This window comes from Nelumbo nucifera, chromosome 4, assembly GCF_055504915.1.
Source record: "Nelumbo nucifera cultivar China Antique chromosome 4, China Antique-T2T, whole genome shotgun sequence".
NCBI classification, from domain to species: Eukaryota; Viridiplantae; Streptophyta; class Magnoliopsida; order Proteales; family Nelumbonaceae; genus Nelumbo; species Nelumbo nucifera.
In genome coordinates this window covers 81988025-82266377 of record NC_142652.1, presented here as the reverse complement: position 1 = coordinate 82266377, position 278353 = coordinate 81988025, and the positions used below count along the sequence as shown (strand labels likewise).

Here is a 278353-nt window from a genome sequence, read left to right as displayed (position 1 = left end):
GGGACAGGCGGTGTAAAAAAGTTGTAATTTATATCCTTTTAATCCAATCTTTTATTTTTTATTTGCAAAAGATGTTAAATGAACATGTAATAGTTCGAATGATTCAGCAACGGGATGAAAACACTGCCACCATACATCAAAATATGGGAGAAAATCAGAAAATGCAAATTTTTATATAATAATATTCACCATCACCATTAATAACCCCCAAAGCCGATGATTTATTGGGACCAGATCCACATCTTTCTAGAATAAACCAACTAACATACCAACGAACGAGACAATGAAAAAATGCATTTGGTAGGAGGAAACCTTCTCCCGGGTTCTTTATCACGGTGATATATTAGAGTTAGAATATTTTCTTTCCCATGTTTGTCCCTGAGGCCATTTTCATCAAATTAAATGTAGCCCCATAGACATTTACTGAATATAATAATTAGTGATGCTGGTCTTGGGCGGCATTTTCGAATTCTAAAATCTCACCAACAGGGACGGAAAACCAAACTAACCGACCACAACTGGTCTGGCACGGAGACGGGTCTTCTTCGAATCTAAGTCAGAGTCCAATTACTATATTGCCCCTAAGAGTTCTAATGCCTCCTGAAATAACGCCTGCATGTGAATCTGTCTCGGTGTCCATGCAATTATAATGACACAAACAACCATGATTTTCATCCAATTTTCGATCAAATGAGTTTTTCTCTTTTCTTTTTTTTTTGCTGAACAGTTTCTATCGATCCAAAAATAGACTGCAAACCTTTACAATCATTCCAAATAATGTAGAACTAAATCTACAAATCTATTTACAGTTTTCACTACATGCTTTTGCCTGCAACTTAAGCATTGCTCTCCGTCTCATAGGGAATTATAGGGTTCATATAAAGAATATTTTTTAGGTAAATTTTTGGGCTTTTTTATCTAAATAAGTAAAGATGGCAAATTGACCTGTCTCCATGGGGCCTTGCCCTGATCGGGGCAGGTTTTTTGACCACTGGTCAAGGTTTAGGGCAGGTTCAGAGAAAACCCGAAACTCTGGGGAGGGGGACGGGGTGGTGACAGTTCTTGTCCATCCTACCCTGACCCCGACATTGACCTCACCCTGACTATATTATATAATATAATACATATAAAATTGATATATATATATATATATATTATTCTATTATACTATATTATATTATATAATATAAAATAATTTTACATAGGTTTTAAAAATATAAAAAATAAATTTATAAGTAAGAATGATCGAGATGGGGCAAAATCGGAGATCTTTGTTCCCTGCGGGAATGGGGATGGGTTAAGATCTTTAGCCCCATCAGGATTCGGGGTGGGAATAAGACAGGAAATTTCAATTTGGAATCGGATACTGAACAGGCAAAACCTGACCCCACCTAGCTCCATTGCCATTCCTATAAATAAGTATTACCTTCTCCTAGGTGTATAAATCACTTTCTACCGAGGGAAAAAGTTAATCAAATTATTGTGTGATTAAAATGCCCTTATCAACATTACAAAAGATAAAATTCTTTCAAAAAATTGTCTCATACAATAAAAAATGATAAAAATGATCCCAACAAAAGAAAAGGGTCTTAATGAGAACGGAATTCATTGGTGGATAATGGTAACAATGAATGATGCCAGTAGATTGTTACCGGGAGTCATTGGAGTGGATCTCAAGGTCGACCCACCAAAACCCTTTTTGATTTGGCCTAACCATTTTGTCTTGCTGTACACTTCTAATTCAATAAAGCATTGCTTTAACTAAAAGCAAGTAAATTGAGATCCAACAAATCCGTGTGGGTTTGAATAATGCGCCATTAATTCTTTTCACTAGTTCTGCATCCACCTCCATTTGATAATCTGATAATCGAAAGCGAAAAGGCAACCAACATTCTAATATTATATCTACATCCTAATACTTTTGATCTGTTGTCCTATCAAGCAAAATGGCAAAAAAGGGGTAGGGATATGCCACCAATAAAACATTCTCAACACTGTCCCACCACATCATTGCAGTCGCACATTGGAAACATCTTTCTTATCATTTATCAAGAGATCTCTCGATGTATGGCTACAATGATTGGTTGGAATGTTGTTGATATCATGTCTTGGTAGCTGATTTAAACTGTTTCTTGTAATTAAATAAGTACTGAGTCCGGATCCCATACCCACTACTCACACCTACCCACATGAGATCGTAGCCACACATGGTGAACATTTCATTCTCTTGTTATTATGCATGAGGAGATGTTCCCAATGCACAAAGGTGGTGTTTAGTGGGTAGAGTTCTGATGGGTAGGAGATCCAGAATCATAAGTGCTTTATCTTGTCACTTAATGCATAATTTTTAATGTATTAACCGTGGTCAAATTAAAGTTTAATATAGAAAATAAGGGGTAGTTTTATAATTTAAATTTTGAAACATATAGTTATGTTTTTTTTTTAATATTATATAGTTCACAGTATAGAGAAATCATGGGGTGAGATTAGGTGTGTAAACGGATTGAATCCGAATCTAATCATGCAATATCTAATTTCAAATCCTATTAAAAAACAGATATTCGAATTTGTTTGGATATTCAACAGATATTGAAAATTAATATCCAAATTTAAATTTGATTAAATATTTGAATATTTGATTCAATTCGAATTTGACCGATTAATTATTTTAAGTAATTAATAAAATGTATAAAATAAATATTTTATTTATGTAAAGCATATAAACATATAAATTATTTATATAATTTAATTATTATATATAAATATTTATTTAAATATTTTATATATTATATGTAAGATTTAAATAATCAATTGAATTTAGATATTTATCGAATGAATCAGGCTATATCTAAATTCGAATCCAATTAACAATTTGATATTAATAAAATATCTGAATTTGACCAATTATATATTCGAATTATCCGAATTCAATTTAATTATATAAAATCTCAAATTAAAAATTGGATTTTCTTAACACACCTAGTATAGAATAGGATAACAGGATGCTCACTAACCATATCGCGAAAAGCCTTCAATTCCACATGTTTGATCCGGATCTTCTTATTTTGGAGGGATGCCATCTGACCATCTCAACTGCTCGTTACTAACAAATAGTTGCAATTTATTCTTGAGTCTTACTACTGCACGTGCAGGTTCCTAACTAGTCATGTTCGAATTAAAGCCTCGTATATTCTATATGGTCCAGTTATGCAACAAAAATTGACCACTGAATCCTGATAGCAACTTTTGAACAACCAATTAGTAGTGGGCTGGGCTCGCCAACTGACAGGATTTGCAGCAAAGAAAAAAAGTGAGAATGGCTACCCATAGAATTCAATGCAATATTTTTATTTTAAAGGTGAATTTTGTAGGACAAAGGGTCTACAGAATGAGAGGAGCTAGATCCGATAAATTTTGATCATCACAATCCAATAAATATGGATCCCACAAATCCACAATTATTAAATCAGATTGGATCCGAATTCACAATCAAGAATTTACATCTGTGCCCCGCAGTTGTCTCACAGCACATTCCAATTGTGTATTGAGAGATGTAAATTCCACGATCAAGATAAAATCAGATCTACTGCATGAGCGAACATGCCAATGTTCCATACACATGGGTCCCCATTACATGTAGCTCTCATGTGTACGAAAACAATGACACTTGTGATTGATTATTCAGCCATGTTCACACATTTGTACTTGCAAGCTCCAGCAAATTCCTTGCCAGTCAAGAAAGGGTACAAACATGTGCTCCCATTTGTGGGTTGGGATGTGCTCCCCACAGAGCACACCTCACAGGTAGGGGTGTCAATTGAATTGGATTTGCTCCAATTCAATCCAGTCTAATGTGAGTTTATTACAAATGGTCTAGGTTCAATCCAATCCAATGAATATTTTGGATCATGTTGGACTGGTCCAATTTAATGTCTAGACCATTCAATCTGTTCAACTTCATTTTAACTTAGATTGGTTTTAATCTAAATCTGATCCATTGACACCTATATTCTTATCTTATATCAATGGACCAGATATTGACTTAATCCAATCCAATCCAATATAAATTCATTAGGCTCCGTTTGTTTGCGATACAAACACCGAACTAGGGTATTTATGTACTCCAGTTCGCATTTGCAAGCGTTTGTTTGAAACGTAAAAAAGTAATGATTATCAGGGCAAAAATGTATTTTCTGACACTTTTGTACTTTAAGAAGAGAGCATTACTGTATCTATTTTTTGGATACAATTTTGTGTTCATTTGATAATTAACTTATTGACCAAAGTTAAGGCATTGGAGCATAAGATAGTTGGAGCATTTAATGATGAGCTCATACCTTGCATTGATTTCAAACAAACAAGATAAATACAAAAACAGTTTAAAATATGAACCATATTTGCATTCATGAATTGAAAATGGATAAATATGTAGTGTACATACTTATGTTTGTATTGCAACCAAACGCAGCTTTAGGGACAGACCAAGTCCAATCCAATCTAATAAATTAGACTGGATTGGTCCAATCCAATATGGCTTGTTGTTTCCTCCAATCCGTTCAAATTGATTTTTTGTCCATTGACACCCTTACCCACTGGCATCCCCACATGCACTTCCAATCGTGCATTAGAAATATCTCCTGCACTTGTCATGAGGGGATATTCTGAATGCATGGTTGAATGTGCATGTAGGGTCACGAGGGAATGTTCCGAATGAATGGTTGAATGTACATGTGGGGTCCTCATGCGAATTCTTTTACAAATGGGCTGGAGTTTTCTAGTTCCACCCCAACTATGAAGCACATCATTCCCTACAAAATCCAAATACTAGGAACAGAATCAAGTTAACTGATAACTACATGGACAAAAGAGTCTCAAGGAACCAGGACCAGCTAATTACTTCATGCTTTCATTCACTTTCTTATTAAAGCAGCCAAAAGGAAAGATAATTATTTAAAAAAAAATGTTCTTTTCAAAATTTTAAAATGTTTGGCTGCAATCCTTAAATAAGTTTGAAAAATAAGAGGCTGGTGGGTTGAGTTCCTAGATTTTAGGCTTACATGGATGTGAGAGACTTGGAAGAAATTAAAGCTTCCTGTGATGGCTATCCAATTATTTTCTCACGAGGGTGAGACTGTGAGAGACTGATGGGTTGAGTTCCTAAATAAGTTTCAAAGAAGGATCCATTTTTATGTTGTTTAATTGGTTAAAAAAAATTCTTAAAATTCCTTAGAATAGGTGTATCCATCTACAAAATGCCCCGTATTAATGTATCGTATTCAAAATTTTGAACCTTATTATCATGGTTGTTAAAACCGGACCAGACCAGATTGGAAAACTGTGATCGGATCTGTTTTACCTTGGAACCGTTATTTCGTCAAAACCATTGATTTGGTCAGCAAACCACTGACCCGGGTGGTCAAACCGTTTGAACCATCCAACAGTTTTGGCCGTTTTTTTATTTTTTTGTCAAAACAGGCCATCCATTCGATTTAAACGATTGGATATTCAACCCATGAACCAGACCCCTGACCGGTTCGTTGTCTGGATTGGTTCTAAAAACCTGCTTATTACCTTGATATACCTTTATCCCTAAGATCCCATTTTATCCATATAACCCTTAGAGGGTGAGAAGTAAAGATCAAATGTCTAATATCCAAGATTTAGGGGGTCTTCGCCAATATGAATGATTCAAAATAAACACATCACCAAAAGTATATTATTTTTGCTAAGGTAGTTATTTTTATTTAAAAAAAAAGGATTATAGCTGGTAAGAACAACCTTTGGGCCCTAATATCAATAAAAGTAATATTTTTAATAAAATTTATAAAATAGGTTAACTTTTTAAAAATAATATCAAATAAGGGCAAAAACATTGTTTATCTGCTTCCTCTTGCAAGCCATTCAACAGCGCTGCCGCCTCCGCCCACCTCTGCCTCTGCCCAACGACGCTACCTCTGCCTCCGTCAAAAGCTATGCCGGATGGTGGAGTTGCAGTGGTGCTGGATGGTAGCAGAGTGGCAGTGGTGGTGGAACAAGCCAACCCAACCATGAAGGTCTTCCTAGAAGCCCAAGTGGAGTATGCAATAGAGCCACCTGGAGGGACAAGCCAACCCAAGCTGTCTCCGACCACATAAGTTGCCGTTGATCTGGAAGGGGTGGGAGCCAGAGCCACAGCGGCAGTGACGTTAATGGATAACTTTTGGCCAAATGCACAGTGCTGGATGAAGGTGCAGATGTAGAAGTGCTCGCCTGTGGAGTTGAAGATGATTCTCACAGAGCTAGTTGATTGAACAGAGCCGATAGGGCTGCTGCTATTGCAGGAATCAAATGCTTCCTTTGTCACTTGGGCCATGCCGTGCGCTCCATTGGTGAAGTTGAATTCTGCAACAAGTGATTGTAGAAGTTTTTTAAGTACACAGTCAGAAAACGTATTTGATCAAACGTTGTCGGAGGTGGGTGGAGGTGGCAGCATTGGGCAGAGGCGGAGGTGGAGGTGGGTGGAGGTAGGCGGAGGTGTTGCCAGAGGAGGCAGCGGGCGGCGGCGCTGATGAATGATTTGCAAGAGGAAGAAGATGAATAATGTTTTTGCCCTTATTTGATATTATTTTAAAAAAATTAACCTATTTTAAAAAATTTATTAAAAGTATTACTTTTATTGATATTATGGCCCAAAAGTTGCCTTATCAACTATAATCCAAAAAAAAAAACAAAACTGTACACATGTAATAACACCTGCTAAATTTATAAATTTTTGTAAGACATGTTCAATTGTCATTTTTCATCAATTCATGGTTTTGGTCACTAAGCCCATAATTACTGAAAAATACTAAAATTGTACTACCATTATCTAAGAAGGTTGCTTTGTTGTTGTTGTTGATCTTTTTTTTTTTTGATAGATGGTTTGCTTTGTTCTCTTGAGTGTTGTTACTACAAAATAGGAAAAATTCCCAATCATCGTATTTTGGCTCTGGTGACAATTTAGTTTCTAAATTTTAAAATGTGACAATCCAGTACTCAAACTTGTGAAACGCGACAATCCGATAACTGCGGTTAATGAACCATCAACTAATGCCACCACACACAGTGTGCGGATTAAATAATTAAAAAATGTCACAATTGCCCTTATTGATAGTTTTTGGACTAATTTGCCCTCTCTTTAAACAAATAAAAGAAGGGGAAAACGCTCTTTCCTTTTCAATCCTGGGTTGGAAGACGGACGAAGGAGGATCTCTGATCTTCATTGCACGGGCCCCCTGTTGCCTTTTTATGGTAATTTCTTGCCAATACTCCTACCGAGGGCTCCTTATTGCCCTTTTACGATAAGTTCTTGGTTTTGGAATTCTTCTTTTTCTAATTTTTGAATATGTTGGAAAACATTTTTCTGTGAGGTCTGAATACAACTTGACAAGATAATGATGATGCAACAACAAGAATGTATAGAACTGGATTTGTTTCTTGTCTGTACTTAATTGCCCATTCTCCAACCTGGGTTCCTCTTGGTTTTTCAGGATCGTACTTAATTGCCCATTCTCCAACCTGGGTTTCTTGTCTAATTCATCACTTATGGGGGTTGGGGGAGAAATGGGTGGTCAGGTGTTGAGAAATGACTGGTTCTCTTGGTTGCCTTCTTCGGCACCGGCAACTGGTGTTTGTGCAATTCCAATCAGCAGTCCAAGAGGGGAAAAAGAAAATCTGAGAAAAAAATTCTAATGAAGATGCATCCTTTATATCTCAAGAGCAAAATAATTAACCAAATGAAGAATTTCAACAATAATTCAACTCTGTGAAGCGGAAATTCAACACATATAGAAGAATTTGTATCGTATTGAAGGTTTTAGAACAAATCCAAATTTATAATGCATCGAGATCAGCTAATTCAACCAGAACTTATTGGAGATGGGAAACAAGAGAAGATAGACAAGAACTGGCCCGATACCTCTTAGATGAACAAATTCGACTTCCAAGACCTAGCTGCCACTGAGATAATCCCATAATGGTGATGATAATAACAGAGGAAGATATCGGTCTCTATTTTTCTTGAGTAGAACTAGAGATACACAAGAGATGACTCCTCTTTTCTTCACCTATAGTCAAACAAAGGCAACATCGCCGGTTTTGCCGGTTCGTGACCGGCAGCCATCTGTAGTGTGACCCCATAGAGATGCAAAATCGTCCAATTCCGATCGTGTTGTCAATTAGTGTAGGACCCACAATATTATGGAAACTGATAAGGGGTGATTTGGCTCGACCTGATTTGTAGAGGATACGTAGACGCAGCCTGGATGATGATTCAGCACCTCCTGCCACCTCCCTGAATTAAGTTACCTCGGGTGCCCAGTCACCTCGGATAGCACCGAGGTCTAGGTACCTCGGATGACCAAATCTGCCAAAGACGACACATAGCAGATTCCAGAAGCCCGCCAGCGGCCTCTGAACCGTCCAAGATCATGCTGCACAACTGTAGGCCTTATCCATGTCTTGCCCAAATCGGGCGGACACGATAAGCCTTATCAGCTAGCATGTTAGTCACCTCCTGAAGCGGAATGGACTCTTCCGGCTCAGTCCGTAGATCTCGGAGAGGTTCCTTGATGCTCACGACAACTAAACTATATAAAGGCATCAACCCTCAGTACCCAGGTACGCGCGACTAAGTGCATTCTAGTTCTCTAGATTACTGATTTCCAGCTCGCAATCTACTAAGCAAGTACTAACTTAAGCATCAAACAGACCTTGCCGGGTTAACCCCCCGGGTTCTCTGATCCTTTCTCTTGTAGTTCGACCGGCCAGCTAAGCATCAACGTCCAAGCTGCTCTCCATCTAGGAGCATCCAGATCCCGCACGATCAATTGGCACCATTTGTGGAAAAATGATCGAAAAGCTAACCTTCCTATCTCACTATTTCATTCACTCAATGGCCTCTACAAGCAACACCAAGAAGAGCATCAAGGTGACCATCTCTGGGGGACAAGATCAGACTGCAGCCAATCAGGAGTTCCCCACGGTCTGCATCGGCTAGTTCACCATCTCCCTTACCGTCTCGGAGATCCCTACCATATCGACACAGCAAGCTTAGTACTGTACAAAGCCGTTGAATGCCCCACTACCACAAGTAAGCACCACCTTCTCCGTGCCAGAGCCTTCAGTGGTCCCTCCTGGGGTCGGGCCAAGGTTCAAAATATCGATACGCCCATACGCCCATACCGGCGTAACGGGCGAATCGATAATCCTTTTGGTGATTTTTTTTTTTATTTTTTTTTGCAAATTGGTTCAGGGGAGTTGATTTAGGTCCTCGTCACACCTTGAACCGGTCATACCACCGATACACCCACTGTAGGGGTGTATCGGTGGGGTGCTGGAATGATACGTATCGTCTGATATAGGCCTATATGTGTTGATACTTTGAACCTTGGGTCGGGCACTAGCAATTTGATGAGCTGGTCCAAAGTGTCCACACCACGCAGCTACAGATGTAGCAGATGCACCAGCTTCAACAATTTCAACAATACTATTTTTATCAGTAGTACCAACAGCAGTTTCCATCACTGTAGCCAAACCAACATCATCAGCACTTGAATTAGTACTTGAACTAGAACCAGCATCAGGCCCACAATCAATAGCAGCAGCAGGGTGTGCGCCGATCTCCTCCCCAGAGTGTGGAAAATCCGTAGGTCCTAGTTCCTCCCCGGGACCGGACCCCACCTCGGAGTAGAATTGACGGTCAGTGTACACCCCCACCTTCTCAGAGAGGAAACCCGAAAGATAGGCCTAAAGTCAGTCATTGCACGAGGACTGATCAACAACAGCACTCGTGGCCTGAGAATCGCGAGCCACAAGTTAGTGATCGCTATCTCGGGGCAAGAGGCGTGGGCTCACGACGAGACCCCTTTGCCCCTCGCAACAGTTAGCATCAACTTCGCGACCGAGAAGACGTTGGAGGTAGGAACCCACTTCCACTTCGCGATGGTGTTTGGGAGCGAGAGCGAACTAGAGTTGAAGTACCGGATAACACTGAGGTCAATAGTACCAATGTGGAAGCAGCAAAGAAGCGACAATGTCATAAAACACGTCGATCATTAGCTAGGAACAGCCTGCTGCCAAGAAGCAGTCAGCCACTAGAACCGAGCAGGGTGAGGGAGGAAGTGAGCTTGGTAGTTGCACAGCTGGCTCTTGCATTGTTGAGTCGGTCCTCCCCCTGTCACCCAAGATACTTGCGGCCCCGAGGCCAAAAGACCTCAAGATGCCTACGCTAGAGACTTACAATGGAAAGTTCGATCCTAATGACCACGTCAATGCATTCCAGTCTCAAATGCACCTTGTTGGAGTAGATGAGGCATGCATGTGCGTAGCCTTTTCCACCACCTTTAGAGGATTAGCCAGGCAATGGTACAAGAACATTGCACCGGGGTCGATCAAAAGCTGGGCTCAGTTCGCCGGCATGTTTATTGCCCACCTCGTCACTAGTAAGAAGTGCCCGAAATCACAAACAAGCCTTCTGAACGTGGTCCAGAGGGAGAATGAATCAATCCGAAGCTACACCAAGTGCTTCAATGAGGAGTGCCTGTAGATACCTGATCTCGATCCGGCCATGCGCCTCACTGCAGTGCAAAAAGGAGTTAAGCACGCTAAGTTCGCATGGTACCTCGGTGTACACCATCCGAAGACAATCGAGAAGTTCCTCGACTATGCCAAGAGGTTCATAAGCACAGAAGAAGCTCTCGGCCCAAAGATAGAGATCCAACAGGGCGAGAAGAGGAAGAGAGAAGACGAAGGAACCAGTAGCAGCAAGTATAGGTGAAAGAAAAGCAAGTCACCAAGGAGAAGCAAGTCTCCTCGTAAGAGAAGTAAGTCACCATCTCGGGGTTCTAGGTTAGGTCAGCGATCTAGGACTCCTCCTGTTGAAAGGACATCCTATACCCTCCTCAATGCAAAGCGAGGTGAGATTCTGATGGAGAAATGCCCGGTATTGGCCCTAGTATAATTACTCATAAACTTAATGTGGACCCCTTAGCCTAGCCAGTTAGACAAAGGAAACGAAACATTGCTCCAAAGCGGTGGAGGGTAGTTGACGAGGAGGTCGGGAAGCTCATCGCAGCAGACTTTGTTAAGGAGGTTCAATTCCCAAACTGGGTGGCCAACCCTGTGCTGGTGAAGAAGGCCAACGAAAAGTGGCGCATGTGCGTCGACTACACTGACCTCAACAGAGCCAACCCGAAGGACTGCTTCCCACTCCTTAGAATAGACCGCCTGGTAGATGCGATCTCGGGGCACAACTTGCTGAGCTTCATGCACACCTATTCCAGCTATAACCAAATTAGGATGGACGTAGCTGACCAGGACAAGACTGCTTTTGTAACCAAACTGGGGCTATACTACTATAAAGTGATGCCCTTTGGACTGAAAAATGCTAGAGCAACTTTCCAACGACTTGCAAACAAAGTTTTTGAACCCTTGATTGGAAATAAGTAGAGTGTTATGTTGACGACATGGTCATGAAGACCCAATTTTCGAGTTCTTTAATTGATGATTTAAATTGTGTTTTTCAAATTTTAAGAAAATTTAACATGAAGCTCAACTCGAACAAATGTGTCTTCGGGGTTACGTCGGGCAAGTTCCTCGACTACATAGTGAATTGACGTGGCATCGAGGCCAACCTAGATAAAATAAATGCCATACTAGATATGAGACCACCCCAGAAGATAAAGGAAGTCCAAAGGCTAACTAGCCGGGTAGCAGCCCTAAACCGATTTATGTCTAAATCGGCAGGTTGGTGCCTACCCTTCTTTAAAGCAATTAAAAAGAATAAAGACTTTGTGTGGATTGAAGAATGACAACTCGCGTTTGACGAGCTGAGAAACACTTTAAGTACTGCACCGGTTCTAATCCGACCTGAAGAAGGAGATGAGTTGAAGTTATACCTCTTCGCGAGTGATGAGGTGGTCAACTTGGTACTAATTAGAGAAGTAGGACAGGTTCAGCGGTCCGTCTACTATGTAAGTAAGGTTTTGCAGGATGCAGAAACCAGGTATCTAGACATTAAAGACTGGCGTACGCGCTAGTAATGGCAGCTCAGAAATTGCGCCCGTACTTCAAAGCCCATATGATTGTCGTCCTCACCAACAAACCCTTGAGGCACGTTCTATTGAAGCCCAAGGTATCAGGAAGATTGACGAAGTGGGTCATCGAGCTGAGCGAGTATGACATCTGGTTTAAGCCACTCCCAACGATTAAAGCCCAAGTCTTGGCAGATTTCATAGCAGAATGCACGTTCAGCACGCCAGCCCCTGAGGTGGTTGAGCCAATTATCACGTCGGAGGCGTTAACCATCATGGCACCGGACCCGGTCGGAGAAGCACCGACCTGGGACCCGGAACCCAGGATCCTCCACGTCGACAACTCATCTAATCAGCGAAGAAGCGGTGCCAGAGTAATACCGTATGGGCCGAGCGCGGTGAAGCTGGAGTACGCTCTTCGGTTAAGATTCGAAGCGTCGAATAACGAGGCGGAGTATGAGGCACTGATAGTTGGGCTGAACTTGGCAAAGGAAATTGGTGCCGAAGCATCTTGTAGTATGCAGCGACTCCCAGTTAATGGTGAACCAGGTCAATGGCGACTACGAGGCCTGAGACCCGTCCATGGGAGCCTACCTAGCTAAAGTAAGAGAACTCCTGCCATCCTTCCTCTCTTGGTTCGCCCGACAAATACCGAGGTCCGAGAATGCTAAGGTTGATGCCCTGTCATGATTGGCAAGCACCAATGATTGGCAAGCACCCAGCATTCTCGGGGGGGGGGGGGGCAAAAGAGGTTTCTCCCGTGTTGCAAGCAGAACCAAGCTGAATTGATTCGCTCATTGATTATCTACTTCACAGGACCCTATCGATGGATCACAATGCAGCTCGGAGGGTAGAGCGTCAGTCAGCTCTGTACGTTATTATCGGCAGGTGACTATATAGGAGGTCCTTTACGCTCCCTTACCTACGTTGCTTGCGACCTTCGGAAGCAGATCGAGTACTTCATGACATTCATGAAGGACTTTGTAGATGACAATTGGGGGGCAGGGCACTCGCTCAAAAGGCTTTGAGTCAAGGGTACTATTGGTCCACTATGAAAGCAAATGCAATTGAGGTCATCAAAAAATGCGACAACTGCCAGAGGCATGCCAGCATACTCTATCAACTTGCTGCCGATCTGAAGTACCTGACTAGCCCGTGGCCCTTTGTGCAGGGGGGATAGACATCCTCACACCATTCACGCCAACAACTGGGCAGAGAAGATTCTTGGTCGTGGTAGTTGATTACTTTACAAAGTGGGTGGAGGCTGAGCCGTTGGTAATGATTACAGCCCGGAACGTGCAAAACTTCTTTTAGAAGAACATAGTATGTTGCTTCGGACTACCCAAGGTATTGATATCGGATAACGGGAAGCAACTTGAAGATATTAAGTTCAAAAACTAGTGACGAACAAAGCCATTCTCCGCGGGCGAACGGATAGGCCGAAGTGACGAACAAAGCCATTCTCGCGGACTAAAAGCTTGCTTGGCGCGTGATAACTTCGCATTTTGATGCCTTAGGGGCATCAATTCAGGGGTATTTTCGACCTTAGAATAGTTAAGATGTGCCATTTTTTGCAGTTAAATGCAATGTTATGGCCTCTGAGGGTCTCTATGCAAATTTTGGGGAAAACTGGGAAGTTTTCATGGCTGAAATGCAGATTTTGGGAAGTTGGTGTGAAGTCTAGTTGAGAGAGAGGGTGTTTTTGTCAAAAATTGAAAGCAGGAGGGCGCCTCCTAGCTGCTAAACCCAGTTTGGCGCCCCTCCTACTGTATTAGCATGCTCTCCATGTCTTAGCAAACCCTAGGGCGCCTTTTAACCCAATCTTTTCAATCTTAGCAAACCCTAGCCGCCCCTAGGTGTTTAATCTCCACCCTCCCACTTCTTCTAATCTCCACCTTTCATCCTTAGGAGCCTCCATTTCACCCATTCACTTCTAGGCGCCCAAATCTCAGCCATACATAATATTGGGTGCCCTCTTCTTTTCTTTTCAGCCTTAGGATCTCCCCAAAACCATCCTAACCCTCCATTAGAAACCCTAGGGTGCCCATAACTTTTTTAAAATCAATTGTTGCCCCTATCTTTCTCACTAATCCCAATTGTATCCGCCCTTCTCTATAAAAATGACTCAAGAGCTCCTGAGAAAGGGTTGGATTCTATCCCCAAGTAAGACGGAAGGCCTAGCTCGAGAAGTTTGAGGGTCAAAGGAGAGATCTAGAGACTGTTACCTCTGATCGGATTACAGATTTTTATTTCATTTGTTTTGTTAATTTATTTCTGTATTTATTTATGTTTCTACACTTTTAACTTTCAGTACTGTTCGAATTCTATATTTTTCTCAGTTTAATTAATTAATTTTTATATTTTTGCACCTCCCTCTTGTGTTCTCTTGTCCGAATTTGAGTGTATATTAATTTCCCTCGCTTCCCCGTGGATACGACCCGCTCTCACGCATTTACTATGTTAGTATTTGTTTGAGAGTTGAAAAATTTTATAAATGTTTAAACTGGTGTTCCGAAGTGTTTAATGACACGCTTTGAATCACACCAAGCTTTTGGCGCCGTTGCCGGGGAAGCAACCGAGAAAATATTTTTATTTACTTTTTCCGGATCTGTTTCATTATATTTTCTTTTTCGTTTGATTACTTGATCCGTTATCTCAGTTTAATTCTTGTTTCTCTTTGATTAGGCAGGACGGAATAGCGAAAGGTGGGGTACCGGAGCATTGTGGGACTACAGGACGGAAGAGAAGAGAAGAGAAATTGGATTGCGTTTCAGGTGTAGTCATTCCATTTTATTTTTAATTTTCTTATTTTTATTTTCAAACTCTTTTTTTTGGTAGAATAGTAATTTTTGAATTTTTTGAATTATTTTTTCCTTAAATCCAATTTATTTTCTTTTAGTATTATTTTTCTTCAGTTTTGTTTCTACATCTATTTTTCTTTCTTCATTTTAATTTCTTGTGCAAATTTCTATTTTATTAGGTTTGTGTTTTTCTTTTATTTGAAAAAGAATTCGTTTATTTTATTTTATTTTTTTATTTCCACATAATTTCCTTTTGTTTATTTTATTTTTTATTTAATTTTTAGAATAGCAATTTTCTTGTTAGAAATTATTCTGGTAATTGCTAATCTTTTTAGCATAATTATTTCTTTTATTTTTTGCTTGTTGTAATTATTTGTTGCCTTATTTAATTTCTCTTTTATTAGTACTTTAATTGAATAATTAATTGTTAAAGAGGAAATTGTTTAAATTTTCGAATTTGAATTTGAATTTAAATTTAAACTTTAATTCAAATATGAATTTGAATTTCAAATTTCGAAATTTAAATTTAAAATTTCAATTTTCAAAAAAAGAAAAATAAAATTAAAATTAAATATTAAAAAAATAATTTTTGCATTCCAACATTTAGGGTTTCATATTCAAGAGCATGCATCATATAGGTTTATTTAATTGTTAAATTATCATTGCTAGTTGTGAATGTGTTAGGATTTCTTTCTTTTTATCATTTTAATTTATTCTCTTGCTTAGTTTATTTTATTCTTTTATGTTATATTGCCGAATTGCATATTAGAAATACTTGTTCATGCATTGTAATTAGTTGCATTTGTTGTGTTTATTTTGCTTTTCCGTTAATTCATTTTAAGGGCATCCAACTTAAATAAGATAAGGTGGGGATTTCATCTCCCTTCCTTGGCCCAAAAATCACCACCTTTCGCGTGTGGTTCACCCTAAACCCTAATTTAAAATTTGGATAACAAGATCCTTTAGGGAATCCTCACATTTGGTTCAAAGGTGTGCTGAATTTTAGGAAAGTTTGTGATTACTTTCCATAACCAGCGGTTGGTGTCTAAGGAAAGAAATTAAACGGCTACGCCTAAGCGGATTTTGTGGTTAATTAGGTCCTTGCGAGAGTAAGGGGAGCCTCCCACATCTCCACCTCTTACCTGGCTAGCCTAAGGAAGTGGTGTAATTACAAGTGAACTTAAAATGATTCACATTGGTTGAATCACTAGTTTAGGAAACCCTAGGTCAGCCCTAGGTCGTGTGGTTGATTTGTTTGCATTCTCTTTGAAATTTTAAAAATTAAAATTTGAATTTAAATTTTAGGAATTTAAATTTCAAAATCTGAATTTGAATTTAAATTTCAAAAATTTTAAATTTGAATTAAAAAAAAAGAGAAAATATAAAACAATAAAATATAAAATAGTAAAAATAAAATATAATTAAAAAAAGAGAGAAAAATTCAAAATTTGAGTTTAAATTTCAGAATTTAATTTTCAAAATCCAAATTTGAAATTAAATTCAAGATTTAAAATTCAAATTTAAACAAGAAAAAAAGGGACTTCAGAGTTGTATGTTGGGAAGGAGATCTCTAAGGAGAGAAACTGTAGAACCCATACCTGAAATAGAGAGATACCTTCATCACCAACACCGCAACCAAATGGCCGGAATCAATGATGCCCAACCTAGAAAGCTGAAGGAATACTTTACTCAAACCTAATACAACCCTTCATCCTGCATTCAGTTACTAGATTTTCAGGCCTTACAGTATGAGATTAAGTCAGCACAATCTAGATGCTCCCATCTTTTTATGAGAACCCGAGTGAGGACCCATACAAGCACATAGACGAGTTTCTAGAAATCTGTTTCACTGTAAGGATCTAGAATTTCAATGATGATGCCCTTAGATTGACTCTTTTCCCCTTCTCCTTGAAAGATAAAGCCAAGCATTGGTTAGGGACTATAGGGAGACCCATTAGAACTTGGGCAGAAATGCAACAAGAATGCCTTAGAAAGTTTTATCCTATAGGCCGAACCAATACCATGAGGAGAGCCACCACTGGATTCACCCAAACGTTGGGTGAAGAAATTCATGAGGCTTAGGAGAGGATGAAGGAGTTGATGAGAAAATGCCCACACCATGGCCTGTCCCAGTGGCAAATTGTCCAGGCCTTCTATGGAGGTTTGACAGATCAATACAGGGTGCCCATAACTTTGCTAATCTTCCATTAGAAACCTTAGGGTGCCCATAACTTTGCTAAAACCTAGTTGTCGCCCCCATCTTTCTCTCTAATCCCATTTGTATCCAACCTTCTCTATAAAAAGGATTCAAGAGCTCCTGAGAAAGGGTTGGTCAATTCACCCAGGTAAGAAGGAAGGCTGATCTTGAGAAGTTCAAGGGTAGAGGAAGAGGAGGACGCCCAGGCAAGAGGAGGGGTTCCTACTTGCAGTTCGCCAACACCACTACTGCTACCTCTGGATTTGAATCCCAACCATTTTTTCTTCAGTTTTAGAATTACTTATTGTTCTTTAATTTCCAGTTCATTTTTCCTTCTTGCAAATTTTACTTTTATTAGATTTAATTTGTACTTTATTTCTTTTCTGCAGATCTGAAATTTGGCTTGGTAAGATGGAAGGCCTAGTTTGAGAAGTTCGAGGGTCAAAGGAAAGATCCGGAGACTGCTACCTCTGATCGGATTACAAATTTTTATTTCATTTTTTGGTTTATTTATTTGTGTTTCTACACTTTCAACTTTCAGTACTATTCGGATTCATTATTTTTCTAGTTTAATTAATTAATTTTTATATTTTTGAAACTCTCTCTTATGTTCTCTTGTCCGGATTTGAGTACATATTAATTTTTCCCTCGATTCTCTGTGGATACCACCTGTTCTCATCACTTTATTGCGTTAGTAGTTGTTTGAGAAATGATAAAAATTATAAATGTTTAAACTGGTGTTCCGGAGTGTTTAACGACGCGCTTCTGGACACACCAATGCGAGCTAAGGGTTTGTGGGTGGACGAGCTACCTAGTGTCCTTTGGGCCTACAGAACAATTATCAAGACCGCGGTAGGAGAAGCGCCTTTCAACCTGACGTATAGAACAAAGGCAGTAATCCCAACCGAGATCGAAGTACCGACCTTGCAGCTTGAAGCATACAATAAGGAAGCAAATGACGACGAACTCCGAACTAATTTAGATCTGATCAAGGAGGTATGCGACCTAGCCCACATCTAGACTGCGGCCTACCAACAACGTGTAACTTGGTACTACAATGCCCGGGTCAAGAAGCGCTAGTTCCGAGTTGGCGGCCTAGTACTCAGGAAGGTGATGGTCCTTGAGCCCAGTGTAGGGAAGCTCGGACCAAAATGGGAGGGTCCGTATAGAGTGAGACGGGTGTTCGAGAAGAGACGTACGAGGTTGAGATGATGGAAGGGAAGCAGGTACCTCGAGCTTGGAACATCGACAACCCGAAAAGACTACATATGAGCTCGCGAGTTAGACACATTTAAAAAATTTACTAAGTCCAGAAGACCACCGAGCTGGTCAAAGCACGAATTAGAGAGTGGACTACAAGTCGCTCCCATAGCCTAAGGGCTATGGAGCCGAGCTGACAAAAGACCTCGGCGCCAATTAAGACCCAATCGCCTCCTCAGCATGGGAAACATAAGACCCAATTGCCTCTTCGGCATGGGCAACACAAGACCTAGTCGCCTCTCCGGCATGGGCAAAATAAAATAGTTTGCGTTCAGCCTCATCGGCGTGTAGACAGATCGAGGACATACCCTACAGTGTTGGCACACCTTGGCGTACATTGACTTCGGATTATTGCTACCTATGCCTAGCTCACCAGCTTGGCACATTACTTCACTAAAAAAGAGGGTTCAGTACATTTCAAAAAAAAAAGAAGAAGAAGAAGAAAAAGAAAAAGAAGAAGAAGAAGAAAAAGAAAAAGAAACAACTACTTATTTGAGCTCGGAGGCTTGGGGCATTACATATGTACAAGAGGTCCAAGAAAAGAGGCAAATATCAATCCTGATGGGGCTCCTCACCCCCTCCTTCAACAAGTTCGGGATCTTTTGTCGGGTCCACCTCCATGGATGTGCTCGTAGTAGCAACCTCATCGGTCTCCATGACCTCTACCTCGTCGACTGCTACATCAGAGTTCCTCGACTTCTCTCCAGCTTCCAAACCAACATCGTCGTCACCATCCTCCTCGGAATCTGGATCTTCCCCCACTGCCTAGATTATTGTCTCTGTAGAAATCCCGATGGTTGTGAGTGGTTGGAGATCGAGCTGGGGAAATGCACACCTGGCCAGCCAGCAACAGACTTTGAAGCCCTTGCAAAATGCCGAGGTTGATGTTTCGTTCACGAAATCGTCAAACTCCAAAGAAGCCTTATAAGTTCGAACAACACGAATGTCGGCCTCCTTTATCTATTGGGAGATGATGACCTCACGATCAACGAGGAGAGCCTTCTTTTCTTCGACCTCCTTCACCAGTTCACGAATGCGCTCATCCTTCCGCTTCGCCTCAGCCTCCCACTTCCCGGCCAGCTCCACGGCCTTTAGTGTCCTGGCCTGGTACTCTATCACTTTAGATTCGGCAACTAGAACCTTGGCCTCCAGAACCTTCACCTTCGAATCCGAGACTTGCAACAACTCCATCTGATGGTTAGACTGCTCCACCAATGAGTGAATTATTGAGCTCGTCTACAAGAGAGTTGTGCCGATTAGCAAGATAGAAAAAACACAAAGGACAGAGAAGTGAAATAAAAAACATTCCACTATCAGATGACCCCACACCGTGGTAGCGAACTTGGAGCGTGGCATCCTAGCGTACTTGGAAACCTCGGTAGGAAAGGCAGCTTCCTTGCTTTTGAGAGTGGCGACTCGGGCGTCAAAGATGCTCTGGCCCTCCTCAAGAATTGCACCAGAAGCGGTGACCTCGGGACGGATGGGTCGGGGCTCGGACTCCTGGAACATCTCGGGCTCGCAAGCTGATGACTTGGCTCCCTGGTCATCCTCAACCAAGTCAATCACAGGGGCGTCTTCCTTCCTTCTTAGGGCAATAGGGATAGTGGGAGTGGCGACGGGCTCGGTGGATGGAGGTTCGACGCGAGATGCCTTTCTCTTCTTCTTCTTTTTCATGTCGGAGAAAAGCTTGGAGATTGGGATATCCGCCATGGTACTTACCCAGACTCAGCCCTGCATTAACTAACTTCTCCTCAGCCAAGAAAATGTCCAACTCCAACCTGAGCTTCGCCCAGGCATAAATCTATTTCTTCATGTCCTTATCTAGTTTAATGCCATGGTCACTGATGGCCATTCTCCAGTGCGTCGGAAACGGCCACCCCTAGCCACAATAATAATGAAATAGCGTCTCTTCTAGGCCGAGACTTTATTGGGGAAACCGTACAAAATCTTGTATCCAGGGCGGGGGGTCAGGTAGTAACTGCGGTATTTAGAAGAAGGGAGACTGGCAGAGTTTTTCTTGATGGAATAGATCAAACTAAAAGTATCCATGGTCAAAGGTTTACTGAAGTGATGAAACAGGGAAATGGTACCTACTATGGAGCGAATTGAGTTCGGGTGGAGCTGACCTATGGTGATGTTAAAAAACTTGAGGATCTCTACAACGAATGGGTGGAGTGGGAAGCACATCCCAGCTGTTAACTGCTCTTCGAACACTACGACCTCGTCATGATCCCAGGGATGCCCTTCTAAGGGAATACTCTAGCCATGGTCCTCGGAAAACTTGTAGTACTCTGCTAGTGTTTGGAGTCTCTCTGCAGTCATCACAAAAGGACCGAATCTGTCTGGCCTTGGCCTCTAAGAACTATGGGAGGTCGAGGCTCCCTTTCCGAAGTCCTCCCGCTCCTTTAACTGGGAGTCTGCCTCGGATGGACTGGGTACGGAGCCATGTGCCGAGGTGCTCACCTCGGCAGGACCACACTCAACCTTTTGGCCTGAGGAGTCCACCTCGGCAGGACCACACTCAACCTTTTGGCCCGAGGAGTCCACCTCGGTCCCAGTTGACTCGCTACTAGCATCTAGTAAGCTACCAGGGCTAATACTCGACACCGTAATTGAAGGAAAACAAGCTAGAAATGAAGGAGACTTACCTAGACCGGAGAGAGGAGGAGACGATTTCGAAGACAAGGACAGATGACACCGACCTGGAAGCAGACGCGCAAGCTCAGACCACGAATGCACAAATCACGGCGAAGAAAATGGGGACCCCAGAGCCCCTATTTATAGCCACTGTAGTCGATCTTGGACGGTCAAGATCAACGCGATCCGACAGCTCCTAGGAAAACTGGCTGCACGCCTCTCGGGGCTAAAATCAATTGAGCGCACGTTTTGACGTCCGCATGGTTAAATTATCTGTGTGACGTCCGCGCGTTCCTGATATGCGATTTGGCTTCCTGGTCAAGCCGGGCGGGTCATTAGGGTCAAACTGCCAGATCGGCCATTGGCCCTGAAGGTAACCAAGGCCAAATCCACCTCAACTCGTCATGGACTCCTTGCACCGGGTCGGGACCCCTGCACGAGGAGTGGGGGGTAATTGATGAGGGGTGATTTGGCCCGACCTGATAAGAAGATGACACGTGGATGCGGCCTGCCAGCTAGATGATGATTCAGCACCTCCCACCACCTCGGTGAATTAAGTCACCTCGGGCGCCTCGGGCGCCTCGGATAGCACCGAGGTCTGGGTACCTTGGATGACCAAATCTGTCGGAGATGACACGTAGCAGATTCCAGAAGCCCGCCAACTGCCTTCGAACCATTTGGGATCATGCCACGCAACTGTAGGCCTTATCCACATCCAGCCTGAATCGGGTGGACACGATAAGCCTTATCAGCTAGCACGTTAGTCACCTCCCGAAGTGGAATGGACTCTTTCGGCTCAGTCCATAGATCTCAGAGAGGCTCCTTGAGGCTCACGACAACTAAACTATATAAAGACATCAGTCCTCAGTACCCAGGTACACGTGATTAAATGCATTCTAGCTCTCTAGATTACTGATTTCCAGCTCTTAATCTACTAAGCAAGTACTAACTAAGCATCGACGACGTCGCTAGGTTAGGCCCCCGGGTTCTTTAATCCTTTCTCTTGCAATTCAACCGACCAGCTAAGTATCAACGTCCGAGCTACTCTCCAGCTAGAAGCATCTAGATCGCGCACGATCAGAAACATTAGTCGAGTAATCGCCAAATAATCACAGCTGTCCATTCGGCGCTGGCAACTAGCATTCGTCTTCTCCAACGATGGTAGGATTAAAAAAAATTCTAACGGCGGCAAATGCGCTTGTTCCGACAATATTTTTCCAAATAAATGGAGATATGCTCTTCAACGATGTTTTTCCATTGATTTTAGCTTTTTTCCGGCATCTTATTCTGCTTATCAACACCGGCGGAGAGAATTGATCTCTCCAGAGAAAAAGTTAATACAATGAACGATGATTCCCACTCGCAGAGAAAAGTTAATATAGTAAAGGCCATTTTTGTCATTTCAAAAAATCATCTCAATCGATTATTATAAACGTGATGGGTAATTACGTCTTTTTACATCCTGATTGACGGTTCGTTAATGTCAGGTATCGGATTGGGCAGTGGATTGTGGCATTTTAAAGTTTGAGTCCCAAATTGTCACAGGAGCCCAAGTACTGATCGGCAAATTTCCCTACAGAATATTCACATCCACCAGTATTTTGACCGATTTGTTTATGCTTTATCATCTTTTGAAGGTGTAATGCAATGGGCCTCTTGTGCCGACTGAGACTTTCACACACACGAGAGAGAGAGATTCACATGGTGCAGTTTTTCCTTAATTACATCAAGAATACAGAACATAAAAGATATGTACAAGACACTTGGCTATGGCACGTACCAAGATACAATGCCATGAGGCTACGAAGACTAAGAAAAAAAAAACCTGAATAAATCATCAATGAAACTGAGGAAACTAATCTGATTCTTTTTGCTAAGAGGTCTAAATGAAGCTGAATTTGACATTTTTTGGATTTCTATTAGACCCCCATGAAAGCTCTACACTGGGATTCCCAGTGCTCCTTTGTTTGCTGAATTCGCTCCAGTCGTTCTGTCTGAAGACGTTCCTTCCAATACTCAGGGCAGCTGTTAATGCACAGAGGGACAAAAGCTCAGTTGAATGAAAGCAAGAACCTTACCACAACAGGTGGGCTTCATAATGTGGTTTCAAATTTTCAGGAAGGAAGACTGATTTCAGTTGCAATTTTGGCTTCTAGTTGATTATAGTTGATCAAAAGGAGATCCATGATGTGGATCAGAAATATAATATTGCAGTACAAATTGAACATTCAACTAAAGCATACCTTCGACCTAATAGAATGTTAAGCTCCTCCAAATGTACAGCACCCTCAAATACTCCTGCCTGAATCAATTTCAACATTACATCAACATGGTAACATTGTAGTTATTAGCTTATTATCCAACAAAGGAAATGTCTATGACTCTATTGTATACTTCAATTATAAGCACTGGATACATCTAAATTCTAAACAAGGCCTATCTGGTTCTTTCTAAAGGGCCTGAGAATTTGCATTATGCACAAGGCACAAGGAAAAGAAGAGATTCCCACCGTTCTGACAAGGCAAAATGGAAAGTCTTAATAGAAAATCAGAAAGAGGAAATTCCTGTACTTACATCTTATTAAACTGTAAAAGTTACAGATTTGACATCAGAGCAGGAAAAGGGAAAAAAATCTAATTTATCCAAATTAGAATTAAAGGTTCGTCTTTTTTTTTTTCCAACTCTTTTAGTTTATTCAACATATTTTGGTTAGGCCATGTGAAACATATTTCTTATTAACTAAATAACTCACAAATATCTCTTTCCTGGTATGCTTTGGCTGCATTGTTGCATCCAATGCTAGCATACTTGCCAGTTTATAAGCTAAATAAAATACAGCACAAGCACTTGTTTATTATTATTTTTTTTAGTATTTGGGGAGAGGGAGATGTATCAGGCCCCAAAAATTGAAAAGATGCTAGATATTTACCTCTCGACATAGTGGACATTTAGCTTTACCATCCGCTGCCTTTAATCCATCTACTATAGTCACTGATGCAGCGGAGCAAGCGCACATGTAACAGAAGATATGGCCGCAAGTTAGAGATACTGGATCAAAAACTGTGTCCTGTAACAAATAAATCAAATGAATTCTTCAGAGAAAATCACACTGCAATGCCATAGCAAAATGGAAACTTTAGATATAAGATTATTTATTATGGTTCTTATTACATAGAAGAGGAAGAATAGTTTACTCACTCTCCCATGTTCTGTGGGAGTGCATGCCTGGGGTTCAAAAAATACACTGAAATTCCCTAAGTTGGTCATTAAGAATTCCAGCAACAAAAATGTCACCTACTTCATTCATCATGACCAAAAATTGATAACAACATACATATTGGACAGCTTCAAATCCTTGTTGAAAAAGTTGAAGAAATACTTCAAGAAGAACAGCCTTCAATTAGGTCAGCTACACTGCCTACCAAGTTAGAACTTAAAAAAATGTTTGATTAACTTAAATGCCTACTCTACAAAAGCCTAGGGAAGATGAGAAGTTCTTGCCTAAGTGAACTTACAGGATACCAAAAATCCACTTGTCCAAAGGATATTAGTTATTTGTCCCTCTAAAAGTTTCCTCTAAACAGTTGCTCTACTTGTGACATTGTGCAAAGAAATTTGTAGAATAAATGATTATGATCATTTGAAAGAGTTGAAACATGGGTTCAAAAGTATTCATCAACCATGAGGGCCATGTATAAATAAGATCCTTTTTATGAGTAACCATGTATATACAAGATTTAAGGTTTTGTATCTTTCAAAACCAGATTATGACTCACCAAGCATATAGAACAACTCAGATCAATATCAAGGTTCACAGAATCAAATAGAGCACATGATAGTGATGGTTTGCCATCATTGAACGTGAGGGAGCAGCCTTCAAACAACCCTTTGACTGCCTGGGACTTGGTCTTGTTTTCCCTTAAGTTAATGTGGAAGGCCATTAACTCACAGAGCCACGGAGACTGAAGGATCTCAATATGCATGCTTTGAGCTTGTGATTTGAAGGCCTGCCCTTGCTTTGAGTAATGGATCTGTATCCAGAATGAAAAATTAAATAAGTACCCATCCACTAAACCAGAAGCAAATGTGATATATCTCTAGCATGTTTAGATTCCACCAGAAATTAAATGATTTCACTGTGACATTCTATTGCATTTATTAAAAGCACCAATTAAAATAAAACCATTTCCAGTTGCAGAAAATGTAGAACCAAGTAACTAACTACCAAGGTCCTTTTAGGATTTCAAGAAATGAATTCATTTTGGTTTTTATATACAACTGGAAAAAAATTTCATTTTGGTAATAAAGATTCTGGGTTTAAATGGCATGTGAAACTAAATATGAAATGATTTCTATTCACATGGTAACCAAACAAGCTGCTTAAATGGATAAACATACCTTGTCATATTTCTTTAGGATTTTTCTGATGGCAATGGTATTGATAATTGCATAGGTAACCAGGTCCTTCCCTTCTTGAATCAAAGTACCATGGTTACCTTGTCTTTGGCCTTTAAACCACATAAGGTACTTTCTGAAGCCTGAAGCTAGATGTAGATCAAGCAACTTCTGTGCACGCTCATTAAAACAACCCAAGATTTCAGACATCTCCTTCAGAAGGGAGGGAAAGAAGGTCCCATCGCAAACTACATTAGATCAAGATCACAAATAAGTGGTGGATACGAAGATGGTTGATAAATGGGATCATAATCAAGTATAATTGAAGGCTAATGCTGTTGAAAATGTATGACCATGAGAACAAATCAATACAACCATAAACCATTAGGAAACTATAAATGTCAAAATGGAAAGGTTGATAGAGACTGAATAAGAAAAGTTCTAGCATTGGATTCCCAAGTTCCCTGAAATCAGACCTGACACTTCTGGGTTTTAATGTGCATACAGTGAATTGGGAAGTAGAATATGAACTTATGCCATATGATGTGAACTCATCACAATTCACAACTAATAAAAGTTGAACTCGGTGTTAAAAAAACAAATTAATTAGAAGAGGAAAAACAAGTATAAGAGAGCCATTAAAAAATGCAGGACATGTCTGATCAGTTTTCCATCATTTTCTTCAGCAGCAACCAAAGCATAGCCGTTTGTGCTTGCATTGTAGTCTATTTGGGAGAAAAAAAGAATACGGAGGCTCTTTCTTGTGCTGTGTGGTATTCAGGAAACAAATAAACCGGAAAATAGAACCAAAGAAACCATCTATGTCCCCCACCTATGCAGCACTCTGTGAATTAGAAGTTTAAAACTTTAAAATTCCAAACGGGTTTCAAGTTTCTGGTGTTTTGCAGAAAGAAACAATTTTCTATAATTCCAATAGATAATCAGAAGAAAAAAAGGAGATAAAAACTGCATTTCTTTAACTTGGTAAGTAGTTTTCTAGATCATGTCCCTGAATAAGACAATCAAGACTTGACTCAAATTATCTTCCAATTCAGAGGGTTATAACTTATAAACCCAAAGCATGAAAAGCTTTCTTCTTAACAAAACAAATATATTAGGAAAAAAAAACATCGAAAAATAGAGACAAAATCTCCTGACAATTCCCCCTTATTTTCTGATAATTCACACCTAGGAAACGAAAAAAAAAGACCGAGTTGACAAAGACCAGTGACTCAGCCATGATCATTGTCAATCCATTTACCACAAACAGCAAATATATCGTATCAGAACCATGGTGGCCTATTAGCAACATTAAACAACCTAAAATATAAGAGAAAACAATGGAAAAGCAAACGAAAAAAATATAGGAAAAGGGCATTGAGACAAAGAGCGATCCCTAATAAAGGAAACCATCAAATCAATCAATAGGATCTACATTATAACTGATCAAATAACCAAAGGAAAGAATACCTGGGCATTGTTGGGGACATGTCGAGACATCATGTTCCCCATCGCTGCCTTGTTGTAACTGAAAATCTCTTCTGCATTTCTTCAAAATCTTCTTGAGCATCTTGAATTCAACCCCAGGTAATTGTTTCTCCTGCCCTCGCATGTATTCCTGGTACCTCTTACAGAACTTCATCTCCGCTTCCCCCTCCTCCTCTTCTTCTTCTTTTTGAACCAGGAACTTTCAACAAAATCTATGAAGATTTCTCACAGCCTATTTATAATGTCTGGAGAACGAGAACCCAATCAAGTTGAATTGATTCTTATCGGCCCCTTAAGGGTTTCGTCTTTGCCCAACTAAGCTAGTTGAAGATTTTTTATTTTTTCAGACTTATATCTGTGTCAATCGCTTCCGTTTGCTCCATCTTTTTCTTCTTGTACCTCTCTCTCTCTCTCCTTTTTTTTTTTTTTTTTTTTGTCAGAACATTTCGTAACGGCTTGAACACCTGGTACTGTGGGAGGGCGACGCGGATTTGATGAGTACGACTAACGATTTCCGAAGGCCAAACGAGATAGAATTGGTACGGACACGAATGACCATTTTATCGAGAATTTATCGTGAGGTTGGCGTGGCGTCAGCTATACTGCTTTTGCAAGGTGGGCATTTGGCAGTTGGCACCGGAGCGTTTTACACTTTACAGGCGATTCGATTTATAAAAAACGCTCAACGGTCGAAAAACGTTTCTCTTTACCGGCTTTTGTTGTTGACATTATTCCGTACAACGCACATGCATACGTAGGGTTGTCAATGGACATGGGTCATGGTAAATCCGGTTTGGGGGTCATGGTAGGGTCAGGTATATTTGGTTTTAGGGTTAGGTTACGGTTTTATTTTTTTGACCCGAACTGGATTGGGGTTGGACTTGGGTTATTGACCCATCTTGTAGGGTCATAGTATCCTTCATATATATCAAGTATTCATACAGTTTTTTTACTTCTAACTTTATAGACTTAAAATTTATGATTTATTCACGGAAAATCCATGATGCAAGAAAGATACGATATCTAAGGCTGCAACTTGGGTCGGGTTGGCCTGAATCCAACCCTAACCCAATCCGAAAATGTTGGGTTGGGTTGGGCCGGGTTGATGTTTGGGTTAGGGTTAGGGCTGAAATTCATGAACCCGACTTTACTTCGGATTGGGTTAGGGTTGACCCCTTAGGCAACTCGACTTGACCCGAATCCGACTCTATAGTACATGTCATATATAACATACATTGATTTGTTTAAATGCATGATATTTGTATGACCCCACCACATAGTATCATGTATTTCTTTTAAGATAATCACTTCACTTAATCCTAATCAAAAAGACTAAAACCTTAATAACATCAATTTATGTTTTTTGAAAATTTTATTCTTCATCTCCTCTATGTTGTTTGTTGCCCAAGAAAGATCTATCGTAAGTCATAACACTTGTTTTTCTGAATTTTGTACCAAAAGAACAAAAAGAAAAAAAAAAAAAAACATCAACAAACATGTACTAATGAAACATAGGATTAATATATGTACTCAAAGTTGAGTTAAGATCTAAAATTGAGAAATTCTATGAGGTTTTAAGGGATGGGAAGAAAGTTGGTTTGGGCCCAACCTGAGCCCAACCCAACCTGAAATTGACTTCGGGCTGGGTTAGGGTTGAAGGATTTTAGTTAGGTTAGGGTTGGGTTAGGGTTAGGTTTAGAGGTTTAGAACATAGGGTTGGGCTAGGGTTGGCCTCAACCCGTCTAACTTGGCCCGACTTGCAGCCCCGACTTCGGGTGGGTAAATAACTTTCCCACCTAGGGGAAAGTTGCCAACACTTGAATAGGACAAAAATACCCCTTCTAATAATGGATTTTTATGGCTAAAATGGTCATTGCCTTATTTACATGAGAAATAAAAGAACATGGGTAAATGCACTTACCTGGGTAAGTGCACTTACTTGGGTAAGTGTTTCCCAGGAAAAACTTACCCAGGTAACTGCATTTACCCGGATAAGTAACTTACCGAAAAACAAACGGGGCCTTAAAAGCTATGATACCAATCAGGTGGTGTTCATCACAATTCATGGGAGTACTTTAATCAGTCAAAGTTATTCCAATAGCATGTCTTTCCAGTATCATAGATTTTCTATGTAATCTTATATCTATCTCTTGTAATCCACTAAATCACGACTCTTTGTCCTTGTAGATTTGGTTCCTTAATTGATCTTGACTCGGATTCATTTTTTTGGTAAGAAATTTCTCTGATTCTAATCACACGGGCAAATGTAATCTTAATACTCCTTTGCTTTGTATAGAACTGATAACAACCATTTTTTACAATATTGAGCATATGTGTCTCGAGATTTTAATAGAGCTCAGAGTTGAAAGTAACGAGAAATTAGAACTCAGATTCAATCCTCACTAGACCACGCTCATGCCATCCTCACAGCCACTTGTAGAACATTGTAATGCTATCTCCCAAGGAAGGAGATCACATCTCCATCCCACAAGGAGCCACCCCACAGCACATCCCCGCCGTGTATTGGGAACATCTCCCGATGATAGGAAGTGCTGTGGGGGGGCTCCTGGTGGGGCGGAGATGTGAACTCCCAAAGAAGTTGGTGTGAAGAGTGCTATGTGAGGAGTGTGAGTTTCATCATCTTATCCGGGTCTATTGCTCACATGTTTACATAGTGTTCCTCATGTCAATATCACAGCACATCCAGATTTGATGAGAATCCAAGTTTGTTCTTTACAGAATAAGGGTGTAGTGGGTGTTTGGCACTGATGTCGTTTTTTGAGAAAACATATCACGTAGGTGTTATATCAGAGGAAGCCGTGCTTCAAACAATACCCTCTTGTTTGGTACCGTTTTCTAAAAAAAAAATGTTGCTCCAAGCCATGCCTTGGAAATTGGGAAAGTGTGGTATGGAGAAATGCCAAATTCAATATTTTTTGAGAAAACGGTGCATTGCTACCAGCGGTCCAATGATGTGGCACTATCTTGGACGTTGGATAATATAGACCATGTTGAAAACGTTGCTGCCAGCACTAGTACCAAACAAAACCAATGTTTTATCAGAAAACAACCTATGTGGCAGCACTGGTTCCAAACAAAAAATAAACAGAAAATGGTGCGATGTTCCCGGCACTGATGCCAAACACCTATATAATCAAATTGAGCCCAACCACGTATCAAGTTGCTCGAGTTTGAGCTCAATTCAAAAATTCAGAGCTAGAATTGATTTGAACTCGATTGAGTTGTGAGTTTCTGGTTCAAGCATGGATTGACTTGAATCTATTATAAATAAATTAGCATAAAAACTACAACTAAATTAATATTAAACATATTAAAAAATTATAAATAAAAAAATAATATAAATAGTATAAAATGCATTATGAAATCAATTATAAATGTATTTATTTATTATAAACAAGTTAATGTCAAAAATTAATATTTATTTATATATATTATAGATATAAATATACTAAAAAATAATATTTTATTATAAACTTGATTAGGCTCATGAGGCACTCGAATTGGGCATTACAAAGCTTGAACTCAATTCGACACACTATCCGGCTCAAATTCGAACTCAATTAGTTGAACTAAATTAGAGAATTTAGTAAACCAAGCTGGAATAGCTCAATATAGCCTTGCTTGCACCTGTACACACATCCCAAGCTAGAATAGCTCAAGCTCGATCCTCACACTAGCCTCACAACACATCCCAAGGACACATCGAAAACTTCTTCCCCTTTGCTCTTCACACCAACCTCACACCACATCCGAGTTGTTGAACATGATGAGTGCTATGTGAGGATGGATGGGATTTGTCATCATCATTCATCATAGGTGTGTTTGGTTGTGGTGTAATTTTATTTACACTAGTATAAATGTATAGAAGTGCAAATGAAAAAATATAAATTTTTATTTAATTTTGTTTTGGGTTTTGTTTTATTCTGCTTTATATCTTAATTTACTTCATTTATAATACAATCAATCAAAATAAGATAAAATTTGAAACAAAAATAGATCAGAATTTACACTCAAATCATTTGCACTGCCACAATTTCACATCAATATAAATTTATTTGCATTGAAACCAAACACAGCCTAAAGGATTTTTGCCCTCATGATTGGTACGTGGGGAGATATAAGTCACCTATTTTTCATCCACATGGAGTCACTTATAATATTAGAACTCCCATTACTCTTTACAAATCATTCTTTATATTGAACTCGTAGCATATCCAATCGTACATTAGGAATGTTTTTCATACTTATATATTATTATTCATAAATATGTACCCAATACACGATAGGATGTGACTAGCCTTGAGGAGTAAATCCCAATTCATAATATTGGTTATTCACCAAAAAACAAGATTAGTGTATCTAAAGATTTAAATATCTAATTTGTTCACTTTTGCTACCACGCTGTTGTAGCACATGGGTAAAACAGAATCATGACCTTAGATTTACTATAGTAACCCCACCAAAATCAAGGTGGGCCATGGCAACAAAGCCTTTGGTTTAAGGGATAAGTAAATTGCACTCTCTCTCAGAAATCTAAAATTACAGCCGGTGGATTTCTAGGGTGGACTGAACGGTAAAATCCCCTTGATTTAATTGTTTTGCGAAGGGCAATAACAACATAGGTTCATATACATAAGACAGATGTGTTCAATAACACAGAATCGTGATTGGTAGGGGTGTTTACATTAAATGTCAAATTGGCTAAACCGGTCTGATCCAACCCGAATTGGTAGATTTTTCAAAATCACTGGTCGGTTTTAGTTTGTATGAGAAAATGAACCGATAATTCGGTTCAGTTTTGATTTTTATGTATGAAAATCAATACTAAATCGAATCAAACCGATCCTATATTTTTAAGTAATTAGTAATTAGTCCCTACCCTATATGTTAAATGTTGATATATTTTATTTGTGTTTTGTTTGAACTTTGAAAAAAAAAATGGTTATTTATGATAAAAACTAAAAATGCAAAAGCAATACAAATATAATAAAATTGTACAATATTTAATTCAATTTTGTATAAATTTAAATATATATATATATATTGACAAAAAATCAATTTTGCATAAAAAATTAATCGATTTAAATATATTTTGGTTTTGCATAAAAACTAAAAAGAAATAAACTTAAATATAAATAAATATTTAGATATAGATATTTTAGTTTAAAATATATATAAAAACTGACTAAACTGATAAATTGACCCAAACTGACCCTTCATGATTGGATCAGTTTTGCTTCAAGACCAATCAATTTCAATTTAATCAACAAGTAAACCGATTAGATCGGGTCAATTGAAAAAAAAAAAAAAGTTCAAACCAACCCAACCCGACCTGTTAACACCCCTAAACAAATAATAGTGATTGTTCTATTAACCAACTTTTGGCATTTGTATTCGTGGCAGATACCATGCGCCTTTTGGTTCGCCGCCTGGTCAAAATTACGATAATACCATTTCCAACGACGACGTTCTACAGTTTTGGACCTTTTGGTGGTCCCTTCAAAGAGGGCACCTCACGCTCACATGGGAAAACATCGTAATTATTTAAAACATCTTGGGCATTTTTTAATATTAGATAAATTGTTTGGGTGTGGCAGTCCGGATCTTCTGTTCATATAAATTTTGCCCACGTCTATCCAAATAACATTGCACTGATACATGTAAAACATCTCATTCTTCTATATAGTATTATATAGGAGAAGATGCTCCTAATTCACGGGGATAATGTTGTGGATAAATTGGGCAGAGTTCTCGTAGAGAGGTGATCCAGAGTCTGTGGGTTGGCAGTTGTATTGTTTATTCACGAAAATAATAATGTTTTTTTTTTCAAAATAAGGCATTGGGGTTTGGAAATGGAATTGGTATGAATTATTTCAATTTCAATTAGAATATCATTCTAATCAAAATGTAAATTAGATTTCTAATTTTTATTTTTATTCCCATCTGTTGATCATTCCGATTTTGATTCTAATTCAAAATGTAAATTAAAGAATTCTAAATTAATAGGAAAAGAAAAATCAATGCATTTTTTTCTACTAAAATACAACCTCACCTACCACTGTTTTGTGCAATGTTCACGTTTTCTAAATGGTTGTGATGGAATGAGCTGGGCCCCATCAAGCTTTCCTACGGTTTTGGTAAAAACTTAAGACCTCCCCTCCGGTTTATTAATTTATATTTTTTTTTCGGGATTTACTGGCATAGGAGACGAAATTGAGACATGAATATATAAATATTTGAGATGAATGTTTTGAATTTGACAAAAGTAACCTCATTTATAAATATTAGTTATTAAATAATATTTTATCATCTCATTTTTTATTTGATTGAATCCGTTTCCAATAAAATAAGGTTCTTTGGTCTCTAGTTGCTAGTTGGCAAGAGATTCATTTACGAGTTGCTAGTTGCTAGTTGAATGAATTTGCTTTCAGGCAATATAAAAAAATAATAATCTCGAAGGATCACCCCTTAAAAAAAAATACAAATAATGGTGTTCTTGTTTAGAAAGGTTTGATTTAACTAACTTGTATGAAGAGCAATGTAAGTAGTTTGATGATTAAGGTCGTCTTTGATATCATTATCACTTGCAACATTTAGGCTCAGTTTGGAAGGAATACAAATGCAAATATGTACAGTATAAAATCTTATATTTTATATTATTTTGTATATATTTGTACTGTACATATTTGTATCTGTACTCCTTTCAAACTGAGCAAAGAGTATAAATACAAATATGTACAGTGTAAATACATACTAAATATAGGGTTTTGCACTTTATATATTTGTATTTATACTTTTTCCAAAATGAGCCCTAGGGTTGATTGATACAAATTTGTGAAAGATATATTTTTCTACCACAAATACTTTGAATTGTTCAATACCCATTGGTACCATTGTTCCTTCTTTATGAAATGTCAAATTTGATGTTTCCACTATAAATGCTAAGGCTAAGTATGGAAGGAGTAAAAATACAAATTTGTAGAGTGCAAAAAACTTAGGTCCCGTTTGGTTCACAAGAATAGGGGTCTGGAATCGGAATCGGAATGGGCTATTTCGATTCCAAATGTTTGGTTGAGCGGAATCAGAATCCCAATTCGCATTTCTGCTGGAATGGCATTCCCCCATTTGAGGGAATGGCCATTCCCTGCCCCTCCATTGAGAATAAAATCACATTCCATTTGATTCCAATTTCCATTCTCATTCCTGTATGAACCAAATAGACTATGGGAATATATCATTTTGATTCCGATTGTAAACCAAACGGACTCTTATATTTTGTATTATTTTGTATGTATTTATAATGTACATATTTGTATCTGTACCCTTTCCAAACTGAGTGCAACCATCAATCTAGTGCATGTAGGTTTTTTAGTGGAAGTGGCCATCTTATGTGATGGGACAAGATAATTTCTCAGAAAGTTATATTGATAAACCCCAAACGTGTTAGGAATATAGAAACCATAATGGTACTAAATACAACCTAAATTTGGCATACCAAGCATTGCTTGCAGGCTTTCTTGATCAGTCCCGCCTCACAAAGCCAAAAGCTACAATGTAAAAGGGCTCATTTGGGAGGGCTTAACTTTAATTCCATGTTGATGATGGCTTTGAAAAAGCTATGAGAATAAAAGTTCAAAGTTTCATAAACATAAAGAGAATTGGAAAAGGCAATTTGAGGGATGTTTTGGGGCTTGGGATACACTTTGGGTGTACATAAATATAGAGTGAAAATTAAGATACACATGGATATGCCAAGAAAAATCAAATAATTTTAGGGAGCATTATTTTTTTCAGATTTTGAGAGGGGGAAAGTTGGTCAAATTCCCATTGACCAAGAAATCCATGTTCTTTAATCAGATTTATGTGGAGACTAGGAAAAGTTTATTTTCCCAAGTACCACTTAGTTGAGTAAGTGGTTCCCATCTCTTAGGTGAGTAAATAACTTTTCCACCAACGGGGAAAGTTACCAATACTTGAATGAGACAAAAGTACCCATTTTCATAATAAAATTTTATGGCTAAAATAGTCATTACCTTATTTACATGGAAAATAAAAGAACATGGGTAAGGATAAATCTTTCCTAGGAAACACCTACCTGGGTAGGTAACTTACCAAATAGAGAACATGGCCTTAAAGATATATGAATTACAATAAATCTAAAACTCCATGATTATAAGTAATGTATAAACACATAACAAACTTATATTTCGATATAGTAGAAAGTTAAAAATTTAAAACCTACATATCCTTAACAAGCAAATTATGTGTTACAATGGTGAAAACTGTTGCTTACTAAGATACATGGATTCAAGTCTTGCCATAGGAAATATGTAATTTTTTATACACTAGGATAGGAGAGTAAGATAAAAATTAATGAGATATTAGACTCTATACGTGAGCCCTAGGGGTTTCCATAAGAAACCGAAAAACCGGTCCAAATCAAAGAAACCGATCCGAAAAATTCGGTTAAACGAACCAATGGGTTCAGTTTTCGGCTAACCTATAAAAAAATGGTGGTTAAACGAACCGACTGATATACATATAATATATATATTGTATTTTTATTTTATTTTAATATCTTTCCGCCCCAGCGGCCCAGCCTAGCCCAACCCCCAGCGCCCATCTCTCTCGGCCCAAAGCCCAAAAAAAATGAAAAACGAATGTTTCTATCAAACATTCGAACCTAGGCCAAAACCAAAACCCTTTGTCCTCTTCTTCTTGTTTGAATAGCAGAAGCCAGAAACTCTAGCTATTACCATCGCTGTCGCCATCGTCCGTCGGCCAGTTCTTTTTCTCCTTCGTCGCCGTTTGATCCGGTTATCTGCTTATCTTTCTTCTTGTTTTCTGAAAGAAAACAAGAACAGATCAATAGACAGAAACTGAACCATTTCTCCTCTCCTGTCACCATCACCGTCGTCGTTGCCCATCGGCCTATTCTATTTCTTCCCCGTCGTCGTTGCCATCGTCCAGTTCTCTTTCTCCCCCATTCTTCTCCTTCTCCGAATATGAATCTCTACTCTAGGTTTTGATTTTCTTCTCCTTTACAGTTATTTTTTCTCTCTGAATCTGAATCCTTTGTTATTTTTATTACTTTAGATAGGAAACATTTTTTTAATAAAAATAAAAAAAATAAAAAAACTAAAAATCAAAGATCAATTAACCGGTTAACTGCTTGTTTCGGTTCGGTTTTGATTCGAACTGATATAAAAACCAATGATACCGGTTGGGTTTGTAAAACCGTAGACACCCTTACTGAGCCCCCATGGAGACTTCAAAGCATCATTTACAACTGTTTACAGATGAAGGATCACCTGCAGGGAAAAGTTGCTTCGGTCACACCTTTCGTGAAGAAAATCAAAGCAGCGGACTGGTTAGCGCACGACGCTCTCATCGGATTCAGAGTTCTTGAATTTTTCTTTATCTTTCTTGCCTTTTTCTCTTTCTTTTATCTGTTTTGATGATTTGTGGGGTTGGGCTACCCCCCATCTTGTGTAGCCCCTGTGGTTTTTATCAGAAAAAAAAAAAAAAGACTACGTGAGCAAAAACTAAATAAAATAGAATAGAATCCTTGGAAAACCATTAACTACTTAAATATGCCACTGAAAAAAAAAAAAAAGAATCCTTAGCTATACCTAATCCCAACCATGTGCTGGCTAACACTAATCCATGAGCTGATCTGTATCAATATCTATTTTGAGATAGAGGTCAGTGGTTTTGATATTTTGTGTATGTTAATCTAATTTCTTTTACACGTTGTATGACCAACGAGGTGGCAAAACTCATATGAAATCACATTGTTGACCACTTCATCCCCTTTTTAAAATGGCAACTGATCCTTTCTTAGGTTTGTGTTTGGTATCACTATTTTTTCTACCTCAGGGTCGATCAATATAGATTGTGTTTAATATTGTTGCCACTTTTACTTGTAACGTTTTAGGTTGATCAAATTTAGTTTTTCTACTATAAATGCCAACACTCAATCCAATGCCTACCTACACTTTTATAATGGAAGTAGTTACCTAGTATGACGTGATAAGGCAATTTTTCAAAATTTTGTATTGATCAACTTAAAATATCGCAAGAAGTGTCAATGATACCAAACACAAGCACAAATTGACATATAGGCTGTGTTTGGTTGCAGTGCAATTTTATTTGCATTAACACAAATGCATGGAAATGCAAATGAAAAAAATGCAAATTCTTGTTTAATTTTGTTTTGGGCTTTATTTTATTCAGTTCATGTCTTAATTTACTTTATTTGTACTGCAATCAAACAAAATAAGCTAAAATTTGAAACAGAAATAAGTCGGAATTTACACTTCCATGGTTTTGAATCAGTGCAAATTTATTTGCATTGCAACCAAATACAGCTATAATTGTTATTTGAAGCAATTTATGGTTGAAATAGGCATAACTTAAAAAGAGGATGTTTGTCGAAACATCAAATTGGTGTTTCTTGCTACATGGTATAAAATCTAATCATTCTAGGCGAAGTAACCACATATAATTTGACAACGTACACATATCTCTCACCAATTTATATTCATCAATTAAGATTGTTTCAGATAGAAACAACAATGATACCAAACACAACTATGGCCTTTATTTCCATAGTGGAATCACAAGACTCACAACTGTTCTTTTTGTTTCCCCTGATTTTTTTTTAACAGTATGAAGGGGATATACCAGTTTTATCAAATTTCAGATTATTTTTAAGACAAACCATCAAAATATCACTATCTTCTACTTCTAATTGAATCATCGGGTTCTCTTGTCTAATAGGGAAATGCCCAGAAAAGAAGAATGTGCTCAAAAAAATTTAAAATTCGGAAGATGAATGACTAAAACTGTTAGAATCAGTGAGCAAAATGCAGAAATCAATAAACCATGGGAGAGGGAACAACCGAACAAAGGAATATAATTATATAAACATGGGGACAAATACTTTAAACCCCAGCAATTGGATAAGTATTGAATATTTATTTATTTTATTCATTGCTTTTTCTTTAAGGCTTTGTTTATGTTAAGATGTTGTAAGCGCGAAGTTGGATGAAAAAACTGTATACCCAATTCCCCATTCCAAAAGTAAACGGCTGGTTCAAAGAACTTAGAAACTTGGAGAAATTTTAATTTTAGTATCGTTTTTGGTCAAAAACGATAACCACACATCAGCAATTACATGGTGAGTGATCTCACAATTCTCGCCAATCGAACCTTGATGGTGCGCGATATGGTGCTTTCTGCTGCTGGTAAACAATTAGGATGCCAAATTGAATAAGTTATCTGGTTGAGTTGTAAGAAAGTGATTATCAGAGTGTCTGGGTAGTTTGACCTGGAGAGGGCACTCTGATGCATAAGTTAGCGAGATGATAGTTGTTTGTAAGAACCCGAAGCAGACATCATGATAACCTACTCTTTCAATGTGGCGTTGTGATCCCGGGGAATTCAGAGGTGATAACTCACTTAAGGGGGAGGTCGCTCGACACGTCAAGCAAGTCGTTAATCGGAGTCAGGTCAGATCGGTGGAAGCAAGTCACCTCTTATGTCGACCTGAGGTGTTGCCGGCTATTCGTAGTTCGGCCTACCGAAGAGGTGTCAACATCATCGAGGCAGTTGTGAAGTGTTCGAAGTGCTCCTAGGGTTTGCTTACGTGGTGCCAAGATGTCACTCTATTGTTCTGCAATGCCATGTGTCGTGATATCATTGGAGGACCAAATTACCCCCTCATCAATTGCCCCCCACTCCCGAGTTCGGCGTGATCAATCCGATGAGGGAGTAGTCTTAACCCGAGGTCATTTGGTCTGAGTTCCCTCCTCGGTCGTGATCCAACTAATGGCTCGAGATCGGGTTGGTTCGATCAGTTTAACCTAGGCACAAGGTAGCATACTGGAGACGTGAGAACGCCACACAACCATTAGGCTGCGTGGATGTAAAAAACATGCTAAACTGATTTTGCCTCAGAATATGAACCATCGTGTCCTTGCGAACCGTTGGATCCAACTGATCTCAACCGTCCATAGTCGGTTTGACTATCTATAAATAGGACTCTCAGGGGCCCATTTTACTCGTCCCTAACCTTGGAGTTCTAGCGCATAGTGAGGTCGTGGAGCTTGGTGTTGTTGAGGTCATTGGTATAGTCAACGAGGTCAGTCTATTCATTCTAGTTGAGTCATCTCCCCTTGATCTATTCTTTGCTTTTATCATATCGAGTGTCGAGTTTGGGGAAGAGAGGGGTCCATCCTACTAGGCCGAGGAGGGCTTCATCCTGCTTACATGGTGCCGAGATGTCACTCTACTGTTCTGCAATGCCTCGTGATATCATTGGAGAACCAAATTACCCCTCATCAAACCTATCTCCAATTAATGAAGTGGACCAGAAAAAATAATCAATTGTTGCTCTATAGTTCATAGGACTCTACACAACTCGGGGCAGCCCATCTCCTACACACAAAACCACCCAATCCTAGAGAAAACCTTTTGTTGGGGGGCAACAACCTATGCTCTTGAGGGTTGTTTTGGGAATGCTACATTGCCATGAGAGTGGATAAATTAGGGGTCATTTGGCAAGTCTTTTTGGGAAGATCTTCTAATAGCTCTAACAGTTAAAAAACGCATTGAGCTTTTGCATTAAGATTTGATCAACTTGAAGCCCATTTCGTTAAGGCGTGTCTTTCCACACGAAGACAAATTGAAAAAAAAAATGCAAAATCTCCTTTTGGAACTTCCCAGAAATTGCCTGTTTTGGGCTTCTCGTGTCTTTTTGGCATGTCGGTTTTTGGCGACTAGATCTATCGCAAACCAAACGGAAAAGATCGAATCATAGTCTACAGGGCTTGTAAATAGCCGAAAATCACATGGAAAGACACACCAAACGGGGCCTTGGTAATTGCCCCCAAAAACGTGGCCCCAACAGTGAAATTTATCCTCAAACCTAGCAATATCAACCAAGATTTGATCCCGAGTCTCCACTATAACCAGCCAAAGACCCTAAAAATTGAGTATGCTTGTCAAGAGTCACTGAGTCAAGACTATGGATCTTGGTACAAACAAGATATTAGAGGTTTAAATGTTAGTGATGCAACTTGTGTGGGCGTAACTCCAGCGAGTCCGTATCACACCAACCTCACAATGCGTTTCAACCACGCATCGGAAACATACCCTAACTGGAACAATCCAACCCAAAATTTTATATGGGTTGGCTGGGCTTATTTTCCTTCCTTGGGCTGAACCTGCTCAGGCATGTTTTCACTTTTTGGGATGGGCCTGGGCTTGCCCTTACGTATACAAACATACAAAATATATTTAATGGTTTAAACTATTAATGCTAAATAGGTTTAGAACATTTTTTTAAACCTAAGCCCAACTGACAAACACGAGGCCCGGCCCAATCCCAAACCCAAACCCAACTTAAGTGTCTAAAATTTTAGTTTGGGCTGGGTTTGGATGATAATAGGGTGTGTAAAATCAGAAATGTCTTTGGGCTTGCCTTGGGCTCTGGCCTTAGGCCCAACTCTTAGGGTTGGGGCTATGACCTTAAACCCAGCCTAGCTCACTCAATTTGCTTCCCTACAAGACATGTACAATGGGCCACAAAACCCACCAAGAGTATAACGATCAGTAATCCGTTCTAATAACTGTATGATAGCTGATGTTTTTAACGTTACCCTTAATAGGATGAATTGAAGTTTAAACCCATTTTCAATTTTTTTTTTTTTAAATAAGGGGTTGTTTGTTTGTTTGCAATGAAGTCTGATATCTGAATACCTATAAAACTGTAATGATTACTTTTAAAGGTGTATTTGATGTTATTCTGAAATCTAAATGTTGAGTTCTAAAAAATAATAATTGACCATTTTAATTCTGGATATAAAAATTCTGTTTAACCATTTAACAATTAATTAAATGAATATAAACTGTTTAATAAATAGTGGAATTGATAAAAAAATTAAATAATTCAATATTTTTAAAGAATTGAACATTTAATAATAAATAAATAAGTAAATAATTAACTAATAGTTAATTATATTATATAATTTAACCAATTGATAATTATTATTAGTTTGTTTAATTAATTGAAATAGAGAATTATTAAATAATTGAACAAATAATAATGCCTAAATGTTACTCCATTTTATAGGCTCCTCAATTTATAGCATACGTAAGAGGAGGAATCTTTTGATGGTAATTATTGAAAAACAAAAAGTTGAATCATTGGAAAGAAAAAAATAAATTGAGACATCAAGGCTGAAGAGATGAATGGAAACGAGTGCTCTGTGAAGTCCACTACAACGGTAATGCTGAAGATGGATTTCATTGTTCAGAATTAACTATTAAGTGATGACAAACAACACCTAAGTTCAGGAAAACAGGTATATTTTAGGTTGCCTGCTACACAAAATGAATGTACACATCTACACAAAATCCAGTAAAAAAACCGTTTGGTCAAAAAGAACTTTTTAAAAAGTGACTTTTTTTTGGGTCCAAAATCCAGTCAAAATTAATGTACACAGCTCGAACAGGCTTTTTGCATTAAAAAAAAAAAAAACATTTTTTGAAAAGGCATAAAAGCAAAAAAAATTGATGACCAACTAAACATCAAAAAAAATAAAATAAAAGTCTGTTTCAAAAAATCTATTTTAAAAAGTGACTTTTTTTGAAGCCCATTTACAGCTTTAGGCCTATTCTAGCTTTAGGCCTGTTCCAATGGCAATTTCGCAATTCCCATTGTGTTTTATAGCTTTAGGCCTATTCTAGCTTTTAATCAATAATAATTAATTAATTGTCTAGAGATTCTAAACAACTAAATTATTAAAACTTAGACTAATTATTAATTATTCATTAATTGTTTGTGAAGAATGGGTGTAGTTGTTTTAATAATTAGTCATTAAACGAGTATAGTTGTAATTGTATTAATTGTTCATTAAGACCTAGACTCGTTATTTAAACCTATACTAAAGACCAATAATTAATTGTTCATTAAATCGGTTAGAATCAGTTCGATTCTAAACTCAATTCGGTTCGATTCGATTGAGAGGAATAGTAAAACCGAATAATCGGTTAGATTATTGGTTCTAACCGAACTGACCATGGGGAGATATTCTCAATACACAGTGGCCGTATTTTGTGGGTAAAGATGTGAAAATAATTTGTGAATACAGATCTGGAGTGATATAAAACGGATACTTGCTTTGATATCTTTGTAACCCATAAAGATAAATCACAGTGTTTGCATTCATATAAGATTGTTGATTTTTGACACAAGATTTTCAAATCTGATCCAATCCAATCACAAAATCAGGTTGAAATCTCACCTAGCAAATTAAAAAAAAAAAAAACATGCTATCATATTCATGCAAAGACGAAGCATCAACCCTCACCCAATCCAGCCAATACCAATAGGTTCATGTTTGCTCGACTAACGTTGCACCTTCATGAGTCATGTCTGAAGTCCTTAATTGAATTTAAATCGATTTAATATTTAGTAAGGCTCCATAAGGAATAAAAAATGTATATATTTATATTATATATATTTGTATTTGTATTCCTTCCAAACAGAGCCTAAAGGTAATGTTAAGCTGGCCCACCCACCTCCATGATACCTGTTCATGGGATGGACTTCAGCCCAACTTTACGGCTTCAAGCCAGGCCCATTCAAATTTTGGAAAATAATAAGCCCAATTCCGGCCCATGAGCCCCAACCCCTGCTGGCAGACTGCTAGTGGAATTTGATCCCACAGCGACTGTACCAACTACCAACTGAGGCACCCATCAGTTGGTACCACTAGAACCATGATGAGCTCTAACTATTCATTGTGATCTGAAACATGATAGTGACAGGTATTTGTTTAATATATCATGAAACACGGCTATGGGTTCATGAGGTAATAAACTATCATGGTCATTTGGGACCCATTAGCATTAATAGAAGTAGGACAACTGTTGTATAAGTTGGGTTGGACCGCATCCCACTTACCTTCAGAGGCCTTACGTATAAACAGGGGAATACCTTCTCAAGGTAAACATATAGATTCTGGATTATTAAGAACTCCCTTACTTCTTTATTGGCTTCGTCTGAGCATCCTAATCTCATGCCTCGTTTCCCCTGTATCACTCCTGTATTAACTTGATCGTTAGAGTCTTTATCTTGAGTATTCATTCGGGGCCTTTAATGTTTTCTCTCTCTCTTTCTTTTTTTCTCTCTTCTTGTAGGACTGGCCTATTGGCCCTTGGCCACAACGAACCTCGGATTCCCCAGTTAACCCTTGGCTTGGAAGAAGATTTGTCTTATTGCCCTTGACCCATCCTACATGTATATGGATTGGAATTTGCAATCCAATGGGTATCCATCACTCGGTTTACCAATTTAAACTAATGCTGCCATTGTTTGTAGCTGTTTGAATGGAGTATAATTAAACATTGAGAGTCGATGTAAAACTTCAATCATATTGAGTTTTACATCGATAATCGATATAAACATTAATTTAAAAAAAATAATGTAAATATTTACTTCGATAATCCTAATTTTTATTTACATCAAGCATAATTTTTAAATCGATCAATGTATAACTCCAATAGTGTTTACACTACATTCAAATGCAACCTAAGACTCAAATAGGTTTTCACCCATGTACAATCCACCAAGTAAAGCAGTAGATGGATGGATCATATGGATTGGATCAAAACCTAATTAGACAAACTTTAAGCCTTTAAGTTCATTATCATCTAAGCCTTATCCCAACTGGGTCAGACAAAGAACTTTAAATACACCAATTAGGTGGTTAGGTGAAAGATATTTTTTGAATAATTGCATATGATAAAAGGGAGATGGGATCATGGATGCTGATACTATTCTTGGGAAATGTGAATGGACCTCAAATGGCCTACACGAAAGGGCACTTTTTGATTAAAGAAAGACACTCGGTGGACTCCAGGAAGGGAACTTTGGTGAAAAGAGGTGGGAAGCTGACAAAAACACATGAGACAAATTATCCCACGCCAACAACTTGCGTTATGGGAGGCCACAACGATTCATTCAACGAATAAAGCACGAAAGGCAATTTATGGGACAGATCTAATATGAGCATATATGCGCCATGACTCCATAGCGGAGCTAGAAAAGGGGGAAAAATCTTTCAGTCAAAAAAAAAAAGAAAAAAAAATCTATAATTTGTAGATTTTGTATGCACATAACACCATAATCGCACTTTGGGAGCATCTCCTATTACATTTTTTAATTTGATTATTGTTTAACATTATTTTTATTATTTTAAAATAGGGTAAAGTTTTAAATTACCCTTATGATTTAGCTAATTGACTAAGTGTATCCTTACTGTTTGAAAATTGACTGTCGCTACCCCTATTTTGCAGAAGGGTAAAACGGATATTTAACTTTTCCGTCCATGCTTAACAATTTAGGGAAGATTTAGACAAGGGATAGCAACAATCAATTTTCAAACATTAAGGACTTAGTCAATTAGCTAAACCATAAAGATAGTTTAAGAAATTTATCCTTTAAGATATTAACGAAAGAGCCAGAATACCTATTTTACCTTTAAAACATTAATTAAATCTTAATCGTCATTAGCCATTGATAGCTGTGAAGATCTGTTGTCTACACTCGCCCTAGTTTCATGTGTTTTGCAAAGCAATCGACGCAAGTCAGTCATCTGTTCTTTTCTATCTTCGCTCACAGTCAAAGTAACAAAATGGCATTTGAAAAAAATTCAGAGAAGAAAAAAAAATCAAAGAATAAAACCCTTGCCCAGAGAGAGAGAGGAATCAAAGGTAGATCTGGACGGGGGGAAGTAGCACACGCAGATATGAGCGGATCTAACCGAGGCTTGGACGAATGTCCAGGGTACACTGAGGGTAGAGCGAACGAAGGGGAATGATACGAGCCTTTACTGGAGCCTTGGGGTTGCAAACCTCTTGATGTGGCCATCATCCTAATCGTCTTAAAGAATGAATATCAAAGGCTGCAAACTGTTATAACAATCCTTACTGATGATGGCGGGTTTGGCCCTCTAATGATATTGTGACACATGGCACAAGCGCGGTTGGGCACAGGCGCGACCTGGCACAGGCACGAGCTGGCAGCCTGGCACTGGCGCGACCTGGCGGCCTAGCACAAGCGCCGACCTGGCGACCTGCGAGACGTGCTCGGTGACAAATTTGGCATGCATATCCAAACACTCCCACGATCCTTGGAAGTTGGCCCACGTGCCGAACGATCCGGAGGGTGGTCAACGTGCATGACGATTACCTCCAGGAATCTCAAACCACTTAGACGACCTCGCAGAAATCTCGGATATGGTGCGTGAAGCCCACACCAAACAATGCCTATGTAAAGGCACCAACCCCATTGGCAAGGGGGCAAACAAGTAAGCATATTCTAGCTCTCATACTTTGTGACTTTTAGCTCGCAGTCTATTATGAGAGTACTAACTTAAGAATCGGAGCGACCTCGTCGGGTTAGCCACCCCGGGTCCTCTGACATTTGGTTCCTTGCAGGTCTCTAAAGAGCAACGAAGCTCATCAATCCAGCTCGTCACCTAGTCAGCTCGGCATCTCCCAGGCAACTCGACACTTCATAGGCAGCTCCACTTCGGCTTGAGTCATCGGCCACTTGGAAGCAGACCAAATGACAAGGTACTTAGCCACAAAATTGACACTCCACCAAAAATTGATTCATCACTTACATCATGACCCATGATTGTAATCATTAGGCATGATTGACAGTTGTAATGGCTTCCCATCTATAATATATATATATATATATATATATATATATATATATATATATATATATATATATATATATATATATATATTAAAGTAATGATTTCAGGCCAAAGCCATCTACGGTGGCTCATTTACATTCAGACACCTGTCATTCCAAAGATTTAAACAAAATAGACATGGTGTCAAATTCTGATTAGTGGCAATTCAAAATTAGAGCCCACTAGACATATGCCAAATTCTAATTAGTGGTAGTTCAAGAAAAGAGCCCACTAACATGGAGAGTGGAAACTACCACCATGTAGAGTTGTGAGAAGTGGGAAGCTCCCACTTTCAATACTTTCTTAAAAAAAAAAAGAAAACTGTGCTATTAATTAATGTAAACTACTTAACTAATCAATTAATTCCAACTATTGATTACTAATAATAATTACTATTAACTACTTCTAATTAATTAATTAGAACTATTAATTAATAATAAGAATAATAATTATTTACTAATTAATTACTATTAACTACTTCTAATTAATTAGTTCCAGCTATTAATTATTAATAATAATTACTCACTGATAATAATTAATTACTGAAAATTATTTCTTATAATAATTACTGATAATTTATTACTCACAATATTGCTCATTATTAATTTGAAATGATGATTAATTAATGATAATTAATAAATATTTTCATAATGGTAATTAATAATTCGGAAATAAGCATCTTATATTTATATTAACTCATGTTAATTATTTTGAAAATAAATATTTAATGTTAACTAGTTATGTTATAATTCATACACTTATATGAAATAATTAATTATATTATCATAAGTAATTATAATTAATAATATTATATTATTATTATTATCAATAATTATAATTAATTATTACTAATACTAATGATGATAATTATTACTTCAGAATGTTAATTAATTAATGATAATTATAAGTATTTTAATAATGTTAATTATTAATTGGGATGTAATCATTTTATATTAATATTAATTCATATTAACTATTTTATAAATATATAATTACTGTTACTTGTTTACATTATTATTACAATTAATTATAATTAATACTATTATTATAATTAATTCTATTATTATTCTCCAATAAATACTTCATTTAGTGAAAGTTAAATTATAAAACTTTCTATTATTAAATATTGTTAAACTTAAAGAATTATAAAAGCAAATATTATTTTATGAATTAACTAAAAATCATATTTATAACAAATTACTTACTTAATAAAAATAAAAATAAAATCATAATAATAATAGTAGTAATAATAGTAATACTTAATATTACTAATTTCAAAATCAATACACACATAATAAGAATATATTATTAGTGATTTCATAATTATTAGTTAATAATAATAATATACTTATTATTATTACTGATTTCATAATTATTAATATATTATTAATCTATTAATGATATTGATTATTATTAAAAAATGTTAATAGCAAAATTTAATTACTTAAAACTATTTGCTGAAATTACCCAATTTAATTCCGATAGATAATTAATTAATAATTTTAATTTTTTAAAATTATTATTTACTAAATAATTTTAAATACTCTTTGAATAATGACCTTATTTTTGAATAATTGGTTTTTTATGTTCAATAATTTTTTTTTTGCAAAATCCAAATAATTTTTCATTTACAATGCTAACCATTTTATTTTTCTCTTATTCAGTTTTCCAAAAGAAAAAAAAATAATGATATTTACCTATTTTTATCAAATTATGTATTTATCAAGTTATTGTCCTTAATAATGACGATGATGGTGAGTCAACTTTTTGAAAGAGAGGGGTACTAATAATAATTAATGACTTTAATTAATTAATTTCAGCTATTAATTAGTTAATTAATAATAATAATAATAATAATAATAAAACTGATAATAATTACTGATAATATTTCTCATTATTAATTCGGAATGATAATTAATAATGATTTTCATAATGGTAATTAATAATACAAAAATAATCATTTTATATTTATATTAACTCATAATAATTATTTTGAAAATAAATATTTAATGTTAATTATTTATATTAGAATTATTATTGGAAATTATAATTCATACATTTATATGAAATAATTAATTATATTATTATTATTATCAGTAATTATAATTAGTACTTATATTAATTAATATAATTATATATTTATATTATTATTATCAATAATTATAATTAATTATTACTAATAATAATGATTTCTGATAAAATTTAATTACTGGTTATAATTACTTTCTGATAATTATTTCCTTAATTATAATAATGATAATTATTACTTCAGAATGTTAATTAATTATTGATAATTAATAAGTATTTTAATAGTGTTAGTTTTTAATCTGGATATAATCATTTTATGTTTATATTAGTTCATATTAATTATTTTATAAATATACAATTAGTGTTACTTATTTACATTATTATTATTATTAAAATTATTATTAGTAATTATAATTAATACTATTATTATTCAACAATAAATATTTCATTTGGTTAAAGTTAAACTATAGACCTTCAATTATCCATTATTGTTAAACTAAAAGAATTATAAAAGCAATTATTATTTCAGGAATTAACTAAAAATCATAATTATAACAAATTAATTATTTAATAATAATAATAATTTAATATTACTGATTTCAAAATCAATACACACATAATAAGAATATATTATTAGTAAATAATAGTAATAATAATATACTAATTATTATTATTATTGATTTCATAATTATTAATATATTATTAATCTATACTAAATAAAGACATTGAATAAAAAATATTCAAATTGTTATTAAATGAATGAACTAAAAATCTATGAGTATTTTTATTAACTTGAATTTGACACATCAACATGCCCAAAATTATAATTTCAACCTACATTTCTTATTTCTATCTCCCAATTCCCATAATTCAGACATACCATTATATTATGTATAGGTTTCCCTACCTTTTTCCTAAAGATAAATTCTAGCCACTTTATGTGCACTGTGGGGAGCTTAGACTTAAAACCAAAAGAAGTGTTGCCACCTAACTTGGAGGTGACTTCCATACTTAGGATGGTCCCATTATTCTCTTTTCTTTCATGTTTCCTCTGTTGGATGGGCATTGGAGTCCTTATTATATTATTAGTTGATTGTAGTCATACATGATGTTTTGATTGTAGTCATATATTTTTAATCTCTTCAAAGGATGGATGCATCTGCAAATGTTGTTTGGCATGTATTGTTTTTCTTAGTAGCTCTTTGAATGATTTTCTTCCTTCTTTGCCTCGTTGAATGGATATCACTTAAATGCTTTTTATCCATTCATATGTCCATAAATATTAAGCAGTATTGGTGATATTGTTGTAAACATCCATTTAATTTTACTATTTTATAAATAGATTAATGATTTCAAAATTATTGATACTTTTTTGGGGGTGGGTTGCTCAACAAGACATTGTTTTTTTATTATTAAATAGTAAATTTCAAATTAAATAATATTGTAGTTGCCCCTTACTTAGTATGGGATCATTGTCTAGATAAAACATGGTAAATCTCTTAAATCAAATAAATAGACTACCATAAATGTCTATTACAAATAATTAAAAAAAATGAAATAATTCAAATTAAATCAAATAATTACTTGCTGAAAATTATTGAATTAAGTAAATAATAATAACAATCAATTATTTATAGAAATAATTAATAATAATAACAATCATCAAGTACTTAATTAAGTAAGTAATAAAAAATGAAATAACAATCATCAAATATCATTAATGTTTATTCAAAGCATGCCCCATAATAATTACCAAATACAGTAATTAAACCTTAAATAAGAATCAATATTTATTAACGGTCATTAAAATTGTTAAGCCAAATCATTAATGTTTATTCTTAATTGCAAAATATGAATTAACAAATCTATTATATAATAATTATAGTCGGTTGGAAAATTTTATTTTAAGTAAATATTTAAATAATTATAAATTTAGTTAATATTATTACTATATAACAAAAAAATTAAATTAAATACTAAAAATAAATTATTAATAATAATAAGAATGGTTAAATTTAGGGTTGTTCATAAGAAGGCCCAACCCGACCAAACCGACCAACCCAGGCCGACCCAACCCGAGTCGGCTGGGTTTTCATCAGCACGAGTCGGTTTTGGGTTGTGCAAATTCCTAAACCGATGATTCGGGTCGGTTTCAATTTTCACACAAGAAAACCGAAACCGACCCGAACCGAACCAACTTAGTTCCTAGTTCAAACATGAAGTTCCAAAGCCCATTAGGCCACCTAGTTTTTGAATGGTTGCAAGAAATTTTGGATTAGTGAATAGTGATTAATGAACAACTTTTGTGATTAACTTTTCGTTTAAATTTTATCATAGGAGATGGCTGAAATGATGTTCAATTTATGATTGTTTTTAAAATCAGCAAGATTTTATCACAGGGATGAACTTAGAATCGAAACCGACCGAAACCGACCCAACCCGACTCAAACCGACGAAGTCGGTTTTACTTAACACTGGGTCGGTTTCGGTTTCTATGTCAGGTAACCCGACCGGGTCGGGTCGGTTGGAAAAATCGCAGTAAACCGACCCAACCCGACCCGTGAACAGCCCTAGTTAAATTAAAGTATTTACGGGTTTGACATATAAGGGTTAATTTATGTGGACCCTTAGACTGTATGAGTGTCTTAAAAAATGGCAATTTATAAACAATAATAAAAATGGTAATAAAAATAATAAATCAATATAGCTCAAGGGCAGATACAAATTTTTCCCGAAAATGGGAAGGGTTTGTATTGGGGAGAGAGAGAGAGAAAGAGAGAGAGAGAATGAGAGATGAAGGGTAAATTTGGGTTTAAAAAAATATGCATCATTTGTGACGGAATATTAACAGATATTAACGATAAGGGTAGAGCTAGTTAGTTGTTAGAAATAGTAGGGGTAGCGTTAGACAATAGTCAAATAGTAAAGGTATACTTAGTCAATTAGCTAAACCACAAGGGTAGTTTAAGAAATTTTCCCATGATAATAAATAGTACAAGGGATGTTTTCGATGTGTCGCTATAGATGTATACATTCATTTTGTGATTAGAAGATCCAAGCTCTCTCTTTTAGGGTATGTTCGTTTGCACTAAAGTCTGATATTGCCTCTAAAATTGTAATAATCACTTTTAGAGATATATTGGAGTTGGTGAAGTTTTCTTGGTTCTGAAGTAGGAATGTAGAGAATGTTGTTATAAAATATGCTAAGTTTTCAAAAATAATAATTGACCATTTTAACCCTACATATGAGAATATTTGTTTAACTATTTAACAAACTAATTAACAATTAATTAAATGGATATAAAATAGTTTATAAATAGTGAAATTGATAAAAATATAAATAATTAAATATTTTTAAAGAACTAAGCATTTATCAATTAATAATATATATATATATATATATATATATGATAAACAATTACATGATTATTAATTATAATAATTATTTAATAAGTGTACTACTACTACTACTACATGTTATCCATTTATAACATAAGATCAATTTTTGGAATAATTTTGGAAAACAATAAGTATAACAATTGCTATAGTACATGTCTTAATAGTTTCATTACAGCTGAAATGAAAATGGTATCTTATGTTTCGTTTGATAAGAGTGCAAATGCAAATATGTAGAGTTCATTCTGATCCATACAAATGCAAATATGCAAAGTACTTTCTTGCCAAATGAATTTTAGTTGTAATGCATGAAAACACGAATCCCAAGGTAGAAATATGCCTTTTTAAAATTTGATCAGCTTTGAGTGCAAACGTATATTGATTTTTTTATGTAAAGTTCCCTCTCATTTTGGGTGCAAACATGCCTTGAAAACTGTGCCTTTTGTCATTGTCAATGCACAAATGAATTCTTGCCAAACACTAGCAAAACTGAACCGGAGTACATATATGCACTTAACCAGCATTTGCATTCTTCCTAAATGGAGCCTTATTATGTAGAGTTGGCTTTCCTCTTCATAAAATCTTCTTTATATCCATCTTACAACACTTGCATATGTACATCACTTTTATACCACTATGTTTTTGTTCGAAATATTTCCATGCATGGCTATAAGTGTTGTGAGGAGGAAATCTAAACCTTTACTACTTTAAAAAGCACGAATAACCTCAAGAATATTTTTGGAATTTTCTGAGGACAAAATTTACCCCTCCATATTTAAAGTTATTGATTAAAAATGAGGGAAAATAGGGTAATTGGTAATTGATATTAAATGAATTGAAAAGAGGTAATTGATATTAAATAAGTGTTTTTATTTACATGGTGGTAAGAAATTAAACCATTTTGGGCCAAATGGGCCAATCCATGTTGCCACAATTAAATAATAAAATCCAAATATAGATAAAATACAAAAAATATAGAAATTATAAAAATTTGGAAACATTTTTAACATCATATATTCAACATATTAAATAATAATAAGTACGATAAATAAGAAGTGTTTTTATTAATGATGAAAATTGAATGTAAAATATAAAACCAATTGGAAATAAAACTAATTTTCTATTCTCTCTCATTACATCTCATATCTAAGGTATATTCTCTCATTAAATCCTATATTTAAGACATATTTTTCAAATTATTAAATTCTACAAATTAAATCCACAATATTAATTTTAATGGTATAAAAATAAAAATTTCCAAAAGTAATTTGAAAACAAAACATTTTCTTCCTTCCCAATGGTGGGTAAGAAATTCAACCATTTGGAGTCAAATGGGTTAATAAACAATGTCATAATTAAATAACAAAAAAAATAAAAAATAATTAGGTATATCTATAATATTGTATATGCATTATACTAAACAAGAATAAGTATGAAATGTAAGAAATATTTTTATTAATGATAAAAATGGAATGTCAAATTTAAAATCAACCTAGAAATGAAATGATATCATAGTCAAATAATAATTTTTTAAAAATAGAAAATACAAAGAATCTCAAAAATAAAAAACAGAGAAAATTTTGAACACATATCTAATTTTATATATTTATAAAAAATAAAATATTGGGTACATCTCTAATATTATACATTCATTATATTGAACAAAAATAAGTATTGTACATAAGAAATAACCTGTGACCAGTGATGGAAATTTTATACAAAATTTAATGTCAACATACAAATCGAACAATTTTCCTTTTTGGGTGGTGGGTTAGTGGTTTAGATCAAATGGATTAATCAATTATATGATAGTTAAATCATAAATCTTTAAAAAATACAAAAGTATGTGTAATCAAAAGAATATATAAAATTATATATTAATTATATCAAACAAAAAATAGGTGTGATATGTATAAATTATTTATATAAGGTAGATGGAATATATATAATTTAAAATTGGTCTGAAAATAAAAATATTTTCTTATGTAGATGGTGGTTCACATAAGTGCATCATCAATTCATTACCTACCTTTTTGGAAATTAGTTTGGGCCATGTTAACACTCACCTTTATGAATCAGTAAAAGCATCTACTATTAATAGGAAAGTAGACTTAAAAAAATCATTAACTGAATTCCGTATATACAAAGCAGAAATGGCAAACAATTGGATTTGAAGTCTTGATATTTGCATATTTTATTTCATTCTATGCAAACAATCACCACCAAAAAGAAAACGATGAATGATTTGAACAATTTGAGTAGGGATGCCGTTAGGGGTGCAAATCAGGTGGGTTGGGCTGGGTTTATGGTCAATTCAGACCCGATCCTAAAATCTTGGCTTAAGGCCCAAGCCCATGGTTGAGCTCGATTTTCCCAACCCGAGCCCAGCCCGCATTGTATTTTGATGCACTCGGGTTGGGCAATAAACTCATTTTAAAATTATGCATATGTATGTATTTATGTAAATATGTATACATATATTTATGCAAAATATGTATATATGTATGTATGTATGTATGTATGTATGTATGTATGTATGTATGTATGTATCTTTCAGGTTGGGCCAGTTTGGGCTTGGGTTGCGCTCGCCCAAGTTGCACCCCTAGATGTCGTTGATTTTAGTTTAGTACAAGTTGGGCTTGAGAAGTGTCTAACCAAAAACCACCCAACCCCATGAATAAAATGGGATGTCGAGATGCAAATGGATCAGGGCATAATCCAAATATGATCCGATGCTATAAACCATAGATCCGATTCGATCATATCTCATAAACATTGATTTGAATTTGAATTCGTTAAGGATGTCAAAAATTCAAATTTGGTCCAGTCCAATCTATTTTTTTAAATAATAATTTATTAAAAGAAAAAGAAACTATAACAATTTATATACAAAAAAAACAAAAAATACAAGTACTTTTTCAACTATATGTACATGTTTCTTTATAAAAATAAATAATATAAAAAATTTATAAAAATGGAACCCCTAATTCGAGTAGGGAGTAAGGCGAGATAAAGAGTTGTGGAAAGGTTGATAAAAAGGAAACACTTGAATATTATTACATGTAGGAGTTCAATACAGGTCCAACCCAAGCCTAGACCAACTCAACCCAAAATTTTACAGGGGTTGGACTTGGATTTTCAGTCCTCAGTCTAAGCTTGGCCTAAGATTTTGGACTTTTTTTTGGACTAGGCTCAATCCTTAGGTAGCTTGAGCCTAGTCCAACCTTGTCCCAACCCAAACCCAGCTTGGTCATATACATTTATGCATACATACATAAATATATATATATATATATACATATTTGCTTCCATATTTACATAGATACCTACATTTATACATACATATTTACATAAATGCATAGTATATCAAATTACAATGTGGAATGGGTTGGGATTGAAAAGATCAAACTTAACCTCGGCTTAGCCCTTATGCCCAAATCTTAGTATTTGGACTAGATTGACCATAAATCCAACCTAGCCCGCCCGACTTGCACCCCTAGCATTGATGCTAGGGGTGAGCAAATGGGTAGGTTCTACCCGAAACCGAATGGAACCGACCCTTAACTAACCTTGAACTGACCCTATCCGATTTATTACAAGGTAGGGTCTGGTTCCAAATTCTTCAAACCACCCCCACCTAGCCCAGTTCCTAGGTCTAGCTACCCGAACCAACTCGATGAACCAACCTTGGTGGAACCGACCTTGGAGCCAAACTTGCCTTTAAATAAACCTTAGAATGCTTTTGAGGATGTGAAGATTTGAACCCAAGCACTCATGGTTACAAAGGTCATGGTCTCACTTGACCATTGAGTTATTTTAAGTGATTTGATCATTTGTGTTGATATTAATATTTGAATGTTTATAATAAGTGATGATGGATAATTTGGTCCTCCAATGATATTACAATGCGGGGCATTGCAGAACAACAGAATGACACCTTGACACCAAGTAGACCCCAAGAGCACTTCAAACACTTCACAACTGCACCGGCGACCTCGACACCACCCCAATAGGCCGAATTGCAAACAACTAGGCAAGACCTCAGGTCGGCATAAGAGGCGACCTGCTTCCACCAATTTGACTTGTTTCCGGTTAGCAACCTATCTGACATGCTAAGTGACGTCACCCTTTAGCGAGCTATTGCCTCCGAATTCCCCGGGATCACGACGCTACGCAGGAAGAGTTGTTTATCACCCTGCCCACTTCGGGCGGGATTGGATAGACATTACCTTCTTACGCAGAGTCCACTTCCAAGCGTGAAACCACCTCCGAATTAGATAGGTCAGAGATCCCAGGCATGTTTCGTGAGACTCACGAAAGCTCGTCTATATAAGGGCCTCACCTCCAACCTCATAAGGTATGTGTGATTTAGCGCTCAAGCTCTCTAGCTCTCAAAAAAACTCCATTTCTCTATAAGCAACGAAGTATCCACACCGAGTAAAGTAACTCGAGTACTGTGATCCTCTCTCTTTCTTTACGGCTCGACCAAGCGACTTACATAATCCGACATCCAAGTTGTCCTCTAGCAAGGAGTTTCTAGATCGTGCACCATCGATAAGTAATGTAAAAGGTAATATTTACAAATTTTAAATTTGAATTATAAGTTATTAACCATTTAATGATAGTCTACATATTAACTTACTCAATTTAGTCAAAAAAATAATGTAAGTTTTAAACTATATATATTATATTTATTGAAAATCAAGTTTTTAAAGAACATGTTTCTTTTTTCAAGGGGGAATAAATGAACAAGTTTCATGGGTAGACCCTGGAACCGATCCCAAAACCACCAAGGCCAAAACCAACCCTAGAACTAACCTTTACAAGATAGATTCTGATTCCAAAAACCTTGAACCGACCCCTATAGAGTAGGTTCCAGGTTCTGCTATTGAATTGAACCGAACAGACTCATGCTCACCCCTAGTTGGTGCATGTGACAAATCCATCATGGGCTGACATTCTACAACCTAAGACAGGCCATTATTTGGGGCCAATCAAACCTGCCCTAATAAGGCCGGATGGGCCACGTAACCAAAACATAGTTAGACTGCATTTGCCATTTGAGGACTTATCTCCATTTTTTTAGTTAAAAAGGAAATAAATCCTTATTTAATAAGGAATGCCAAATGGAGCCTTAGTGTTAGAAGTTTTCCTAAAGACAGGGTAGGATCCATCTTAACTATTTCCATGGGTCCCATCACCATGAATAAGGGCGAAGCCCAAATAGTTGCATTCCAGAACGGTTCTGGCTTTCCAGGCTTCCAGCGTTGTTTTGTTGTTTATTTTTGTTGGTGGGCAACAGTTCTGATATGTATTATCTGGACACTTGATCGGTGTTTGCGTAGAGTAGCACGAAACGACTTCTATAATGATGGTTTCGTGCAAAAAATCTCCATTCTATTGGGCGTTTACTCGCATACAAACTTATCCACTCATGCATCGTTGTCACTTGTCAGGAATCCCCAAATGGTGATTTACTATGGGCGATTCGTGGTGGACTTAACAGCCACAGTTTTCCTGCTTTCATAAGACGCCACGTAAGCTCTCGAGCAATTTCTCTTGCTTTCTTGCCTCTTTAGCCACGTGGCAATATCACATTGCAAGAAAATAAAGCAGAGGCTACTGTACGAGTACGATCCTGTTGGACAGAAGGCACGCTCCTCTCTCTCTTTCTCTCTCTTTATATCATGGACACTCAGCATTCTCGCTTTCAGCCTTTCACCGTCTAGAGGTTTGTAAGTTGCAGAGGGAAACGAATCAGTGAGCTGGCTGTTGTTGTTCGTTGATCCGGTACCTGAGCGAGAGTCTTTAATGGCGACTTCAGAGAAGTCGGTTATGGTGGTCGGAATCGACGACAGTGAGCATAGCTACTATGCTCTTGAGTGGACTCTCGACCACTTCTTCGTCCCTTACGCCGCCAATACTCCTTTTAACCTCGTCATCGTTCACGCGAAACCCCCTCCTTCTACTGTTATCGGACTCGCCGGACCTGGTAAGGAGAGAAGCTCTAGACTCTGATTCTGATATCTCTGCTACTTTTCGTTTTACAAAGTTATTTTCCCTGTTAGGTTTTTGTAATGGCATTTGATTGCTTGATGTGGATACGCCAGTTTTTCTCCACTTGATGTGCGAGAGATTTTTTAGTGTCTTAATGTTCTTTTCCACCTTAATTGGCCAATTAAGTTGGATCCTGTCTTGATCCAAATTCTATTCCAAGGAATTGCAGGAGCTGCCGAAGTTTTGCCGTTCGTGGAGTCGGATCTGAAGAAAATGGCAGCCAGGGTTGCAGAAAAGGCAAAGGAAATTTGTTGCTCTAAATCGGTAATTTGGACTGTCCTGCCTAGGACTTGGAAATTTTTTATTAAGTTCTAGACATGACATGATTAGGTTTCCTTGTAAGCCACTGCATCACACTTGATCCGTTAATTATCAAAACATATGGATGCTTTTCTGTTGTCAAGCTCGGATTATCAGTAATTGAATCAAGTATGCGCTTCCAAGTTCTTCCTTTTCTGGAATCGATTTTTTTTGCCACAATTTTGATCCCATAAAAAAGATTTTGACAACAATATCTGTCCTCTTGCTTGTACAATGTTTTGAAAAGCAAACTAGATGGAAAACCGTTCTGACTGGCATTTCATGAATTCAGCAGTTGTTCTGTGCGGTTTGAGCACTTTGACTGCTGAATAAGGAACGAAAAGGGGAGTTGGAAAGATAGAAGGAAGCAAAACTGTAGAAGTCCAAAAAGATATTACATAACCAACGAAATATCCATTTTAACCATTTAGAAGCAATTATTTATAAATTTCAGCCAAGTTTTTGTCAAACCTTAACATAATTTTGTCATGATAAACTGCTTTTGTTTTGTTGACAAAAAAAAAATCCTACTCTCTGACGTCCTGTCCAACTGACATCCCTCCCTACCCAAGAAAAGAGAATATTGTAAAAGGTTAGTTCTATTTCATGCAACAGACTTGGATTTGCAAGGAGTAAACGTAGGAAACCTATGATACCCGGATACCTATACATGCCTAGTGTACCAAATACTTCATGGGTACTTCTAGATACACCCTATAGCATTTTTTTTTTTTGATAATTAGATACACCCTATAGCATGAACTTTAGAATATGTGAAGTGGCATGTTCTGACAAATTATACTATAGAAATATCTTTACATGTTAGACATTTAATTAAATTTGTCAAGGCATAAATCTTGAGGGATCGATGACATTGAACTACAAAGGCTAAATATATAAATGCATGTATTTCCTCCCTGGCTTCAGAACAATATTTCCTTGCACGTGTTCCTACTGCACAGTGTGCAGTTGTGGATTTACATCCTCCTATTGTGGGACAAGTCCCTCTCTAAACAAAGAAACAAACTAGATGCATCTTGCCACAGGCTTAATAAACCTGATGATATATTTTGTAGACTGTTTTCTTTGGTATGTATTTGAATTGAATTGAATTGAATTATCATTTTTCTCTCTTGTCAACTCATATGCACTGATTCTTTTTTCTTATTGTATTTTCCCGCCATTTTTTGTTTGGGAGGAGGGGTGGTTAGTCAACAGATTCTGAGCATTCTGGTTGATCTGCAGGTGGAACATGTAGTAGTGGAAGTTGTGGAAGGCGATGCTAGGAATGTTATTTGTGAGGCTGTAGAAAAACACCATGCATCTACGTTGGTTGTGGGCAGTCATGGCTATGGAGCTATAAAAAGGTATTGGTTGAAGCTTAGAAATACACATATGAGTTCAAACCATGGTTTTTGAACTGCGGTTGACCCGGATGGATCGTTCGGCCCAGGAACCATCCAGGCAACCGGTTCCGTTTTACCCCAAACCCAGTCCCTGGCCAAAAACTGTTGAATCGGTCAATGACCCGTTGATCTGGGCGGTCGAACCGTCAACCTGTTCAACGGTTTTGACAGTTTTTTAATTTTAATTTTTGTTGTCACAATGGGCTGTCCGTTCGAACCATCGACCCGGAAACCAGTGGCCAGAACGATTCCATTTCTGGGTCGTTTTTTAAAACCATGGTTCAAATTGCTTTAAATTACTTATAAATAAAGGAAAAATCTATGATATGGAAAGAGTTTTGACCAATCAAAACCCACCCATGAATTTTGATAAATAATAGACTTTTATCCAAGTAAATAAAATATCTTATAATAGACTTTTATCCAACTAAAAGGAAAAGCAACCTATATTTTACTTGGATCAGCAGAATATTAAGTCAATAAGACAACTCAGATTCTACTAATAGACTGTCTAATTCCTTACTATGATCAGAGAAAAATAAACCATACTATAAAACTGACATGCCCTGTCAACAGGATTTTGAGGAGCAAACAACCAAGAATTTCATTCTGAAGTTCTATTGTAACTTCTCTTGCAGGTAGAAGTTGTTTAATTGGTGTTTTTGTTGCATCTTTTACAACTGAAGTTGACAACAAAGTAAAACAGAGTAAATCCATCCGTTGAATTTCTTTACGTGCTTAAACCTTAGAAATAGAATAGTCTCCCTATCCAAAATTCAGGTTATGGCACCAACAAGGTATAAAATTCTTCATTTTGACACCACTTTCTATCCTCACCAACATCAACGCAATGAAGTGGAATGTGAAATCTTGACAAAATGCTATTTTTCTCAAGAGTGCTGATTTTTTCTTTATGAAAGTTTAAAATGCCGAGAATTTCAAAAAATCTTGTCATCAAAACAGAAGTAATGGAATTTTCAAAATTTACTTTCAAACAGATGACCCTACTAAATTCATTGTAGGGTTATATTCTTGGATCAATTGAAATGTTTGTACTCACAATAAAATCTTTATTTTATTGAATCTTACTGGGTATAAAATTAAATACACATTCAGATACAATGGAAAGAAAACCTTTATAGATATTGGAAACTTATCCAAAACCAATAAAGCAAGAAAAAACACTGGTCTATGTGGATGAGTTTGGAAACTCATCCAACAACCATTTGACTATCCCCTATTCTGAACTTTCTTTGGGGGCCATTACCATTTTTTAAAGAATGCAAAATTAGGACCATCCAGTTTGATGTATTTTAACATTTTGCTGTAATGCTCTCTCATTGAGTGGTGAATTCCAACAGTTTCCATTTGCGCATATACAAATCTTATTGGATAGATATTTTTAGTTGTCCACCCTTCTGTACACAAAATTTCCCCCCTGGCTACTGCCTCATACATCTCATGTATTAATCGATGCAAAATTAACTCATAAATGGATCCAATGATGCTGCAGGGCGGTGTTAGGCAGCGTGAGTGACTACTGCGCTCATCATGCTCATTGTACTGTGATGATTGTGAAGAAGCCCAAGATCAAGCACTAAGCCCTTTCTCTACTTTCTAATAAATAAGTGGTTGGATTCAAATGCATCATGTTTAGCTGAGATATTCAGCAAATGCCATTGGTGTTGTATCTTTAATATTTACATCCCATTCCTGGTTGTCGATTGCTTTGAAGTTAAATGAAATATTATTGGCTGATTGCACGTTGGATTACAGTTTATGGCTGTCTCTTCTTCTTCTTCTTCTTCTTCTTCTTCTTCTTCTTCTTCTTCTTCTTCTTGAGCAATTCAAGGTTTTAAAAACCGAATTGGACAACAAACCGGTCAGGGGTCCAATTCCTGGGTCGAATGGTCTGATCGTTCAAACCAAATGGATGGCCCATTCTAATAAAAATAAAATAAAAAATGGCAAAAATCATTGGACAATTCAAATGATTTGACTGTCTGGATCAATGGTTTGCTGACCAAATCAACAGTTTATGGCGAAATAATGGTTTTGGGGTAAAACAGAATCAGTCACCTGACCGATTCCCGGTTTTTTTAGTCTGACCGTCCGGTTTTGAAAACCATGGAGAAATTGGAATACATGGTCTCTTACAATCTGGAAAGTAACAATTAATAGAGACCTATTTATATAGGGGACTACACAAAGAAGAATCATAATAGATCAGGTTATCCAGCAAAAAATAGTGTGTTTTCATCCATTGTCCTTGTTACTTTTCATTTTATGGGAAATTCTATGAAGCAATCAAACAACAGAAGGTCCAGAATTCAGACAGGTAAGGTGGGTTTTCACCAGTTTCTAGGGTTCGATTCAAGCCAGTTTTGTTTAAGTAACTATTTACTAATAACCACGAAAGTCACAAATGGCTCTTGATGGAGAAGAAAAATCACCATTTATAAACACAACGGGATTTCTAAACTAGATTGTCAGACGACAACAGAAATAGAATCCTTTGTCAAATTAAAAATTCACAAAGGTAGCATAGTTGGTATATAGGCTGCTGCTTCGTCGCCAAACAGGTAGAAGACTGATGACGTCACCCGTTTCTTCTATCAAAGGATGATTCCAAACCGTCCGTAAAATTTTGTGCATCTCAACTGCCATTCACAAGATCACAGTATGCCAACCTCTAATTCTTTCTTTTATCAGTTTTTGTAACTTACTTACTGAGCCTTTTTTTTTTATTAACAGAAAGAAGATACAAATTGTTCAATACAAACAGGAGGACGGTTCCAAGTAACAAAGTCTCTTTCTGAAAACTTAGAAACCTGAGCTAACGTATGAGCCGCCCGATTTAAACTTCTAGGAATACACATAAACTTAATACTATCAGAAGATCGTTTAAGTTCATAAACACAGTGGATTGGCCAGAACAAGTCCCACCTCCCACGACAAAGATGGATATCCCATCTCCAAAAAGAAAAACCAAAATTCGTCTCCAATTGTTAGCAAAAAGTTGCGCACACACCGAGTATACCACAGGAAACTCTGCCCATGTTGGGGATTAACTCCTGCATCACATTAATGACCACATAAAAAATTTTCCAACGAAGAAATAACAATATGGGGAGTGGATGTCCCGGAAGAATGAGTAGGAGGATTAAGATCATGTGCAATTATTGAGTTATAAGATTTATGAAAACCTGCAGACACCCATAAGGCTCAGTTTGGAACGAGTACAAATATAAATATGTAGAGTGCAAAACCTCATTATTTTGTATGTATTTGCACAGTATATATTTGTATTTGCACTCTTTAAGTTCAGTTTGAAAAAAGTACAAATATAAATTTATAGAGTACAAAACCTTGTATTTTGTGCGGAGGAGCTATTATCTCCGATTTCATTGATGTGAAGCATAGTCATAATTTGGCATCATAAGACCTCTAATCGGAATTTGACAGCATCTCCAATCTCATGGGCTACGACTTCAATGACAGATTCTTCTTCTTCTACCCATCAACCTAGCAAAGGTGAGAATCATCTTCTAAACAGTTAGACTTTGGTTGGTATTGAGAGTTTTTAAACAGCAAAATGTATTTTCTCTTGGAATGTAGGAACTGGTGATAAGACTAAAAAAAGGAGCATAGTTGGAGCAGATCAAAGCAAGGGTAAAAGCAGCCAAAAAGAATATTTACAGGTTGGTCCAGAGCTGTACAACAACAAAAACTTATGCTAATGGACATTGTAGTCGTTACTCGTTAGAATACGCCATCTATTAGAAAAATGACAAAGCCAGTTTCTGAAGCTTGGTATCAAGGCTTGTGCTTGCAATGGTTTGTCTTATACTCTCAATTAATTACACGGGTAATTCAAATTATTTTTAATTTCATCTATTTGTGTTAATTTGATTATGGTGTTATAAATTTTGATGAAACATTTGTCTTTATGAGATCTATAAGCTCGATGATTGCTTGAAAAGATGCTCAAAGCACAAAGGGGATTTAGATATTAATTACTGCCTACCAGAAACATAGAAGATCCTTGATTAAAGAGCACTTGATCTCCAAAAATTCTACTCATATGCTTCCGTTTACTACAAAGGTGGATTTCGTACCGTTGCCAATCCACTAAAACATTTCCAAGACATGCTAAAGAGACTCTAGAATTGATTAAGGCCATGGGTATGCAATGGACATGGCAAACAAAAGACAGTGAGACAAACTAGAGAGAGAGAGAAGGCTGGCAGATTTGGTTCTCAGTTCTAAGAAGAAAATGAACAGTGTTGTGGAGGGTATTTTAATAAATTTACATCTGGGCAAAATAGGCATTTTAAAAAAACAAGCACATTAAATTGGCTTTTCCACCGAAAAAGGTAGGTAGTTGCATGTTTTTATTAAACAAGCACATTAAGAAGTACAGGGAAGGTTTTTATTAAAGTGAAAACACAGGGGAGGCTTTTATGATTGTCAGAAAATCCAGAGGAGGTTTTTGTATTTTACCCTATTTTCTATGCACTTACATTGTACATCTCCCCATGCATAATAACATGTAAGAGGATGAGATGTTCCCCATGTGTGGCTGTGATGTTATGTAGGTAAGTTGGGCAGACTTGTCCTGGGTAGGAAATCTGGACTCAGAAAGAGCTTGGATCTCCTGCCTACAAAAATCCCACCCACGTCTACTCACAACCCACATGACACTACAGCTATACGCCAGAGTTGTAGGGCTTAAAAGATTCTTTCCCACAACTGGAAAAAAGTGCCAACCCCATATAATTGGGTTGAGGCTTAGAAGATGAGAGACCAAATCAGCCCCCACAACGTCCCACATACATCTCTGTGTCATGTATTGGGAACATCTCCCACAGCATATCTCCGGATGATGTCATCGTCAGGAGATGTTCCCAATAGAGGATGTGCTGTGGAACATTGTGGGGGGCTGATTTAAATTCAGATGATGATGATGTACAGGCAGAATGTGGTCTCCATGCTCATAACTCAATCGATTTCCACCCTACTTGAAATGAATATGCTCAACTACAGAAATTGTGTCATGACTCCTTTTAGTTGCACATACAACCCAAAGATTTAAGTGCAACAGTTTCTGATTTTCTGAGGTGGGCCCCACACAGAATCTATAATGAGATAAAGAAAAACGGAGAAGTACACTGCAGCTCACTGCACAATTCTGAAATTACAACCCTTCATAGTCTATTAATAGCCCCTATTTGGCATCAATCCATAGTTAAGATTCATCCCCTTGTACATGAGGTTAAGAATTTTGATATGGACTGAACAATCATTCTCCAAAAGAAAAAAGAAAAACTTTTATCACAGACTAGACCCACAGGTACATTGAACATAAGCTTTTTATTCTATGAAGATTCTCCTCATGGTTTTCAAAGCCGGACAGGACTAAATGGTTGGACCCAATGTTCAAAGTATTAGAAACGCAAAGTGTATCAGAAAGGTAATTTTAAGAGACGTATATGATTTATATAAAGTATTGGGATATAATTAATAACCATTGAAAAATAATAGAAGAACTAAAATGTTTGTATATATACTAATATTTATTAGTTAATATTTTTTTAAATCATTTATTAGTTAGTATTTATTATATATAGAATTAGATAATATTTATTATGTATACAAGTTAATATATGAAGATTACTTTAAATATAAAAAAACATGTCTTTCTAATAAGTAATTAATGTTGGCATAATGGTTAATTAATTATTGTTATAAGCAATGACTTGGGTTTGAAACTTGTTACATTTGGTTTGTGATTTGTAACAAGTTATTTCACTTAAATAACATTTAATGACATTATTAATCATTAAATGTTGTAATCAAAGGTAACTTAAAAGAGCATTTAATTAAATTATATTAGCATTTAGTAACGTCTCAAACTTTAAGATTTAATTAAAATTGATATTAATGAGAGAAGAGATAAATTAAATTTAAATTTAAAAAGAAGAGGGAAATTAAATTGATACATAATGCGTATTCTGTTTCGGGTATGTAGCCTATACGGACCTGTATCGGTCCGATACAAAAAAAAAAAAATACGAATCCCTGTAATTAGACATGTCCAGTGTATCGGCTGTATCGGAACTCTTTTGAAACGATACGTATCGGTTCGTACCGACTGATACGTTGCAAAATTTAAAACCTTGGTCGAACCAAAAAAATGAGAACCAGTCAGGGTGACTGGTTTTAGTTTTCCCCAAAACTGGTTTTTCTACAAAAATCATTGGTTTTAGTCAACAAACTGCTGACCCGGACGGTTAACCATTCGAATCGTTTGAACAGTTTTGACCTTTTTTATTTTTTATCAAAACAGGCCAACCATTCGGCCCGATAACCGTACCCCTCTCGTTTCGGTCTCTGAGTCGGTTTTAAAAACCATGGTTCTCCAGATCATCCAAGGTCCAACGAGACTCCATCAATCATTTGTCATTTGACATCCAGATCAACACATGCTACACTAAAATATGTATTGAATTTGGGGAAAACAACTAAGCAACATTCAATCACGTACCACGCAAAAAAAAAAAAAAAGGATTATGTTAGACTAACCAATAAACCTGATCTAAACTTCCAGTGCCAGGGAATTGGTATTCTCTGCAAAGGAATTGATATTCTCTGCAAAAACTGATACGTTGGAGGCAGACTAGCAGTTCAGTCAGCTCGAAAGCAACCAAACCCACAATTCTCTACGCCTTCTTTTGTTTCTCAGTTTTCACATGGCTTCCGCCCACAAGGCCATGATAATTAATGAACAGAACTGATCTCTCATTCCTAAAATATACAATTGAACCGAAAGTTGAGAACCTTCTTTTAACAGATTTGCAACATTAGATATTGAAATGTTCATCAAAATTGACTTCTCATTCTTCAAATCTGCAATTGAACCGAAAGTTGAGAACCTTCTTTTTTAACAGATTTGCAACATAAGACTAGAATGTTCATCCAAATATTCTACATCTAGGGTTGTGTTTGATATCATTGCTGATTCTACATGAAATGTGAGCCACTGTTTAGATTAAAAAAGTCCATTTTTAGTATTAAATGAAGTACCATTTGCCACTTCATATTCAAATTGATGTTTGTATTATAAATGCCAACACCAATCCAATGCTTACATAAACATCCGATATATAAGTTTTCAAAAATATGTATTGATATATTCCGACGTTCTAATGAAAAGAGCAAAATACCAAACAGAACCTAAATCTACAGTTACCGCACCACCAGCCACCACACAGTTATGTGGTGACTGGTGAGGTTGACAAATGAGCGAGATCTTTTTAACTCGAGTGAAATTTTCACATCTACATGTACATGTTTACTAGTTTAACGTAGGATTGGAATCATATTATCATCTTATTGCAAGCAATTCCACTTTTTTCCACCTCATGCAAGGATTAAAAATTTTGAACAATGCCCATGACAGAAATCGATAAAATCGGTCGTTTAAAAAGAGAAATTTACAAGTGGTACTGATGGAATAATAAATCAAAGTTTCAAAAACAACAACAAACACAATCATATCATCGACAAATAGAAAGATTTTGCTTTGAGAATAAAATTAAAGTTACTACCCAAACATATTACTTTAATAGTTCCATGGCATCGATTGTTAAAAAAAAAAATACACAAGTTTAAACTAAAGCATAAATTAAAACAAACACTCCACGCTCTCTCTACCACCTCTTTTCTTTCTTCTAGCATTTAACTTCCTTCAACCCATAAGCCAAGTATAAAAAGGTTGGGTCAGTCGCACCTTCCTTGTAGTATGCAAAGACCATGGTACTGTCGTCGTGCATGCTCTCGCCCACAAAACTGCAACCACAAATGCAATTATTCTCAACCCATAACAATAAGCATATATATATATATATGTTAGCTCACAAGAATTCCAGGAGGGACATACAATTGGAAGTCACTGAGCTTTGAAAGAAGGAACTTTGTTGCTGCCTCAATGTGCTTCTTAAACTGCTCTTGCTTTTCAGCATCTAACTTGGGTGTAAGCAACTTGATGTACCTTTTCACGTATGCAACAAACTGCTTCTTATCAAACGAGGGTTGTTCCTACAAATGATAAAGAAAATACCATTATCTCCTGCAAGAAACTAACAAAACTCACTACCATAGCAAGAGAGGTGTAGGTATGTATGTTACTAACCTGTAGACGGAAAGTATCGACAATGTCAACCACTTTCACGGCTTGGTCATCTACCCCTTCATCGTCCTCCCCGCCTTCAGCCGATGGGTTGGCTCCAATGTCTACATCAATAGATCCTTTGACGACCCACTAACAAAGCCACAACATGGTAAATGTTAATTTTGCTATACAATGTCCACTAAGTCTCTAACAACCTCATCAAAAAAATGGATAAAAGAATAATTTTATTTATATTTACCTCAATCACTCAATGTACAGTTTTCTGTCTGCTATTTCTATTAATAGAGAGTTCACCATTTTGTTTTTATTCTATTTCTTTTATATATATTATATTTAAGCTTTTAACATATCCATCTAAAAATAAACAGATAGAAAAATTATAACAATAGCTTGATAGTTTCAAGTCATAGGTTCTTTTTAGCATCACATGGTAATGCTGGCCGAGAATGACGCAAATCCAGAAATAACTAATAGTCTAATAAAGAATACTAACCTTCCCCTCCACTTCCCAAAGCATTCCATTCTCAATTTCCTTGTAAGGGAATGAGTCTGAGAGAAGCTCATCACCTAGAAAACATGAATACTTGATTAAATTAGAAGTTCGTATAGCAAGGGGGCACAATACTACACAGCAAAGATCAAAGCACAAATCACCAAGGGACATCTAGCAAGGAGTCACAATACTACACAGCAGAAATCACCAAAGGAAATGCGTAAAAGTATGACAATCACAAGCCACGGAATAAGATGCATACAAATATGACATGCAGTAACATGCATGAGGTCCTATCACCTAAAACTCAATAGACAAGTAAATGGTGCCTTGCCTCTTGGAGCCTATTAGTATTTTACAGTACGTACAGAAGGTCCAACCATCTACGACTTGCTAAACTCAATTTGCTTGCATCTTGGAATCCAAGAGGGCATTATTTCAACATCCTTTACTACATAAAGAAATTTTTGGAAACGCATTTATTTATTAATAAAAGGATTACCAAAAGCTTATCTTTTAGTCGAGACAAAAACAAAAACATATCGGCATCTCTCCACCGAGAATGGAGGAAAGAAGCTTGCATGGATGCCCAACCTTAGTAATTGCCAACATAAACAATAGAGTTGGTAGTGATTTTAATATTGGGGACCAGTTCATCTCTGAGTCACAAACAAAAAACAAAGGGGCAGACGCCCAGTCCCAACAAATAAGCCCTCCAAGTCCGAAAACACCTGTCATTCTATAGAAGGAATAAATGAACAAATACACAACCGCAGTCCTGTGTAACAACCAAGAAAAGATATCCTGACCTTCTAAATCAGGGCCACCAAGAGGAAATAGGGCCCAAGCCCCAAGGCATTCATACAGATTTACAAATAAGCTGAAAAGGTATGATACCGAAATAACTTGCATATAAAAAGAGTAAATGACAATTGGCAACAAAGAAGTCTAATCAAGTAGATGACATGTAGAACAATGACAAGCTACGTTTGTTGAATAAATGCCCAAAAATTAAACAAAAAGAGTAAACACCAAGGGCACTTGCAAGATAAATAACATATAAAAATACAGCTAACTAGAAAAAAAAGAATGATCGAACTTGGGATACAGCCAAAAGCTCAATACAATAGAATTTCCAATTCTTCAACAAGACAAAACTTTTGCAGATTAGAGAACAACAGGAAAATTTGAACTTCATTTTTCACGCCTATCAAAATTTCACGACTGAATGACACTTTAAGCAAGAAAATAAATATTGATTTCGTATTTACTGAGGTCTCCCAGTAAGAAAATTTGGTACAGAAGGAAAAAAAATCCCCAAAGTAAACGTAGTCAATCGCCATGAACTTAATGACAACCAGCTGGATTAACAAACAAGAGTAAAACAACTGAAAAGTCAAGATAACCTATGCATCAAAGTAGCTTAAATTGTACGAGACCTTCAAGATCCGATCGAATTGTAAAAACCAGTCCACAGATCCAAAGTTATGACATTCAAAACAGACAAAAGTCAATACAACTATAGATATAGGACCCCATAAAGTGATCCTCAGAGATACAAACAGGATTCAAAATTAATAACTCGAATGTCCTACAGAAAACGGAAGTCCCAAAGGCTATAAACCCTAAAAACTCTGGAACCGAGACATGGCCAAACAGAAACTAAATCAAAACAATACCTGTGAGTAAATCCTGATAGACAAGCATTCTTCCAGACTCTCACGGATCACTGAAAATATCAAATGCGAGAAGAGAACGGGAGAGATGGGCGTGCGTGAGAGAGAGAGGGTTTGGTTGGGTTGGATTGATGCCTATATATAAACGAGGGTTTGGCGACGAGGGATTTGAATAAGAATTCAAGAATTACATAAGCAAGCCTTTAAGTTTTGTTAAATACCCAACAAGTCCTTTTCCGTGTGGAATCCAACTCGTGAGTTAAATCGGTAGTAACGCTGGGCTAAAACCACGAAATCCCAGCCTTCTATTTATTGCTATGTCCCCACCTTACGTCTCCGTATCAATACATCGAGGGCCATGACGCCAAGGGGAATAGTTTATTTTGTGAGACCGGATCTGTTTTCATAGAGCGTACCTCACACCGACCTCACAGGTACATCTCAACATGTATCGGGAATATCTCCCAGATATAATATTATTGATGAATGATGTTCTTAATACACGGGAATATACCTGTGAAGTCGGTATGAGGTGCGAGAAGCATATCCCATTTCTGATTTCTGTGCGTTCTATTGACGCTATGACCTAAAAGAGAGGCAGGTCTACGTAGTACGTACCATTAAAAAAAGCCTACTTCATTATGGACCGTTCGATTGCTTTTGATCTTTGAATCGATGAGTGATGACGATACCGTCTTTTATTGGGATTCCTCCGGTCTCCCAATTTGGCGAGACGCCTGTAACTGTAAATAGATAGGGTTGGATTTGCGGTGTTGACAGGCCACGTGCATTGTATCGGGATCGTGTCTCTCATTCCAAATTTCCAAGACCGACAAACAAAAAAGCTTTGGACCGGGCCGGTAACGGACATGCCAACGAGTCGGGTTCGTGAGGGTTTGTCTAAATCCAATTCCGATCCGGAATAATAACGATCTGATCATCTGAACCTGAATATGACCTTGGTGCGGGTTTAGTACTAAGTAGGGGTGTCAATGGACCGTTAGTCCGTTAGGGTTCGTGCGGGTTTGCCTAAATCCTATTCCGATCCGGAATAATAGCGATCTGAACCTGAATATGACGTTGGTGCGGGTTTAGTACTAAGTAGGGATGTCAATGGACCGTTTTGGATTGGATTCTATCCAAACCAAAATCGAATTATATAGATTGGATGGACCAATAAGACATATTAAATTAGATCAAACCAGTATTTATTGGATTGAATTGGACCTAATCCATTTATAATCAATTTATATTGGACTGAGTTGAATTGAACCCATGTGATCCATTGATAGAAAATAAGAATATATGTATCAATAGACTACGTTTAGGTTAGAATTAATGTTGGAATTGCATAGCGGAAATAATATAATCTGTACGTACATAGAAACAAAATAAAAGTAGATAGCAATAAAGAAAGAAAGAAGAGAGAATATTAGATTTGCATGGTTCGGCCAAAATGCCTACATCCACGGGTAGAAACTCCGAACTTCCTTCTTACTATAAACAGGAGAAAATACAAAGATGGACTTACCAGAATCACACTCGTACCTGACACTCAATACACCCAAACACAATACTCCTCTCAACACACTGTATACACTATACACTGAAATGAAATAGAGTATGTATAAAATAACATGGGGGGACCCCTATTTATACTTGAGTTGAGGGGTATAATGGGGTTTTTTAAAAAAAATCTCCAACGTTAAGTAAACAACAAAATGGTGTGCCACTGAACAGAACGGTGTGCCACCGTTCAATATGGTGAGCTCAGCTCGATGGGCCATCGATTGTAAATTCGGTGAGCCACCGACTGGCCCACCCTTTTTTTTTTTTACTTTTCAACATTCTCCCACTTGAAGACAATTTTCATAGTGAAAAACTTGCTCGAGAATAGTTGTCGATCATCTCTTGCTATGTGGCTTCAAGTCCTGCACCAGATGAACTTCTCTCTCATCACCGACTTTGTCAATATATCAACAACGTTGTTGTTTGTGTGGATCTTTTGTAACGAGATCTACCCATCTTCAACTACCTCACGAACAAAGTGGTATTGTACATCAATGTGTTTAGTCTATGCATGAAAGATAGGATTTCTTGCTAAATGTAAGCGCTTTGACTGTCACAATGAATAGTCACCACTTCTTTCTTGATGTGGAATTCTTCAAGCAACCTCTTTAGCCAAATACTTTCTTTGCATGCTTGTGTAGCTGACATATATTCTGTTTCTGTTGTAAATAAGGCTACTACAGATTGCAATTTTGATGCCCAACTCACTACACCATTAGCTAAAGAAAACACATAACCACTAGTTGATTTTCTATTATCGCAATCTCCTGCATAGTCTACGTCCACATAACCAACTAGTTTTAAGTTTTGGCCACTATAACAAATAGAGATTTCAAAAGTACCCTTCAAATACCGAATGACTCTCTTCACCGCAGTCCAATGGTCTCTTCCTGGATTTTTCGTAAACTTACTGATTGCTCCCACTGCTTGTGCAATGTCTGGTCTGGTGCACACAATGGCAAACATAAGGCTCCCTACTGTTGATGAATATGGTATGTGGGACATCTCTGTCTTCTCAGCTCCAGTGCTAGGTGATTGTTCCGAAGACAACTTGCAACCAACAAAAAATGGGATATTGACTGGTTTGGAATCTTGCATGTTGAAGCGCCGCAAGACCCTTTGAACATAACTCTTTTGAGTTATCCAGACTTTCATGTTCTTTCTGTCCCTATATACCGTCATCCCAAAAATCTGATTAATCGCCCCCAAATCCTTCATGTCAAACTCCTTAGCTAAACGAGCTTTCAGTGTTGAGATACTTCATTTATCAGTACCTGTAACTAGCATGTCATCAACATATAACAACAAAATGATGAAGTGATCACTACCAAAGTATGTGTAGGCACAATGATCTGCTTTACATTTGCTAAAGCCCAAACTCACAATGAAGGAATCAAATCGCTTATACCAACACCTTGGCGCCTGTTTTAAACTGTAAAATGATTTGGTCAGCTGACAAACCAGATCATTTTTGTCGTTCTCGACAAAGCCTTCAGGTTGAGTCATATAAATCTCTTCTTCAAGATTACCATGCAAGAATGTTGTTTTAACATCTAATTGCTCCAGCTCCAAGTCAATTACTGCAGCCATACTCAATAGAATACGAATAGTACTTAATCGAACATCAAGAGAAAATATTTCGTTGAAGTCGATACCTGATCTCTGAGCATATCCTTTTACAACTATTCGAGCTTTGTATCTTTCGATATTCCCACTAGTATCATTTTTGAGTTTGTACGCCCATTTACAACCAATGGCTTTTCGATTCTTAGGTAGTTTGACTAAGTCTCAAGTTTTATTTTTCTTCAGAGCTTCCATTTCTTCCTCCATTACCATTTGCCAATGACGAGCATTTGGACACTTTTGCATGCTTCCTGGTATGAACAAGGCTCATGCTCTTCTGTAATGCAAGCATAAGCTGTTACATAATCTTGAAGCCAGACATGAGGTCTTGTAGCTCTCCTTGATCGACCTTGATCATCGTGAGTCTCTCCTTCAAAATTTTCAATGTGCTCTTCAGGTACATCAACAGTTGTATCAATTTATTGCTTTTGAATCTTTTGAAAAGATTCCACTTCAACTTTCTCTATTGTCTTAGAGCTTGATTCTTTCTGCATCGAATCTTCATTGAAGACAACATCTCGGCTAACAACTATCTTGTGGGCAGTAGGATCCCATAATCTGTATCCCTTTGTACCTTCTGCATAGCCAAGAAAATACACTTTTTGGACCTTACCTCTCTAGCTTGGTCCTTTGCTCCTTAGGAATCCAAATGTAAGCATCACAACCAAATGTATGTAGGAAAGAATAATCAACAGGGTTTCCTGACCATACCTCTTCTGGAATTTTGCAATCAAGTGCCGTAGTGGGAAAGCGATTTACTAGGTAACATGTCGTATTGACTGCTTCTGCCCAAAAGTACTGCTCCAGCCCAGCTGCATCTCAACATGCTTCTAGCTCGATCCATAAGTGTATGATTCATCCGTTCAACAACTCCATTTTGTTGTGGAGTTCGTGGAACCATATACTGTCTCAGAATGCTGTGCTCATTGCAAAATCCTTCAAATTCTTTTGAGGTATATTCTTTCCCATTGTCAGTTCTCAGACACTTAATTCTTTTCCCCTTTTGATTTTCAACTAGAGCATTGAACTTCTTGAAATAGGAAAAAGTATCACTCTTCCATTGGAGTAAATATACCCATACTTTCCTTAAGTCCGTGTTTGCTCATATGACCCAAACGTCTATGTCAAATCATGACAGAATCGGTCACAACATTTGCAACGATGGCATCGCCGACCATGGTATCCCCAATCAAGTGGTATACTTCCCTTGTATTTTGCCTTTTGCAATTACCATAGCTCATTTACTGATCTTCAATTGGCCCTTTTCTCCAAAAAACTTGTAACTATCTTCATCAAACTTTCCCAGTGACAGGAGACTCTTTCGCAGTTCAGGAACATACCGTACACCAGAGATTGTACGAGTGATGCCGTCAAACATAGTAATTCTAACGTTTTCAATTCCCACTATTTTGCATGTGCTATTATTGCCCATATAAATAGTCCCACCATTGCACAATTGGTATGTGTAGAACCAATCTCTGCATGGCGTCATATGGAAAGAAGCACCAGAATCTAATATCCAGTTATGCTTTAAATTTTCACAAGAATCAATAGATAGTACCTCACCATCTTCTGATGAATCACTTCCTTATGCGATGTTTCCTTGGGAATTATTTGAAGCCGGATCTTTGTTAGAGTTGGGCCGATTTTGCTCTGCTTTGGGTTGCCAACAATCTTTTCGAAGGTGCCCCTTCTTACCACAATTCCAACACTTGAGTCATTTCTTGTTGCCTCTTGACTTGGATCTCGTTTGATTTTTTATAGAGTCATTTCTCTCATTCGATTTCCCTCATACCATCATTGCATCACCTGAAGAATTCTCACCAACTTTTTTACGAGATTCTTCCATAAGCAACATAGAAATAGTAGATTCTAATGACAGATCTTTAGTATTGCTCAAATTCATTATCAAACTATCTCAAGAGTCTGGCATAGAACAAAGCAAAAGAGCAACCTTTTCTTCGTCATCAATACGTACCTCTACAGCTGCTAATTTGCTTACTAGAGTGTTGAACTCATTCAAGTGTACTTGCAAAGAGGCTCCGTCCTTCATCCTCAGATTGTAGAGTTGTCGTCGGAGAAAGATTTTGTTGGACATCGATTTCCCCTCGTAGAGATTCCGCAACTTGTCCCATAAACCTTTGGTAGTGGTTTCCTCAGACATGTTGAATAGAACCGAATCTTCTAAAGCAAGAAGAATATCAGCCATGGCTATTTGGTTTTTCTTCTCAAAATCTTCGTCTTTTATATCAACAGGCTTCTTCTCTTTTCCTTCTAAGGCAATTGCACAATCTTTTTTCACCAACACAGCATGCATCTTCAGCTTCCAAATTGCATAGTTGGATCCGTTGAATTTCGGTATGTCGAACTGGGTAGAGCTCGAACTCGCCATATTCAACACGTGCAATACCGAAACAACAAATACAGATTTCGGTAGAATCCCGAAACAGAACCGTGTGGCTCTGATACCAATTGTTGGAATTGCACAGCGAAAATAATATAATCTATACGTGCACAGAAACAAAATAAAAACAGATAGCAATAAAGAAAGAAAGAAGAGAGAACACCAGATTTACGTGGTTCGACCAAAATGCCTACGTCCACGGGCAGCAACTCCGAGCTTCCTTCTTACTATAAACAAGAGAAAATACAAAGATGGCCTTACCAGAATCACACCCGTACCCGACACTCAATACACCCAAACACAATACTCCTCTCAACAATTAATCTAAATTAAAATAAATTTGAAAAGATTAAACAGTCCAGACATTGAATTGGACCGGTCTAAACTGATTCAAAATATTCATTGGATTGGATTTGACCTGATCCATTTGTAATAAACTCATATTGAATTGAATCGAATTGGACCAAATTCAATCCAATGGGCATCCCTAAGATTTACCACCTAACCCAAGTGGCTATATATCCTGATCACTTTTTTTTTTAGAAATATCATGATCACTATTGAAACTTTTAATGGATAGTGAGTTGTATTTTCATATTGATTAAGTATTCTTTAGATCGGTTTTAGTTAATTTTACCAACCGAACCGAATTTGTCGGATTAATTTTAATAACAATTGAAACCAACCGATATGAGAGAAAATTCGACTTTGGATTTTGGTTTTAATTAATGTCGGTTTATTCAATTTGAAATAAACTGAACTGAAGTGATTTTTTATTGTCCTTGCATGCATTTAATCGAGTTCCTTTTAAATGATGATATTTTGGACCAAAAACTGTCATCTTTGACAAATCACACTCTTTTCAATAAAATTATGGGATTTGTTATGTGAAAAGTTTCACTATTTTATGCAAAAGGTAGAATTTGGTCCAATAGTGAAAAGTTTCACTATTCTATCAACACTTTTGGAAACAAATTGGACTAGATATCTTTGAAATGGTAATGAAATTCTTTAATACAGAATTTCTCCCCAAAGAAATCAACAATACAAACTTGGTCTTTGTGCCAAAAAACAATCAGCTAGTGGATACACCAAGCTTCTGCTCCATTAATCTATGCAATGTACTTTACAAAATTTGGCTCTTCGCCTTCAGCCCATCCTCCAAGAACTGATATCCCCTCTTCAATCGGGGATTCTCAAAGGAAGGCAAATTCAGATAGTATCCTTTTGGTCAAAGAGATTCTACACAAATTGAAACTCCAACAAAAAGGTAAGGGTTTCATAGCCCTCAAATTGGACATGTCCAAAGCATTTGATCGAATGGGGTGGTCATTTTTATACCATGTTCTTGAAAAGATGGAATTTCCTATGAAATGGTGTAACATGGTGCATTATATCTACTGCTACTTTCTCAATCAAAATTGCAGGTGAATCACATGATCATTTCAAATTGAATTGTGGAGTCCGTCAAGGTGATCCCATTTCACCATATCTATTTATCATAGGCATGGAAGTTCTTACCCAAATGTTATGCCAAGCCTCGACATCTAGATAGATTGAGGGAGTCAAAATCAGTCGAAATGGTTCTCCAATTACTCATCTCCTCTTTGTAGATGACTAACATGGTGCATTATATCTACTGCTACTTTCTCAATCAAAATTGCAGGTGAATCACATGATCATTTCAAATTGAATTGTGGAGTCCGTCAAGGTGATCCCATTTCACCATATCTATTTATCATAGGCATGGAAGTTCTTACCCAAATGTTATGCCAAGCCTCGACATCTAGATAGATTGAGGGAGTCAAAATCAGTCGAAATGGTTCTCCAATTACTCATCTCCTCTTTGTAGATGACTGCATTCTTTTCTGCAAGGCTGATATAGCACAAGTTAGGACTCTTGTCAACATCCTACAAACTTCTGAATCCATGCCTGGCCAAAACATAAACTACTCCAAGTCGAGCATATATTTCAATAGAAATGTTTCTTGCCACCATCGAAGGTTCTTCTCCACTTCATGTAAAAAAAAAATCTTTGGTAGGTTCCAAGTATCTTGGTGTCCAAGTGGGAACAAACACCCGCCTTTGTTGTTCTCACAAGGAGGTCATTGATAGGGTGCACTTCAAAATAAACTCTTGGAATTCTAAACTACTATTACAAGTTGGTAGAACTACATAGTAAAACCAGTTCTTCAAGCTATACCTATATACCCCGTGCCAACATCAATTTTGCCAAAATCAACAACCTCCCTACTCGACAAAATGACTAGATCCTTTTGGTGGGTGATTATCATAAAGCTTCCCATCATACTATTCCTTGGAGTAAATTATGTCAGCTTAAAAGTCAAGGAGGCCTTGACTTCAAATCATTTGGTATTATGAATCAAGCAATGTTTTGTAAACAGATTTAGAGATTATTATCAGATAGACAAGAGTTCTAGAATGGGCAGATCAAGTCCAGGTACTTCCTCCACACCTCCATTTTTGCCGCAAAAAAAAGGCAAATGTAGCTCACAATGGTGGTGACAAGCCCGCCAGATGGCATCAGTGTTGAGATCAAACCTACTGTGGTCAATCAAGGATGGCACGGAAATATCTGTAAATTCAGATCCTTGGATTCCCTCATTGCCAGACCATATACCACTTCTGAATGCATCAACATCTCAATCCCAAGGGCTTGATCTAAAAGTTTTGGAATTACTTAATCCAGACGGTTCCCGGAACCTCCAAAAGTTACAACCACTATTCCAAGCTTCAACCATCGAACACATTTTGGCAGTAACTCCAAAGCTTAGCCAAACTGTCGATCTACTAATTTGGAAATACAATGCTTCAGGTATTTACTTGGTTAAATCAACTTATCATTTTCTCTCCTCATTAGGGGCATTGGCTACGTACACACACTTCAACTGGAAGTTAATATGGGAATTAAAGGTGCCTTACAGATTTCAAATCTTCTTGTGGAAGTTTCTTTGGGATGGGTTGCTTACAAAATATAAATGTTTGACTTGGTTAAGTGAACTGGATCGACTTTGTATTTTTTGTAAGCTGCATTTAGAAACAATTCATCACTTATTTTTTCAATGCCCGTTTGCACGGGCTGTTTGGTGTGGTGCCCAGATTGGATTAAATCCCTCTGCCATATCTCAGCATCCTGTACATACTATCATCACAAACGAATTTACATTGTTGAGTACAAATCTGGGAAAGCAACAAGCTATGTTGAACCTCAACAAATTTGCCTTGATCATCTATCATATATGGGAGGCAAGGAATAAGAAGCTATTTGAGAATATCAACCAAGATCCTATGCATGTGGTAAACTTAGCACTAAAATTCCAACTGGAGAATTCAACACATAGGACTCAGCCACTCCATCATCAATCGTTACCTCCCAATAATATTCCCTCCTTATTTACTGATGGTTCTTTTGATCCAGATTCAAGTGCTGCAGGATGAGGGTTCATCCTCCAACATGTTAGTGAACGATATACCATTGTAGAAGGTAGACCCTCATGGGCTCTCACAAGCTATGATGCTGAAATTCGAGCCTTGTTAAGAGGATTACAAGTAGCTCTATCTAATGGCATCACACATCTTTTGGTACATTCAGATAATGTTGCCTTAGTAGATTTTGCCAATACAGATCAAGTAACCCACTGGTTTGAACAGCTACACAGAAGTCATCTACGACGACCAATAGGCTCTTTTGATTATGTATATTTTGTACATATTTTAAGACAATATAACCAGGCAACTCATATTTTTGCTTACTTTTCATGTAAGGGGCAACTCAAGTTGTACTATAACTCTAAACACTCCCCACATGTAACCTTTTTTATATGAATTTAATTTTATCTCTTTTTGCTAAAAAAAAAACATTTGGCAAACAAAGCGGCAAATAAGAGCACCATTTATGCAAAGCTCTGCGTGCGAATATTCAATAAGAAAAATGAAATATTAATATAATATGTCTTCCCTTTTCAACCTTTCAATTGGCATCAAGACTTCCTCTTCAAAAGTGGTATGCGGTATAATAATATGTGATGATGGGTGAAAGTGGTACACCACTCATTTGCTGCCATGTAGATATCTAAAGCCATCTCAAACCACCTTGATACCTAATGTAGCAACACCTCGGAAAGATGGTTCATGCCAATCAGATGCACTTGAGCTTAGTTGAAGACAAGTCAGTAGGATTGACCTGAGACATTGGTCATCACCTCGGAGTGTTTATAGGGCCCACTAGACCAGGCATTTGACGAGTTATCCAACCTCATGGAGACCAACCTACGTGATTCACCTGCCTTATACCATTCAAGCCATTTAGTGGCCCCAGGATATTCGGAGGGCATGTCGCTCATGTAGCGGCAGTTACATGAGTCTCCCCCATTTATTTGGGAAATGGCAAGTAGTTGACTTAGTGACTATTTCCGAGTGTTCCTTAAGATTCTGGTGGTTGAGGCCCATTACCTCCAAGTATGCCAGGGATGTTCCGGCCATTCCCAAAGGTCTATATAAGGTTAGCTTATCACCCTCAAACGGTATGTTTTTTTACAACTCTCTGGCTCTCATTTTTCTCCTCCCTACTCTTAGCTCTCTTTAGCTCTCTCATCTCGATACTAACTTGACCATCAGAGCCCCCTCACCTGAGTCCACAACCCAGGCTCTCTGACATTTGTCTCCTTTACAGATCCATGGCACTCCTCGTTCGACTCACCACTCCAGCAGGGATCGGTGCATTTTAAGCTACATCAATTTACATCATCTGTGGGAATCGATTAAAAGGTTATTTCAGCTTGATATTCTTCAACCTCAACCATTACAAGTATGACTTCACCCAACAAAAAAGGAAACCTAGACCAAAACGTCAGCCCGCCGATAGTTCCAACCGAGGTCGACGTCCATCAATTTCCAAGAGCCTATGACTTATATCCAGGGAATGGACATCTAGATGTAGGCTAGGAAGCAACACATGGACACCTTGGGCCTTCCTCAACCCCAGGTGCCCATGTAGGAGCCCCCACAAAACCAAAATTGTCCACCACTTCAAAGCAAGGACCAGTAGCACCTTCAGAATAGCTGCAAGCAGGTCGCCACCGCAAGTGATCAAGGTAAATAGGTCACCAACTCACCGCCAACAAGAACCAGCATACCTCACGTCTATGCTTCCAAGAGAACCCCACACGAACCACCACCTCGGAGTGATAAGATCGTACCCACATCTCAAATGTGGTAACAATAGAGCGACCACCTCCCATGGGACCAAGACCTCCCACTCCGCGGCTACTTTACAAAGCACAAATATCCTTAAGGATATTTTTGGAATTTTCTAAGGACAAAATTTATCCTTCCATATTTAATTTTATTGATAAAAATAAGGGCAAATAGGGTAATTGGTTATTGATATTAAATGAGTTGAAAAGAGGTAATTTTAAGATATTTAATGCATTCAATTCTCTCTCATTAAATCCAATATTTAAGGTATTAACTTGAATTTATCATGATTTAATCATATATTTTAAGACTTTTTTGTTTCTTCTCATAATTATATTCTACGGAAAAGTACGGATAGGCCCAATGCAGAGTTATAAACATTCAAAATGTCAACAACCCACACTCTATGCACCAACACCCACCCGTGAATTGGCATCAATTCTAAGCTGGCACCTACCCCAACAATACCTTGAGCCTACAAAATTCTGACCCTGGGTTGAACCATCTTTCTCCCTAAATTCTATTAATTAAATATATACATAATAAATTAATAATTCCAATAATATAAAAACTTATACTTTTAAAATCTACCTAGAAAAAAAATAGTGTTTTCATCTAGGTGGTGGTAAGAAATTAAACCATTTTGGGTCAAATGGGTCAATCTATGTTGTCACAATTAAATAATAAAATTTAAAAATAGATAAAATGCAAAAAATAGAAATAAAAGAAATTGAGAACATTTTTTACATCATATATTCTACATATAAAACAATGATAAGTATGATAAATATGAAATGTGTTTATTAATGATTGAAAATGAATGTAAAATTTGAATCCTATATTTAAGAAATATATTTTATCATAAAATTCTACTAATTAAATCCATAACATTAATTTTAATAGTATAAAAATAAATATAGGATTCAAATTTTCTCCCTCCCGATGGTAAGTATGCAATTCAACCATTTGGGGTCAAATGGGTTAATAAATAATGCCATAATTAAATAATAAAAAATTAAATTTAATCAAATATATAATACAAAAAGTAAAAATAATTGGGCATATCTCTAATATTTTATATTCATTATATTAAACAAAAATAATTATGAAATGTAATAAGTATTTTTGTTAATGATGGAAAATAAATTAAAATTTAAATCCTATATTTAAGATATATTTTTTATCATTAAATTCTACTAATTAAATCCACAACATTAATTTTAATAGTATAAAATAAATATCTTGAAAAGTAATATGAAAACAAAACCATTTTCTTCTTCCTAGTGGTAAGTAAGTAAGCAAGCAATTCAACCGTTTGGGGTCAAATGGGTTAATAAATAATGCCATAATTAAATAATAAAATATATAATACAAAAAATAAAAATAATTAGGCATATCTCTTATATTTTATATTCATTACACTAAACAAAAATACTTATGAAATGCAAGAAGTATTTTTATTAATGATGAAAATGAAATGCCAAATTTAAAATCTACCTAGAAATGAAATGATGTCATAGTCAAATAATAAAATTTTTAAAAATATAAAATACAATAAATCACAAAACTAAATAAATAGAGAGAATTTTGGGCACATATCTAATGTTATATATTTATAAAAAATAAAATATTGGATACATTATCTCTTATATTATGCATTCATTATATTGAACAAAAATAAGTATTATACATAAGAAATAATTTTATTAATGATGGAAATGTAATACAAAAGTTAATGTCAATCTAAAAATCAAACTATTTTTCTTTTTGGGTGGTGGATTAGTGGTTTTAGTCAAATGGATTAATCGATTATATGATAGTTGAATAGTATTTTTTTTAAATAAAAAGTACAAGTAATCAAAAGAATATATATAAAATTATATATTAATTATGTCAAACAAAATTAAGTGTGATAAGTAAAAATTATTTATACAATATAGATGAAATATATAATTTAATTTGATGTAGCATGATTTGACTGCTCTTGTGTGTCAGGTGACTTGGACAGATACTTTGTCAGGGGACAAGTTTTGCTAGGCCGAGCTGTTTTGTTTTGCGAGGGATACAAAATTAGAGTGCCCAGGCTGTTTTTACCCGGGGTGGGCACTTCGATGCTTAAGTCAGAGAGTTGTTTGAGAGTTATTTGGTAGATAAGAGTATTTGAGAGCTTAATCGCGTGTACCTTCATTGGTAAGAATGAGGACTTTATATAGGTGTGAGTGACCTGAGCCTTCTCACAACGGGTCTCATGTTCTCGTGGAGTTGTTTCCTCTCAGTCGAGAGAGTAATTAAGTAAGTTACATAATTTGCACGGGGTTACGGTCTGCCCGATTAATTCTGATGCATACGAAGCAGTAGGCCGATATCTCGGGCTGGTAACGTGTTTATGAGACAAGTCAGCATGCTCGCTTTACAGGTCGCCTCAAGTTCTTACAGCTCGGCCGGTCTCTAAGGTAGGTTGCCATATGTTGGGAGATCTGTTAGCCTGGCTTGGCCGAGGTAGTAGAGGTTGGCCTAGGCGAGGTGTTTTAAGCCGACTTGCCGAGCTGGTTCGCTTACTCAGCGCTGAGGTGTTGCTGGAAGGCCATGTGTCATGATGTAATTCGAAGGACCAAATTACCCTTATCATAATTGATTCAAAAGCTAATATATTTTCCTATCTAGATGGTGGACCAATGATTTAACTTTTCAAAGAAACTCATGATGTCATAATTGAATAAACAATAATAAGTATAATAAATAAGAAATATTTTATTAATGATGGAAATGAAATATAAAATTTAAAATCAATTGGAAATAAAACTATTTTCCTTTTCTCTCTCATTAAATATTATATTTAAGATATATTTTTTTCATCATTAAGTTTTACTAATTAAATTTGCAACATTAATTTTAATAATATAAAAATAGATATTTTGAAAAGCAATTTGAAATCAAAACCATTTTCTTCACTCTCAGTAGTGGGTAAGCAATTCAACCATTTTGGAGTCAAATGGGTTATAATAAAAAGTTAAAATAAGTAAAATATATAATACAAAATAAATAAAAAATAGACATATCTCTAATGTTGTATATTTATTAAACTAAACAAAAATGAGTATCAAATATAAGAAGTATTATTAAAATGATGAAAATGAAATGTCAAATTTAAAATCTACCTACAAATGAAATGGTGTTATAGTCAAATAATAATAGTAATTGTCATTATAATTTAAAATTTTCACATACGATAAGCATTTAAGTTTATTTTTAATTATATTATTATTTTTATTAATTTTCAATTTCTATTTTAACTATAATATATCTAAAATTTAAATAATTAATAATTTAATATAAACAAATATATATCACGTAGCAATAAAAATAAAATAAAAATTAATAATTATTATTAATTAATGATAATAATAATAATCCAACTGCTAAAGCTTTCCTCTTCCTCATCAACCAGAACCACGGTTCTGCTGAACACCGACTCCTCCTTCTCCACCTCCTCTCTTTTCCTCACTCCACCCCATTCCCCCACCACAATCTCCACTTTCTTAGGAATCACCCCTCCTGCTTTCACTTTAATCCTTACCCACTCACAGGTCTTGAGTTCTGTAGTCGAATCGTCCGTTCCAAAAAAGCCCCCACAGAGGTCGCCGATCCCCTCCATTACACTTGGACACCATAAGAGGAGCGGCAGTCCAAATTCCTTAATCCAGATCTCCTTCGAATCAAAGGAGCTTCCCCTTCTCTCCAGAAGAACATTCGCAGCCGTTGCATCCCACCAGTCTAACGCCAACCTATTTTGGCCAATAAACCAAGGTCCGTTAAGCAGGACCCATTCCGCCTCCTCCTTCGACGGGAAGCAGCTTCTCTCCTCTTCTCTTCTTTGGTTTGTAGCTCCGAAGCTTGGTCAAGCCCCAGCCGCCACCGCTTTTTTGTAAGAGAAGTTCAATCGGCGACCAGCAGCCCGACCACCAGAGTTATACCACATATCCGACCCCCACCTTCGAGCGCCACCCCTAGAGACCGGAAACAATTTTTTTTTCCAGTTGTTAATGCTAAGTTCTTCACAGCTAGGTAGCGTGCTTCTTTCTTCCATGGTCATACTTTTCAGTTATTTATTGTTATCCATTTTTTGTGTTTATGTAGTTTTTGTTACTCGGGTTTCAAAGTATTTGAGATCAAATTGTTCTATAGAGTTTGAGTATTCTGAAAATGTGTTGTTTGATTTCATAAGCACCATAGTAAATCAACCATGGAGAGCTGGATTTGAGGCAACTCACAGTTATTAATAAAAACCTTAGAAGAATAGCATATACAATATGGACAGAGCATACGATGTTTTACCCAGAAATTTGGAAATTTTGAATATGCTTATGGTAGATATTTATCATGCACAATTTAAATCTCTTATTTTTTTTGTCATTTTCTTTTTTTAATAAGTTAGAATTGTGGTTACTGTTGTCAGTATCTGAGGCTAGAAATTATGGCATTGCATTTGAGTTGGGTTTTCTCAAAACCTTTGTTATGGTATGTTTCAGTAATTGGATTAATACCTGCAAGCAAATATGCTACCAAGAGGAACTGGAATTGTCAGAAAGCATCGCAAGGCAATACTACAGAGCTTCTTTGGAAAATTGATTGGCAGAAATGGTGTAATTCAACCCTTCACCTTATATTCAACTGGGTCTTTAGAGGCACCAAAGTGCATTGAGATGCCGGGGAAGCTTAAAAAATCTGAACGGAAGCCATTGGTAACAGCTATCAATGAGCTCAAACATAAAGCAAGATTGGAAAGGCAAATGAGGCAGCAGGTGCATGAGATTGCTTTACAACCACCCAACAATGGCTTGCTAGTCAAGAGTTTGGTCCCAATTGCTCATGAAGTTTATGCTGCCAGAGCTGATCTCTTCAGATGTGTTTTGAGGATTATCGATAGTGTTCCTGTTCAATCATGCAGGTAAATCAGTCTTTGATAGGTCATGGTAATTGGGTTGGATGAATCTTTTATGGGTTTTATTCGTTTAATGGTATACTCATCTTTGCAGCATGTGTGGAGAAGTTCATGTTGGGTTGGTGCCACATAAGATCAGAACATGCAATGTTGCTGGGAGCCCAGCTAACAAAGAGCACAGCTGGAAAAGAGGTGGCATAGAACACATTCTGCCTCTTGTGGAATCTTTTCATCTGTATGACAGGCTGGGAAGAGCTGTATCGCATGAAGAGCGACTCCAAGTCGATAGGATTCCGGCAATTGTAGAATTATGTGTGCAGGCAGGTCTAGACATCCCTGAATGTCCTACAAGAAGACGAGCCTTCCCTGTTTACAATGTTGCTGGGAGAATGATAGATTTTGAGAGGAGGTTTCCAAAAGATGATATATCTGGCAAAGACATTAAAACAATTGGATTTTGGGAGAGGACAAAGAAACAAGGAGTTGATACAAAGCCTATGGATTTGCCTTATGATGATCTAAAAGGTTTTTTCTTGAATGGTTTCTTAGTTCATTGTAGTTGTTTCACTGAAATGAAAAATGTATAGTATCCTTTTTGTGTTGATGAATTTGATATATAATTTGGCTTGTGTCTTACCTATGTTGCCATTCCTGCATTTAAACACAACCAGTCTTGCACGATATCAACTTTATCAATTAAAAGCATATTATCCTTATGCATTGGAACCTGTGCAGGATTTGCTTTACGAGGCATGGAAGCATGGGACAAAATGCGGTCAGGAGCCTTAAAACTGATGCAGAAATACACTGTCCAAACTTGTGGATACTGTCCTGAAGTTCAGGTGGGGCCCAAGGGGCATAGGGTAAGGCAATGCCAAGCTTACAAGCACCAGATGAGGGATGGGCAGCATGCATGGCAGGAGGCAACAATTGATGATTTGATACCTCCTGTTTACGTTTGGCATGTTAAGGACACCCACAGTGACAGACCACTTGTGGATGGTTTGAAGAGGTACTATGGCAAGTTACCTGCAGCAGTTGAGCTCTTTGCACAAGCCGGGGTTCATGTGGGAGAGAATTACACTGGCATCATGAGGGAAGATGTTGCAGTGCCTGATCTGGAAGAAGAGAAGTGGGTTGTATGAAGAAAATCATTGCTTGCTTAGATGTGTGAGACCAAACACATTTTGGTTATTGAGGGTTATGTTTTGGTCATACAATGTCAGAGAATCCTGTTAGGAATTTATTTTCATATACATGGGTTGAACAGCAGATGCACCTAAGGACGACCCCCCAACCCCTTTTAATGGGGGTAAAGGAAAGGCAAGAAAAAAGAGTTAAACGGTTATTGACTTTTGTGTGCAATGAGGAGTCGGTGAGTTTATCTGAGTGAGATCCTGGCAAACCAAAAGCATGAGGGGTATTATCTTCACTCAAAAAACTCTGATATATTAACTTTTGGTTTCTCATAATTATATCTTGTTTCCATCTAAAATGAGTATTGGGTTGATGGGATTCGTAGTTTATAACTGCATATGTTGGCTGAAGTTTGGAAGAACACTTAAGTTTCACGGAACTGCTACAGTTGATGTACTGTAGTGTGTTTAAACTCCAAATTACTGTAATGCTTCCTATTAAAGTTGTTTCTTGTTCAAGCTCCATATTTTTTTGGTAAACTGAGAACTAGATTTTCTTTTGATGACATGTAAACTGAGGATTAAGAATTACTGAATTAGAATTGGCAGGAAGCAGATGGAGAAGCATATTTTCCAGATGTGTGTAGACATAGTAGAACAATCTATGAGTATAATCATCCTTACAAAGTATTTGTTTATTTGGGACATAGGCTGTAGTTGCAATCAATGTTCTTGACCGTTGTTGACCCAGACAACTAAACTGTTCAACCTGGAAACCAGCATAATAGAAAAAACTGTTGAATTGGTCAGCAAATTGTCAACCTGGCCAATTGAACCATCAAATCATTTGACCCAAACAACGGTTTGCAGGCTAAGTATAAAAAATATTTAAATTGTGTTGTAATAAAACAACAAAAATAGCCATTCTGTTATTTAATAAAAATAGCTTTTATTCTTATTTGTTGTACTTGTTTTTGCTTAATCAATTATATATATATAGACGCATGCCTAATTTTCTCTACATATTTTTCTATATTTTTCCTGGATTTTCTTCATTTTCTGCTTGATTTTTTGTGATTTTTTTTTCTATTCTTAGACATTTCCATTGTTAATTTAATAGTGATAGTTTTTATTTGTTGCACTTTCTTTGTTTGATATGATGAATATGTCTTTTTTTGCAAAGTTTTAGCATTTTTTGTATTTTCTACATTTTAGCTATTTTTAATATTTTCATTATCTTGTTTATGATGTCATGGGTTGACCCATTCTGGTTGAACCACTGACCCGTGACCTGGAGAAAGAACGGTTCCACTTCCGTGCACTGGTTGCAATTACATAACATTCATTGATGCTTCATAGTCCAGGGGAACTTTGTTTGACATGTGGACAGTGAGACAAGAAAGTTTCTTGGTTGATATGATTTTTGGTGTGTGAAAATAGGGAAGTAGATGAGATTAATTTGGAGTCATGATGTTTAGTATGAAGTTCTTATTTTTTCTTTTGGCTGTTTTGGATCAATATCGAAGACAATATTTTATTAGGGACAGAGAAAAGAGAATATGAAAGAGGCCCCTACCACAAGGAGAGCCAGGCTGGGAAAATAACAAGATAACAATGCCAACCGGCTACCTATATTGACAAAGAACAACTCCCATTTAATACTTGGACCTTGTAGAGATACAATAGATATATTAAATCAATCTTAATCAGTTAATAGAGTGTGAGTGGTCCCATGTGTTTTTTATTTTTTCTTTATTGCCATTTTGCTATTGGCAGCAGGGGTATAACAGTCATTGTATGTTATTTCTCAATTGCTCATATAAATAGTAATGAGTGGGCGGCAGATCCATTACAATCTGTTCGCCTTTTTCTCTCTATTCTCTCTTGTTCTTCTCTTCTCTTCTCTTTATTTTTCTTTGTTGTTTTCCTTGTCTAAACCTGGTCTGCTATCAACTATCTCAGCCAAGTGATCTATTTACTTGAGTTCCATCCATCTTGATGTGTTGGTTGACATAGAGAGAAAGTTCATTTGATATGATGCAATAATCTCCATGGGTGTGACTTCTTATTTTATAGATCAGATTTTGTTATTGTTTCAGGTACTTGAATTAATTTTGCTTGTTGGAATTTAAGCATTACGGTGTCTGGTGACTTAGCTATGGTAATAGGTATCTGCAAATCCAGTGGCAGCATTTCAATGCTTTCCCACCTCAGTACCTCATAAGGCCAGCCAGAGTTAGCCACATCAGCTTGATGCAATAATCTCTTAAGGTCTGACTTCTTATTTTGTAGCAGAGATTTTGTTCTTGATTCAGGTCCTTGGACTAGTGTTGTTGGAAATTAAGCCCCATGGTATGTGGTGACCTAGTTGTGGTAACAGTCAGAAAATCCAGTGACAATACCTATAGGCTTTCCCACCTCCATCCACTTAAGGGAGAGGCCAGAGTTATTTCATCCAGCTCGAATTTCTCTATTTAGTGGTTGCTAGGTAGGCCATTGAGATGGTAGATGGGTTAGTCAAGATTGGGATGGGCAGGGAGGATACGTACAGTAAACTTGATCTGAACATTCCGGAAGCCTGATTTAGTCTGTGTGCTGGGTTGAGCTGTAGATGTGGCTTAGATTCACGTCACTTCCAATTCCATTTTACTTGTGAGTTTTTCTCTTTAACAAATACTACATGAAAGATATAAAACCTTGTGACTAATCATATGCAAATAATGCATCAATATTTATATAGAAATAAGCAAATGTTAACAATATTATATAAAACAAGAACATAGAAAGTCTGTATACAAATAAGTAACTATTTGTGGTTAAGACAGTTTGTAGGCCTGACATCTCAGCCTGTCCTAGGGCAGGGTTGGGCCTGGGCCGTCTTAATACTGTTTACCCTATCCTAGGTCTGGTCCAGCAACTTTGTCATACCCTATGGCTGTTCTTCCTCCCTGTAGTGGCTCTCTCTTTCTCTCCATACAAAAGGAACTAGGGAGATGGCACTATTCCCTTCTAATTGCTTACATTACTAATAAAAGGGAGTTTCAGTTTCAGTTCATAGAAAGGATAGAGTGCTGGCAGTGACTGGGAAAGCTTAGTGTTTCATGTTTTCAGCTTCTTTCTTTGTTGATTTTAATGGGATGAATTTTTCTCAAATTTGTAATTGCCGGAATAATATCATTTTCCCCTTATTTTGAAGCGTCTGTCTAGCTTGTACATGAGCTATGATGCTTATATCTCCTGTTACTTTTCTATATAGAGTGCAATTACCTTTTCTGGAAATAGTATTACAATTGATACCTTGTGTATAGAAAAGATGGAGTCTATTATTACCTATTAACTTATCTACTTGTGCATGTCAAACATAGATGAACTTATTGAACTAGAAACTATCTTTTGGTGTCTGAAATTTTGCCTTTCCAGATTTCCCCAGGGTGCGCCAGTTTAGTGTTCCAAGAGATGCTAATTGCATGCATATTCTACATCAGGTTTTTCTTTCCTTCCTCATTCTTGTTTTGATACTTTTCATGCTCATCTTTTGTTATCCTTGCTATGTTCATTTTTGTATTTTTTTTTATCAGCAAATGTAGAATTTATTAGTTATATAATTAAACTGGAGGTCACATTGCTGTGGGTAAATTACCCACTCCCAACTGATTATCCAAACACACTAGAGAATACAATCCCCAATACAAGCATTACATTAGCCCAAAATATCTGCTGCCTGTTTTCCCTCTGTTTAGCTAAAGCATCTGGCATGCCATTTGCAGTTCTTCTTACCCATTTAAAAGTATTATTTAATTCCCTTTTTAGGCATTCAATTTCCTGGATCTTGTGCCTGTAAATCCAAGGAGTTTGGCTGTGATATTTTGTTCAGGAAATAACCATCTGGGAGTCCCCTTCCACTTCCATCATCTGAAACCCTAACTGTTTTGCAAATTTCAGCTCTTGAAGTAAAGCCAGTAATGTAACCTCCAGTTATGTTCGACTCTGTATTTATCTTCACCTGTTGGCCTGTTGAGCATATAAATTCTGTTTTTGAATGACATTAAATTGTGATTGCGTTAATTTTTTTTGGAAATAAAACAATAAAATGGAATAAAAGGTGAAAAGAAATCTAGGCTTCTGGATATTTGCATGAATTGTTGAAATAAAATTTGAGTTTTTCCCCATCAACCATCTTTTCCTATCCAAGCAGAATGGTACAAAGCAAACTTCTAAATTTAAATACCATCTATTTTCCATACCAAAGGAAGGCATTGTATGGCATTGGTGGGCATAATGTTTCAATTGGTACAAAATTGTCTCATGATTGTTAGGTAAGTTTTGAAGGCATTATAGCACAGAACTCCATAGGATTACTTTTATGGTGGTAGGGTTTCTTAAGCACACCTATAACATGCTTATTGTTCCAAATTATACAATCAATAGACTGAGTTAAGACAAATTAACATAATCAGGTTATTATTTGCATTTTCATAGTTAACAGTGAAAACGGAAAACCATGTATTCAATAGATGCTCACTTGTTAAGTAGTAGAATATTCATTTGTTGAATTTTCAGGATCGTATCTTGTGAAGTGGGGGTTCATGATATAAATATTGGTATTTATGATCATGGAAAATTCCTATGTATTCGTTTCCAGTTCTTGGATATTTCTTGCCAAGTCTTGGTGCCATCTTGATGTGGATCAAAGATGTAATTAGCGGCTTTATCTGTTAGCCTGCAACTTTAGTTGTCCTTATATGTTCCATACTTTACATATTTATTGAATGGTCAATACTTTATATATTTGTTATAGCATGGATTACAACTGCTTAATGAACAGTTTTGTCTATTATTTTTTCACTGCTTCACTACTGTAGACGTGATCTGTTGCTCAAAGAGGTTTAATGAAGACTGGGATTCGGATAGATGGGGTTCTCATTATTGGAATGAAGCCTTTGGCCCAAGTCCAATGTCAAGCTCCGATTGAAAGGCTTAACAATAAAGGCATCAGAACTCTGATGTTCATTTTAAGATATATTTGGAGAATGTATCTATTACTCCACCTATGCTCTAAGATAGATGAACTTAGTTATGGGGACCATTTTATTTTCTTTTTTCCCCAAATTCTTGATCATTTGTAACTTGTGAGATGCTGCTGCTGATAAAAATTGTAAGACATCCTGCATTTTCGAAAGGCAAAGATTGTTGTTTGCCTAAAGAAGTATTTATTTGGTTTCTGTTTCTCAGTACTTGTGGGGGTACTATTTCAGCCTTTTTAATCTCAGACAAGTGGAGTCCAAGATCACTTAAAGAAATATATGGTAGCTGGCTTATATTGAGGGAAAATAGGAAGGCAAAGATTGTTTGGAGCTGTATTCCTATTGCTATCTGCTGGGAAATTTGAAGGAAGGGATCAAGTTGTCTCCTGAGTGGAAAGGGATTTAGGGATTGGGTTCTGATTTTACCAGAGTTTGAAGGTGTTTCAAAGGAAGATTGTGAGAATAATTTTTGGGCGTCTTTAGAGTATGGGAGGTGATCCCTTTGTAATTTTGCGTTCTTTTATGTTTTGTTTTTTCTTTCACTAGCGATCTCTCATCACCCCATGGATGCACCTTTATTATTAAAATTTCTTTTTTTATTTAGATGAACTTTTTCTCTTGCTTTCAAAGGGAGAGTTCAATTCAGTTCCTGTTTGGTCAACTCCCAATTTATGTAGTAATGTAGAAATGCAGATCAATTTGGCGTAGACTTGAGATCTATTCACAGAGTTCAGGTTGTAGTCTGCAAGGTGTCATACTTCCCCGTGAGTTTTATCTTGCCCTTGGACTTTTGGGTGGTTCGAGCTTTGACTCAAACTCAAAGCTTGAAATATTCACGAGCTACTTGAGCTTGACTCGGCTCAAGTTAATTATATATAAATTGCTATTAAAAATTATGAATAAATTAATATTTAAAATGTTATACATAAAATTATACCAGAAAACTTGAGTATAAATTTATTTGTTTATATTGTAAATAAATTATATAAAAAATCAATATTTATTTATATTATAAAGAAAAGGGTAAAAGACTTAAGCATACCCTAAGTTTTTATAAATTGACGTAAACATGCCCTAAGTTTTTTGATTAAACTTAAATATACCTATTTGCCATTCATTAAGGCTATGTTTAGTGATTAAGTGGTTGTTAAAAGAAGTACTTGTTGTACAAGTACTTTTTAGAAGTGTTTATTTTAACAACCACTTAAGGCTGTTTGGTGATCCACTTGATAAATCACTTATTACGTTTTTTAAGCACTTATTGGGGTGGTGTGTTTGGTGAGTTATTTTCCTCACAAGTGCTTATATTGACACATATGACAATTTTAGTCTTCACTTCACTCATACATATAAACAATGCTTTTCATATATTATACTATACATTTCAATTAAAAAACACAACATTATGACACTTGAGAGTCCATGTGGACCCAATTAATAATAATAATAATAATAATAATAATGCAAAAAAATTCTACTCATGCATTACAACCATTACATAGACAATGCAAAAAAAGCAAATATTTCGGATTTCTAACTTAAAATATTTGAAAAAAATGAATCTAGACAAATATTCACCCAAAAAAACAAGAAAATAACATCAAACATGGAGGGGAGGAGTTCGGGCGAACTCACCTTCGTTCGCTGGTGGCTGGATAGTTAGGTGTCGCTGGTAAACTTGCCTAATCACATATCTGCAAATAGAGAGGAATGCCTTTTCAGGTGTTAAAAAACTTAAGAAAAATGCTTCAAATCGAATAAAATAAGCAAAAAAAAGTCATAAAGGGAAAAAGGCAGGTCTACTTGTCGTATTTTCGCATCGTCAATCGTCATTGGTGGACCTGCAACTAGAGTCATTGCCCGGGAAGAAAACCCTCACGTGGGGGCAAAACTGGTATTAAATAAATTATCTAGGGACTAAATCGTCCCATTTGTTTTAAAAAAGCACTTCTCCAAAAAGTGCTGAAAAAAAAGCCACTCTTAAGTCACTTTTTCTATAAGTACTTTTCAGAAAAATTACTTCTTGGTGACTTTTTACCAAACACACATAAGTACTTATTTGCCACTTAATGTGTGGTCTCGACACTTAAAAAAAGTGTTTTTTAGAAGTGAAATCAAATAGGGCCTAAATCTCAAAACAGAGTTGCCTTCACCCTGCTTTTCAAATTTGTGACTTCTTTTCATCCAACCTCTAGGTACAAAGTCACAATCTAGCTGGTCTTGGAAAAGATTTTGAATATTTCCATTATGTTGTCGCTTTTCTCTCGCCGGTGAGAAAAGGCTCGCGGCCGACCTCTATCTATGGTGAGATATCTCACCGCTCTAGAGGATATTGAGGCAAACTAGGGTTTTCGCTATTTCATTGATAATGAAGGAGGAACAGATACATATAGGCTAGGTTGTAACAATCTTCTAGGTGTATTGAATATTCCCTTGTTCATGATTTCCCAGATTACAATGATTTTATTTAAAGAAAAAATATAAAGGAAAAGCAAAATAGTCACTTGCAAGTTGGTGGCGCATGCTTACTTCACATGCATGGTTTTGCATAGATTATCCTTCGTTCCTAGGCTCACCGTGCATGAGCTCGTTACACCCCATATGTCTCTCTCCGCTTGGCTCCATGAATGTGGGCTGGGCTAGGATGCATATCACTCCCTCCCCCTTGTTCCAAGCCTTGTCCTCATGGAGGGCACCTGGATACTTGCTTTTGAGAATTTCCCAATCCTCCCAAGTGGCATTGGATCAGCATCTTATCTCAAACCTGGTTCCCCTTCTTAATGACTCGCTTTTCCAATATGGCTATGGTATAGGGTAGTAAGGTTCCAATAGTGTTAAGGGGTGGTAGTGTGGTCATTGAGTGACAATGGTTTCCCAATTTATTCTTGAGCCATGAAACGTGAAATGTAGGGTGGAGTTTATAGCCAGGAGGTAGGTCTAGTCGATATGCCACTGGGCCAGTCCTTTCTAACACCTTGTAGGGCCCATAAAAATGGGTGGTTAGCTTTTGGGACTTTCTCAGAGCTAGGCTGCTTTGTCTATAAGGTTAGAGACAAAGATAGACATAGTCCTTAACTTCAAATTCCCTCTCACTTATGCACTTGTCTGCCATGATCTTTATAAGATTTCTTGCATGACTGAGGTTCTCCTTGAGTTTAGAGAGAACCTCATCTCTTTCCAAGAGCTCCTCTTCCACTTATTGGGTTTTAGCAGTTCTGGGAATGTAAGTCAATGGGTTCAGAGAGGGTATTGCCATAGACAATTTGAAATGGGGTAAACTTGGTAGCTGAGTGATAAGTGGTGTTATACCACCATTCGACAAGAGATAACCACTTGGCCCAGCTATGGGATGGGTGCCAGTGAAATATCTTAAATAAGTTTCTCTAGAGTTCTGTTTAGTACCTATGTATATCCATCAGACTGGGGTGGTAAGCCGAATTGAAGCATAACCTTGTTCCTTGCAACTTGAATAATTCCTTCCAAAGGATGCTGGTGAAAGTTGGGTCTCGGTAGCTGACAATTGACAATGGCATCCCATGCAACCTAAAGACTTCCCCCATGAATATCTTAGCAATATCTTGGGCCGAGTAAGGGTGTTTTAGGGAAATGAAATGTCCATGTTTTGGGTAGCCGGTCAACAACCACAAGTATGGAGGACTTCTTTTGCGAGGGGGTAATCCTTCTATAAAATACATACTGATGTTAGTCCAGATTCGCTCAGGCAAGGGTAGAGGTTGTAACAATCTGAGGGTGTGTATATTTTCAGTCTTATTTCTTTAACATACCTCACACTATTGGACTTATCCCTTTACTTCAGAGTTCAGATTGGTACCCCCACCAGTAGTAGAACTGTCTAAGGCGGTGTATGGTATTTATGTACCCAGAGTGGTCCCTTGTAGGTGAGTCGTGGGCTTCTTCATGCATAGTCCTTCTGAGAGGTGAATTTGGGCTTAACACTATTTTTCCTTTTCTCCATAATAGCCCATTTCTGTACTCAAATTTTTCTGGGCTAAGTTTTCCTTCTTGAAGGTTTGAAACAATGTTTTATAAATATGGGTCATTAGCCATTTCTTCTTTCACAGATTCTACCCAATTAGGAATTAGTTGAGAGATAGCAAGCAATTCTTCTTTGGTTCTACGAGAAAGAGCATCAGCTACGATTTTGTTCTTCCCCTTCCGCATCACTATCTCATAATCAAAGCCCAGTAATTCGGTGATTAGCCTCTACTGAACTGGGACATGGATTCTTTGCTTTAAGAGGAAACTCAAGCTTCGGTGGTCCGTCATTATCCTGAATTTTGCACCAAGTATTACCTCCATTTCTATATTGCTGACATCACAACCAACAACTCCTCATACATGGAGAGGCCCGAATTTCTTTCTTGCAAGGCGTGGTTGAAGTAGGCAATGGGCATGCCGCTTTCAATTAAAATTGCTCCCGAGCCCATGGCGCTTGCATCGCTTTGTACTATGAAACTCTTGGAAAAATCAGGAAGTACCAACATGGGAGCGGTCACTACAGTTTGTTTCAGTCTTTCAAATGTTGATGTTGCTTTCTCTGTCCACTTCTATTCCCCCTTTTTTAATGTGTTAAGGGTTAAGCAATGACTTTGTATCATTTCACAAACTTGTAGTAATACCCAGTTAGTCCAAGAAAGCCCCTTAACCCTTTTATGGATTTGGGAATAGGCCAAGTGGTAATTCCTTTAATTTTTTCTAGGTCCATCTCAAACCCTCTTCAAATGATGAATGTGGGCCTCAAGATAGTCACTGTAAATGAGAATGTTATCAAAGAACACGAGAATAAATTTTCACAAGTGTTATTTGAATATATTGTTCATCATAGCCTGAAAAGTTGATGGGGCATAAGAAATCCCAAAAGGCATGACTAAGAATTCATAGTGACCCTCGTGAGTCCTAAAAACTGTTTTTGGTATGTCTTCTTCTTTGATTCTTATTTGATGGTAGCCAAACCGGAGATCCAATTTGGAGAAGACCTTAGCCCCACATAATTCATCGAGAAGCTCATCTATTATGGGAATAGGAAATTTGTCTTTTATGGTGGCGCCGTTGAGAGTCTAGTAGTCCACACAAAGACGCCACCCTCCATCTTCCTTTCTTACTAGAAAAACTAGGGCAAAAAAGGAGTTGGTACTGGGCCTTATGATTCCCATGTGAAGCATCTCCTTCACTAGAAGCTCAATCTCTCTTTTTTTGTATGGGGGGTACCGGTAAGACCTCATAGAAATGGGTTGGGTGTAGACCTGTTCATGGGCAGGGTGGTCCGATGGGCCGGCCCGGCCCCCGGACGGGCTTGAATAGGCTTTTTGTCCCACGGGCTTAACCTCGGGCCAAAAAGCCCGGCCCGCATAAAATTCGAGCCAGGCTCGAGCTCGACCCGACCCGACCCGACCTATAGTTAAACCTAAGTAAAAACCCTATGTGATGTCCATTTGAATAAATTTTTTGATTTAAGAAGGTTGTTGATTCACTTGTAGGCCCATTGTTCATTTAAATAGGGGAAAAAACATCTAAATTAAAATAGACAATGTTCATTTGAATAGGGAAAAATTTGAATTTCTTTTATTAGGTCGGGCTTCGGGCTCGGGCTTGGGCTTCGGGTTTCGGGCTTTTTATCAGGGCCGGGCTCAGGCCCAAGTTGTAGGCCCGTTGGTCGGGCCGGGCTCGGGCTCGGGCCTAACATTTTTCTGTTATTAAAGAGTAAAAACTCGGCCCGAGCCCGGCCCGGCCCGGCCCATGAACAAGTCTAGTTGGGTGCCTTGTAGAAGAGGAATAGCATGGCCCTAGGCCCTTGGTGGTAAGCCCACAGGTTCAGCAAAAACTTTTGGGTAGGAGTCCAATAGTACTTTTATTTGTAGGCTCACCCTTAACATGGGCTTTTCCTGGTTATAAGTAACCATCTGTAGTAAGAAAATTTTATGGGCCTTGTCTACTACCCTTTCAGCATGGTCTGTTTCAATTGTCTTGGGGTTTGGGCACATTGATTCCCTTCAACTCATGAGCCCCTTCACTATCAAAAAACCGAAGCCATAGTGCACTAAAATCCTAGAGGACAGGTCCTAGATTATTCAAACATTGGATGCCAAAGATGGCATCATATCTAGGCAAAGGTAGTAAGTAAAAATCTGCAATGATGTCTACACCTTGGGCCTTAATGGGTACCTTGAGGCATTTGCTCGTGCCCTATAATTTTTGTTTGTTGGCAACCATAACTTCAAAGGCTTGATCGCTATTGGGAGAGAGCCTAACTCTTTTAGCCATTTACAGATTTAAGAAATTTTCGGTTGATCTACTATCTATGAGAATTGATAGATGTTTGTTATAGAGAGTAATGGCATGTAAAGAAAATTTGGGCAGAGTTTCTTGCTCTTTCGACCGATCTGTGTGCTCCTCGTTCCACCCTGACTCCTCCTATATCTCTTCGTCAGGTCCCACGATCCAAAATATTTTTTTGCACCTTGCACCTATGTTGAGAGGTGAATAGCTAGCTCATCACAATTGTAGCAGAGCTCCTTGGTTCTTTTCTCTCTCACTTCCACTAGGGTCAGGCGCTTCACCTATAGCATTCGTGCTCCTTCATTAGTGTTCTGGCACGAGAACGTTCTGAGTTTTACACAAGAAATAGCCTTCCTTTGAGCTCCCCACTCTTCCTATTCGAGTTGGACTAATCAGATAGATTGAGTAAGGGTCACAGGCTCGAGCTTTTCCACTCCAACCCATAGCTTGGGTTTTAGACCGGCCATGAAGAAGCCAACAAGGTGTTCATTCGATAGTCCCTTGACTTTCAATATACTAAGTTACTGTTGAAGTCTACATCAACTTGGCTAGTCGGTCCAAAAGGTTTTGGCTTTGCGGACCGCTAAAGCAACTATCCAAGGCTGCCATGAATTGTCTCCATGTCGGGTTGGTCTAGTAATCTTTAAACCAACAATACCACTCGACAACTTTATCCTCAAACCCCATACTAGCTACCACAATCCATTGTTCCTCTCTACATCAACTTGGCTAGTCGGCCCAAAAGGTTTTGGCTTTGCGGACCGCTAAAGCGACTACCCAAGGCTGTCATGAATTGTCTCCATGTCGGGTTGGTCTGCTAATCTTTAAACCAACAATACCACTTGACAACTTTATCCTCAAACCCCATACTAGTTACCACAATCCATTGTTCCTCTACTACTCCTTGGAGCTCAAAATATTAGTAGACCAATAACAACCATCCATTTAGATTGGTTCCCGTGAAACGGGAAATGCCCATCTTTAATCTCTACTGACATCCTTGTCTTGAGTTCTAGGAACCACCCTCTACATTCAGTCTCTCCTGGTTTGGATCTGGTGGAGCCTGTATGCTGGTGCCTTCGGACGAAGTGAAGCTGCTCAACCGGCTGAATAGATCTTCAAGCCTTTAGTTGATGCACTGCAAATGTCAATTTGTTCCCACCATCCACTGCTCCCGTCCCTCCATGTTCTAATTTAGAATCTAGTGCTCTAATACCAGATTGGTTCCACTCTCCTCTCATTGACGAGAAGAGGCTCGGGGCCAACCTTGAGCTACAGTGAGATGTCTCACTGCTCTAGAGGATATTGAGGCAAACTAGAGTTTTTGCTATTTCATTGATAATCGAAGGAAGAATAGATACATATAGGCCATGCCATTCTAACAACCTGCCATGTGTATAGAATATTCCCCTGTCCATGATTTCCCTCATGATTACAATGGTTTTATTTAAAGAAAAATATAAAGGAAAAGCAAGATAGTCACTCACGAGTTGGTGGCACGTGCATGGTTTTGCATGGATTATCCTTCGTTCTATTACATTTACACCCCATATATATGTCTCCTTTTGTTGAGTGCCATGAGTGTGGGCTAGGCCGTAGTATCCTCTGGGATGCATATAACCTTATACAAAATCACAATTAACCTAAAAATTTGAAAAAACAAGAATTTTTTAAATGTCTCCCTTGCTTGCCTTAACAATGGATTCTTGGATTATCTAACCAACATCTCTACTTTTGAAGTTTAGTCCTTTCAGCCTTATAGATTGGTTGTAGCTTTTGTATATGTTTCAAACTTGGAAGGTCTGTCAATTCAATTTTAACTACTAATCCGGTTGATCCCTCGTTTGGAATACCTTCTTCTTTTTTGGTTTTGAGCAGATTCCACAATAGCCTGTAGGTTACGTGTAGGTTTTGTGGATTGATTTCATGTTTTTGTTTGTGGAAATTGGCTGTTAGCATTTTCTCTAGTAGTTGAAGAGTAAGGCCATTGACATTCATTGGTTTTCCAATGTTGTGTCAAGATCTTGGGCTCTTGCAAAGTGCCAAGTAGTTGGTTGTGTCAAGATTTTGGGCTCTTGAACAAATTTGTTGGTAGGGGTGCAGTTTTGCATCTTTTGATTGATTTTTCATATTCTTTCCCCCTTTTCCTTTTCCTACCAGTTAAAAGGGACCCTTTATTGAAAATTTTCTTCTACTTATGATTTATTTACCCAAAGATCCATGTTGTTCAATTGGAGGTCCTAATTTCTTTTTACCCATTTTGGTTCCTTTTTTTGTATCTTGTAAGATTTTATACACGGAGAATCAAAATTTGGATAGGGTAGTGAACTTTGGTACATCAGATTTGGCTCTTGACTATGTCTTAGAATTTATCCATGATCTTGAGATTGAAATGCTATTTCCAAACTCAAGGCATGTTTTGAAATACTTCAGACCTTTTCCATATTGCTTCACATTTCACTAGGAGAAAAATAATAGAACCAAAGAGCATTTGCTACAACTTATTGAGAGAGAGAGAGATCACAAATCACAACTCCAAGCCCTCTAGGCAATGTTGCCTACTACCTTGAAACAGGGGGAAGGGTTTTCTTTGACTAACTCTTTCAGATATTTAATCAAATAGGTGGGGAGGCCAGTCACACGTTATTAGCCATTAAAACAGGTCATAGACTCACGAAGGGGTAAAATAGGGTTTTTAAAAATTTATATAGGTCACATGATGTCCCATGTTAAAGGTTCCTAACTTTTTACTAATAGAAGGTATGTTTAAGTCCAGTGGGGTCAGCCAATAAGATATATTTAAGTCTAATTAAAAATCTTAGGGTATGCTTAATTTAATTTATGAAAACTTGGGGCATGCTTAAGTCTTTTATCTTAAATAAAAATATATTAAAAAATAATATTTTATTAGAAGCTTGATTAGGCTCGTGAGCTACTTGAGCTAAGTATTATGAAGCTCGAACTCGGTTCTACTAACTGTTCAACTCAAGTCAAGCTCAATTCAACTCAATAATCTTTAAGCCGAGTTGAAGTCTTTAACAAGCCAAGCCCGAATAACTCGAGAGTTGGATTGGATCACTTATACCCCTACCCTACCTTAGACTAGGATATGTAAGCAAATAGGTGGATCTATTTTGATTTAAAAATCTGACTAAAATTGCCTTTAATAAAATCATCTAAAATCAATGTGTTGAATGAATTCAATTGAGTGCTTCAGAATGTTGCATGCATATTAGAATCTTTTTTTTTTTGTCAGTGTATATAAGAAATTAGATCATAATGATTCTCTTGAAGGGAATAATTTTAATGCATGTTACTAGACCTATCTACATACAAGAATCTGAGTCACGTGTGCATGTAATGTATAATATAATATGTATCGATTTCCAAGGTCACCAAAACACAAAATACAAGGATTTAGGAGGATTTTTAGGTTTGAACATTAGAACCCTTTCTACCATTTTGTTTGTTGAAATGGTGGATTGATAATAGATAAGAAAGAAGAAATCACTATTTGAAAATTCACAATGTGCAATTTTTGCATTGTTTTAAAAACCGAGCTAGCGGCCAAACTATTTTTGCCTCTGGGTTGTAGATCACCGGTTCGACCGTTCAGCTCGGACTGGTTAGGCCGTGCCCCATCAGCCATATGGAAATTCAAATATATATATTAATCTTGTCGTTTGATCCAAATCAATAGCGAATGAGTGGAAACTGGTCAAGTAGAGATTGAATGCTCATCATCTTTCATCTATTTCCTTTTTTCTAAGCAAGGTAACTTTTTATTGAGCTACACAGGCCTGGGAGTAGCTCTTCCCCACAAATCACATCAACAAATGAAGTCTAGAGGGCTAGGTAGCACAAGAAGATAACTGCTAACAGGAGAGTTTGAGTCGAGAGCTTTTTTTCCAACCAATCAGCTGCTTGGTTTGCTTCACGATAGGCATGAGAGAAAATCACACCATGATCTAGCAACCCTACCACTTTGAAACATTCCTCAATGATAGTCGAAATTCTCCACGGCGGATCAAGCGTCTTCTTGAGGCAAGAAATGATGATGAGTGAATCACCTTCAATGCAAATGGATTGATCTCTGAAGTTTAAAGCCATATTGAGGGCTTCCTAAGCAGCCCAAGCCTCCGCAAGATTAATTGATTGCCTCCCTGATTGGGCATGCTTTATCCAAGACCCCCCCCCCCCCCCCCCCCAAGGGAGTTCCTGGCAATACAAGCAACAACACAACACCCCTCATTATTATGAGAAGCATCAAAATTGATTTTGATAACCCTCGATATTGGGTTCTTCCAATAAACCGCCATGCTTTTTTATCGATCTTGTCCCCTTCTGTGAGGTTATAGACCTCCAGATGGTTGATGAATGTTTGAGCTTGGTCGATGATCCCAGTCGGACTATTGTTTTTTTTATTGAAAATTTTCTCATTTCTATTCCTCCACAAGAACCAAAGAATAATGCTAGCCTTTTCTTTGTTGAACTGGTTCACATGGCTGTTATTTATGTCCATTTGAAAATGTGACCTATTTTGCAATCATGCAATTTTTGAAAATGTGACCAATATTCTCATCATCCTCACAAAAGTTGCATGCCTCACTTATCGTCATACCCCTCCTCTTGAGGAGGTCTTTGGATGGCAATTTGTAATTAAGGAGCAGGAACATAAATATTCTTATCTGGGAGGGGGGGACATTGAGGCTCCATACTGTGTTTAGGAAGCTTCTATACTACACTTGCACACTCCCTCGCACATGCTTCTTTGTAAGCTGATCATATAGTGAATTTTCCCTTAGGGTCGAGTCTCCAAACAACTTCATCTTCTTTTGGATTCGAAGGGATAAAAATGGCTTTAATTTTGTTCCAAATTGGATTTGGAACCAAGTTGCAAATCTGATTTTCCTTCCATATCATTCTATCATGATCAATACAATCACTAACTTTGAGCTCTTCATTAACATGAGAGTTATCTCTTACAACATCTTTTAGGATGGCATCCCCCACCCATCTATCATTCTGAAAATCAATAGATCTCCCATTTCCAATAGACCAACCTAGCCCTCTCCTGAGTTACTCTCTAGATTTGAGGATCCCCCTCCATGCCCAAGAGATCCCCTTTTTATCCTTGGCATTCTAGAAATTCTCATTACACAATTATTTATTTTTAACAACTTTAACCTATAGGTTATCCTTTTTAGGATAACTTTCCACCCAATCTTAGCGAGGTTTGCATCGCTCACCTAGCTTAGGTTTTTTTAGCCCCAGGCCACCCCACTGCTTAGGTAAACATACCTTTTTCTAGCTCATGAGGTGAATAGGCTTTCTGCCATTATTGTTTGCCCATAAGAAATTTCTTTGAAGTCTATTAATCTCCTTTAAATTGGGTAATAGAACTAATGGTGGAATTAAGGAGGGCAGCTCTCCCTGTAAGAGAGAGAGAGAGAGAGAGAGAGAGAGAGAGAGAGTGTTTTTATTCCATCCTGCAAGCTTGTTGCAAACTATTTCCCTTAATTAGCCAAAAGTCCTCTTAGTCACCCTATCCAAGATCACAGAAACCCCTAGGTAAGATCTTGATTTTGTCTCAATAGGAATTCTAATGCATCTAGAAATGATTCTCTACAATCTACTAGGAATGTATTTTGAAAATCTCAAGGTAGATTTATCATAGTTTGGGCACTGACCAGATCCAACACAAACTGATTAAGAATCTCTTTAATTTGAAAACAAGCGGGCATAGAAGTCTTTGCAAAAATGATACAATCATCAACAAATTGAAGGATTGAGATACAAGGCCCACCTCTTGAGACTCTACACCCAATTTGACTCTTGGGTTTAGCTGCTTCATACTCAAACTTTTTAGAAAGAGCTTCTGCACAGCAAAAAATATATGGAGAAAGAGGGTCCCCTTGTCTTATCCCCCTAATTGGGGTGAAATTCCTAAAAAGGGACCCATTAATGAGAATTTTGTATGAATTCACCCATCTCTTGTGGAATCCAAATTTCAGAAGGACTTTCTCAATGAAATCCCATTCTAGCCTATCATAAGCTTTTTCCATATCCACTTTACAAGCCATAATTCCACTCCTACCTTTTTTCTTCTTCATTGAGTGGCTGATCTCATGAGCTATTAGGATATTATCATTGATTTGCCTATTAGGGACAAAGGCGTTTTGAAACAGGGATATGATGCTATCCAGAAAAGGTTTAACTCGATTAACTAGAATCTTAGAAATAACTCTATAGATCACATTGCACAAGCTTATGTTAATAGTCTCTGGATTTTTTGTTTTGAGAATCAAAACTTTGAAAGTTTCACTAAAAATAGAATTCATTTTCCCAGAATGAAAGAAGACTTTGACAACCTTACACATTGATTTGTCAATAATATGCCAAAATTTTTTGAAGAAAAGGGCATTAAGGCCATCAGGGCTAGGAATTTTCATGTCCTTTATAGACTTCACCACCTCCAGAATTTCAGCTTCAGTAACTTGCTTAATAATTTGATCATTTTGCTCCACCGATATACTAGGGTTAATACCGTCAAAGAAATCATCAACCCCACTAGTCCCTTCAGTTTTAAATTTATCTTCAAATTTTAAGAAAGAAATTGGTGACTCCACTTTGATCTTGGATCCATTCACCATTATCGTCTTTAATTTTATTTATCCTATTTTTATTTCTTCTAATAGTCACCATGGTGTGAAAGAATTTGTTATTCTTATCTCCCAAATTTATTCAGTCAATCCTAGCTTTTTAGGCCCAAAATATCTCCTTTTTTAGGATATTCTCTAGTTGGATCTGTAAATCTCTCTCCATATGCTTTGTGGGGATATCCAAGGGGTTATTTACGATGACCCTTTGAGCTTCCCCAATCATATGTAACAAGTCTTCTTTCTTTTTGAGAATGTTACCGAAATGATTTTTATTCCAAACTCTAAGCTCCTTTACCAAATTATTTCTTTTTTATTGAAGTCATAGTTCTTGAGCCATTAGCTTTCAATATTCCAAGTATTATTAACCACATTTTCAAGGTTTGCGTCATTGCACCACATGGCCTCAAAACAAAAGGGCCTAGGGGCACCGAAAGTCAGACCCGATGTGTCCAACAAAAGAGGGGGAGTAATCAGATGCAAGGAAGGGTAGGTTTAATAGATTTGCACAAGGGAATTCCCTCCATAAATTATTAGACAGAACCCAGTCCAATCGCTCCCTAGTGGTGCCGTTCTTCCAAAATATATTGTAGACCCTGGATATTGATATCAATTAAGCTGTAGTCATTTATCATTCTATTGAAATCACGAGTTTGATATGGGGTGACTTGTCTGCCCATATATGTGTGTGTGTGTGTGTGTATACATAATTATTGGATTCTTATTGCTATTGTTTGGTTCATTTGGAGTTGGAATTAGAATCAACTAACAATTTTATTAATATTTTATTATTTTATTGGTAATTTTTTATTATTATTTTATTAGCCATTAATAATTAATATATTAGTATTTATAATGGATATTTTATTTTTTGATTATTAATATTAATTATTGTATTTTATTATTTACTTATTACTTAGTAGTAATATTATTATAACTAAACTTATTTTTCCTACACCAAAATATATTGTATTAATATTTGGTTTTTACATAATTATTATATTTAATAATTAGTATCTTCGTTTGCTATTATTATTTTAGTAATATTTTATTATAGTACTATTATTTTATTATTATCTTTTTAATAATTTAATAATATTTTATTACTTTATTAATATTAGGGTTTTGGGGGTTTTGTTTCATGAGTTCTTTAGTTCTTAAGGGGGCCTAAAATACCCAAATATCCTTACATCACCCCTCTTTCTTTAATAATATAAATGTTATATCTCTCTCATTAATACTCTTTCTTAAGTGTCTCTCTTTTGTAATATAATCTCTCTCTCTCTCTCTCTCTCTCTTCTCTAATAATGTAATATCTTGGTAATAGTGTGCAACTTTAAATATTAATGATATACAACTTTGTTAATGATAATATAATCTTTATTTGTCAAATGAGAAAATAGATAAATACCTATGCTGATTTTTATAAATACAAATATAATTATTATTTTATAATTTTAATATATGGTTATTTATTATTTTTTATCATTTTTACTTTTTATTATTAATTTTAATTATTCTAATAATATTAATTATACTAATTTTTATTATTTTCTTAACTTTTAATAGTTGCAAGATAAAAACCTGCTAAACTTTAATATTTGTATTAACTTTAGTAACTTTTATTAATTATAGATATAGATATTAGGTTTCAAATTATATATAAATTATTATTATTATTATTATTGTTGTTGTTGCTGTTGTTGTTGTTGTTGTATGTCATGTATCACACATTACAGGTTTCTATGCACATTAAAAGTATCAACTCATACAAATTATTAATTTTAACAATATTATTAATTAATTAATTAAAATATATTAATACAAAGTGATCTAATAAAATAAAAAAGAATAAACAAAACAAAATGCAGGTTCTATTTGCAATATATTAAACCTATATTTAAATCATAATATTATTGAAACTATCAATTAATATTTTTTGTAATTAAATTTGTTATTTGTATTAGTGTTTATTAAGTTTGATTTGTAAGTGGAATTAAAATGTTTTTAATTTTATTAGTGGAATTTTAGTTAAATTTCTTATTATTAAGTTTGATTTTTATTAGTGTTTTTAATTTTTATCAAGTTTTGTTAATATTTATTAGTTTTAAATGGAAGTTTAGTGGATTTTTAAATAAATAGTATTGGAAGAATCTCCTTTGATGGTGAGATTCAAATAACCAAGGTCTCTTGCAATCCTGATGCTAGTTAAGGCTACCATGAGTTCAACCTTTGTTGAAAAGGCTCCCATAGTTGGTCCACTAAAGGCCCAACTAATAGGGCCATCTCTTCTTCTAAGGACACCTCCAATTCCTACTATGCCTGGATTACTGAAGGCACTACCATCAAAATACAAGGTTGTCTCCCCGTCCTCAGCAGCTTTGAAATTGCGGGTGATGTTGGAATATATATGTTTAGAATGAAGGAAATTTACATAATTCCTTTGAAGGTCAACAAAGGATACACCGCTAAAATACTCTGAACTGGAAGTCCATAGGAACATGGTTTAAAATGTCCTTAATTTCTCTAATATTTCGATGACATATTTCCATTCTCATGGGTAGCGACACAAAATTTCACCAAAATTGACATATTCCTCAATGAACACTACCAACATTGTGTGGAGTACAAGAGATAATTTCCATGACATACATATTCCCTAGTGAACACTACTAGCACTATATGGAGTATAAGAGATAGTATTACGACATAAGTTGGTGAAAATGTTGTTGATATGTGGAGTAGCAATGTTATTGCCCACCAAACTTACATGATTACCACTTTAAGCTAGCTTAATACTCATTTCAAGCATGAAGTTAAATATTAGTTTTTCTCTGTGTAATAAATTATTTGGTTCATATATTACAACCATTTACATTTTCTATGAGTTCAAATTTTGTTTTAATTCATTCTATAATGAAGCTTTGAATCTTAAAGTTTGCAGGGCAACTTCTAAGTGTATTCTTTTGTCTATAACCTTAGTTTCTTGGCTTGGTATAGTGATTTGGAATAGGATAATAATTTAAAAGGGTGAAACTATGCTTATTTTATCACTTCATAAAATATTATTATATATTTTGCATATTTTACAATGTTTCCATCATGTCTATAATTTTTACAATATTTTCAACATTTTCGACATGTTTCTTATATTTGGATGAGCGACATTTCCACCGAAACCAACATTTTAAACCTTGCACAGGATGCATCTATAGGAGATTATGGAAATGAGCTCCTCATAGTTTCTAGTTCTATTGTTGAACACACGATTGTTTCTTTCTTCCTAAATGCTCCAAAGAATAGCATGAGCAGCAGATTGCCACAACGTCTTCCATCTTTTGCTTAATCCTCTTCATGTCCATTGTCCTAAACAATCAACCACATGTTCTGGGAAGACCCAACTACACTCAAAAAGGGTGAGAAAAAAGTTTCAAAGTTTTCTGGTTTCCTCATAGTGAAGCAAGATGTGGTTGTTGGATTCCCCAATTTTGTTTTTGGATCAGCAACACAAAAAAAAAAAAATAAGAAAAAAAAATAGATTTCGTTAACTAGAAGAAACCAGGATACAACAAGAAGCTGTAAAAGAAAACCAACTTTAGAAGCTGTCCCAATTCAAAATTACATTTGAGCCCAAAACATGTGTTTTCTATGTACCCCTTGCTTGGCTAAGCTATCTGTCAAGCTGTTGGCAGTTCTCCTCACCCATGTCACTCGGATTGACATGTCCTGTGATAGCCATTTGAATCTCCTGAGATCATTCCTCAAATGCCATGCCACCCCCTCCCCCTTAAGCAGCCACTTTACCACAGTTTTGGAGTCTCCCTCAAAAATCAGCTTGCTAATACCTAGTTCTTTTGCCTTCTCAACCCCATAAACTGCAGCCAAAAACTCCTATCTTGCCAGTTGCCGCATACCTTGCTCCATGGAGCTGGAGTATAAAGCATTTATATTCCCCTCTTCATCCCTAATGGCCCCCCTAAACCTGAGGGGCCCGAATTACCCAAACAACTCCCATCAAAGTTGAGGATGCAACAATAATACCCCAAGCTCTGAAGAAATCTTTGTTGGGGGAGACCAAGTCTCAATAGATCTTTGTCTTGTAGTTGAGGATGCAACAATAATACCCCAAGCTCTGAAGAAATCTTTGTTGGGGGAGACCAAGTCTCAATAGATCTTTGTCTTGTAGTTGAGGATGCAACAATAACACCCCAAGCTCTAAGAAATTTTCAATCTTGAAGTCTAAGAATAGCTTCAAACTCTTTGCCCAATGTGCCCCTCTCAAGGTTATTGTTTCTATCAAGGCTTCCTTGCTTCTTTCCTTTTCTTCAAATATTCTTGCATTTCTTTCCTCTCATACAGTCCCAGTTTTAAGGCAAAAGAAGTAGACATGAAGGGGAAAATAAGATCTTCCAATGTTCTTTTTTTGAATGCCCCCCCCCCCCCCCCCCCCTCCACACACAAAAAAAAAAAAAGACCTTGTAAGGGATATGGAAGCACCAAACTCTCTTGAATGGAAACTGATCATAGGTTTGTTCTTCCTTAGTTAAAGCCTTGAAGCAAGACTTGGTTGAAAACTTACCTGCCAGGTGAAGGGTCCAAACATGAAGGTGAGGGGAATTTTGGGAGAGGTATACCTCTCTAAGGGTATCCAGAAAGCTAGTGACTTCACTGAGTTCTGAATCCCTTAGTAGTCTTCTAAGGTTTAGGTTCCAGTTGAAATGATGGAGGAAAGAGGGCAAAAATTGGGAAATGAGAGATTGTAAGGCTGAAAAGGTGAGGGAAGGAATCGGCCAATTTAGTGTTACCCCACCATAAATCTATCTCCCTTGGACCACCTTATATCTGATGAAATAGAAAAAAAAGTTACAAGTCGAGATTATACCTTTTCATGGGTTGTCTTTAATCCAGTTCAAGTGAATATTGCTATCCCAACCGATCGTGTACTTCCCGTACTTGCTAGTGGTGACAGCAATTCAAAGTGCATTTGGTTCTCAAGGGAATCGCCACAGCCATTTGCTGAGAAGAGCTGCATTTCTTTCTTTCAAGTGATCCATTCCCAAACCACCACCCTCCTAAGGTTTGCAAACCTGAGACCAGCTCACAAGGTGAGACCCCCTTTCCCCGTCTCCTTCCCAAAGAAAATTTCTCTTAAGTTTTTCTAGCTGATTAGCTAATTTGTTGGGCATGCGAATAGTAGAAAGGTAGTAAATAAGCAGGTTTGCCAAAGAATCTCTTACAAGAGTGAGTCTCTCCCTTTGGATAAATAATTCTTTTTCCACATGGCCAGCTTCTTCTCACATTTTTCCAAATTCCAACACTAGTTCCCAAAAACTTTGAATCTTCAGATTCCCTCCAAGAGGAATCCCCAGATAAGAGATTGGGAGATGCTCCGTTTTTGCACCCCAAAATCTCCGCAACTGCAATTTTGACAGGCTACAAGGAAGATTTCTGTACCAGTTATGAATGTATATATGCATTGAGTTTGCAGAGGAACTTTGTATGTTGAATCCCACCTGTAATCCAGCCCAAACTGCCTTTGCGAAAGACCAAAAGAAAAATAAATGATGGGTTGTTTCAACAGCATCGTTGCACATGATGTAAGATTGGTCCTCTTTAGAAAATTTAATTTGTTTCTAGTGAAGACAGCTTCCCAAAAAAGCTTCCACAGAAATATCTGGAACCTAAAAGCAAGGTTCAAAATATCGATATGTCTGATATGCCAGTATGGCCGTATCGGGCGAATCAATACTGTTTTTTTTAGTTTTTTTTTTTTTTGAAACTGGTTCAGAGGGGCCGGTTTAGGGCTCCTCCATCCCCTGAACCGGCCAGACCCCCTATACACCCACTATAGGAGCGTATTGGAGGGGTCCCGGAACGATACATACAAACCGATACGTGTCGATACTTTGAACCTTGCCTAAAAGGAATTTTTTGATTCCAAATGAGTTGCCATGGTGCAAGTTTCTGAGAGGAAAATGGTCATTCTAAGTCGCATTGCCTGATACTTGTCCTAAACTCCTAATGTGGCAGATAATAGTTCATTGTTTCTTTTTTCTTTTCTGTTTTTTTTTATAGATGGCAGATAATAGTTCAATTGGCAATACCCTGCTCTCGTTTATGGCAGCTCAAGTGTTAGATCTAACTTATCCCACCTAAAAACAGTTATTATTTCAATTTTACTTTGGGCTCCGTTTGGGAAGAGTGCAAATACAATATGCTGATTCATTTTCATGTTTTTGGTTGTTATGAGTACAGACACGAATTTCAAGACCGAAAATCCACTTTTTTACAGTGACAACTTTGAATATAAAGATGGCTAGATTGGAAAAATCACATTTAACCAGGCAGCAAGAGGTAAGAATGTATGTCATGGATGATGCATCATTTTCTCTGGCATAAAGTGACATGTTTAATTAAAAGTTTTAGCATCTTCATCATACCGGGAAGGGAATTATAAGCAATTAGTTCTAGCCTCTCTCTCTCTCTCTCTCTCTCATGCAGTATAAGCCACCTAGAACTGTTGCAAAAACAAAAGAAAAGAAGTGCTTCAACCAAGCAACTTGTACTAAGCAATTGACAACAGTGTGCCAAACATATTTTCTAGTCGTACACATTCCATTGTCAAACATCGGAATGGCTCACATTTTTCTTAAAAACACGCCTTCACCACTAATATCCTAGTTTTCCTCTTCATTGATTTTAAAATGTTAAAAAAACAATCTTATTAGTGTACAGTGGAGAAAACCCAAATGAAATACAGGTATTGGTGGACTGGAAATATACTTTACTAACCTTTATCAAAGAGCAGAATCCAGCAAAATGTCACACAACCACTTCAATATTTGGCACCCATATTCGAAGAAGCCGGTCATAAAATGAACATGTAGCGACCACATAGCCTCTTTTTCTTCCGCCTTCCTTGGATGAAGTTCCTCGTTGCCAGTCTACTCCATACGCCAGAGAATCATGCTTGTTATAAGTCTCTAACAATTTGATGTTCCCCTCTTTAATTCCTACAACTGCAAAACCATTGTGCATACAAGCTGCCAAGATCAGGTTTGGGACCAAAGGATGGTGTTTAATTCTCCAGACTCCTCCTCCCAAACAAATTGAATTCTCAGTCACTGGCTTTGAGATTGATCTTACATCCCATACCCTGAGGTGTTCATCATAACTCCCAGTAAGTAGTGTATTACAGTCCATGGAACTCTTTGAAACACAACATACACCCATCTTATGAGTTTTTGTATTTTGAAATGCCAACTTTGCAGGACTTTCCCGTAAGTCCCAACAACTAAATTTGCAATCATCAGAACCAGTGTACACCAGTTGTGGCTGGTTGATATCAAAGGATGAAGCCCAAACCTCAAATTCATGTGCTTCCCAGGTTTGTATTGTCTGTAACTTGGTCTCTCCAAGAGTAATTACAGAGACAGAACCATTGGAAAGCCCCAGGGAAATGGACGTGGATGATCGATTCCAATCCAAGCACAGGCACATGGATGAATTGATTTTTTCTCCAGTTACTTCTTTCAGCTGAGCCCCTGCATGAGATGAAATTCAACAAAAGATGTTCGCTAGCCAAATATCAGAACTAGAAATGCATCAGAGCTAGAGCTTATTGCTTTGCAAATCAATTATTTTTCCTACAATGGTGTTATACCATAAAGTATCACATAGTTTTATCTCATATACAGGCATTTGATGTTTAGAGTGGAGCACAAACAGTTGCTCGTCTTATGGTCTTCAGTTGATTCAATCAAATAACTGTGATTGCAAACACTAAATGATAAATCTATCACCTAGTTAGCTGGGGTCATGGGAGTGGTAGATTGAGTATGGTTCTAAGTTTTGCATTGGAGCATAGAAAAAAGTACCTATTTCATTAATCCTAAAACATAAGCATATAGACCCAACCAAGAGAATTAACTAGAAACTTTTAAAACATGAAGTATTAGCCAGAACTCTGGTCATCCTTGTAAGATTCTCTTCCACCACTATAATCATTAGCCAGAAATCTTACAAAAAAGTATTAATAATGAATGATCCAACATCTTCCTCAGCCTTCAAAAACTAGTGGGAAGAGTTAAAATTGAGTGTGCATCTACCTTCTAGTCCATCAGAATAGCACTTTAAACCATGAAGTCTTAGGTAGCCATTGGCATCAGCTTGAGCTAGTAGGGGACCCACACCAACTCCAATTGGATTCCATTTGATGTCAAAGATGCCAGCTGTGTCTAGACGATGAAGCAACTGAAGATTCCCTTGATCAGCACCAACAGAGAAAAGTGATATGCTTCCAGACCGACTAGGCTGCACACCCTCTTGCAATGTGTATGTAGAAGCGGCTAGAACATTGTGGAAGGAATCATGTGGGCAGAACTCTACAGCATCAGCATTGCCATCCAAATAACAATGTGCTATATCCATATCTGAATTAACATTCACAGAATGATATAAATAATAATCCAAGAACATAAGAATGCATCGATATCAGTTGCACCAAGATTTCGAGTATTACAACATTTAAACCAAATAAATTACCAAGGAAGAACAAGGCTTAGATGGTGATGATGATGATGATGAACAGAATGATGAAACATGATTCATGTGATCGGCCCCATGTAGTTGCGACCAGGCTTAGATGATGAAAGAACAAATGAAGTTCCAATACAATAAAATTCTTCATTCCAAGAAGGTTGCAACAAAAAACAAAAAAGAAAACATGGAAAAACAGGCAAAAGGATTTAAAAACAAAAAGAAACAACTGCCAGATTGAGAATTTTCTCTGACAAATAAATAAGGGCAGCCCAGTGCCCAAGGCTTCCGCCAATGTGGGGTCTGGGGAGGGACAGAAGTACGCAGCCTTACCTCTGCACATACAGAGAGGCTGCTTCCAAGACTTGATTGGTCACCCATGTCATAATAGAGCAACCTAACCATTGCGCCAAGGCCAACCCTCTTTCTCTAACAATTAAATGATTAATGAAAATTTTGAAGACTATTATTTTTTTGAAGTATTTATTAATCATCAAAAGGAAAGAAATTGGACCGTTTCTCAATCTGTGTATGTCATCCTTGCACAAGGGCTATGCTAATCTTCTCTGTATTGTTCCAATTTTGAAGACTAGTATTTCAATTTGACTAAAATCTCAATCTTATCCTCTAAAGACAAGATTTGCATCTCATCTTAAAATGCAGTGCCCATACTCCTAAACAAACCTGCATCTAACTTATTTATTATCACGGTAAGTTGAACTTTGGAGTGAAACTCAATAATAATGAACATCTATCAATTTGATGTTGCAGTTACATATTTAACTTATACAACCCATTCATTATTTTCCACATTTCCAGTAACCCTTTCCTTTAAAAAAATGAGAATGTTACTTGAATATGAACTTTTTGGTAATAAATTTGTGGTAGCTTGTGTATATTCAAGTCTTTGATGCATTCTTCTTTCTTGTTGTAGCCACTGAAGTGCCAACGGCCTTAGTAATTTTCCTCCCCCTTACAAGTGATACCACATATACACATCACTACATCCTTCCATCTTACTCCCTTTCCTAAGTTGGTGACAACATTTCACCAAAGATCATATGGAATTTCAAGAATCACCTATAAGGATATAAGGCTATGTTTGTATTGTTGGAGTTGAATTACAATTGAATTCCACTTCCACCTTAATTCCATCAAGTTCAAATGAACAGACGCTCTGAACTAATGTTCAAATATATGAACTAATATTCAAATATGCTAATACTATGGAATTGACGGCTCAAATATGCCAAATTCAAAATTCTGCTCAATTATGAAAATGAACTGAAGCAACAGAAATGGACCCCTCAATTCTGTCCTAAGGTTTTGTTAGGACAGCAGGGAAAAATTTTCAATTGAATTTCATACCCAACTCAATCCCATATAGTTCAAATTATAAGAACCTAGGAATTTTCAATTTTCAAATAGACCACAAGTGTGGAACTGGAATTCCTAATTACATTAGTTTCCAAATCCTGCTCCACAATGAAAATGAACCAAAAAGGCAGAATCTGGAAACTTGTGGAGCTGCCCCCTCAATTCCACTCTGATCCATTGGCAGCCTAAAGTTCCTCTGGTATACCTTTGCACCATGTCAGTATTACTGTGAAGGATAGAAGATAACAACTTAACAGTTGGATGCTTATGAAATTTCTTGGCTTATGAGGATTGTTTTCTTGGTGCTGAGATGGTGTGATTCCAGAACAGAGAGAAGAGAAGGAGAAGGGAGAAGAGAGAAAAGAGGGACAGAATTGAAAGAGGCAAAAAGTCAACTGGCAGCGCCAGTTTATTTGGTATTTATACTAGGGCGACCATACAGAAAAAAAGAAAAGAGAAAATTACAAAGGTGCCTTTGCAGCACTGAACTTAAAATAAACTAAGTTATTTCAACACTCCCCCTCAAGTTGGGACGTAGATATCAATCATGCCCAACTTGTCACATAAATCATTGTGTCACGAGTGATGTAAGCCTTTTGTAAATATATCTGCCAATTGCTCTTTGGAACTCACATATGGGGTGCACACTTCCCCATTAACAATTTTCTCTCTAATGAAGTGTTTGTCAACCTCTATATACTTAGCTCTATCATGAAGAAGGGTTGGCTGCAATATTGATGGCAGCCTTATTATCACAATACAAGGACATAGGGCTATCAACAGGAAAATCTAGTTCGTTCAACAGATTCTTTATCCACATGCCTTCAGTCACCCCATGGGACATTGCTCTATATTCAACTTCAGCACTAAACCTAGCCACCACATTTTGTTTCTTGCTTCTCTATGTGATTAGGTTTCCTCCCACAAAGGAACAATACCCACTAATAGACTTTCTGTCATCAACTGATCCAACCCAATCAGCATCTATATATACTTCAATCTTCAAATGACCATTCTTTTGGTATAACAAACCAGCTCTAGGAAACCTTTTTAGGTATCTGAGTATTTTTTCTGCTGCCTCTAAGTGTGGTCTTAGGAGCATGCATGAACTGACTAAGAACACCTACTACATAAGCAATGTTTGGCCTAGTCATAGATAAATACAAGAGCCTTCCCACAAGTCTCTAGAATTGTTTTACATCTTTGACAACTTCACCACAACAGTCACCCAATCTGTGATTTGGATCAATGGGAGAGTCAGCTGGCTTAACCCCTAGTTTTCTTGTATCCTGTAACAGATCTAGGATGTATTTCCTCTGAGAAATAAAAATCCCCTTTTGAGAGTGGGCCACTTCAATTCCAAGGAAATATTGAAGGGGACCTAGATCCTTCACCTCAAATTGAGTGGCTAAGAAATCTTTTAGTCTCTGAATTTCAGCCTTCCAGTCACCTGTAATCACTATGTCATCAACATACACTATCAAGGCTGCAATCATTCCTTCCCCTCTTTTCACAAATAGAGTATGGTTAGTCTAACATTGTTTGTAGCCAATCTAGATGAAACTTGTTGAACTAGGCTCTCAGTGATTGCTTCAAACCATACAAAGACTTCTTTAGTCTGCACACTTTCTGCTCTTTGCCTAGGGCACTAAAGCCAGGAGGTTGGACCATGTACACCTCTTCCTCAAGGTCACCATTCAAGAAGGCATTTTTAATGTCTAGCTGATGAAGATCCCAATCAGGATTTGCCGCAAGGGAGAAAAGGACTCTAATGGAGTTCATCTTGACTATTAGGGCAAAAGTCTCTACATAATCTACACCATATACCTGGGTAAACCCTTTTGCCACCAACCTAGCCTTGTACCTTTCTATCATGCCATCAGCTTTGTGCTTCACTATGAACACCCACTTGCACCCTACCGGTTCCTTACCCTCAGGAAGATCCACTAATTCCCACGTACCATTTTTATGTAGGGCATTTATCTCTTCTTTCATTGCATCTGTCCATTCAGGTACTAAGAGAGCTTCTGCCACATTTTTTTGGATAGGAACACTATCAATGGAAGAAATGAAAGCACGAAAGGAGGGTGAGATGTTCTCATAGGTAACAAAATGGGTAATAGGATACTTGGTGGTACAAGACCTAACTCCCTTCCTTTTTGCAATAGGAATGTCAAGGTCATCACTAGATGGAATTTCTATGGCAAGACGATCAGGAACATCAATAGGAATGATAGTACCTGGTTGGATATGATTTGTCCTCGGTGAATCTGATGATGTTGGTGGTACAGTTTCAAGTTGCTCCACAACTCTTGAATTTAGCTGGTTCTTGCAACGACGAAAAACATGGAATGGAGGAGGGTCAAGCAAAGGAGGAAGAACCTGAACTTGAACTGATTTCTCCTCCACCTTACTCTCCCCCTAAGGAGAAACCAAGAAAAAAGGATCACTTTCAAAGAAAGACACATCCATAGAAACATAGTACTTCTTGGAAACGGGGTCAAAACATCGATAACCCTTTTGGAAAGAAGGATAACCCAAGAAAACAAAAGGAATGGTACAAGGATCAAGTTTTCCACGAGTAAGAGAATGGCCTTGGACGAAACGACGACAACCAAACACATGGATAGTGTGAATAAACCCTAGTTGTTTCTAGGTCAAAGTAGAGAAGAAGAAAGAAGAAAGAAACGAGAAAGAAGAAGAAGAAGGAGAGGAGAAAAGTATTCGGCCAGACTAGAAGAGAGTATGTACAAAAGTTCCTCTCCTAGCCGACCCACTTGACTTTTATTCATGAAAACTTGAGTTACAAGAAAGACAATTTTGTCCCTCATAGAAGATGGGACACATAACTTAAACTCAGATACAATAGACATTTCACTTTCAATAAGATACACCAGAATGACCAAAATACCCCTAACTCGAGCATTCTAACACTCCCCCTCAAGCTGGAGAGTATATATCATATAGTCCCAGCTTGTTACAAATGCAATCTATTCTTCCCCGAGACAATCCTTTTGTGAAGATATCTGCCCACTGATTTCCTGAGCTCACATGAGATTAGTTATTACCCCACTTATCACTTTTTCTCTCACAAAGTGACAATCCACCTCAATATGTTTAGTTCTTTCATGGAAGACCGGATTGGATGAGATGTGAACAGTAGCTTGGTTATCACAGTATAGTTTCATGGGTTTGTCAATTGAGAAACCCATCTCCTGTAGCAGGTTCTTCAGCCATACTAGTTCACATGTGGTATGGGCCATAGCCTTGTACTCTGCTTCCGCACTACTTCTTGCCACCACTGTTTGCTTCTTGCTCTTCCAAGTTACAAGATTGCCACCCAGGAAGGTAAAATACCCGGTGGTTGACCTCCTGTCTGATATAGAGTCAGCCCAATCAGCATCTGTGTACCCTACTATCTCAAGAGGTCCTCCTTTTTGGTATAACAGACCACGACCTGGAGCACCCTTTAGGTACCTAACAATTCTCAGAACAACTTCCCAATGAGGAACCCGGGGATGTTGCATAAACTGACTCACCACACTCACAGCAAATGATATATCTGGTCGGGTAATGGTCAGGTAGTTCAACTTTCCCACTAACCTTCTGTATCTTCCAGGATCATCAAACTCATCACCTGCATCCACACTTAACTTGGCATTGAGTTCCATAGGAGTCTCTGCTGGTTTAGCACCGAACAACCCTGTTTCTTCAAGTAGATCAAGAACATATTTCCTCTGGCATAGGTTGATCCCCTGTTTTGACCTCGCAACTTCTATTCCTAAGAAATACTTTAGCTTCCCCAGATCTTTCGTATTGAAGTGGTCCTATAAGAATTTTTTCAGCCTGTCAATTCCATTGTTGTCACTTCCAGTTATGACAATATCATCCACATACACGACTAGCAAGATTTTTCCATCTTTCGAGTTATAGCTAAACACGGAATGATCAACCTGACACTATTTCATCCCAAAGGCCTTCACCACTTCACTGAACCTGCCGAACCATGCACGTGGAGATTGTTTCAGTCCATAGATTGCCTTTTTGAGCCTGCACACCATACCAGCCTCCCCCTGAGCAATAAACCCTGGTGGTTGCTCCATATACACCTCCTCAACAAGATCACCATGTAGGAAGGCATTTTTTATGTCAAGTTGTAGGAGAGGCCAATCATATATAGTAGCCAATGAGATCAACACCCGAACTGAACCAATTTTAGCCACAGGAGAGAATGTCTCCATATAGTCCACACCATATAACTAAGAATAGCCCTTGGCCACTAACTGTGCCTTCAATCGTTCTAGACTGCCATCAGGAAGATGCTTCACTGTATAGACCCATTTACACCCAACAATGTGCTTACCAGGAGGAAGGATGGTGAGTTCCCACGTATGATTATGTTGTAGAGCAGAGAGTTCTTTTTCCATGGCTTGCCGCCACCCTAGAGAGGCAAGGGCTTCCTGTACAGTCTTGGGAATGGGAACTGAAGAGAGTAATGATATAAACTTACAATGGGAAGCAGAAAGGTGAGCAGTGGAAACATAGTCTGAAATGGGATGAAAAGTACAAGTATGTTTACCTTTCCGCAAAGCAATAGGGAGATGAAGATCTGAGGGAGAAGGAGCAGTAGCAGGATCTGTCGACGGGTGCTGAAGTGGAGGAGGAGCCGAAGCACTTCTGCGAGTATACACTTGAGTAATTGGCGGCCTCTCTGTAGTAACCGGCATATGATGTGCATCTGCAGTAGGAGTGGGAGCTACGGGAAGGGGGTCCACAACCGAAACAGGAAGAAGAACCACAGAGGGAGAAGAGACCCCGGCATTGGAGAAAAAATGAACTGATTCAAAGAAGGTGACATCCAGGCACACAAACGATTTATGAAACTTAGGGTTATAACACTTGTACCCTTTCTGAGTCCTTGAGTAGCCAAGAAAAATTCACTTCGTAGCTTGAGCATCTAGCTTGTCTACTCCAGGCCCCAAGTGCTGAACAAAACAAACACAACCAAAGACTCTTGGGGTGAGAGGAAAGGGAGACAAAGTGGGGAACAACACGGAGAAAGGGGATTGACTTTCAAGGATTGATATGGGCATCCGATTTATCAAAAAACAGGATGTAAAAACAGCATCACTCCAAAAGTGCTTTGGGACATGCATATTGATCATCAAGAACCGAGTAGTTTCAAGAAGATGTCTATTTTTCCGTTCAGCTACACCGTTTTGTTGTGGGGTGTAGGCACAAGAAGTTTGATGAATTATTCCATGATGTTCTAGGTATTGCTGAAATGATGAGGAGATGTATTCTTTGGCATTATCGAAGCGAAGTATTTTCATATTAACACCAAACTGATTGCGTATTTCAGCATGAAATTTCTGAAAAATAGAGAACAATTCACTACGGTCTTTCATAAGATAGATCCATGTCATCCTTGAAAAGTCATCAACAAAGATTACAAAATACTTAAACCCATTGTATGACACCACTTTAATTGGACCCCATACATCAGAATGAACTAAAGCAAAAGGACTTGAGACACGACTATCAATTCTTGGACTAAATGAGACTCGATGATGTTTTCCCAACTGACATGACTCACAATCTAATGATGAAAGATGACTCAAGGAAGGAACTAGCAGCTTCGAAGCCTTGAGAGAGGGATGACCAAGTCTGCAGTGCCATTGGAGAGGAGTAAAAGACGACTGAAAAGCCACTGGAGGGCCACCACCATCAAGGTAATACAAACCACCGGCTTCATGCCCTCCACCAATCTTCGTCCCCGTCTTGAGATCCTGAAACACACAAGAAGAATGATAGAAGGTTACAAAACAATTAAGGGACTTGGTTAATTTACTAACAGACATAAGGTTAAAAGGGAACTTAGGAACATATAAAATAGATGCTAAAGACAATGAGGAGAGATCAACATCACCAACACCACAAATAGGAGATGTAGAACCATTAGCAAGTGTAACTGTCTGAGATGTGGAGGTGCGAGAAAGGGAAGAAAATACATCAGGAGTCCCAGACATATGGTCCGAGGCGCCAGAATCAATGATCCAGGGTGAGGCTTTGGAAGCTAAACAAGTCATACCTGAATGGGCAAGTGTAGCTGTGTTCTGCTGAGATGTTTGAAGGAACTGCTCATATATTGCCCGTGGTACACTCACCATTTCCTGCCCAGAAGCACAAGTGGGTGTGGAGGGGGTTGGTGAAGTTTGCTGGCTTTCAGTAATTGTGCTACTACTTTTAGATGTAACATGGTTAGCCCAAGTGTTAGGTGGACCACGCAAATCATAGAAGAAATTAATTGTGTGCCCCTCTAAGCCACAATGTGTACAATTTCTCTGAGCATTACCCCTTCCTTTTCCACGGCCTCCCCCTGACTCATGGCCTCCAGTCCGACCACTGGCCCGATTAAACATGTGTCCACCACAGTTGCTTGGAGGGCCACTGCTGCCACCACCACTTCTACTTCCACAACTACTCCCTTTAGTCACTACCAAACCAGATCTATCAGAGAAGGAAGAATGTTCCACTGGATCAATGGATGTCCTCTTAAGACGAGCAAAAACTTCTTCAAGTGAGGGGAGAGTTGATCCCCCCAATATCTGTGCTCTGACAGGCTCATACTCAGCCTTCAAGCCCACAAGAAACCTAGTCACATCAAGTTGTTCACATTGTTGTTGTTGGATCTGGACATCTGATGTGAGAGGGTGATACACATTTAGCTCATTGCGGATGTTTCTCAAACTTGCATAATACTCTTCTAAGCTTTGACTTTCTTGCTTCAAATTGAAGTACTCTTGGTATAACTGATATACCCTAGTTGTGTTGTCTTGTCCAGAGTACAACTTTTTAGCATGATCCCAAATCTCTTTGGTTGTATCTAGGAACATGAAGTTCACACTAATCTTTGGTTTCATGTTGTTCCAAAGCCATGTCATTATCTGTGCATCATCTTGTTCCCAATCACTGAACCCAGGAGAATCAGAGGAAGGTTTCTCTTCCCTCACATGTTTTACTTTCCTCTTGGCCTTCAAGAACACCTCCACAAATTTTGCCCATGGTATATAGTTCTCACCATTCAACTTGATGGATGTCATTTGAACACTTAGATAATCTGAAGAGAGCATGATGCCTGTTTTGTTGTCATTCCCAACTACAGTTGAAGCCATCTCAATTATGTCTCCTCTGAATATACACCACAATCTCACACTTGTCACAAGACTTATCTCACTTACAATACCACCAACCCACTTTCTTCAACTGCACATTACACACTACACTCTAAAGCTGAAATCATTCAGTCAACACATCAAACACTTGGACTGCACACTACAGGACCATTTACCACCAACACACCACTACTGAAATTACTCAGTCATTTCATCAAACACTTGTTCTGCAAACTACAGAACTGATTACACACAAGGTCTAGGGGTTCACTTTTAAGCATAAAAAAAAACATAGATATGCCAGCCACCACAACACAATCAACACCACACCACTGCTGTCGTGGACATCAGCAGTCTACCACTCTTCTTTCAGCACACATGAGCAAGAAAACCCAAAAAAAAAACATGACTGATATGTGTATCAGTTTCACCCAGCACCACAACAACTAACTTTCGATGCACACAAAAAAAATCAGCATTCACAGTCCATTTCTGAACACACGACAGCAGTGTCCATACCTGTATACGACTAGCCCTCTTCGTACACTGAATAGAGGGTCTAGTATACCACTTCAACGACCACCACAGCACCGGCCAGAGGCATTCTCACCTCCAAGCCCTCAAAACGACAACTCCTTTTCAGCCCTTTATCGAGTCTTCAATTAGATCAGCTGTAGGATGAAGAAACCTACTGTGAAGCTGGCGGCGAACCCAGGAAGAAGACAGCAGCAAGAAAAAAAGAAAAAAAAAAAAAACGAACACCAGACCTTAATGCTCTGATACCATGTGAATAAACCCTAGTTGTTTCTAGGTCAAAGTAGAGAATAAGAAAGAAGAAAGAAAAGAGAAAGAAGAAGAAGGAGAGGAGAAAAGTATTCGGCCAGACTAGAAGAGAGGATGTACAAGAAAGACAATTTTGTCCCTCATAGAAGATGGGACACATAACTTAAACTCATATACAATAGACATTTCACTTTCAATAAGATACACCAGAATGACCAAAATACCCCTAACTCGAGCATTCTAACAGATAGAAATAGAGAAGAGTAGAACCTTGGGAAAAAGAAGCTGATGGGGGGCCTTGTACCCTAACAAGCAAGATGGCATACGGTTGATGAGATAGGCAGCACACAACACAGCATCCAACCAGAAACGTTTAGGGTCTGTTTGTTTACTGAGAAAGGGATGAGAAAAGGGAATATTCCTGAATGATTCTCCCTTTCCTGTGTTTGTTTGTTGGTAAATAGTGTTTTGGGATGAGAAACAAGAGAGATGCGGGATCCCAAAATGAAGTGAGCGGGATCGCACCAAAACAGTGCGACCCCGGTGGTAAAAGAAAAGACTAAGAAAATTGCTCGGGCTTTGTCAGAGTAAGGAGTCGACAATCTCCTCTCCCTTCGAAGTAGCAATCCAACGCCCATATCTCCGACAGCTTCTCCAGCCCTCTCTCTGAAAGGTAACACAAGCTCCATGAATATCTCTCTCTAGCAGTCCTGTTCTACCCTTTTTTGTTGTTTTTTGATCCATGGTTCCTTCTTCCCCAACCCCATGTTTTTCCCCTCAGTGGCTGGAAGCTCAGCCATTTTCTTCATTGTCTCCGGCAAAGGTTTTGCCGAAATAAAATCACTCTCCACGAGCATGCATCCATGTCCATATCTAACATTTTAACCCCATTTGTGTAGATCACTGAAACTTCGAATCCAATAGGTTTTCTTTATGTCGTTACTCACTTTTTCTCTCTCATTTTATGTAAGAAGTTAAGTGCTGAAGAATGAAATTGGTTTCACTGATTTACTTTTTTTTTTGTAGTTTCAGCCTTGAGGAGAGATTTACAAAGAATCCAAGTTTCTCCCTCTCATCCGGTTTAGGATACAGAAGGAGCCAGTTTTCCTCCTAGGTGAAGAAGCTTCCACTTCCACTCCAGTTCTGGACAATGCTATTTCTGTCTGAAGTAAGAAAACTTTGATGATTGAAGTTTTCCTCTTTTCAATTTTCTTTTGCAAAACAAAATCCATAAATCCATTTGAATGTTTTGATAACATGAGCTGCATTTGTTTTGTCTTGAATTTAGTGTTCATGAGTCATGATTAATCATCTTAACCATGGGGTTATTCTGGGAAGCATCATGAGTCATGATGCTCAATCCTTTAATTGTTTCTTTGACTTTATCTTGGCAGTTGTTGATGGACTTATGTCCCCTTGTTCTGATCATCGGCATCCAAATGTAAATATTTGGATGATTAATATTTTCCGATCTGAAGCAGCTTGTATTCAGAGACTTGCACCAGTAGCGTTTGTACAGAATTATAGTGATTTATCTTGATACAGTGGTCTCTATGATTGACTATGAACCCAAATGTAAATCATTCTCTCCATGATCTTTACATGTTTGCTGTTTACATGATACAAGGATTTGATTAATGCAAATCAAACCGATGTGTACTGTACAAATTTTTTTTGGTGTTTTGTTCTCAGATTGCAGTATGCTAGGGTTTATGCTAGGGTTTATTCTGGTTTGTGTGTGATTCGAATGGCAATAGTGTCTACTTAATGGTGAAGCTTCCTATAGTTGTGGATTAATGTTGGTGGTGTTACAAGTGTGGTTTTCAGCTTTTGATATCGCTGAAATCAGTGTGTAGACCTCGGTGAGTAGGGGTTGTGGTGTTGTAGTTTTCAACATTTAATACTGCTGAAATCAGTGTACAGACTTCGGTGAGTAGGGTTTGTGGTGTTGCAGTTCTCAGCTGTTGAAATCAGTGTGCAGATTTCGATGAAGTGTCTGTGTGTAGTGTGCAGTGTGTAGTGCTCCTAATTCAGTGCTCAGAATTAAGGGAGTTCGGCAATGGCAGATAACAGTGATAGTAAACCTAGTGTCATGATATCTACTGACTACCTGAATGTCCAAATGACCTCCATTAAACTGAATGGAGAGAATTATGTCCCTTGGGCCAAGTCTGTAGAGGTTTTTCTGAAGGCGAAGAAGAAAGTGAAGCATATAAGAGAGGAGAAACCCCCCGCTAATTCTCAGGAGTATGAAGACTGGGAACAGGAAGATGCACAGATCATTACATGGTTGTGGAACAGTATGGAACCCAAAATCAGTGTGAACTTCATGTTTCTTGACACAGCCAAAGAGGTGTGGGATCATGCCAAGAAACTGTATTCAGGTCAGGATAATACCACTAGGGTATATCAACTGTATCAGGAATACTTCAATCTGCAACAGGGAAATCAGAGCCTTGAGGAGTACTATGCCAATGTGAGGAATATCCGTAATGAGTTAAATGTCTATCATCCTCTCACTTCAGATGTCAAAGTTCAACAGCAACAGCGAGAGCAGCTTGATGTAACACGGTTTCTGGTGGGGCTGAAGTCTGAGTATGAACCAGTACGAGCCCAGATACTAGGGGGATCTGCTCTTCCATCTTTAGAGGAGGTGTTTGCTCGTCTTCGGAGGGCTTCCATTGGATCTATGGACTCTAATGTCTCCGATAAATCAGCATTCGCAGTGTCAAGAGGCCGAGGTGGCAGAAGTGGGACTCGAGGAACCCAGCCTGGCAGGAGTGGTAGTGGTGGATCTACACACATCCGTGGTGGTGGTCGTACTGGAGGCAGAGATTCAGGGGGAGCTCGTGGTAGAGGACGTGGCTCGGGTCCACGGAAGTGTACTCACTGTGGTTTGGATGGACATACCATTAACTACTGCTATGACTTACATGGTCCTCCCTCGACGTGGGCCAACCATGCCATGACTAGTGACACCAGTTTCAGCCCTACACAGGAGAAACGGTCAGCTGACCCGATGCCTTCTACTCCCTCAGATGGTCCAGGCAAGGAGATGGTGAGTGTTCCTCGTGATGAGTATGAGAGGTTTGTTCAATCCAAGTCGCAGCAGAACACAGCTTCCTTTGCACACTCAGGTATGGCTTGTTTGGCATCCACACCCAACCCCTGGATTATTGACTCTGGAGCCTCCGATCACATGACGGGAACTCCAGGTGTGTTTTCATCTCTCACTCATTGCTCAACATCACAATCTGTTACCCTTGCTAATGGCTCCACGTCATCTATCTGTGGTGTTGGTAATGTTGACCTAGACCCTGTATCCCTATCCTCTGTTTTATATGTACCTAAGCTTCCATTTAATCTTATGTCTGTTAGTAAGCTGACCAAGTCACTTAAGTGCTCCATCACTTTTTACCCTTCTATGTGTGTTTTTCAGGATCTCAAGACGGGGATGAAGATTGGTGGAGGGCATGAAGCCGGTGGACTGTATTATCTTGATGGTGGTGGACGAACGTCAACGGCTCTTCAGTCATCCATTTCTCCTCTCCAGTGGCACTGTAGATTTGGTCATCCTTCGCTGAAAGTGTTGCAGTCCTTAGTCCCTTCATTGAGTCAACTTTCTGTTTTAGATTGTGAGTCTTGTCAATTTGGGAAACACCATCGTGTTCCCTTTCGTTCTAGGGTCGATAACCGTGTGTCGAGTCTTTTTTCTTTAATTCATTCAGATGTTTGGGGTCCTTATAAAGTGATGTCATATAATGGATACCGATATTTTGTTATTTTTGTTGATGACTGTTCAAGAATGACGTGGCTCTATTTAATGAAAGAAAGAAGTGAATTATTTTCCATCTTCCAGAAATTTTATGCTGAGATCCGCAATCAATTTGGTGTTCACATCAAAATTTTCCGTTCTGATAATGGTCGTGAATACTTGTCCTCATCTTTTCGAGAATACTTGGACCACCATGGGATTATACACCAAACTTCATGTACCTATACTCCGCAACAAAATGGGGTTGCTGAGAGAAAGAACCGCCATCTTGTAGAAACGGCACGCTCCCTCATGCACCACATGAATGTTCCCAAAACTTTTTGGAGCGATGCAATGCTCACCTCTTGTTTCTTAATTAATCGGATGCCCACGTCTATCCTTGATGGTCGTTCTCCTTTTAGTGTCTTATTCCCCAACATGTCTCCGTTTCCGCTTCCTCCTCGGGTATTTGGGTGTGTCTGCTTCGTTCATAATCTGAGTCCCGGGACTGACAAGTTAGATGCACGTTCCCTGAAGTGTATCTTCCTTGGTTATTCCCGAACTCAGAAAGGGTACAAGTGTTATCATCCTAGTTCTCGTCGTTCCTTGGTATGTGCTGATGTTACATTCTTTGAGTCTACTCCGTTCTTCGTGGGGTCCGGTGCTGCTGCTTCCCCCACATCACCACCTCCTCTTCCTCTTCCTGTGGCTGATCCACCTCCTTTGGTTCCAGTCATGCCTACGTCCTTGCCTCCGGTGCCACCATTGGTTGACCGTCCACCCATCCGTCACGTGTATACACATCGCCCACGTGTACCGGCTGCAGCTCCTCCAGCTTCATCACCGTCGACAGATCCAGCTCCAGCTTCGACACCAGCCTCCGACCTAGATCTTCCTATTGCCTTACGGAAAGGTAAGCGTACTTGCACCCTTCACCCTATTTCCAATTTTGTTTCACTTACCCACCTCTCCGTTCCCCATCGCCAGTTCATATCTTTGTTATCCTCCGTGGTTGTTCCTAAGGATGTCCAGGAAGCCCTTACCTCTCCAGAGTGGTGCCGTGCTATGGAAGAAGAGCTCTCTGCTTTGCATCATAATCACACTTGGGATCTCACCGCTCTTCCTCCTGGGAAGCAGGCTGTCGGTTGTAAGTGGGTGTATAGTGTTAAGTACTTGCCAGATGGTCGTGTTGAGCGCCTGAAGGCGCGGCTGGTTGCCAAAGGGTACTCCCAAACCTATGGCATTGACTACACGGAGACGTTCTCCCCGGTTGCTAAGATAGGATCAGTTCGTGTCGTCATCTCCCTTGCAGCTATGTCTGGTTGGCCTCTCCATCAGCTCGATATCAAAAATGCCTTTTTGCATGGGGATTTGCTCGAGGAGGTCTACATGGAGCAACCACCTGGGTTTGTTGCTCAGGGGGAGGATGGTAAGGTATGTAGACTTAAGAAGGCTATTTATGGACTTAAACAGTCCCCTCGAGCATGGTTTGGTAGGTTCAGTGAGGTGGTCAAGAAGTTTGGTCTGAAACAGTGCCAAGTTGATCACTCTGTCTTCAGTCTTGACTCTTCGGCAGGTAAAATAATATTGGTGGTGTATGTGGATGATATCGTTGTGACTGGGAATGATAAAATGGGCATTGACAGATTGAAGGCATTCCTACAGGAACACTTTCAGACAAAGGACCTTGGCAAGTTGAAATACTTTTTGGGCATAGAGGTAGCAAGATCTAAGCATGGCATTAATTTGTGCCAGAGGAAATATGTGCTTGATTTACTGGAAGAAACAGGATTGTTGGGTACTAAACCGGCTGAGACACCTATGGAAACAAATACGAGGCTGAGCAGTGATATAGGTGAAGTGTTTGAAGAGCCTGGCAGATACCGACGACTTGTAGGCAAACTAAACTATCTAACCATTACTCGGCCAGATATTTCATTTGCGGTTAGTGTGGTGAGTCAGTTCATGCAGAAACCTTTGGTCCCACATTGGAATGCAGTGCTAAGGATTGTGAGGTATCTGAAAGGAGCTCCTGGTCGTGGTTTGCTGTACAGAAGTGGTGGAAAACTGGTAGTAGAAGGATACACCGATGCTGATTGGGCAGGTTCTATGTCTGATAGACGATCTACCACAGGCTATTGCACCTTTCTGGGGGGTAACCTGGTAACATGGAAAAGTAAGAAGCAAACAGTTGTGGCAAGAAGCAGTGCAGAAGCGGAATATAGGGCCATGGCACATACTGCTTGTGAACTAGTGTGGCTGAGGAACCTTCTACAGGAGATAGGATATGACATCAGTACTCCAATGAAGCTCTACTGTGACAATCAGGCAGCGGTTCATATCTCTTCCAATCCAGTGTTTCATGAAAGAACCAAGCACATCGAAGTTGACTGTCATTTTGTGAGAGAGAAGGTGCTGAATGGGGTGATAGAAACTGCATATGTTAGTACGGGAAACCAGTGGGCAGACTTGTTTACAAAAGGCTTGAGTCGGGGGAGAGTGGACTACATATGTAACAAGCTGGGATTATATGATATATACTCACCAGCTTGAGGGGGAGTGTTAGTGGTGTTAGTGAAGGGGTATTTCAGTCTTTGTACTTGTTGAGAATGCTGATGTGTACTGTTATGTTAGTTCGAGTGCCTCTTACTTAAAGAAGGGCACTCAAGTCTTTTTCAATAAGTCAATAATATAATAATAGGTCTGGCCGAATCAAGGGATTAACTTTTTTCCCTAATTCGAACCAGCCTTTCTCTCTTTTCTCTCTTCTCTCTTTTCTTCTTTCCTCTCCTACTTCTTGCTGTCTACTTTACTCTACAGTCAACGAACAAGACAGAATTCTATGGCAGGTCAAACTTCAACAGTGTTTTTTCTTTTAATTTTTCCAGGAGTAGACCTCTGGGTGGATTTGTTAAGCTCAATTTTTCTAGAAACAGAAGCTGTTTCTCTTCAGTTTAGTTAGGAGCTTGGTCTTTCTTCTGAGTATGTTGAGGGGGATAATAAGGTTATACAGGTTGTACCTAGGTGTGCCAATAAGGCTGCTGACTTCTTAGCTTAGTATGGTTTAAATGTTTACAGGGCCTAGACAAAAAGTCATTTCCTGCAAACAAAGATAGGGAAGTTTTGGAAAGCCGGTATATGCAGGGGTTAAGTAAGAAAGCAGACCAGCGTAAAACATGATTCCTTTGGCAGTTTATTGGACCCTCTTGGTCAAAAGGAACAGTCACATCTTTAAACATAGTGCATCTTAGAGGATATGTTGGCAAGGAAACTGATGGGAAGGCTGTAGTCATGGCTGTCTATTCATAAAAGTTTCAGGGGGTTGAGAATTTCCCTCTTGTAAAGTGCTTTCTGTAAACAAGAATGCATACTGCCATATAGATCCTATTGTACATTCCCAATATTTGGTGCCTTGGTATACAGGGGTCTTTGTAACTGTATCTTTTGGTTAATACAATTCAATATTTTACACTTACAACAAAGAAAATGTACAAAAGGGGATCCAACTGTAGTGGAAGTAATGATTTGCTGATTGGATTTGCTAATTTGGTTATTTAGAAAAGTCTTTAAATGAAAAAGAAATTTGGTTGGGTCTCCAGAATGGCTAAATGTTTTTTAACTTACTTCCCCTTGTTCATGTGATCAATTTTATTAGAAAATCCCTGCTTTCAGAATAAGCATTTTCAGTGGACTAGGATACAAGACTTGTGTGGACTAGGAAAGTGAACGTGTATCCCTTATCTGATGGATGAATTTGTCCATAACCCTTCAATGTAGTAGAGGTAGTAAAGTTGTATAAAAAAGGAATAATTAATCTGATTAGACTAACTTTCTCCATCTTTATCTAGTTATCATCAAATGGAAGTTATTTCTTTTTTCTCTAAGGGTAGAAAAATGTTCAAGGTTGGATGATATGGTTTTTGGTGTTTTCTAATGAACTTCAATGAAAATAAATGGACTCATTATAATAAGAGTAGATATATGATTTCCTTCATATGTAGTTAGTAACTGCACTTATACAGTGGATGTCACATTTCTGAAACATGAGACTTGAAACATTTATTTTACATTGGACTAAGAGGCCACCTGAGTTTTATATATGGGAATGAGCATTTCTTATGTCATTAACTCATTATCTTGCAAACAAAAACAAAAACAGTTTCTTGGACCCTGGAAACATTTATTTTACAGTTTCTTATGTCATTAACTCATTATCTTGCAAACATTTATTTTACAGTTTGTTGGACACTGCAAATAAAAACAGGACAGTTTGTTGGACCCTGCAAACAAAAACAGCCCCCGCCCAAAATGAAACAAAAACAATTCACCCACTAATAAGGGAATGAAACAAACAGTGCCACAAAAGTTTACAAGGTAATAAAGAAAACTAATTGCATCTGGTTAATTTGGAAGATTATGCTGATTTCAGATTTCAGTGGTCGGTCAGGTTGGCAAGCCTGGGAACATAGGTTTGAGTCTGAGGATGGCTAATTTGTGCAAAAAAATGCCAAAGGTTAGGACAGTACCCGGTCCATCTCCCTGAAGACCACTCAATCTGTGGTGGTGTGCATAGACTGTTGTATATTTTTATTTCTAAACCCAAATCAGATTTTTGTTTAGGGAAAAGGAAATAATAACTCGGTTTGGCCAAAGAAAGGAAATATTAACTCGACCGGACCGATGCCTAACTAGTTACAAATTCATGTGTGCAACAGTGATGACCCAACAAGGAAGAATAAAGCTTGAAGCTAAGAAAAGCAAAGAGAATAAAAATATTTGGAAAAATGGTCTGGAGGGCCGAGTCCTACAAGCAACTCAGATGAATTATCAAGTCCAACTCCAACTATCAGCAGTCATTCATTCAAGACTATTCCAATTGGACAAGAGCCCACCACCACTTGACCTACTGAGTTAAAACAGTGCCACATGAATGGCAGATAATTGAGCCCCACCCCACTTCTTGTTGTACATGCAAATGTAGGTAGGGATCCTTAGTTCTTTACTTTCATATAATCTTTCTTAGGTTGAAAGCAATCAATCTGCTTAAAAAATGCAATTATTGTTTGTAATTCAGTAATGAAGGAAAGAAGGGTAATAAAAAGTAAAGAAGAAGGGGAAAGGACATGACTCAATGAGATCCAGCCAAGGGAAAGGGAAGAGAATAATAGAACCATACCTCTGATTAAACATTCTAAGGTTTAGGCTCTAAGAATCCACACAATAAATGGTTCATTGTTTGTTGTTTTTATCAAGAAAGGGACCATACAATATAATGGAGTGGCCAAACCCATTACCCTTCAATCACTGCCTCGGCAACAGCAATCATATCAGTAAATTTTGAATGACTATGAAGGACATCCCTGGAACTTTTGGTAACTGAATTTGTTAATAAATACTAGTTATTAGTTTATATAACTGAATTCTAGCGTATTTTTGGAATTCATTGATTATCAGTTCTTAATCAGATTAGCTATCAAAAATTCTGAAATGAGACTCTCACTCTTTACCATGTATATGAGTACATATGCATCATTATGATGATTTAGCTATCAAAAAAGAAAAAAAGTGTAATGTGTGCTTTCATGTAGCTTTGATTAGTAACAGTGAAGGAAGTAAACTTATTCATGGTTAATGGTTGCTCTTTTTTTTTATTTTTGTTTTCTTTTACTACTTTTCCAGCATGTAAACTATATAGTCATTCTAGAATGAATGAGAAGGTCCAAATAATGAAACATTTCTTACTCTTTTTAAGTAAAATTTTTGAATGAGCAAGTTTAATAACACTATCGTGGCAAGTTTAATCGTATGTGTCATACATTTGGGGGGTGCAAGTTGTCATAAAAGTAAATTACATGCATTTTTATAGTTGAGTATGATTTTTCTCCTATAAATTTTCTTGCAAAACAAACACTGGAAAGTGGATTTTCTCATAAAAATTTTCTCAGCAAACAAACACATTATAACTAACTGAGAAAATAATTTTTCCTCTTCTCATCCCATCCTTTCTCAGTCCAATTTTCCCAACAATCAAACAGACCCTTAGGAACATTCATGTGTATAAGTAACCCGCGAGCAACTTCAAGGAGATGACGATTCTTTCTTTCAGTAACACCATTTTGCTGGGGGGGTTCTAGCGCAAGAGCTACAGTGTATGGATCCACACGAAGCAAAGAACCCCGTGAGATCACTATGGAAATATTCTTTGGCATTGTCTGATTGGACAATTTAGATTTCCGTTTGAAACTGAGTGAATATCAAGCATTGTAAATCTTTAATGATTTTTGGTACTTCATCTCTGGACCGCATAGGGTACACCCATGTATATCGGGAGTAGTCATCAATAAGTGTAATGAAATATCTATAGCCAAACTCGATTGTTAAAGTAATAGGGCCCCAGACATCAGAATACATAATATGGAAAGGAAAATTAGATTTATTATTTCTTGAAGTAAAGTGATTTCTACAATGTTTGCTCAACTGACAAGTTTGACATGTGAAATCCGACACTGACACTGATTTAAATAAATGTGGTAACAAAACTTTCAATGACTCAAAAGATAAATGACCCAAACGATTGTGCCATAAAAGGACTTGACTCTTATTAGACAGACTCTTAGACTCAATAACCACAAGACAAGCTTTATTCTCCAGCATGTAAGACCATCTACCATACGACCTTTACCAATCGTCTTCCCCAAGGCCAAATCCTGTATCATACAAGAGGAAGGAAAAAATGTTACTAAGCAGTTCAATAAATTTTTTATACTACTAACAGAGAACAAATTTATGGGCAGTTTAGGAATATGTAGAACATCAGAGAGGGTGAGTCCAAGAGGAAGGGAGATGGTTCCTTGACCAGCTATGGTGGAGAAAAACCATCAACAAGTCTCACCTTGTCTTGACCAAATAATAGATGATAAGATTGAAAACAATTGGACTTACCCGTCATATGGTTCGAGGCTCCAGAATCTATTATCCAATGAGAGTCTGAGAGATGAGAGGACACATGGAAAGTTGTGGCAGAATTACCGTTACCTGATGTAGATGCAAAGGAAGTCGAGGGTGGATAAGCAGAATCCATCTGGCATATTGCCCTCCGATACAACTCTAAATGGTCACAGAAAGAATTAATGATATCTTCCCTCGGGTCAGTCCCGAAAGGACTCATAGTGGTGGTAGATGATTGAGGCTCTTGAGAGGCTAAATTTGCTGCATTAAACTTTCTCTGACCTTGCTGTCCTGGCTTCCTATTCTGATCCGGTTTTTTACTCATTTCCTAAACCCACTTTGGCTTTCCGTGAAACTAGAGACTTCCAGTCTATATTCTAATAGTGATCTAGTTGTTGGGAAACCTGAGCCCACTTTGGCTTCTGATCCGGCTTTTTACAAACGCTCGTTGTTGGGAAACCAGAGACTTGTATGCTTTGGCATCTGCATCACACTTCCAGTCTATATTCTGATAGTGATCTAGTTCCTTCCAAACAGAAGTCAGGTCTGAATAGTAGACGGAGAGACTCCTCTCCCCCTGTTTACAAGTTGAGGAGGCAGCCTGCAACTGATATATTTTAGCATAATGTTGTTGTTCGAAGTATGTAGACTGTGCCTGCTCCATATCTCATGAGTTGTTTCTACCCACATGAAGGTCTTTCTCACTTGTGGCAGCATAGACAATAACAACCATGACATCACCATGATGTTTTCCTGGTCCCACTTATCATGTTCCACACCACTATACTGGGGTTCTCTAATTCTGCCATTGATATACCTTGCTTTTTCCCTTGCAGTTATGTAAAGCTTGATTCCCCTTGACCATTCTAGGTAATTGAGGCCATCAAAGGGAATCACAACCATGGGAAAACTCATGTCAAAACCTCTGCTCGTCCCACTCTGACTAGAGGTAACACCAGACATACCAGAATCTTCTGAAGACATAGAAACTAAATCTGATCAGTCACAAACCAGCTAGAGAACAAGTTTTCAGTTCAGTTCAGACCCACAGTACAATCAAAAAATAGGTTGCAGCAATCTGATCAAGTTTTCAGTTCAGCCACACTTCTGGACACAAAACACAAGGAAATCACAGCTGGTCACACACCATTACTGTTCTCAGATTTCAGCCCTACTGAACCCTTTCAGACTGATCACATACCATTACTGATCACACACCATTTCAAATGTGTAAGGTATATCAAAAAACAGATCTGACCATTCCTTCTAGCAACAAAACAACTTTCACACAGTAACTTAGGTTCAATATGAATAGAAGAAGGAAACAAACTGCTGTCACAGCAGTTACAGATCTGTAGTCTTGAAGCAATAACACCTTTCTGGGCATAATAAGGATCACTCGATCCACATACAATGAGAGAAAACAATCTCACACTAGCCGCAGGTCATTAGACCCACATAACCCACACATCTGGGTACAAAAGGATCAGTTTGATCCACAAACTGAGGAAGGAAAACTAAAATAACTCACAGCATTCGATTTTTTTTTCTTTTTGATAGTTTCTGGGCTCACGACCAAGAAAAAGGAACAGTCATGCAGTGAGATTCCTCACACGTCCACCATAGATCTTTTTCTTTGGTTCAATCACCAATAGACAAAAAAGGAAAGAAGCGCCGCCCTGGTCTTAAGATTGGATCTGCCGCTCTGATACCATGTTTTCTTGGTGTTGAGATGGTGTGATTCCAGAACAGAGAGAAGAGAAGAAGGAGAAGGGAGAAGAGAGAAAAAAGAGAAGAGATATAGAATTGAAAGAGGCAAAAAGTCAACTAGCGGCGCTAGTTTATTTGGTATTTATACTAGGGCGACCATACAGAAAAAAAAAAAAAAAAAGAAAAGAGAAAATTACAAAGGTGCCCTTGCGGCACTAAACTTAAAATAAACTAAGTTATTTCAACAAGGATAGCGTCACCAACAAATAGTATCACAATAGTCTTTTTAAGGAACAAATACAATTCAATCTGAAGTTGGGTCACCACTAAGAGTGAAAGGGTGAAGGTTGGCTCCAACTCTTTAACATTGTAGTGGGATGCAAGACTTTCTAAAAACCATTAACTAATGAGCTTGGCCCAAGCATCCAATATTCTATCATCTGTAGACAAGGACTTTACATTCAACATACGTTCAAAAATTTTTAGATCAAATTTCAAGATATAGCAGTTTTAAAAATGCTTACATTTTAGAGTTTCAACAGGCAAGTAAAAATTGGTTACAATTAAGATTTGGGGAAATTTTTGTTATTCCATTTAAAGTTTTAAAATGTTCAAAATTAATGTCTTTGAACCTTCACTAAATTTCTAAAATTGGTAATATTAACTTCAAATCTATGATATCTAGACTTTTATACCCAAACCACCCATGATAGACATGAATGTAGATACCGAACACGTGTTGGGGTTGCCAAATTTATTATTGACTTATTGTTATTTCAAAAACCAACAACAAGGATTGGATACATATAAATCCTCAAGTTCAATGTGTGTGGAACCCAGAGTCGGTTTGGCATCATTGATGCATGACCAAAGGCCCCCCAGAATCTCCTTGCCTAAGTAGTGACAGTTAGCAATGGACAAGGAAGTAGAAGTTGGTGTGGGTGGGCCTCTGAGTGAGAATGTCAATAGGTCAGGCTCCGTATGCACTGCACTTAACCCAAACCTGCTCTGGGTTCTAGACGCGCCAAACCACAAGTATGGACAGCTGTTATTTTCAGTTTGAAGAAACAGCAACTGTTACCACGACAATGTTAAAAGGTGACCCGAATTCCTCTTTTTACTAACAAAAACTCAAAGCATTTTCTGTTTGGCATCATATCGAACACCTAAAGGACATTCTCTTTGTGGTTAAAATATAACATAGTGGAAGCCCATTACAGGGGAAGCCAAAATGATACAAGAAGACATAAAAAAACGTATAGCAATTCAAGAGAGAGAGAGAGATCAGAAACGTACTGAAATTGTTAAAAATCTCCAGTGTCACCAATCTTAAGTGTTAACAAGAACTCCTCAATCCATACACTCCAAATATGTCTTCGTAAAGATGTGCAGGTAACCCTGATAACATGTCACCCACCAAAGAACGAGATAAACATAAAGACTACAACGAAGAAGAAGAAGAAATTACAGCGAGAAGTGAGATGTTTCCATGAGTTCGTATTCCCGTTGCCATGCTTCTTGCATAGCTTAAAAACAAATGAGTTTTGAGACTCAGCTCGCATCCTGTGAAGGAAGGTAATTGCAGATACGGATTAAGTGGACCCTTTGATTCACGGGGCGCGTGAACCTCCGATAGGAGGCGTGCACGTCGCCCTATTCGGGAATTACATAGTCGTTTGGTTGCTGAGAAAGGATGAGATGAGATGAGATAAAATGAGAAGGAAATTTTTTTCTCAACCCCGTTACTTGTATTTGGTTGCTAAGACTAATTTGTTTAAGAGAGAAGAAATGGAAGTTAGGGTTGTTCATAACAAGACCCAAATCGACCAATCCGGTCCGATCCAACCTGAGTTGGCCGGTTTTTCTTCAGCATCGATCGGTTTCGGGTATGAAAATCGAAACCGAACTGACCCAAACCGACTTAGATATATATTATATATAATACATTTCAGATATTATATATATCTGATATATTTCACTTTTAATATATATTTCAGTTTTATTTCATAAATATACATATTATATGTAAAATATTTGATATATAAAATATCAGTTTAAATCCATCAAATCATTTTTAATTTCCAGGCATCCAGCCTTTGCTTTCTTAGACTTGAATCCTTTACCATTCACACCAAGAGAATCATTCACAAAACCGACCCAAACCGATTCAAACTGACCAAGTCGGTTTTATTTAGTACTGGTTCGGTTTCGGTTTCATTTTTAGGTAAACCGACCAGGTCGGGTCGGTTGGAAAAACGCCAATAAACCGACCCAACCCAACCCATGAACAGCCCTAATGGAAGTTATTGGAAGCCATTTTCTGGAAGAGGCAGACGTCAAAAGAGTCAGAGACCAGTGGAAGAACGACGGTGGAAGAATGGCAGTGGAAGAACGATGCCAGATTTGGAAGAGGCAAATGCCGGAAGCCATTTTTTGGCAATGAAAATTGTTGGATGCCGGAAGCTGGAAGCTGTTTTCTAGAAGAGGCAGATGCCAAAAGCCAGAAGTTGTTTTATGGCAATGAAAACCGGAGATGGCACCAGTGAGTAAATCGTTGGACGGCATCTGAGAAGAAGACTACGCTCAATTGCCTCCCTCAATGAAATTTTCTCACTTAGCTTTCTTTCTCAGTGGGGTCACACCTGTTTGGTGAGACCCCGTATCCCAGAAATTGAGACGTATATTCTCGTCATATCTCACCCTTTTGCCCAATACAAACCTGAAAAAATAGAAATCTTGGAAGAATATTCCTATTTTCTCATCCCAATCACACAAACCAAACAGACGGTTAACATAATGAGTCTGTTAAGGTTGCTAGCCCGGTTCAACCGGTTAGGTAAAAATAAAACCCGAACCCCTTATCTTTTCCCCTCATGTTTGAATTCTCTTTTCCTAGTTTCATTTTCACCCAAGCCCTAGCTCAAGAGCAAGAGGCCACCGGCGACGATTTCAGCAAGTCCGATGGCGTGGAGTCAACTAGCGACAAGAATCAACCGGCGATAAGCATCCACCCTCCTCATTTTCCTTCCAAACCTGTTATTACTCTCTAATCCGATATTCTTCATTTCTACAGACCACCACTAGTGGTGATTTCTTTGTTTCACCGACCGTGTGAAATCAACCGGCAACAAGTGTAAACCGGTTGTACTTGTCAGTCTTAATTATAAGTTCTTAAATTGAAAATCTAACAATTTTTTGTCTCAAACTGTATTTCCTTAACACCAAGATAAAAGGTTTGATAAAAAATGGAGAGAACAAGCTATTATTGGATGGGAATACTTGTTTTTAGACTAAACATTTCAAGCTTTTGATCAATCTACGACAATGCGAAGACATGGCATGGAGTCCCTGAGCAATTTATATCGGGTGTGGCTGTGAGTGGGTTATCCATCACGTAGATTGATCCAAACGAGGATGCCATTGGGTCAAAGCTCGTGATGTTGGATAGCCGGCGATAAACGCCCCAACCCATTTGCTGATCAACACTTGTCTTGAAACAGAGAAATCGCCATCGGTGGTCTGTAGAAAGGAATAACAGGTTTGGAAGGAAAATGAGGAGAATGGATGCTTACCGTCGGTTGATTCTTATCACCATTGGAATGGCCTATTCAGATTCCTATGACAGTAATGGATTTCAATTCCCTTTCTTGGGGGAATGGGATTCCCATTCTAAAATCTGTCAAGTAGGGGTGATCATTTCAGCCTGGCCCGGCCTGCATATATTTAAACTTAGACATTTTGTGTTTAATGTATACACATGTATACATGTTATTTTACATTATATTATATATTTTATATATAAATATTATAACATAACATGTATAATTTATATTATATGTAATATTTTATATTATATAATGTATAAAATAAGTTTATATGCATGTTATGTCATTCAATATATAGATATATAATGTTTTATATATGAGTGACATTGGCCCGGAATTAAGCCTGGGCCCGTATAGACATGGGCTAGGGCTAATGTTTCAGGCCCAGAACCCCAAGTCGGGTCGGGCCTATGCCTAAGCTATAGCCCTTATCATAAGTGCAAAGCCCGGCTCGGGCCCGGGCCCAACCCATGATCACCCCTATTGTCAAGAAGTAAAAATCTCATGACAAAAAGCCCAGCCCCCAAACCCTAATATTAATAAAATAATAAGATATTATTAAATTAACAATAACATAACAATAATAATAACAACAAATGTATTAATAATAAATTAGTAAAAATATTAAGTATTAAATATAATAATAATAATGATAATAATAATAATAATAATAATAATAGTAAACAAAATATAAATATAATATAACTAAAGTAATAATGAAACATTAATAATTAAATAATAAAATATTATGAAACACAATAATAATATAATAATAATAAACTAAGAGTACATTACTAATTAAAATAATAATAAAATACTAGTAAAATATTCATAAAATAATAATACTATAATAAAATATTAATAAATTAATAATAAAAAGTAAATATATTATTTATTAAATAATAATAATTTAATTTTAAAATAATAAAAAATAATATAAATTAATAAACTAATAAGAAAATAATAATAAAGTATAATAAAATAATAAAGTATTATATTAATAAAAATATTATTAATGTAATACTATAATAATAAAATATTCATAAATTAATAATAATTACTAAGAAATTAATTATTAAATACTAATAAAATAATAATTATATAATCATAAAGTATTAATAAAATAATAAATAGACTAATGCAAAATTGAAAATTTTCAATTGGTTCTGATTCCAACTCCCAATGAACCAAACAACAACAACTGGAATTCGATTCTACGTCCTGAATGAACCAAACAGCTGTAAGGAATATGTGATTCTGCTGATTCCAATTTTGTCTGTGAACAAAACAGATCCTAAGAGGAGAACAATAGATATTAGAATCTACAAAACAGTAAAAGCTTTTATAGGGTTCAATTCATGGTTTTCAAAAATAAACTGGACCGGACGGTCAAATTGGAAAAACCGGGAACCGGTCAGGTGACCGGTTTCCTTTTTCCCCAAATCTGGGATTTCTTAAAAATCATTGATTTTGGGTAGCAAACCACTGGCCCAAGCGGTTAACCGTTCGAACGGTTTTGACCATTTTTTTATTTTTTTTATTTATTTTTATTTTTTTGTCAAAACGGGATAACCGTTCAACCTGATAACCGGACCCCTAACCGGTTCGGTCTCCAGGTCGATTTTAAAAACCATGATTCCATTTGATCAAAAAAGAATAGATAAAGAATTGCTTGAAGGAGAGGTTAAAGATTTGACATTAATAAATCAAATTTAAAATTATATATTTCATTTGTGTTTGGATCTACCTTCATCTACCGGTAACTAGCAAATGGTGTCCATATTGAGCACTACACGGGCATCATGTATACAAAAAAGTTACTAAAATAAAAATAAAAATAAAAATATATCATAAAATGTAAATAAAAATAAAAAAGCATGATTGACACATAATAACAGTATTATATTGGCATTAATAAATCACACTTACCGGTAACATCTCACAATATATATATACAAAGCAATCCACGTCACATGGGCTCTCTTTTTTCCATACCCTCTTTCCTGTTTCTATTTTTTTGATAAAAAAAATTAAATTTATTGAAAAGCACTAATAGCAACAAGACTACAACAGGAAAAAGATATATCTAAGCAAAGCAAACCTAAACAAAGAGATAGAAAGCAAACTACTACAAAGTAAATCAAAAAACAAAAACAACAACTAAACTAGACAGGCTACTGACAAAAAAGGACGATAGCCATGCCGGAAAAACTCCTTCCAACCACAACACTGAACAAAAACTAGATTTTGCTAGCTCATGGGCTGCAGCATTCACACTTCGGGAGCACCACAGAAACTTAACTTCCAGACCTTCACATAGGTTCACCAAATCCTCTTTGAGAAAGACCAGATCTTTGGGACAAAAATGTGAGGAGTTGTTGAGGTAAGAAATTAGCTGCTGACAATTAGATTCAAAAACCACATGTGATAGACTTTTCCTTTTAGCTGCCTTCACTGCTTAGCAACAAAAACTAACTAAATCTCTAGCAATAATACCATATGAAGCTTTATTGGGAGCCAGGAAGCCTCCATCAACATTAATCTTCACAAAACCAGTAGTAGGAGGGCACCAACAAAAAGAGAGGGAGGGTCTTGGTGACCCTCAGCTGAATATTTCCCAATTTCTGTTGCAAGAGCATAGATGTCTCCGTTGTTAACCTGTTCATGACATTAATTACATTCAAAGGATGAAAAATATGAATTTCCAAAGTAACTACTATTCCTGCCTTTCTATATCTCCCAAAAACCAATGGTTAGGGCCTGTTTGACGTGTCTTTCCGCACGATCTTTCGGCTGTTTACAAGTCGGGAAGACCGATTTTCGGTCTATTCCTATTTGGTTCACGGAAGATCTAGCCACCAAAAGGCAGATGCATCTGCCAAATGTGCTTCGGGCTGCTCAGATTTTCATGCAAAAGCTCAATGTGTCTTTTGCATGTCAGAGCTATCAGAAGATCTTCCCAAAAAGACACGCCAAACGGGCCCTAGACTAACAATGGTCTCCAAGTGGGTTGACAAAACAGATATGATGGTCATTGCAAACCAATCAATAAAAGATAGAGATGTATTAATTTGATCAACCAACCCAAGCCTGAGCCAAACCAAACACGTTTATTTTTTCCACAATGTAAAGGAGCATGCATCACAGATTCATTTTCTTTATCACACCAAAGGCATAAAGGAGATTGTAAAATCTTACTCTTATAAAGATTTTCATTCACAACCAAACTATTGCTACAACATCTTCACAGAAAATTTTTTATTTTATTTTTGGCACCATCGAGAGGTGCCAAAGTTTTTTTCAAAAATATTTTTCCCCAAATTAATCCTGGGAGGCAAAGAAGTATACTGATTTGACTGTGAACTATCCTAACTTAGAGCCAATCCAAATAAGCTTGTCATCCCACGAATTCAAGGGGAGTCTTATTTGAAGAATATTTTCTGTTGTTGCTTCAAGGAACAATTGTTTAACTGGCTGAAGATTCACGGTTTCACATGTAAGCATTTTGTATGTGTATTTATTGGCTTCTCAAAGAAGCTTTGTCTTCTGATATTCATATTCGCTAAATGCAATGCTTGCATGATAGAACACGTGTCCATCTTTTGTTTCCTATGCGAAACCGCTCTAGAAAATTCATCCCCCCTCTCAACTGTTCCGCTCGTGCTTGCATGTACGATACGCATCAATATTTCTTTGCCTCCATCTCTTTCTCCTTCTCCTATCTCCTGTGCAAAACCATTCTATCCTTCCTATGTCTCAATTGTTCTGCTGAGTCTATGCTCTGGCTCTTGCCTCCTTGACCATGTCGTTGCTTTCTTCTCAATCTCATCACAATCTTCCTCACCTCTCTTATCTATCTCTCCACCTCTATCTGTTTGCTTCCGTCTCTCTTTCTCCCTATCTTCCTCAATTGACAAGTTTTTTTAGTTATTATTTTTGTTAATTGTGGTTTGATCATGGTATGTAGGTTTTGGAGATGGTTGTGATCGATGTTTCAGCCAAAGATCTACCACTGAACAGGTCTAATTATAAAAGGTCATGGTGGAGCCAATACAACTCTACGAAAGTATTCCTAGTGCACATTGTGCCATTTGTCTGGGTTCCCTTGAATCATCAGAGGCTGTACCAAAGCCATTCAGTCTCAAGGGACTATACTGATGCAGGCATTCTTCGGTTGAGAGGCACGAAATCACTCAAAGACGGCGCTGAGTTTGGAAGCCTCGGACGATTACTGGTGACTATCTCTACTGTGGGAGCCAACCATGGTCGTCATTGGTGCAACACACCTTCCAGAAGCTCAACCAAATTGGAGGCCCTAACCCCCCCCTCCCCTCCCCACCCAACCAACCACCTTGGTTTGTATCTTAGAGATGGATATACTGAGGGACATAGCATGGAGCAACTGATGTGCAAGGGTATGTAGGCCTTGCTTTTCAAATTTGTCACAACTTTCACTTCTCCCAAACTCAACCTAGATTCAAAATCATTCATGTATCTGAATCATGATATAATAGGAAAACACACCAAAAAGTCCCAACTTTTAAAACTTACTTTCCCATCCCACCTTTCTTTTCCCACTTGTAGTTCTGATTCATTTTAATAGAAGAAAATAGGGGCAAGGCGAAGCATAGCAGTTCACTCTCAGTTTTACAGAGCAAAACAGGGGCAAAGCATAGTCATCCCGGGTATGTATTTTCAACCTATGCGGGTCGGTTTTGATGAAAATAATGACTAACGAAGCCATTGGATCCATTTGGCAGCCAAAACATGGTGTTTATTCTCATTAGTTTATTTGTTTTACAGGTTTTTTGGCGCAGCCAAAACAGGGGTTGTGCAATCATTTTTGCATTCTCCCAAGTATGTCTTTGTAGCCCATGTGCATCATTTTTATGAAAACAGAGGTCAAAGGTGTCAATAGATCTATTTGGTAGCCAAAGCATGGTGAAAAAAACACCTTTGTATCGCTACTGTGGTTACCACATCAAGCAACCACTGTAGCTTTTAAGTGGGTAAAGAAGAAGGTTTTAAATGCTCAGGTTTTATACAACCAGATCTGGATCCAAAAACTAAATCCAATATTCGAATGTGATTGGTTTATCCCTTGTGGTTCAGATTGTTTTCTTGATCCAATCAACTTTGGCCCAGATTCTTTATCCTGTCAAAGCTTGCACAATTTTATTGATCTGGTTCATGAATTACTAATAATTAGCAATGATTTTTTAAAATCCTTAGAAATTAGTTGTAATTAGTGAAAGTTATTAGTTGTGAGAAAAATAGTAATGTCAATAATAATTTGATAATTTACAATTAACAAACATTTTTGTTATTTTAGTAAATTGATAATTATGGAAATCTCAGTAGTTATAGTAATTAACTAATTTTATTATTCAATAATTATTTAAAGTTTTACAAAATTATGTAAAATTTACAACACTAATTTTGATAATACGATAACTTTTAATTACAAATTATTAATGTTATATTTTAATTTCAATAATAATTTTGATAGTTTGATAATTTTCAAATTGTTAATATTATTATTATTACATCATCAAATTGTAATAATTGTAAAATCATTTCAAAATTATTGAGGTTATTAATAATTATTAATAATAACCTTAATGATTTTAAAATTATTTCAAAACTATTGAGGTTATTAATAATTAAAAATTAATAATCCTACCCTATCTTCCCAATCCTAGCCCAACCCGCACTGTAATTTGATGCACTCGATTTGGGCTCGGGCTTGGGTTGGTCAACGAACCCACTCTAAAATTATACATACATACATACATACACATATGTATGTTACTTATGCAAATATGTATACATATATTTATGTATATATGTAAATATGTATGTAAAGTTTACACACACACACACACACATATATATATATATATGTATGTATATATATGTATGTATGTATGCATGTACGTATAAATTTGTATAGTTGGTTCGGGCTCGAGCCGAGTTTGGGTTATCTAAGGGTTAGGCCCGGGCCTGGCCCTAAAAATTAAAAAGCCTGACTTCTTGGGCCCAAGCCCAGCCCGTGTAAAATTTTGGGTTGGGCCCACCCAAGTTGCACCCCTATATATACATATATGTATATAAATTTGTATTATTTTATTCCAGTTTTATTGTAAGTTTTTTTATTTTATTTTATTATTTCATATATAAGCAATTATAAACATCAAAAATTCGTATGAAATAAAATTTTTATTTTTTCAATTTATTACTTATCTTGTTGATTTATTTTAATTCTTTTCATTTTTTTAATTTAAAACAAAGTGTGCTAGGCTTCCCTTTTGAGGGGTTCCGGGATAGGCAAGCATGGCCCGCCTAGACCCATGTACTGGCAATGCATGGCTCGTTATAAGGCAAGGTAGCTCGCAAAAGTGGATGCCAGGTCCGCACATCCCACATTACACCTCTAGTAAAAAGTGACCAATCTTCCACATTCTCCTTTGGTTAAAGAAAGAAGAAATGGAGAATGAACTACTAGTACACTAAGTTGGGATCTCCTCATACAGAAAACTGCCCCAACACAGTTTAACAAGATCTTGTCCAACATCTGATCACCAAGTTGGGACTGGCTCCTTACAATCTTCCATAATACGCCCTACAACACATCTCCCTCACAATGTTCCCAATGCATGTTGAGATGTGGCCCATCATGCATCATAAGATGTGCAAACACAAATCATGTTAGAATGTGTTGTGACAATTTTTATTGGGAGGAGGAGATCTAGACTCTCGTTTGCTCCAGTTTGTAGGCATATCTTTGCATGCATTGGGAACATATAGTGCATGTGAGCTACATGAGCCAATGTGAATTTCTTCTCACCTTGAATGGGTCCATCATGCACCATAAGACGTGTGAACACCAATCATTTTGTGATTTGTTGGGACAATTTTTTAATTGAGAAGAGGAGATCCAGATTCCAACATGCTCCAGTCGCTAGGCCTCATTATGTTTTTGCTTTACACTCTAGATCTCATACCCTCAAACTCTTCCCACACCCCTTTCCATAGGGCACTATTGTCGTGTATATGGGGAACTTGTTAAACCACAAGTGTATATTCAAAATGTCAATACAATATGCTTCATATCAAAGATATTGTATCATTATAGATAGCTTCTCAAAAACCCAAATAAGGGGTGTTTCAGAATTTGGGTTGTTTTAGGGGGTAGGCAAGCCTAAAACTGACCCCTAAAACATTTTTGAAAAAAAACTAAAAAAAAGTTATCAAGTATCGAAACACCTGATATGCCTGTTCGTGCATATCGAGCATATTGATACTTTAAAACTTGCCTACAACCTATTACACACAACCTTTAAGAAGAACCACTCTAGTAAGAATCAGATAAAAGGGAGCGAAGGGGGATTAGCATGTACCATAACCCATTGAGCTTCCTAAAAGATGAATTGGGTTCATTACCATACCTTTATAATGTATTAGCGGGGGCTGTGGGCACAGAAAAGTGACCTAATGCATGGCTGAATTAATGGAGTCACCACCCATCATAGTAGAGAAAAGGGAGTGATGGGATTCCTGGTGTTCAAATTAAATAGCTTTTGATTTATGGTGACTCTATCATCAAGATAAGGCAATCCGGGTAAGCTGGGAAAGAGAGAGGAAAGGTGTTAACCACCCCTCTCCCTTGTCAGTGCAAATGCCGCTTCCTCTGAGCTGAAATAAAATGGCTGAATTCAATTAAACAAGTAGCAGTTTTCAAAAGACTTAACTATACAATCAGAGTGTGTAGGGAGAATCACAAAATCAAGCAAATTATAACCAAGTTTCAAAAAAATACAGCGGAAAAATATTTTTCTCCCTCTTTGTGTAAATCTGTTAGGAAACAATTTAGTAGAGCTTAAACCAAGAACAAGCACACAAGAACACAACCAAATTTACGTGGAAAAACCTTCCCGGTGTGGGAAAGAAAAAACCACAGTCATCAAAAAAACTTTCACTATCAAGAAAGTGGTTGTACAAGGGTTTTCTCTAGATAAAACTAGAGGCATACAATCAGCAAATCATCAAGAAAATATGTTTCTTAGAAACTAACAAATATCTCAAGATAATGGAGAAATCTCACCCAAAACGGAGGTACTGTTCACGGACTCAGAACTCACAAACCAGTGAGACAAACCAGATCTCCACCGTTCAGATTGAAGAACCTTAAGTCATGAATATGCCTGCAAAGTTTCAGTTCAATCGGACCACAGACGTCCTTAGATCGGAGCACAAGATGAAAAATTGCGCAGATTAGAATTTCAAGAATCCGCTCCTTTTCTCTCTCCGTTTTTGCACGGGATTCTCTTCCTTTTTCTTCTCTTCTTCTCCCAATCTTTTTTTGGCAACTAACACCACTAAAAGGTTATTTCCTTTTCCTATTTTCATTTGAACAAGAATACCCTCATCCATGGACTCAAAAATACCACATGGGCTTCTTGGGCCATCCTCCACATAAGAGGGAAACCCAACAGAGTGAAAATGCTCTAAACGGCTTAAAGAAAACTCTATTCTACTACTAAACTTGATGATAGTTTGACCTTGCTATGGCTACCACCATTATTATTAAATATTTATGTTTTTTTTTCTTTTTTTGTTGGATTTCTAGTTTAACCACAGAATGCTTAACCAAAGTTGATTTAATCTGAACTCATTTGGTATCACCTTCCCTGACTCCTAAGTATTCAGATTGGAAGCCAATGAGTGTAGCAATATTGGGTTCCCCCTTCACGCTTCTCTTGGCACCAATCAACTATTGTTCAATGAATTAGGAAAGGGGCAGAGACTAAGTTGAGTTTGGATTCAAGAGTTACGGGCTCGGACACTCATTGGGACCAGAGAGCATCATCCTCCTTCATACTAAGCTTTAGTGAATTGGGTGGTATTGGGAATTTCCCGTCACACCTTTCCTGAAGTCAATAGCCTTGCAGTTCGGAACACCAGAAGTTCCGAAAAATCTCTCGATGTTTGAACCCGAGCTCTTGGACTATCGGCATTGGAAGCTCTCAATACACTTTTTTCGTGAAATAAAAGTGGAGAAAGTTGGTCAATGGGACCCATAGTAAATTTTATTTCTCTGGGTATCACTTACCCGGGAAGGTGGTTCCCTTAGACTCGGGTAAGTTGATTTCCCGAGTGGAAGGTAAATACAATAAACAAGAAAATGTCAAAGTTGCCCCCAAAACATAAGGCTTCACCTGTCTGGGAGTTTCTCCACTTCTACTGTTTCATCATCTTCATCGTTTTTGCCGCCGATGATCCTCTTACTTGCCGTTGCCGCTGCGTTAGTCGCCGCCGGTTGCACATTTTCTTTCTTGGTAAGAATCGTTGTTCCTACTCCGATGTTCCTTTGTGATGCACAAATGCATCTTATTTGTTTCTCTCCTCTTCGGTGTTTGCTCTAGTCTCCTGAAATCTCTCTCTCTCTCTCTCATAGGAGATTTATTTAAGTATTTTCTTACATATATCCATCTCTCAGATCTACGATACTCGAATCAGTAAGTATTCATTGTCCTAGATTCCAAATGGCCCTATTGCCATCACCGCAGCTTCTTCAATTAATGCTTGAACATTAGGAAAATCTACAGCCTACCAAAATTTAAGGGCTTGAGCATTCAATTGTGTCTTCTGAGGTGCACGTCTGCGTTGGTAAGCTTGAGGAACATGTGAATTTCTTGGCGAGGAATGATCGTCTGTGAGGCTCAGGATACAACTCTCGATGTTTAGACCTCTAGCTTTTCCTGCCACTTCTTGTGTTCACTTGAACTAATACTATTATTATTATTATTTTGTTTTATTTTTTTTGTTATATGTTTGTCTTTTGTGTGATCTAGATCGTTAACTTGAGGGATATAAACAATTTCGTTTGTCTCTTTTGTAAATGATTGTTGAAGATCCATTTCCATTATAGAGAAATAATTTCATGCTATTTCTTGGGTTTTTCAAATGAATCTAATGCTCTTTTTCTTTACTTTTTCGGTGGGGTGGGGAGGAATATTGGAAATTTGAACCATTTCTTAATATTCATGAATCATTGTTTAATAGCTTGTTTGAGTACTTGAAAGTGCATGAAGTTGACTCTTTGTTCAGATAGCTTGATTGGATGGTAAAAGAACTCAAGTAATTTGGCACATTGGAGTTCTAGAAAAGGTGTAATATGTAAAATCACATGACATCAATTAAACATTGAAACAATTAATAGATTATTCGTAGCACACAAATCAAAATGAAACATTAGCCATTTAACCTTAAACAACACAATGTATTTGGTTCAGCTTACTGGCCCTGTTTTATAGAGCACAATCTAAAATGAGACTTGACTATTTACTACATCACCAAAGTCTTCTATAGAAATATGCCATTTATTGCAATTTAGAATATTTGTCTGGTTCTTGGTTTTGTCATCATGTCTACATTTTCAGGTTTGAGGCATATTTGATTTTCATGTTTTCTATTTTCTTTTTCTTGCTCCGGTTTGATTGGTTTGAAGAAAAAACAACAATAGAGAAGAGGCCGTTGAGAAAATATTTACACATTGATCCTAAAAGAGCGGGTTCAGCATACTAGTTAATATGAAGGTGTTGAACATTTTGTCAGGCTATGGCATTGGAAGTTTCTCATCTCTTGTTACTTATAGATGATATAAGTAAACTATATATACAAGTAGCAAGCTTGTTGGAGTGTATTGAGTAAATTAAGATATAATGCAGCAATACTAGTGGAATTAAGGGCAAAAAGCTTAGGAACTAGGATTTTCTCATGGTTGATGTGCACACACACCTTGCTTTCTAAAGTGATGTGCAATTTCTTTCAAAAAATAGAACGTTAGTTTAGGGGAAAAGTAAAAAGTTGTGAAGAAGCAAATAGGCATGGATACACAAAGGCATGTCAAGCAAGAAAATAGAGGGAAAATAGATGGAATAGCTAAGGAAAAGATATGGATATTCATGAGATGATGAGGAATAGCTTAAGTAAGATAAGTAGCAACAATCCTTGAGGTTTCCTATGAATATTAGATTCCAAACTACTACACTTATTCCCTCTTCAGTGCAGTTCCATGCTAATGTATCTCTATTCTCTGCAGCAACGAAAAGAGATGGATAGAGCTCAATAGGAGGTTTTTCAACAAACCATGGATCTCTTCATAAAGACAACTTGGAGACATCCCCCACTTTATATATAAGCCCAGTTATGAAAGAAGTATGGGATTGATCAATCCAATCCCTTACTATGCACCCACTCCCACTCAAAGTTTCTTGTTCTGTACTAATTAGTTGCAATGGTTGATCTCCATAGTATTTTGCTTCATTAAGCCACCATCATTTTTTAGGTGGTTGGGGTGGGGGGGGATGGGAGCTAATATTATTATTCTAGTCCTCTATATGGTACTTGAACTCACCATTTCACCTTCTCCATGAGAATACCTCTTTAGGTTTGCTAGAGGGTTAAAGGAAGAGGGTCCACAAATTCTCATAGTTTAACAGTTGCTAAGGTCGTAAACAACATAAAATAAAGGGGAAAGAATCATTGTTGGTCAATCCCAAAACTCCCCTCAGTATTAGTTTTCATCAATTTATTTTGAGATTTAAAAAAGTTGTTGACCAAATAGGTAATGATCCATGTTTAGAAAATTAGTTAATAAATGTTTGTAGGGTTAATAATGGGGTCTAGAGAGGTGAAGATGGATTTGAGATAGATAGTTTTAAAGTTTAAACAAAATTTCTTAGGACAAGAAAATTAAGAAAATTAAGAAAAACATAAAGATTTGACATTTTGTAAAATAGTCTAGATAGAGGGCATGCAAAGAGCGACTAAGTTTGGTAGTATTTTCTCATTAGGAAAAAAACACTTTGTTAACAATAAAGAGAAGAGATGAGGAATGAAAGGTCATTACAGAATGTTGGTCTCAAATAATTTTTGGCATTACTTTTATTTATTTATTTATTGCATGAAGAGGCTGCTCTTAGACTCGAAGCTGTATTTTCATAATTGCTAGCCTGAGATTTTACTACTAAACCAAGCAATGGCCCCTAGAAGAGATTAGAAATAAAATGATAAAAAGATAAAAAAAAATACAACCTGAAAAAAGAGGAAAAAAAGAGGCTAATGCCAACATGAATAAATCAGCCATTACATTATATCATAATGTCATAATGCCTGTTTATGTTTTCCATTTGACCATGCTAGTCATGTTTGATTTCCTTCTCAGATATTGTATGCATGAGTTTTCTATACATATGCAAATATATGGTTTAGATTCTCATATTTCATATGATTCTTGTTTAATTTGCCACAGATGTGCATAGGGTAGGAAGATGTGCAGTAATCATATCCAATAGCCATTTTGGAGCAGATTTGCTGAATTGTTGTGCAGGAGAGATGATGTGCAATAACCATATCCAACCAAAGCCTATTGTTCAATTGATTCTAATTGTTGAATGCAAAGATTGTTTTAACATTTGTGAGGATGATGTGAATGCTATTATCCCAAACTCGAAAGATGTTGTTCAATTAGATTCTAACCAACAGTTTCAACTATAGCTAGCAGCAAGATAATGATAAAAATTTGCAAAAGAAGTAAATCTTTATCCAGATGTGCCATACCTGGACGTCATAAATTTTGAGTGGTTCTCATCTAAAAAAATTTGAGTGGTTCACATATACTAGAAAATGTTCTTTACCCTTCTAGAAAAGCTAATGGTGAAAGGGTAAAATTGGCAAAAGGTGAAAAAAATAACAACTTACCCAGGAAAGTGGGTGTTGCAAAAGAACATGGGAAAGTAAGTAATGTCATTTACCTGAATAAATTAAACAAAAATAGAACATGGGTAAGTGCACTTACCCAGGTAAATATGTTTCTGAAAAAAGAACATGGCCTTAGAGACTGTCGTGAGTAAACTGGTGGGTAGAGATGCAACAACTCCGACTATAAGAAGGACGATTCAAATTCATCGGAATCTACCAGTGACATCCATCCTTCTTCAATGACGAATTATGCTCTTCTTTCTTCTTACCCAAGCTCTTGAGTTGTCGATTTTGTAGCTTCCAGGGCTTTCAAAAGGAAATGGCGTCCTGAGGATGTCGACCTTGTGTGCAAAAGGGTTCTATGTGCTCTAGGAAAATGGGAACTTGAGTTCTCTACAACTCCAATTTCCTACGACAGCTCCAGGCTTTAAGGCATGTGGCAATAGCATCCTGAGGATGTTGGCCTTGTGTACCAAAAAAATTCAATGCACTTCAAAAGATCAGAAACTGGAGGCAATCGTCCATGGCGGCCATTCTTCCCATCAAGCTCCTCCTTTATTTCCTTTTTAGGTGAGAGGGATAAAGGAAAGAGAAGGGGATCTAAATAAAATACTCCCATTAACCTTTCATCACACTCCGCTTACATGTGACATCACGTGATTAATAATTTTTTTAAAATTTCTAAATGAAGAATAAATGGATAGTAACAAGAACCCCTTGTTCCGAGGAGTTTTGCCCGATGGTTCAATAGTTGCAGTGAAGAACCTTTTCAACAACAATAAGTTTTAAAACACATTTATAAAAAATAGTAAATAAATCAACTATTTTTTTTTTGTTGAGCGCACATCTCCTTTTTAATTATTTGCATTTCTTTCATATTTTTAAAATTATTGCTTTATAATTTGATATAAAGGGGTTCGCTATTGTATTTTTCCAAGTCGTGCCAAAATTTATAAAGTAGAAGTCAAATTGTAGCGCCTATGTTTGGCTTCCATTGGTGATATAGGTCACTGGTGATGTTAGGTCTTCACCCCATTGTAAATGTTGGAAACCATAAGTTTAATTTTTTTTTTTTGAAGTGATGCATAAAATTAAACCAGAGAAATATTTACAAAGTTCTCTACCCGGGGTTTCTCATCTGGGTAAGAAGGATAAACAAAAAAATCAAGACTATGTGTTTGAGCAAGATGGGATACTTTATGGGCAGGAACATTAAAGTTACGAGATACAAAACAGAATTTGACAAGAGGTTTTTGAATCAAAAGCTCCTTAATCCTATTCAAAATCCAAAGGTAAGTCCAGGGATTTATTTGGCATCTACTACTTGTTTGGCATCTGAAATAACATAAACTTTGTTACAGCTAGAAGAAGAAAGGTTTTCCAAAACCTACAAAATGGCAAACATTTCAGCTTGTATTACAGAAGAAACATTTGTAGTTCGGCCACATATAATGTTTACACAAGTTAAATTGGGTGACAAAACTATGCAACCAAAGCTGAAAGAGGAATCATCTATTTTCCCTGCATTAGTGAAAACAATAAGTTATGTGTCCTATAAGAGTGTATTTCTTAGAAGTTGATACAATATTATCAATAGAATTAATAACAGGGCCTTGCACTTGGAGGGGAGGGGGCAATTGTAGATTTGGTTTATGTGTTGCAGGAGATATAAAGGTTGTATAAACTTTCCTCTAAAACATTTCTCATTCCTATCTAACCAAATAAAGTACAAAGCAATTGCCACCCAAGTTAAAATTTTCTTTGCTAAGGGAGAGTCCTGAACTTGTTGAAACAGATTGTATATACTTGTTACCCAAGAATTTTGAAATCTATTTACAAAATTGATATTCCAAGGATTGCAAAAAGAACTACTTGGGTGCAAGAGCAGTTCAGGAAAAGGTGTGTAATTGATTCCTGGTGAGATTCACAGAAAACATAGTTCTTTTGACTATCCTCAAGACTGAGATTTTCTTTGACTGGAACATACCCATTGACAATTCTCCATAAGAATAGCTTGAATCTCGGAGCATTATCTAATCCACAAATGTGTTTAAAGATTGAATTGGAATTCTGGAGAGAGATTGGCTCCCTCACCCGAAGAGTGAGAGAGCCAAATCCAGGAAATTGGGTTTGAATATTTGAAAATAGGGGTAGCCTAAATATCGTGAGCTTCCCTAGGAGAGAACAAAGAGTTTATGAGGGTAGAGTTCCAGTGACCCTGTTGAAGAAGGTGGGAAACATTCATGTGCTTGGCATGAGGGGCAAAGGGGAGAGGAATTCAGGAGAAAGATTGGTTATTATGAATCCATGGTCAATGGGATAGCGGAAAAATTGAATTGGAGTTAACCAGGGCCCCACATTCAGAGGCTAATTCTTGGATTTCTGGGCTGATGGATTTCCAGTAGATGGAATCTCTAGTGGAGATAGAAGAAGGAAAAGGGCTTTTGTTCTTAAGATATTTAGATTTCCATATTTGAGCCTAGAGTTTATGTTGTTCATTGATATATTTCTAGGCTACTTTCTTTAGCAGACTTTTGTTGAAAAAAGTTAAATTTTTAAAGCGTAATGCTCCTACATTTTTTGGGAGAGTAAGTTCATGCCAAGCACACCAACGATAAGTGTGGGACTTATGACTGACGAAAAGTTTTTTCAATAAGATCTATAGTCTTTTTAGGGAATTTGATAAGTGACATGGCATGGATGGGAGTGGCCTGAAGGACTGATTGGATTAGGACTTGTTTGCCAGCTTGACTTATTGCTGAGGCTCTCCATCTATTTAGTTTTGCTCCAATATTTTCCAGAATAAAAGTTAGATTTGCATGTTTGTTCCTAGACCAAAAAAGAGGGAGCCCTAGATGTTTGGTATTGTCTGGTAAAGGCTTCATGTTAAGTTGACGTCTGATCATTCTTTGAAGCCAGGGGTGAATGCTTTTTACTGTAGTAAATACCAGACTTCTCAAAATTAATTAGTTAGCCTGAGACATTTTGGAAAGTAATGAGGATTTGGTTGAGATTATCAATTTCCTGTCTATGGGCTCTGATGAAGAGCATAATGTCATCAGCAAAAAAACAATGAGAGATCTTCGGTGCCTGGGAGGCAGGGGATAGGCCTTGGATTTTATTTTCCTCCTCAACTTTATACAATAATCTAGAGAGGCCCTCCATAGCTAAGATAAAAAGGTAGGGAGAAAGAGGGTCCCCTTGTCTTAGACCTCTAGAAGGATAGAAGTGACATTCGGAAATACCATTGATGAGTACGAAGTAGGAGACTAGCGAGATACATTCCTTAATCAGTTGATTGAAATCTTCAAAGAACCCAAGGAGGGATAGAATTTTCAATAGATAACCCCATTCTAACTTGTCATAGGCCTTCGACATATCTAACTTTAGACCTATGTACCCTGGACCTTTCTTTTAGTGCTATAAGTAGTGAAAAAGTTCTTGAGTTATAATGGAGTTTTCTGCCATTTGTCGGTTACGTACAAAATCCATCTGGTTTGGGGAAATGCATTTCCCTAGAATAGGATGCAGACGGTTTGCAATGACTTTGGCTATGACGTTATATGTGACATTAAACAAACTGATGGGTCGGAAGTCTTGAACTTTGGTACAATCAACTTTTTTGGGAACTAGATAAATAAAAGTATGGTTGATTCTTCTGAGAATTTTTTTTATTTATAAAGAATTCCTGGACCAACTGTACTAAGTTTGGTCCCACCAACTCCTAGAAGTCCTTATAAACTAGGGTAGGCATGCGTTCTGATCCTGGAGACTTTAGATTTCCTATGGAAAAAGGGAGTTGATTTGACTTCGTCTTCTGTAGGAGTGATCAATAAAGAATTATTGTCCATTTCAGTTATAACAGGCTCAATTACCTCATCTAGGAAATCTAGATTGTTAGGGTTTGACTAAAAAATAAATTAGAAAACTAGTAGTCCACAAAAATTTGAGCAATCTCCTTGTGATCAGTCTTCCACTCATTTTGAGGATTCTTAATTCTTTCAATAAAGTTTCTCTTTCTCCTAAACAGAGTATTGTTATGAAAAAACCTTGTGTTTCGGTATCCTAAGTGAAACCAAGTTTGCCGGGAAGTTTGTCTCCAAAAGCTCTCAATTTGCTTATTTACCAAATCATACTCTTTATACAAGCAAATAAGATTGGAATGTTCTTCCTACTGTTCTACTTGTATGATCTGAGCCTCTAGATGTTTGAACTTAAGCTTTGGATCAATAAAGTTGGTTGCTTTCCAAGAGATGAGGTTCTTTTTTACATAGTTTAGTTTTTGTATAGTTCTATAGGCTACATACCTTGTAATGGGAATGTTCCAACTGTCTTCTATTACTTGTTTGCAGGAATGAACAGTGAGCCACATTTCTAGAAAACGGAAAGGCTTAGGAAGGTGAGTTTTGGTTGGGGATAAATTAAAGATTAAGGGATGGTGATCCGATTCCCATTTGGTACCTAGAGTGAGGCTGGCATTTGGATAGGTTCCTAACCAGTCAGGGGAGACTAAGACCCTATCTAGAGTTCATTGAATGGGACCTTTGTGGCGCTTATTGGACCACGAGAGGCCACCTCCTTGGATATTCACTTCCAACAGATTATGATGGATAACAAAGTTGTGATACTACCTAGAAGAAAGAGAAGATTGGTTAGAGGAAGTAGAAGGCTCCAAAGAATTTAAAGTGGCTGCTTCATTAAGATCACCAATTAAAGCAAAAGGAAAGCCAGCTTGCTGAAAATATTCATTAAGGTTGAACCAGAATTGGTTTCGTTGATGTTTTTTCGGTGGTCCATAAATAAATCCGAGAATCCAAAATAAGAAAGAGTCATGAATTTGAAATAAGATGTACCTGGCAAAAGAAGACAAAAAAGACACCTGAAACCCCACTTTCTAGAGGACTACTAATCCTTCTGCTCTACCTTCGGGATTGACAATGACGTAGTTAGGATAACGAAGAATATTTGATAAAGTATTAATTTTTTCTTCTGGGATCTTTGTCTCGCACAAGAAGATAAAGTCAGGATTAATTCGGTTGAAAAAGTCCCTGAGGCCCTAAACTGCCTTGGGACACCCAGCCTCTCCGCAGTTCCAACTAAAAACAATCACTGGTAAGGGTGGGGCTGTTTTGGGCTAGCCACCTCCACCCACAAAGAAAAGAAAAAAGAGAATAGAAAAGTATAACTTACTCAATGATGAGCTTTTGAGCTTTGGTTATCCTCAGTATGGGTCCCCATGTCGTTCTTGAGTATACGATTTGTATGAGGATCTTCAGAAAGCTGATAAGGTCTACCATAAGTGGGCAGGTCTGGGGTGTCGGGATCTACTAATAGGTGAGTAGTCAGATCGATTCTAGGTCGCTTAACAAGATCTTAAGTAGACTAAACTAAATGATAAGTGGATGCTAACACAGGTAAGGTCGAAAGGGTAGAGGTGATTGGAGCCACCGGGTTTGAAGGAGTTTGTTGGGAGGAAGTAGAAACTGGTTGCTAGTGGTTTAATGGGGAAGTAGGTCCTTCGCCTAAAGGGTTTTCTGGTTCAGGAGGGGTAGGCTGGGGAATATCCACAAAGTCTATGAAACAAGGACGTTTCCACATCCGGCGTAGGGCAAGTTCTGCTTGCAGCCAAGGTCTCAACAGATTCATGACTCTCCGATTGAAGAATTGGTCGTAAGAATGACCTTGAGGGTCAGGTAAAGGTTGAGAGCAACGGTGGAATTGGTGTCCTATTTTATCACAAATGTAGCAAACCCAAGGGAGGTCCTCATACCTGTAGGTGATCCAGTTAGTTACAGTGACAAAGCAGTCAATTCGAAGGGGACAATCCACAGAAATAGTTACTTTAGCACGAATGTAATTTTGGACAACAGTAACATTGCAGGTGGGACCTAGAGGTTTGAAGAGAGGATGACCCACATCTACAGCCAAGGATTCAAAAGGCAAGTCGTGGATTTGAACCCACACTTCGATCTCCTGAAGGTTCTAAGCGTACTGAGGGAGTCCTGGGATCCACGGTGACATAAGGAGCCATTGACCATTAAGCATCCAGGGTCCGTTTAAACGGAAACTATCATAATCCTCGGCAAAATGAAAGTTCAACCTAAAGTGGCCTTTATGGAAAGGGGCCATTAAGAGGGTTTCGAGGTCCAAATTCTAGAGGTCATAGAGCCCTTGAACAACGTCTTCGAACTGGTTAGTAAGACGGGGAAACAGTCGGCAGATAAGAGAAAGTTGCTAGTTCTGAGCAACATTAAGGGGAAGAAGGGGAGGAATATTTGCTACCTCGACACCATTGTTCCCATTCCCTTGAAGCATGTGCTGAAAAGTTTCATTCAAAGCTTCAAGATTATCCATGAGGGAGAGCTCTAAACGTAGGTCAGGAAGAAGAAAGGAATATAGGAAGAGAGAAAGGAGGAAGGAGCAGAAGGACCTAAGCGAGGAGGAGACTTTGACAAGAAAGATAAGAGAAGGGAGAGAGACAGATAGCCGAAAATACTTAAAAGACATAACAACAAAACCCTTAAGATAACTACTAGTTAAGGAAACTAAAAAAGAAGCCTAGTCTTAACTAGACAAAGTGGAAGAGGATCAGTAATGAGATAGAAAGGAAAAAAGAGTTCTAACTACAAGTTAAAATCAAACTAGAAGTAACAGGTGTCCAATAAGATCAGAAAAAGCAAACTAGGCAAACAAATGAACCAGAGTTAGGGATACTTCCTGACTCATAGGTATTCTGAGCAGTGAGACACGTTCAATAATGGTGGATTCTTCCACTGCATGCATGGACGACGGGTAGGTTGTCAAACCTTTCTCGATTTACAGTGGGATTACATCTTCATTACGGTCTATTACAGACAACTGGATGTCATTACAACATGTCCTCGAGACAAATGAGACCCTCCTCCATTGACAGCCCTAATTGCAACTCAACCCTGAACGACAACATTTGGGTGGTTTCACTTTCACCATGCAGTTGAAGGGTCTTGTGCACCAGCAATTAGGTTCTAGAACTTTGTTTCGTGTATTTGTTAAGGTTGTGTTTCCGTAAATTTACTTGGACATCTCGGTGGAAGTGTGGAATGCCTACTGTCATTATGGATATTGATTCTAAGTGTGCACATTAGAACTGGGCATATCCTTTTTCCTTTTCTCCTGCAAACTTAAAAAAAAAAAAAAAGATAAACCTTGAAATTACCAACACTCTGAATTTTGTAACATTGGAATTGCATAGGTTTCTTTATTTAAAGGCAGAATCTTTTTTGGAAAAAAAATCGACATAAATCTGTTGATATGGATGCCCTTATGCTTCAACTTCTAATTGCATTTCCATCACACTCCGTTGGCGTTTGATGGTAAGCCCTGCAATGACTGCTCAATACACTGGTAATTTTGAGACCTTAGTCTCAGTTCACTCTCTCGCAAAGATGATAGTCCAATTAAGGATGCACTTTTGGCGTGCTTTATTGTCGAAAGGTTTTCCCGTCTACAAAATATTTTTGTATAAGCTGTGATCCATTCCTCTTCTTCCTAAATTTTTTCATCAGTTGGGTTTTATTTTGAAAATTTGAGGAATAGTGGATGCCAAATTTGACATTTCATTTTTTTCTGTTAGCACTTAATAGTGATGTCAAATTTCAGAAACATTAAGGGTACTTTAAGATAATATGTAAACAGTAACAGTAGAGTTATCTACTAGTCAATTAACTAAATCATAAGTGTAGTTTAAAAATTTACCCTTAAAAATTTTTAAGAAAGAAAGAGAAAAAAAAATAAGCAAGGGTGAATCAGTTAATGTAGCAAGAATGTTTAGGAGAAAGGGATTGTTTCCCTAGGTTGTTTCGATGCCTTGGGTCCTCTCACCATCCCCTATTTATAGGGTTCAAGTAGGGGTAGTTTGGGTATTTTCATGGTTTTAGGGGGTAAAATGGTCTAGGATGTGTAAGTTTGGGGGTATTTTGAGGGTTTTTAGGGGTAAAATGGTCCAAAATGTGTTAGTTTATGGGTATTTTAGGAAGGAAGGTGTGGAGGTATTTTGAAGGTTTTAGGGGTAAAATGCTCCAAATGTGCAAGTTCGGGGGTTTCTAGGAAGGAAGGTGTATAGGGGTATTTTGAGGGTTTTTAGGGGTAAAATGGTCAAAAATGTGTAAGTTTGGGGGTATTTTCGGGAAGGAAGGTGTGAGGGTATTTTGGGTACTTTAAGGGTTTTCAAGGGTAAAATGGTCCAAATGAGGTAAATAGGGGAGGAGTCTGAGAAGGAAGATGTGTGAGGGATGTGTTGGCTATTTGGAGGGGGTTTCTAATAAAAGTTGTAACAAGGGAATATTTTGATCCAAGGGTAAGCAACTTTTGGGTGGCCAGGATTCACTTAGGAAAGGTTGTTGTATTGATGATATATCATGAGAATCTTGCTTGGTTTGAAGGCTAGGGATGGAGTTTTTGGGTGAAACTTAGTGGGGTGGGGTATTCGAGGGTTTTGGACTTGTTGGTAGGGCTAAATGGGTCTAAAGAGGTCTACATCTAGGGGATTTATGAGATCATGGTTCTTTAACAATGAGGATAGTTAAAAAGGAATCTTGCATCGATCAAGGGGCAAATGGCAGAGCATTGAGATGAAATTCGACAAGCGAAGGTTTTAGGGTACTTGGAGTCTTTAGGGGTGTCGGATTAGTCATGCGAGGTGTCTAAATGAGGATTTGCAAGTTACAAGGGGAAAGTATCCACTTTTTGGGTGTTAACAAGGACTCAAGTGATGCGTAGAATTTGTTAAGCGAAATTTAAGGTTGCTAGTACGGTTTTGTAGCTATTTGGATGAAGTGTAGTTGAACATCGAAAATCAATGTAAAACTCCATTCACAAAGAGTTTTACATCAATAATTGAAGGAAAAAAAAACACATAGAAAATATCTGGTATGAGACTCTTTCTCTCTCTCTATCTTTCTTTCTTTATCTCTCCCCCTCCCCCTCCCCCTCAACTCTCCCTCTCCCTCTCTCTCTCTCTCTCTCACACACACACACACACATACACTCCTTATTATCCTTTTACAGTTTACCACCTTTTCTTTAACCGAACTAGAGCAGTGGTAGTTCTTCTCCCCTTTCCTCTTCACTCTATCTTTTCTCCCCATTTATTTTTCATTCTCTTTCTCCCCCTTTTCTTTCTGCTCCTCTATTTTCGCTACTACAACTCTGACCATTCTCTCTCTCTCTCTCTCTCTCTCTCCCCTTCTTCCTCTTATTTCTTATTCTTCTTTCTTTTTTACCTTTCTTCCTGTTTCATGCATCTATAACCAATAGTGTTGTTCCTTCTCCTCCCACGATGAATGAGTTTTACACCAGTGGGGTATTATCCAAACGACAACAGATTTGTGATGTCCAATTTACATGATCAACCAAACGCCCAAAGTGTTAAATGGGCCCAACATCCGGTTCCCATTTTACACTCTCAAAAAACCATTAACATTATACTCCTTGGTGTAAATTTGGTTTTACACCACAAACAAATGCAACCTAAACAACACAAACACACAAGAGTTGACAATTGTTTTATATATTAACTTTTTAAAGAATTAATAATTATCTATATTTTATATACTACTTTTAATATTTTTTTGCAGTATATGAATAACAATAATTAATTTTAGTTAGAGTTGTTCATCAAACTGATAAAACCAACCAAACCAACCCAACTCAACTTGAGTTGATCGATTTTCTAGTATTTTTGGTCAACTTCAGTTCAGTAATTACCCAACCCAACTAGTTCGGGTCAATTTCTTCAGTTTAGCCATTTGTATACTGACCAAAATTGAATTGACTCGACCATATATATATAGTTTTAAATATAATTCTTTTAATGCAAGAAAGTGGAAAAATTCTCATATTTCTTAGTCTATTTATATCGTAAACTTAATATGTTTTAACTTATTTTTTAATAATATTGCTATACAATTTTAAATTTAAATTTATTTTTTTTTATGTTTAAATCTTTTAAACTAATCAACCAAACCAAAAACTGACCCAAACCGATACAACTTGAGTTGGCCAATTTTCACTAATGGTCAGTAGGTTTTAAGTGACTAAATCCGTAGTTTGACCAAGTCAGTTTGGTTGCCCAAATAGCCTGGAACGGAAACAAACCGATCCATGAACACTCCTTATTTCAACAAAATTAATAGTCTAATCTCTAATGAATAACAAAAGTTTAATATCTAATAGTTATTGAAAATTTATAGCAAAAATACACAATTACTGAAAATAAATTTAAAACAAAAATACAACAAATAAATAATAAAAATACAATAATTATGAAAATGTAATAAATACTAAAAATATATTAAATTAGTCAAAAAAAGTGTAATCTCTAATAATAGTTTAATCTCTAATAAATATTAATTAATAAATTATAATGAAAATGCATAATTACTAAAAATGAATTTATAACAAAAAATACAATAAATCCAATAAGTACAATATATTAAATTTAAAAAGTCAAAGAACAGTATTTTAATATCCAATAATTATTAAAATTTTCTATTAAGTAACAAAACAACAATAGATTTAAACATAATTATTGGAAATATATTTATAAATACAGTAAATATTAATTTTAGTATATAGAAATATAGATAAAGATTTTAAATTATTATTAATAAATATTAATCATTTTGGAAGTTATTTTCTGGAATTATTAATTGGTATAAGTGAAATAATGTTTTTATTATTAGTACATTCTTAATTGAAATTATTATTCTATTTTTTAGTATATATTAAAAATTATTTTTTTTGAAAGTTATTGCATATTTTTGTTATTTGGAAGCTTCAATACCTATAAATTATTTAATCTAATTTTTATTATTTCAATAATATTTTATTTATTTTTTAATTATTTATATTTTATATTATTATTATCAAATATTATTAAATCTACTGTAGTTATTTTTGTATTTTTGATAAAGTTTTTTAAAGTCATTACATAATTTCGCTATTTAATCTAGTTTTTTTATTTTTTAGATATTTAGAATATGATTTAGTTACTAATTTTTGATATTTATATTATTTAAAAATCAGTTATTTTACATATTATTTAGTAATTTAAATAATATCATTATTTAAAATATAAAATATTAATTGTTTATTGAATTAATAATCCATAAACTTATAATTTATACTATTGTTACATAATTTCGTTCTTAACTTTGTAAATATAAAAATATTCTTAATTCGCATATTATGAAACCTATTATAATTATTTTTCTAACTTTAATTGTTGAATTTATTAAATATTTTTTATTTACAGTATTTAAATTTTGTTATGTTAAATATTTTTTTATTTGAGTAATTTAAATATTTAAATAATATGTAAAGTATTTAAAATTTTTTGTTATTCAAATTTTATTTATTTTAAAGTTTTTATGTAATATTAGATATTTTTATGTACTTATTTAGCTATTTTTATTATTTTATTATTTAAATTGTTAAGTTATTGAAATATTTAAATTATATTTTTTATTTTAAATTTGCATTTTTTGAATAACACTTAAATAATTTTGTTATTTAAAATTTTAAAATATTATTTTTTTATTATATTGAACAATCCATAAAATTATAATTATATTGTTATTACATAATTTCATTATGAATTTCATAGAACTATAAAATTATTATTAATATGAATATTGTTAAATCTATTATAATTATTTTTTGTGCTTTTAATAAATATTTTAAAGTTTTTACATAATTTCTTGATAATATTTAACTTTTTAATTCAAACTTTTGTCAAATATTATTAAATCTATTGTAATTATTTTTGTGTTTTTGATAAAATTTTTAAAGTTATTACATAATTCCATTATTTAATGTAGTTTTTTATTTTTAAAATATATTTAGAATATGATTTAGTTATTAATTATTATGATATTTATAATATTTACAATCAGTTATTTGAAATATTATTTAGTAATTTAAATAATATCATTATTTAAAATTTAAAATATTAATTTGTTATTGAATTAATATAATCCATAAACTTATAATTTATTCCAGTGTTACATAATTTCGTTATTAATTTTTTAAAATACAAAATTTTTCTTAATTTGAATATTATGAATTCTATTATAATTATTTTTGTAGTTTTATTTTTATTTTTAAATTTATTACGTACTGTTTTATTTTAACTATTTAAGATTTGTTATTTCAATTTTATTTAATTTAGTGTTATTGTTTAATATTAAATATTTTGTTATGTAATTATTTAGTTATTTTTTAATATTTCACTATTTAAATTATTATTTATTAAAATATTTAAATAATATTTTTTTTAATTTTAATTAATTTAATAACATTTAAATAATTTTGTTATTTAAAATTTTAAAATATTATTTATTTATGAAAGTATAATTTATATTTTTATTACATAATTTTGTTATGAATTTCCTAAAAATATTCAATTATTATTAATATGAATATTCTTAAATCTATTTTAATTATATTTTGTGTTTTGATAAATATTTTAAAGTTATTACATAATTTTTTTATGTTATTTAAAAAGTTTTTAAATTTTTAGTTCAAACTTTCTTTAGATAGATATAGATGAAAAATGGGGAAGAGAATAAATAGGAATTAGAGATAATTTAGTAGTAAGTGTGGGATAGTGGTGCCACTTGTCTAAACATTAAGAAAACAAATCTCTCTTCCTTGCCTCAAAAGCTCTCGGCCCATTGAGAGGCTGGGTTAAGTGAAAGGAATATATATATATATATACATATACATGTATATATATGCCGAGCGATGTCACATTTTCAATGTATTACCAATGTTAACCCATATGTAGAATGCGTTCCTCTATAAATCAGTATGTAGGGGGTGCCAATGGACTAGCTTTGGGTTGGATCCTATTGAAAGAAAAATCAATTGGATGGACCAATAAGTCATATTGAATTGGACCAGTCTAGACTTAATGCTCCATAAGTATTTATTGGATTTTTTTTGGACCTAGTCCTCCTATAATGAATTTATATTGGATTGGGTTGCATTAAATCAATATTTAGTCCATTGATAGAAGACAAGAATAAGAGTGTCAATGGACTAGGTTTGGATTGGAACCAATCTAAATTAAAACCATTTTGAACAGATTGGACGATCTAGACATTGAATTTGACTAATCCAAAATGGTCCAAAGTATTCATTATATTGGATTGAACCTGGTCCATTTGTAATGGACTCATATTTGACTAGATTGGGTTGGACCATATGTGGTCCAATTGACACCGTACCAAGAGGACTTCAAGCCCCATCCACGATCTTTTTAATTGGTTTTATGGTCACTTGAGCATGAGATTTTCTAAAACAAGAGGCAAATACAACTAGCTGCTACAAATAATGGAAAAAGTTGCAGGTGATTGAAACGCCGACGTGATTTTCATCTTCATTCTAATCCCTCTTCGAATAGAAAGATGTTCAAAAAGATATGTAACGAATGTAGAGACTTCAATTTTACGCTCCATCAAACCACACATCTAGATGCAGGGGCAGAGCCAGGGGAGCCATGGCCCTCCCTATGGTTCAGAAACTCCCCACTGAAAAACAGCTTTCCATGTAAATTTTCTTCTCTCCCCACTCTCCATCTCAATGATTGGCCCCCCCTATGGACCCATTCTTACTTCATTTATGTTTTGGCCCCCTTTATAACAATTTACTGGCTGCGCCCTTGTCTGGATGGATAACTTTGATGGAAGAAGGAGCTGAATTACTTTACACAAAACAATCAACTTAAATCATTTCCTAGAGCTTTGATGACCCTGTATTGCATAGCCTTTGCTAGAGCTCCGACTGACCATATAGGAATAGGAGATTATCTCCTCTTTTTAAGTATTTTGTGAATATATTTCCTCGTGGCATTTGCTCTTGATCTTATACTTTTGATCCTACCATGTTTAAGGAAATCTGATTTGTTTCTTACAAAGTACGTTGCGAACTAACCTCACAATAAATCAAGGGTGTGCATTGGGAATAACTTCTTAGGAATGACAACATTGAGAATAAGAGCTTTTTAGGAAAAATTTATGATGTGGAAAAGATATGGTATGGAAAGAGTTTTGACCAATCAAAATTCACCCATGAATTTTGATAAATAACATCTAATTGGCTATCAGTCTATCACGTTTATGAGTCTAGTTGACTGGCCAAATGTTTTTCTAATATCATATCTTTTCCATATCATAGTCAAACCCATCTTTTTAATGGCCTGACCCAACCAAAATAGAAAAGAATTTCAATGAATTAATTCATAAAAACTCTATATATAACATTCAATCACACATTGAGACTATCTCCCACATATATAATAATCTATGATGTCAAAAAGATATGGTACCGGAAGAGTTTTGATCGGTCAAAACTCAAAACCCACCGGTGAATCTTGATAAATTCCATCTGATTGATTAACATGTTTATGATACCGGTTGATTGATTGTAAAATTGATAGGCTCCTTACGTACGAATGGATGGCATGCTTTTATTCCGGTGCTGATCCTCTGGATATAAAAAAAAAAAACAGTGCGAGATACACGGTCACATGCTGCAAATCCCTAGTGATTGAGCAGCAGCAACGCAAGTTGGCAACTATTAACCACCGTGGCCCAAAGCCTTGATTTAATGAATCTAAATTTGGTGAATTAGGTATGCGTTAGGTGATCGGCCGAGTTGTGAGGATAAAATTGGGATTGCAGATTTCCTGTACCGTTACAAGGCAGAGGTTCACACTCGTTCATTCTCAACTCTTTCTCAGTCGTCGGCCGTCGGCCGTTTCTGTGTTTTAAAAATGGGTGCCACTATGTTGATAATTTTAGGTATTTAATTAAAGTTTACTAATTGGGGGAGATTTAAGTAATTTCGGGTCGGCAGATTTAGAAATAGATAAAACGGTGGGCCCCAGATGGGTTGCCACGCGAAAAATAGCAATACAGACAGGAATTCAAAGTCCAAAACCTTTGCCTAAGCAAAACAGTCTGCCGAGTGCCTGGCGTCGTTAACGTTCACGTGACACCAAAACGTCACCAAACCCTCCCCCACTCAGACCGTCTCCGTCTGACCTCCATCCATCCACATACGTAGTCGTAGATTGCCGTTGAATCTCTACCGTATGCTGGCTGCTTCTCAATCCTGCGACCAGATTGTGTGTATATCGACACCGACGATTAAAGGACAGTAGGACACAAGTACGTAATTAAAGCCGCAATCCGACGGGTCGGAGAGCGAACGAAGGAAAGGATAGGGGTGGGAGGGTGAGAGAGGCTTTCCGATTTTTCCCCCTTTTGTGAACGATCTCTCTTCTTATTTTATCTGCGAATCTGCTAAGGATTCGCTCGATTTTCAGGGATTTTGGGGTTTCTGCTCTCGGTAATTTCCTTAATTGTTAATGCGGAGGAAACGATTACTGGATTTTCGTGTTTGTGAGGGGAATTTAGCAGAGATTTTTTGATTGTTTTCGCCCACAATTTAGGGTTTTGATCGAAGATATGGGCTCAGAAGATGCCGATCTTTTGGATGACGGGGGCGGTGGAGGGCTCTCGTTGGGTGCGTCGTCGGTTTCATGCTCGATTTGCCTCGAGGCCGTAACGGACAACGGGGATAGATCGAGGGCGAAGCTGCAATGCGGGCATGAATTTCATCTCGGTATGTAAGAAAAGATCGGATTATTTTGAGGAGAATTATAGTTTTCGTTGCAACTCATGAACTGTTGAGATACATATACGGGTTTCGCGTGCATGTTGAAGCGAACATACGTTTTAGTTTTTATCGTGATGCCGATTGAGACTAGCGAGTTAAATTTTTCCTCAATCCACATATTGGTTGTCTGGATTTTGCTCCTAAAATATTCTCCAACGCTATTACCTCTTGCTCTTTGGTCCCTAAACTGTTTCAACATTCTCAGTAAGACTTGGTTCTATTAAGAAGTACAAAAATTTTGAAGCTATTTTAACGGTGAATTGCTTATGCAACATATATGGGAGACTGGGAGTTGGGAACTATTTGAAATTGAAGGGTTTAACAATTGCAAACTGTTACCATCAAACCATTCTAGTCTGAAGTTCCAGCTTTACATCTCTACTTAGTATCGCATCATGGATATTAGGGCATCAAAATGAATATATGCCACAATAAGTTGTCCAGGCAATATCAGGTAGAGCCAGTCAGTTAACTAAATTGACATATGATAACGGCTTGATTTGTGGCTATCAGATTGGAAGGTCTAATTGTTGGTGCAATCACTATCTGTCAAACAATTAGAAAAAGAAGGTGAAGCAAAAACCTGTGAACCTTCTATGTGTTTCATCGTCAATGCATTTTGGCAATAATATGTGTTAAGATTACTGCATCTGATACTTTATCCTTGTCCAGATTCTCAAATTCTATCCTGGGCCAAAAAATATTTGAAATTAAGATTGACTTGACTTCATTGAGAATTCTCTATAAATTAGTGGCATCTCGTGTGGAGGCGGAATAACCTTGGTTAAATCCTCATTCTCAGAAAATTTAACTTGGTGCTGGGGTATTTTCCAAGTAAATGGAAGGGTTGGTGCAGTTATGGGACGACGATGGATGTTTTATCAGCCTTGTCTTAGTAAGAAAGGAACGCTTGCTTGGACAATATCCTCATTGGTGCCATCTGGGCAATTTGGGGCGAGAGAAGCTCTTTTACATCCTGGAGTTGCTCCAACCCGAGGAGGTTGTAGATTGTGGTCCTTGTCGGTTCCTGTATAAAAAATTTTCAATCAAATGTCTTTGCCTAGCTATAGGCCACGATATTGGATATCTCATCAAGAAATCAGTCCATGATTTTGTTCATCCTTGGGAAGTTGACTCACATTGAACATAACCTTCCATTTTTTTGGTGGATTGTCTTGCAATCATGGCCTCATTGCTATTCACTGAATTTTATATTGCATTCTTAATCTTCTATTGGGAAAATGAATATGTTGTATGACACTTCTTGCCTTCTTGGATGCCCTTTATCATGTTTCTTACTTTTATGTGTTATGATTTGCTTCAGATTGCATTGGTTCTGCATTCAATGCAAAGGGAATGATGCAGTGCCCTAATTGCAGAAAAATTGAGAAAGGTCAATGGCTTTATGCAAATGGGTGCCGTTCATTTGCTGAGTTTAGCATGGATGACTGGACCCATGATGAGGATCTATATGATTTAAGTTATTCTGAAATGGTAAAATAACAACCTGTTATTGATTGGTCCACTTTTCTTCTGGTTATCTGTTTATGATGGTTGAAAAATTTATGCAGTCACATCTGCATTTTTGTTGTCTGCTGTGATTTATCCCAAATGCAATAATCAATAAATTGCATATACTAATATTCCTTGAGTGTGATGCTAGTTACATGATGCAGGACAGGATTCACAATATCAAACTGTAGATTTGATGTGTAGAGATAATGGAAAATCATCAATTGTAAATAGATTTGTAGAATAAGAACTTGAATTTAACCCAACTCAACTCATCTTAACCTTAATACCAACTACTTAGGGTCATTTACGTAAATCTTGTCTTGCCATTGTGCTTAGTAATAAGAAAAATAAAAATAAGATACAATGTCATCAGAGAATCATTTCTTGGAATGAATTTTGAGTAAAAGAATCGTTCTCTTTTGAAGCTATGTTGTTTAGCTTCAGAGAATCATTTCTTGGAATGGGATTTGAGCCCAAAAAAGGATTTAGTACCAGCAAATTTTTTTGATGAATATTTAGTACCTGCAATTTCAATACATCCAAACTCAAAACTGATTATCAGAATCACAAAATTCATCAGAATTAATGTTTTGAAAGCTTGCCATATGTAACCTGCATCAATCAACTTATAAAAATGGTCAAAGATTCTGAGACCTGGAAAGCTCAACCATTTCATAGTTTTGACCATCTGGTATGATTTGCGTCTGACAATATTGATATGATAGAATGGTTTATGAGTTAGAACCTAGGCTTCTCTAGTGGTCAACACCTAGAGGGCCTATTAGGAGTCATCACCTAGTAGCTTCAAGAATGTCTACTGTCTACACCAAACAAGGCAGCAAACACTGCTCATAAATTTGTATTTCATTCACTTCATTCCAAAATTTAGAATATTATTTGTATTCGTAGACCAATGACTGAGCTTTGTTTAACTCCAAATCTAAAATAGTATCTTATATTTTTGAACTTTTAAAACTGACTTGGAACTTCCAAAGACTTCTTGTCCTTAGAAGCAACTAAATACATTCCTAACTAAACTCAAAAGTCAAAATAGAAAATAACAAAGAAGACAACTGCTTATCAAAACTTGTTTCTTTTTTTGATCGGTAATAACAAACACAAGGTTAGCTCAGGCAAATTTTATTCTTCTCAGTTCCCAAAAGAGGAGACTGCAAATCTTGAAAGCAAGGGGTCGAATGGGTCAACAGATCAATAAATGGTTTCGCTGGCACATTAGTCAGACAACGGTTATCTAGGAAGCAACTTGTTTGGTTATTTTTATGCACAATGTGATATGGGAACTAGCTCCTGCAGTGATTTATCTAGGTGTGCCTGAGCACCTAGGAGCACTGATGAAGTGCATTTCAAGGCCTATGCCTCGCCCAGTGTGTGCCTCAGCATGTGCCTCAGCTCAAAGTCATCATCTATGTTCTTGTCAGGAATCTTTGAAGCTTCTATCCAGTTTCCTTAATCTTCACTTGCACCAAAACCTCATGTTCTTGAAACTAGGGCCAAATTCATTGTCTTCTTTCACTAGCAATTCTCTTGCGCCTCAGCTTAAAGACATTGTCTATGTTCTTGTCAGGAATTTTTAAAGCTTTTTATTCAGTTTATTTAATCTTTGCTTGCACCAAAATCTCATGTTCTTCAAACTAGGGCCTAATTCATTGCCTTCTTTCACTAGAAATTCTAACTTAGGTCTCTGATGTTCAAGGACAATGGTAAACTGAATCTAAATAGATGTGTAGAATAAGAAAAGAAATAAGTTAGGGTCCGTTTGTTTCACAGTCGGAATCGGAATGATCTATTCCCATAGTCTGTTTGGTTCAGATAGAAATGGGAATGGAAATTGGAATCAGCAGGAGTGGAATTTCATTCCCAAGGGATGGGGAGGGAATGGCCATTCCCTCAAATGGGGGAATGCCATTCTACCAGGAATGGGAATGGGATTCCGATTCCACCTTTTACTGATAAAAAAAATGGGATTCCGATTCCGCCCAACCAAACAGTTGGAATCGGAATAGCCCATTCCGGTTTCGGTTCCAGACCCCTATTCCCATGAACCAAACGGGGCCTAAGAGTAACCTAGGAGTCAGTACTCCATGCTCTCTAGGAATAAGCACCATAGTTTTGGGTGACAGTGGGGCACCTAGGCAATTAGAATTTTATAAAATAAAGAGCTAAATTTTGTCTAGCTCCCTAGTTTTTATATATCATGCATATTAATTGAAATAATAGCAATTATCATTGTTAAGAACATTAGTTTCCTAAAACACGGCAAATTATCATATAAAATAGATAAAAACATTTTTAAATAAATTAATTTCAATATTTTCAAAAATAATACTAATGTAATAATTATTTAATAGGCAATTTCACATCAATTAGCAACTAATGGAGGCTATAATTTTATATGATACAAATTTAAGATAGAAAATAAAAGAGAAAGAGAACAAGGATAATGCTACTGTTTTATTTTGTGAGAGAGAGAGTAGGAGAAACAAAAAAAGGAAATGTCTTTGTACTTCTATTCTTTCTTTCTCTTTCTCTTCTCAAACCCTTTGGTCTTTTAAGTTTCAATATTAAAATTATAAAACAAACTATAAATGATATATATAGCATATGCTCGAATTATTAATACACATGTTAGTAAGACATAGCAATATGAATGATAGTATAAGGTGCTCGCCTTGTCATTTTGCTTGCCTAAGCATGCAGCTACCTTGTTGGTGATAAGTCAAGGCATTTAGGCAGGGATCTCAACCACGGGTGTCTATTTGCCTATTTGCCCAAGCAATTCCTTGACAATCATGATTTAAGCACCTAGAGGGCCTATAAAGAGTTGGTACCCAGTAATGGTTGGAGGCTTCAATGATTATTCTATGGCTGATTTCATCAGAGGATGGGGAGCAATAGTAGCTTCTTCTACACTGGAGTTGGCAGTGCAAGTTATGTGGCTTTCCTAGCCACAATAGAATTAAATTAAACTTTGATGGAAACTCCCCTAAATTGAGAAGACAGCTGCATGACTAGGAATTAGCTTACCTGTTAGAGACTTGTTTTGGAGGCTATAGAACCAGATTTTGAGACCAGATTGTGATGATGAGTTGTGCTGTAAATGGGATAAGAGTGGTGTTATGGGCCCGGGAATAGGATCTCGTCACGGGTCGGTCCACGGGGAAAAGCTCCTGTTTTCCCTTGTTCCTCTCCTTCCTAACCGAACCTATCTTGGCATCCTAGAGGGTGATTTGTCCAAGAGATCACCGAATTCTCCTTTTACTCTCTTTCTTGACTGGAAATTTTATGTTATTATTCAATAATTTCAGCTCCTTAAATAGGAGATTACAAGAGGTAAGAGTCCTCCTTGTAGGAAGACTCCTTGATAACTAAACTGCTTACAGATAAGATAGATAAGACTCCTAGATAAGACTAACTAAACTGGTTACAGATAAGATAGATAAGACTCCTAGATAAGACTAACTAAACTGCTTACAGATAAGATAGTTAAGACTCCTAGATAAGACTAACTAAACTGCTTACAGATAAGATAAGAGTAAGAAAGCAGATAAGATAAGGATAAGGTAAGATGAACTGTGGCTAGCTAGATAATCTGATGAGGGTCCCACGTTACTGCTGCTGCCGGCGGCGGTACTTCTTCCCCACGAATGTGTCCATAACAAGTGGTCTCTTTTTTTTAAGTCTTTTGCAAATTCTCTTAGCAGCACCTGCAATACATTGTTCCCCTCTTCTGTGATATATGGAATTCATTAATCCCATCCAAGGTGGGTTTGTTGCTATGGTTGGCCACATTAGAGAAATGCCTCAACAAGACTTCCCTGTAATCTAGAGGGGTACAAATAGCTGACCAGAACTGTGAACTCTATAACCAGGCTGTGGAGAGTGCTAACCACCTATTTCTGCATTGCCAGTTAGCTCATAAAATCTGGCATTATTTTCTTGGTGCTGCAAATCTGCCATGGGTTTTGCCTTGTACCCTGTTGGATCTTCTAAGGGCTTGGCACAGAACTAGTTGTTCTGCCAAGGGGAAGATCTTCTGGCAGCTTGTACCTGCAGCCATCATCTGGACAATTTGGGTGGACAGAAACAATAGAATCTTCCCCAAAGATTGAGATGTGTGGAAGAGTTGGTCAATGAAGTGATTGGCAGAATTGGTTATTGGGCATTAGTAAGGGGAATTTTCAGAGATAGTAGGGGAGTAATACTGACACTTTATTCTGGACCAATTGGAACAACAGATTCATTGCAAGTGAATGTTTGGAGGCTCAAAAAAGGTTGAAGAGGAAGGGAGTGGCAATTAAATTGGACCTGGAGAAAGCATATGATCTTGTGGATTGGGACTTTTTGATTAACATTATGAGAAGGTGTGGCTTTGGGGATTTATAATGTAAATGGATAAATGGATGCCTGCAAACAAGTCACTATTTTGTTCTAGTGAATGGCATTGCAATTGATTTCATTGAAGGGGTTAGAGGCCTTAGACAAAGAGATCCTCTCTCTCCCTTTCTATTTACTTTGGTGGCTGAGGTCTTGAGTAAGTTGATTTCAAAGGCTAACTCCATGCAATTGATTAAAGGCTGGTCAGTAGGGAGAGATAGAGTTTTGGTCTCATACTTGCAGTTTATAGATGATACTCTGATTTTCTGTGATGGGAAGAGCCGAGAAGATGTGGAAAACTTGAAGTTAGTTGTGAACTTGTTTGAAAGGATCTCCAATTTGAAAATCAATTGGTTTAAGAGTCTAGTGGCTGGTATTAATTTGGAAGAGAGTGACTTGAGAGCTTTGGCTGTTTGTTTGGGTTGTGAGACTGGAGATTGGCCTTTGTGTTATTTGGGATTGCCCCTTGGTGGAAACCCTATATCGGTTAGCTTTTGGAATCTAGCGGTAGAAAGATTTTAAAAATGATTGGCAAGTTGGAAGAAGAGTTATATTTCTTTGGGAGGGAGAATCACATTGGTCAAGTCCACCTTGGCGAATCTTCCAATCTATTACATGTCGGTTTTTAGGATGCCCCAAACTGTGATAAAAAGAATTGAGAAAATTATGAGGGATTTTTTGTGGGAGCCTGGGGAAGGGAAAAAAGATCATCTGATTAGGTGGGACATGGTGAGGCAATTGAAAGGTGAAAGGGGATTGGGAATTGGAAATGCGAAACTGAAGAATGTGGCTTTGCTGAGTAAATGGCTTTGGAGGTTCCCCAAAGCATCCATGGGTTGTCAATTAACGGCTGGGATGCGGGCTGCTTGCATAGAGCTATGTTGGCTGCTCCATGGAAGTCTATCCTTATCCATGACATTCTTCCTTTGTTTCTTCCCCACATAAGGTATGACTTGGCTTTGGGTCAGAAAATCAAATTCTTGGAGGACATATGGGTTGGCGATTCCTCCTTGTCAGAGGTCTTCCCTTCCCTCTTTACTCTTTCTAGCCTCAAAGGGAAAACCTATTAGTGATTTTATCAGCTCAATCCTCTTCTTTTTCAAACTTGAGTTGGAATTTGGGTCTTACTAGAAATCTAAGAGAATCTGAAATTTCTAGTGTCTCTGCCTTGGTTAACTTGCTGAACTCAATGGTCTTGGGGGATAGTGCTTCTGATTCTAGAGTTTGGGCTCTCAATGCTCTGTTGTGAAGTTTTCCATGGTTCCATTAACACCTGTGACCTGCTTCAGAGAAAAAGATCAAATTGGTGCTTGTTCCCCAAATTGATGCTCCTTATGTAAGCTGAGTGGTGTGACTGCCTTTCATCTCTTTATCTCCTGTCCCTTTGCTAACTTTATTTGGGAGTGGTTTTCCTTTCTGTTTGGATACAGATGGATTCCTCCTGCTAATCTGGAAGACCTTTTTAGTTCTCACACATTCAGGTGCTCTAAAAGGAGAGGCAAAGTTATGGAAAGATGCACTAGAGCAGCAGTGGCTTGGACAATTTGGGAGTTAAGATAGCTTACCTCCCTTTGTTTGTATATGTATACTTCTTCTTTAACCTTAATGGAATTCATTGTTATTGATCAAAAAAAAAAAAAGGGAAGAAAGAAATATGAGGATATTTGATGATAAGGGAAGAAGCAGAGAAGCTGTGATTGAAGTGGTAACTTTAAGGGTGGCACATCGGGTGAAAACTTTAAATTCGTTTGCTGATTTTAAGACAGAAGACTTCTTCAGATCATGGGGAACAATTGCAAACACTGCCTCTAGAAGATTGATTGTAAATGAATTTTGGTTCCCTCTGGATGTTGGGCGGAAGAAACTAAATTTTGATGGTAGTTGTTTGGGAAACCCTGGCCCATCAGGTATTGGTGGGGTAATATGGGAAGAGAATGGAAATATGATAGCCATGTTCTCAGGTCCTATTCAGCATGGTGATGTGGTGAGATCAGAACTGAAGGCAGCAGTATATGGTGTTGAGAAAGCTCAAGAGCTGGGGATTAATAGGCTGATTATGGAAGGGGACTCAAAAATTGTTGTAAACTGGATGAAGAAAGGGGAAGGAGCAATCTGGAGGCTAAGGAATGAGCTCGGGCGCTTTAATCAGGTTTCTAAAGTCATGGCAATTCAAATAAGATGGATTAGAAGATCAGCTAACAGCATGGCTGATGGTCTAGCTAAGCAAGGAGTTCAAAGATAATCCATGTTCTGGGCTATGATATAGTTAGTGGAGCTTCCTTTGGGCTATTTTTGGGGCTTTTTGTATCTAGTGGCTTTGTTTGTTGGGTAATTCTTGGGTCTGTGTTGTAGTTGGTGGGTTTTCTGTGGACTTTTCATCTACCCACAGCTTCTTCTTGTACATGACTTTTTAATTTAATGAATCAATTCTGTGTTGCTGAATAAAAAAAAAAAAGAAAAACAGATATCTTGGGTCTGTGTTGTAGTTGGTGGGTTTTCTGTGGACTTTTCGTCTACCCACAACTTCTTCTTGTACATGACTTTTTAATTTAATGAATCAATTGTGTTGCTGATCAAAAAAAAAAAAAAAGAAGATAGGGGTTGAAGGTGATTCAATTTTGGTGGTGGGATGGTTAGTAAAACAAAGTGATGGTCCATGGGTTTTCAGACAGGTCATAAGGGAAATTAGAAGTTTAAGAACTGAGGTTGAGGCCACTTTCAAGTGGGTAAACAAGTTTGCGTATGCATTGGTAGATAATTTCACAAAGCAAGGGGTGACTAGGGAGCAGCTTTTTTGGGCCAAATTGTACTCTTAACTTAACCACGATATGGGATTGACTTGGACTGCTCATAAATAAGTTTCCCATACAGTCTATTCTAAAATTTAGAATACAAACTATACTTGTAGGATCTATGATAGAATAAGATCCTTTTTTTTTGTCAACTGTTAAACTTGGAAACTTCCTAAATCTTGTTCTCCATTTTCCTTACTGAGTGAGTGAATATATTCCTAACTAAAGTCAAAATGAAAATAACAAGTACTTGTAATGAACTTGGCAACTAATTATGACTACTATCTAAGGAAAAAGGATAGTTCAAGGCAGATTTTATTCTTCCATGTTCTTAAATTAGAGAGATTTTGCAAATCTTGACAACTAAGGGGCTGAGCAGATCTAATACAACCATACTACGCCAAAACTTCTTTATGCAACCATCTGCTACAATGGGGATATGAATGACATGGACCCATAGTGCCGCTTGAACAGATGTTTTCCTTTCTGTTTCTTGTGGATATGTCGTGCAGATTCCTCTCTCTTGCACATGTTTTGAGGGCAGCTCTTTAATTCAGTTAATCAGTTAATACTTTTTACCTATAAAAATGGTGGTTTGCATTAATCCACATTTCTTCTTGGGCCATTATTATTTTTGCTTACCAGAATAGTTACATAATGGATTGCTCACTGAAATTTTATGTTCTGCACATTACAAATTACATTTTCTTCAGTTTTCTTTGTGAGCTTTGGGTGGCTGTAAATTTTATATTGTGCCATAAAATGCCATATAGAAAAGGAAGGCTTAGCAAAATAAAAGAAAAGAGGACAAAAAGGTTTTCATTTTTTGAGATATTATTTGGTATTAAAATTATTGGTTATTGATCAACTGAACTAAGCCTTGTCCCAACTATTATGGGATCAGAATCCTATACCACCATTCCACTCTGTTCAGTAATTATTGATTCCTCTTTCTTTCAAAAATCTTAAAACTTCACAGTTTTTTCTAGTTTGTAAGGATAATTATCATAGGTTTTCTCTTTTCCTGGTTAAATGTACAGAGAGCTTTCATTGGTGTTCAGCTTTTTCCTTTTGTGCAAGCTGGACTTTTTTTTATCTGATTTCTCAGTTCTTTTTGTAAATTCCCAATGTACAGGTTCTCAGTACATGGGCTGATGTAATTGGGTTTCTTTTGCAATACAATACTTTACTTTCTTCAAAAAAAAAAAAAAAAAATCTTGGCCAATATTTTTCTGTACCATAGATATGGTATATTTGTGGTCAGGTTTTACCTTAGCCTTTCACTTCTACATGTTTGTCTAATAGCTGCTCTTAGTATATTACATACTCATCTTCAAAAAGAAATGTAATTTGTAATAATGGAAGAAATTTTGAACCTTTGATCATTACCCAGATAACTGAGACCAACATTGGGTAATGCCTTTTTCATGCCAATTAGCTTGACCATGTGAATTATGTCAATGCATTTGGTGTGGAAAATCATACACATCTCTAAAGAAGAAAGAAACAATTCCATATTAATTCTCCTTGATTTTCTACTTGCTTTCTGTTTGTTGTGTGTGTTAATCGGGGAAATTAAGGTTGCTGACTTGCTCTTATGGCGAGTAGTAGTTTTAGGTTCCTATGTTCCTAATACTTATTCCCCCTTTTTTGTTTTTCTTTAAGCTGTAGTATGCTTGTTTTTTTCCTCCCATTCTTTGGACTATAAATATACTCTGAAAAGATTACATGGAATGAAATGTTAACTATTTTTTTTGGGCTTTATTGTAATTTTGTTCTTGGGCATTGTTTTCTGGCTTCTGTAATTTTGGGTGACTGGACACCCCATTTACTGTAATTTGTTTTTCATATATTAATATAATTAACCTTTTTCTTACTGATCAAAAAGAAAATGTTAACTAGTTAATTTCTTTTCTTTTCAGTACTGAATCTATTAAATATCCTCTTGCAATTTGGACTTGTTTTCTTGCAGTTGTTTATCAAAAGATTCAAAACATTTATGCATAACTGTATGCATAATTTCCATCATTTACCACCTTTCTGATATCCTTCCTTGGTTTATGAGTGTCTCTTTTCAGCCATTTGGAGTTCATTGGTGCCCTTTTAGTGGATTGGCTCGAGTTCCTTCATCTTTTGAGTAAGCATGATCTGCCAGTTGTAAGCTTATATATGGTTATTTTATGCTACTATTTTTAAGATGAATGTCTGTAAACAATCCTGGTTGTAACTATCTTGTGATCAGTTCCTTGTTTTTATCATTTCTTCCTCCTTGTGCAAAAGCTTCTCCATGCTGCATGTATTATGTCTTTGCTCTTCAATCTTCATGGTAGTCTGAGTATGACTATGACATCCAATGACCATAATTACATCATCCAAATTGAATATACATTTCAACAGTTGGGCTTTTATAATGCAGTTATATTCAGGAGAAGAAAGCTTGGCCTTGTGATTTGGAGGTGCATAAGATGGGTTTTGGTGCCATTGGAGGAATTGGATTGAAATGTGTCCCTAGAGACTCATTTTCTACATTGGTTAATGGGACGTCCACAGGATTTCTTAGAAGCTAGGCATGTCAAGGAGATTCTATCATCAGATTCTTAGTTATCCTAATTACTGAAGCTTTGGATATAATGCTCATGGGATTACATTTGGTTTTTTAGTCAATTCACTATTGTGTACTTGTCCCCCATCCTCATAATATTTTGTCAAAGTGAGGTTGTTTTCAATCTTGATCTTTTTAATAAAATTCTTGATTTTTGTTATGTTGATGAAAAGGGCTATGAAGGGAGAGGGAAGATCCTCATGCTCAGCGGAGAGGCTAGCATACTCTATTTTTATTGTTTATATGGGTAGCAGATGCTGTTTGTAGTGTCCCTTGCTCTTGATTCTCTTCTGGAGTAGGGTTCCTTTGTCTTTTCTCTACTATTAGTAACCAAGCTATTTTGTTCAATGTTATTGCCAAAGAAGAAAAGACTAAGGCCTTTTTCGGAGGCTAGGAGTTCCCTCATACTGCAGCTCCTCTTTTCTATGATGCATATTCTTTTGTGCGGCCTCTGTGAAGAATTGAGATACCTAAGATGTACACTTTTTTATGATTTCATAGATAAAAGATCAATCCTAGAAAAAGTGAAGTTTTTGGGTATGGCAACATGGTCAATTTAAAAAAGTTAGGTAAATCATTATGCTCTAACATAGGCAAATCCTCAAAAACAGCTTTATTTTTCTTGGCTATGATCTTCTGGCTGACGTCAATTTGTGATTTTCTTATTCAAAGAGTTGGGAAGAATTAACAATTTGGGTGTGAGCAGGGAGGTAAGGCAGCAGTATAGGTCTACCCAAAAGACGGTAGATGGCTTGAGAGGGGGGGGGGGGTAGACTTGCAGAGAGTTGTAAGGAAGCTTTAATGGAGGCTGAAGGCTTGGTCGAGTAGGGCTTACGTAAGGTCTTGGTAATGGATGCATGAGGAGAGCTTCGAATCTCCTCTAACAGAATAGGAAGTCACTTAATGGGAAAGGAGACTTTTCCCAAAGCGGAAAAGTCTGTTAGTTGGTCAGATTTGAGGCAGAGGGTTCACGAGTAGGTTTCACCATGTGTCATCATGGAGATTCTGGGATTAGGGCTCCCACCCTTTTCCTCGGGATTCACACACAAGCATGAGCTTGGCTATGGCCCTGCTTTTAGGAACCCTTCTATGCCTTAGCAAGATGAAGTGAAAAAACCAAGTCATCCTGAACCCAACCTGATTTTAATTCAACCCAAAAAAGTCAGATTGGGTTATGATTAAGGTTGACCTCAACCCGTCCTAACCCATCCTGACTTGCACCCCTATATTTAGTCCAAGCACATGAAGTAGAGCACAAATGAAGCACAACATGGTATAGAACATTAAGGTGTCTTGTCTTGCCCTTTTTCTTGTCTAAGTGAACGTCTAACATGTTTGCAAATATGGCATGGTATAAAGCTCTCCAACTCTCAACACTTTGTTGCATAGGTGCCCTATATCATCTTCACAACTATGACCTGTAACCATCTTCTTTTAGATTAAGTAGTATTTGTGTGGCATGCAACACTCCAAACTACACTTCCACTTAACATTTTGGTCTAATTTTATTAACAAAATTCTCTTCAATCTATCTCCCTTACAGATAATAATTGAATCCCATGACAGGAAATGGTTGAATTGGTATATCTTTTTGGTCATCACTTTTGATTGTTCCCTGCTTTCTGTTAATGTTTTTCCTGAAGTGTTACTTGGTATGTTCTGTATTAAATGTATAAGCCAGCTTAAAATCCAGACAATAGCATGCATGAGAGGAAGATCAGTTACTCAATTGGACCCATATTGCTCAACCATATGCTCAGATCTGTCAACACCATTGCTCTATCTCTATTATTGCCCTGGTTCTTTGCTCCCTGTTGAGTCTCCAATCATTTGTTCCATGTGTCATGCAATAGTACAAAGATTGATTGATTTTTTACTAAATAATGAATTTCATTATATGGAAAAGAGGGACAACTTCCCTCGAAGCCGAAGCATGTACAAAAGCATGATAGAGACACAACACAAGAGAGACATCAAATTCTTAAACTACATTAACAAAAAATGGGTCAAAATGACCTGATCACAGTGGTCCTTAAAGTGCTACCTTAAGACCTTCTAAAGCAGTGAAAAGGCTTACCCATCTTTTCATTATGCCTTCTACTTAATTGACCAACTACAATCCCAACTAAAGGCTTCTTATTATCAAAATTTCTTCTATTTCTCTCCCACCATAAGGGATGCGAGATAATGAGATAACACAAACTTCAGCCTCTAGTGCTGAAACCTTTGGTTTGCAAAGATGAAATCAGCATTGACAAGTACTATGGAGCCCTCCAGGCCTGCTTTGAACAGTTGTAGAAAGTGACTTGAAATCCTAGTCTACCTAGCAATGGATTAGTAGGCATTCAACTGTCTCGATATCCAAAACCGCCATATACTCGTTATCAATGATCATTCCTTTATTAATGAGATGGTCAATGGTGAGAACTCTATTCACGTCAAGAAGAAAGAAATTTTAGAAGGCATGTCTGCTCTCCTGGCGACTTGGGATCATATCCTGTCTTAACCGGGGTTTGGTCGTTTGGAGGTGTATTGGAATTTATGGGCAGGGCTATCTCTGTTGTGTAGCCAGTTAAAAAATGTCATCATCATCTAAGCCTTATTCCAACTATATAGGGTTGGCTACTTGGTTCCTGCTCCGCCATTCTATTCTGTTCAGGTGCCATATTCATAGTTAGATTTATGGACCCTTAAACTATTTCTCCCTACTTTAGATCATGTCTTTTTTGATATGCCTCTAGCTCTTTAATCCCTTCAACTTGTAACAAATTACTTCTTACTGGTACTGTAGATGGTCTCCTCTGTATGTGCCCAAACCATTATTGGAGCTGCTCCTAGGTTCCTTCAAATAAGTTCGTTTCTGATCCTATCCTCAAAATTTACATTTCTGTCACCTCCATTATACTGTTTCAAAAAAAGCGCATTTGTACTCTCAAAAGCCAGTTCCAGGGGCAAGGATCCATACCTGAAAATTCCAAACCCGCAAATAAAGAGCTGACAAAAAAACTTATCCAAACTACTTAACTTCCACAATCTCTAATCTGATGTTCTTGGATTTGTATGTGTTTGGTTGAGGTCTCCCAATAAACTGGCAAAGGAATCATCCTTGTAATCACTTGTAAACAATTAAACATGGTATTCAAACAACATTTTTGCTCAGCAGTCTTCAGTTGAAGCATTCCTAATTAGAGCCAAGTTAAGCAGGCCCGAGTATACTGAGCTTGGGGTCTATCAGTTAGCCATGCATGAACTGCCCTTTGCCCACTTTAAAAGTGATATACTGAATAAATTCATCTATTCTCTATAAGTTTGAGTCATAGGTGCACCAAACAGGTACCAATTCCAACCCCATGGAATTTTGCCCATGTTTTCTCCACAAGTTCTCTTTCCGCCTCAAATCTCCCCGGCTATTTTTGAAGCCAGGGTTTGCTCATCATCCTTGGTGTTCCACTCCTGTGCGGCCATGCCCCTTCTTTAGAGCAAGATATCCTTTTCCATGCTACAAGATGGAATCTCTTCTCATCATTTAGATCATCCCACAAAGATTCCCACCTAATCTTCTTCAAAGTATCATTTAGTCTATGCAGCTTATGATATCATGTTATTTATGTTCTAGTGTATGGAGTAAGTTCTAAAGAGGTAACAGTTAATTTTTTGAGAAAAGAGGTGATTGAGTAGTGTTCTGTCCAAAATATAGATGCCCCTTGCTGGATAGAGAAGTTGAGGAATGAATTGCTTTACTTGCAAAGCTGGAAGTATCCAAAGTTAAGAGTAGTATGCCCAATGAATGTCAGAATGAATGTTCTGATGGAAAATTTACAGCTAAATCATTATATCTGTTGCTGGTAAGAAATGTGGTTGGAAGGGACAATAGAGCAGGGTATGAGGTGACCCCATTACTCTTGAGGATTGAAGCCTCTTTGTGGTTAGTTGCATTGGTTGTATTAATTTTGTTATGGGTGGTTAGTTGCTGGGAAGAAATGTTAGTTGCATTGGTTACTCGAGGGTTTATAAGAAAAACTTTGTTATGGGCGTGTTGTATTAATTTTGGTATTAATAAGTATTATTTGGTAAAATTTCTTCAATGTTGATGTTATCTTCTTTTCTTTAATAAAGTTTTCTTCTTACCACAAACTAGTATCAACCATTGAGGCAGACATTACAAACAAGGGTAGGAAGTAGACTGGAAGATTTGAGAGTGCACAATAACTCTCCTTTGAGAGATAAGCCCCAACTGTCGTGTAAATTTGTGTCCTTTAGAGGTGGCCTTTGGCTTCAATGAAAAAAAAACCCTAGAGGTGGTGGCCCCAGAGGAAAATGAACAAATATCTGAAGAAAAAGCATGTCTTAATGGTGAACCCTAGTAAAATAAAATGGAGTAATCCACAAACTGAAAAAGAGCAATTGAAGGGCTATATTCACATACCTTAAACCCCTCTATCCATCTTCCCTGTTCAGCCTGTTTCACCAAGTAGCTTATAGCTTCACCCTGCCTCAATTCCTTTTGCTGTGCAAAATAAGCTTCTGGTGATCCATTTGCCAAGATTGAGAACATAGGTGTTGATATATACCAGAAAGATGATTGGTTTTATATTGTTTATTTATTATTGGATCAGTAAAAGAAGGATTAATTTTGGTATATCAAGTTGTTTACAAATTGCAATGACATGGGGACCTGCTACACAAAAAATGAATCCAGTTGCTCATTGGATCTCCATGCTTGATAGAATTTGGCAACCTTGGTTTGAGAACTTGATCTGGATGGACCAAGAGTCCCTGTAGTTGTGGGGGGGGGGGGGTCAAAGGCTACAAATTGATTAGTTCTCGCTTCATAGAGATCGTTCTGCATTGGACCACATAATTTTATAACTGGGCTTCTCGCCCATAAAACAGAGCTTTCTCTGATTAGATGAGTAAAGTGAGTTAGGAAGTACCTTAGGCTGATGAAGTGATTTAGTGCTTCTCATTTTCCAGCAATTGGAGTCCTAATCGTGAATAATTTTTTTATTTTTTGATCAGCAACAGAAAAATTAATTCATTGATTTAGACTAGAAAGATACAACAAGTGGTTGTGAAAAAGAAAAACATCAAACCCAAAAAGCCATCCCGAATTTAGATATGAGCCCAAAACATGTTTGTCTCTGAATTCCTTGTTTAGCTAGGCCATCTGCCATGCTGTTTGCAGATCTTCTAATCCATCTTATTTGGATGAGCATATCTCCAGAAAGTTGTTTGAAGCGTCTGAATTCATTCCTTAGCTGCCAAATTACCCCTTCCTCCTCTTTCAGCCAGCCCACAACTATGTTTGAATCCCCTTCAATGATTAGTCTCTCAATCCCCATTTCTTTAGCCTTCACCCCATAAACTGCTGCCAATGATTCTGATCTCACCACATCACCTTGCTGAAAGGATCTGAATACAATGCTAGGATGTTTCCATTTTCTTCTCTAATTACCCCACTAATTCCCGATGGGCCAGGATTGCCCATACAGCTACGATCAAAATTTAATTTCTTCCACCCAGCACATGGGGGTGACCAGACCTAGCATTCCTGGACTTTTTAACTTTCAATGTACACTCGAGGCATGATAAGCTTTAGTTTTATGTGATCTACCCTCTAGTTCAATTAGAAAATGATTTAGCAATTTTGGTGGTAATTACACCTTTCTTCATTGAATGTGCACGTTAGTGTTTTAAAAGCACAAGGAGAAAGCATGGCATGTGGCTTTTTAAAGCAAGGCACAAAAATGCAAAATAAAATATTAATTAAAGATATAATTTTAAATTTTAAAATAAATGTTTAAACAAGACTGTTATCTTCAATTAAAATACATAAACATAACAATGTAAAACATATTCCAAATGAGAATTTAAAAATAAAATCAAACATAACATATAAAACATATTTTTTTTTTGGTATTTGGTGCTATGCACCATTAACAACCTGACCCCTTTTCCCCAAAGTGCTGGTTGCGGGATTTGATTCCGCGTCAATGCTGGAAAAAACCAGCTAACACACCAACGAGTCAGCCCTCGGTTGGTATAACATATAAAACATATTCAAGCATGTAAAACTTTCAAGCTCTATATTATTTTCCCAATTGCATTATTTCATATAGCTAATGTGATGTTAAACATTTTGCATTCTTGATTCTATGAGCTGCCTTTTGTACCAAGCTCCTTGGGGCCAATTGGGAAGCCCTTTACATGGACTTATTTGGGCTTGCTCGATGAACTTGGTAGGGAGGCCTAGGGCTTTGCCCCTAGACCAGCTGCCTTTTGAAAAGAAACAAATGCGCAAATTTTGAAAAGGCACACACCTTTTGAAGGTGCTCTGCCTGGGGCCTAGGGGAGGCACATACCTTAAATGTGCCTTGCCTGTGCACCTGCGGCATGCCTTTTAAATCACTGGCAGTACCTATACACAACTTTTAGTTTTCTCAATGTTTTAGAAGTGCAAGGCGCAGAAAAATCGCAAGGGCCATTTTGTGCCCGAGCTGCAAGGCGCAAGGTGAGGCGTACGCCTTTTTGAAGCAAGGTGCAAAAATGCAAAAAAAAAAAGCCAATAAAATTCAAAAAACTGCAAAATGAAAATTTTGCTAAAACAAACATCATGTACTGACTACTGAGGGGTAGCCCAGTTGGTGTGCTGTATGAATTGTCCCAGTGGTGGTGTGGTTACGAATCCCGCTATTATCATCTCTGTAAGAAAAGAGCTGTTGATGTGATGTTGTACTGTTCGCTTAAAAGAGTAATGACCCCTATGGGGGTGTCAGACAGTGATTAATACAAAAAAAAAAAATCAAGCATAATTCCAAATTGCTAATGTAAACTCTTAATGCCTTTAAATTTAAAAATAAAATCAAGCATAACATATAAAACATATTCAAGCATGTAAACTCTTAATCTCTTTATTTTCTTCCCAATTACATTACTTTAAATAGCTAATGTGATGTCTTCAAATAGCTCTGAAAACCCCATATTTGCTAATGCTGCTCATTCATTCAACCTAATAAAAGATATTTATAAAAGACACTTAAAAACCTTTTTTTTTATAGGGATTATGAATTTAAGACCTTGATATGGACTTGTTTGGGCTTTGCCTCAAGGGGCTTGGTTGGGGGTCCAGGAGCAGATCCCTGGCCCGGCTGCTAAACACAAAAAACAGAAAGAATTACAGATTTTCAGAAGGTGCATGCCTGGGCTGAAGCGCAAGGCGTACCAGGCGTGCACCTTTTGAAAATGCTGCTTTCATATTGAGGCTGTAAAACAAAGTTCAAGCATAATCAGGGAACCACTTGTGGGGTGACATGATATTAAACACCTTGCTACCTTAGGTTTCACATGTGGTGTCACTATTTTTAACATAGTATAATATTTTTTTGAATAAGGCAGATCAAAATAACAAATTTCAGTATCAATTTTAAGATGTTGGTTTGAAACAACTGGCCTTGAACTGAAACAAACTGAACTGCAACCACTTGCTGAATTAGAAAGGTATCTGTTATTGCTGGTTCTCTGACATTTTGATGTGTTCTAAAATTTGCAGGGAGGGGGAATCTCCATCCACTGCATGTAAGTTACTCCCTCTTTTAGTGAACCAGCAATTATTTATTCAATTTTATTTACAAACTCAGTTGTGACCTCATCTAAATATCACAATAAATTTCTTCTAATGCAGATCATGACCTATTGGGACACCATGCTATCTTTGCTGATCACACCGCTGCATCATCTGCTGCTGCCCATTCATGCCCATATGTTGCCTACTTCCAACCGCTTCAACCCTCTACCTCAAGCTCTAATGAGAGCATAGGTGATGGTCCTAATTTCAATCATCACTGGAATAGCCTCTCTGGGCCCAGTGATATGTCTGTTTCTCATGGTCTTCCAACTGTGGATATTCAGTACCACAGCTGGGATCACCATTCCCCTCCCTTCTCTCCAACTAGCAGTCGCATGGCTGGTGCTGATCAAGCTTCAGTTCATTCTTCAACTCTGAGATCTACAAGGGGTGACACTGAAGGCCTGCCAAGGTCAGGATCTTTTGTGCACCCATTCCTTCTTGGTCATGGGTAAGTGTTGACAGTTGAAAATAAAAAAGGTCTCATTTGAGTTTCCTTTTGCTACTAGGAAGTATGATAACAGAATGGCTTAGAGGTACTCTATTTAATGACCTAGAATTACAGCATGAATAGCAAAATAGCAGAACAGCTTCCTTTTGTTTGGAAGAATTCTTATGCTGCCTGAAAGTACTTTCTATATTATGCCTCACTGAAATCAGTACCCCTTTTTTTGGAGTTTTCATTACAGAGCACTTTCCCAAGGCTTATTATATCCCCTACCCCAAATGCGTTTTTCTTAATAGACTACATGTATCATCCCTTTTATGCTTCAAAATTTTAACATTGCATGTACCTTCATTGCAGGTCAGGTCCCAGAGCTGGGAGCTCGGTTGTTTCTTTGATTCCTCCTTATTCTGGCAGCAGTGCTAGGGCTCATGATAGGGTACAGGGTCTCCATGCATACCATCAACAGCAGCAGTCTAGCAGCACACCAGGCATGCGTGGACCCATCTTTTCAGGTGTTAGGAGATCCAGTGGCCCAAGGGGCTTGGCTCCTGTGGGACCCCTGGCCTCATCCTCTGATCATACAGGTGCCTTCTATGTCTTTCCACCTTCGGGGTCATCTAGCCGGAACCTCCAAGAAGCAGAGAATCCAGTAAGGAGTCGTTTTTATGCATGGGAAAGGGATCGATTTGCTCCATTCCCATTGATCCCTGTAGACAGAGAGTCGAGTTGGTGGGGGCCATTCCATCAGGCTGCTGGTGGGTCAGATTCTGGCAGCAGGACTAGTAGCTTTTGGCAGAGGCATGGATCTGAGAGGTCTTCACAAGGTCGGGCAGAGAATTCTTCCTATCAGCCAGTTCATCCCACTGGTCGGATGTTCCCTTTCATATAAAGTGCATCCTCCAATGACTGAACCAAAATATATATGAGAAAATGATATAATGCTCCTGGAGTGAGTCTGTAAATCCACCAGACTTTAATCTTGTAGTGTGGCCCCGAAAACAGAAAACTAAACTATCCTTTGGCTGTCACACTGCTGTGTCGTGACATTTTGGCTTCCTCGGATCTTTTTTTTTTTGCCCGGAGGATATGAAATAAACTATGTTGTGGAGTGGCAAAAATAGAGGTCCTGTGTTTGCTGTCCTGAGACCCCAAAATTATAAGATGCATCGTATGACAAGAACAATCAATGCTAATGCCCCTGTCCTGTTCCGAACTTGGTCAGAGAAGGCACCTGGAGGCTGGTAAGTACTGAAAACAGTGCCTAGGTGGGTGGTATTGGTATAGAGCCTCATAGTTATGGGTCGCTAATATTTGTTTTGCATGTTATTTACATTTTCGAGGGTGGATTTTAAATTCTCGGCTGCGTTTGTTTGCTGTGTAAATGCCAATCGACGTAAAACTCTACTACCGTTCTTACTTGTCTGCATTTGTTTTCAGTGTAAATATGGATTCCACTTCAATCCGTATTTTAATGCGTTTGTTTCCAGTGTAAGGTTTTCATCGAAAATTGCCTATTAGTTGAATTTTCCATCGATAATCAATATAAAAAATACATTAATTTTGATTATCACACTTGAAAAAGGTTCCAACGGTTCACTTTATTTTAAATCCGTCAGTATTGAATCCTATCGATGTATTTTTACATTGATGAAGTTTACACCCAAAACAAATGCAGCCGGAAGGTTGGATTCCAAAACTTACGTCCAACACAGGATGTACTGTAAACTCCTGATCTTACCAAAAAAAGAAAAAAGAAAACACAGGTTGTATTGGTATGGTGGTGTGTATAGGCGGTTTGTATACTAAATATTTGGGGTTCATTTGATTTGTAGTCAGAATTGGAATCAAAATCCATGGAATTGGAACTGGAATGGTTTATCCTTGGGAATCCAATTCTTATATCCAGTCCAAGATCCTTAACGCTCCAGATGAACTTGTAAAATTTTCAAAAAAAGCTGGAGCGCATATCATGCCTTTTGGGTGTTGCGTTCATAACCCAAGTTGAGCTTTTTGAATTTTGAAAGTTTCCATCCATCGAATTTTCATTCCGAACCTGCATATTAACACTTAGGTGCCCTTATATTAAAAATGGCGCATAAAAATCATATTAACTGCAAGGATTCGAGCCTAGTTTGCATATTTGACAATTTTGCATATTTAATCATGGTTTTTAAAACCGAACCGGTGACCGAACCAGTCAGGGTTCCGGTTACTGGTTCGAGCGGTCCGACTGTTCGACTCGAACGGCCAACCTGTTTTGACAAAAAGAATAAAAATAAAAGAAATAAAAAATTGAAAAATGGTCAAAACCGTTCGAATGGTTAATCAGCCGGTTCAGTGGTTTGCTGACCAAAATCAACGGTTTTGAGAAAAAACCGAATCGGTCAGGTGACCAGTTCCCGGTTTTGAAAACCATGTATTTAACATTAAGGCTCGGTTTGGAAAGAGTACAAATGCAAATATGTACAGCGTAAATGCATACAAAATATAAGGTTTTGCACTCTACACATTTGCATTTGTACTCCTTTCAAACTCAGCCCAAGTGTCAACCAGGAGATTTCAAAATAAAGAAAATAATTAATATATCACTAAAATTAATGTTTGTAACATTAATGACATTTAAAAAATAAATAATCATTAAAATTATTATTTTTAAGTGTTAATGAGTTGGTTTGTTAAGGTTTGTGTAAATTTCAATTCTTCAACCATTTCTCAGCATTTTTAAGCACATGATATTTTACAATTCATATAAATAAACTATTGATAAATAACACCATATTCCTTACCACATTTATGATTCTGGTTTATTAATCAGTTGTCTTTCCGAAATCATATCTTTTTCGTATCATAGTCGAACCCTTCTATACAACAGACCCTTGAATGTAATGCTGTGCACGTATATGAAGGTTTCTTGAGTTACTTATGTATTTATACATGTCATGATCATTACACCATATTCATACTTATCCGAATATATATGCACCCTGAAATTACCTTGTTGCAGGATTTAATGAAATTCAAATTATAAAGATTAGAGATTTTTATGGTTGTACTGGATTCTGAAAATTGGCATTAGAATCCATATTTTTGAGAAATATGTTAAAAACAAGTTTTTCTTTTCTCATAGGCAAACGGAATGAACAAAGTTTGGGTAGAAAGAATATATGCGTATCTTTTCTTTTCTTGCCAATATTTAAGAGGGAGAGGAACCATAAGTTTTTGGCCCAGAAAAAAAAAAAAAAACAAAACATTGTCGTAGTAAACTTAGGGTCCATTGGGTCATGGGAATAGGGGTTTGAATCCAACTGTTTGGTTGGATAGAATTGGATCCCATTCCCATTCTTGGGGAATGGCATTCTCTACCCTCCCTTGGGAAGGAACTTCCATTTCAACTGATTTCAATTCCCATTCTGATTTTTGTCTGAATCCAACTGTATTTCATTTCTGATTCCTGACTGCCAGCTAAATATACCATGAATGTTCAGAAAATTTACTGAATAAAGTTAAAGATCCTTTCCATAATTAACAAGTAGGTTGGAATTTTAAGGAGCATGAGTTTTACTACATAATGCCCTAATAGTGAATTCTCAGTTGCACGAAGAAAAGGAAAAACAAGTTACTGTCAATAATAGGATTTGGCCCTTGTAGATACCCTATTTTTGCGTTCTTTAGTCTTTTTGTAGTACTTTGAGCTTCAAGCATGTTTCAGCTAACCTCACGGTTGACCTGGGGGTATTTTTGGAATTTTACAAAAGTTGGGGCCTCAAGTATTCAAAACCATAGGTATGTAGAGCCCAAAACACCAAACCCAATGACACTAAGATCGCCAAAGTCCGATACCGTTTACCCTTTCATCCTGAGACCCGAAGCCAAAACCGATTCCAATCGTCTAATCGGAGTCATTTTAATCCTAATCCTCATTTCACATCAAATCCAAAATCCGAGACCATAGGTACATAGAGCAAAAAAATCCAAATCCAACGACACCAAGATCACTCGAGTCCGATCAGAGTCATTTTGATCCCAATGCTCATTTCACATAAAATCCAAAATCTGAGATCATAGGTATGTAGAGCCCAAAAATTCGAATCCAACACACCAAAATCACCCGAGTTGACACCGTTTACCCCATCATCCTAAGACCTGAAGCCAGAGTCGATTCCGATCGTTCGATCAGAGTCATTTTGATCATAATCCTCATTTCACATCAAATCCAAAATCTGAGACCATAGGTACGTAGAGCCCAAAAATCAAAATCCAACGACACCAAGATCACCCGAGTTTTACATTGTTTACCCCTTCATCTCAAGACTCGAAGTCAAAACCGATTTCGATTGTCCAATCGGGATCATCTGTGATCCTAAATCCTAAACCCTAAACCCCAGAAAATCTGAAATCCAACCTTGTAGATGGATAGAGCTTGAAATCCCGAGTCCAATGGTACCAAGTTGTCCAATTCCGACACCGTTAGCCCCTCCATCTTGAGACTCAAAGCTAGACTCGATCCGGTCCCTCCGTTTAGAATCATCTTTATAATAACTTCAAACTTAAGGCATTCCATGACTAAAACTTTCCCTCAGCCTCTAGAAACATCTTAAAAATCTAAGATTTGACCAGCTATAGCTTCCAAACAATCAAGCCAATCACCTAAACTTGGAATGTCGTCCAATTTAGGTAAATTGGTGAAACTTTTCACTCTTTGTCTTGATTGGTTGAGAGAATCTCTTATAAAGCTGTCTTGACAGTCCATTCTCTCAATCAATCTCCTTCCAAAAACTATTTAAACATCAACCATTTGATCTCCCTAATCTCCCATCTCATCCCTCCATTCTCCTCTCAAAAAATCTATAAATACCACCAATTTCTCACATCCAAGACACACAAGAAAGCCTAGAACAATCACTCTATACTTACTAGTATAGAGAATAATTCCTTCACGTCCAAGAACTCTCCCATTCACATTCCCCACTTCCTTCTGTCCCACCATGTCAATCTTAAGTCTTAAGAACCCTCAAGGTCAAGCCACATTAATGAATAAAGCTGAAGCATTCTTGAAGTCTAAAGTTGTTGCAGAAATGTTGAAGACGCCCAACAATGTTTATTGGGCTACATGAACAACACTTTCTCATTCCTCGGGCCAAACATATCTGTTGCTAAATGCATTTCTCTTGCCTTTGGATAGATGTATTCAAGGTGAGTTCACGATCTTGAGTTCATTCGTTTGATATGCTCATTGTTGCTAGTAATTGTTAAGGGTTTATTTTACCGGCTTGATCGAGTAGTCATATGTTTCTTTCAAAGCTTTCTGCAACATCTTTGTTATTGGTTTGATCGATGATATATTGTTTTCACTAGTAGCTATTTATTTTTTTAGTGATAATCAAATTTCTAAATGGTCATTAGTTCACGTAACCAAGGCTGCTTAGTTTTCATGGTTAGCCTACGGTTGATTTTCAAGTCTGTAGCACAAGTTTTACCATTGTGATTATTATTATATTCAAGTAGAGGTGTAAATCGGGCTGGGCCACCCACGGCCCGGCACGGCTTGGCACGATTTTGGACTGGTCCGGCCCGGCATAGCACGACGGCTAACGGGCCGTGCTGTGCAGTGCTGGGTTGGGGGTTCGAGGCCCATGGGCCGGCATGGCACGGCACGAAGCATGGCCTGTGCTTGGCCCACCCGGGGCCCAATGGCTAGTTTCAACTTTTGGGGGGGGTTTACAGAAATACCCCCCCCCCCCCCCCCCCCCCCCCAACAGCTATATAACAACTAGTTTAGGGGGGCATTTTGGGTAAAGTTATAAGTAACTTTACAATGACCAAAATACCCCTCCCAACAACTAAATAATAGATAGTTTTTTTGGGTATTTTGGGCAATTGAATTATGTTCAATTGCTATAAATAGCCCTATCCTCTACCATTCTCATCACACCAATTCAACAATTCTCTTAATTCTCTCTCTCTCTCTCTCTCTCATACTCATACATTCTCAACCATCTGCAATCTGAGAAATTTTGATTAGCTGATTGTCTAGTTCTGCATTCTCCAATTCTCAAGTCTCAACTTTATTGAAGTTTCGATTTCCAACAAGAAGAAGGCTTGCTCAACCAGCTCAAGTATCTCAATTCGGGAGGCTTGGACGTTGAAAGGCTTCAACTGTTGAAATCAAGTTGGGATTTTGAACCGACAATCCGACTAAGTCGAATTAGATTAGTTTTTATCTTTTTAGAATAAAAAAAATGGCCGGCCCTTCTCAAAACCAGTTCCCCAACAACATGTTCACCATGGATGACATTCAATCGCATCACGATAGTATTAGTGTTAGCATTGATGTCGATGCATTTGATGTCGATGGAAGTGGAACTTTCACCCCGGTAGAAGTGATACTAGGGGAAAAATGAGGGCTTCTAAGCTGAGTAGCCCAGTTTGGAAAGTTTTCAAAGTAGAGAATATTGAGGGGAAGGGGAAAAGGGCCGGTTGCCAAAAATGTAGGAAAGACTTTAGTTATTGTAGAAAGGATGGTATGGGTCATTTGAGCAGATATTTGCTCACACATGAGCAAGAGGAAGATGAATGGAGAGAAACAACCCAAACACAAATTGGGAAGGGGACTAGTTTTGGTACTTTTAGATATTCACAAGAAAAAATGAGACACTTGTTAAGTATATTGTACATGTAGAACAACCATTTATGTTAGTTGAAGATCTAAAGCTAGAAAAATGGTTGCGTAGTTTTGTAAACCTACAATATAAAAAAGTTTCTAGGAATACTATAAGAACTGATGCCTTAAAAATTTTTTATTCATATAAACAAAATTTAATTTCTTTGTTAGCAAATCTTAATTCTAAAGTTGCAATTACTTCGGATATTTGGACATCCAAAATTTAATATTAGTTATATTTGTATTTCCAGCCATTTCATTGATGAAAATTGGATTTTGAATAAAAGAATTTTAAGTTTTACTAGGCTTGAATGGCCACATAGTGGCCCAACTATTCCTGCAAGTATTTTAAATACTTTGCATGTTGTTTTCTAGTTTTGATAATGCTAGAAATAATGATTTTGCAATAAATATTTTAAAATCTCAATTAAAACCATGCTTAAATGGTAAATTATTTCATATTAGATGTGCATGTCACATCTTAAATTTATGTATTCAAGATGCCTTGAATAATATTTCAAATCATATTTCAAAAATTAGAAATTGTATTATATATATAAAAAGTTCAGAGGCAAGAAAACACGAATTTAAATATTTATGCCAAAATTATGGTTTAAAATATAAACATTTTATATTAGATGCAAAACATAGGTGGAATTCTACCTATGCTATGTTAGAAAGTTGTATATCTCATAAACAAATTCTTTCTTATTTTTATAATTTAAAAATGCCTAATGATATGATATTTGAGGAAGACTGGGAAATGACAGTCTCTATAAGAGATTTTTTAAAACATTTTTATGATGCAACAAATGAATTATTTGGAATTTATTATCCAACTAGTTGTAATTTACCATATCAATTAATGATAATTAGTGATTGTTTTGCCAAATATAGAAATAATCCACAATTTCAATGTATTGTTGAAAATATGGAAAATAAATTTAAAAACTATTGGGAGAACATTTATCCCCTTTATATTTTACCTACAATATTAGACCCTAGGTTTAGGAAAGTTAAATATTTTGGTTTTACAATTTTACTTAGAAAAGAAATCAAAATTTTCAAAAAAATAAAATAAAAAATAAAAAAAACGGTGTAGCCTGGTTTGACTTAGGCCCAAGGCCCGTCCTGTGGCCTAGCCTGGCATGACCTATAGCCCGGTCAGGCTCAGGCCCGCGTGCCAAAACGGCACGGCATGGGCCCGCTTGGGCTTGGGCCATGAGCCGTGCCAGGCCGACCCCCAAAATTTCCATCGGAGGACGGTATGGCTTGTGGCGGCCCACGGGCCAACACAACACGGCCCACCTTTAGGGCGGACCACCCACGAGCCATGCCGTGTTAGCCCGACACGACCCACTTTACACCTCTATTCTCAAGTGTTAAAAATGGCTTAGTTAATTAATTTGCTTAATGCACGCATATGTTCAATTATTATAGTCCTCATATGGTTAATGGTTAACAGATTGTTTGTTTATGTCTTTCTCACCAATCCCATCATATGCATTAATTAGGCCTTGCCTCATTTAACATTTACTCCGTTTGTTTTTTTATTGCCATCAGCACTTTTAGTTTAATACACTTGTTAGTTTCTAGGCTAGGTCATTTATTTATGTATCCATCCCTCTTTTCTTCTATTTTATTTTCAGCATATAAGGTAGGAAATCTCTTTAGGAGTTTTCCATTAAGATTTGATAGATCACGTTCCTAAAGGTTGCATTCAAAAATTTTTTATAAATAGGATATTTAGTAGCTAGGTTTGTGTTTCTAGTTTGCTAGTCATTTAATTCTCTAATTAGTATTATCTTACTATTTTGAGTTTTCTTCTTGCATATATTTGATTCATGGATTGATTATATCTTTCACAATATCGCCAATCTCTATCTTGTTTTCTAATAAATTCATTTTCATGTAATACTAGATCTTTTTCTCTTACTTGTGTTATGTTTATTAATTTGAATTAATTCTCCTTAGAAATTTTCTTACTTGGTGCATTGGTGAAGTAGAGGCCGATTTAACCAGGTGTGTGTGGGGTGCCTAACACCTTCCCACACTATACTTTGGTCCCCGGATCCTAAGAATCTCATCCCTATTGGGTAACGAGCCACCAAGAAAACAAAATGTTTTTCTTGAAAAATCCCGGGTTTTCCTAAATTCTCATTTCCCAAAAATTTAGGTGGCAACTCCAAACTCCATATTATTCCGTCCCTCCCTCCGGGTCAGATAGCCATAGCCCTCATCTTCCCTAACTTGAAGTTTTTGTTCTTGAGGAAATTAGAGTACCACTGAGCTGATAATTTGGGCCGTCTCCTAAACTCCTTATCTTGGAAGTCCACATGAGCAAGCCCATAAAGTTTCTAATACCCGTTGATAACCTCAAAGACATCAAAGAATGATCAAATAAAGGCCCCATTTGGTGTGTCTTTTCGCTAGACCTGTTCATGGGCTGGGTGGACCGATGGGCCTGCCCGACCTGGCCTAGCCCCCGAACGGGTTTGAACATGCAAATGAGCCCACGGGGTTAACCCCGGGCCAAAAATTCTGGCCCGCAATAAATTCGAGCTGGGCTCAGGATTTGCCAAAATAGCCCAACCTGACCTATAGACTAAACTTAAAAAACCCTAACTCCCTAAGCCAAACCTCTCTTCTCTTTCACCTCTTTCACCTCTTTCCCCTTAGCCGAACCTCTCTTCTCTTCAGTCTTCACATCCTCCTCAGTCCTCACACTCTCAGGCAGCCACACAACTGGCGAGGCGGCGAACATTCACCGGCGCAACAACTCCGGCGGTGAGTCCTCTCCTTCTCTCTCTCTCTCTCTCTCTCTTTCTCTCTCTTTTTTTTTCTCTTTCTCTCTCGTTTTTCTTCTCACTTCTCTTTCAAATCTCAGACACCGGCGAGGCGACAAATATAGGCATCGGAGGCGGCGGCGAGTTCTCTCTCTCTCTCTCTCTCTCTCTCTTTCTCATATGCGAACCGACACACTTTTCACTGTTAAAACCGTAGCTCACAGTCACCGCGAACTCAGCTCTGACGAACACAGTCACCGGTGAACACAATCACCGTCGGGCTTCGGGCTCGGGCTCGGGCCTAACAAATTTCTATTCATGAAGAGTAAAAGCCCGGCTCGAGCCCGGCCCGGCCCGACACATGAACATGTCTACTTTTCGCATGGGCTGTCGGCTATTTAGAAGCTCAATAGCCTACATTTTCAAATTTTTCTGTTTTGTTGGGGAAAGATTTAAACACTAAAAGACTTTGCCCCAAAAAGACGCGAGAAGCTCGATTCAAACTTATTTTGGGAAGCTTGAAATTGAGCTTTTTGCCTTTTTTTTCCTCTCATCTTCATGTAGAAAGGCATGCCTTCAACCAAAGGGTTTATGGTCATCTAAGATCTTTATGTAAAAGCCCACCACGTCTTTTAACTGTTAGAGCTTCCAAAAGATCTATCAAAAAGGACTTGCCAAATGGCACCAAAGTATCCTTTGGTGTTTGATCCATTCCTACAAAAACCACAGACAAGTCAGAATCTTGAATCGTTCAGTGAGAGCAGCAACTCCATATTATGAGGTGATTCTGAAGTAACCATCTGAGCTCCACCTTATGGCATAAAGTATGCTTTCCATGAACCCTTTAATGTAATCTATTTTCACAATGTTGTTAAGTGTCTCATTTCTTGTGCACCATAACTTGATCACAGAGGACAAGTAAACTTCTTGGATATCTAGTGAGTTGTAGAAAGAAATTGATTGGTGATTGTGTGAATGTGGTGAGACTCATGGGATGCCTTACTTTGATTTATAGTTGATTCTTTTGGCATAGTATGCAACATCTGTGGGAGTAATGGAGTATGATAAAGGCATATATTTACCATTTTCTTGAATGTAAATAGAAGGATTGCCATAATAGTTCTTGAAATATTCAAGCAATTCCTGCAAGCTAGATGGGTTGAAAGTCAGCAAATTTGGTGAGAACTGATTTGAGGGTGTGCTATCTTTGTTTACTGCAATTTATTGAGAAGAGAAATCAGTTTTAGTGGTCACTGATGTAATAAATGAATCATAATCGGATATAAGTCCATCAATAGTGTTTAAGAGGAGATCCTTGTTGTGTATAGGTTTAGATGCTACAGCTAATTGTTTGGCTATGTTTTTTTTATTTTATGAACATATTCGGTGATGGAGAAGGATCCTTTTTCTTGATGTTCATAATTTGCATCCATAGTTGGAGAGCCAAGCCGGTAAGGGAGACGCAAACACCTTTTTGAGTGCCTTCCAGACTTCCTTAGTTGTTTTTAGACCAACGACTTGATTGATGATATTCTTAGTGAGAGAGGAAATTATCCAAGTATTCAGGATTTGGAGTTTGTTAACCTCTAGAAGAAATTACTTTGGGCAGACATGGGAGAGTGCCATCCACGATTCCTTCGATTTAGTGAGTTTGAAGACAAGAATGAACTATGTTGTCCATGCAACATAGTTTTCACCCGTGAGTTTTATAGATAAGAAGTGGGTGACATTTGAGAAGTTGAGAGAGAGAGAGAGAAGAATGTATAGACTAAAATCGATGGGATGATATTACTTTTTTTTTCTACTAGTAAACTTTTTTGTTCTATTAACAATTCAAAGTTTGTACATCAGAATAGTCTAGAACATGATATCTTTCCGTTTCTCCACATATACAAGCTTTATATGTTAAGAGGTGCACTGGTTTGTTTTCTGTACGAGGAATATATACAAATTCTATTGATTGGAAGTGTTGCGTCTTGGCTTGAATGGTACCCCAGTGAAGTTGATCCACCCATGAGCGATCAAGAGAATGGTTCTTGAGTTTCTTGACCAATCCTTCAGTATCTAGGCAGACCAGTAAATAATTGCAATTGTGACGGTTTGCTGATTCCAGTCCTTGAACTAGACCTCTAATTTTTGCATCATTGCTCCCATTTGCTTTGCATGCTATTCCTTGTGCTTCCAGGATTGCTTTCGATTCTAAACTCTTGAGTACATGCTCAATCCCTGCATGACCTGATTTTTCATCAAATGAGTCGTTTGTGTACAAGGTAAATTCAAGAGTGATAGGATCTGACCTTGTGTTGGGGTGCTCATTCTCTTCTTTTGTTGTTTCTGAATATTCTTTGATGATGTTGCAAGTTGATTCAATGATACTCAAGGGGTGAATTTTTTTCTTTTGAAAGATCTATTGATTCCTTGCTTCCCATAACTTGTATAGTATCACTTGAAATTTGGAGAGCATATAGATTTTCTCCATTTTGGAAAGATGACCAGGTAGTGATTAGAACCATTTTGAGAGGTACTAATGAAATGGTTTGTCTCTAGTGTATTCTGGGTTTACTCCTATTTAAGCGTGGCACCAGATTGCCAGAGGGCATTGAAAAAGTAAATGATAAAATGATTCAATTTCTTGTGAACATATAGCATATAGCATGTCTTGCTCTTGGAGCCAGGCCTTGCATTTTTCTTTTGTTTTGATACCTCCATGTATTGCCTTTCACATGAAAACTTGGAACCTGTATGGAATTTTTGGCTTCCATAATAGCTTCCAATCAAATATTTGATTTGAAGACAAGGGGGAGGCTTGTGAAAAGGATATGTAAGATGATTTAACTGTATATCTACTTGAGTTGTTTCTTTTACAAACAAGGGTATCTGCTTCTAGTTGTGTGTTTACCCTTGTTTCAATTATGTGGTTAATCGACTTTGCTGTAAAGTGTTGTTGGAGAGCTTGTATATTCCATGATCCCTTTGAAAATAGAAAAAGAAAACTCTTAAGTGTGTTTGATTTTGCAAACCATTATTTGATAGTTGGGGGATCCCTCTAGGTAGTGTTGGTATCCATGGATCATGCAATGCATCAATACTTGAACCATCCTCGATCAACTAGATCACTTCTGCTTTGAGTTCTTTCATGATTTGCATGTTTCCACCAGAGAGAATCATGGGCCTTTGGTTCAATCTGAAATGGGATGCAATTTTCTGATATATCTTGCTTTGATGTTCTTGGCTAGGAATGTATTGGAGTTAGTGAGAATTCTCCATACTTGCTTCCCAAATATTGCCTTGTTCATATGTAGACTTTGTTTGAAATCTAATCCCCCTTTGATTTTGGTTGGCAAAGTTTTGACCAAGAGCTTAGGTGCTTTTGTTGCTTCTCTTCATTGCCTGACCACCAGAAGTTCCTTTGTTTCTTATCCAATTTATCAATAAGAACTTTTGGTAATATGGTAGTGGACATGGTATATGTAAGCATAGATTGAGTGACTGCTTGAATGAGGGTGGTGCAACCAGCTTGAGATAACAATTTTGCTCTCTAAGATTATGTTTTTGATTTAATTCTCTCAGTGAGGTATTTGTGTTGTTGAGTGAGGTTTTTCCCTAACCATAGCTTCGCACCCAAATAGCTGCCAACTTCAACGCTTGTATGGACTCCTAGGTGTTTTAAGATGAATTTCCTATGTTGTCTGGGAATGTTTTTGTTGAATAGGATGATTGAATTTCTATAGTTAATCTTTTGACCTGAGGCATCTTTAAACTTCTGTAAAAAGGATTTCAAGCTTTTGACTTTGTTGGGAGTCTCTATTGAGTTTAATACCTTCCAAATTCCCCAAAGAAACTTCCTTGTTGATTAATTGTGTGAGGACTTGGTGTGTCCAGAAGCGTGTCGTTAACCACTTCGGAACACCGATTTCAATATTTATAAATTTTCTGATTCTCAAAATAACTATAAAACATAGTTAGTGGTGAGAAAGGGGTCTTATCCACAGGGAAGCGAGGGAAAATTTGTTACATACTTCAATACGGACAAAATAACAAGATTTGATATTGCAAAAACATAAAATTTAATCAATTGAACTGGAATCCATTAAAATAAAATTCTAACAATGCTGAAAGTAAAAAATTGTAGAAAAATAAATAAATAACAGGAAAAAAAACTAAATAAAAAATCTGCAACTCGGTCAGAGGTAGCAGTCTCCAGATCTATCCTTTGACCCTCGAACTCCTCGAGCTAGACCTTTCGTCTTACTTGGCTAAATTTCAGATCTACAAAAAGGAAGAAAAAAATTAAATTTGATAAAAATAAATTGCAGAAATAAAATAAAAACTAGAAATTAAAGAACAAAAAATAAAAACACGCATAAAAAGTAAATCTAAAACTATGGGAAACTGGTTGGGATCTGGATGCAGAGGTGGTAGTAGTGGCTAGGCGAACTGCAAGCAGGAACTCCTCGTCTTGCTTGGGTGTTCTCTTCCTCTACCCTTGAACTTCTCAAGAACACCCTTCCGTCTTACCTGGGGGCAGAATCCAACCCCTTCTTAAGACCCCTTGGGTCATTTTTATAGAAAATGAAGGATAGGTTTGGGATTAGAGAGAATGAGAGGGGCGACAGTTGGGTTTTTGCAGAAATATGGGCACCCTAGGATTGAGAATGGAGGGTTAGGATTGTTCTAAGGTGATCTTAAGACTGAGAAGAGAAGGAGAGGGTGCCCAATATTATGTAGGGATGAGATTTGGGAGCCCAGAATGGAGGGAGCAAATTTGGGCACCTAGAGCTGGAGAAATGTGATTGGTTGGTGTGATGTGGTGCCCTAAGGTGATTGGTTGATGTTTAAGGAGTGAGGTGTAAGGCTAGGATGTTGTCTAGGGAGAGATCTAAGAGTATGGGAGGCTGTTAAGGCTTGGATGGTTGAGATTAGAGAGGGGTTACAGTGAAAGGTGAAGATTTAGTAGTTAGGGGCGGCTAGGGTTTGTTAGAGGTGAAAAGAATGAGTGGGGAGGCGCCCTAGGGTTTGCTAAGGAGAGGGGAGTATGCTAATATATTAGGAGGGGCACCTTTCTGGGTTTAGTAGATAGGAGGCGCCTTCCTGTGCTCAGTTTTTCACAGAAACACCCTCTCTCTCAATTGGAATTCTCACCAGCTTCCCAAATCTGTAGAAAACTCTGTAAATTTCCCAGCTTTTGCCTAGAATTTGCACAGGGACCCTCAGAGGTTACAATATTGAATTTAACTGGAAAAAAGGGTACAGATTAGCTAGTCTAATGTCTAAATTACCCCTGAAATCATGCCCTTAAGGCATCAAAATATAGAGTTATCAGGACTTCCATCCCTATGATAAATAAATATGGTGATAAGGGATCTCCTTGTCTTAGTCCTCTCTTCAGATGGAAGTGTCTTGAAACTTCTCCTCCCATTTTGATAGAGAAGGTGGGAGTGGATATGCACTGGTGGACTAAGTTGATCCAATGCTCTGGAAAATCCATCTTTCCCATTACTGATATGATATAATCCCATCCTATACGATCAAAAGCCTTTGACATGTCCAACTTGAGAGCTATCCATCCTTTGCCTTTTCTTTGCTTCCTCATTTTATGCACTATTTCTCTTGCTAGGATAATATTGTCTATAATCTGTCGATTTTTAAGAAATCCTACCTGATTTGGTGAGATCAGCTCATGCAAAATAAGTTGTAATCTATTGACCATCCATTTCGAGATCATCTTATATGCTACATTGCATAGACTGATAGGGCGGTAATGGACTGGGCATTCTGGAGATCTGTTTTTGGGAATTAAGACAAGGTTTGTGTTATTCAATTCTTTTGGTAAATACCCAAAATTATAGAACCTAAAAGAAAGCTGAGTACCCGTTTGGCCCAGGGGCTTTATGCGGATTCATTTGTTTCACTATCAAAGTGATCTCATCCCTTGATGGTGGATGTTAGAAGCTTTCTCATTGTTTAGCTATCAATGAAGGGAGGGAGAGATTGTCTAAAAATGTTAAGTCAGAGTGCTCTTTTGCATTTCCATAGGCTTCCACAAAAGATTGAAAAGAATTCTGTATCTCCTGTTTGTCCACTATCCTTTATCCTCCACTGCCATTAATCCAATAAATTCCATTTCTTCTTTTGTGTTTCACCATTTGATGAAAAAATTTTGTATTGCGGTCTCCTACTGAAATCCAAAGTTTACGGGACTTTAATCTCCATAATTGCTCTTCTCTTTGCAGCCATTCGTCATATTGTATTTGTAGTGAATTGAGTTGTGATATGTTGTTGTTGTCATTGTCTTGTGACTGCAAGTAATTGATTTGGGCTTCTATTTTGTACAATTGTTCCTCGATTTTTCCAAATTTCAATTTGCTCCATTCCTTCAATTAATTTTTACAAGATTTCAGCTTAGAGAGGAAAGTGTAACCTGGGGAGCTCTGGTTGCTGTTTCATGTCTTTTCAATAAGCTCCTTACATTCCCTATTTTCTGCCCAATATGGTTGGAATAGAACTGGCTTTTTAGGGATTGTTGGGTGGGTAGCATGTCTAAGATGATGGGACAATGATCTGAATGTATGACTGGTAGATGCCTAATCGTAGCATATAGAAATAAGTCCATCAATGACTGGGTTGCGAATGCCTTGTTGAGACTCTCCCATACTCTTTCAAGATTGTTTTTCCCATTGTTCCATGCGAATGGTGGACCTATGAATCCCAGGTCTTAGAGGCCAAAGAAGTCTATGAAATTGACAAGGGATTTTGATATTTTGCACTTGCTGACACAAAACACTACTGTTATTGGTCCTAGCTTATTTAGGACTCTTATGTGGATGAGTTCGATGGAAACTTATCCTCACAAGAGTCCTCTTGGGCTGGTAAACTAACAACCCGAATGAGCTGACTCCGAATGTAAACTAGATGCATGCAGAGAAAAGTACTTTTTCTCTTCACCTACCAACCATTGAAGAAATCTGTGGCTCTTTGCAACACTACGTACAACATCTTCTATGGAGTTTGTCATGGGGTTCCACCAGAAGCCATGCGCATTAATTTAAGCCAATCCAACCATTTTGCTTGGCCTACTAACAATTCTTCAGTATATAGCTTTTGGGTTTATCATTCATTTCACCAAGCTTTAGAGCTGGTAAGAAGGAACTCACTTGGTATCTTTGTCGGGATGATGCAACAATTGATGTGTGGGCTAACAAAATATGATGCATTGAAGTGTAGGGCTCCATTCTGGGTTTATCATTCATTTCACCAAGCTTTAGAGCCCGTAAGAAGGAGCTTACTTGGTATCTTTGTCGGGATGATGTAACAACTGATGCGTGGGCTAACAAAATATGATGCATTGATGTGTAGGGCTCCATAGAGGAGTTACCGGCTGAGAGGTTGGTGAGACCACCTGGAAATGAACATCATTGAGGAGGAAATATATGTTCTGGTATCATAGGCTAAAATCAATGTTTTTGCCATTGACCCAAACGATCGGACTGTTTGGACTGGGAACTGTTCACGCAACCGGTTTCATTTTACCCTAAACCCCGTCCCCAGTCAAAAACTAAGTCTGCAACTTAGGCCGAATTAGCCCAAACCTAACCCTAATCCAACCCAAAAAAGTTGGGTTAGGTTGGGTCGGGTTGATGCTCGAGTTAAGGTTACGGTTGAAATTTATGAACCCAACTTTACTTCGGGTTGGGTTAGGGTTGACCCCTTGGGCAACCCGACCCAACCCAAATACGACTCTATAGTACATTGATTTGTTTAGATGCATGATAGTTGTATAACCCCACTACATACTATGATTTATTTCTTTTAATATAATCACTTCACTTAATCCTAATTGGAAATACTAAAACCTTAATAACATATTTTATATTTTTTGAAAATTTTATTCTTTATTTCCTCTATGTTGTTTGCCACCTATAGCTTGCTACCCATAAAAGATTTATTATAAGTCATAACTCATAATAAACTATAGTCATTTCAAACACTTTTTTTCCTAAATTTTGTACTTAAAGAACTAATAAAAACATCAACAAATAAATACTAATAAAACATAGGACTAATATATATAGTGAAAGTTGAGTTAAGATCTGAGATTATGAAGTTCTTCGAGATTATAAGCTAGGGATGGGAAGAAGGTTGGGTTGGGCCCAACCCGAGCCTGGCCCAACCCCAAAGTAGGGTTGGGTAGGTCAAGTTGGGTTAGGGTTAGGATTGAGGTTTAGAACTTAGGGTTGGCCTCAACCGGACCTAACCCAGCCCGACTTGCAACCCTATAAAAAACCATTGAATTGGTCAATGATCCATTGACCCGGGTGGTCGAACCGTCAACTCGTTCAATAATTTTTTGCCATTTTTAATTTTTAATAATATTTTGTCAGAACAGGTCGTCTGTTCAAAAACCGGTGGCTAGAACAATTTTGGTTCTGGATTGATTTTTAAAACATTGACTAAAATAGCATAGACATTAGGCTCATCGATGGTGGTCTGATAAGAGACCTTGTCACCAAACTATCTCTAAACCAAACATCTGCATAGGCTGTGAGATCTTCCATGTTTCAAAGAAAAAAACAGATAGCTCTATATATATAACAAGTAAAAGGCCCTAAGCTCATGTAGAATAAAATGTATCATAGTATACTAACACCATCTTGAGGCTCAACCAACCTCCATATTCATCCTCAAGTATTTGGAGAAGATCCAAATGGTAAAGAGTAACGTGTGGTTCAATCCCTATTTGGTCCACAAGAAAGGAAGTTAAAGAAAGCGATGCTAGAGCATATCATCCAGCAATAAGCATATACAAGCAGCTAGGGAACTTGGCTAAGGCTCAAGAATTGAATCACCTGGGTAAATTGATCATAACACTTACAGGCCGAGTCCGAATACCAACACAATTACTGTGCCCGTACTAAACTTCTATATGCCAGCCGAGGCCCATAACCATGGGCAATCAATTCATTGATTAGAATGTTTTAGTATTCAAGGCCTTGACATGCTGGCCTGTGGGTAACACAACCCACTTTACAGTTCTACAAAATAAATAAAAAGGGAAATTTGGGGTTTTAAAATTTTTTGAAGAGTTGAATGAGAATATTTTTCAAACAAACTGATGGAACTCCAATGAAGAGGGCTATTTGTCGCAGAGTGAAAGTTGAGGGTGTCTTTGTTACAAATGAAAGTTCAAGGGATAATTGTCACCGATTCCATAAAAATTCTATCAGAAAAAAAAAACTTATTAAAAATGTAAAAGAAAAAAAAGGCTAATTACTGGGTTACACAACACACAATAGGGGATTTACTAGCAGCCTTGTAGTGTTTTTTTGAGGCATGTTGACCATATAGGAGAGACGTCTAGTGACTATTTGGATGAGCATATCTCCAGAAAGCTGTTTGAAGTGCTGAATTCACTCCCTATCTGCCAAATTACCCCTTCCTCCTCTTTCAGCCAGCCCACAACTATTTTTGAATCCCCTTTAATGGTTAGTCTCTCAGTCCCCATTTCTTTAGCCTTCACCCCATAAACTGTTGCCAATAATTCTGATCTCACCATTTCACTTTGCTGAATAGGACCTGAATACAATTGTAGGATGTTTCCATTAATTTTCTTCTCTAATTACCCCACCAATACCCAATGGGCTAGGATTGCCCATACAACTATCATCAAAATTCAATTTCTTCCACCCAACACATGGGGGTGACCAGACCTTGCATTCCTGGACTTTTAACTTTATTCATTGAATGTGCACGTTAGTGTTTTAAAAGTACAAGGAGAAAGTGAGGCATGTGCCTTTTTGAAGAAAGGACAAAAAATGCAAAAAATAAAAATAAAATTTTTAATTTTAAAATGAATGTTTAAAAAAGCTATTATCTTAAATTAACATACATAAATATAACAATGTAAAATATAACAATGTGATATTAAACATTTTGCATTCTTGATTCTATGAGCTGCTTTTGTATAAAGCCCCTAGGGGCCAATTGGGAAGCCCTTAACATGGATTTATTTAGGCTTGCCTTAATGGACTTGGTAGGGAGGCCTAGAGCTTTGCCCCTAGACAAGCTGCCTTTTGAAAAGAAACAAATGCGCAAATTTTGCGAAGGCATACACCTTTTGAAAGTTTTGCGCCTGGGGCCTAAGAGAGGCACATACCTTAAAATGTGCCTTGCCTGTGCACCTGTGGCAAGGCGCAGAAAAAAACTCAAGGGCCATATTGTGCCCGAGGTGCAAGGTGCATGGCAAGGTCTATGCCTTTTTTGAAGCAAGGTGCAAAAATGCAAAAAAAAAAAAAAAGCCTTTAATCTCTTTATTTTTTCCCAATTGCATTACTTTAAATAGGTAATGTTGCTCATTCATTCAAATTTTTTATTAAGAACACCCCGTACTTAAATGCACCAACCAAAATTTAACATTGATATATCCTCAGGTTCAACCCATACATTTTATTAATTATTTGTAGAACAGCCTTCCTTCAAGGCTACTTTGTGTATTAACATTAAGGGCACTCAGTGGATGATGGGTAGACTATTTGTTTATTAGTAAAGCTAGCTAATTAATGGAGGTTTCAGATAATTTCCTGAAAATAGTTTATTAACTCCTTTCCATAATTAACAAGCTGTGTGGTTCCATATGATTCTCTAATGGACTCTTTTAGTTGCAGTAACCATACACGCTAAGCAAAATAACTACTCTGAAGAATAGGATTTGGCCCTCATCCTCCCTATTTCCATGCTTCTGTTCTTGAGGAAATTGGAGTACCACTGAGCTGATAACTTGGGTCGTCTCCTAAACTCCTTATCCTGGAAGTCCACATGAACAAGCCCGTACCGAGTCTGATATCCACTAAGAACCTCAAACACGTCTAAGAATGACCAAACAAAGTACCCTCTGGTGCTTGATCCATTCATACAAATTAAAACAACAAACAAGTCAGAATAATCCTTTAGTACTGATAGAGCAGAAACTCCATATTCTGTGGTGATGCTGGAAGTAACCATCTGAGATTCACCTTATGGCATTAAGCACGCTTTCCATGAACCCTTTAATGTAATCTATCCTGGCAGTGTCGTTAAGCGTCTCATTTCCTGGCGCGCCATAACCTAATCACACATGACAAGTAAACTTCTTGGTGAATATCTAGTGAGTTGCAAAGAGCGAGAGCGAGAGATTGATTGGTGATTGTACTAATGTGATGAGAATCATGGGATGCCTTATTTTGATTTACCATTTTCTTGAACGTAAACAGAAAGGTTGCCATAATAGTTCTTGAAATATTGAAGCAATTCCTGCAAGCCATCTGGGTTGAAGGTCGGAGAATCTGGTGAGAACTGACTCGAGGCTGTGCTATCTTTATTCACTGCAATTCATTAATTGTTGACGAGAGTTAAAAGATTTTTTGTTTCCACAAACATCATCTAGATATATGCTCTAGAATATTACTGATCAAAAGCGTCGAGAGTGCAACCTGAAAACTTTACAGCCATGTCTAGATTGAAGTCTGGAGGTCCTATGGTCGATTTGTTGGAGTCATCTTGAATGTAAATTGTGAAGTAGTGATTCAAACCAATAAAATCTGATGACCCTTTTACAAGTTGAGATTGGCTTTTAGTGAAGGATGGGAGCCTTGTCCCAACTATCTTCCTCATGGTCACAGGGTAATCTCCGAACACCAGGGGATTGAGAACCCTGCATGCAGTTTCATGTTTGATCAACCCAATTAAACAAGCTGCTTCTGGATGTAAGCTAGCTAGATGCATATATCCACCAGAAAAGTATTGTTTGTTTTTATTCACTTACCAACCATTGACGACATCTATAGCTCTTTGCGATGCTATAGCGTCTGCTATGGAGTTTGTCATAGGTCTACACCAGAAGCCGTACATGTTTAAGCCTATCCAACCATTTTGTTTGGCCTGCAAATTAAACAACTCTTCAATGTACTCAGTTACTTGGTTAATTTGTCATTCCTTTCACCAAGCTTCGATCAGAGGTAATTAATTAAGAAGGCACTCACTTGGTATTTTTGTCTGTACCATGCAGCAGCTGATGCGTGGGCTAGCATAATGTGTTGCATTGCAGTGTAGGGCTCCACAGAGGAGTTGCCGACTGAGCAGTTGAAGACACCACCGGGAAACGAGCACTGCTGGGGAGGGAATAATCCGGTGTCATAGGATGCGATAACCATGATATTGGGCTCATTGATGGTGGTCCAGTAGGAGACCCTGTCACCAAACTCTCTAAAGCAGACATCTGCATAGGCTGTGAAGTCATCCCTGTTTCAAAGATAAACCAAATACCCCTATATACACAAACAAACTGTCAAACCCTAAACCCTAAATCCTAAGCCCTAAATCCATGTTAAAAAACAAGTTTGACAGGGAACTAACACAATCTTGGGGCTCAACCATCCTCCAAATTCATCCTCCAGTATTTGGGGAAGATCCAAATGGTAAAGCGTAACGTATGGTTCAATCCCTATTTGGCCCACAAGAAAGGAAGTTAAAGGAGAGGAATGTTACTATCTGAGCATATCATCCAACAATCAGCATATATACAGGCAACTAGTTTATGATCACTTGGCTAGGCTCATGAATTGGATTGCCTGGGTAAATGGATCATAACACTCACAGGCCGAGGTAAGTTCCATAAACTCTTCATACGCTTAAATGGAAGGTAAGTAATCTGAATTCAATCCTTTGCTTACCGTGGGAAATCAATTCATTGATCAGATTGTTGTAGTACTCCAGGCCTTTTGGATTAACTTCTCCTCTCCCATCTGCCACCAGCAAATATAGCAATTCCTCTCGGTATATATATATGCCAAACAAGATAGCCATACTAATATGAAGCCATTATCGAAGTTCAGATATATATACTTGGGCTGAGTCTTGACCAAGATATAGAGAATCTATAGCCTTCAAGGTCTATGTTACTCATGATCTTCACATCCTTCTACAAGATTTGTTAATTCAGAGATGAGAAACACTCATTTTAGAGAGAGAGAGAGAGAGCAATTGAAATACTTATAAGCAATGATCAGACAGCATCGTAAAAATGGTAACCAATCATGTCCTATTCCTCAAAATTCATTAGGCTGAGTTTGGAAGGAATACAAGTGCAAATATGTAGAGTGCAAAACCTTATATTTTATATTATTTTGTATGTATTTATACTGTACATATTTGTATTTGTACTGCTTCCAAACTGAGCCTTAGGAGTTTTGATTGGTCAAAGTTCTTTCTGTATCATATCAATCTTATCTTTAAACATTTTTAAATTCTTTTTCTAAAACATGGGAGATGAGAGACATGGCTATACAGACATTCTATACTTCGTAGGAGTGAAAATAACTCCTCAGTTCTTTCATCACACCATTTTCTCCCATGGAAACGAAGATAACTGGAAATTTCAAAATGATATGTTTCCTTAATTTCTTAGGGGTCGTTCAGCAGTGTGGTAAAAAATTGTAGATGACATGGATAATCTTCGTTTGCTTGGCTCAATTATTCACGAGATTTTTATACGTATATGATAATTTGTGATATTGGTAGTATCACCACCACCAACTGATGGTGTCTCAGATGGTAGGATCTCTCAAAGGGATGGGGGATGGGCTACCCTCCGTTTTGTAGCCCCTTTGAATTTGATTAATAAAAATTATACCATATATACTCTCAAGTCTCAGGAGAACATCCAATGGATATAATGTTTAAGGGTGTTTACAAGTCGGTTTGGTTCAACTTAGGTTGTTTGGTCAATTGAATCAACCTAATCGAGTTGGGGAGTTGGTCATCATCACCTGAAACTAGCTGAGCATTATTGAAAACCGGCTAAGCCGGGTTGATTGGTTTGGGTTAGATTATCGGTTTGATTGGTCGATTCAAAAGATTTAAATTTAAAAAATTAATTTTAATAATTTAAATTCACAATACAAAATATTTTAATTTAAACTAAGAAATGTAGGAATTTTCCCACTTTCTCCCATATTAAAAATTATAAATTATAAATTTAAAATATAAAATATTAATATATATCTACGACTGGGTTGGGTCAGTTTTGGTCGTTTTATACATTGCCAAACCGAAACCAACATATTAATATTTTATCTTTGTTTGCAACATGGTTCCAATATGATCTGTAACTGTACATATCACTAAGAGACTGGACCTATCATTAGGGCTGCAAGTCGGGCCAGGTTAGGTTGGGTTGAGGCCAACCCTAGCCCAACCCTAAGTTCTAAACCCCCAACCCTAACCCTAACCCAACCCAACCTAACCCAAAGTCAATTTCGGGTTGGGTTGAGCTCGGGTTGGGCCCAACCCAACCTTCTTCCCATCCTTTAAAACCCCATAGAATTTCTTGATTTTAGATCTTAACTCAACTTCCAGTAAATATATTAATCCTATGTTTCATTAGTACTTGTTTGTTGACGTTTTTTTTTTTTTTGTTCTTTTGGTACAATTTTCAAAAAAAACAAGTGTTATGACTTACGGTAGATCTTTCTTGGGCGGCAAACAACATAGAAGAGATGAAGAATAAAATTTTCAAAAAACATAAATTAATGTTATTAAGGTTTTAGTCTTTTTGATTAGGATTAAGTGAAGTGATTATCTTAAAAGAAATACATGATGCTATGTGGTGGGGGCTATACAAATATCATGCATCTAAACAAATCAATGTATGTTATATATTACATGTAACATATATTTATATATGGCATGTACTATAGAGTCAGATTCGGGTTGGGTCGGGTTGCCTAAGGGGTCAACCCTAACCCAACCCGAAGTAATGTTGGATTCATGAATTTCAACCCTAACCTTAACTCGAACATTAACCCGACCCAACCCAACCCAACATTTTCGGGTTGGGTTAGGGTTGGGTTTGGGCCAACCCAGCCCTAGTTGCAGCCTTACCTATTGTAGAAACCACTGATGTGGTCTCCACCTCTTTCTATTGTACTCGTATACAACTATTAGTTATTTAAGTGTTAGTACAAAATTAGTTGTTAGTCTTTTATTAGGACTTTAGTCTTTTATGGACTTTAGTCTTTTAATGTATCAAGAACAGTTTAGGAGGAAAACACTTTCAGTCGAACCTTCGAAATAACCAGAAAAGGTAATCCTTTTAATAGAAAAGATTGACTTACTTCAACAAAATTATGGCCGCAACCTTCAAAAATAAGTCTGAACCCTAATCTTGAGGGTTCTTCCTTCTGACTCTTCCTGATTGCTAATCATCCTTTGATGCTTCACCAACAATCTCCAAGACTCAGCCGATGATCCCTTTTGCTGGAAATTTTCCAACCCTAGGAAATTCTTATGCAGCCAGCCATGTCAGACTATCATAAGATTTCTTAGGTTGGCTCTGATACCATATAGTCGTATGAGACTACTGACAACCCAAGATGTAGTGTATAATCAACAGGAAATTAAGAGGATGAGAGGAGAGAATGAGAGGAGGAAGAGAAGAGAAGAGAAGAAGATTTCGAAGGAAGGATTTCAAAAAAGAAGTGGATGCTTAATCTGACGCCCCCCTCTTTCTATTTATATTAATTCTAAAGTAAGGATAAGACTGCTTACATGGAAAAATTAAAATCCTAATAAAAGACAATAATTAAAGTCATAATAAAAGACTAAAAGACTAAAGTCCTAATAAAAGAATAACAACTAATTGTGGACTGACACTTAAATAACTAGTAGTTGTATACGAGTACAATAGAAAGAGGTGGGAATCACATCAGTGACAAAGTCCCCCCTGTACTTTTTTTTATGACAAAGACCCCCTAAACTTTAGTTGTTAGACAAAGACCCCCTAGGCCGTTAAGTCAGATCACGGAAAGTGTTAAATTACAAAGGGTAAATTGTCTTTTTACAAAATAATAAATTATATATATGATCAGATTGGGTCTTTTTGGATTGGATTGGGGGTGATTAGAATTCGATCTGAATTCCAAATGGATCCAATTTTGTGATTCGATCCAATTCAAATTTCTGAAAGGGGGTATCTGAATCCACTATTTTTGGATTGGATTCAAATTTGAATTGGATCAAAATTGGATCCATTTGCACCCCTTAATTTAGATGACCTTGCAACTAAACTAATAATTTTTATTTTTTCACAAAAAAAACTAGTATTCTTAACGATTTTTTGCTCTGACAACTCCTGAACTTTGCAAAAAGGTCAATTTCGATCCTAAAGAATTTAAAGAGCGATTTTAGACCTCAAACTAAGGCCAACGTTAGCCAAAAACATACGGTGTTAGTGACACCATTAACAAATCTGTTAAATAATAAATAAAATAATAAGAAATGCTGATGTGGCATTGTTCAAATAAAAAAACTAAAAAATTACAAGCGGGTCCCATAAAATAAAATCTATTTAATGTATAAATTAATAAATGTTGAAAAAATATATAGATAGGTCTCACTTGAAATTTCCTCTTTTAAGAGAAAAATAATAGATGGATCCCACCTATAATTTCAAGTGGAACCCACGTATTATTGTTCTCTTAAAAGAGGAAATTTCAAGGAATTGGGATATGTTCCTCATAGAGCATGCCTCACACCGACCTCACAGCCACATTACCACTCTGTATTGGAAACATCTCCCTATGAATAATAAATACATGTACGAGAGATGTTCCCGATATGCAACCAAAACATACTGTAAAGTTAGCGTGAGGCGTGCTCTGTGAGGGGCAAGATCTTGACTCGAATTTCAAGTGAATATCTCATAATGGAGTTTGGATGAGCTACCAACACACGGTGCCAACATTGCCCCAACCGACCATCGTAGGCTTTGTAGCTATACATTGGGAGCATCTCCCCATGAAGAGTTTACATCAGCGCCCCATAGAGTGCAATACACGGTTTGGATGTGCTTTGGGGCGCCGGTGGGGAGCAATGCGAATTTCTCATGAATATCTCAAGGGAGATGTTTCCAATGTGAGGCTGCAGTGGCTAGTTGGGACTAGGTTGATACGTAGCGTTCTGTTGTAATAGATCCCTACCCCTCTTGAAAGTTGGAACAGAGAGATAACTTAGAGATAATCCTGGAGGAGCTGGGTCCTGTTATTAAATTGGATGATGATACTGTGAAGTTGGCAAAGACCTTGTATCCAAGGGTCTGTGTCAAAGTTGATCTTACAGGCCCTTTCATTCTGGAAATTCCTGTCACCCAAGGTGGAATCCAAAGTCATATAAGAGTCTTCTACGAAAACATCTTCGACCTCTACATCAACTGTGGTTGGAGAGGCCATAAGTTCTATGAATGATCAAAGAATAAGAATGAGAAGATTGAGGATGGATGGTCTCTTGTCCAAAATAAGAGAAGATCCCAAGTTCTTAGATCTAAGGATGACCTTAGGAAGATTCGAGAACAACCGATAGAAGAAAGGAAAGGTTTTGGAACAATAGAGCCGACCACTGGACTTAGGCTAAGATGGTTAGGGTGGGGATGGCAAAAGAGGTGCCAGGGATGAGATTTATTAGTGCCAGTCATGCTACTAAAATACCTGTCAAGTTGTTAGACATTTGACATATTATCCACTAAAATACCTGTCAAGTTGTTAGAGTCCTCTTTTCCATTTAATTTGGATCTACCTGGATTGGGTGGGTCTTTCTTTAGTTGGTTCAATAGTAGCATCCCAATCCCTTTGTCTTTCTTCATCTCCTGAAAAGATCCATTTAATTTGGATCTACCTCCTCTCATCCTCTTTTCAGGAGATGAAGAAAGACAAAGGGAAAAGGTTGTTCATGAACAAATCATAAGGAAGAGGAGCAAATAGACATGAAAAGTGGCAACCAACAAGATGATGAAATCGATCAGATGGATGATCAAAAGTCGAGGTTGAACTGGATTAATTTAGGGGGATAGGAAGAGCAAGTTTTTTCATTTATCAGCCACGGTGAGAAAGGCCAAAAACAGAATTACGTTCATTAAGAATGAATTGGGGGAGAGATTGGAAGATCATATTAGCATTACTAATCATTTTGTTGAGGCTTTTGAGAAAGGATTTCATACTGTGGGTACTTATGGCATCGATGAATTTAATGGTGTCGTTGATAAATGTGTTACCGTGGACCAAAATAAACTTATATAATAAGACAAGTCTCAGATTCTGAGATTTCCAATGCCCTTCAGTCTCAGTCTATTGGGGATTTAAAAGCCCCTGGACCTGATGGCCTAAATGCGCTTTTCTACACGAATTTCTAGGACATAATTAAATGTTCTTTCCGTGAGGTTGTTAGAGCCTTCTTCCATTCTAGGAGGTTATGCCCCATTCTTACCAAAACCTTTGTTGCCCTCAGTCCAAAATCTGACAATCCAGAAACCGTTAACAACTACAGATCTATAAGCCTATGCAATGTAGTTTACAAGGTCAACAAAATTAAACCGCTTTTAGAGGACTTGATCTTCCCGTTTCAAAGTATATATTTTTTTTCAGAATAAGCAAGTTAATGATAATATTTTGATTGCCCATGAAATGATTCATTCTGTGAAAAAGAATAAAAAGGAAAAAAAAAAGAATTATGACATGTAAAATTGATATAGAAAAAGCCTATGATAGGCTTGAATGGGATTTCAATGAAAAAGTCCTTAGGAAATTTGGTTTTCATGAGAAATTGATTGAATAGAACATGGAGTGTGTTAAAACGGTGTCTTTCCAGATTTTCATACATGGAACTTCCTCTAGAGAATCCATCCTTCTAAGGGGATAAGATAGGGGGACCCTCTTTCTCCATACTTATTTGTTTTGTGTGGAATATCTGAAAGTCCTGAATACCAGATTGGATGCAAAGCTACTAAAGAGTGTCCCAAAATTCTTATTCTTCAAATTGCTGATGATTGTCTGATCTTTGCTGAACCAATTATTCTGGCCTGTTGCAAAATCAAAGAAATTTTGGAAAGTTTTGCAAAAGCGTTTGGGCAAGCTCCTAATTAAAAAAAAAAGGTCAACAATTATTTTTTCAAATAACTACCCCTACAGATTCCAAAAAAAATATATCTAGGATTCGGAAAATTCCAATTCAAACTAATATAAATTTTTATCTTGGAGCTCCCATAATTAACTCAAGAGTTACAAAAAGTTCTTTTAAATATGTGCTTGATAGAGTTAACAGTAAACTTGCAAGTTGGAAGAGAAACACTCTTTCCCTTGCAGGAAGAATAACTCTGTTAAAATCAACTATCAATATGATGCCTCAGTATATAATGAGATCTTTTAAATTGCCTATGAACACCATCAAGGAGATTGACAAAGCCTAGAACAAATTTTTGTGGACTAATTCGAATGATAGAAAGGCTTTGCATCTGATGAATTGGAAAAAAGTATGTATAGGTACATGATGGTCACTTGGACCATAAGAGCATAGAATGTGCTAAGTCAATATTACACAAATGCCTGCAATGAGTTCATAACTTGACACACATCTGTGATGAATTCGGAACCCGCGTAGACATGCAATGAGTTCATGACCCGAAATGAGTTGCGATGAGCTCAAGGCCCGCACAGACTTACAATGAGCTTAAAGCCATCGCACAACTCATCGCAGCTTAGAAATGAGTAAAAGAAATGTGCGTGTCACTAATAACATGCGTGATGGGACGCCTCAGGATTAGAGAGCAGACGTGAGATAAGTAGAGACTTCACCCGTGCCACGTCAGTCTAAGAGGCTCGCAAAAGCAAGTAACACACGTGTATTATGTGAATCCTCAGACGAAAGGAAATGTCATACTTGAAATATCTCATAAGACACGTGGTGAAACCCTAACAATGTTCCCTGATAATTGACATTGAATCCAAAATTCCCTTCCCTAATGTGAATCAGACACTTTTGACTCATTTCTTTCGGGACCTCAGGATCTCTTCCTATAAATAGGGGTCCAACTCATAACAAGAATCATTCCTATCACTTCATTCACCATAGCCTTTAGGAAAATACTTAAGGAGGGAATCTTTCCTTAATGTTGGGTGCAAAAAAAGTGTCTTGTGGGCTTGGAGGGGGATCCTCAAGTCAAGGGAGCTTCTTAATAAAGGTCTAGGGTGGATCATTGGTAATAGAGAGGCTATTAACTTTTGGAATGATAGGTGGGTGGGGGAAGAACCTCTTGATGGATCTTATCATGATTCCTATCATAAGGATGATAATTTGAGGGTTGGGGATTTCATTGATCATGAGAGGAAAGTTTGGAGGGAGGAAAAAAATTAAGGAAGTGATATCCCAAATGACTGGATCAAGATTAAACCTCTTTTTACCCCAGCTGGGGAAAAGGAGGACAAGATAATGTGGAGGTACAATCCAAATGGTGTTTTCACTATTAGATCAGCTTACAAGGTAATTTGCAAATTGCTGATTACTAGAGAGGAGGCTTTCAACTGGAGATCTCTAGCTTGGAACCTAAAGTGCCAACCTAAATTAAAGGTCTTTTTGTTCTTACTTCTAAATGGCAAACTTCCGTCAAAAGTTAATTTAAGAAATAGAAGTTTTAAAATGGAGGTTGTTGTTTCTGTGGAGAAGATGAGGATGTTGATCATGTATTTAGAGGTTGTAGTGTGACTTCGCAAGTCTAGTCAGCTGTAAATAATAACATTATGGGCCTCAATGAGTTAGTTAATGACTTAAAGGGGTGGTGGACTAAAATTCATGAAGAAGACTGTAAGAATAATTCAAAGATGAAGGAGAGAGGGGGCGTTTCTCTTGTGGTTCATTTGGAAGAATAGGAATAATAAAATATTTTTAGATAAGTCGAGTCCCCCCAGAAGATTATTGAAAGAGCTCTAAATGCATTCACAGAGTATCGTGATTTGAGTGAGGAGCCAAATCGAGGAGGCAAGGAGAAGATCCGAGAAATGTGAGGTGGTGTCAGCCTAAGGAGGGGGAGATCAAGATAAGTTTTGATGCTTCAAGGCTTATCAATGGTATATGTTCAGTTGCTAGAAACGGTTCAGGGGAGATTATTGATTACAAGGGCTACTCTTTGGGTGTGGCTACCGTCAACATTGCAGAAGCTTGGGAGGCTCACAACTTAGCTGCCAACTTTAGAGGTTCTGAAGTCGTCATTGAAGGTGATTCGAAGCTTGTTATTTCTTGTCTGAAGAGCCATAGTTCCCCTTGGAATTTCAAGAACATCAACCAAGATTGCACGAGGATTAGAGACCTTCTTGAGCTTAGAGTGAGATATGGGCATGCCTTCAGAGAAGGGAATCAAGCGCCTGACTTGCTAACCAAGCTCATTCTTGTCATGACTATATTTTCTTGGACTTTAATTTGCCTGGTGCTTTAATTTCCATTTGTAAGGGTGATATGTGTGGGGTCGTGCTGCTCTTGTCTTGTGTAGCATTTTTCCGTTTTATCAAAAAAAAATTGAAAAGTACACCCAATACAGATTTCTGAATTCCACTATAAAACTATAAACATTCAAAATATCAAAAACTTTTGTTTCATACACTCATGCCCACTCATGAATTGACATCAAATTCAAACCACGGCAACTGCACTTTGGGCATAAAAATTCTGACTTGGGCTAAACCGTCTTTCTCCAAAAAAATCCGTACCCCTCGTAAGAAGATAGCATGGAGAAAATCCCCAGTTGACCCAAAGAAGAAAATTACTTAAACCTCCCTCCCTTAGATTGTGACGAATGGTTAAAATTTCCGTACTTTTGACATTTGTGAAAGGCAAACCACTGCTTGTCTGCTTCCACCAACTCAAACATTATTATTGTTTCTGAAATTAATAGTGTTGTGCTTCCATCAGTTTTGTGGGCCGCCCGGCTTTGGAGGGCCGAAACTACTCGCCACGAATTCCCCAATTAATTCATGAAATTAAACTGTAATTTTGGTCATCTTCCTTCCAAATTTTTTCCCACAAAATCTGAACTATTTGAATGCTTCTCGATGAAATGCAGCTTCCCATCTCTCTCTCTCAACCTACTTTTCTCCTCTTGATTGTTAAAAAAAAAAAGTAGATGACGTCAAGAATCACGGAATTAATTAGGAAGGTGGTCAGTCAATGGGAGCAGAGGATGTGGAGGCTGGCGAAGAAGCAATCTGGTTCATTTTAACTTTAACAATGGCGAAGGAGTTTAGTCTAGTTCATATCTAAACAAAAGAAGCTAATAAATATCGACTGTTTAAAGTTATTCAATTAATGTTTCTATTATAAGAAGCTCGATCTATCTCATAAACGACGACGACGGCTGTTTAATCTGAACAGTATGAGGAGAAAAATCAAGGGTTACCTTGTATTTGTGGTACTCATTTGCTGCTTCATCTCCCGTGCTTTTGTCCGGCATTTTTCCTGAAATGTCGGTAATCAAAACCATGATGGATCGAGATCGAGTAGTTCGAAGTTAATCATCATAAATGTTACGTTGAAAATCTGTAGATAATAAATGGAAGAAAAAGACGAATTTAATTACCTTGGTGAGTGAAGATATCCCACACAGAGGGTGATCTTCCGTCTTCTGCTACCGCACCTTCAGCCTGCAGACTCATCAACCCACTCATCGATTATGAAAACCAGAGCCTTTTCTTCAAAATTTTTCTTTTCTTTAATTTCTTTTTGTTTCTTTGACGCCAGAAATGGTTAATTACAGACCTGATAAGCTGAAGTTCCGGCACCGAAAACAAAGTCGGAGGGGAAGTCATCTCGGCTAAATTTGGGTCTCTCTTGGCCCAAACCTCCTACTGATACAGGTAGATTCTGAATTCCACTGTACACCTATAAATATTTACAATGTCAAAAACCCCATTCTATCATGAAATTGACATTAATTCCGATCTGACACCCACCCAACTGTACTTTGGGCTTATAAAGAATGCATGCAACGGTGGAATAAATGAAGAATGCATGCACACTCTTTATTTTCCCTTGTATACAATTATATACGGGAGATGCTCCCAATGTACGGTAGGATGTGCTTGTTAAGTCATTGAGAGATTATGCGCTGTAAATCTCAATATCTACGATAACACATACACGTGGTGGTGTAATAGGTGAGATGGGATCTTCTCCTCACACAGGGCGCTCACACGCACATCCTACCATGCAATGGGAACATCTCCCGTATCCGGTCTCGTAATAGGTACACGTGGTGGTGTAATCAGTAATATTATAAAAAAAGAAAAAGGTAAATTACAAAGGTTCATTTATGATATTACCCCTGAGCTTCCGCTTTGCAATAAATAGGTGATCCAAATGAAATGCATTAAATTATCAAAATACCCACCTAACTTTTCTTGTTTTACATTCCTCGCCCACCCATTTCTGTGGATATATGGAGAAAATTATTAGAAGAATATTACAATATAGGGAGAAAATGAACTTTAAATAAGTTTATCTTCTAAAATTCTTAGAAACCGAAGTTATTTTTATGATATTGTGACAATAATTACGGTTTGGAGTTCGTCATAATTCAAAAATCCAGCAAAAACAATTGATACGAACTTCAATTGAATATCAATCTCCGTCAAATTATTCACTCACTTTTTCAATAAACAAACAAAAAAAAAAATCAAATGGAACCTAAAATTTTTATCTATCAAATGAAACTTCTACACCTACAAATTTATAAAGATCTATTAAAACAATTAAGAGGCTGTCAACATTATATTTAGAAAGCTAATTGAATCATAAACCATTCAAATAAATAAGAAAAGGGTTGTTTGTAAATTTAAAAAATTTTAAACATCTGAATGCACGAGAATTTTTTTCAAAGTTAACTCATGGAACTCTAATGAACAGGGGTATTTGTCACAAAGTAAAAATTCAAGAAGTCTTTATTGCAAATGAAAGTTCAAGGGCCGGGTAAATGTCAAAAAAAATCCAAAAGAAAAAAAACACTTTTCAAATTTACCCAGGAAAAAAAAATCAAAAAAATTCAAGAAGTCTTTCTAATTTACCCAGGAAAAAAAAAACACTTTTCAAAAAATCCAAAAGAAACAAAAGGCCCATTACTTGGCTACAAAACACACAATAGGGGTGGACCCTCCCCTAAACTCCTAGACCACCCAAACCAAGTGGAACTCAATCCCAAGTCTCCTCTCGGCTAGAAGCAACCATAGACTTTACCAACAACCTGAGTAAGGGATGGGGAAGAGCAAGACATACTTGAGGCATGTTGGCCATACAGGAGAGACGTCAAGTGACTATATCATCTATGGGATTGTTTGCTATGCTTAATTGGACAAAACCAATCACAAAATGTTAAGAATTTAAAAAGATCTAGGCCATCAAATATGTTTCTTAATCAATGAATAAGTCAAAAATGATATAATGTTTTATAGTAACTAGTGAGTGTGAACATGTTTTGCACGTGCCAATTTTTTATGATGATGATAATAAATAATATGCTTTCAAAATTTTCTATATTTTGTTATATTTCTATGTCAGCAAAAATTATTGGTATTTGTTACACTTATTTTTGTTTAATATGGTGATCAATATACAATAATAGAGATGTGTCCAATTGTTCTCTATAAACTTTTTATATTTGTTTTACTTCTATGTTTTCATCTTTTTAATTTTTATTATTATTTAACTATGACATAAAGGGTTGACACATTTTAACTCAAAAAATTGAATTGTTGACTCGCCACAAACAAGAAAACAATTCTGTTTTGGATTGGATTTAAATTTGAATTTTATTTCTGTCATTAGTAAATGCAATTATTCTTTGTGAATGAACCAATGGGAGTTAATACCTTTAATACAAGACTTAATAGGTGGGAATTGAATGAAAAAACCGAAAAATGTAATAGCTTAAATTACATTATGTGCCCTCACAATTAGAGAGGGATCAAATTCAAAAATAAGGGTATTCTAGTCAAGAACATGATTCAATAAATGTTAATGAGAGTTAATACCTTAAATATAAAATTTGATGAGAGAGATAAGAATGAGGAAAAAATAGTTATTGAAATTATATTTCTGTCCACACAATTAGAGAGGGATCAAATTAAAAAATTGAGATACTTTAATCAAACAAAAGTTTCACACTTTTGATAATAATAGTATAGATATAGATAATAATATAGATTTGACACTTGAATTTAATGCTATTGATGTAAATAATTGATATTTGAGATGAATTTCCCTTATGTACCTATGCATATTCAGATCATTCCACTTTATTGTATATCATGAATTCAGGATTTGTATCATAGAATTACCTTATTCAGCACTAAGCGGAGTTTTAATGAAATTCAAATTATTGAGATTGGCATTAGAATACACATATAAGATAAGGCTGCAACTTGGGACGGGTTGGCCCTAACCCAACCCGATGGGCCAGGTTGATGCTCAGGTTAGGGTTAGGGTTGAAATTCATGAACCTGACTTCATTTCGGGTTGGGTTAGGGTTTACCCCTTAGACAACCCTAAACCGACTCTATAATATATGTCATATATAAATATATGTTATATACATTATATTATACATTGATTTATTTAGATGTATGATAGTTGGATAGCCCTCACTACATACTATCATGCCTTTCTTTTAAGATAATCACTTCACTTGATCCCAAATGAAAAAACTAAACCTTAATAACATATTTTATGTTTTTTGAGTATTTTATTCTTCATCTCCTCTCTAATGTTTGCCGTGCACAAAAGATCTATCATAAGTTATAATAAACTATAGTCATTTCAAGCACTTATTTTTCTGAATTTTGTACTAAAAGAACCAATAAAAACATCAAGAAACAAATACAAATAAAAACATAGGATTAATATACATAGTGAAAACTAAGTTAAGATTTGAGATTAAATGGTTTTATGAGATTTTAAGGGATGGGAAATAGGTTGGGTTGGGCCCAATCCGAGTCCAACCCAACCCAACCCGAAGTTTTTTTTTTTCGTTGTTGGAACCTGAAGTTGACTTTGGATTGGGTTGGGTAGATCGGGTTGAAGGTCGGATTGGGATAGGATTAGAGTTGGGGGTGTAGAACTTAGGGTTGGGCTCAACCCAATCTAACCTGGCCCAACTTGCACCCTACATATATGATAATCAAATTCCATTTTGCTAATAATTAAATTTCATTAAATAATTTAAAGGAAAATTAGAGAAAATTATGATTTTGGCTTAGTAAAGGAGGTTTCAGAGATAATTCCCTGAAAATAGTTTATTAACTTCTTTCCATATTAATTAACAAACTGTATGACGTGGTTTCAGATGATGCCCTATTCTTGGACTCTTAGTTACATGAACCATACGCCGAGAAAAATGATGAACTACTCTGCAGATGAATAGGATTTGGCCCTCATCCTCCATGTCTTGATGCTTTTGTTCTTGAGGAAATTGGAGTACCACTGTGCTGATAATTTGGGTTGTCTCCTAAACTCGTTATGGAAGTCCACATGAACAAGCCCATAACGTGTCTGATACCCACTAAGAACCTCAAACACATCTAAGAACGACCAAACAAAGTACCCTTTGGTGTTTGATCCATTCCTACAAATTAAAACCATAAACAAAGTTAGAATCCTTCCAAGAGAAAGCAACCCCATATTCTGAGATGATGCTCAAATAACCCATCAGAGTTCCACCTTATGGCATTAAACATGCTTTCCATGAATCCATTCATGTAATCTATCCTGGCTGTGTCGTTAAGCGTCTCGTTTCTTGGCGCACCATAACCTGATCACAGATGAGATGACAATTAAGAAAAGTTCTTGGTGGATATATAGTGTGTTGCAGAGAGAGATTGATTGATTGGTGATTGTGTTAATGTGATGAGAGTCATGGGATGTTTCCCTAGGCATATATGAAGCAATGCTGAACCGCAGTTGATCCGGACGGTTAAACCGTTTGGCCAAGGAATTGTCCAGGCAATTTGTCTCATTTTACCCTAAACTTGATACTTGACCAAAAACCATTGAATTGGTCAATGACCTATTGACTTGGGTGATCGAATTGTTGACCTATTCGACAGTTTTAACTATTTTTCATTTCAATTATTGTTTTTAATTTTTTGCCAGATTGGGTCGTCTGTTCAAACCTAACAGTTGAACCTTTGACCCAAAAACTGATGGCTAATTAAAATGATTCCAATTTTGGGTCATTTTTTAAAACATTGTGATGAAGGCATATTTACCATTTTCTTGAACATAAACGGGAGGGTTGCCATAATAGTTCTTGAAATATTGAAGCAATTCCTGCAAGCCATCTGGGTTGAAGGTCGGAGAATCTGGTGAGAACCCACCCGAGGGTGTGCTATCTTTATTCACTGCAATTCATTAATTGTTGAGGAGAGTTAAAAGATTTGTTGTTTCCACAAACATCATCTAGATATATGCTCTAGAATATTACTGATCAAAAGCGTCGAGAATGGAACCTGAAAACTTTACAGCCATGTCTAGATTGAAATCTGGAGGTCTTATGGTCGATTTGTTGGAGTCATCTTGAATGTAAAATGTGAAGTAGTGATTCAAACCGATAAAATCTGATGACCCTTTTACAAGTTGAGATTGGCGTTTAGTGAAGGATGGGAGCCTTGTCCCAACTCTCTTCTTCATGATCACAGGGTAGTCTCCGAACACCAGAGGATTGACAACCCTGCATGCAGTTTCATGCTTGATCAACCCAAACGAGCTGCTTCAATTCTCAGGATGTAAGCTAGTTTGATGCATGAAGAGAACAAGTACTATTGTTTCTATTAACTTACCAACCGTTGAAGAAATCAATGGCTCTTTGCGACGCTACAACGTCTGCAGGGGAGTTTGTCATAGGACTACACCAGAAGGCATACACGTTTAAGCCTATCCAACCATTTTGCTTGGCCTGCAAAATACAACCAGTGCTTAGTTCCTTGGTTTCGATCGATATGAAGTCCTATCTTATTTTGTTGGATTTAGGTAGCTCCATTTTGGATCTTCAGATTGAATCAGATAATAGGACCTCATCAAAAATTGAATCGAATTTGGATCACTCTTTTATCCAATCTGAGAGGATTCGAACAGAGATATACACATATTTATTTATTTATTTATATAAATATAACATATACACATATATATTGTACTTTTGTAAATTTGTTATATTATCTTTTATAAAAAACATGTATATATGATTAAAATAGTTGAAAAGATATTTGTTTATTTTTATTTTTTTTATTTAAATCGTTATATTTTATTTTTTGTTTAATAATTTATTAATTTTTTAAAAAATTAAATTGAAGCAGATCAAATTCAAATATCCAACATCCTTCAAATCAATATTTGTGAGATCCAATCGAATCGGGTCTACTGTTCATAGTTTGCATCCCTATTGGTTTGTCATTCCTTTCATCAAGATTCAGAGGTAATTAAGAAGGCACTCACTTGGTATTTTTGTCGGTACAATGCAACAGCTGATGCATGGGCTAACAAAATGTAATGCACTGCAGTGTAGGGCTCCACAGAGGAGTTTCCAGCTGAGCAGTTGAAGACACCACCCGGAAACGAGCACCGCCGGGGAGGGAATTGTCCGGTGTCATAGGATGCAATAGCCATGACATTGGGCTCATTGATGGTGGTCCAGTAGGAGACCCTGTCACCAAATTCTCTAAAGCAAACATCTGCATAGGCTGTGAAGTCATCCCTGTTTTAAAATTAAATCAAATACTCTTATATACACAAACAAACCCTAAACCCTAAGTCCTAATCCAATGTTAAAAAACAAGTATCACAAGGAACTAACACAATATTGGGGCTCAACCATCCTCCATATTCATCCTCTAGTATTTGGGGAAGATCCAAATGGAAGAGGGTAGCGTGTGGTTCAATCCCTATTTGGTCAACATGAAAGAAGTTAAAGAGAGAAATATTGTTATATATACCGTCTGACCAAGAGCCTATCATCAAGTAATTGGATTGGCGAGTCAATCCTATATTAGCCTTACCATGGGCAATCAGTTCATTAATCAGATTGTTGTAATACTCGAGGCCTTTTGGATTAACTGCTCCTCTTCCATCTACCACCGTCAAACACAATACTTTGTGTCATATATCAAACAATATAAGCTTATACGTACTAATATGAAATTATTGAAGTGGGGCTAACTTTGGCTGTTGGGAGCCAACATTATAGGCTGTTGAGATTATTTTTGGAAATTGGATTCAGTCAATGCAGAACCCGTTTCAACAGTTATTATATTCTTGTATTGGGAATATCTTCCCATGAAATAAAGTATAGAAGTATGGAGATATTTTTAATGAAATAAAGCATTATAGGCCTTGCAGTGACCGAAGCCGATTTTTGGATTGGACATTTCGTGTTTTTAGATTGGACATGTTCACTGATTCACACCCATGTCTATGTTATTTGTCGATAGTAAATAGAGCAATTATTATTTTACCCTACTCTCATGATAACGTGACATTTCCAAGAATATTCTCTACGCCAACAGACAAAATATTTCCATCGAAGTGAGGGCTTGAGGCCGGATACATACTTGGGAGGAGTCTTGACCAAGATATGGAGAACCTATAGCCTTCAAGACCTATTTCACTCATGATCTTGACATCTTCCTGCAAGGTTTGTAAATGGAGAGATGAGAAATACTCCTTTTGAGATAGACCATTAACAGAATTAGGGCATTACTTATTTTCAATGATCAAATTAATCATGATCTTTTGTTTAGGCTCAGTTTGGGAAGAGTACAAATGTAAATTTCTAGAGTGCAAAATCTTATATTTTATATTATTTTGTATGTATTTACAGTATACATATTTGTATTTGTACCCCTTCCAAACTGAACCTTAATGATCATTGAAAAAAGAAAATAAGTAAAAAAAAAACAAAAAATATTTTTTGTTTTTTCCTTCAACGTTAAGGTCCCAAAGCTCATTTTTAGATGAAGAGATGAACCCCCAAATCTCAAATGGACTGATAGTGCATGCAAAGATTTCATCATCACACAAATTTGATTTATGGCATGACTTAAATGAAGGGGTATTATAGTAAATTTGCAAGAAACCACTAATCCCTAGCAGTAGGGGTTCTACTTGGGAGCTTTGGGTTGGGTTGAGGGTGAACCCAGGCCCAACCCTAAGAAGCTAAGATTGGTCTCAGGCCAGGCCCAAATGGAGCTTAGCTCAACACAACTTAGGTTGGGTTGGGCTGGGACTACGTAAATTGATCAGGTTTGAGGAAATCCTATTGATCTGAGTGGCCAGATGCCCTCAATTCAGAATAACCTTCGTGTATGGATAAATCTTACAGCCGATGGCAATAGCCTACACCAATGGGTAAATATCTTTGACTCGTCTCCCATCCTAGGCCTATTAACAGTTAATCAAACTAATACCATGTCAGCAAGTTATTTGCTTGGTGTGATCAAAATTTGGCAAGGTAGTTGAAAAAATCCGAGCAACTAATCTTACCTTGTGGGACACTTGTCCCTTGATCCAAGAGGCTGAACAAGTCTAGGAGGTTGGTATAATCTCGGATAAGAAGGGCTCTCCCTTCTAACAGTAAATTTTAGTACAATTGAGTGCTGGAAGTCCCATTACAAATAGGGAGAATGACTGATCAGTCCAGGTCAGAATTTTCTAACCCCACCATACAGGGGATGAATCCTGGCCGTGAATTGATGCCAAATTCACGGGCAGGATGTGGTTTAGGGGGGGGGGGGGGGGCGAGTAGTAGAGTATGGGGGTTGTAATTCAGATTTCTGTATTGGGTTGCAGTGTACTTAACCCTTATAAATATGGGCTTCTAGTTTAACAAAGGTACAGCACATGTTATGAGAAAAACCTCTCTGGCCGGCTGCCTCCTTGGGTCAGAGATCGTCTTCAATCAGTGCAAGGCCCATTTTAACATTTTTTGAACAGACTTTACAGCCTTGCATTGGGAATACCTCCGTACTTCTGTACTTTATTTCATGGAGAGATATTCCCAATGCAAGGCTATGATGTCTGTTCGAACGGACTTTGCACTGACTGAACCCGGTTTCCTTGGGTCATAATCACATCCTTTGGCTTTGTATTAGAGAATCTGTACAAGTGTCACAGTCCACTGCTATTATTAGAATATATTTTTGTAGGGTCTTTGAAATCTATAATTTTTTTTGTACAACCATCTTTTATAGGGCTTTAAAGCCCGCAATAGAGTCCAACTTAGGAGTAGAATGGATTAAAAATGTTGATAAATTTCATTAACAAATGCATATGTGCATGTTTGATACATATGTACATATATGTGTATGTTTATTCAGGGTGCTCATGGTTCAATTCAGTGGGCTTATTTTTAAAACCGAACCAAGGTTACCAGTTTTCCATTGAAACCAAATCGGATCTGATCGGTTAACCGGTTGATCAGTTCGGTTCATCGATTCATTAGTTTTTTATTATTTACAATATATATTATAAAAAATATGTAAATATATATAATAAAACACTAGAAATATATATAAAATATTATATTTTAAATAATAAATAATATATTATATACTATAAATATATAACCCATATTTATTAATTCATAATGTATAGAAAATATAAAATATATATAATATACATAAAATATATATAAATATATGTATAGTGGTCGGTTTAGTTAACCACTGGTTTTCTATTTCGGTTAACCGAAACCAAATCAATGCCATCAGTTTTTTTTTAAATATCGAACTACGGTTGGTTCAGTTAACTGGATTTTCAGTTCAGTTTCGATCAATTCGGTTTTTCTTGCTCGCCCCTAATATTTATGTATATATAATTAGAAATGACATTTTTATATAGATATATCTGTACTTGTTTGGGTGGACTTGGATTGGACCGAGCGCAAACTACCCAAGGCCTTAATCCAAGGCCAACCCAAGTTCAGGTCAGCCCTGAATTTTCTGACGTCCAATCCCTGCAAAAGATTAGGGATGGCAATTTTTCCCATTTCCCTGATCCCTGTGGGGATCCGCCCCAAATGGGGTGGGGATGGGGATGATTTTCCCCCCATAGGGACGGGGATGGGGAAATTTTCATCCCCATTAGTGGGGACGGGGAGAGCACTCCCCGCCCCGCAGGGACCCCGATCCCTGCCCATGGGATCCCCACTAATATATATGTATATATGTATGTATACGTTATATATGTAAACATATGTCTATAAATTAATGTTTTAAAAATATGGTTGAATATGTTTGAATCTTTTTTAATAGATTGTAAATTTTAATTATTATTTTTTTATTTTTTAAATAAAATAAAAAAACAAAAACAAAATTTTTAGCATTATAAAAAATTACGAGGAAAGGGGATCCCCGTGGGGATGTGGATGGGGATAACCTTGTCCCCGTTAGCAGGGACGGGGATGGAGATTTTCGCGGGGATGGGGATGGGGAGAGGCTCCCCGTCCCCGCCCCGTTGCCATTCCTACAAAAGATCCATTAGGCTTGGGTTGAAGTTCTTTTCTCGGTGGATGCCAAAACCACATCTTCAATCTCATCTTTTAAAAGTTTATAAAAAATTATCTTTGAAGAGTTCCAGCTTTTTTCTAAGGTTTTAAAAATTGATTCAAAGACCGAACTGCTTTGGTGTCCAGTTTCTAAATTTATGATTTGACCGTCCAATCCGAATGAATCAGCTCTAAGTTTCCAAGTTTGGTGTCCAGTTTCTAAGTTAATGGTTTCTCTAGGCGAAGAGAAACCACGATCTGGGACTCCAAGTCATTACTTAGGTGGTGTCTATGTGTCAATTAGTTGTTCCAAGATGCAATGTGTCATGATGTCATTGGAGAGCCAAATCCGCCCTCATCAATTGCCCCCCACTCCCGAGCTGAGAGTAGCTCGGCGAAGGGAGGAAATTGCTCCTTTTGGCCTAAGATGACTGATTCAATCAGTTCGTAGTCGTGAGCATTGGTCTAATTTACTTCTCAGATCGGAATAGTTTGAGTGTTTGCTACCTTAGCAGGACCTCACTATCTTGATTCTCGGGGCACGAGAGCAAACTCATCCTCTCGAGGAAAGGTGAAGCAGGTACCCCGAGGACATCTACCTTATTAGGGATGTAACCGTCAAGGGGTTCTGCAATCTGACCATTACCTCGAGAGTGAAGCTTACCATGTTGTCCTCAAAGGGGGGTTCTAACTATGTGACTGCTTTATTAGGTCGCTCCACCTAGGTAGACTTTGACGTAGTGTCACTCGAATTGGTTCTCAAAAGAGTAGCCAAAGAGTTCGACCCAGAGCCTAAAACCGAGGTAGAGGTCTACTGTGAAGAGATTAACCAAGTTTGCGTTTGTCATGGTGCCCAACTGGTATGCCGAATAGGTGTTGCATTTTGTCCTCCACTCCATTTCATAAAAGTTTTCTAAGTGTGGATTACCCCGAGTGGCCAAATTGTATGCACATCGATGAGGCTAAACATGAACTGCTTTTTTATTTTGCCCATGCCAAAGAGGCGACTAGGTATATGCCCAAGCTGACGTGGATAAGTGTGGATTACTAACAAAGTGTTGGGCTAACGAGCTAGGCTCTAATAGGAATAACCCGATCTCAATGTACGCCGAAGTGAAAAGACCTTGTAGAGTATGTGCTCGTCCTAACTGCGCATAAGCTATTTTTTTATTTGCCCATACCGAAGAGGCGACTGGGTCTCAATGTGGTGTTGAGGTCTTTTATCAGCTCGGCACCTTATCTCTTGGGCTCTGAGAGCGACTCACGGTCCACTCTCCTTACCCTTATTTAGCTGACGTGTGACCTGACCTTTCCGCCTAAGCGGGTGGTCATTTTGTAGTAACTTCTCATATGGCAACTTCTACATCATCCCGTGGGATTATCTTCTTGGGTGAGTGCTTGCGAGACCACAACATACATGTTCTGCCCCCCTTGCGAGGGCATAATGTTGTTGTCAGTGTGAGTTAGCAGTTCAAGGCCACAGCTGCACAACATTAGCCTCATTAGTGACACCAGTCATCCACTCCTATAAGAAGCCACTGAGAGCTCGACCTACGGGGGTAGCACTACTGACTTTAGGTAACTAGCTCGCATGGGAGCCTTGGAAGGCATGACCTGCAAGGGCGTCCATGCAATCCGTTGGCCGCCAACTCCTGTGGAAGCCACGAAGAGCTCGTCTTGTAGAGGCGACCTCGCGAAATAGGGCTGATGAGGCCTCGTCCTAGCTGATTGCTATTGAGGATGAGTTGAGGATGTTCTGTTGTTGTCTACACCAGGCTTCTCCCATGCTCAGATCTGGAAATTCATACTTCATTTCATAGAACTACTACGCTTCAATCCTGGCGGGAACCACTGATGGCTCTACCGCGGGGAGAGGGGCATTCACATACAGTAACGGTGCATTTATCTAGGGCACTAGGGATGCTGAGTTTGGCCTGAACTTGTCTGCTTGTCACATGGGAGTTCTCTAGGTTCATCATAGGTGTTTTTGTCTCCCAATAATCAGTATTCGTTCTAGGTGTTTATGCTGCTCAAAAGTTCCTTTGAGTTCATAAAAAATGAAAATTAAAAAGTGAAAACTTTTGTTTCTAAAAGGTGAGATCTTAGCTTTTTGGAAGAAGAGGACTTAGCCTTTTAGAAGGTGAGAACTTAGCTTCTTGTGGTGTTTCCCACAAACGATGCCAATTGATGGTGCACGATCTGGATACTCCTAGCTGGATGGCGATCCGAACTCCAATTGGGCGGCGAGCTAGATTAATATGCAAAACAGTGGATCAGAGAACCCGGGGTGGCTAACCCGGCGAGGTCGCTTCGATGGTTAAGTCAATACATATGCTGTGAATGCGAGCTGAATGCTTGAGAGCTTGAGTGCTAGTGAGTAGAGTAATCACGTGTACCTCTCTTTTTTCTCTCCTCCCTGGGTCTTTGGGGTTGGTGCTTTTATATAGGCATTGTTCAGTGTGAGCCTCACGCACTGCATTCGAGATTCTCGAGAGATCGTGCCTAACCGGTCTGAAATCCTTGGAGGTAAACATCATGCACGTTGACCACCCTCCGGAACATTCGGTACGTGGGCCAACTTCCAAGAATCGTGGGAGTGTCAGAATATGCATGCCGAATTTGTTAGTGAGCACGTCTCGCAGGTCGCCACCTAGACCTCAGTCAGGCCGGCACGCCCTCGAGGGAGGTTGCTCCTTGCATCGAGGTCACTTCGGCTAGTGATGAGGTGCTGTAGATCGGCTCTGGATGAGGTGCTTCTAGCCAACCTGAGTTGTGGTCGAGGTCGCCAGGTCTAGAAGAAGAGAAACCATGATCTAGGACTCCAAGTCATTGCTTAGGTGGTGTCTATGTGTCAACTAGTTATTCCAAGATGCTATGTGTCATGATGTCATTGGAGGACCAAATCCGCCCTCATCAATTCCATCAAAATCTGTATGCACGTGACACCACATAACATATAATTCTTTTAAAACCCAACCCGCCCTCATCACTTCCCCTGTTCCTGTCTTCAACTTTCTCTTTTTTGCCTTTACCGTTGGAGGTGCAGCAATAGCTCCAGCACCAGCACACCACCAGCTCTGACATAAAAACTGCTAACGTCAAGCGGTTGAACCCATTTCCACTATTCGGCACCATTGCCAGCATCTCAGTTTCTTCTTGACTCACATGGATCTTCCCTCGAAGATTAACGACGACGATTACTTTAGGGTTCGAGTGATAGGTGAGGATATGTAGATCGCAGCAGTTAAAGAAGAAGATATCCAGGTTCCTTTGCAACAGTTGCATTTGGATGTTTTGAGAGGTTTGAGAGTGAGAGATGTAAAAGACAAGGGAAGAGGAAGGTTGAAGAAGCGGGAACCGGAGATCACCTATCCATCTCCGACACAAGCGACACCACCAGTGGATCTTCCCACGGACCCCTCCACCTTGTGATGAAAGTGCATTGGTTAAGATGAGAATCTGGTGAAATTCTTCTCATCATTGTAGATCCTTCTCAGTTTGAACTCTTGCCTACACCTTGATAGTTGCACATGCTCCACTCGCACATGGACCATCTTCCTAATAATCCTGTTTCCAATCTGTTTATTGACTTCGACACCGATGGTGCACTTGGTAGCGTCCCAGCCCCTACCAGTGCGACTGTGATAAAACATTGTGAGGCATGCCCTTGTGAACTGCGCCATTAACCTTGATATCGACGTAGTCCCCAATCTTGTTGGTTCGGAGGTATGTCGACAGAGGGATGTAACCCTTCTTCCTGAAGGGCCGTGAAAATAGATCCCTCATTCCTGACCGGAGTTTGTGTTTCGCTGGCATCCTTTCCTTCTTCGATCAAAGTCCTTTCTCCAAAAATAGTACCGTATTATTGTACCAGTGGATGTGGATCCCGACTCTTCGATCTTCCCTCGTATACCCTTCTGATGGAGCTCTTAGTTATGAACATATGGATTCATATTCAACACCTTGTTATGGTAGATAAAAGGGAGGGGTTAGGATTGGATTAGGAGACTCCGCTGTGTTAGGATTGAATTAGGAGTAGGAGTCTCCGTTTTCTTTGTATATATCTTCTAATCCTTATCTTGTATATTTGAGATAGGAAAGATAGGTTTGAACTTGAATTCCTGTAAACTTAGGAGATTCAATGGCAGTATATATATATCTCTGAATTCTCAATGAATGAAATACACAAAAAAAGCATAAACCAGAAAAGCTATGTCGTCTTTCATGGTATCAGAGTCACGAAACAGGAGCAAGAGGTATGTGTTCCAAGACCTCTGGAGATCAGCGGTGGCAGCAACGATTGTTCGGCACCAACAAAGGACAAGTGATCAATAGCGACACTCTTTCTTGTTTCGTCGAGGCCGCCTGCACCCATGGTTTCTAAACTGTTCACCATCACTGTTCATCGTCTCCTTCGTTGAACAATCGCAGCACTCCTTGTTTCTGGAGATCAGCGGTCTGTGTTCCAAGACCTCTAGAGATCAGCGGCGGCAGCAACGATTGTTCGGCGCCGGCAAAGGACCAATAATCAGCGGCGACACTCTTCCTTGTTTCGTCAGGGTCGTCTGCGCCTGTGATTTCTGAATTGTTCACCACCACTATTCATCGTCTCCTTCGTTGAACAGCGGCGACACTTGTAAAACAGACCAGTGATCAGCGGTGGCAACGACGATTGTTCGGCGCCGGCAAAGGACAAGCCTTGCACACCAGATACAATTTGGCACTGTGTTTCAAGAACTCATTCTCCCTTCTACAAAACTTCCGATCTTCCCCTTCTTCAGCGTCTTCATCCACTTCATCTTCGTCGTCCTCAATTTTGTCCGCTTCTGCTTCGACGTTAGTCGCAATTTTGTCTGATTTCTCTTCCACAGCAGGAATATCAGAAATCTCTGGCAACGATGGCTCCTCTGTGGTTCCGTTATTGACCCCCGGCCATGACTTTGCTTGAGAATTAATTCGAAAACAAAGAGTAGGGTTTTTAGAAGCTTGGAGCATGCTAAGAGAAGAGAGGGGGGGGGTGTATTGTCTCTCTCCGATCTTCGCCTTCAGTTTTTTTTTCTTTGGACGGTTCTTCTTGTACGAGTAACAGAGAACTCAGGGATTCATTCTCAATCAGAACATTCTGATTTTTTTCTGGCGAGTCGAAGTTCTGCGGCAGGTTTTAGGGAGATCCAGAAATCGGTTCTTTGTCTTTTGTGGCGATTCTACCGCCAATTGTGGGTTTTCAGACACAGTAGTCGGTATGGCTGAAAACAAAGGAAAAGAACAGGGTGAACAGAAACAAGGAGCAGGGGCAGGAGGAAAAAGTCGTGGTGGCCAAGTTAGGGCCAATACAGCCAAAGTCTCTGCGCAAGGCAATGCATCTCAAGGAGAATCAATCGATGCAGACAAGACTGGGTTAAATGGACTAAGTAGTGAGCAGTGGAACATGTTACTCAACCTTTTGAACACACAAAAAGAGGGGAGTCAACAACTAAGTAGAAAGTGAAAATTGTCAGAATGGATAATAGACACAGGGCTTCTCATCATATGACAGGAAGCCTCGAGTCTATGAGAGACATAAAGAACGTCATTCCATGCTCTGTCGGGCTGCCAGATGGGAAAGCGACAATAGCAGAGAAAGAAGGCACAGTGCGCTGGACGACCATCTGAAACTGACTAATGTTTTATATGTGCCTAGTTTGAATTGCAATTTAATTTCTGTGTCGCGATTGATTGAGGAGTTGAATTGTGTTGTTTAGTTCACTAATAAATTATGTGTGATACAGGACCGAACTACGAGAATGTTGATTGGAGCGGGTGAACAGCGAGAGGGACTCTATTATTTCCGGAGCATTGCATCAGCAAGAGCAATGAAGACTACAGAGATCAGGACGTGTGATATTTGGCATCAAAGGTGAGGGCATCCTTCTCATAAAATTGTTAAGTTGCTGCCTTTTGTTAGTACTAAAAATAATAAGGATGACAGTATTAAGGGTTGTGATATATGCTTCCGAGCTAAACAATGTCGAGAAGAGTTTGTTTCTAGCAATAATAGAGCATCCGCTATTTTTTAGTTAATTCATTGTGATTTATGGGGTCCTTATAGAACTACAGCTTCTTGTGGTGCTCATTATTTCTTGACAATAGTAGATGATTTTTCTAGAGGTGTTTGGATTTATCTTCTGATTGATAAGACGGAAGTGGGATGAGTTCTTCGAAATTTTTTTGCTATGGTTGAAAGGCAATTTAACAAATCTATCAAAGTGGTTCGTACTGATAATGGGACTGAGTTTGTCTGTTTGGCTAGTTATTTTGCTCAGCATGGTATTATTCATCAAACCACTTGTGTCGGGACCTCTCAACAAAACGGGAGGGTTGAACGCAAACACCGCCACATACTCAATGTTGCCTGAGCATTGCGCTTTCAAGCTAGCATGCCTATTCATTTTTGGGGGGAATGTGTATTGACCGCATGTTATTTGATCAATCGGACACCGTCCATTCTGTTGAAGGGAAAGACTCCCTATGAAGTTTTATTTGGGCGACGTCCTTCTTATGATAATGTGCGAGTTTTTGGTTGCTTGGCTTATGCGCACAATCATGGACATGGAGGGGATAAATTTGTCAGTCGAAGCAGACGGTGTGTTTTTGTTGGGTATCCTTTTGGAAAGAAAGGATGGAGCTTGTATGATTTAGAGTCCAGCACATTCTTTGCATCCAGAGATGTTACCTTTTTAGAGGATGAATTTTCTTATGCACGCAAAGAGGATGAACAGCCAAACAAAGCACAAGGCCAATTTCATTGTGGAATAGGTGGGACAGATGAGGTGTTGGTGCCGTCCACTTATTCACCTGGACAAGCAAATGGCGAGATGGAGATTGACTAGCGAGGCGAACTCGCTGAAGAAGGAGTCCGTGCAGAAGAAGGAACCCGCGTAGACCCGAATGCAAATGCTGGTGAATCCATGCATTCTTGTGATGCCACCACAGAAAATGTAAGCAAAGACAGTCCTGACGTCAAGGGGTGGCAATGTTGTGCAACAGCAGCACTCTGAATCCCATTTGGGGTGTGGGCATCAATTGAAACAACAGTCCACAAGGTTAAGAGACTATGTGCTTCACACCACACAGCACTTGAGTCCCTCTCTGCGTCCCTTTGCAAGCTCACTCGGCCAATCACATTCTGCAGGTAGTCCTTACCCCATAGATAACTATGTGAACTGTAACAATTTTTCTTGTCGACATCGTGCTTTCTTGGCAGCTATTACTGCAAGGGTTGAACCTACTTCTTTTGTTGAGGCCGTAAAGGATGAAAAATGGAGGGATGCTATGCAAAAAGAATACAAGCACTTGAAAATAATCAAACATGGACTGTAGAGCCTTTGCCATCCGGAAAACGAGCCATAGGATGCAAATAGGTGTATCAAATCAAGTATAACGCTGATGGGACAGTGGAAAGATATAAAGCTCGTCTCGTGATTTTTGGGAACAAGCAGGTTGAGGGAATTGATTATAATGAAACTTTTGCCCCTGTTGCAAAAATGGTTACTGTCTGTACCTTCCTTGCAGTCGCTGCAGCTAGAAATTGGGAGCTTCATCAAATGGGCGTACATAACGCATTCTTGCATGGTGACCTTCATGAGGAAATCTACATGCGAATGCCTTCGGATTTTCAGTCAGATAAACCAGGTATGGTGTGTCGATTGCGAAAATCTCTGTATGGTTTGAAACAAGCGCCGAGATGTTGGTTTGCTAAATTAACCGCAGCCTTGAAGACATATGGGTTTTAGCAATCATGTTCAGATTACTCCCTTTTCACCTTTCATCGGGACAGGGTGCATGTGCTTGTTCTCGTGTATGTGGACAACATTATACTGTCAGGTAATGATCGTATGGCGATTCAAGTCTTCAAGAAATATTTGAGTGACTGCTTCCATATAAAAGACTTGGGACCATTGAAATATTTTTTGGGCATTGAAGTTGCCCGAAACTCAACAGGAATTTTTTTGTTTCAACGTAAGTATGCTTTGGATATTATCTCTGAAGTTGGATTACTTGGTGCAAAACCTACTCCTTTTCCTCTGGAGCAGAATCACAATCTCGCATTGATAGATGGGCCCCTCTTATCTAATCCTGAGCGATACAGACGCTTGGTGGGGAGGCTTATTTATCTCTTAGCAACGCGTCCAGAGTTGTCTTATTGTGTGCATGTTCTGTCCCAATTCATGCAGCAGCCGCAAGAAAGACATTAGGAGGCTGCATTGCGAGTGGTGCGCTACTTGAAAGGAAATCCTGGTCAAGGAATTCTCTTGCGTTCAGATTGTGACTTGTAGTTATATGCATGGTGTGATTCAAACTAGGTGAGTTGTCCTTTGTCCCGACGTTCCTTGTCTGGGTGGTTTATTCTGCTTGGGAAATCGCCGATTTCCTAGAAAACTAAGAAACAACACACTGTGGCTCGTTATTCAGCGGAACCAGAGTATCGATCTATGGCCACGACCACGTGTGAATTAAAATGGCTGAAGGGATTGTTATTGGCTCTTGGAGTGACGCATTCGAACCCAATGCGATTATATTGTGATAGTCAGGTAGCCTTGCATATTGCAGTAAACCCAATGTTTCATGAGCGTACGAAACATATTGAAGTTGATTGCCATTTTATTCGTGATGAGATTCAAAATGGTTGCATTCATCCTACTTATGTGTCGACTACCATTCAGTTTGCTGACATTTTTACAAAGGCACTGGGTCGCAGAGATTTTGAGTATTTTCTCCGCAAGTTGGGCATTCACAATCTGCATGCTCCAACTTGAGGGGGGGTGTTAGGATTGTATTAGGATTGGAGTAGGAGTCTCCAGGATTAGGAGACTCCGCTGTGTTAGGATCGAATTAGGAGTAGGGGTCTCCGTTTTCTTTGTATATATCTTATAATCCTTATCTTGTATAGTTGAGATAGGAAAGATAGGTTTGAGTTTGAGTTACTGTAAACTTAGGAGATTTGATTGCTGTATATATATATATATATATCTGAATTCTCAATGAATGAAATACACAAAAAAAGCATAAACAAGAAAAGCTTTGCCGTCTTTCAGGAGGGGAGAAATAGGGAAAAGAGAAGGGCTTCAAACGGGTGAGTGATTTTTGTTGGGCTGATGGAGAAGTTACAGACAACATCTGTGAGAAGAAATGAGGTTGGGGGATGATAACAGTATTTTCCGTGGATTTCATAGGGGATGATTCCACCAACCTAATTACCGATATCAGGTACATTCTTCATCCCCGGTTGTAGATCCAAATTCTAAATTCCACCCTTCATTGTTCCATTGTTCACTAGCGGCACAACCACAGTCCCTCCCTCTCTCTCTCTCTCTCTCTCTCTCTCTCTCTCTCTCTTCTTTTTCTATTTCATTGTGAAAATTTGAAAGAAAATAAAGGGTAAAATAGTCTTTTTAATCATTCCTTTAACTATGTTAATGGCAAAGTTTTAGACAATTGTCTGAAAACTTAGGGAATACTTTAAGACAATAGATAAACATTAAGGGTACAGTCTGTCAAGTAATAATAAGATATTTCATTATTCTTTTAGATTTTGAAGTATTTTAATATAAATAAAATAGTTTTTAATTAAATAAAAAATATGAGGGCCAGGCTCAGGCTCAGGCTCGGGCCTGAGCATATTTTATTAACATAAAGGCAAAGCCCGGCCCAATACAGAGTTTTAAAGAAGGCAAAGTGGGCTCAAAAATTATATAAATGATATTTTTGGCATTTTAAAATGTTTATACAAATATGTCATAACGTGTAAGTCTTTCTACTTGAATGCTATCATACGAACCCTTATAAGTATCATCATCCCACTACCTGTAATTTTCTGGAAAAAAGAATCTCATAATTAATTATTTAATTTGAACATGAAGAGGACTAACGAGGATTACCTTGTATTTATGGTATCCATTAGCTGCTTCATCTCCCGTGCTTTTGTCCGGCATCTTTCCTGAGATGTTGGAATCAAATCAAACCATGATTAATTTAGGAAGCATTCTATAATATGAACGTTTTTGTTTTTATTTGTTTTCGATATCGCTACATCAGCAAAACCAAAATCTGTTTTAAGCTTATAAGTTGGTTAGATTTTAAAAAACAATATATGTTTTTGGAGCCAGCATCAAAATGATGTATTTTAAATTAAAAACAATTTTTTTAGTATAAAAATTATATGATTTATGGAACATGATTTTGAATAACCAGTTATAATCATGTTTTTGAAACTAAAAATTCAAGAACCCATCGTTTTTTGTTGCAGTTTTAAGAACAAAAAACACAAATACAACCAAAAACATGTTGGTTTTAATTTGTTTTTGATTTTGAATAACCTCTATAATCGTGTTTTTGAAACTAGAAATTCAAGAATCCACTGTTTTTTGTTTCAGTTTTGAAAACAAAAAACTCACACAACCAGAAATATGTTGGTTTTAATTTGTTTTTGATTTTGAATAACCAGCCATAATCATGCTTTTGAAACTAGAAATTCAAGATCCGACCACTTTTTGTTTCAGTTTTGAAAACAAAGAAAAAACACATACACAACCAGAAACATGTTGGTTTTAATTTGTTTTTGGTTTTGAATAACCAGCTATAATCATGTTTTTGAAACTAAAAATTCAAGAATCCATCGTTTTTTGTTGCAGTTTTAAGAACAAAAAACACATACACAACCAAAAGCATGTTGGTTTTAATTTGTTTATGATTTTAAAAAACCAGCTATAACCATGTTTTTGAAACTAGAAATTCAAGAACCCACCGTTTTTTATTTCAGTTTTGAAAACAAAAAATGCATACACAACCAAAAACATGTTGGTTTTAATTTGTTTTCGGCAACAGGAAAAACAATTTACGTTATAGAATACCCCGTTAATCATAAAAATTACATGCTGTAAATCTTCAGATAATAAATAGAAGAAAAAGACGGATTCACCTTGGTGAGTGAAGATGTCCCAAATAGAAGGAGCTCTTCCGTCTTCTGCTACTGCACCTTCAGCCTGCATACTCACTCATCAATCATCAAAACCACAGCTATTTCTTCAATTTTCCTATTCTTTTGTTACTTCGACGCTTTTTATGTATATTCTCTTCAGTCAGATAGAGAAATTATGTGATGAAATGGCTAGTTGCAGACAGACCTGATAAGCTGAAGTTCCAGCACCGAAAACAAAGTCGGAGGGGAAGTCGTCTCGGCTAAATTTGGGGCTCTTTTGGCCCAAACCTCCTACTTCTACAGTTAGAAGCAGAAGCAGCAAGGACAGGCTCCACATCTCTTACTCTGACTACTTTTCTACTTTTCTATGCTGAGACTGAAAGAGAGATGTCAATAAAGAAGTTGAGGACAGAAGCAATTATAAAGAATAAACTTTGGAAGAAGGTAGGAGAGGCTTAGATTCATCTTCCGTTGTAAAACTTGATACATCAATGACGAGTAACTTAAAACATGTGGCGAGGGTTATGCGCTGTACGTATACGATAATGCACATGTGGTGGTGAAATATTGGTATAAAATCCAAATTACATAATGGCTTAATAAATAATGACGTGAGATGCAGGGATTCAGGGTGGACTCCGGATCTGTTTTGAGATCCGGACTCTTTCGGGTGGGGATGGAGCAAGGCGTACATGGGTGAACTCAAGTTGGCCCGACTTTACAACAAGGTTCAAAGCATGAAACGTATTGGGTCATATCGACCAATATCAGTGACCCCATTATAGTTATACTCCTACAGTGAATGTTTTGAGGTCTAACCTGATTCAGGGGTAAATGGGTCTTAAACTAATTCCTCTGAACTAATTTGAAAAAAAAAATAAAAAATAAAAAATAAAGGTGCAGCTCAATACAAGCCGATATAGCCTGATTAATAGTTCTGACCTTGCTTTATACTGCATCGGGCTGTATCTATTCAAATTTTGACAAAATCTCAACCCAAGTTCACCTAGGCTTAGTTTGGAAGGAGTATAAATATAAATTTGTACAGTATAAATACATTCAAAATGTAAGGTTTTGCACTTTATATATTTGTATTTATACTCCTTCCATACGGAGCCTAAGTTGCATCCTTATGCCACTGAGAGATTGCACATTGATGGATCGTTTGATCCGGTTATAGGGAATGCTGGATGAGGGTTCATCATCAAACATCCCAATGTCAAATTATTCATTGCAGAAGGCAGTCCATGTTGGGCCCTTAACAGCTATGATGCTGAAATAAGAGTGCTCTTAATGGGCCTTGAAGCAGCAATATCACGTGGCATTAGACAACTTTTGGTCTTTTCTGATAGCTCTACCTTGGTGGATCTTGTAAATATAGATCAGCAAGCTACGCAATGACTCTAGCCGCTCCTCTCATGTAATATTTTCAATGATCATCAAATGAGTCTGACTGTGTCTTTTTTTGCAAAAAAATAAAAAAAAAAATCCTTACATTTTTATTCCACTATAATGGGTCCCACCGTAAGCGAATTTTCTGAAGAGTATCGGTTCCTCTTGGATCCATCGAAAACATTAACCCCCTCTCACCATTCTTTACCTAGGTAAGAAAATGCATAAGAATGCTAACACCAAAGTTAAAAAAAGGATTCAACTATGATAATGGAAAGATATGATATGAGAAAAACTTACAACCAATCCATCATTATCAAAAAAAGAGGTGACCAATCTGGTGGTATACATCAAAATTCAGGGGTGCTGTACGTGATTGGTTAAAGCTATACTTTGCAGTCTCTGTTTATCCATTACTAGTAAAGCTATCTAATTAATGGAGGTTTCACACAATTCCCTGAAAATAGTTTATGAACTCCTTTTCATAATTAATTAGTTGTGAGGTTTGATATGATGCCCTCTAATTAATGGACTCTCAAGCTATGTTTGGGAGTGCTTGTTCGGGTTGGGACCACACTATTAAGCATTTATTGGTGTTTGGGAAAAAAGCCCAACATAAGTGCTTATTTTAAAAATAAGGGCTTATTTTTTAAGCCCAAATTTTCAACTTTTTTTAAGTATTCATACAATAAGTACTTATTCAAAATTTTACTTAGTAAATTTTTAGAATACCAATTATACCCTTTCAATATTGTTACTTTTAGCAACGACATTATTACTTTTACGAAAGCACTATTATGAAAACACTTTTATAAAAGCACTTTTATAGAAGTACTCTTACATGAAAGCACTTTTATAAAAGTATTTTTACATGAAAGTACTTATACGAAGGTTCTTTTATAAGAACACTTTTACAAAAGTACTTTTATAAAAGCACTTTTAAAAAATACTTTTACTTTTATAAAAGCACTTTTACCAAAGTACTTTTGTCAAAGTATTTTTATGAAAACACTTTTACAAAAGCAATTCTACCAAACTACTTTAATTCATTTACTTTGGATTGGATATTTTAAAATTTTGAAAGAAAATGAAGGACAAAAGAGTACAAGTGCTTATTGGAGAAAAAGACCACCAAACGTCCAATATAAATTAAGAGCTTATATTTTAAAATAAGCACTTGAAAAATCTGGGTGCCAAATGTAAATAAGTGTTTATTCGAATAAGTACTTGTTTTTAAACACTTATTTTTAACATAAGCACTCCCAAACATGGCCTTAGTTGTAGGAACCACATACACCAAGAGTAACGATCAAGCCTACTCTAAAGATTAGGATTTAGCCCTGAAACAACTTTGGAGTATAATGGAGGCATACTAATTTACCATTTTCTTGAAATATTCAAGCAGCAATTCCTGCAAGCCAACTAGGTTGAAGGCCATCGGTGAATCTGGTGAGAACTGACTCGAGGATGTCCTATCTTTGTTAACTGCAATTCATTATTGAGATGAAATACACGGGCTGCCATGTTATGCCAGCCCATGGACCTAAAATCCCAGGCCGGGCACAGCCCATACAATCGTGTTGTGCCTGGTGTAGCCTATGTTCCGTCATACTAAGCCGTGTCGAGCTAGCCCGATTTACACCTCTAGGGAAACCTATGTTCTTTTTTTAAATTTATGTGGGGACTAGGAAAAGTTTATTTTCTGAGTACCTATCCTAGGATCTTTTTTTTTTAGGTCTCTAAGATCCTAACTCAAACTTTACTCCACCGGTGAGATTCAAAACTGAGCTCTTCCACCCATGAATGTTGATTCTATTTTACTAATGCTTTTGGGCTTGATAGTTATTCTCTATCCAAGGAATTCCAATCCCATACAAAAGAGGGGCATGTTGGAGATACACATTTGTCATCCAAAAAAAAAAAAACCTAGAAAGTGACCCGAACCAAATTGGACCATGTTGGAAAAAATAGTTACAAGTAGTTGGAGGAGAAACTCTAAGGGGTATCTAAAGACACTATCTTTATAACATTACTAGTGAATGACCCCATACTAAGTATGGGGAATCAGTAATGTTAAATTTACATTATATAATCAATAATGTTAAATTTATATTTATTAATATTTTAAATAATTATTAAAATTTCAAGAAATATTTATTTCAAAAAATAGCTTTTCAATAATTATTAATACATGGATAGTTTTCTTTTGTTATGATATGTAGAGGGTTAATGATTAATTGAGATTGATAGAATGTAGGTAGAAGTGGTTGTGGATAACCACTTTTGCATTTTCTGCATTTTTTTAGGAATGGATTGAAAATGGTGGTAGTGGGTTGTGGGCCTTAGCAGAAACATCTTAGAAAATACCACGTGTCTTTCCAAAAAAAATGAGAATGCCATGTGTCTGAATGGTAGGGGGTTGTAGCCTGGTAGTGGGTTGTAGGTAGGGGTGGATTCGAGCCGAGCCGAGCCGAGCCGAATAATAAGAAGCTCAAGCTCGGCTCGAGACTGTTTTACAAGGCTCGAGCTTGGTTCGAGCCAGAACCTTGAGCTCAAGCTCGGCTAGAGTCAAAAATTCATAAGCTTGAGCTTGGCTCAACTCAAGCTCGATTTTGAGAAAAAATGTTTTATAAAAATAAAAAATTATATATAAAAATATTTTTATTTGATATTTAAAAAATTAAGAATTATAATATTTTTATTATATATATTATTTTCTATAATTTTATTATATATATATATATATATATTCGAGCCGGCTTGCGAGCCTCACGAGCCGAGCTCTAGTAGGCTCAAGCTCGGTTGAAACCGAGTCGAGCCGAGCTTTTCATGAGTCGAGCTCAAGCAGCTCATGAAAAGCTCGGCTCGTTGCCACGTGTCTAGCTTTCTAGAAAATGAGAAACCCACTTGTCTAAATGGTGGAAGTGGGACGTGGGCTTTAACAACAACTTCTCAAAAAATGCCATGTGTTTAAATTTCCAAAAAAAAATGAAAAAGCCACGTGTCTGAATGGTGGCGGTTGTAGCCTGAAAACCTTCCTTATATATATATATATATATATATAACTCAGATTGATAGAATGTAGGCAAAGTGGTTGTGATTAACTCAGATTGATAGAATGTAGGCAAAGTGGTTGTGGATAACCACTTTTGCATTTTCTGCATTTTTTAGGAATGGATTGAAAATGGTGGTAGTGGGTTGTGGGTTTTAGCAGCAACTTCTCAGAAAATGCCATGTATCTAGTTTTCTAGAAAAATGAGAAGGCCATGTGTCTGAATGGTGGGGAGCTATAGCTTGGTAGCAGGTTGTGGGCTTTACTAGGAATTTCTCAAAAATTGCCATGTGTCTAGCTTTATAAAAAATGAGAAGGCCACTTGTCTGAATGGTGGTAGTGGATTATGGGCTTTAATACCAACTTCTCAGAAAATGCCATATGTCTAAATTTGAAAAAGTCACATGTCTAAATGCTGGGAGTTATAGCTTGAAAGCCTTCCTTTAATATATACATACATACATACATACATACATATATATATATATATATATACAGAGAGAGAGAGAGATTAGATTTGCCCCCACTTAATTTTATTGAGTTTGTTATTAGGTTAATTTTATTGAGTTTGTTATTGGGTGAGAAACTACAATCTGAAGAGTTGAGTCTCCAATGAAACCTTCTATGAGACAACGATAGTTTTGACTAAGAGAGACAAGAGTGTTTGTGCAGTGAAAAGTAGCAAAAACTTATGTGTTCAACTGGCTTGATTAAAATTATTTTATAGATTCTTGAGAGTTATCTTGAAAGGGGGTGTGTTTGTTGAAGAGGCTCTTTATATAGTCATGAATTCAAATTTTACGACTATTCATAATTAGTTAATAGTTAATGACTATTAATGTTTGAATAATATCTTTTGATTATACACGATTAAGTTTTGATCATTGGATTAACTTAAAAACATTAACGGTCATGGTTCAACCTCCAATGCACCCTTATGAGTGGTTCTGATCATATGCAAGTTCTTAGTTTCTACTTATGAATCTCAAATTGCAATTAACGATTTTCAAGTCATGATTTGTAATTTGCAAACTAACTACAATTTAAGATTAAAAAGCGTGGCCTACGATTTTTGTGTGTCATTGCATCACATATCATCATAATCTCATATGAATTCTATGTATAAAATATGTAGTCTTATTGTACCGGAGGACCATGTGGGTGTGAGAAAAGTGTGCCTCTAAAGCGCTTCATTGTGTCATGCACATGATTGCGTGGTAGCAAGTCTCTATACTTCTAAGGAGTGTAAACAAGTTCTTATTTAAAATCCCAAGTCAATTTGAATAATTTCCAATGTGAGACAAAATTTAAAAGAGAGAAAACAAATCAAAAAGAGTTCTAGTGGAAACTTTAAAACCTTTTTCAATGTACGTGTATAAGCATGCTCTATTATGCAATTAATCAACCAAACACCCATTGGATTTAATCTTTAATGATATTACTATCCAACAAATTATGCGAAAAAAAATTAATGTGAAGAAGAATGGGAAGTGTCCCTTGTGCTCTTTATGCTAATGCTTTTTCTTCCCTTGAGGAAGTTGGAATACCATTGAGCCGATAACTTGGGTTGTCTCTTTAACTCCTTGTCATCAAAATCAACGTGGACCAGCCCATAGCGTGTTGTGTACCCACCCAGAATCTCAAAGACATCTAAGAATGACCATACAAAGTATCCTTTGGCGTTTGATCCATTCCTACAGAGAACACACAAATTAGAACCCTTAAAAGTAGAGAATTTCCCTTATTTTGGGGTGATGCTGAAGGACTTTTCCATCCTCTACCGTATTGCAGTAAGCATGCTTTCCATAAACCCACTCAAGTAATCAATCTTTGCAGTGTCATTAAGTGATTCGTTTTGTGGTCCTCCATAACCTAATAAAGTAATCAATTTGTGGCTTATTGTTAGAGAATAAAAACCTATTTAGGAACCTCGCCTAACAGTTCAAGCTTTTAGATTGAACGGTTCTTTGAGATGGTATAAGAACCTGTTTGACCATGTGGTCTAGTGTTCAATTCCCGTTGTCCCATTATAGTGGGCTTGTATTTGTCCATGCTCCAAGCCCCCACTGATTCTAATCATAAACTGAGTGTTGATGATTGAGACATTTTTCTTGACAAAAGTGTTTATCAAAGATTTGTTGGTAGGTTTCTATTCTTGTATTTGATTAGGCCTGATATACCTTGTATTGTAAATGTGGTGAGTTAGCATTTGCATAAACACAAAACTTCACATATGCAGGTAGTCAACAAAATTTTTGCCTACTTAAAGGGCAAAGGAATGTTATACTCCAACTAGGGGTGAGTGTGGGTTGGTTCAGTTCGGTTCCATGGCAGAACCTAGAACCTACTTTATAGGGGTTGGTGCTAGGTTTTTGGAACCAGAACCTACCTTGTGAAGATCGGTTTCTAGTATTGGTGGTTCAAGGGTCGGTTCTAGGACCTACCCGTGAAACCTATTCTTTCTTTACTAGCATTTCAAAAAAATAATAAAAGAAGAATTAAAAACTTGATTTTCAATAAATATAATATATAATTTAGAACTTATATTATCTTTATTGATTAAATTGAGTAACTTAATATGTAGATTATCATCATATGGTTCAAAACTTAAAATTTAAATTTAAATTTTGTAAATATTAATTTTTACATTACTTATTGTACACATTCAAATATTAAAATGAAAAAATGATCAAATAAGTTAAGTAAATGTTTAAGTGGGACCATAGCCTTTGTAAGCATGAGTGCTTGGGTTTAAATCTTCACATCCCTAAAAGTATTTTTAGGGTTTATTTCAAAGAATGTTCTACCAAGGTCAATTCCTCCAAGGCCAACCAAGGTTGGTTCATCGGGTTGGTTTGGGTAGGGTAAACTCCTAGACCCTAAAATCGACCCAGGTGAAAGTTCGATTCAAAGAATTTGGAACCAGACCCTACCCTATAGCAAATTGAGTAGGGTCAGTTCAAGGCTACTATTATAAGAAAAAGAAAAGGTAAATTACGAAGGTTCATTTACGATATTACCCCTGAGCTTTCACTTTGCAATAAATACGTGACCAAAATGAGATGCATTAAATTATCAAAATACCCACCTAACTTTTCTTGTTTTACATTCCTCGCCCACCCATTTCGTATGGATATATGGAGAAAATTATTAGAAGAATATCACAATATAGGGAGAAAATGAACTTTCAATAAGGTTTTCTTCTAAAATTCTTAGAAACTGAAGCTATTTTTATGATATTGTGACAATAATTACGGTTTGGAGTTCATCATAATTCAAAAATCCAGCAAAAACAATTGATAAGAACTTCAATTGAATATCTATCTCCGTCAAATTATTCACTCATTTTTTCAATAAACAAAAAAAAAATCAAATGGAACCTTAAATTTTTATCCATCAAAAGAAACTTCTACAGCTAGAAATTTACAAGGATCTATTAAAACAATTAAGAGGCCGTCAACATTATATTTAGAAAGTTAATTGAATCATAAACCATTCAAATAAATAAGAAAAGGGTTGTTTGTGGGTTTAAAAAATTTTAAACATCTGAATGCAAGAGAATTTTTTTCAAAGTTAACCCTGGAACTCTAATGAACAAGGATATTTGTTGCAAAGTAAAAATTCAAGAAGTCTTTATTGCAAATTAAAGTTCAAGGGGCGGGTAAATGTCACTAACCCCGGCCATTGGATAGGGCATAAGGAATCTTTCTAATTTACCCAAAAAAACTTTTCAAAAAATCCAAAAGAAACAAAATGCCCATTACTTGGCTACAAAACACACAATAGGGTTGAACCCTCCCCCAAACTTCTAGACCACCCAAACCAAGTGGAAACTCAATCCCAAGTCTCCTCTCGGCTAGAACCAACCATAGACTTTACCAGCAACCTTATAGAGGAGTAAGGGGTGGGGAAGAGCAAGACGTACTTGAGGCATGTTGGCCATATAGGAGAGACGTCAAGTGACTATATCAACTATGGGATCGTTGGCTAGGCTTAATTGGACAAAATCAATCACGAAGTGTTAAGAATTTAAAAGATCTAGGCCATCAAATATGTTTCTTAATCAATGAATAAGTCAAAAATGATGTAGCTTTTTATAGTAACTAGTAAGTGTGAACATGTTTTGCATGTGATAATTTTTTATGATGATGATAATAAATAATATGCTTCCGAAATTTTCTATATTTTGTTATATTTCTATGTCTATAAAAATTATTGGTATTTGTTACACTTATTTTTGTTTAGTATGATGATCAATATACGATATTAGAGATGTGTCCAATTGTTCTCTATAAACTTTTTATATCTGTTTTACTTCTATGTTTTAATCTTTTTTGATTTTTATTATTATTTAACTATGACATCAAGGGTTGACACAGTTTAACTCAAAAAGTTGAATTGTTGATTCTCCACAAACAAGAAAACAACTCTGTTTTGGATTGGATTTAAATTTGAATTTTATTTCTATCATTAGTAAAAGCAATTATTCTTTGTAAATGAACCAATGGGAGTTAATACCTTAATACAAGACTTAATGGGTGGGAATTGAATGAAGAAACCAAAAAATGTAATAGCTTAAATTACGTTATGTGCCCTCACAATTAGAGAGGGACCAAATTCAAAAATAAGGGTATTCTAATCACGAATATGATTCAATAAATGTTAATGAGAGTTAATACCTTAAATATAAAATTTTATGAGAGGGATAAGAATGAGAAAAAAAGTAGTCATTGGAATTACATTTCTGTTCACACAATTAGAGAGGGATCAAATTAAAAATTTGAGATATTTTAATCAAACAAAAGTTTCACACACTTTTATTAATAGTAGTATAGATATAGATACTAATATAGATTTGAGCCTTGATTTTAATGCTATGGATGTAAATAATTGATATTTGAGATGAATTTCCCTTATGTACCTATGCATATTCAGATCATTCCACTTTGTCGTACACAAATTCAGGATTTGTATCATAGAATTACCTTATTCAGCACTAAGTAGAGTTTTAATGAAATTCAAATAATTGAGATTGGCATTAGAATATACATATATGATAAGGCTACAACTTGGGCCGGGTTGGCCCGAACTCAACCCTAATCCAACCCAAAAAAATCAGGTTGGGTTGGGTCGGGTTGATGCTCGAGTTAGGGTTAGGGTTGAAATTCATGAACCCGACTTCATTTCGGGTTGGGTTAGGGTTGACCCATTGGACAACCCGAACCCGACTCTATAGTATATGTCATATATAAATATATATTATATATCATACATTGGTTTGTTTAGATGTATGATAGTTGTATAACCCTCACTACATACTATCATGTCTTCCTTTTAAGATAATCACTTCACTTGATCCCAAATGAAAAGACTAAGGCCCCGTTTGGTGTGTCTTTCCATGCGGTTTGCTAGCTATTTACAAGCTCGGTAGATTGCAATTCGGTATTTCACATTTGGTTCATGGTAGATCTAGCCACCAAAAGCCGATGCACCGAAAAGACGCAAGAAGCCCAAAATAGGTGATTCTCGAGAAGCTCCAAATAGAGTTTTTGCATTTTATTTCTATTCATCTTCGCACGAAAACACACGTCTTAGCCAAATGGGCTTCAAGCTGCTCAGATCTTAATGTAAAAGCTCAATGCGTCTTTCAACTGTTAGAGCTACTAGAAGATCTTCCCAAAATGACTTGCCAAATGGTCCCTAAACCATAATAACATATTATGTTTTTCGAATATTTTATTCTTCATCTCCTCTCTAATGTTTGCCATGCATAAAAGATCTATCATAAGTCATAACTCATAATAAACTATAGCCATTTCAAACACTTATTTGTTCGAATTTTGTACTAAAAGAACCAATAAAAATATCAAGAAACAAATACCAATAAAACATAAGATTAATATACATAGTGAAAATTGGGTTGGACCCAACCCAAGCCCAGCCCAAACCGAAGTTGACTTTGAGTAGGGTTAGGTTAGAATTGAAAGAATTTAGTTAGGGTTAGGGTTAGGGTTAGGATTGGGTAAATCAGGTTGAAGGTCGGATTGGATTAAGTTTAGAGTTGGGGGTTTAGAACTTAGGACTGGCCTAGGGTTGGCTTCAACCTGACCTAACCCAGCCCGACCTCCAGCCCTACATATATGATAATGAAATTCCATTTTGCTAATAATTAAATTTCATTAAATAATTTAAAGGAAAATTGGAGAAAAATATGATTTTGGCTCCACATGCATGTAGCATGTATAATTAGTATTTGTCATTAATGAAACTAATAGCTAAAGGTGGTTTCAGAGATAATTCCCTGAAAATAGTTTATTAACTCCTTTCCAAATTAATTAACAAACTGTATGACGTGGTTTCAGACGAAGCCCTATTCTTGGACTCTTAGTTACATGAACCATACGCCAAGAAAAATGATGAACTACTCTGCAGATGAATAGGATTTGGCCCTCATCCTCCCTGTCTTGATGCTTTTGTTCTTGAGGAAATTGGAGTACCACTGTGCTGATAATTTGGGTCGTCTCCTAAACTCGTTATGGAAGTCCACATGAACAAGCCCATAACGTGTCTGATACCCACTAAGAACCTCAAACACGTGTAAGAAGGACCAAACAAAGTACCCTCTGGTGTTTGATCCATTCCTACAAATTAAAACCATAAAGAAGTTAGAATCCTTGAAAGAGATAGCAACTGAGCAACCCCATATTGTGAGATGATGCTAAAGAAACCCATCAGAGTTCCACCTTATGGCATTAAGTATGCTTTCCATGAACCCATTCATGTAATCTACCCTGGCTGTGTCGTTAAGCGTCTCGTTTCTTGGAGCACCATAACGTGATCATAGATGAGATGACAATTAAGAAAACTTCTTGGTGGATATATAGTGTGTTGTAGAGAGAGATTGATTGATTGGTGATTGTGTTAATGTGATGAGAGCCATGGGATGTTTTCCTAGGCATATATGAAGCAATGTTGAGCCACAATTGATCCGGATGGTCGAACCGTTTGGCCTGGGAATTGTTCAGGCAATTGGTTCCATTTTACCCTAAACTTGATCCTAGATCAAAAATCATTGAATTGGTCAATGACCCATTGATGTAGGTGATTGAACTGTTGACCTATTTGACAGTTTTAATCATTTTTTATTTCAATTATTGTTTTTAATTTTTTGCCAGAATGGGCCATCCGTTCAAACCTGACCATCGAACCTTTGACCCATAAACTAGTGGCTAATTAAAACGATTCCGATTCTGGGTCTTTTTTTTAAAACATTGTGATGAAGGCATATTTACCATTTTATTGAACGTAAACGAGAGGGTTGCCATAATAGTTCTTGAAATATTGAAGCAATTTCTGCAAGCCATCTGGGGTTGAAGGTCGGAGAATCTGGTGAGAACTGATTCGAGGCTGGGCTATCTTTACTCAATGCAATTCATTATTAATTGTTGAGGAGAGTTAAAAGATTTTTTTTGTTTCTACCAACATCATCTAGATATATGCTCTAGAATATTACTGATCAAAAGCGTCGAGAGTGGAACCTGAAAACTTTACAGCCATGTCTAGATTGAAGTCTGGAGGTCCTATGGTCGATTTGTTGGAGTCATCTTGAATGTAAATTGTGAAGTAGTGATTCAAACCAATAAAATCTGATGACCCTTTTACAAGTTGAGATTGGCGTTTAGTGAAGGATGGGAGCCTTGTCCCAACTCTCTTCTTCATGATCACAGGGTAGTCTCCGAACACCAGAGGATTGACAACCCTGCATGCAGTTTCATGCTTTATCAACCTAAACAAGCTACTTCAATTCTCTGGATGTAAGCTAGTTTGATGCATCAAGAGAATAAGTACAATTGTTTCTATTCACTTACCAGCCGTTGAAGAAATCTATGACTCTTTGCGACGCTACAACGTCTGTAGTGGAGTTTGTCGTAGGACTACACCAGAAGGCATACACGTTTAAGCCTATCCAACCTTTTTCTTGGCCTGCAAATTACAGACTGAAGTCCTATCCTATTTTGTCGGATTCATGTAGCCCCCATTTTGGATCTTTGGATTGAATCAGATAAAAGGATCTTATCAAAAATTGGATCGAATTTGAAACACTCTTTTATCTCATCTGAAAGGATTCGAACAGAGATATATATATATATATAACACACATATATATTGTACTTTTATAAATTTATTATATTATTTTTTATAAAAAAACATATATATATGATAAAAATAGTTGAAAAGATACTTGTATTTTTTATTTTCTTTGTTTAAATCATTATATTTTATTTGTTGTTTAATAATTTATTAATTTTAAAAAATAAATAAATTAAATCGGATCAAATTCAGATTTCTAACATTCTCATCGAATTCGAATTCAAATCAATATTTGTGAGATCCAATCAAATCGGGTCTACTGTTCATAGTCCCTATTGGTTTATTATTCCTTTCACCAAGATTGAGAGGTAATTAAGAAGGCACTCACCTGGTATTTTTATCGGTACAATGCAACAGCTGATGCATGGGCTAACAAAATGTAATGCACTGCAGTGTAGGGCTCCACAGAGGAGTTTCCGGCTGAGCAGTTGAAGACACCACCCGGAAACGAGCACCGCTGGGGAGGTAATGCTCCGGTATCATAGGATGCAATAGCCATGATATTGGGCTCATTGATGGTGGTCCAGTAGGAGACCCTGTCACCAAACTCTCTAAAGCAAACATCTGCATAGGCTGTGAAGCCATCCCTGTTTCAAAGATAAACCCAATACTCTTATATACGCAAACAAACCCTAAGCCCTACTCCAATGTTAAAAAGCAAGTGTCACAAGGAACTAACACAATCTTGGGACTCAACCATCCTCTAGTATTTGGCGAAGATCCAAATGCAAGAGGGTAACGGGTGGTTCAATCCCTAATCTTATATTTTATATTATTTTGTATGTATTTATAGTGTACATATTTGTGTTTGTACCCCTTCCTTAATGATCATTTAAAAAAGAAAATAAGTAAAAAAATATATATATTTCTTGTTGTCCTTCAACCTTAAGGTCCCAAGCCCATATTTAGATGAAAAGATGAGCCCCCAAATCTCAGATGGACTGATAATGCATGCAAAGATTTCATCATCTCACAAATTTGATTTATGGCAAACTTAAATGAAGGGGTGTCATAGTAAATTGATCAGGTTTGAGAAAATCTTATTGATCTGAGTGGTCAGATGCCCTCGATTCAGAATATCTTTGGTGTATGGATAAATCTTACAGCCAATGGCAATAGCCTACACTAATGGGTAAACATCTTTTGACTTGTCTCCCATCCTAAGCCAATTAACAGTTAATCAAACTAATTCCATGTCAACAAGTGATTTATTTGGCGTGATCAAAATTTGGCAAGGTAGTTGAAAAAATCCGAGCAACTAATTTACCTTGTGGGACACTTGTCCCTTGATCCAAGAGGCTGAACAAGTCCAGGAGGCTAGTAAAATCTTGGATAAGAAGGGCTCTCCCTTCTAACAATAAATTTTAGTACCGTTGAGTGCTGGAAATCCCATTGTAAATAGGGAAATGAATCTTGAACTAAATTAATGCTAAATTCATGGACAGGATGTGATTTAAGGGGAGGCTAATAGTAGAGTATGGGGGGGCTATAATTCAGATTTCTGCATTGGGTTGCAGTGTACTTAACCCTTATAAACATGGGCTTCTAGTTTAGTTTAACAAAGGTACAAAACATGTTATGAGAAAACCCTCTCTGGCCGGCTGCCTCCTTGGGTCATAATCACATCCTCTGGTTTTATATTAGAGGATCTGTACAAGTGTCACATCCCACTGCTATTATTAGAATCTATTTTTGTAGGGTCTTTCAAATCTATGATTTTATTTTTGTACAGCCATCTTTTATATATAGGGCTTAAAGCCCGCTATAAGTTAAACTTAGAAGTAGAATGGATTAAAAATGTTGATAAATTTCTTTTAACAAATGCATATGTACATATTTGATACATATACATATATGTGTATGTTTAGGGGTGTTAATGGTTTGATTCAATGGGCTTATTTTTGAAACCGAATCAGGGTTATCAGTTTTTGGAAAACTGGTAACTGAAACCGAATCAAATTTGATCGGTCAACTGGTTGACCGATTCGATTAACCATTGGTTCGGTTTATCAGTTCATCAGTTTTTTATTATTTGTAATATATATTATAAAAAATATATAAATATATAACAAAACACTAGAAATATATAAAATATTATATTTTAAATAATAAATAATATATTATATATTATAAATATATAATACACATTTATTAATTTATAATGTATAGGAAATATAAAATATATATAATATACATAAAATATATAAATATATGTATAGTGGTTGGTTTGGTTAACCGCCACTTTTCTATTTTGGTTAACTGAAACCGAATCGATATTATCGGTTTTTTTAAAATACCAAACCAACTGGTTCGGTTAATTGAATTTTCAGTTCGGTTTCAGTCAATTCGGTTTTTCTTACTCACCCCTAATATTTATGTATATATAATTAGAAACAGTTTGAAAACATGAGATATTGTCTAAAACTCATTATGAATTTTCAGCATTTCTCTTAAACTCATCACAACTTTTCAAAATATCTAAAACTCACCACATCCACTGTGGCCTTGTCATCATCCACTGTGATTTTTTCTAAAAACATGGGACACGTGGCCTTATTATCATCCACTGTGAAAAGAAGCAATTTTTTTTTTCCTTCTAGTTTGAAGGAGTGGAAACAACTCCCCTATTCCACCATTTTCTTTCATGAAAATAGAGAAAATAGATGAAAATAGTGATTATTGTAAAACAGCAAAACTCAAAAGACATGTTTTCTTTCGCAAGAGATGTCGTAATATGGTCCTTAAAATTTAACTACTTCACGCCCCCTACCTAGTCTTTCCTCACATCCATTTATTGTGCATTGAAAATATCTATCTACCTATTAATAAAAACATAAAAAGTAAAGAGAAGTCTCAACACACAGTTGCAAAGAGGCTGTAAATACCTTGTCGGCACAGTCTTGTGAGGACTGATTCACACACAGACCATAATCAATGCGTCATTGATTTTATCAATAATATCATGCATGTCATATACGAGTATCTCATACCAACATAACACATTCCAACACCCTCCCAACATGATTTCACGAGACCGTAGAGTCATATTGAATAAGATATATCGTACCGGATCATGTTAGAAGGGTATTGGAATGTATTCTTTTGGAAGGAGATCGGGACTCTCGTTACATACTTGGAACACCCAAGGAAGATATTAACATTTTGTGATATGAGGATTCATGAATACTAGACCTGTTCATGGGCTGGGTAGCTTGATAAACCGGCCCAACCTAGACCGGTTTAAATCAAGCTTGAACAAGATTTTAAGCTCGCAGGCTCAGGCTTAGGCCTAAAACATCGGGCCCGACCTTGTTTCAGGCGGAACTCAAGCTTTGTCAAAAAAGCCCAACCCAAACCTGAGCACGACTCAATAATATATTATATAATAAAAATATATTTATATAATAAAATATACATATAAAATATTTTTTTGTACAAACCGCCGCATCAATAAGCCAGTTCCTTACAATAGTTATATTAATCTACTAATATTCAACCTACAAAAGGATCTAATTCACCCAGAAAGTGCATTGCCTAAGATGAGAATCTGGTGAAATTCTTCTCATCATTACGGATCCTTCTCAGTTTGAACTCTTGCCTACACGTTGATGGCTGCACATGCTTCACTCGCACATGGATCATCTTCTTAATAATCCTGTTTCCCATCTGTTTATTGACTTCGACGCCGATGGCGTGCTTGGTAGCGTTCCAGTCCCTGCCAATGCGGTTGTGATAGAACATTGTGAGGCATGCCCTTGTGAGTTGCGCCATTAACCTGGATATCGACGTAGTCCCCAATCTTGTAGGTTCGGAGGTATGTTAACAGAGGGATGTAACCCTTCTTCCTGAAGGGCCGTGAAAACAGATCCCTCATTCCCGATCGGAGTCTGTGTTCCGCTGGCATCTTTTAATTTCCTTCTTCGATCAAAGTCCTTTCTCCAAAAATGGTACCGTATTGTACTAGTGGATGTGGATCCCGACTCTCCGATCTTCCCTTGTATAACCTCTGGATTGAACTCTTCATTATGAACATATGAATTCATATTCAGCACCTTGTTATGGTAGATAAAAGGGAGGGGAGAAATAGGGAAAAGAGAAGGGCTTCGAACGAGTGCGTGATTCTTGTTGGGCTGATGGAGAATTGGGGGACGATAGCAGTGTTTTCGGGTGGATTTCACAGGGGATGATTCCACCAACCTAATTACTGATATCAGGTGCATCATTCGTTCTCGGTTGTAGATCTAAATTCTAAATTTCGCCCTCGGTTGTTTCTTTCTCTGTCTCTTTTTTCTGTTTTATTGTGAAAATTTGAAAAAAAATAATGGGTAAAATAGTCTTTTTAGTCATTCTAATAATGGTGTTAATGGCAAAGATACTCTAAGACAATATAGTTAAACAGTAAGAGTACAATTTGTCAATTAGTTAAACAGTAAGAGTAGTTTAAGAAATTTGTCCAATTTTTTTATTTATTATTCTTCTCTTTTTTCAAGTAATAATGAGATTTTCATTATTTTTTTAGATTTAGAGGTCTTTTAATATAAATAAAATAATTTTTAATTGAATAAAAAAGAAAAATTTATTTTTTCCATATTTTTGGCTAAGCTCAGGCTCAGGCTTGGGCTTTGGACTTTATATGAGGGCCAGGCTCAGGCTCGGGCTCAGGCCTGAACATATTCTGTTAAGATAAAAGGCAAAGTCCAGCCCAATACAGAACTTTATAGACTCAATAAAAAAAGGCAAAGTGGACTCAAAAATTATATAAATGGTATTTTTAGAATTTTAAAATGTTTTATACAAAATGTAAGTCTTTCTACTTGAATGCTATCATCCGAACCCTTGCAAGTATCATTATCCCACTACATGTAATTTTCTGGAAAAAAGAATCTCATAATTAATTATTTAATTTGAACATGAAGAGGACTAACAAGGATTACCTTGTATTTATTGTATGCATTAGCCGCTTCATCTCCCGTGCTTTTGTCAGGCATCTTTCCTGAAATATTGGAATCAAATCAAAGTATGATTAATTTAGGAAGCATTCTATAACATGAACGTTTTTGTTAAACAAAATATGTTTTAAACTTTATTTTTGTTTTAAAAGGCAAAAATAAGTTAATTATATTTTAAAAAATAATACATGTTTTTGAAACCAACATCACAATGATGCATTTTAAATTAAAAACAATTTTTTTAGTGTAGAAATTATATAATTTATGGAGCATGATTTTGAATAACCAGCTATAATCATGTTTTTGAAACTAAAAATTCAAGAATCCATCGTTTTTTGTTGAATGAAAAACACATACACAACCAAAAACATGTTGGTTTTAATTTGTTTTTTATTTTGAATAACCAGCTACAATCATGGTTTTGAAACTAGAAATTTAAGAACCCACCGTTTTTTGTTTCAGTTTTGAAAACAAAAAACAAAAAATATGTTGGTTTTAATTTTTTTCTTTTTTTTGAATTTGAATAACCAAATATAATCATGTTTTTGAAACTAGACTAGAAATTCAAGAACCCACCGTTTTTTGTTTCAGTTTTGAAAACAAAAAACACATATACAACCAGAAATATGTTGGTTTTAATTTTTTTCTTTTTTTGAATTTGAATAACCAAATATAATCATGTTTTTGAAACTAGACTAGAAATTCAAGAACCCACCGTTTTTTGTTTCAGTTTTGAAAACAAAAAACACATATACAACCAGAAATATGTTGGTTTTAATTTTTTTCTTTTTTTGAATTTGAATAACCAAATATAATCATGTTTTTGAAACTAGACTAGAAATTCAAGAACCCACCGTTTTTTGTTTCAGTTTTGAAAACAAAAAACACATATACAACCAGAAATATGTTGGTTTTAATTTTTTTCTTTTTTTGAATTTGAATAACCAAATATAATCATGTTTTTGAAACTAGACTAGAAATTCAAGAACCCACCGTTTTTTGTTTCAGTTTTGAAAACAAAAAACACATATACAACCAGAAATATGTTGGTTTTAATTTTTTTCTTTTTTTGAATTTGAATAACCAAATATAATCATGTTTTTGAAACTAGACTAGAAATTCAAGAACCCACCGTTTTTTGTTTCAGTTTTGAAAACAAAAAACGCATATACAACCAGAAATATGTTGGTTTTAATTTTTTTCTTTTTTTGAATTTGAATAACCAAATATAATCATGTTTTTGAAACTAGACTAGAAATTCAAGAACCCACCGTTTTTTGTTTCAGTTTTGAGAACAAAAAACACATACACACATTTTGGTTTTAATTTGTTTTTGATTTTGAATAACCAGCTATAATCATGTTTTGAAACTAGAAATTCAAGAACCTACCGTTTTTTGTTTCAGTTTTGAAAACAAAAAACACATACACAACCAGAAACATGTTGGTATTAATTTGTTTTTAAAACCGGTAACAAGAAAAACAGTTTACGTTGTAGAATACCCCCCAGAAGTTAGAAATTAATCATAAAAATTACATGGTGTAAATCTTCAGATAATAAATAGAAGAAAAAGACGGATTCACCTTGGTGAGTGAAGATGTCCCAAATAGAAGGAGCTCTTCCGTCTTCTGCTACTGCACCTTCAGCCTGCATACTCACTCGTCAATCATCAAAGCCACAGCCATTTCTTCAATTTTCCTATTCTTTTGTTACTTCGACGCTTTTTATGTATATTCTCGTCGGTCAGATAGAGAAATTATGTGATGAAATGGTTAGTTGCAGACAGACCTGATAAGCTGAAGTTCCAGCACCGTAAACAAAGTCGGAGGGGAAGTCGTCTCGGCTAAATTTGGGGCTCTTTTGGCCCAAACCTCCTACTTCTACAGTTAGAAGCAGAAGCAGCAAGCACAGGCTCCACATCTCTTACTCTGACTACTTTTTTACTTTTCTACTTTTCCATGCTGAGACTGAATAACGACAGAAGCAATTATAAAGAATAAACTTTGGAAGAAGATAGGAGAGTAACTCAAAACATGTGGCGATGGTTATGCGGATTGGGGGTGGACTCCGGATCTCCTGCCCACGTCTACCTACAATACATTGCCTACGTTTCCTGTGTATAATATTATATGGGAGGATGAGATATTCTTCATATGTGGCTGTGATGTTATTTAAACAAATGTGGGCAGAGTTCTTGTGGGTAAGAGATCCGGACTCTTTGGGGTGGGGATGGAGCAAAGCACAACTTTACACCAAGGTTCAAAGTATGAAACGTATTGGGGCATGTCGACCAATATCAGTGACCCCGTTATACTCCTATAGTGGGTGTTTTGAGATCTGACCTGGTTCAGGGGTAAATAGGCCTTAAACCAATTCCTCTGAACCAATTTGAAAAAATAAAATAAAATAAAAATAAAGGTGCAACTCAATACAAGCCGATACAGCCTCATTAATATTTAGACCCTTGCTTTATACTGCATCCGGCTGTATCTATTCAAATTTTGAAAAAACCTCAACCCAAATCCGCTTAGGCTTTAGAAAGAGTATAAATACAAATTTGTACAGTGCAAATACATACAAAATGTAAGGTTTTGCACTCTACATATTTGTATTTATACTCTTTCCAAACCGAGTTTGGACAAGGTACAAATACAAATATGTACAGTTCAAATACATATAAAATAATATAAAACATTTAAATTTTGCACTCTACATATACTCATTTTCCAAACTAAGCCTAAGTTGCATCCCTGTGCCACTGAGAGATTGCACTTTTACGGATTTGAACACATTGCCTTCTATATAGGAGGAATGTCAACTGAGCATCATAATCACTGTAATTACTGAACCATTGGCAATGGTTAATTGAATAGCCAATCATCCTTATCAAAGTCATTTCTTAAATCAGTGAATTTAATTAAGAGGCCATTCGTTTGTCGGTATCTTGTGGGGTATTGACCAACTTTCCTATGTTTTTATTCCACTATAATGGGTCTCATGGTAAGCGAATTTTCTGAAGAGTATCAGTTCTCTTGACTCATCAAAAACATTAACCCCTTCATGCCTTTCTTTACCTAGGTAAGCGAAAGTGCGTAAGAATGCCAACACCAAAGTTAAAAAAAGAGTTCAACTATGATAAGTTAATGAATTCTTAGGCCATGTTTGGGAGTGATTAAAAATAAGTGTTTATTTGGGTTGGGACCACATTATTAAGCACTTTTTGGTATTTAGGAAAAAAACCTGAAATAAGTGCTTATTTTAAAAATAAGGGCTTATTTTTTAAGCCCAAATTTCCAGCTTTTTTAAAGTAATAAGCACTTATTCAAAAGTTTTTCTCCCAAAAGTGTCCTCAGTAAATTTTTAGAATACTAATTATACCCTTTCAATATTGTTACTTCTAGCAACCTTATTAATTTTACTAAAGCACTGTTATGAAAACACTTTTATAAAAGCACTTTTACATGAAAGTAATTTATAAAAGTATTTTTACATGAAAGCACTTATACAAAAGTTCTTTTATAAGAGAACTTTTACAAAGGTGCTTTTATAAAAGCACTTTTATGAAAGTACTTTTATAAAAGCACTTTTAAAAAAGTACTTTATAAGAGTACTTTTATGAAAGCACATTTATAAAAGTACTTTTACGAAAACACTTGCAAAAGTACTTTTATCAAAGTAATTTTATGAAAGGACTTTTACGAAAGCTATTCTATCAATGTACTTTTATTCATTCACTTTGGATTGAATATTTTCAAAATTTGAAAGAAAATAAAGGACAAAAGAGTCACAAGTGCTTATTGGAGAAAAAGACCATCAAACGTCCAATATAAAATAAGTGCTTATTTTTTAAAATAAGCACTTGAAAAGGCTAGGTGCCAAGTGTAAATAAGTGCTTATTCAAATAAGCATTTGTTTTTAAGCACTCCCAAACTTGGCCTTAGTCGTAGGAACCATACACACCAAGGGTAACCATCTAGCCTACTCTAAAGATTAAGATTTAGCCCTCATCTCCCTGTCCTAATGCTTTTGTTCTTGAAGAAATTGGACTACCACTAAGCTAATTTGGTTGTCTCTTAAACTTCTTAGCCTCAAAGTCTACATGAACAAGCCCATAATGTGACTGATACCCACTAATGAGAACCTCAAATACGTCTAAGAATGACCAAACAAAGTAGCAAAGTATCCTCTGGAGTTTGATCCATTCCTACAAAAACCACAAACAAGTCAGACTATCAGATAAATTCATATTCTGAGGGGATACATAAGAAACCATCTGAGCTCCAACTTATGGAATTAAGCATGCTTTTCATGAACCTATTCAAGTAATATATGTTAGACAGTTTTGTATGCCCTTAGCTTCAATCTGATTTGATGTACTTTTGATATTTAATGTAAATAAATAAAGTGCATGTTTGATTCATGTTGTTTGGTATAATTCTGTGTAAGACCCTAAAACTGGACACTTATAGAGACTCGTGTTAGTTTTAAATGTTCACAGCCATTGGATAAGTCTGGGGAGATTCATCCTACCAAGGTTGATACTGGTGTGCCACCAAGTGTTGGGATGGCCTGTCTCGGCCACCAGGGTAAGACCCAAGGCACATGCAGTATGGGATTACTCGAATCCTTGAACCGGACCAGATTTCCAGTATTGCCTTGGACCTTGGAGACATATGGGCAAAACTGGAAAGTTGCACCTGACCACTAGACTCGATTATGATACTTCACTAGGTGTCGGATCGGGCTATCTTTGATATGCCAATCAGTGAGATCCTTAGCGGGGATCAAAACCTAGGTATGTTGGGACAGTCTGAGAATTCATCTAAGTGGGTGATCATAGTGACAGGATCAGCCCCTTTGTCGGACAAAGGTAATGATCGGGAATGCACTCTCTCTGATGGAAACCAAACTGCCGGCAGTTGAGTAGAGAGTGTGGCACTGTTCCTTGCAACCGAGGGAGAGGTCCTCTCTTGTCGGGCAGTGCTTGATCATTAAGGGCTGAGAGGTTAAGTGTAAGATCCTTTAGGATAGTACCTGATGGGTTAATCTTGCACCTGCCCATAGTCCCTAGGTTTTTATAAGATGGCTTGGCCCAGGGACCACTTAATGTAAGTGTTGGGCCCATAGGGTCCATGTGATGGGCTCAGGGGTTCACTAAGCTCTTTTCAGTGAATTCGGTTGGGCCTTATAATAAAGGCTGGGCCGAACCCATGTGGCTGGTGTGTAGATCAATGCTTGGGTCCCACGCCATACAAAGAAACCCAACTGGGCAGTAGATTGGAAACTAGCTAAGCACTAAACACTTAATGGGCCAAAAGCCCATTTCGAGCTGGGCTAATATGATCACCCATCTATGGGGCGGATCTGAGATTAATGTTAGTAAAAGGATTGGGCCTTTAACCTTATCCACTCTAGGAGACCAAATTCAAATCAGATTTGAATCTGGTAACCTCTTGATAAGATCAGGAGTAAGCTAACTTAATCTGCAAACAAGATTAAGATAATCCCCTATCCAAATACTGATCTGGATAGGGATAACTCCTAATCAGGAGGTTTCTTAATCAAGAAGAAAAGAGGAGAAACCCTAAGTGAACATCAATCAGATTTTCAAACCTAGGTTTGTGTGCAAGCAAGAAAGCTTCCTACGAATTGAGATAGGATCTCATACACACTCCAGAGAGAAGAGAAGCAATTCAGCCATCTTCGTCTCAGGAGATCTCCTCCAGCCGTCGTCTCTCTTTCTGACAAGATTCGATCTTTGAAGAAGAAAGAAGTCAAGAAATCGATTCTTGACATCAGTCTTGCAGAAAAGACTGTAAAAGATTTGGTGCTTAGAGTTTCCAAAGGGTTCTTGAGAAGGATCTAGTGTGTAGGACGCACTCTGCTGGTTTCGTTCCACCTACAGTTGTGTCATCTTCAGCAGGAGCGGATCTTGGTGTCCTCTTTGGGCGTGAACACCAACTTTGGGAGATACTGCTTCTCCGGATCAGGTATAATCCTCCCTTTTCTTTTTGGTTTAGATCTGGTTCGATTATGGTTCAAGTAGGATCCTTGAATATTGTATTCTAATTTAGGGAATACGATTCCCAGTTGGAAGAAGGTATGAAAATTTTTGAAATCCGCCCACCCATTCCGCAATCTTTTTGGCGTCCATTAGATGGATCCTACCATTCTTTCAATATATCCTAGAAGTGTCATTAAGTAACCTGATTACAGATGACAAGGAAGTTTCTTGGGTATCTATTCAGGTGAATTGTAGAATTTGACTAGTGGTTTTGTTAATGTGATGAGAGTGGTGAGATGAAACAGTTATGGGAGTATAATGGAGGCATATTAATTTACCATTTTCTTGAAATATTTAAGCAGCAATTCCTGCAAGCCAACTGGGTTGAAGGTTGTCGGCAAATCTGGTGAGAACTAACTCGAGGATTTCTTATCTTTGTTAACTACAATTCATTGTTGAAGAGAGTTAAAGAATTTGTTTCCAAACATCATTCTATAGCAATCTAGATGCTCTAGAATATTACTCAAAGTCGAGAGGGGAACCTGGAAACTTTACAGCCAAGTCTAGATTGAAGTTTGGAGGTCCTATGGTCGATTTGTTGGAGTCATCTTCAATATAAAATGTGAAGTAGTGATTCGTCAAACCGATAAAATCTGATAACCCTTTTACAAGTTGAGATTCACCTCTAGTGAAGGATTGGAAGCCTTACCCCAACTGTAGTCTTTGAAGACCAACTGATTGACAACCTTGAACCTTGCATTGCATTTTTGTAATCTGTAATCCTATCAAAAGTTGTATCCTAGTCAAATACGACACTATTGTATACCACCTCTATATATATAATGAACTGTTAAACTCTCTCCATCCATCGAGACAGTCAGTTATCTCAAAATCTTCTCTGGTGTTATTATAGAATGTAAATTAGATGCATGGAGAGAAAAGTATAGTTTCTATTCACTTACTAACCATGGAAGAAATATGTGTCTCTTTGCAATGCTACAACATTTGCTATGGAGTTTGTCATGGGGCTACACTAGAAGCCTTACACACTTGAGCCAATCCAACCTTTCTGCTTGGCCTACAAATTAAACAACTCTTCAATGCACTCAATTACTTGGTTAATTTGTCATTCATATCACCAAGCTTCAGATCTGGTTAGAAGGAAATCACTTGGTGCATGGGCTAACAAAATATGATGCATTGCAATGTAGGGCTCCACGGCTAAGCAGTTGACGAAACCACCTGGAAACGAGCACCGTTGAGGAGGAAATGTTCCGGTATTATAGGCTGAAATAGCATAGATATTGTCTGTCACCACATACTCTAAAGCAAACATCTATTGGTTGACTGAATGTCAACAAAAGCATGCATCAAAATAATAATAACAACTAAACTAAACTAAATGATACCTGCATAACCCATTGCCATGAACGCCTCTTTCCATTTCAAGCCAAGTAGAGCATTCCCAAAAGGTTGGTTGATCAGCTATTCAGTTCACCCTCCTTTTTGCCTTCTTAAACTGTTGTTTCTCCTTATGGACTCTTGAATGTGGGCTAATAGTTTGTAATATTTTGCAAAGGTTTTTGTATTTTTCTCAATGGAGTTTTTCGCTTACTCTAGTACTAGACTAGAGAGGCTAGAGTTATTTCTCCTTTTGTCACTATCTCCTTTCTTCCCAAAGAGGGTTGGGTGGTAAGAGTAGAATGAATGGGGGATCCTTTCTCTTAGAAGATAGCTAAAAAGGAGGGACCCTATCCACCCATTTGTAGCTAGTTCCCCCATTAAGGAATTCCCTCTATAATAGCCTATTAGAATCAACCACATCCCCTATTTGTTCAACCACACCCCACTTGTCTTTATCCTCCTAAATTCAATTTTAAATTCAAAATTGGATAATGATAAGTGGGGTGAGAGATTTTAGGGCCTTATAGTTTTGATTTAACCAAAATGAGAGTTTTAGTAGGGAACCCCTATGACCACAATGACGGGGCATGAATTTATGAGTCCACACTTACATAGGTTGTGAAGTATTCCCTGTTTTAAGGAAAAATCGGGAACCGGTCACCTAACCGGTTCCATTTTCCTCCAAAACCACTTTTTCCCTCAAAACCGTTGATTTTGGTCAGCAAACCGCTGAACCGGCTGGTTAACCATTCGAACCATTCGAATGGTTTTGACTGTTTTCCAATTTTTTATATTTTTTTGTTAGAACGGGCCGGTCGTTCGGGTCGAACGGTCGGACCATTCAAACCGGTAACCAGACCCCTGACCGGTTCGGTCACCGGTTCATTTATAAAAACCATGTTATAGGGTACTAACACAACCTTAGGGCTCAACCATCCTCCATACTCATCCTCAAGGATTTGCGGAAGATCTAAGGGGGCATTCATTTTCGAGATTTTGAGAGGGGGAAACCTAGAGGTGTAAATCGGGTCGTGTACTCGTGTTTGGTCGGCATGGCAAAACCTATGGGTGGCTCATGCTTTTGCCAAGTCGTGTTGTGCCAACCCATGGGCCGAGCTGGGCCATGCTTCCCTCCCTTGGGATACATCAAGGGGTTGGCCTAGCATGACCCACATAGGCCCATGTTGTGTTGTGTCGTGGGATGGGTTGGTCCACGGGTCAAGCCTCGGGCCAAGCCGAGCCATGGGTCAGGCCAAGTCATGAGAGGTATGTTTTCTTAAGAAAATTATAAAAAATAAAAAAAAATAAAGTAAAATAACAAAATGGACAAAAACTAAAAAAAAAAAGTCTTAAAATTTTATTTTATATGAATTTTGATGTATACAATTGTTTATATGCAATAATAAAATGAAATAGTACAGTAAAATTGAAAATAAAATTTTATATATTTTATATGGGTTGTGTTGTGGGCCAGGTTAGGTCATGCTAGCATGCGGGCCGCCGTGTTGTGCCAGCCCATGGACCTGAAACCCCAGGCTGGGCATGACCCATACAATCGTGTCGTGCTTGGCGTGGCCTACATTCCGTCATACTGGGTTGTGTCAAGCTGCCCCGATTTACACCTCTAGGGAAACCTATGTTCTTTTTTCAAATTTATCTGGGGACTAGGGAAAGTTTATTTTCCCGGTACCTATCCTGGGATCTTCTTTTTTCATTTCTTTGAGATCCTAACTCAAACTTTACTCCACCGGTGAGATTCAAAACCGAGCTCTTCCACCCATGAATGTTGGAGATACACATTTGTCATCCAAAAAAACACCTAAAAAGTGACCCAAACCCAATTGGATCATGTTAGAAGAAATAGTTACAAAATGTTGGAGGAGAAACTCCAAGGGGTATCTAAAGACATCATATTTAGAACGTTATTTGCCCCCACTCAATTTTATTGAGTTTGTTATTAGGTTACTAGTAAATTCGTTTCCAATATAGAATAGGGCCTTGAGTGAGAAGCTACAATCTGAAGAGTTGAATCTCCAATGAAACCTTCTATGAGACAACAGTAGTTTTGACTGAGAGAGACAAGAGTGTTTGTGTAGTGAAAAGTAGCGAAACTTATGTGTTCAACTGGCTTGGTTTACATTGTTTTATAGATTCTCGAGAGTCATATTGAAAGGGAGTGTGCTTGTTGAAGAGGCTCTTTATACAGTCACGAATTCAAATTCTACAACTATTCATAGTTAGTTAATAGTTAATGACTATTGACGTTCGAATAATATCTTTTGATTATACACGATTAGGTTTTGATCGTTGGATTAACTTAAAAACGTTAATGGTCACGGTTCAACCTCCAATGCACCCTTATGTGTGGTTCTGATCAGATGCAAGTTCTTAATTTCTACTTATGAATCACAAATTGCAATTAACAATTTTCAAGTCATGATTTGTGATTTGCAAACTAACTACAATTTGCGATTAAAAATCGTGGCCTACAATTTTTTTGTGTCATTGCATCACATATCATCACAGTGTCATATGAATCTATCTATCTATCTATCTATATATATATATATACCTACCTATCTATCTATCTATCTATCTATTTATCTATCTATATATATATATATACCTACCTATATATATATATATATATATTAAAACAAAGCGGTCAAGAAAGTTTCTCCTTTTTTTGAATTTTTTATTTTGTTTTATTCCATGTCATTTTGAAAACAACCAATGAGATGCACTTGCCCAATAACCTAAATAATCTCTTCTCGTAAAATTTCTCCTAAACTACCTCCCCACTATCCCCCGCTTTCTTCAAAATTATCTCTAATTCCTATTTATCTCCAAAATTATCTCTAATTTAGTAGAGAGTTTCTCTCCTAAATTATCTCTAATTCATATGTATCCTCTCGCATACTTTTTATCTATATCTATCTAAAGAAATTTTGAATTAAAAAAAATTAAGAATTATTTAAATATTTTAGTGATTATTTAAATATTTAAACAACTAAATATTTAAGTAACTAAATTTTAAATAGTTAAAATAAAAAAATTATGTAATATATTTAAAAAAAATTCTCCGAAGTAGAAAAATAATTATAACATAATATTGAAATTAATAAAAATTTAATATATTACAAAATTAATAATGAAATTATGTAATAATAGCATAAATTATGATTTTAAGGATAATTAAATTCAATAAATAATTAATATTTGAAATAAAAAAATATTTAACATAACTAGATTTTCAATAGTTAAAGTAATGAAAGTATGTAATAAATTTATAAAAAAAATCTGAAAATTAGAAAAATAATTATAACATAATATTGAAATTAATAATAATTTAATATATTACAAAATTAATAATGAAATTATGTAATAATAGTCTAAATTATGATTTTATGGATAATTAATATCAATAAATAATTAACATTTTAAAATTTAAATATGTTACATATTATTTAAGTATTTAAATAACGAAATATTTAACATAACTAGATTTTAAATAGTTAAAATAAAGAAATTATGTAATAAATTTAAAAAAAAATGAAAAGTAGAAAAATAATTATAACATAATATTGAAATTAGTAAGAATTTAGTATCTTTACATAATAGTGTAAATAACTAATTTCACTTATATCAAGTAATAATTTGAGTAAATAACTTTCAAAAAATTAGTATTTATTAATAATAATTTTAAACTCTTAATCTATATTTATTGTATAATTATATATACTAAAATTAATATTTATTGTGTTTCAGTAATTATTTATTGATTTTTGTGATAAATGTATTTTCAATGATTATGTATAAATTTATTTTGTTTTATCATTTAATAGAAAACTTTCAATAATTATTGGAGATTAAACTACTATTATTGAAATTTTTAAATTTAATTTATTGTAATTATTGTATTTATTGTATATTTGTTATAACTTATTGATTAATATTTATTAGAGATTAAACTATCATTTGAGATTATACTATTTATTGACTAAGTTAATATATTTTTAGTACTTATTGTCTTTTTGTAATTATTGTATTTTTTTCATTATCAATATATTTTCAACAATTGTGTATTTTCACTATAGATTTTCAATAATTATTGGAGATTAAACTATTGTTATTTATGAGAGATGAGACTATTAATTTAGCTGAAATTATAAGTGTTCATTAGTTGGTTCGGTTCGGCTGTAGGCTATTTGGCCAACCAAATTGACCTAGTCAGGTTGGGGAGTTGGTTAATTGAAACCGACTGACCTTTTGTGAAAAACAACCCACTCATGTTGTATCGGTTTGGGTCGATTTTTTGGTTTGGCCAGTCGGTTCAAAAGATTTAACTTAAAATTTAATTTAATTTTAAAAATGACAATGCAATTATTAAAAAAATAAAAAATTATATTTATGATATAAAACATTTTAAATGAAGAAATATGAGAAATTTCTCACTTTTCCATATTAAAAATTATATTTAAAATATAACATATTAATATATATCCATGGTTAGGTCATTCGATTTTTGTCGGTTTACAAATGGCCAAAGTGAAACTGATCCAAATTAGTCGAAATGGGAAATTTTTAACCAAAGTCAACCTAAAATACAAGAAAGTTGACCAACTCGGGTCGAGCTGATCAGGTTGGTCGGTTTCATCAGTTTGATGAATAAAACTAACTGAAATTAATTATTGTTATTTTTGTATTATAAAAAATTTATTAAAAGTAGTATATAAAATATGAATAATTATTAATTATTTAAAAATTTAAAAATATAAAACAATTGTATACTCTTATGTGTTTCTATTAGCGTCATTTACTAGAACACACCTTATAGTTTTACATATTTACTTAAACCTACCTTATAGCTTTCATTTTACTAAAACATCCCATATATTTTACAACTTATTTACTTAATCAACCTTTCATTAAGGAGTGCTTGTTTGGCCATTAGGCCCATGATTTGTTATTCCAAAAATACATTTAACACTTTTTTGTACAAAAAATTGACCAAATATAACCAATAGAGTGGTTGCCCGTATCTTATTAAGGGCAAAAATGGTATTTTTATTTTTATTTTCTTTTAATTAAATTTATTTAAATGATCATTAGGGTCAAAACTATCATTTTCCATTGTCATCGAAAGGAAGATTGATTAAATCCATTGCAAATTATAAGTGGTGTTTTAGTAAAATGCTAACTATAGGGTAGATTTTAGTATATCCATGAAACTATAAGGGATATTTTAGTAAATGACCATTTCTATTATTTAGCCTTCGTTAATAAATAAATAGTTGTCGTTCCTGCAACATGAGTAGGGAGGGTAAAATTTTGGTACTGTCGAAGACCAACGAGTATGCAGCTGGTGATGGCACGGCGGTGGCGTTCCCTCAATTTGGTGCGCTACTTCTCCTTCTTCCCTTTGCCACCACTGACGACACCCAAGGCCGCCACAATGGTTGTTGTCGCGGAAAAGCCACAGGGCCTACGCTGGGGCTACGACTGTTGTTGATAGGGGTGGCAACGAGCCGAGCTTTTCACGAGCTGCTCGAGCTCAAGCTCGAGCCCAATTCAGTGGCTCGATTATTAAACGAGTCGAGCTCAAGCCTACTAGAGCTTGGCTCGCGAGCCAGCTTGAATATATATATATATATTAAATAATACTATTACATTATTTATATTATTTATATTATATATATCAAAACATATTTAAAACATTATTTATAATTTAAAATTTTTATTTATTTTAAATAAATTTATTTTAAAAAAATACTATTATCTGAAAACATTTTGGGGATTCAGGTCCCCATGGGGAACCCATCCCCATCAAGAATCGGGGATGGGGGTTAATTTCAGAATCGGGGTCAGGGATGGAAAATATGATCATATTACTTAAACCCATCCCCATCGCCCTGTTGCCATTCCTACACACCTTATAGTTTTACATATTACTTAAACCTACCTTATAGTTTTCATTTTACTAAAACATCCCATATATTTTACAACTTATTTACTTAATCAACATTTCATTAAGGAGTGTTTGTTTTGCCATTGGGCCCATGATTTTTTATTCCAAAAAATACCCTTAACACCTTTTTGTAAAAAAAAACAAAATTGACCAAATATAGCCAATAGAGTGGTTGCCCGTGTCTTATTAATAGGGGTGGCAACGAGCCAAGCTTTTCACGAGTTGCTCGAGCTTGGCTCGTGAAAAGCTCGGCTCGGTTTCAACCGAGCTTGAGCTCGAGTTCGACCCCAATACAATGGCTCGATTATTAAACAAGCCGAGCTCAAGCCTACTAGGGCTCGACTCGTGAGTATTGCAAGTCGGCTCGAATATATATATATATATATATATATATATATATATATATATATATATATATATATATATATATATATATCTTAAGCCAAGCTCGAGCCTGGTACTATTCGGCTCAGCTCGGCTCGAATCCACCCCTACTTATTAAGGGCAAAAATGGTATTTTCATTCTTGCTTTCTTTTGATTAAATTTATTTAAATGAACATTAGGGTCAACACTATCATCTAATGGAAGATTGATTAAATCCATTGCAAATTATAAGTGATGTTTTAATAAAGAGAAAATCTATGATGCGGAAAAGATATGATATGGAAAGAGTTTTGACCAATCAAAACCTACCCTGAATTTTGATAAATAACACCTGATTCGCTACTACGTTTCTGATTCCAGTTTATTGGTCAGATATTTTTCAGATATCATATATTTTCCATATCATAGTCTAACCCTTTAATAAAATGCTAACTATAGGGTAGATTTTAGTAAATCCATGAAATTTTAAGGGGTATTTTAGTATATGACGCTTTCTATTATTTAGTTTTCTCTTAATAAATCACATGCATCACATGGGTCCCTGCTAGTTCTATGTGTAAAATATGTAGTCTTATTGTACTGGAGGACCATGTGGGTGTGAGCAAAGTGCGCCTCTAAAGCGCTTCATTGTGTCACACACATGCGTGCATGCAGGTTGCATGGTAGCAAGTCTCTATACTTCTATGGAGTGTAAACAAGCTCTTATTTAAAAACCTAAGTCAAGTTCAATAATTTTCCAATGTGAGACAAAATTTAAAAGAGAGAAAGCATATCAAAATAAAGAGTTTTAGTGGAAACCTTAAAACCTTTTTTCAATATGCATGTGTAACAGTGTAAGTGTGCTCTATTATGCAATTAATCAATCCAACACCATTGGATTTAATCTCTAATGACATTAAAATCCAACAAAGCATGCAAAAAATAAATTAATGTGAAAAAGAATGGGAAGTGTCCCTTGTGCTCTTTATGTTCATGCTTTTTCTTCCCTTGAGGAAGTTGGAGTACCATTGAGCCGATAACTTGAGCTGTCTCTTTAACTCCTTGTCATCAAAATCGACGTGGACCAGCCCATAGCGTGTCATGTACCCGCCCAGAAGCTCAAAGACATCTAAGAATGACCATACGAAGTATCCTTTGGCGTTTGATCCATTCCTACAGAGAACACACAAATCAGAACCCTTAAAAGTAGAGCATTTCCCTTATTCTGGGGTGATGCTGAAGGAGTTTCCCATCCTCTACCTTATTGCAGTAAGCATGCTTTCCATAAACCCACTCAAGTAATCAATCCTTGCAGTGTCATTAAGTGACTCGTTTCGTGGTCCCCCATAACCTGATAAAGCAATCAATTTGTGGCTTACTGTTAGAGAATAAAAACCTATTCAGGAACCTCGTCTAACAGTTTAAGCTTTTAGGTTAAACGGTTCTTTGAGATGATATAAGAGCCTGTTTGACCATGTGGTCTAGTGTTTGATTCCTGCTGCCCCATTACAGTGGGCCTGTGTTTGTCTATACTCCAAGCCCAATGGAATTTTACATGAGGGGACGCCTTAAAGCATAAAAACCTATTCAGAGACCTCACCCAACAGCTTAAGCTGCTTCTGTGTGTATGCCTCTTGTGAGCTTAGAGGCATTTATTTGATGATTGTGTTAATAAAATGTCTCAAGGCTTCAATTGTTAAAAGATAATGTATAAGGGATTATACCATTTTCTTGAATATAAACAGGGGGATTGCCATAATAGTTCTTGAAGTATTCAAGCAATTTCAGTAGACCAGATGAGCTAGAAGCTGCAATGCATCGTCAGACACTGATCAGGACAGTCACAGATTATGTAAAGCGCCTTAACTAGAAGACAATCGATGCATTCTCAAGTGAAATGCCATAATTTGAGCAAATGAAGAAAGGAACCTGAAAACATTACACCCATGTCTTTATTGAAGTCTGGAGATCCGGTCCCTGGATCGGTAGAGTCGTCTTTGATGTTAATTGTGAAGTAGTGGTTCAGGCCAATGAAATCGAATGACCCTTTAACAAGTTGGGCTTCAGTTCTAGTGAAGGATGGGATCCTTGATCCAACTCTCTTCTTCATGATATCGGGGTAGTCTCCAAACATCAAAGGATTGACAACCCTGCAATACTTTTCGGAATCAAATCAACTTGAAGGCCAGACACCAAAAACCATCAGCCTGCAATTCATCAAGAAAACTGGATATATTGTTGCTTACCACCCAATCAGGAAATCTAGGGATCTTTGGGTTGCTATAGCATCTGCTGTTGAATTTGTTAAAGGATTACACCCAAAAGCATACACATTCAATCCTATCCAACCTTTCTTCTTGGTCTGCAAACAACTCCCCATAAGTGAGGCTTTATTAATTATCTTCCCCTCCTCCCAAACACGAAAATGACATCTGATGAGACCAATGTTTGGGTAGGGATGCAAAGGAATAGGATCGGATTGGAATCGGGGTATATCTGAATCTGATCAGATGTTACAAAAGTCAATTTGAATTCAAATCAAATGTCATATATGTAAAATTTAATAAATTATTAAAAAATACAAGCATTTTTTCAATTATTTATATCATATGCATACATGTCTTTTAATTAAAAGAACATAAATAATATAAAAAACAAATTACAAAAAATGCAATATATATATAGGGGTGATCTGAATTCAACCTGTTTTTTAAACAAATCCTATAGGCTATGTTTGGAAACGATGAAAATAGAGTGTAAATCCCGATTCAGGGTAAATTTGAACTCTGGTTCACTTTTGCTTGCATTTGGTAACATTACATTTATGCATTGACAAATGATAAAAAACACATTTTCCAATTAGGGGTGGCAATTTTTCACCCAACCCACTCAGTATCTAACCCACCCAACCTGCCTATTTACTTGACGGGTTGGAAATGGGTTGATTACCCATTGGGTCAATTTAAATGGGTTGGGTTGTGGATAACCATTGGGTTAACCACTATAGATATAATTATTAACAAGTGAATAACCCCGACTAAGTACGGGGAAGTTAATCATATATATATATATATATATATATATATATGAATAAACATTATTGATTTTTATTACTGTTTATAAACTACCAACTTATTTGTCAAGAGAGAGTTACTTTTTTTTTTAAATACATAAATATAAGATTAATGGGTTTGGGTGGGTTGGATTGGGTTAAAGCGGGTTTCGGTTGAACCCAACCCATTTAATTTTATATAATTGGGTCATTAATGGGTTGGTGGGTTAGATGGGTTGGGTCGAAGCTCAACCCAAACCAAAACCGACCCAACTCGCCCAATTGCCACCACTATTTCCAATGCATATTTATATTGATAATAAGATGTAAAAGTACATCAATAAAAAATAAGTAAATTTGCATTCAAGTGGGCATTTGATAAAAAAAGACATATGCTTTATTAGAATTCATGTTTGCATCTATTACAACTAAAAGTCTGTTTGGTAAGAAGGCAACCTTTTACACTCTACATATTTACATCCATACTTATTTGCATTGTTTCCAAATACAGCCATAGGAATTGGTATCAAATTCAGATCGGGTCATGATCCAGTTCATTTGCACCCGTATGCTTGGCCCAATTAAGCTTCAGAGGTGAGAAAGAACAAGAGGGACTTACTTGGTATTTTTCTCGGTACAACGCAGCAGCAGAGGCATGTGCCAGTAGAAAATGATGCATTACAGTGTAAGGCTCCACCGAGGAGTTGCCGGCCGTGCAGTTGAAACCGCCCGGAGGAGAACATCGATGAGGTGGAAATGTTCCTGAGTTATAGGCTGACAGGTCCAGCACATTGGGCTCATTGATGGTGGTCCAGTGGGACACCCTGTCACCGAACTCTCTAAAGCAAACATCTGCATATGCTGTGAAGTCCTCCCTGACTCAAACCAAAGCAAACCCCATGTTATCTTATGGATTTGTGGGGATCTCAAATATCACAAGGGAAGGTTATTGAATTACACAATCTTTGGGCTTAGCCATCCTCCATATTCATCTTCAAGCACTTTGGGGAAATCCAAATGAAAGAGTGTGACATGTGGTTCAATCCCTATTTTGTCCAAAAAAAAAAGAGGAAAGAACCAGAGAAATGAGAGATATGATTCTGATTAGCAGGGAGGTCAGCAAGTAGAACCATGTTCTGTCAGAGCCTTTCTTGATATATCACATGTAGATCTGTTCATGGGTCGGGCTTGGGCTTAGCTTTTGTCAAAATTTGAATAGGGCCTGGCCTGAAGCCTGAGCTCAACGTAGTGTAAGTCAGGCCCGAAGCCTAGCCCGTGAACAGGTTTAATCACAATCAGCTAGATTATTGGGTTAAAAGTATAAATATATACAAGTTGAGGCCCAGAACTGAATAAAGGTTGGGCCTTTAAAAGAGCTTCATTTACCAGTTTAAGCCCACGACCACAGCCTATATGTAGTGTCTAGTGTGTAGTGTTAAAGAGTTTCCTTTACCACAGCTTACCATGGGTGACCAGTTCATTGATCAAATTGTTGTAGTAATCAAGGCCATTTGGATTAACGGCTCCCCTACCATCTGCCACCAGTAAAGTGAAACACAACAAATTGCTATTTATATTACACAAGATAGCTATACTACTGTGAAGTAAGAAAGGCAAGCCTTTATTTCTCATACTTGGGAGGACTCTGGACCATGATATGGAGAACCTGTAGCCTTCAAGACCTATGTCACTCATGATCTTGACATCTTCCTGAAACACTTGCAGGGTGAGTAAAAGAGCCTGAGATTGCTTAAGAGTGCAAAGAAGAGCAATATAGGCAAGTTTATTCAGGAAAGAGAGTTGTAGATCAGCTTTGCATGCTTCTTGTTTATGTTGTTAGGAGAGGAGAGCATCTGGTACAGGATTACCCTCTAGAGCATTGGCCTCATTAGTAGGGGTGTTAATGGACTGGTTTTGGGTTGGACCCCATCCAAATCAAAATCATTTTGGATGGATTGGACAGACCAATAAGACAAATTGGACCAATCTAGATTTAATGGTCCAAAACATTTATTGGATTGGATTGCGCCTGGTCCTTCCATAATGGATTTATATTGGATTGGGTCCGATTGAATCAATATCTAGTCCATTCATAGAAGATAAGAATACAGGTGTCAATGGAACAAATTTGAGTTGCAATCAATCTAAATTAAAATCAATTTGAACAGATTGAACAATCCAGACATTGAATTGAACCAGTCCAAAATGATCCAAAATATTCATTTGATTGAATTGGACATGGTCCATCTATAATGAATTCATATTGGACTATATCAGATTAGACCAAATCCAGTCCAATTGACACCCATACTCATTTGTGTAATAGTGTTTTTTTTATACAACAACTCTAACCTGACTAGGGGAGATCACATCTGCTGCAAATACAGTCAAATTCGACCACGGAGAGCCCTTTAGTTTCACATCATGGTCTTACCTAAGTTTAGTCTAGGTTATGACTTCCCAATGAAAGGTTGCCCAGCCCACTGTCCATGATTTTGTCTCCGGCTCATCCACTTCCATCAAATTCAGTGCAGCCATGGTTGTTAAGAGAACTAGGTGAGACATCAGTCATGTGGCCCAATTTGATTCGGCCTTGTAGCCTTGTATATGACTTAGTTGCAACAAAAGTAGGAAAAAATTCCCTCTGGAATACTAATTTCAAGTTTTCAATTACGTATGTGTTTGATTCCATAGGCATTTATGGATAGACCGTTTATTTGTATTTTTTCACTTCAAACGTTTATTTATATTTTTCACTTTAAACGTTTCCTGTTTTTGTTGTTTGGTTGGGTTTCACTTTAAATGTTTTTTACTCTCTACCACAGATTAATATCCATTAAAGTGTGTCACATCAACATTTGGTTTCAATAAACAATGGGGCATTGGGGGAAACAATAATTTGATGTTTTTCTAAATGCCCCACGCACAAAAATCAAATCGTTTCAGTTTTCTATCATTTATTTGATAAATGATGAAACCAAACAGGTATTTCATTTTGCTTCATCTGAAATAAACGCCAACACCTATGTGGTGCTGATATAGCGGCATTTTTTCAATAAACACCCACGGAACCAAACACAGCCTATAACTTCATCGTGTGTAAAAGTGTAAAGCAAAGTTCTTTTCTACCCATTCTACATCTAATGGACAATGGACTTCTAAAACTAACAATTATAGCTTCTAGGACGGATCTAGGGGTGTCAATGGACCAGTTTTGGGTTGGACTCCGTCCAAACCAAAATCAATTTGGATGGATTGGATGGATTCAATATGTCTTGTTGGTCCACTCAACCCGTCCAAATTGATTATGGTGCTTGGTATTGAATTGGACCAATTTATATTGGATTGGGTTGGATTGAGCCAATATCTGGTCCGTTGATATAAGATAAGAATATAGTTGTTAATGGATCAGGTTTGGGTCGGGAATAATCTAAATTAAAACAAATTTAGAACTGATTGAATGGTCCAAACATTGAATTGGATCGGTCTAAAATGGTCCAAAATATTCATTGGGTTGGATTAGACCTGATCCACTTGTAATGGATTCACATTGGACTGGATCGGATTGGGCCAAATCCGGTCCAATTGATACCCCTAGACGGATCTGTTCTGGATGATAACATATACGGTTTAATTACATGTTTATAGCAAAAGATTAATTAACAGAGAAATCAGAAATAGAGAGATTGTTGCCTTGTACTTGTGGTATCCGTCAGCAGCTACATCTCCGGTACTGTTACCGGGCATCTTCCCTGAGACATTTGCATCAATCAAACCATGAATTAATTACAATCCAAATCTCTGTAGAACACTGGATCTGGTTAATACGTCAGGAGTTTAAAAACTGAACCTTCGTGAGTGAAAGCGTCCCACAGAGAGGGCGTTCTTCCATCCTCTGCTGCCGCACCTTCAACCTGCATTCTTTCTCACACACATCAAACGATTCATCCGTTTATCTTTTCTCTAGAGAGAGAGAGAGTATCGATGTACGACTGAACGTACCTGATAAGCTGAAGTTCCAGCGCCGAAAACTAAGTCAGAAGGGAAGTCATCTCGACTAAATTTGGGGGACTTTTGGCCCAAAACTGCTACTGCGAGAGCTAGCAGCTGCAGCAGAAGTAATGAGGAAAGGCTCGACATCTCCGACCCTTTGGAGATGGAGTGACAAAAACGTAAGAAACAAAGACAAGGGAGGATAGAAGCAACTGAGGCCAAGAGAAGCATATCAGCATGAGACAAGAATAATGAAAATTTGTGTCAAATTCGCTCATTGCCCATCCCCATCGAGGAATTAAAAAAACATGAACTTTGAAGCTCATAACAATGGCTAATACATTAATCAGTCGTCGTCTTATATATAATGTCAAAAAAACACAACTGAGATTGAATGTTGAAAAGTCTCCAACTCTCCATCAGTATCTGTTCGATACATTTGTTTTAAAGGGGGCAGTCAGGCAATATGGCAGAAACATTTCAAATTGAATGATTAACCATCTCACATGAAGATTTAATTTGTCCACCAAAAGCTTTTTTTTCTGGTAAGAGAAAAAACTAATTAAACTCATACTCAAAAGGAGAAATTGAGTGGACAAAAATGAGTTATCTTCTTCCCTCGAGAAAAGTAAAAAGATTGCTTTAAAACACCTTATCCTTTTCTTTAAAACGTTAAAAGCTTGGGTTTTTTCTTATCTTCATTCAAGTTTTGGCTAAAGAGAACATAAAATACTATTGAATTAAACCGCAAGTATATAAGAAAGTGGCTGCTCTCTGGACCATTTGGATGGAGAGGAATAGTGGAGTTTTTGAAGATAAATCTATACTATTAATAGAAGAGTAAATATCCTCATTTTCTAGATTTTTTATTAGACATTTTTACCCCCTATTTAGTAATGTACAACGGGCATAAAAAAGGGTATATATGTCCTTTATTCTCACTCCAAAAACTGTCCACTTACAATAATTAAGAAATTATCCACTTATAACTATTCCACTTATAACAGTTAAGAAACTGTCCATGTATAATTGTTCAAAAACTATCCACGAATTGTAAGTAGTTTTGCCTTGGAGATATTGTAACGTACAAATGCATGTACATGTTTACTAGTACTCTAAAAAATATGAACTAATTCAAAACACAATGGCAAATGTTTTTTTTCTTGGTCCCAAACGGCTGCTCTCGGTTGGGTTGTCCCTATTTTTCTATTTTTCTCGTCTTCAAAAATCAACATCACAAATCAAAACCTTGATGTATGCACATTGCCCTTACAACCTTTTTTTTCTCTATTTATTTTTTTCTTATGTATTAGTTCTACGTATTTATTTAATTTTTGAGATCGGAACTGATGAGATGTTATTTATTTTATTTTTATATATCGTGAACACCACCATTAAGTTCATATGATGATAATTTATCAGAACTGATGGGAATAATCATATGAA

General features: G+C 37.0%; 10 protein-coding genes, 1 long non-coding RNA gene, 2 other non-coding genes and 1 pseudogene across 21 annotated transcripts; 3 read left to right on the top strand and 11 right to left on the bottom strand.

Annotated features, from left to right (window-relative positions):
• Nucleotides 1–16870: 16870 nt before the first annotated feature.
• Nucleotides 16871–16977, bottom strand: LOC148800781 (small nucleolar RNA R71). Its single transcript, XR_016071088.1, has one exon. It is a non-coding gene; the product is annotated as a small nucleolar RNA R71 (small nucleolar RNA).
• Nucleotides 16978–22639: 5662 nt separating this feature from the next.
• LOC104606167 (putative E3 ubiquitin-protein ligase BAH1-like 2) lies at nucleotides 22640–27375 on the bottom strand. Its single transcript, XM_010271244.3, has 6 exons — nucleotides 26811–27375; nucleotides 25344–25588; nucleotides 24722–24976; nucleotides 23875–24012; nucleotides 23189–23247; nucleotides 22640–22970 (listed from the first exon to the last, which is right to left on the bottom strand). Exons 1-6 carry the CDS (start codon nucleotides 26980–26982, stop codon nucleotides 22865–22867), a joined length of 975 nt encoding a protein of 324 aa, XP_010269546.1. The 5' UTR covers nucleotides 26983–27375; the 3' UTR covers nucleotides 22640–22864.
• Nucleotides 27376–56705: 29330 nt separating this feature from the next.
• Nucleotides 56706–60590, top strand: LOC104606168 (universal stress protein PHOS34-like). Of its 3 annotated transcripts, XM_088886492.1 has the most exons (5): nucleotides 56706–57044; nucleotides 57270–57373; nucleotides 58655–58776; nucleotides 59392–59453; nucleotides 60329–60590. In XM_088886492.1, exons 1-4 carry the CDS (start codon nucleotides 56864–56866, stop codon nucleotides 59426–59428), a joined length of 444 nt encoding a protein of 147 aa, XP_088742618.1. In that variant the 5' UTR covers nucleotides 56706–56863; the 3' UTR covers nucleotides 59429–59453; nucleotides 60329–60590. The 3 variants fall into 3 exon arrangements, with proteins under 3 accessions (XP_088742618.1, XP_010269547.1, XP_010269548.1); XM_010271245.3 differs by lacking the exon at nucleotides 59392–59453 and having other exon boundaries at nucleotides 56713–57044; XM_010271246.3 differs by lacking the exon at nucleotides 59392–59453 and having other exon boundaries at nucleotides 56715–57044; nucleotides 57279–57373.
• Nucleotides 60591–66374: 5784 nt separating this feature from the next.
• Nucleotides 66375–69338, bottom strand: LOC104606169 (translationally-controlled tumor protein homolog). Its single transcript, XM_010271247.3, has 5 exons — nucleotides 69182–69338; nucleotides 67503–67576; nucleotides 67010–67138; nucleotides 66758–66915; nucleotides 66375–66666 (listed from the first exon to the last, which is right to left on the bottom strand). The coding sequence occupies exons 1-5, from the start codon at nucleotides 69207–69209 to the stop codon at nucleotides 66549–66551; spliced, it is 507 nt and encodes a 168-aa protein (XP_010269549.1). The 5' UTR covers nucleotides 69210–69338; the 3' UTR covers nucleotides 66375–66548.
• A 14095-nt stretch (nucleotides 69339–83433) lies between these two features.
• LOC104606170 (APO protein 3, mitochondrial-like) lies at nucleotides 83434–91303 on the top strand. 3 transcript variants are annotated; one of them, XR_016085910.1, is made up of 7 exons: nucleotides 83438–84056; nucleotides 84521–84939; nucleotides 85028–85458; nucleotides 85669–86353; nucleotides 88169–88340; nucleotides 89490–89554; nucleotides 90932–91303. XR_016085910.1 is itself a non-coding variant. In XM_088904387.1 (4 exons), the coding sequence occupies exons 2-4, from the start codon at nucleotides 84548–84550 to the stop codon at nucleotides 86076–86078; spliced, it is 1233 nt and encodes a 410-aa protein (XP_088760513.1). In that variant the 5' UTR covers nucleotides 83438–84056; nucleotides 84521–84547; the 3' UTR covers nucleotides 86079–91303. The 3 variants fall into 3 exon arrangements, 1 of the variants encoding a protein (XP_088760513.1); XR_016085909.1 differs by lacking the exon at nucleotides 88169–88340 and having other exon boundaries at nucleotides 83434–84056; XM_088904387.1 differs by having other exon boundaries at nucleotides 85669–91303.
• Nucleotides 91304–110692: 19389 nt separating this feature from the next.
• On the bottom strand, nucleotides 110693–136049 carry LOC104606171 (Transducin/WD40 repeat-like superfamily protein). Its single transcript, XM_010271250.3, has 3 exons — nucleotides 135631–136049; nucleotides 112158–112481; nucleotides 110693–111593 (listed from the first exon to the last, which is right to left on the bottom strand). The coding sequence occupies exons 2-3, from the start codon at nucleotides 112477–112479 to the stop codon at nucleotides 110872–110874; spliced, it is 1044 nt and encodes a 347-aa protein (XP_010269552.1). The 5' UTR covers nucleotides 112480–112481; nucleotides 135631–136049; the 3' UTR covers nucleotides 110693–110871.
• LOC148800780 (U6 spliceosomal RNA) lies at nucleotides 113090–113195 on the bottom strand. Its single transcript, XR_016072380.1, has one exon. It is a non-coding gene; the product is annotated as a U6 spliceosomal RNA (small nuclear RNA).
• A 29633-nt stretch (nucleotides 136050–165682) lies between the features above and the next one.
• On the top strand, nucleotides 165683–186921 carry LOC104606172 (E3 ubiquitin-protein ligase RFI2-like). Its single transcript, XM_010271251.3, has 6 exons — nucleotides 165683–166373; nucleotides 167752–167921; nucleotides 177208–177266; nucleotides 185281–185306; nucleotides 185413–185806; nucleotides 186161–186921. The coding sequence occupies exons 1-6, from the start codon at nucleotides 166217–166219 to the stop codon at nucleotides 186690–186692; spliced, it is 1338 nt and encodes a 445-aa protein (XP_010269553.1). The 5' UTR covers nucleotides 165683–166216; the 3' UTR covers nucleotides 186693–186921.
• Nucleotides 168217–177198, bottom strand: LOC148800779 (uncharacterized). Its single transcript, XR_016085439.1, has 2 exons — nucleotides 170988–177198; nucleotides 168217–168464 (listed from the first exon to the last, which is right to left on the bottom strand). It is a non-coding gene; the product is annotated as an uncharacterized LOC148800779 (long non-coding RNA).
• An 18799-nt stretch (nucleotides 186922–205720) lies between the features above and the next one.
• Nucleotides 205721–217967, bottom strand: LOC104606239 (cyanidin 3-O-glucoside 7-O-glucosyltransferase (acyl-glucose)-like). 3 transcript variants are annotated; one of them, XM_088902436.1, is made up of 12 exons: nucleotides 217853–217967; nucleotides 217674–217737; nucleotides 217494–217552; nucleotides 208127–208202; nucleotides 207955–208026; nucleotides 207638–207725; nucleotides 207265–207523; nucleotides 207048–207163; nucleotides 206716–206936; nucleotides 206476–206607; nucleotides 206260–206350; nucleotides 205721–206144 (listed from the first exon to the last, which is right to left on the bottom strand). In XM_088902436.1, the coding sequence occupies exons 3-12, from the start codon at nucleotides 217545–217547 to the stop codon at nucleotides 205937–205939; spliced, it is 1317 nt and encodes a 438-aa protein (XP_088758562.1). In that variant the 5' UTR covers nucleotides 217548–217552; nucleotides 217674–217737; nucleotides 217853–217967; the 3' UTR covers nucleotides 205721–205936. The 3 variants fall into 3 exon arrangements, with proteins under 3 accessions (XP_088758562.1, XP_088758560.1, XP_088758561.1); XM_088902434.1 differs by having other exon boundaries at nucleotides 217674–217962; XM_088902435.1 differs by having other exon boundaries at nucleotides 205721–206138; nucleotides 217674–217962.
• A 3371-nt stretch (nucleotides 217968–221338) lies between these two features.
• Nucleotides 221339–239048, bottom strand: LOC104606173 (cyanidin 3-O-glucoside 7-O-glucosyltransferase (acyl-glucose)-like). 2 transcript variants are annotated; one of them, XM_010271252.2, is made up of 12 exons: nucleotides 238784–239048; nucleotides 238579–238642; nucleotides 237539–237597; nucleotides 224689–224764; nucleotides 224137–224208; nucleotides 223935–224022; nucleotides 223577–223835; nucleotides 222922–223037; nucleotides 222592–222812; nucleotides 222352–222483; nucleotides 221804–221894; nucleotides 221339–221708 (listed from the first exon to the last, which is right to left on the bottom strand). In XM_010271252.2, exons 1-12 carry the CDS (start codon nucleotides 238913–238915, stop codon nucleotides 221489–221491), a joined length of 1530 nt encoding a protein of 509 aa, XP_010269554.2. In that variant the 5' UTR covers nucleotides 238916–239048; the 3' UTR covers nucleotides 221339–221488. The 2 variants fall into 2 exon arrangements, with proteins under 2 accessions (XP_010269554.2, XP_088760127.1); XM_088904001.1 differs by lacking the exons at nucleotides 223935–224022; nucleotides 224137–224208 and having other exon boundaries at nucleotides 223577–223821.
• A 5442-nt stretch (nucleotides 239049–244490) lies between these two features.
• Nucleotides 244491–254944, bottom strand: LOC104606240 (cyanidin 3-O-glucoside 7-O-glucosyltransferase (acyl-glucose)-like; annotated as a pseudogene).
• LOC148800778 (beta-glucosidase 22-like) lies at nucleotides 254550–258138 on the bottom strand. Of its 2 annotated transcripts, none has more exons than XM_088904003.1 (4): nucleotides 257911–258138; nucleotides 257706–257769; nucleotides 256108–256166; nucleotides 254550–255179 (listed from the first exon to the last, which is right to left on the bottom strand). In XM_088904003.1, the coding sequence occupies exons 1-4, from the start codon at nucleotides 258040–258042 to the stop codon at nucleotides 255081–255083; spliced, it is 354 nt and encodes a 117-aa protein (XP_088760129.1). In that variant the 5' UTR covers nucleotides 258043–258138; the 3' UTR covers nucleotides 254550–255080. The 2 variants fall into 2 exon arrangements, with proteins under 2 accessions (XP_088760129.1, XP_088760128.1); XM_088904002.1 differs by having other exon boundaries at nucleotides 254550–255191; nucleotides 257911–258128.
• Nucleotides 258139–270655: 12517 nt separating this feature from the next.
• On the bottom strand, nucleotides 270656–277507 carry LOC148800777 (cyanidin 3-O-glucoside 7-O-glucosyltransferase (acyl-glucose)-like). Its single transcript, XM_088904000.1, has 12 exons — nucleotides 276917–277507; nucleotides 276765–276828; nucleotides 276608–276666; nucleotides 274549–274624; nucleotides 274378–274449; nucleotides 273873–273960; nucleotides 273534–273789; nucleotides 272109–272224; nucleotides 271792–272012; nucleotides 271587–271670; nucleotides 271123–271213; nucleotides 270656–271035 (listed from the first exon to the last, which is right to left on the bottom strand). The coding sequence occupies exons 1-12, from the start codon at nucleotides 277136–277138 to the stop codon at nucleotides 270810–270812; spliced, it is 1575 nt and encodes a 524-aa protein (XP_088760126.1). The 5' UTR covers nucleotides 277139–277507; the 3' UTR covers nucleotides 270656–270809.
• Between the last annotated feature and the right edge of the window lie 846 nt (nucleotides 277508–278353).

Bases quoted from the DNA above. Each gene is read 5' to 3' on its own strand.
- LOC104606167 (XM_010271244.3), bottom strand. From the start codon at position 26,982: ATGAAGTTCTGTAAGAGGTACCAGGAATACATGCGAGGGCAGGAGAAA. The intron at 25,589-26,810 runs GTATTCTTTCCT...GATCTAATGTAG, and splicing joins ATGTCCCCAACAATGCCCAG to TTTGCGATGGGACCTTCTTT. The intron at 23,248-23,874 runs GTAAATATCTAG...AAATTGATTCAG, and splicing joins AATGTCCACTATGTCGAGAG to GCAGGAGTATTTGAGGGTGC.
- LOC104606168 (XM_010271245.3), top strand. From the start codon at position 56,864: ATGGCGACTTCAGAGAAGTCGGTTATGGTGGTCGGAATCGACGACAGT. The intron at 57,045-57,269 runs GTAAGGAGAGAA...TTCTATTCCAAG, and splicing joins TATCGGACTCGCCGGACCTG to GAATTGCAGGAGCTGCCGAA. The intron at 58,777-60,328 runs GTATTGGTTGAA...ATGATGCTGCAG, and splicing joins GGCTATGGAGCTATAAAAAG to GGCGGTGTTAGGCAGCGTGA.
- LOC104606169 (XM_010271247.3), bottom strand. From the start codon at position 69,209: ATGCTTGTCTATCAGGATTTACTCACAG. The intron at 67,139-67,502 runs GTTAGTATTCTT...TGGCTTTGTTAG, and splicing joins TTTGGGAAGTGGAGGGGAAG to TGGGTCGTCAAAGGATCTAT. The intron at 66,916-67,009 runs GTTAGTAACATA...TATCATTTGTAG, and splicing joins TCGATACTTTCCGTCTACAG to GAACAACCCTCGTTTGATAA.
- LOC104606170 (XM_088904387.1), top strand. From the start codon at position 84,548: ATGCTACCAAGAGGAACTGGAATTGTCAGAAAGCATCGCAAGGCAATA. The intron at 84,940-85,027 runs GTAAATCAGTCT...TCATCTTTGCAG, and splicing joins GTTCCTGTTCAATCATGCAG to CATGTGTGGAGAAGTTCATG. The intron at 85,459-85,668 runs GTTTTTTCTTGA...GAACCTGTGCAG, and splicing joins GCCTTATGATGATCTAAAAG to GATTTGCTTTACGAGGCATG.
- LOC104606171 (XM_010271250.3), bottom strand. From the start codon at position 112,479: ATGGATATAGCACATTGTTATTTGGATGGCAATGCTGATGCTGTAGAG. The intron at 111,594-112,157 runs GTAGATGCACAC...CATCTCATGCAG, and splicing joins CTATTCTGATGGACTAGAAG to GGGCTCAGCTGAAAGAAGTA.
- LOC104606172 (XM_010271251.3), top strand. From the start codon at position 166,217: ATGGGCTCAGAAGATGCCGATCTTTTGGATGACGGGGGCGGTGGAGGG. The intron at 166,374-167,751 runs GTATGTAAGAAA...GATTTGCTTCAG, and splicing joins CGGGCATGAATTTCATCTCG to ATTGCATTGGTTCTGCATTC. The intron at 177,267-185,280 runs GTAAGCATGATC...TAAAATTTGCAG, and splicing joins CGAGTTCCTTCATCTTTTGA to GGAGGGGGAATCTCCATCCA.
- LOC104606239 (XM_088902434.1), bottom strand. From the start codon at position 217,761: ATGAGTGGGTTGATGAGTCTGCAGGCTGAAGGTGCGGTAGCAGAAGAC. The intron at 208,027-208,126 runs GTATATATATCT...TGCTGGTGGCAG, and splicing joins TTGGTCAAGACTCAGCCCAA to ATGGGAGAGGAGAAGTTAAT. The intron at 206,351-206,475 runs GTAAATCAAAAT...ATGTGTGATTAG, and splicing joins TGTTTACGTTCAAGAAAATG to GTTATGGCGCGCCAGGAAAT.
- LOC104606173 (XM_010271252.2), bottom strand. From the start codon at position 238,915: ATGTGGAGCCTGTCCTTGCTGCTTCTGCTTCTAACTGTAGAAGTAGGA. The intron at 222,484-222,591 runs GTTCCATTCTCG...AATGAATTGCAG, and splicing joins CATGGCTGTAAAGTTTTCAG to TGAATAAAGATAGCACACCC. The intron at 221,709-221,803 runs GTGGAACTCTGA...TTTAATTTGTAG, and splicing joins AGCATGTTTAATGCCATAAG to GAATGGATCAAACACCAAAG.
- LOC148800778 (XM_088904002.1), bottom strand. From the start codon at position 258,042: ATGTGGAGCCTGTGCTTGCTGCTTCTGCTTCTAACTGTAGAAGTAGGA. The intron at 256,167-257,705 runs GTGAATCCGTCT...CCAATATTTCAG, and splicing joins GGACATCTTCACTCACCAAG to GAAAGATGCCTGACAAAAGC. The intron at 255,192-256,107 runs GTAATCCTTGTT...TTCATAATGAAG, and splicing joins ATGCATACAATAAATACAAG to AGTTCAATCCAGAGGTTATA.
- LOC148800777 (XM_088904000.1), bottom strand. From the start codon at position 277,138: ATGCTTCTCTTGGCCTCAGTTGCTTCTATCCTCCCTTGTCTTTGTTTC. The intron at 276,829-276,916 runs GTACGTTCAGTC...GAAAGAATGCAG, and splicing joins CTGGAACTTCAGCTTATCAG to GTTGAAGGTGCGGCAGCAGA. The intron at 276,667-276,764 runs GTTCAGTTTTTA...CAAATGTCTCAG, and splicing joins GGACGCTTTCACTCACGAAG to GGAAGATGCCCGGTAACAGT.